This window comes from Gavia stellata, chromosome 28 (assembly GCF_030936135.1).
Source record: "Gavia stellata isolate bGavSte3 chromosome 28, bGavSte3.hap2, whole genome shotgun sequence".
Lineage (NCBI taxonomy): Eukaryota > Metazoa > Chordata > Aves > Gaviiformes > Gaviidae > Gavia > Gavia stellata.
In genome coordinates, this window is record NC_082621.1 from 3,649,763 (window position 1) to 3,901,791 (window position 252,029).

General features: G+C 47.6%; 11 protein-coding genes across 18 annotated transcripts in view; 4 read left to right on the forward strand and 7 right to left on the reverse strand.

The window, feature by feature from the left end:
- Positions 1 to 25,555: 25,555 nt before the first annotated feature.
- Positions 25,556 to 58,977, reverse strand: CDC27 (cell division cycle 27). Of its 6 annotated transcripts, none has more exons than XM_059830181.1 (19): positions 58,951 to 58,977; positions 52,753 to 52,828; positions 49,278 to 49,425; positions 47,019 to 47,144; positions 45,937 to 46,034; positions 45,258 to 45,412; positions 44,948 to 45,162; positions 44,145 to 44,259; positions 40,618 to 40,733; positions 40,065 to 40,164; positions 39,187 to 39,394; positions 38,185 to 38,354; positions 36,677 to 36,829; positions 35,190 to 35,398; positions 34,413 to 34,530; positions 33,217 to 33,345; positions 31,352 to 31,426; positions 29,344 to 29,500; positions 25,556 to 27,166 (listed from the first exon to the last, which is right to left on the reverse strand). In XM_059830181.1, the coding sequence occupies exons 1-19, from the start codon at positions 58,975 to 58,977 to the stop codon at positions 27,084 to 27,086; spliced, it is 2,478 nt and encodes an 825-aa protein (XP_059686164.1). In that variant the 3' UTR covers positions 25,556 to 27,083. The 6 variants fall into 6 exon arrangements, with proteins under 6 accessions (XP_059686164.1, XP_059686161.1, XP_059686162.1 ...); XM_059830178.1 differs by having other exon boundaries at positions 29,320 to 29,500; XM_059830179.1 differs by having other exon boundaries at positions 38,185 to 38,357.
- A 5,483-nt stretch (positions 58,978 to 64,460) lies between these two features.
- Positions 64,461 to 69,864, reverse strand: MYL4 (myosin light chain 4). The gene is made up of 6 exons (XM_059830456.1): positions 69,766 to 69,864; positions 68,881 to 68,908; positions 66,296 to 66,445; positions 65,559 to 65,732; positions 65,185 to 65,262; positions 64,461 to 64,489 (listed from the first exon to the last, which is right to left on the reverse strand). Exons 1-6 carry the CDS (start codon positions 69,862 to 69,864, stop codon positions 64,461 to 64,463), a joined length of 558 nt encoding a protein of 185 aa, XP_059686439.1.
- A 3,784-nt stretch (positions 69,865 to 73,648) lies between these two features.
- Positions 73,649 to 80,358, forward strand: LOC104260950 (parathyroid hormone/parathyroid hormone-related peptide receptor-like). Its single transcript, XM_059830562.1, has 13 exons — positions 73,649 to 73,726; positions 75,388 to 75,493; positions 75,951 to 76,061; positions 76,183 to 76,307; positions 76,516 to 76,610; positions 76,997 to 77,183; positions 77,637 to 77,790; positions 77,978 to 78,038; positions 78,618 to 78,684; positions 78,981 to 79,079; positions 79,467 to 79,604; positions 79,729 to 79,770; positions 79,996 to 80,358. Exons 1-13 carry the CDS (start codon positions 73,649 to 73,651, stop codon positions 80,356 to 80,358), a joined length of 1,626 nt encoding a protein of 541 aa, XP_059686545.1.
- A 2,573-nt stretch (positions 80,359 to 82,931) lies between these two features.
- DDX42 (DEAD-box helicase 42) lies at positions 82,932 to 102,257 on the reverse strand. Its single transcript, XM_059830429.1, has 19 exons — positions 102,238 to 102,257; positions 100,103 to 100,339; positions 99,085 to 99,235; positions 98,414 to 98,475; positions 97,344 to 97,380; positions 95,728 to 95,877; positions 95,336 to 95,440; positions 94,634 to 94,753; positions 93,357 to 93,533; positions 92,718 to 92,846; positions 91,731 to 91,830; positions 90,996 to 91,043; positions 90,358 to 90,455; positions 88,763 to 89,039; positions 87,861 to 88,087; positions 86,444 to 86,554; positions 85,600 to 85,701; positions 84,633 to 84,939; positions 82,932 to 84,536 (listed from the first exon to the last, which is right to left on the reverse strand). The coding sequence occupies exons 2-19, from the start codon at positions 100,321 to 100,323 to the stop codon at positions 84,181 to 84,183; spliced, it is 2,778 nt and encodes a 925-aa protein (XP_059686412.1). The 5' UTR covers positions 100,324 to 100,339; positions 102,238 to 102,257; the 3' UTR covers positions 82,932 to 84,180.
- Positions 102,258 to 102,667: 410 nt separating this feature from the next.
- On the forward strand, positions 102,668 to 114,236 carry CCDC47 (coiled-coil domain containing 47). The gene is made up of 13 exons (XM_059830376.1): positions 102,668 to 102,713; positions 104,919 to 105,184; positions 105,314 to 105,421; positions 106,804 to 106,978; positions 107,302 to 107,423; positions 108,054 to 108,119; positions 109,030 to 109,131; positions 110,012 to 110,122; positions 110,706 to 110,791; positions 112,082 to 112,140; positions 112,850 to 112,959; positions 113,133 to 113,300; positions 113,613 to 114,236. The coding sequence occupies exons 2-13, from the start codon at positions 104,924 to 104,926 to the stop codon at positions 113,691 to 113,693; spliced, it is 1,449 nt and encodes a 482-aa protein (XP_059686359.1). The 5' UTR covers positions 102,668 to 102,713; positions 104,919 to 104,923; the 3' UTR covers positions 113,694 to 114,236.
- Positions 114,237 to 115,752: 1,516 nt separating this feature from the next.
- On the forward strand, positions 115,753 to 128,196 carry STRADA (STE20 related adaptor alpha). Its single transcript, XM_059830322.1, has 13 exons — positions 115,753 to 115,757; positions 115,964 to 116,048; positions 117,349 to 117,406; positions 118,279 to 118,307; positions 121,905 to 122,007; positions 122,529 to 122,650; positions 122,780 to 122,888; positions 123,005 to 123,128; positions 124,036 to 124,207; positions 124,865 to 124,969; positions 125,138 to 125,379; positions 126,063 to 126,105; positions 126,760 to 128,196. The coding sequence occupies exons 2-13, from the start codon at positions 116,013 to 116,015 to the stop codon at positions 126,910 to 126,912; spliced, it is 1,296 nt and encodes a 431-aa protein (XP_059686305.1). The 5' UTR covers positions 115,753 to 115,757; positions 115,964 to 116,012; the 3' UTR covers positions 126,913 to 128,196.
- A 1,102-nt stretch (positions 128,197 to 129,298) lies between these two features.
- LOC104254949 (E3 ubiquitin-protein ligase RNF113A) lies at positions 129,299 to 136,223 on the reverse strand. The gene is made up of 10 exons (XM_059830547.1): positions 136,124 to 136,223; positions 135,706 to 135,782; positions 135,478 to 135,582; positions 133,902 to 134,009; positions 133,515 to 133,624; positions 133,204 to 133,310; positions 132,531 to 132,620; positions 131,550 to 131,643; positions 130,749 to 130,855; positions 129,299 to 129,436 (listed from the first exon to the last, which is right to left on the reverse strand). The coding sequence occupies exons 1-10, from the start codon at positions 136,221 to 136,223 to the stop codon at positions 129,345 to 129,347; spliced, it is 990 nt and encodes a 329-aa protein (XP_059686530.1). The 3' UTR covers positions 129,299 to 129,344.
- Positions 136,224 to 139,417: 3,194 nt separating this feature from the next.
- Positions 139,418 to 152,860, forward strand: LIMD2 (LIM domain containing 2). The gene is made up of 5 exons (XM_059830510.1): positions 139,418 to 139,563; positions 148,326 to 148,462; positions 151,114 to 151,158; positions 151,417 to 151,556; positions 152,086 to 152,860. Exons 2-5 carry the CDS (start codon positions 148,421 to 148,423, stop codon positions 152,243 to 152,245), a joined length of 387 nt encoding a protein of 128 aa, XP_059686493.1. The 5' UTR covers positions 139,418 to 139,563; positions 148,326 to 148,420; the 3' UTR covers positions 152,246 to 152,860.
- Positions 152,861 to 162,583: 9,723 nt separating this feature from the next.
- MAP3K3 (mitogen-activated protein kinase kinase kinase 3) lies at positions 162,584 to 192,773 on the reverse strand. Its single transcript, XM_009807920.2, has 16 exons — positions 192,657 to 192,773; positions 192,201 to 192,290; positions 189,083 to 189,123; positions 184,904 to 185,003; positions 183,458 to 183,571; positions 179,885 to 180,005; positions 175,970 to 176,103; positions 175,200 to 175,273; positions 173,543 to 173,610; positions 173,212 to 173,304; positions 172,176 to 172,367; positions 170,357 to 170,505; positions 168,407 to 168,538; positions 167,574 to 167,703; positions 165,764 to 165,941; positions 162,584 to 163,333 (listed from the first exon to the last, which is right to left on the reverse strand). The coding sequence occupies exons 1-16, from the start codon at positions 192,750 to 192,752 to the stop codon at positions 163,105 to 163,107; spliced, it is 1,941 nt and encodes a 646-aa protein (XP_009806222.1). The 5' UTR covers positions 192,753 to 192,773; the 3' UTR covers positions 162,584 to 163,104.
- Positions 192,774 to 211,819: 19,046 nt separating this feature from the next.
- DCAF7 (DDB1 and CUL4 associated factor 7) lies at positions 211,820 to 222,670 on the reverse strand. Its single transcript, XM_059830468.1, has 7 exons — positions 222,533 to 222,670; positions 216,121 to 216,279; positions 215,600 to 215,711; positions 214,528 to 214,646; positions 213,701 to 213,910; positions 212,986 to 213,103; positions 211,820 to 212,456 (listed from the first exon to the last, which is right to left on the reverse strand). The coding sequence occupies exons 1-7, from the start codon at positions 222,668 to 222,670 to the stop codon at positions 212,284 to 212,286; spliced, it is 1,029 nt and encodes a 342-aa protein (XP_059686451.1). The 3' UTR covers positions 211,820 to 212,283.
- A 1,683-nt stretch (positions 222,671 to 224,353) lies between these two features.
- Positions 224,354 to 252,029, reverse strand: part of KCNH6 (potassium voltage-gated channel subfamily H member 6) — a 33,460-nt gene continuing 5,784 nt past the window's right edge. The window contains exons 3-16 of one of the 3 annotated variants that reach the window (XM_059830324.1): positions 245,907 to 246,062; positions 243,081 to 243,190; positions 240,877 to 241,189; positions 239,095 to 239,306; positions 234,192 to 234,620; positions 233,019 to 233,418; positions 232,506 to 232,705; positions 230,337 to 230,589; positions 229,695 to 229,888; positions 228,696 to 228,795; positions 228,139 to 228,426; positions 227,479 to 227,659; positions 226,113 to 226,311; positions 224,354 to 225,719 (exon numbers count right to left, since the gene is read on the reverse strand). In XM_059830324.1, coding sequence (XP_059686307.1) covers positions 225,432 to 225,719; positions 226,113 to 226,311; positions 227,479 to 227,659; positions 228,139 to 228,426; positions 228,696 to 228,795; positions 229,695 to 229,888; positions 230,337 to 230,589; positions 232,506 to 232,705; positions 233,019 to 233,418; positions 234,192 to 234,620; positions 239,095 to 239,306; positions 240,877 to 241,189; positions 243,081 to 243,190; positions 245,907 to 246,062 — 3,323 coding nt within the window. In that variant the 3' untranslated portion in view covers positions 224,354 to 225,431. The remainder of the gene's footprint in view (positions 225,720 to 226,112; positions 226,312 to 227,478; positions 227,660 to 228,138; positions 228,427 to 228,695; positions 228,796 to 229,694; positions 229,889 to 230,336; positions 230,590 to 232,505; positions 232,706 to 233,018; positions 233,419 to 234,191; positions 234,621 to 239,094; positions 239,307 to 240,876; positions 241,190 to 243,080; positions 243,191 to 245,906; positions 246,063 to 252,029) is intronic. The other 2 variants (XM_059830325.1, XM_059830326.1) reach the window with 2 other exon arrangements.

Here is a 252,029-nt window from a genome sequence, read left to right on the forward strand (position 1 = left end):
GGCCTTCCTGAAAGGTCTGGCCCTGGTTACACCCATTCCTCAATGCCAGCAGCTCACCAACTTCATCTTTAAAATCCTTGAGCTACATCTATAAAACAGTTTTCACTGCTTGTACTGCCAGCTCAGGTGCGTTAAAAATGACAAATTAGAACTATAACACATAACAGAGACAGGGCTTGAGGGCAACATGTCTCCATATGCTTAAACTCCCGGTGGCTAAAGAAACCCCACCACCCCACACCCACTGGCAACCCCACCGCTCTTCCCTGAAAGCCTTGGATTTGAAGGAAGTCGTTTCCCTGGTGTATATGAAACCTACTTTCCCAGAAGTACATTTCCGAATAAGCCAGGTGATTTCCAGTGTTAGCAATTCCCAATTCTCTTTCAAGAACATGGATAAAGATTAACCCACACGCACACCATGACGGAGCAGTTCTACGCTCTGACTGTAATAGCAAGCCATGGCTTAACTCAACTAGATGTAACAAGTTAAGAGAAATAACCAAAGACCTTTCATTCACGTACACTGCAACCTTTCCCGCTCCACCACCTTCACTTTCTTTAACACTAAAGTGTCACTGGTTTTTAATGCCTTTTTTTAACTGCATTCACATAACCCACAGCACAGGCTGTGCTATCAGTGCAACAGTTGCTTTATTTTCCTTTTGTTCCAAAATTTATCTAGCACCTTCACAAGCTATTTCAATGTCAATTTAGTAATAAGAAGTTGCCCTGATCTCTTGCCTGATACGCCAATCCTCTAATTTCACATAAATTTGCCTAAGCTTGTTACAGCTGTTCATTAACGCACCCCAATGACCAAATTAATATGCCACTTTACAGGAAAAGTGAGGACTATCTAAAGTTTGAATACTTTGAATGAGCAAAAATTAACAGCCAGTTTTGTTTCCAGCCTCATTCAGCTGCACCACAGTTGCTCCCCAGCGTCACACCAGGTGCTTCCCCCGTAACAGGGACCACAGACAGACATCAGGGCTGAAAAACACTTAAGTACTAAAAACTGAGTTTTTGTGAAAAGTCAGAGATGAGTTAGAGAAACAAATCCACATCCCCATGGAGGGAAGGCCCACAGGACAAGCTCAAAGTTATTTGCTCTGTTTGGTTTCCAATGAGCGTGTATGTTGGCCAAGTGGCAGGTCCCTCACCGAGTCTCCGATTCAGACCATCTGCAGCCTTGCTAACTAACTCTCTCGCCAAACCCAGTTAGGTGACGCAGAGGAAGAAGACAGGGAAGAAAGGATACACTCACAGAGGGACTGATAAAAAAGAAATTGAAGCTATTGTAACAGAAGTACAGAGACACTAGAGGTGGGTTCAGACTTCAGAAGTCCCCTGTTGACAGAATCTGGCATATTTTGTAATCAACTGTACCTTGTCCTTACTGAAAAAAGGACGCTGCATGCCTAAAAATTTACTGCACGCTCACTGAAAATGGCTTTTAGTCACCATTTGGGTCCATAAATAAAGACTGAACATGACTATTCAGGGAGGAAAGAAAAAAAAACGGAACTTGCAGGGAACTTTCCACTTGTAGCTACGACGCCCTTGGGAGAGGAGGGAGGAAGACTGTCAGAATGAAGGACTTCCCCCACTCCAGCCTCCTACCAAGACCTTCACTACAGAGACACGTACGCTTGGAATGACTGTTCCTAACGGGCGCTCCCAGTTCTGCAGAAACACGCTGGTCTGTCTTCCGAAGGAAGGCTCTTGGACCAGTGCTCTTCACCACAATTACCACCACAGCATTGCAAGGTATCGAGAGCAGCTTAGGAAATACCCATACTGCAAAAAAGCAGAAAAACCTGCCCTTGGTGCTGAATGCAATGGTTCTTTATGAACGTTATCTGCACTGCAGCCGTTTAGGAGTTTACCTAGGTTGAAAAGTATTTTAGAGTAAATTTGTAGGTCATCAACTTTAGTTAAATTAACAGAAGTAGAAAACGGAAGCGAAACTTTCATACTGCCTTTTCCTCTGGATTAGCAAACTCACTTCAAAAAGAAAACCCTCCTACTAAGCTACTGCAACCCTCCTTGGCTTTGCTTTTCGTTGGGTGGACAGCATTTAAAATACTTTGGAAGACTGGAAAGCCTCCCTTAAGAATAAGGCTTTGTTCTAGTAGCTTAAAGATGACCTCCAAAAGTTATTGGGTGTTTTGTTTTTTTTTTTTTTAATTTTATTTAGGTCCTTACACACTATCTGTGTGCTACACAGCACTGTTTTTTCTAGGACTGAATCAAATCTCTACTCTTACGAACAACCCTTGGAAAAAACATTAAGGAACATTTGTAAGCATGTTCCCTCTGTTTATAAGTTTTGGTTGTTATTAAAGCCATATTACACTTATGAGAAATTTCTTCCTAACAGGGAATTGGAGGGGAGAGGGTCGTAAGGCATCTCTGAGGTGACCACAGGAAGTCTGAGAAACTTTCAGAGCGTTCTGAGAATTTTAACAGTGATTACAAGAATTATCCTGAATCTTGCATCTGCCTCTGGGACTCAAACCATGCTGGCAAACTGCTATCAATCATCAATATCAGTAGATTGATGTGAGCACCCACGCGTCCCTTTCTTAGCGCTTCTCCGCTACTACTCCCAGCGCTTGAGCTGACACGCGTGTGACCAAGAGCTTCTCCTCCTGCAGAAGTCCCGCTGGCAGACAACTGTCAGAGTCACTGGATTACCACTCCAGTTCCACCATCGCAGCGTGCGTGCTGCAGGACAAGCTCCAGTCCTGCCTTCAGCAGCCACAGCACGACAACTCGTGCTGGACTTCACTTGGGAAGATCCAAAAGGAGCTTCTTCTGGAAGGCCAATGTGGCATTTACAATGTGTCTTAAAATAATACTCAAATCCCACAAGCACGTCCTTGATTTTCACTTTAAAACTAGAGCACTGCCAGAGCAGTTAGCATTAATTAACAGAGAAAAGATGAAAGGCTGTAGTAAGCAGGTAAAAACAGGGTAATCGTAACTCGCCCATCTTCCCTCGCTTCCCGAGGAGTGCATGCGGGGCCACCGAGGGAGGAAAGTCACCAGGTCTATTCAGGTGGCTTCACCCGCAATTCCACGTCAACTACACCAACATTCAAACTCTTACCACTTTTTAAACACAGAGCAAAAGGAAAAGCGGGAATAAGGTCGAGGCAATGATGGGACGTTAGAAAAGGCACGAGGAACACGCCCAGCCACACTCTAAACCCCAGAGCAGCTATCAGGTCACAACACCCCTGAAAACAACCCTTCTGTGTGCCGACTTACTCAAGACCGTCTGCTTTTAAAACCCAATTTTACAACCAGACCTTGAAAGGAGAGCTGGCTTTCTAAGCACATGATTTTGTGCAACACCCCAGAAAATAAGCCCAAAATGAACGTGGGAAGTTTATGCTCTCTGAAATCCTTGTGACAAGAGTTTCAGGGGGAAAAACCGGGCATCTGCGCTTCCAGTGAGGTTCATGAGATGATCAGGGGAGCTCTGAGTCCTGGACACGGGAGATACCGATAGCCTCTCCTTTGCCCACCTATCTAAACACTAATTCCAGTTTCTCCCCATGCCCTCCCACCAGCAGGTCTCCTTGCAGACACGAGTCCCCCGTGGCCACCCTCCTCAGGCCAGCGAGCCCTGCACCCACCTGGCTACCTTACCTCTGCCTTCGATCCCTCCCAGCGCCGCTCGGTCACACACACACATCTACCTTGAGTATTCCTATTCCCTGAATTACAGTTTAAGCCCTTGACATTATATCCAAATTCCTGCACATACTGTCTAGTTTCATCACGTGCCAAACCGCACTGGGACTGTTCTTTATAGCTGCTGCGAGGCCTCCTTACTTCCCCGGATCTCCTCCTACGAGGCACTCACCCAAACCCACCTGGGCGCATTCCCTTTTTCCTACAGCTTGCACAAGAAACGAAGACAGAAGAGGTTACGGGTGGTCACGAGGACTTAAGTTCACACATGAAGGACGAATAACCTCTGTGTTAGATGCGAGCCTTCCCCCAACTGATGACACGACCACTTGCAAACCCCTTCACCTCCAAAGCTTTGTCCTACCCAACACGCAGGTTTTGCAGGGCGTACGTACAAAGGTGCTGTTGCATTAGAAGCAGTGAAGGTAAAGCTACCCTAAAGGAAGCGAATATTATACGAATTCCGGCTTCCCCTCTCCTGCCCCCTACGAATCAAGAGTACAGCCAACTCTTGAATTCATGTGGTTACAAATGCCTTTTAGAAAAAAAACAACAAACCCAAACTTGCTGGAATAAAATCCCTATACGCTTGATTTTGCAACTGAAATACATCATCTATGCTTCTAACCTCAGTAGTCAGAGTAACTTAAAACGCAGGTACTCAACACACAAGCTAACACCCTGAGCCCTAGAAATATTTTCCACATCAAGAATGTACATCTACCAAAAGTTATACCTATTATGCATAACAGATCCTCTACATGCCTTTTCTTATCACCTTTCAACATTTTCTAGTTGTAAGACAGATGTTTACCAATTTAGAAAGAGATTTACATGAGAAGTAACTCTCAAAGCTTTAATTAAGGAAACGTGACAGGCAAGTACAGAGACGATAAACTTATTGATAAGGCAGCTATCACGTGCAGTTTGGCAGAGTGTACGCTTATGACGACCTACATTTGGGAAACACGCTTTTTTTTTTTTAAATATTAATGAAAAAATGTTAAGAACATACATTAAGAACCACAGATTTTTAAAATCTGTACATGAGTACCTTCCACATATATTAACACTACAGACTCGCACCTAATCTCTCTGGGAAAAATATTAATTTTAATATTAAACATCCCAGGGAATGGTACTTATGCACTGGAACAAATAAAGGTATTACTGAGTTCCACTTTTATAGCCTTTGTTTCCAACCAGAAGCCCTCAAGATTAAAATAAAAGCTGCTGTTTCCACTTGGTGGTTCACACGAGTGGCAGGGTCTTTTGGTCAACTCTGAACAGCAACATGAGGCCTCCTTCTTCAAAAAGAATTTTCTCTTACGCCTGTGAAATCTCATTGGGTATAAATAAACCAAATCAATTGCATAATCTGAGGTAGAGAAGGTTGTATCAATATGATGTCAGAAAGAAAAACAAAAGCCACAAAGCAAGATTAACTGTCATCTCCCCAGTCAGAAGTCTGGAAAGTTGAACAATTACAAGCAAGAATGCCTTCACCTGGAAAATGAAGTGGCTGGAGATAAAAATACCCATTGCTGTTAAGTCACTCTTCAGAACAAAGTTGCTGTTTGCAGTCGAATAAAAAGAAACCTGGTTTAAAAAACAATAAGGGGACATTTGCACAAAGAAGCAGTCTGACGGAGACAAAAAAAAAAAAGCTTTAATTGTGAAATCCAGGTCTCCCCCCATCTAGTATCAGAGATATTTTGTTTTTCTTTCGCATAATCTGGGCAAGTTGCCCAGGAAATATGAAAACCTGAACTCAGGACTCAGGGAGCAAGTTAAACAAAAAAACAGAATTGCCTTTTAATTTTAAAGACACATTTTCATTCACTAGGTGCGGTCATACCAACCTTTGCTCAAAAGCATGTGATTGTTACCAAAACTTTCACGCACACCCCCACCCCATAAATGGCACCACCTTAATACTTCGTATTTTATAACAAGGCATAGACTGTCACTACAAAAAAATCTTTTAGAGTGCCTTGAGGACATGGCCAGTTAACGCAAAAGGAAATAACAGAATAGAGAGGAGCAGAATTAAGTGTCTCCAATCACTAGATCCCTGCCCAATCTGGTAGACTGGTCTCCAGCTGAGTTTAAATACCTTATTTCGAATGGAGTTCATAACACAGTTCTCCGGGACGCGTATGCTCAGCTAACTGCAGATCTCAGCTTTTATTGCTCCTCGGATCTCACAGGAGAGAGAACAATCCACAAAGACTGCCACCGCAGCAACTAAAAACAAGATGACATGAACTCCAGAACAGAGATACTCATTTAATAGAAGGTGATGTTCAATCACACATCACAGGTTCCTTTTTATGGGCCGTAATTACACGGTGAACTCGGTTTGCTGTTTCTCATTTAGTGTAAGGCAACTTCACGGTAACCTTTCCCACCATATCCTCTGTCGCTGCAGACCTCAACAGGAAGTTATAAAGATTTCAGAGAGAGGACTCCTAACGTCTGATAGAACTGAAAATGAGAAATCTTTAAGGTCCCTCTTCTGCTAACGTCTCTCGAGGCCCGAAGCAGCTCTCGATACAGAATTATGTATTTCAAATAAACTTTTTTTTTTTAAATAGCTAGGTTTTTTGTTTAAAACACTCGTCTTTCCACCAAATCTGCAAAAAGTAAGTTTGCAGCAAGAGATTAAGGACCAGATGAAGATGTGGCCTGTTCAGGCCGACAGCTACTCCCATTTCCTCTCTTCAGATGCGATTTTGTTGCCCTTTTTCCTCGTATCATTAGATAAACAGCACAGTTTCATCACTAAATTCAGATACCGCACTGTCAAAACTCTATCCTCCAGAATGAAGTCTTTCTGGCTATCAGCATATCCCATTTCGCTGTTTGCCTCATTCTCTAAACCGAGTTATACTTTGGCAGTCATTTGCTAACAGCGGTTCGTGGCAGGGGGAGATCCACACTTATTTTCTAACTTTCTTTGAAACCTGAACGGGACCTTATCCAAGCGCTTCCCTTCCAAAAACACGGGTCTGAACTCAGGCCGAAGAGGACACGCGCGGGGTTTAATGGAATTACGTTTACTCAAGTCCTGCATCATCAGGACTCTTGCTGATCTGAGTATGACAACTCCTTGCCCAGCCGAGAAAAAACAGAAAGCCTTTATTCCAATTTAAACTACTTGTTACAGAAAACTGCAGCCTTGAAGACGCAGCCGAACTGCTGTTTACAAGGCTGGGAATTTTCTCAACCTGAGCGGCGCGCTGAAGTCTTCGCTGCTTTTCATTCCAGACAGACATTGTATTCCTGGAAGTTGTGAGCGGGGACACGGTACTTATAAAATGCTGCGACAGAAACGGTGCTTCTCAGATCACCTGCTGTCCTGACTGCCCAAATGCTAAAAGGCTCTTTTTAATGAAACGATAAACACTTTGAACAGAGGCATGCGTGCAGAACTTAAATATTATTTGGTCTAATCAGTGTGTGATCCACCTGAGACACTTAAACTACATTAAATTCCCATTTAGGCACAAGTTGGCCCACCTGCCTCCCACACAGCCCAGTAAAAAACAAACAAAAAATGCAAAATCAGGTGCTGTTAAATGGGGACGGGCAGAGACATCACCGGCCTAGTCTCAAAAAACAGTTTCAGAAAAATTACTGTTTTCCAGAAAAGGAAAATTATATGGAAGGGGAGTGGGGGGAGGCCCACAAATCAAAACATGTGCTGCTCGCCCTTTCTCCCCCCTCCCCAAGCTTTACCCTTTCCCTGCCTTGGTAGGGCCTAAGAAGTCCTCGGGCCTTATCTTTACTTCGCTATACCTTAAGTCTTATCCTCCCTGGAAAAAGTCTTTTGAGGTTCCTAAGGACACGCACCACTCGCTGCCTGAGCAGAAAAAGGGTGGAGTGCTGAAACTCCAGAGACAGGCTTTTGTTCAGAGCGTTCATTAGATAATGGCAGTTGCGTTCACAAAAACACAGTTATAAACAGGGCAAAAGGAAGTGACTTTGGTCAAGAACTGCTCAGTTTTCACCCCTGACTTGCATGATGTCAGAATTTCACCAGTTCTCCAGTTACGGGATGATCTCTGAGAGCAAATGAGACTCAAATACAGCACTAAAAAAAAAATAAAAGGAAAAAAGTGGGGGGGGGGGGGGAGGATAAGAGAAACACACAGCTACATCTGCCTGGTCATCTGCTGCTTTATCACCTCTGAAGAGGGAACACAAGTCATCCTCATTGCTAAATCATTACAAATCAGCTATAACAGTATCACAACCAAGTTCCACAATTAACTGCTCCTGCAGCATATCAATCCATTAAGCCCTACACAGCTGTGCTACCTTGGCAGTGTGGCTATGAAAAAAAAAAAAAAAACCACCATACCCATCCCTCCCGCGCCAAAAAACATGCCGCCCATATCTCGTCTCTGACGGTGGCCGACGGCAGACACCGCGGGAAGGAAAAGCGGGCTGCCCCGGGATCCTGGTCCCATCGGCGGGTCGGGGGTTTCCCCAGCTTGGCCTTTACAGCCCCTGCGTCGACTCTGCCTCATCTCCCCCTTCGCTGATTTAAAAGGCTGCTGACTTCTCGATTAAAGAAATAATATAATCAGATTGAACGGCGTTGCTACCCGCACCGTTCCCGTGCCAGAATGAAAATTGAAGAGGACTACGCTAAAGCAGGGGAAGAGCATCAGAGGTTCCTCCATGAAAACAAAGGCTATAAAAAGGACAAATATGGTTTTAAAGAGAAAACGGTTATATACAAACAGATCCCTGGATTCGTAACTACAGCAGAGGTTTAGTCACACACAGAGAGACACGTAACACCTCAACTGCCCCCCCAAAGTGTTTTATATCCCTGTCGTCAGCGGGACCGTACCACGGCTGAAGTACTCTCCTACTTTCCTACCTCCGCGAAACGGGCTTTTACCTCGCCTTATTTTTAGAGGCACAAATCACACTGTACACAACACATGACATGATGTAACCGCAAAGAGAGACATGGCCCAAACCAGTTCAAAATATAATGGTCAGTCAAAACAAATAAAAAACCTGCAGTTCCTCCCATATCCTGACCGGTTTCATGGAAAACTACAATTTGTCATTCAAGTGCATTTTACGTAACAGGCAATATAATCTATGTAGTGCCTGCGTTTTGATCCACCTGTACGCAAATTTAATGAGCGGAGAGATGACACCTCGGTTCGTACGGAGGGTCTGCCTTCTTTGTAGAAAATCAGGCTGGCTTCCAATAAATTTGGCCGCTGTATTTTTCCTTTTATGTCACCTCCCATTTATACCCAAAAGGAGGCAAATTTCTCTGTAATCAAGCACTGGAAGATGCTAATCCCGCGATGGAAGTAAACACACGTACCGATCACGGAAAGCGTTTCAGGATAGCCGTGCTCTTCCAGCTTGCTTTGAGAAAAATAATTCCGGATCGGCAGGGCCGGTTCGGAAAAATAAAAAAAAAATAAAAATAAGCAGCCGGAAAGTAAATACAGGAAAACGGCTTAGCGGCTCCAACCCACATGAAAAATCACGCTATTGTGTACCCCCAGAGAAGGGGAAAGCGCACCGTGACACATCCACGGCTCCCGCACGCAGACAGCGGTGACAGCGCCGGGAGCCCACCGGGGCACCGGGATCACCGGGGACCGCTACGTCGGTATTTTCCAGGCGGATTTCGGGACGGAGGAGCTGCTCCCCAACACGCGTTTTGCAAGATTGAGGTTATGCAATTTAATTTTTTTTTTTTTTCTGTTTACTTTTAAAACTTCGCGTGTGCCCCCCCCCCCCCCCCAGGTTAGGGAATGGTGATCCCCCCCCCCCGCCCCGTCCCTTCCCCTCCCCGGGGGGAGCGGGGCCGGGCTCCGCCGCCGCGCTGCCGCCGGCCACGTGAGGGGCCCCGGCCCGGCGGGACCCCGCCGCCCACCCGGGCGCCTCCGGGCCGGAGGTTTCAGTTTAAAGTGGCGCCACCACCCCCCCACCCCCCCTCGCCCGAGGGAGCCGCAGCACCGGGGGCGGCGGGGTGGAGCGGGGGGGGGGGGGGGAGCGGGCCGGCGGGGCAGCCCGCCCCCGGTTCCCCCGCCGCGACCCCCGCACTTTCCCCGGCACCGGGAAGGGAAGGGGGGGGGGGGGGGTGGCGGGGGAGCCGCCTCCCGCCGGGCGGAGAAGTTGGGGCGCGGCGGCCGCCCCGCAGCGGGGCCCGGCGGGGCGCGGCGGCGCTAACAAAGGGGCGGCGGGGGAGGCGCGGGGCGGCGGGCGCGGAGCGGAGCGGCGCGGGGCGAGCGGCACCTACCACGTGACGAGCGGCGAGCGCGGTCCGGGCGGGCTCGGCCCCCCACAAAATGGGCGCAGTTTGCAAACAAGCCCCGGCCGAGGGGCAGCCGCGGCGCCGCAACCGGGGCGGACGCCGCCAGCCCCGGCCGCAGCCCCGGCGCCCCCCCCGCCCGCTCGGGCCCGCCCCGGCGGCAGGGGGGATGGGCTCGCCCGTCTCCCTCGGCGGGCGCAGAGCGGCGGCCGCAGTCCGGGCTGGGGCGGGCGGGCGGAGGGGGGGGGGGGGGCGGGGGGAGCAGCCCCCCCACCCCCGGCTCGGAGCGCTGGGCGGCGGCGGGGCGGGCCCGGCGGGCGGCGGGGCGCGGCGGAGCGGGCGCTGCGGCGCTTTTCTTCTCCCCCCGCTCCCCCCCGCTCCGGGCGAGCGCGGCGGCGGCGCGGCTCGGAAAATGGCGGCCGGGCTCCTTCTCTGCCCTCCCCCTCCCGTCAGCCGGAGAATGCACCGGGGGGGGGGGGGGGAGGAGGGCGCCGCAGCGCCCCCGCCGGCCGCCGAGCGCACCGCGCCCGCTGCCCGCCCGCAGCCAGGGGGCCCCGCCGAGCTCCCGCCGCTGCCGCGCCGCAGCGCCGGGCGCCCGCCGCGCGGAGGAGCTGCAGTGCGGGAGGGGCGTCCGCCGCCGCCGGCGGGAGGGGGGGGGGAAGGGGGGGACGGGACGGGGGCGGGGCGGACCCGCCGCCTATTGTCCGGCCGCCGCGTACGCCGCTGCGGGCGGCTGCGCCCATGCCGCCCCCCGCCAGGGGGCGCCCGGCCCGCAGCGCGCAGGCGCGCCCGGCCCCGCTCAAGGGCAGGGTTCCGCAGGGGCGCGCGCGCGGCATGCCGGGAGATGTAGTGCGACACACACACCGCGCCGCCACGTGCCGCCGTCCCGCCCCGGGGTCCGGCCCGGGGGGGGGGGACGGGACCCAACCCACTCCCTGCAGAAACTTTCACTGTTTTCAGCATTTCCCCCCCCAAAAAACCCCAACACTTCCCCTTCTTCCATCCAAAGCTCCCTGCAGGGAAACTTTCACCGTTTTAAGTGGTTTCGCCCCAAAACACCACCTCTGGGTCTTCCCTCTCCACCTGCAGCCCCAGGAGCTTTTTACCGGCTGGTTTTGCATTCCCCCAGCCAGGCTCTTCAGCGTTATTCCCCCAAATTCCACCTAAAAATTCCATTTACAGCCAAAGCACCCAAAACCACCCCAAGCCAGCACAGCTTTGGGAGGCGTTCCTGCAAAATACAGTCCTGGCCGCACGCTGCACCCCCTCCTGCACCCCCTCCGGCGCTCCCGGACGGAGCTCCGAGAGCTCCCGGCAGCTCTGACCCTGGGGATCCGCGGCCCCTGATGTCAAGGCTCCCAAGAGGCTCTATGGCAAACGCCGCAGGGAGACGCGGGGTTGGAAACCTCGGGAGCGCGATCCCCAGCTGAGCAGAAGAGGGTTTCCCATACCACCATAAGGATGCTTTCTCCCCTCCTCGACAAACTCCATCTCGCTACACGCGCGGGACACACAGAGAGGCAACGGAGCAGGAAAGAATGACTTTGGGACTGCAGAAGCCATTTCACCTCTTTGACCTTCGGTTTTGCCATTTGCACGAGGGTGACGCCGATCTGTCCCCAGCGCAGCCGGAGCCAAGGCATGCACCTTCACCTGACGCGCTCGGGGTGCCACAAAACCGCTCAATATCGCTGCCAGGCAAAGGCACTCTCCCCCCTCAGGCGGGTCTACATGTCGATTTTGATTTGGTATCTATTGCAGCCAGCACGCTACTTTCCCCTCGCTATAGCTATGCTGCCTCTACAGCAGGAATGCAGTTATGCCAATAAAAAAGTGCTTTATACCATCATCTGTCTGCAAAGGGAAAAAGCTACAGCAGTGCATGCTGTTACACACCGTCAGAGAGAAGTACTTGCCCTAGGTTTAGAGCAAAAAATAAAAAGTTGTACTGTCTCGACTGCAGGATTAGGTAAAACCTATGAATACTGCTTCCGTAGCCAGTATGGGCAATCCCGATCTGGATTATGCAGACAAGTTTCCTTCCTCCTCTTGCTTCAAAACCTACCGCCACACAAGGGGAAAAGCAACGCTCCCCTCCTTTAAAACGGGTTTGGAGACACAGAGTCAAGATACTACTATTGCACTATGAACTCCAATCTATCACTTAACAAATCACGCCATGGAACTGTCATTACAGCTGGTTTTTGGGGTCAGGAAATCCATGGGCAACACATTTCATCGTTTTTTTCTAAGGGCCTGTGTGGCCACCTACACTGGCGGCCAAAACTACCCCAGAGGCCAGATACCGACTGTGTCTCCACTGACCAACACAAATGCTCAAAACTTAGCTCATACTTAAGTGTTTTTCAAGAAAAACATCCAACTAAGGACAGCAGAGAGACCACAGCTGCTTTTTTACACCCTAGCAGGGAGCTGCAGACAACCAGCTCTGCTCCCGTGCGTGCTGTCCCTTGCAGTCACAGCCTTCCCTGCCATTCCCCATCCCAACGCGCCGGTTACCCAGTCTCAGCAATTTCATGCGCTACTTTGAAAAAGGAGTCTAGGGACCTCGAACTGGGCTTTAAGTCAATGACAAAATAGTGCCGAGGAGGAGGACGACATCAGGACAGTGTGTTATCAGCAACCCCATATCCAGCATAGAACCGGGTCACACGGAGAAGATATTCTATTCTTAAGGGTAACAGAAATATTCTTTCTGAAAGATGGCCACGTGATGAACTCAGATGGCAGCTTCATGCTTTCTCCTGATGCGTTTCTCCTCGCCACACTTGGACGGCTCTTTAGGAAGCCAGGACACAGGACCCTACAACAGCATGCACAACTCTGATTTTTTTTATTTTTTAGGTTTTTTTTTTCTAAATCTACCTTGAATCAGTCCACCTAAAAAGCAGACATAGCAACAAATGCATTTTTATACTCGAACAGAAGAGGGAGGGCAATCTCTTGTGGAGGAAATTAAAAGAAATTCCTGTGCAGTAAAGTTTCTAATCTTTTGTTCATTCTGCACTGCCGAATTTTCTGCTAATTGAGGCATGCCTAACCAGGAGCTGAGATCTCTAGCTTGACAGACTGGTACAGATCTGGATCTTCCTGCAGCATAGACAGATCTACAGCTTTCATCATTCAACCTGATCCAGAGATGATATAGCAAAAATTGCTGTGCAGTCTAAAATGATACAACTTTGGCCTCTGGCACATACCTTTTCTCAGCCCTTCCAGTCTCCATTTTCCATTAAAAATAGTGCCACATCTCCTCCAGGCCACCCAGTTACTCCTGTACCAGCCACCCTCGCCCACGAGTCCGTCGCACAGCTTCGTTACCGCTCTTGAGATGCCCCGCATGAACAAGAGGAGCTCTCCCCAGCGAATCCCCATTTCTACAGCATCATCCTTCAGACCTTTCTTTGAAGTCACCTTCTTCCGCAAAGCATCAAGAACATGCAAACCACAGGGTTCAATATACGGTGAGTGTTATGCACCCAACTACTCATACCTGATCATCACCTTGTCTTTCCCACACACATTCACTGCCTCGACCTATCAATCCTCATGACTTGCTTTGATCGTACCTGCCTCAGAAGCTTAACAGTCTCTATACAGTAAGTATATGAATAGTTGTACATATAGTTATATTGACAAATACGCTAGGACACATGAAGGGAGACTTTTGAGCCTGCAAAGATGCTAAATCGGTTTGAGAAACATCCTCAAGGTAGAGAAGGCAATGACCAAAGAACACGGTGACGAGACTCCCTACAGATACAACCGCAACTTTTGCGTCTTCATTTGCAACCTCATTAGACATCCTAACAAAAAGCAGCGAACTCAAATGTCACTGGCCACAGAGGCTTCAGAAGATGCAAGACTTGTCTGGTTTAAAGCTAAACCTAGATAAGCTGTAGCAACAACAAGAGGCCTTTGGAGTGATCATCGCTCTTCTGATATTCTTCTTCAACATTAAAGATGATGGCCAGTCACGGTAAGAAAGGCACTCCTTAGCTGTGACAGACACAGCACATCCCAGCCAGTTATTCTGAAAATGCTCACTAAAAAGGAGAGAAAAAGAGCAAAGTCCTTAAAAAACAGAAAGTAGAGCCACATGAAGGTAAATAGTGCAGAGGCTGGTAGAGCTCAGCACCCCGATCCCTCCCTGATCAGGCAGGTACCTATTCTACTAACGTATCCTAAGGTCGAGCTACAAACCTGCATCTTCCTTGGGGACTGCTAGATCAATGGATTGTTTTAGTTTGCTTGATAACAGAAAATGAATATACTACTTCCTAAAAAAGCTGAGTGATCCACGTAAGTAACACTGCTTGTTTGAAACCCCCCCGCCCCGACGATTTAGATCAAGCCATTTCATACAGACATTCATAATTTCAAGGCCAACACGCGTTGCTCGCTCTCACGTTGGAGAGTCTGCTCCATAGAGCATCGGTACCTCTCAAGGTCACAGCTCTCTTGTTACCCAGGCTAGGAGGGAAATTACTTTAATCTGCTCTGAAGTTAAGGGGCATTTGTCATTATGACATAGTAATAAGCTATTTTGAATCAACTGTGGTTTCAACTGCGAAATATATTTATAATGTTTCCACTGCGAAATGTATTTCTATAGTTTCCATAGGGATGAGAAGGTGGGAATGTATGACTATTTAACAAAGGTTAACAAACAAACTTCCCCACTGTATTTTTGAATCCCTGCCAAAGACATTGGTCTCATCCTGCCAAAAAGGACTCAAATACACCACACTGTTGCATCAGATCGATGCACGTTGTACAGAAGAGCCTGATCTCCCAAAGTCCTCGCAGGAAGTTCTATTTGTACCAGTTTGGTGAATACAGCGAAGTACTTCCCAAAGAAGAACGGCAGGCTGAGTACTCGCAGTAGTAAAGCGCCCTAAATTTTTAGTTAGTCCAGCTGGGGACCGATAGCCAGGTTTTATCAACTTGCAGAGGGTAAAGCATCCAAATCTACGTTTGGTTGTAACCCTGTATCATGTAGGTCCCCATGAATTGCCAACAATATTATCATGTTGGCTTAGATCCATCAACAACACATGTACGAAACTGGACATGAGGTGCAAGAGTAAGCCTCAGGTCCCATCGGTTTTCCTGGGTATTTGCTTAAGAAACACCATGATGGCAGTAACTAAGCCAATACTTCTTTATGGAAATCAGTATGTTTCGTGCAGAGTACACTGTATGATCCCAGACATTTAATGATGCAAGCAGTAAAGTAAAACACAAATGAAAAGCAGAATAAGTAAGGTGATAGCACACTTCAAAAGTTGCATTCCTTTCATTTCAGGTTATAGGTAGTTATCATGGGAGAGGAGGAAGGGAAAAATATTAAAGAAGAGGAGTGGAAAATGTGATCCTGCACTAACCATGTAAAAGCTCATGTCTTGTAAAACCGTGAGGCATAGGCTAACCGAGTTTCAGGGAACGACCCTTTCAAATCTCAACACTGAAATCTATCTTACGGGTTTTGTATAGTCACAGCGTAGACATTTCACACTTGTGTTCCCACTGCGAGGAGTCACGTTCAGTTCCACTGTATGACAGACAGACTGAGGAGTTTTCATGTAAACAAAAGATAGAAGAATTAGTTAGGAACCCAGCAACTGGTAACAAGCATGGGTACGCTACCAGCGGTACAGGGCTGGGAGAGAGACCAGATTTACACCCACTGCACAACTCAACATTCCTCCGTCTTCCAGTTGGAAAGTCTTGAGGCACTTTCCTTTATCCTGGGCAAGGGAATCCACGAGCCATGGCTAAGGCTCGCAGAATGTCTTTATAGATTTGACTTGCACCAAACCCTGCACCTCACGCTCCCTCTCGTGAGCCAACAGCAAACCTGAGACCTTCCAAGGCCAGCCTCGTGTCACTGCTGATACTGGGACACGAAAGCTCTCCCTCTGCCACAAGCAAGGTGACACTAGTTTTAAGAGTCTCCGTTCGTTAATTCACGTTATAGTCTTCTTTTTCACATGGCTTTTCTCAGATCAGGAGAATTCATTTCTGTTTCTGCTGTAGGGCACTTGGAACAGTTCTATTGCTGTTTGGATTTCCACACTCAGGGAAAAAATTACTGCTCTATTGGTAACAGCTTATAATTCAGTTTAATCCCAAGCTGGAGCAGCAGTTTAACCGGACTGAAACATAGCTGATAACCAGGATATTGATTATTTACTTTTGGTCATGCTCAAGAGTCATCTAGCATCTTGAGATCAGAGCGGTGTTCGAGTGCTTCTGTTCCAGAGATAACACAATCCGCCAGTCTGAGCCCTGAGTTTCAGGGCTTCACGTAAATTCCTCGGTCCCAGCCAAATCCACCTGCCTTCAAACCCTCGGCAACGCAGGAAAACAGAGATCAGAGGTGGAAAGAGTCAAGTCCCTACATGCTCTCCTTATTAACGATACTTCCTATGACAAGTCTAGCGCAGGAGAACCGGTGTCCAGGCGACCGCAGGGAAATGGCAGCGAGAGGAGAACAAGGCAGCTAGTCCCCCGTTCCTGCAACCACCAGCACAGCACAGCGAGCTTTGGAGCAGCAGTCTGCGGATTTCTTCCTGCGCCCTTTAGATGTGAAGGGCCAGGGAGACCTTCCTGCTCCTCTGCTCTGAGAAACACCCCTCCTCCTTGAGGAGCTGCAGGTAAAGAGCTTTATAAAACTTAAAGGCTATAATGGAGTTGGTCTCTATGATGAAAAAGCATTGCTAACTGTACAATGATATTAGGCGCTAGAATTTGAGCGCAAGTCAGGGATGCGGGATACAAAAGCACTCAAATGCGTACTAATCAGAGGTTTAAAGCGATTGGCACAGGAACAGACGACACATTCATACACTCAAAAAAAAGAAGGTCCGACTAGATCCTCGCCACAAGAAGCCAACGCCTCTAAGCAAAAATGCTGAGCGGACGTGACGGCCCGACACGACGACGGTCTGCACGTCCTCCGCGGTACACCCTCCAGCAGACTTACGCGTGACCCGCTGCCACGGGCACACCTCCTTCCCCTCGGCTCCTGCCAGCGCGTGGGAAGCAGAAAGGACCTGGCGTTATCCTCCCACGTGCCCATCCCTGACCCACTCCGCTGGAGAAAGCGGGTGTCTTCAGCACCTTTCCAAACCCAAACCCGGGGTTCTCTCTCCAGCGGCCAGGCTCCATGGCGCGGGCACTACCTGCAGCCTTCCCAGCCATCCACGCGACGATGACACTGTTTCCCCATTTCACAATGGCTTAAGCGCTCTTAATCTTACTTTTTTACTCCTCCAAGTTCTCCAGACTGAAGCAGGAGGCTAAGGAGCTCATGTTTGGAACCGGAACATTTTGTTAGACAGCGCAACACCACTGTCGACTGCCGTAGACCCTCGTTAGTTGGCATACCCGCGGAAATCACAGGGCTGACAACACCCTCGGGCTACGCAATACCCACTGGGTGTCAAGCTCCACGCAGCCACGTGCTAAGCCCCTGTTGAGCCAATACATCGGCGTGTGGCACTTTGGAAATAAGGACCAGTTTCCAGAGAAGCTACCCGCTGACTTCCTACCACTTTCAGCAGGAACAGACTTCCCAGAAATTTAGTGATAACCTCCAAAACCTATGACAGAAAGCTTTAATTCCTTTTTAAAGCCCACACAACAGCTTACTGTTATTATGTGTACACAGAATAAGAGCCTTTACTGTTGTGTTAGCCAACTGGAGATCAGATACCAGAGCAGATTTGTCTAAGGTCAGTGTGAAAGGATTGAGTAAAGATTTTTGGTTTTCACATTACAAGAGAATTTGTCTAAATTCAGCCTCCGTAATTGGCCTAAAGTCAGGCTGCTTTGGCTTGTAGATTTATGAAAAGAGGGAAATATCCCTCCCTTTAGCGCTTCCCTTTAGGTTTTATTCAGCTACGCACAACTTGATTGCTGTACCTAAGCGTTCAAGACACAATTCCTAACCCGTAGTAACATTAGCAAGGCAAGAGGTGACTTTTCAAAACGAGCATCAGCAAACCCCTGCTCCAGAAGCACTACGGCCGCTTCACACGTGGGGAAGCCAGAGCCACGGGAACGTGAGCACGAAACCCCACGTTTAGACCTTTGGTCTTCACGGCACGAAGCCGAGACCACTCCGGCAGGTACGTGCTTGGTATTATAAGTCTGTATATAAACCAGATTGCATCAGCAAGTAAAAAGGATCCGATTGATGTCACCTGGGCTTTAAGGATGCACGGAGTAAGGGGGAAGATGGAGTAGGAGATCTTTCTTCTTCTGGGCAAGTCATACCTTGGTGTCTCGATGCTGTTGCATACGAGGACAGGTAATAGCAGGAAATTCATACCCACGCTCCCAAGAGGAGGCGACGCATCTCTTCGCTACGCACGGGCACTGGAACGGTTTTGGAGAGAGAGAAACACCCTGTACACACACAGGATGAAGCCACATTTCCAGCCCTACTCCCAAACCTCCATTTTAAAGTTACGCTTTCGCCAAGAAACTACGCGGAGGGCTCCGGACTCATCCCGCACCGTCACAAACTAACACGCCGCCTGCAAACGCAACCCGGCGCGGCCGTTGGCGTGACCCCAAGCCGGGCCTGGCCGGGCGCGGAGAGGGGAGGCCGTACCTTGCCGGGCATCTTGGCCGGGCCCATCCTCGGCACCTGCGGTCCAGGCGCTCGGCCGGCGGCGCGGGGAGGGCCTCCGGATCCTTCCAGCCTCCGCCGACGCCTGGGAGGTCCGCAAGTTTCTTCTTTATTTATTTGAGGAGGTGGAAAAATCCAGGAGCTGGGGAAAGAAAGGGCTGTCAGCAGAGGGGGGGGCACGGCCCAGGCTCACCCCCGCTCCCCCCTCACCTCCATCCCGCCCCGGGGCTGGGGACGGGGCCCGGCAGCGCCCGCAGGCCGGGCCGGGGGCTGCCACCCCCGGATCCTTCTAGAAGCCCCCCCGGGCCCGGCCTGGCTTCCCCGGGCTAAAATGGAGGCCCGGACCGGGGCGGGGGGGGGGGTCCCCGCTCCGCACGGAGCCGGCCCGGCCCCCCCCCGGGCAGCGCGGCGGGGCGGAGCTCTCCCCGGCGCCCCGGGCCCTGCGGCCGCCCCGCACGGCGACCCCCAGCCCCCAACTCCCCGGGCGGCCGCGAGAGGAGCCGCGTCCCCCCCCCCCCCGCCGCGGCCCGGCCCGGCCCCCGCAGCCAAGTTGCGGGACGGCGGCGGCGGGGAGGGGGGGGGGGCCGCGCCACTTGGCCTGGCGCTGCCCGCGGGCGGGGGGGGCGGTGGGCCCCGCTCCGGGTCAGGCCGCCCCGCGCCCCCCCACCGCGGCCCGGGCCCCCCCGCGCCGCCCCGCACCGGCGGCGCCTCACCCCGCACCTACCTGCGCCGCTCAACCAGCCTTGAAGTGGGGACCTTCCGCCCTCCCCCGCCCCCATTGGCTGAGCGCGGGGCATGGGCCCGCCCCATTGGCCGACGACGCGTCAGTCAGCGCGGGAGGGGCGGGGCGGGCGGTGATTGATGCGGTGCCGCGGCTCGCCCCCTGCCCGGCACCCCCCGCACCCCGCACCCACCCCCCCCCCCCGCGCCCCCGGGACCCCCCGCCCGGCGCTCCCCCCGCCCCGCGCTGTCCCCCCCCCCGCTCCCCGCAGGCCCGGCCCGGCCCGGCCGGGAGGCCCCGGGCGCTGGGCCGCCTCCCGGGGCAGCCGCGGGTCCGCCCGGGCCGCGGGACCGGCGGGCGGGGGGCGGTGGTGGCCTCGCCGCGGGGGCGGCTCGGGGTGTCCGGAGGGCGGCGGGGCACGGCCGCCCCGCGGGTGGCACCGGATCGTGACCCCCCCGGGGGACGTGGGGCGTCCTGCGGGCCACAGGCCACGCGTGACCCCCGGGTGACACGGGGGGAGCCTCCCAGCGGTGTGGAGGCACGCCCGCCGCGCCGGTGACCCCGGGGACCTGTCCGCGGGTGGCGAGGGCTCCTGCCCCGCGGGGGACACTGGGCTCCCGTCCCACAGGTGACACCAGGCCCATGTCCCACGGGCGACACAGGGCCCCTGGCCCGTATGTGACACTCGGCCTATGTCCCACAGGTGACACTCAGCCTATGTCCCACAGGTGACATGGGCTCCCGTCCCACGGGTGACACCGGCCTTGTGCCCCATAGGCGACATGGGCCCCTGTCCCACGGGTGACACCGGCCTTGTGCCCCATAGGCGACATGGGCCCCTGTCCCACGGGTGACACCGGCCTTGTGCCCCATAGGCGACATGGGCCCCTGTCCCACGGGTGACACCGGCCTTGTGCCCCATAGGCGACATGGGCCCCTGTCCCATGGGTGACACCGGCCTTGTGCCCCATAGGCGACATGGGCCCTTGTCCCACGGGTGACACCGGCCTTGTGCCCCATAGGCGACATGGGCCCCTGTCCCACGGGTGACACCAGCCTTGTGCCCCATAGGCGACATGGGCCCCTGTCCCACGGGTGACACCAGCCTTGTGCCCCATAGGCGACATGGGCCCCTGTCCCATGGGTGATGCTGGCCTTGTGCCCCATAGGTGACACAGGCTTCCATCCCATGGGTGACAGCAGGGTCCTGCCCCACAGTTGACATGGGCCCCTGCCCCACGGGTGACATGGGCTGCAGGAGGGCCAGCATCCCTGCCCCATGGCCCCCCACCCACCACCGGGCCTGGGCCGGCCCCGAGCTGTGCTGGGGCTCCCACGGGTCCCGGCCGACGTGACCCAGCAGCAGCGGCTCCCTCGGGTCCCTGTCAGCCACACGCCGCTCAGCCCGGGGGGCATCTTCAGCGTCACCCTCTTCTCCCAGAGAAGGAGAACCCTTCCACCGGCATCTCCTCCTGCCTGCTCACGTGGGGAGACGCAACGGCAGTGCTCTTCCTTCAGCTGCTTCCACTGTTGGTTTTTTTTTTTTGTCTTTTAGCTTTTAACCCAGTGCCGGGCTGGGTTTAATTCAAAGAAAAGCCACGACTCCACGTCCCGCAGGCCAACAACGAGACAAGCTCCTTCGCTTTTCACCGATGGTCCTTCTGTGTGACAGGAGTCCCTGTTTCCCGCTTGGACAGCGGAGCTGTGGAGAGGATGTTTGAGATGTTCCAAATATGTCAACGCCATGGACAACATCCTGGTCCCCCCCGGAGAGCCCCGCTCCCCCCGGGAATCCCCGGGGTGTCTTGTACCGTCATAAAATATCCCCAACATCTGAGCAAAGGTGAGTTCTTCTGAGGATCGAAGGAGGAAATTCCCAGTCCCGGCTCCTTGGGCAAGCCGGGCTGTGTGGGGTTTCAGGTGATTTCTTGCCCCTGCCCCTCCCCGAAGCCCAGGCAGGTCCATCCCCGACCGCTGCTGATGGAGGGAGAGCCACCGCTACACCCAGGGGCTTTATGCGGGATTAGCTGAACGTTGGTAAGTCGTCCAGCGCGGGGAGGCAGGAGACTTCCTTCGCTGTCAGAGGATAACCATGCACGCGTTGTTAGATACCGGCAGGCTTTTCCTCTTCGGTAGGTATTTTCCGTTTTAGGACCAAAATGAGTTTTTCAGCACCACTTCTGGTGCAGGGAGGGTGCAGGGGGACCCTCTGGCCCTACTCAATGTAGCAGCAAAACTGCTCGAGATTTAAATTAAAGTTCATAGATGCCCTACACAGAACAGCCGCATTCACCGTCTCCCACGCAGACGCCGTCCTCTGCCTCCGCTTCCCCGGGGAAGGTGGTTTTCCTATGGTGGTTGCAACCAGGCTGTTTTTCCTGGTTATCCTTGAAAACCCAGACTACGGCCGTATTCCGCAGGTGATTGCCAGCGACGCAGCAGATTGCCTTACCGAAGCGCTTAAAAGCGGGTGCAGTAGATGTGCCCAGTGCAATGGGTCTGAGAGAGAAACACCCGCCAGAAATTGCCTCTTCTAAATCTGTTGAGACATACGAGAAACCAAAAGAGGCAGAAAGTAGCAAACGAATCCTCCTGCCTTCTTAAGCTCCCTTTCCGAATGTCCCGACAACAAAGAATTTTTGTTGTTCCACACACATGCGGATACGAACTGCTGGATTTTGGAACAGGAGGAGATTTTTAAACCGATAAAACGTCTGAATGCAAAGATTGTCAGAAAGGAACTTGTGGCTCCTTTCTGGACATGGTTTTCTGGGGTATTTTTGATGGAATTGACCTTTGAAAGTGGTTTTTTTCCTTATCTGGGAGGTGTTTCTGATACTTCCCTTATTGGTACCATTAGGATATTTGAAATCCTTCCCATCCTTTAAGGCCAAATAAAATAGTCTGGGCCGGGAGAGCGGGTCCCAGATGAGAACGGGCCGGAGCACCACACGGGGCGGGGGGTAGGACCCCCAACGCCCGATGGATGGACCAGCAGTGCAGCCAGAGCCACGGATGAGACCTACGGGCACTGGCGGATGTAGAAGCCATCAGTGCCCGTGTTCGCCTGTGCCGCGAGGCTGCAGAGGCACAGGGGGTGGCCCTGCTGAGCATCGCTCCTGCCGAGCGCTGAGAAACCCAGAAAAGCCCCAGATTGGCCCAATCCCGGGTGAATGTGACTGTTGGCTCTGGAGCGGGGACGGTCACCCAGCCTGGGTCCCCCACGTCACCCCGCCGTGCCCGCTGCCCCGTTTCTCATCGCTCTCACATCTCTTGCAGCTGCCACAGCGGCTCCTCAGGCTCCTTCACCCTCCTCTGTCCCGTTTCCACCTCCACGGGCTCTTCTGGGTCCGGTGTTCCCGGTCCGTGGCTTTGCTCCACGACTCTGCCCAGCTGGATGCGAGGACACAGAGGCTGGAGAGGCGTTTGCTGTTTGGGTCCGGTGCCACGACCCCAGGGAAGGGACCGGGTTCCCTCCTGTCCCTGCTTCCCCGGCTGCCCGCCACTGTGGGATTTCAAAGCGAGGAACATCCCCCGGGGTTTGTATAGCGGCTGGACCCAAACTAACTGAGAAATCAGGTGCTCCACGAATAGTGATTTGAAAAGCAGACAGGCAAAAGAAGCAGAAGAAGTCTTATTCTCTGTGTTAATACAATTTTAAACCCTGCTCCTCTGAGGATCAGGAGTACAGGGCTTCCTGCCTTAGGAACCCTCTTCTTCTGCCCCATTTTAAAAAAATGAACCAGTCTGGACCGGGCCTCGCGCAAAAAAAGTCACCGACTTTGACAGAGGGCCAGAAAATAGGGAGATGATGCAGCAGCAAAGTTACTGATGAACAACAGAACGAAGCGTCATGCACCAGTAAGAAGCTGTAGGTGTTCATGAAGACCAGGTGCCAAAAACATTCCCGAGCTGGAAATCCGAGATACTAACAACTCCCAGTGTTCGCTGCGTTGCCGTGATTCCGACACACAGCAAAGTATTGCAGCTTACCAGTCAAATTTCATTAATGCTTTGCCTTTCTCCGGAGACATCTAAAGCTCAGCCGACCATTAACGAAGCTTCGTCTCACCGCCAGGAAGCGTACAGCCGAAATCACCCGCGTTTGAGCCGACACAAGAGACACTGCAAGTGAGACACAGGAAGAATAACTCAGCTCTTGCTGCCGCGCGTAAAGCAGGGCGGGAAGTCAGCTACAGAGCAGAGGATTTAACTACGGGACTGCATTCGTACGCACAATTGTAAAAGTTCGGGATTAAAAGAAGCATGGGGAAAAAAAATTGGGAGGCAACTAGGTGGAGGAAAGGGTTAAGTTCAGTGTCACTTTTACTTGGCTCTCAAAAAAATTACTGGATTAGGCTAATATAGTGGATGAAAATGAGCGCTTAAAGCTTTAATCCAAGACAATTGTATATGCAGCAAGAGGAATTCCTGTACAGCCACGAGCCTCAGCCTTCCTGGCAAGCTTTTCCTCCAGGTCTGAAAGTACAGCGGAGTTTGTAATCACCTCTCTGCTGAGCCGAGAGCAGCTGCAGCCACAAACAATGTTATGAGCTGCTACGGAAAGCAGAATAAAAAATAAAAAAGATAATCCGCTCCATACCTGGGAGCTTATTAAACCCCCTGTCGAGCTGCAGAATGTACGCTGACGACAAACAGAAACATTTTTGGAAGCCTCACCGCGTGCCCCAAACGTCAGGTGTAACACCCCACGCCTCACCCGAAATTCCAGCCCCAGAAGTCAGGCTCGCAGCCCGCTGCGCTGGAAGCCTGCGGCGGATTCGCAGGTGACACCAGGATCACCAGCGGCTGCAGGACGGAAACCAGCCCCCACGTACCCCACGGTGGGTCCTGAAGCCTCTCTCCAGCGCTGCCGCGCTCGCCCACCTCCCGAAGGATGAATCCCAACGCTGACCCAAAGGATGTGGGGACGAGCCTGCTTTTAAAAGTAGTTTATTTGGATTTTCCACATCCTTTAATGAATCGCAAATATATTAACAGAAAAGACTTTTTTTTTTTTCTAAGACTGTACAATTTTTGAAATAAAAAGTCAGGAAAAGCAAAAAAACAAAAGGAAAAAGACAACTTACATTGTTTCAATGCAAATAGTACACACCACACCCACACTTTGCATTTTTCCATAGTTTTGTTGTAAGAAAATGACAGTTCCCTAATTCTTTTCAGTGAACACACTTGCTCTAACCTGGCTGCCAGAGTGCCTTCATGCTCGCCGTCCTTCTCCCTGCCCCTCTTCAAAGAGAGCAAAATTTTACTGATTAAATACTAACTTTGTGTATCTATTTAGAAGGTAAAATAGCAGCATGGTCTAAACGTTACTTGAGTTTCTTGGGAAAAAAGAGAAATCATTTTAAGGTATGATGGACACATAAAGCGAGGGACAGTTTTAAGTATTAAATCTTCCAGGTAGCATGAATATCCTTTTAACATCCCAGCTGAATTAAGAGCTCTTTCCAGGGTGTTGAAAATTTTACTACAACTGTTCACACTTTTTAGAGAACAAAAGAAAAGGGAAAAATCCCACCTCATTTCCTAGATCTCTGGTCCCCATTTCAACAACAGAATGCGTTATGGAAAAGCCTTGAGAGTAGCACCTGCTTACTCCTGCTTTTTGCTTAGAAAAGAGGTTGGGAACCAAAAGGAAGCCAATTAACACGTTAATTGGTGGCATTCACACAAGTGCTGCCTCCAGACCTTATGCCCAGGTGCTGCTTAGAAACTCCTCCTTGCGAGGGATGCCCTGGGAAGCTGCGAACGCGCTCCGCGGCCGGATGGGAAAACCACGCCAGGACGGACACGGGTAACTCAAGAGCACCGTGCCCGAACTCTACCGTAGATGCAGATCAGCTCTCGGGAAACATGAGCTCCACATCTTCCTTGGGGAGGACTCATCGGGAAAGGGGATCACCCCAGAGTATCTATCGCCACAAAAAGCGGTGCGAGATTCGGTACGCTCAAGCCAGCTGAAACACGTCATGATTTTCCAGTCGATTCATCAACGTTCCAGACATGAACTGATCAGAAGTATGTGGCAGAGGCACAAAGCTCCTTTAATATATTATAATTCCTCAGATTTTAGAAATTCCTTTTCAGGCTATAGGGAATTTAAGCCTATTTTTCACTACTTATCCTCCTACTTCAAAAAAAAAAAAAAAATCAAGAGAATTATATTTTTGCTCAGCACTTGAGGATTATTTTTCAGATGATAAAGGTGTCTGTGTGGCTCATGACCAGAGAGGAGCTGTGACAGAAGACGTGCCTAGTGTGAGACAAGGACAGAGTTTTAAAAATTGGGAGTTCTAAAGGTAACTAAAAGACCCCTAAAAACCAATAATTAAAAAAAAAAAAAATTAAGACCGATCACAACAAATATGTTGCTATGAAATTTATATCATTCCCAATTTATTACGCATAAATTGTTCTTTAAAACTGCTTATATCGTACACTTTCTTTATCATCACTGCATAAAGGGCACCAATTGTTGCTGCAGAATGCGACAGAGAAAGATCATTTTGGACTCGTTAACGTGGCGTAGCTTTCTTCTGACAGAAAGAGCCTCTGTAGAAGAGGAAAGTGTTCCTAAAGTGAGAATCTTAGCAAACAGCTTAAAAAAAAAAAGAAAAGACAGATAATTGCACATTTTTGCATCCTGCTTGGACCACACCTTACAAAACAGTTTTAAAAATTATACTAATCTTAGACAATTATTTGACGCATTTGACTAAGGTTCAGGTTGTATTAAGGCTTCCACGGTCTTCCCAGTCTATCTGCTTAGAAACACGCAGTCACGCTGGATTAAGGGTTTGATGTTTTCACATTACAGTCGTATCTATGTTTCTCTCTTGATTTTGCCCTTTATTAGTTTTTATTCTTAAAAGGGGAAGAACAAGTCAAGGGGTATATGAAAACTGAAGCAAGGTGTTGCTGACTTGTTTCTCTGAAGTACAAAGTAAACACCGACCTTTCGGAAACTAGGTGAATAAGTTAATTCTTGGTTAGAACATGAAAGCATTTCATGAAAGCTTTGATGCTGCAACGTGATTCTCCTGCTACACTTCCACTCCTACGAGTCTGCACTCTAAGTAGGGACACCGGATTTTACGTAGTCTGACACGCTCCCGGTCCTGAGCATGTGCATTGGGTTTGTTCACTGGAGACGCTGCAGCTTTAAGGTCATTTACATTCCCTGGCATTTAAGTTACACTACAATATGCAAAAGTCTTTAACAGCCTGCATTTGTCAACACTGTCCTTGAAGAACTTGGAAATGAGGTTCAGCACTCTGCTTACCAAGAAAGAACCAAACTAAGACACATTTCTGGAAAAAGAACAAGACACTGCTTCATTAGTACTATCCCCACATCTACTGGCTTCGTTACAGCAAACCACAAGTCTTTCTTCCATGATACTTTTCCAGCAAAGGGGAGTCCAAAAATAGCATTTCCTCCTCAGTCACTTTCATAAATGTGTAAGAGCCAACTAGTCAGACTCAGTAGCAGCTGAATATTGCACTGCCATTAACTCTGTGTACAGTTTAAGTCTGAGTGGTGTACTCATGGTGTCAGTGGAGAATAATGACAATGCTGGCTCAGTGATGTGAAGACCCAGGATGCGAAGGAAGGGGAGAACACAACAGTACCAGTCACACGCTCAAGCTCAGATACTGGCTTTTGGAGGTTAAAATTCATCACTTTCAACTGCGTGGAGCTGTGTGTCGTCTGCATCCGTCATGCTGCTCTCTTGGGATTCATCTGTGCCAACTTGAAAGAAAAAGAAACACAGAGAAGTCAAATACTACTGCGCTGCTTCTCTACGAAGGTTCCCCCACAGTCAACTCCAGCACATCAAAAGCAGAGTAGCAATGGGTTTGGGCTTCCCCTCAAATGCTTTAAAGTCATATGGCTTTTCCCTGACCCCTGCCAGCTTAATGAAATCTAAAGAAATGTGTTTAGAAAGGAATTAACGTGACGTACACACTAACAAAACATGCTGCCTTAGCCATCATCCATTAAAAATCTGAAATCTCTGACACCTAGTTAGGTAAGGATTGGTACGAAAGGTTACAAAATCACCTTAGGAGCAATTTAACCCTCCCACTCCCTCAAAACACACTGGCTGCCTGAAATGCTCACACTAGTTACCCACTGGCATTAGTGTATTGCGACCACTCGATTTACAATCAAGTAATATTCAATTAGTAGTGTTAGGCAGCCTCTACTTGCTCCCTGCTTCCGTGAGAAAGAATACTGCATCAGATACGTGGCAAGAGAACTGCTTTGAGTAAGTGCATACAGCCGTTTCTGGCGCTGAAGAACGACTCAGATGATGGCTAGCCTAGAGCTTCCAGGAAAACTAGATTCCTACTGCTATTTGAATAAAGAGAGCATGCTATGCACAGCATACGAGATAAATGTGTATGTACTGAGAGGCTACACTTAAATGTTTAACTTCTATACTTGTTAAAAGTAGAACAAAGGTAATTATCGAGTGATGGTTATTCTTCACACACAGGAATGCGACTTGAGCCTGCTTTCCATAGTACAATTTAGCCTATTAAAAGTAAATTCCCAAATACCTAAGTTGTTTCATGTGGAGAAACACAGATGCCTTTTATTGCTTTAATGCAAAACACTTCACAGGTTTCTGTACAATGGACACAGCCAGTCCCATGCTAGGCAATTTAATGGCTTACACTAGCCAATATGTCAAAAACAATTCCCCCCCTGCCCCAGTACTACCTTAATTTACTTTTAGGATACATGAGACAAACTAAAGAGTTATTCAGCTGAGACTCTGCAACTCTTCTACAATTTATCTGCACAGCCAGGAAAACCAAATTGCTTACACACACCCTAACACTGTTTTGTTTTGTTTACATTTATTGGAGAGATTAAGCTGTTGTTTTTTTCTTGTTTGGGTTGTTTGGTTGGTTTTGATTTTTTTGTGTGGTTTTTTTTGTTTGGTTGGATTTTTTGTTTTGAGGTGTGGGGGTTTTTATTTTTTGTACTGCGCAGGTGTTGCTCAGCAGTTCCAGGTCTCTGTCTCCATCTTCTGGTCAGAAACACACTCAGCCCCAGTGAGCCCGTGTTCCCAGTTAGCCCAACTAGGACAGCAGGGAGAGAGAAACTCTTGATGCTTCAGGAAACGCAGTGCAGGATAAGTTTCCACTATTAAAAAGCACACTGTACACAGGATCAATAAAAATCGACGTGATATATAGCAGAAAAACATGACAACTTTTTCAGTTGAAGATTTAGAGTTGCAGAACATAGCGTACATCTATTAATAAGAAAACTATTCAGTCAATATTTATGACAGAGCTACCCATGCTTCATGGACTTTAAGCTCATAATAAAGTTAGAGAGAGGAGAAACCCGGGCCATTCCTTTGTGTGGATTATTCCCCAAGTAGTATATTGGGAGTGTTGTCTTTTCTCTTGATTCAAATGAAACTGCTTCCATGACTTTTGTCAGAAGCTACCTTTTATGTTTAGCAGACCAAACAGTTTTACCCAACATCCAGTTTGTTTGACTTCTGACAGAGCCTCTACAGACAGTTTCAGTCACCATTCAGTCACCTTGAAGTGATTTGATGCTTCTATAAGGGAAGATATGCCGCTCTGGGAACATCTTTCTCTCCTAGGGTACTGTTAGCCAACCATGATTTGTATGAATTTACAGTAGTCATTATCTCTGTCCTACTCCATCTACAAATTCTAAAGAAGTGTCACAACCCGTTATTTCATTCTTACTGTAGGAAGCATGAACGAATTCTTCTGAATGAAGAGCCTCCGGAGTTCTTACTTGCCGAGCAGCAAGGTTGAGCAGTATGTTTCACTTATTAAACCTGGGGTTCTTCCTACCACCTAAGTGGAAATACCTCCTTGAATGACAAAAGGGTTGGAAATACAAACCTGATTCATAGGGGTAACATTCACTGATTTGCTCTTCTTGAGTTATTGGCTCCTCATCATCTGGAAGGTAACGTTTATCAATGGCCTCTTTAATCTGGTTATTGGCTCCTTTGGGATCCAAGTCCATGGCCCATGAGAAATTCATTAGGGCCAAATGTGTCTGACCCAGTTTTTTATAAACCTGAAATAAAAGCATAAAAGGCTACATTTACACGAAGTTGCTACTTGAAGGTTTGGACAACAAACATACCAAGCCACAGTTAACTGGTATTTTGTGAAAAGCAACAGAGGGTAGATATCAAAGATTTATTATACAAGCCTCAAGGGAAACAGCAAATATGTGTCGAAAGAGTGAGCAAGTGTTTCTATTTAAGACTCAAAAAAATTAAATAGCAGCTGACAGATTCAGAAACATAAGGAGGTGGATCTTCAGATACAAATTTAAGCTTTGGAACTCTGCAGCAGGGTGGTGTAAAAGCTATTAGTGTACATGTTTTGTTTTGTCTCACCCCCTCGCCACCCTTCCAATTTCTTGAGTCACTGTTACCCCAAATCTACTTGTGGCTCAGAAAAGTCCAAAGTCTCAGATTTGCAATGTCAGAGGCCCAGAGAATAGTCTGGGGAAGCATCACCACACGCACGCATTAATCTTATACTTTTCCCTACAGCTCTCATATTGAGGACTAGCAAAGGCAGGTTACATGGTTAGAGAGATTTGATCTGACTCAGCACGGCCATTCTTACATCCTCAAGTGGCATTTAAACTGTCATTGGCAGGTGGAGAAAATAACGGGACATTAAGTGACACCTAGCTTGTCCTGCTCAACTGAACAGCAACATTTTCAAGACAACACTGCATTGCAGAATCCAGCCCATATTTTACCTTCTTTGTAACTCGCACTGAAGCTCTCCTTACCATTAAGGACAGATAAGCAAGTAATTTATCTGTGTTAAGCATTTAAACAGTGAAAGTACTTAAGTTTGTCAACATGTGGCAACTCTAATGTCAGTTTAGAGGTCCAGCTACTCCTGGACAAACACCAGTCAACAAATTTTAGCACAAATCCTTTTACCTCTCTCCAGTTTAAAAAAAAAAAAAGAAAACTTGTTGATCAAGAGTTATCCAGTACTGTGCTAGAGGCAAGTTTGTCTTGCTGCTTCCTAGTGAACAGACAACCCCCTGAAGAAAGTTGCAGAACTTATTTAAAGCTTACCAGCAGAGAAGATGGTGAGGAAGGAGGATTTCTATTACCAGATTAACTTTTCTCTGGCATTAAAACACAAAGAAGGTTGGAATGTAAACACAGCTGTCAAACTAGTAATACCTTTTCCTTTGCTGGCTTGCTCTATTAGCCTCATTAAAAGACTCTCCTTGCTTTCAAACTGATGACCCTCTACAACCCTTTTGGGGAGGCTATCAGCTGAAAAGGACATTGAGGCTATTGATGGAGCCTTAGGAGTATTCTACAATTACTCCTTGTTCAGCATTTCTGATATAATGCATTAGAATATCATTCAACATTTTAATAGCTACACGCGCAAACAACCAACACTGATGATGATGGATGGACTATCCCTCAAAATTTTAAGGATTTCCACTGATCAATATTGAATCAAGTCTTGATAGAGTTCCATTTCCAGGGAAAGATACATGGCTGTGTGCATAACCACTGTATCTCTTTTCAGTGAAGTATCTTTTTCAGGATCAATTTCTTGCTTTTTAAAAATTAATTATCTTTCAGGTTGACAGTGGTGAAATCAAAGCAGGCAAAGAATAACACTGGCTTGGGTTATTTTTTCTTGGTTTGTTTTAAAGAGAGCTGAAGGCTGCTCCAGTAATAACTGTCTTTTGCATTTAAAAGCTGATACATAATAAAACTGTGAGCAGTAAGCATTATTTAAAGCTTTGGGAATTTTTAGAACACTGCTCCAAGTGGAAGCAGCTTGGTGACAGGCATCAAGTTTTCTCATTAGGCGTACATTTCTGCAAAGGAAACCAAAGGACTTATGATCACAGTTAAGTTTTACCTACCTTTCCTATTAAAAAGTAAACAAGAGACTCTTTGGGAACAATCTGTTTCAGTTCTTCAAGTTCTTGTAAAGCAGACTGAAAAGGAAGAAAAAAGAGCTTAGTAAGTACAAGCTAGCAGTCTGCAACCAGTTATGACATCACTAAGCTGTGACTCAGCACTAATGTGAAACAAAAAAGTTCTGGCGTTTAGATACAGCATATTCCATCAAGAACAATAGTACAGTCTCACGAGAAGCATTTAAAATTCCTTTTACATTAGTTTCTCATTTGAAGATTGTAGCATATTACAGCCCCATTATTACAGAAATAAAGCAAGTTTATCAGGCTTTGGTCTCCTACAACACATCTAACAACTCCGACATAAAATGCCCCCGTCGCTCCCAAAAAGGCATAATAGGGTAGAAGACAAGAAGCTGACAGTGTATTTACAGTGGGCACTTCCTTTAGTATACTGAACTTCTGAAAAAGAAATAATATTGATGTGTTTTGTGCTGGATGCACTGCTCAAGCCTATGCTTTTGAGAAGTTCTAGTTTTTGATATGTATCTCCAGACTGTTACAAATAATGTCTGTGTTTATATTAAGCATTTGAAGTCCAAAATATTTAGTGAAACTTCTACTTTACTTTTAAACTAATTGTTGACACTGGAGCAATTTATTCTGCTGTGACAGTAACCTGGCATTATTAAGAAATTTTACCTAAAAATATTTAGTCTGCAGCTAGAAATAAATTTTGTTGTTAGTTATAAAACGTTCCATTCTACTCTCTAAAACTTATTCACGAGAAGACAATTTCAAGCTAGGGCTTGCTACATAAATGGAAGTGTAAGCCTACATTTGTTTACCTAACACTAGCCAATTTTATCACATTATCAGAATTATTTTAGTACTGGTGCTAAAAACCAAACCATTTCATTAAGATTTATGTATTTTATGGGAACAGCATAACTTTAGCCTCACAAGTCTCAAGCTGATAAAGAAAGGAGTCCAAATGTTTTATTTCCCAAAACATCACTTCACCATGGTGAAAAAATTCCTTCAGTAGCGCAGGGGCAGTAAGACAGCTGACTATAAGATTTTTTTTTTTCCCTGTTGTATTTATCCTCTGCTTTTAAATTTTAAAAACTATCTATGAACGGGCACTTCATTAAGCCCTTAATCTTAATACATTTTATAGTTAATTGCTTCAGTTATGAATTTTCAAAAAGGTTCTAAGTAAAGTTTTCCCTTTACACATGCACACACATTTCTGAAGCAAGGTTTCAAAAACCAGACTGCAGCTTGTCTTCTGTGGCCAAAAAAACCAGGCCAGAGGACAGCAGTCACTGAAAAGACAGACTGTGGGAAGATCTTCACTTATTCTAAACAGGGTACAGGTCAGCAGGGCATCAGACCAAAATTGCTTAGCTTCTTATTTTTCACTCGATAACACAGCCTTTGAAATAGCTGGTTCCTATTGCTGTAATTGGTTATGGGGCAGTTTGCTGAGCCTTTTTTTAGTAATTTAGTATAAACTCATGATAATACAGCCACATGTTGGCGACAGCTGCAATGATTTCCCCTTCTTTCCGTTCTTCTTCCAGGGTCAGGCTAAAATAATAGTAATTAAAAAAAAGCATCACCCGTTGGCCCCACATTTTATAACCATCAAAAAATGTAACATAGCTCCCTTGGCAAAGGTGGCACTTGCCAAAGCAAACGCTTTATGTTAGCCTCTACAAGATAGACCAATGTCCCAGGTTCTTCCTGCAAGCCCTGATGCCACCCAGTGTTAATCTGTAAACATTTAGCTTCCAGTGCATCCCCATTCCTAGCTACAGCAATTTAAAGATAACTTAAGGTTGTGTGCGTGTACCCAATCTTACCTTGTATTTTTCATTTGCAAATAATACAGAAGCTCTATGGAATTTGCATAGCGGGTTCTTGGGGTCAATGTTAATAGCTTTGTTTAAAGTATCCAAAGCCTTTTCAGATTTTTTCAGTGCATGCTGGACCTATTACAGAAAGAGAGAACAATTTTAAAAGGGAAAAATAACAGCTCATCTGCCAGACAAGGACAAATCCTTGACTACATGTACTTACAGTCTGTTCCTTTAAAAAAAAGTATTTACCCAATTCTAGACCAAGTCTTAACAAGCTTTCCTATAGGAAGACGACTTCACCTCACCTTGTCTCCACCTCAAAATATTCTCCCCACCCAATGGCTTACAGAAATAATTTAACCTTTGGCCAGAAGTGAACTCAATGCCTTTCTCTGTATATAAATGAGAAGCAGCCACCGTCCCTGTAGAATTTGACACAGCTTTGCTGCCATGTAGAAGGCAAACGAATGCCAGCAGGTAACCATCCACCACACTTACACAGCCTTAAGTCACCATCGTGAATATCTGAGAGCTGCTTCCCAACTTTATAAGCAAGCATTCACTAGAGTGAGGCTGCTGTTTTCCAAGGACTGCAGTAGCAGCTAGATAAATGACCAATTTTTCAAATAGTCCTCTAAATTTAGATGGCGATTGAAGTCGCTGCCTGCTACTTAAACTTCCCTTGGCATGAAGTGGCCTAAGTAGTAAGTTGTCACATCTACAAGTGACTGGAATGAGGGCAATGCAGACATACAGCCCAGACAAAAATACTGCACTCTGAAAAGTAAGACAGCTGCCTTAGCATTTCATAGAACTGGTAGTGCTGGTCCAAGTGCATGCAACAGCAGTTAAAAACCACTTAATTTCTTATGCATTAAGTATAAAAAAACCCTATAAATACTCTGTTCACATTAATATCTGTACAGTGTCTTGATTTTCATATCACTACTATTTTGGCTGACTCGCAAACATGCCCTGATAGTATAATTTCATTACTGGCTAGAAGTAGTTTGGAGACAGAGGAAGGTTTGTTTTCTGACACATTAATCCTGTGGTTATTCATTCATCTGGCACTTAAGATCCTTCAGTAGGTACTCTGAACTCGATGGGCTTTTTTGCTAAAAAAGTTCAGAATGACTTTTCTACTGCGAACAAAGCACATTAAAACACAAGGATAGAGTTAAGTGCAATCTACTTACTACTCCAATGTGACACAGTAAGACTGAGCTCTGAGGATTGATATCAAGTGCTTTCTGGAAATGCATTTCCGCTAGACTGAATTTTTCCTGTTTGTAATAAATCATTCCCAGCCCATACCTGCAAGCAGAAAAAAAATTCTGTTAAGTAAGACCATACTCTAACCAAACTAGTCTTTGTCAGTGAATATGACCTGGCAGAAATGGTCCATAAACTTGCCAACCCCATCCAGGGTGGGAAGTGATTTCTTGTGGGAAAAAGCTACGTCTAAAATCATCTTGGGTTTTTTTGCTCATTTGGGTAGTCTGAAGAATTGGTATCTGATACACAGGAAGACTGGCTAAACAGCTACGAAGTAAAAAGCATACAAAAGCTACTTAAAAAGCAGTAACAGTTAGCTCTGCTAGTGTATATTTTTTTCCCCACAGAAGCTGTAAGAAACTGACTGTATCCTAAGGTATAAAGGGGCAGATCTCTCATCTCTCCAACTACAACTGAAGATCAACCAACCAGGTGCATGAGGAGCGCTGCACAGAAGAACAAAATAGCTGGGGTATTACAGCCAAGAAGATCTGTAGCAACCACAAAACCTCCAATTTTTTTGCCCTCCTTGTGGAAGTAACTGTTTAATAAACAGATGAGGCCCACACCTTCTGCTTTGCTCTCTTCTTAGAGAGAACAGTGGTAGGGAAATGATAGCAGTGGCAGCATCCAGGAGATATTTCTCCAAAGGAGGTTCTGCATCACGTGCAAAAGGAGGGGGATGAAGCAAAACTTACCATGCATTATAGTGTCTAGGGTTGACTCTGATTGCATTTCTAAAACAAGCTAATGCTTTGTCTAGTTCTTCTGTTAACACAAATTCATGCCCCAACAGGGTGTAGGCATAAGCATAGTTTGGATCAACTTGAATGGCTCGCTGGAAGAACTTGATTGCAATGTCATGCTCTCGTTGCAAGCTGAAACAGTTTCCTGCAGCACACCATGCCTAGTAAAAATAGCATTGCAAAATTAGCACACTTCTTACAACTCCAAGTGACTAAGTTTGAGCTGAACAGAGTTTTCCATACTGATTTACATAATTATATATAACTTCCTCCTAGATTAAAAACCACCACCACCACCACCGCAACAGTTAGTTAAGTCTCACTCCTGAGAGGCAGATAAGCCTAAATACACCTTATAGCTACACAAGCTGAAATACAGAAATCGAGAATCTAAGGACACCCAACAAGTTTGTGCCAATTAGATACTTTGATGACTAACGACTAAAGCTTTTGAAGCTGTTGAAAAGGCTAGAAATAAAACACCTTAGATATTCAAGAATAATGAAGGGGGAGACGGTACATTCACTTTCACTCTTCAGCTCCCTCCAACTGACAAATCTGGAAATCTGCAGAGCAACAATTTCAGCAGCAACCTCTTCTTTCCCTCCTGCTCAGCAACCAGCATCAAGATTGTAAAGCATCACGGCCCAGCGTCCCTTGCTTTCCCAAATTTTTAGCATGACTGCCAAATCGCGTAACTGTTCTCCACTCCTTGTATCAGAATCTGCATTTTCTTGTCTCCAGGCTATCTTACTACAACTACCAACTGCTTCATTGGTTTTGATTTTTCCACTATTAGACAAGCTAACAGGACAACATGAACAGGATTCTCGCCTCCAACAAAAAAAAAAAATCCCAGTATAATCTACAGTTTTCTCAACTCTGTTAAGAACACATTTATAAATGCATACGTCCATTACTTTTAGCATGACACCCATTAAAAGATGCCTGGCTTTTTGTGTATCACGACTTTATATTACCATACAGTCTGCAGTTTAATGGACTTTGGCATAAAAATGTGCAACATTACGTCTGAAAAGGAATTCTAGAGCAAATATGTTTTAAGTGCCAGGGAATTAACTACAGCAATTAAAGGTGGTACTGAAAAAAGATATTCCTTATCTTTGCATACTGGCAGCAGGAGTGACTGACTAACCCATGATCTTCCTGGATGAATGGTGCCAATGCAATTTTAAATAACCATTAACAGATAAAAGGTTTCAACCTGTTCCATGTAAGCTGATATTCTAATTCTAAGAAGTCATTTCAGGCATCATCAGTTCAGCAGAAAATCCTGCCACCTCCCTCTCCAGTTTTGCCATGCAGTTCTCACAGGAGAATACGCTTGAACTAGACTAGAGCTCGGAGCTTTGTTCTCAGTCATTGATTTTGCCACATACAGTTGCCCTCTTCTCTTTCAAGACCACAGCATTTTATACCTCCGGTGAGTTTTTATCCATGTCCGTCAAATCCTTTGAAAGAACTGAAAGAGCAACATCTTTCTGCAGATGCCACAGCGTAGTCGAATAGATCTCCATGCCTTCTACTCTGTAGTTTTCAATCCTCCTTACTTCCGAAAATATTCTCTCAGCCTAAGAACAGAAATTAAACTTAACACAAAATTTCACCCACCAATGCAGAGCACATAGGTCAAGGTTAGAAGCCTCAGATGTCCAGACTGAGCATCCTCTTTGCTTTGTAAGTGTACTACACAGAGCTACAAGTCCTGTAACTTCCCTTGCAAGTGAAGGGAGCAACTATATGCCAACATAGTTATGCCAGCAGAAATGCAGCTGGCCCTGCCTACTGCTGACTTGGATTACATTCCTGTTTCTATCACGGCGCACAAGTAAGGCAAAAAAGTTACCCACAAAATCAGAAAAAGTGTAGCATACTTCTATGGGCCAGTTATGATTATTAGCCATTCTAACAGATGACAGGTATTGCGTTCATATGAGCGCTACACCCCTCCAGACACTGCATAGTAATTACAAGGCAAAAGGCAACATGACGATCACTGCGGTGAACACGGCTGACGCAGGGATGGGGGCATGCACAAGCATGTGACAACACAGAGGTGCTTTACTTTCATTTGAGACAGCTATGCTTCTTATCAAGAGTTGACTAATGAAATCTTTCTGGTGTAGATATCTATTTCATAAACTGAAGTTCCAGGTTACAAGACTCAAGGCAGCAACAAGGGAAGAAGCCTAGCTTTAGGAAACCATTAGGGTCTCTAGCCTGTTTTCAAAATAAGCTATTAAGCAGCACACTGTGCTCCGTCTCTAACCAGACTGTGTGTACAGTTTAAAAAACGCTTTGGAACCCACTGCATTTGGCTCCTGCACACATTTTTGACATCTGTCAAGAAGTGTTTTAAAAAATTCTGAGGAAATGGGCACATCAGCTATCAGGACAACAGTGACAAGGAGAGTTAAACTGCTGGATTACCCTTAACTGCTCTCGCTTCTGTTTCTGAAGCAGTTTGGCATCACCTCAGCTGTGCCAATGCTGTCATTTCTGAGGCTGCAAAGGAAACTAGGTCACTGATGTGATCTGCGTTAACTAAAAAGGACAAGAGAAGTTTTTGGGTTTAGAACTCAAATTGTTTCAGTGATCTAATTTACAACATTGCAGTACAAACAATTACATCAGCACAGCTGTGGGTGAAGATAGGGAGAGGCAAGGAGGACACCCCAATGGTTGGATGCAAGAGGAAATACCTTAACATTAAAAGAAATCTAAAGTGTAACTCAGCCTCTTCAGGAAAGCTCAATGAATAGTGACGCAGACTCAAGATCTAAATCCATTCCACGTTTAACTTCTATGTTTATAGAATTCTCTCAACTGTAAACTTCCCATAGCTTTTGCAGAAGTCTGCAGGTTTTGTGCAAAGCTATGCAAAGCAAAAGTGAAAAGAGTAACAATCAACACACACAGTTCCTACCTGCATATATTCTGCAAGTTCGAAGTAAGCTCTCCCAATTTGGCACAGCACCCAGCCAGTGTTGTAGTGGTGGGATGGTAAATGGCTTAAAATATTAATCGCTTCTTTGCAGTTGTATGAACACAAGGCTAAATAACCTTTCCCCATGTCACGGAGAAGGCTCATCAAACCTTCTAGGAGAAAAATACAATAAATAAAAGTGGAAAAAAAGACAGCCAAGACTTATTTACTTGAAACTGCTAATCCCATAAGCTCTTCATTGTGGCAGGCACTGCTCCTGAATTCGCCCATGAAAATCTTTCAGGAGTTCCCAAACACAGGCTTATGCGCTCATAACTTAGGCATGATATTCTAAACATCAACCTTTGTAATGGAAATCAGAGAGTAACGACTTCTTAACCCAGCAAGAGAATGCTCAGGAACAGAGAAACTCTGAAGTTCAGGGCAACTGGAGTTTTGCATTTACAGCAGCTATTCAAACATTTCGTTAGGTCTGAACACAGTTTCCACATGTCTGGTATCCATGGATACATCTTCTTGCTGCTTGGAAACATTATCGAGCCAAAAGAGAGGAATTCAGCAGTTTGTCTAGGATTTTCTGACAATCTGAATAAAGACTTGTTTAAAAACAAATGGGAAATATAAAGGGAGAACAGACTACATAAACCCAGTTTTGAGGGAAGATGACTGGGTTACTCATAGCTTCTTTGAATCAGTTTCCAAGGATCTCGCCTGAAAATATATCAACCATTAATAAAGATTAGAGCTTGCAAGATGTACCTGCTTACAGCTAGCCACATTTAATACTTCTTCACATATTCTTTATAAGTTAACTAGAAGATATTGAATTCAATCAGTTTTTATGATTATACAAAGGTGATAGCTGCAGACTAACTGAAACAAGAAGGAAGCAAACACTGGAGCAACTTTTTCTTCATTCAACCTTAAAACATACATATACTAATGTTTACTCTACTACAGTCCAGTAGTATTCAAACAGACCTGCTGCTGCCTTCTGTAGCGTAAAAGCCTGGATCTGTGGTGCAACAGTGGAAATTTTCCCTTCTGAAATGATGGAAGAGTCCAGTTTGGTAATTTCCAAACTGTCATTTAAGTTTGGTTGAGTTATTCCTCCCTTATTTGTTTTACTTTTTGTTTTTCTGTTTGGAATCTTAGGTGGAAACTTCATTTTTAATTTTTTGCTATTTTCCTGCAAGTAAGAAGAGTAAGAGTTACATATATAAAAGTCTCTTAAATTCTGGTAACTAAACACAAAAGTGAATTGTGTAAAATTACATTTATGCCTCTTTGCAGCCTTAACAATAATGCCCAGTGTTTGACTTTTAAACTTAAGTACACAGACACTCAGTAACTTCACTGAATATGTTTAGTAGTTCATTTTTAAATAGGAAATGTTCACATCGCCTAACTACAGTCCATGAGTATTTGCACTTTGGTGTTCTGCTCCATTGTTTGAAGAGCAGAAAACCGATGTGAGAATAACTTTGTTTTGGCAAAAAAAAAAAAAGTATTTTCTCAAAAGGAATTCTTCAATAAATATATCTGAACAACACAGCCTCTTTATCAAATGGGTTATGCAGCACCCCCTGCATTTGTCAACCCAGCCTGCATCTTTGGTTTTGTTCACAATACTCTTCTTCCTACTATTTCAGTTGAGCACTTGAGAACTTAAGAAATAACTGGCTATACAAAACATGTCATGATGTCATGATGCCATAATATGTTATTTTTTAAGTTCTGCTTGTTACAGAACCTGTTCTTAAGCTGCTAGAATTGCTATGCATATGGGGAAATTGTTAGGCAGTGAAGTGGCATGGGTAAGAAACCCACAAGTTTGCAAAACACATGAAGTTTGTTACCTTTGTTGTAGAGCTATCACTAGTAAATAGGCGAGAGCTTCTTCGAGGCAGTGCGTTTGGTGGAGCAGCAATTGTTGGGCTCAATACCTGAGGTGTTGTACTGAAAACAAACAGCACATTAAAAACTAAAGATCTTTGCTCCATTTTTAATAAAAAGAGCTTTTATCTTTGTTTAAACAAAAATGCTCAAGTACTACAGCACAGATATTCCCATTTCAAGGGATGAAAAAATAAATCTACCTGTTGCATGTTAAGAACGTGAGCAAAATTTCCTTCCAGCTACTTTTTCGTTTATTGATGAAATGGTCTAACTGCAAAGGAGATTTAAACCAAAACAGACCAACCACCACGCACGAGCTTCCTACTTATCCACTGAAGTTATTTTACTGAAGTTATTTTACTTAACAAAAAATACACTTCTTCCTCATCCAAAGAGGAATTTTGCAGGAACACCCACACAGGTTGGGCAAATAAAGCACCAAATTCCTTCAAGAAAGGAGATGCAAAAGGTAATACCAAGATGATTTTTTTGTTTGTTTGTTTTTTCCCTTACCTTGTCTGTGGGCCAGAGCTCTGTGTTTGTGCAACAAGAATTGGAGTGACTTCCCGGCTATTTCCACTCTGTGAGAAGACAGATTTTGTTCCAGCTTGGCTTATCCTGCTGACAGTCTGCATAACACAAAGTTTCTACAGGTTTGTTATTATGTCACTAAGAAGTCTCAATCTCTGCTATATCAAACCAAATCCATTCTGCCTATCAAACACTGCACCAAGGAAGATAAAGATAGGATAAATATAGATTCTTTCAATAAAGGGTGAGGGTCCCCTTCCAAGGAGGGCCCATCAAAATTTCTACCTGTTAAAATGCCAATAACACCGAGTTTACCAACTTCATGCACATTATTTGAAAGATATAAAATCTCCATCTAGTGGCAAGAAACTATATGTTAAGATGCTTGTGCAAGAATAAAAGGGAATGAAAAGATGTCGTATTTAAAGTTCCTTCTCCACAGAAAGTTGTAAGGAGATCAAGCACAGAAAGAAAAATATTTTTGAATTATCATATTATGATTGCATCCAAAAGCCATTAACACCTCACTGAGGTGCTCACTGTACAACATCTGAGCCTGCCGCTCCCATTTAGCATACCTGTTCATCGCATAAATCTGTATTTCACAAATCAAAGCATTTACCGCATGAGCCTTTGGAGCGGATACAGAAATAAACTGCTTCATCAAAAAGGGACCTGCATTATGCAGCATAGAAAGTCAACAGAGACCTACAGTCAACTTAACACGGAGCAGCAAGTTACTGCATGTCAGCTGAGCAACGCTTTGTGTGCTCACGCACATTTTTTTATACCTTTTATTTGCCACAGGTTACAAGCATGTAATATGACTTAGCACCAACACATTGTCTTACATCTTCACACATCTTCAGAGAGCTAAAATGCGCACTTTGATGCCTACCCTGGAACAGCTGAGGTGTGAGAAATTCATTGTCTGATGTCCAGACTTCTTATAAAGGATTCAGAACAGGTCCTCCCCTCCCTGCCTTTAAGAAAGCTTAAAGCCTATCTTTCTGCCCACTGCAGGGGTGCCAAGATTCAACTCGGCAATGGCAGTTTGGAAGAGGTGTTCAGAAATCAGCAAGTGGGATCAATGACAGCATAAGCAACACCAGTTTATGCATTATCTGACTTCTAACGTTCTGTCCTTTCCTTCCCTTCTCAGTTTCTTTGTTATCAGAGGACAGTTTAGGCGGCCAGCAAGCATGCTTGCCCACTCAGATAGGAAGCCTTTGGATCCATCCTAATGTTTCATTCATTTACGTAAGTGTTTCCTAGGAAACTGCCTCCGTTAAGTCATGCACATTCTAGCCACAGCTCCACTAAACCTTTTCTAAGTCAGTAATTTGAAGAGCAGAAGTGAAATTGGCCAAGTAATTATTTGCATTGGACAAAGCACACATCAGAATTCTAAGCTGTTTATTAAAATGTATTAAATATTTGTGTTTAGGTAGTAGCATAGATGCATCTGGGCAGAAAGCATATTCATGGATTAGCAAAAAATTTACACCTCGGTGCTGTTGCGCCATACCTAGCAAAGCAACAAAGAAGCAGCAGCTATGACTTGATTCCCCAAAGCTTTTCATCTATCATGTAGTAGACACGTGATATTAAATGCAGATGAGTACTACATCGAAGAGCTGTGCTTTGCTAACTATTTCAATTTTTCAAACTCATGACAATTTACCTTCCTACATATGCACAATCCACCACAAGGCAGTGTTTTCAACTATACCACGGAAAACTGCTTGGTCCTGAGCAAATACAGGATGGGAATTGGATCAGCTGCACGAAGCATACTTCTAGCAGACTGTTTCAGCTCCGTCCAGCCCCAGCAGAACAAAGGCAAAAGAAAAAGGCAAGCAGGACTAAGAACTGATAGGAAGTGTTGCAGTAATGAGATGTCTAGAGACAGGATACCATAATGGCTCGTGCAATGAGATTCCAGAGTTCCCAGTCACAGACTTCAGAAGACCATCCAAAGGAAAAAAGTTACCTGATTACTGGCTTTTATTCTTTTAAGTACTGGGCCAAGGAGAGAAGACAAACGCAGTTTTTAACAGCTCCCAAATTTCACTTACAGAATGGCGCAGCAAGCTGAGCACCAACTGACTTGTCCTGAGCATCCAATGTGGAAATTCAACTTCTACATTTTGAGGAATTCAACACTACCACTTGCACTTAGCTTTACTTTAAAAGAGTTGGCCACCTATAGAACACTAGCATCCCTCATGCAACTTCTAGATTTACAAAAAATACAGGGAAAAATCCTCAGGTTTTTTGCTTTTAGAAAGGAACAAATGGTTCATCAACTGTCATCAACATTCCACCTCTCATTTATCACTATGGCAACTATGGCAGTTTCTTACGGAGTAAAAAAGACAATTTTTATAGTTTCCTCTATACAAGACGTAGCCGAGTGAAACAGCACCACTCTATCACAGCCAGCCCTCCACGGACCACCAGCAGTATCTTGATTACTCTGGTCTGTAAACTAGAATTCAAGAACTGCTTGCAAGAAAGCAGTAGCTTCAGCTCCCTTGAGGCTTCTAGGATTATTCGAAGTCATCCCTGAAAATACATTAATTAAAAGAACTTGAACTGAAACCTCCAGGTTTGGACTGTCTTCAGACTCCACCTCGCACACTGAAAAGTTATGAATCCTTCGTTGTTTAGAAGCATCACTGTTTGTACATTCCTCTCTGATGGCGAGCAGACAGAAGATACAGCACCTTCCTCAGGCTGCCTCTAGCAACACCAGCTAGGCAGTCTGCACTGCCCGGGCATTTCGGGTGGGGAAAAGAGGACTTGTTTTAATTAGAAATAAAAGGTTATTGCTTATCATTATGAAAAGTTCAGAAAACAAAAATCTGTTTTGCTAGCCAAAGGAAGTGACATAAGCTGAAAATATTTACAATGCAGACATCTTTACTTGTTATATGGTGTATTTTTTTTTTCTTGTGCCTCATTTGCTTAGCTGAAAAAGACGACTTTAAAAATAAACTATTGAGGCTTTAGAAACAGTTGTTTCAATGTAACAGACTATTCTACAATGAATTTGATTTTAACTAAACACTTCAGAAAAGTCCAAAAAGTTTTGTCAGGGAAACACCTGACCAGCTGTAGTCAAATTAAACTGCTCCCCTCACCCCCAACCTCACTAGCCTGTAAACACACGTGAGCTGGTGATCAATATTATTTCATGGCATTAAATAATTGTTAGTAAGAGTAATTTTTTTTTTAAATGCACTTTGTAGACAAATGAGACTTAAATTTAACTCTCACTTAATTAACCCAAACCATTTCCACAACTAAAGGAGGCTGCAGTCAGTTCCACACTCAGACAAATTGTTTTTCAAAACAAATTTTGTAAACAGTGGATAAATTGGGTTCTCCCCATTGTCAGCACAACTCAGCTCACATGCAGGGTTTTTTTATCTGCAGTATGGATTCTTCTTTAAGTACGCTGCAAACCTCATAGAGCAGCAATCACGTTCTAGAATGCAAGATACCTTCTTTGAAGGTGCTCCTGTGGATGGCACATCAATTACAGAAGAAGAGTTTGTGTAGTTTTGCAAATACGATCCATCTCCAGGGCTTGGGGTTTCTAGTGGCAAAATTCCAAAGCTGAGAACAAAATGAGGAAGAAGGGTCAAAATCTAAATATCAGACCATGAGAGCTAGCCTGATTCTGTGGTTAAAACAGAGACCCAGATGATCAGCTTCATTTTGGAGCTACTTCATTGATTTATGTCAACCCTCTAATATCTTACTATCCTCATCTATAAAAGAGACTTTAATAGAAAGTATTCTTATTCCTGAAATGGAAAGATACAGAACCTTCTTTGCCTGCCTGCATAGTAACTAATACACACAGACAATCCCTTGTAACATAATGCTGTTTAAATAAGATGGCATATAGGACAAAGCATATATTTACATGCTCTTCAGAAGAGAGCTACTCCTCAAGGAAAGCTCTTAAAAGTAGCTTTTCATAATAAAGTTTATTCCAGAGCAGAAACATATTCCTTTAAAGATTTTTCCAGTGTGAACATCGCAATAAGGAATCTACTGAATCAACAGTTCCTCTCTTCTAATCAAAAATATCAACTGCTTGTTTAAAAAACAGAAGAGATGAACACTAGGACCAAGAGCAGTTACTGAAGTTGTTTAGCTTTCACTTCTGCAGCATTATCAACATGCACATTCAAGTATGCTGTGCAGCACCAGACATCTTTCCTGTTTCAAAAAACCATAAATGTTATCAAACGTTATAAACTTCTGTAGACAGAAGCTGTCTATCTCAAGGACTTACCTCGGAGTTAGTGGGCTCAAAGCCGCAGGTCCCCCCAGTAAACTCCGCCCAGTTTTTGGTTTATTTTGAGCCTGTTTAGACAATATGGCAGTTCCTGACCCAAGAGGGACAGCATCTGGTGAAATTACAGCCGAGTCAATGTAAGACATAGAAGAATCCGTGTTCAGGGAGGAATATTTTGAATTGGAGGATTCTAGGTTGATTCTGTTCAACTCCTGAAAAAAAAATACACACAGAGTACTTTCTAATTAGCATTTTTCAGTTAAGCTGGAAAGACTGCTTTAAATACAATGCATTCACAAAAACTCACAATTGTGTCTTGGGGCGTTTCCATAAGGACAGTCTCAGGCTGTCTGTGGGATATGTTGTGATTAGATACCAATGTTGTGCAAGTGTTAGGCAGACAGCTGCTGAAGTTCTGTAAAGATGTTAATTTAAATGTTTGGTCAGGGTCTGGTTTTTCACCTGTAAGATTGGAAGGAGATGTAAACAGAGTTATTCCTGAGTCTATGTGCTGAATATCCAGTCTGAAACAAGGAGAACAGGGGACAAAGTATTTTAGAAGGGGTGCGTTTTATTTCATTGTTTTAAAACCCCTTACGCTAAATCAGAAGTGTTCTTCCACTACAAAACCCTGGTCAATCAGTTTTATTACAAAATAGACTTGCTCTTTTAAGTTCTTCTCAGAAGCACAGTTTCTAAGGTCTACTGACTGTAGGTTGGAAAACATATGGTGGTGTTAAATCAAAAAAGTGTGTAAGTAGTGAAAATGCAAGAAAACAAGACAAAAGCTCTAAACACTGGCAAAGAATTTTAAATGCACTATTGCTCACAAAACCACTCCCAAGGAATTCTGCTGGCATTTTCCTTACTAGTTCTGGACAAGGAGTAAAATAAACCTTGCCACATGGCAATGGCAAATCAGAAAGCGCGACATAACCAGAAACGTAGAAAACATCGTCATTAGTAAAACAGTTCTGCAGACTTACCTATTTCACATAGCGATTCAAAAGGGGACCAGAGGAAAGGATTTAAACTAAGGCTCTTTTGGTAACATTCTGATCCTTTGGCAAGCCGGTCTGTCTTGCTGCAAAAAGAATGTAACAGTTTATAAGGAAACTGAAGAACAGCACTTTTGTTCAAGATAGCTTTCTAGAAGAGGAGTTGAAAAACAAAAATACGTTCAGAGTCACAGCAACGTTCCTCATTTTTCAAGCCACAGAGTAATATTGAGTTCTTTTGAAATTATTTGACATATTTAGATACAGAAGAAAGTTACGCAGACACAGTCCTCAAAAAAGTTACATAAGCACTAGTATAGCTTGAGAATTTTCATTTTAGAAAGATGCTGTTCTTTGCAAAGCTTTTTTTTTTTTTTTTTTTTTTTTTTTTTTTTTACACAAACAGCAACCTGATTGCTAGCCTTTCAGCCACTTTAAGTATCTATGGATAATATTTTTGCATATAAATTAGGGACTAAACTGAACACTTAAGTATCTGGCTCCAAAGATAGCTTCTTCTGGAATAAATTTTTCTGAGAACAGGTATACTAAGGAAGAAACCGAGAACCCCACTATTCCTATTCAAACATTTACCGAAACCTTTATTATATCTAGGCAAGAGCAAAACACTTAGATTTGTGAAGTTATTCTGACTGGCAGTCCTCAAAACTCTCATTTGAAGGTTATAGCTATACATCTGTAAAACTGATAGAGAAAAATCACAATGGCAACACTGAGAAACAGGCCTCGAGAGTTTCTCTTAGGGAAGAATACAGAACAAACCCAAAGGTATTTAAAAAAATAAAGACTCTTGGATTGCATGCTTAACAACCTGGAAAAGAGGAATTTGTATTTTCAGTCAGAAGCTCTGGGTGAAAGGCAAACCATTCTTGCATTCCCAAGTTAAATGGCTGCTACAACTATCTACCTCCATCTATCATACTCTGAAATTGTGCAGGCCATATAAGCCACAGACAGGTGTGGTGACTAAAAATATATTTGACTAAAATTGGGCTTGGTCAAATAAAAACCCCCAAGCTTTATTAGCCAAAATAAAAAAGCAACATTACCAGTAGACATGTCCCAGTAAGGAGAGTGTAAAGCATGCAGAGTCACCAAACTCCATAACAATGTCATCATGGCTTTTCTGTTTATTCAACACTCCACCAGATAAGATCTGCTCTCCTTCTGCAAGCCTTTTTAAAAAACAAGAGGTTTAAAGGGGTTACAAGGCTCACAGTATTGGTAGTCCAGTGTTTTCACCCTGCTGCAAACAAAAACAGAAATCCACTGTCAGTGTTCACAAGTTTCAGACCACATACAAACTAGTTCCTGCAAATGAACTTTAAATAAATGATGGCTTCCTCTAGCAACATGGAGGTATGCAGTACTCTGAAGCCGAACATCTCTACTGGGAGGGAAGAGAAAACAGAACAAACCCAAAACCCCACACCACTCCAAAACCAGAGACACATAATACTACATGACTTTTCCAGAAGTGACTGATCTTAGGCAGAATACTAAAGACAGGACAAGTCTTCTAGACGCTTCATTTTTGAAGGTACTTTACCTAGTAACAAGCTAAGACAATGCTTAGTTTGGCTTTGTTTCCCCAACCAAGAAATACAATCTGCACGGCTCCACACACTCAGTTAAGATCCAGTATTGGGATATGGCACAGACTGTGGATTTTAATGCCTTGCTTTCTTGCAAGAGGCGTTCAAAAGGAGAACAAAAACTCGGTTTGTATCTACTACACCTGCAGCAAGCAGTACCACTCACATGGAATGGGTCGCTCGCTATCAGGCTTGAAAAATGACTTTATACACTTCTGGGGATGGGACGCATTCTTCTGGCATTTGAGACCAACACCTGCACAAACAAATCATCTCTTCTTGCCTCCACATGAAATTATACTTGTAGGTTAGATGCTTCTATTAGTATAGACCATTCCCACAAGAAAATAAGGTACATCTGTAGAAGTGAGCTTGTATAACTGTAACAGCAATGCTTAACAAATTCTAAAGAGTATGTTTAAGAAATCCCACCTATCTAACTGAAATCAATTCAGAAGCTGATGTACTATATGCACACACCAGACAAGGGAGGGAACGATCAGCTTCAAATTTATTCCACTGGGACCTTTCCAAGTAGAGCATTAACATGATTTCCCTTTCAATAGAAGATGCAAAGAAACCTGTATCCTAATAGCTCCAGTAGTGTTAAGAGTGTCAAAAGAAACACAACAAGTCAAGACATCCTAGCTACTCTAAAGATGTCAAAGGACTCGCCTACTAAAGAGAGTATCAAAGACTAAGGATCTTCCCCTGCTGCCTCTGGAGAGACCTGCATTTTGGTTACATGTTGTGAGCAGGATCAAGAATCCTGCAAAATAATTGCGTCATACAATGTGAAACTCCAAACATCACGCTACTATTCTAAAGAAATTAAACTTTTTTTTGTCATTGGAAGAGGGCCACCCAAAAAAAAAACCAAACCAAAAAAACCACAACACATAACTACAAGCTGTTTTGCAGAGAGACTTAAAGCTTCTGCAAAGAAGCCCCACAGTATTAAAGTTTTTTGAACAAATGTTTTTGCCTTTCTTAGTGCCTCATTCTCTCCAGTCTGAACCTCAGCCAGACATTGTTTCCTACATTTGAGCTGAAAGGTCTACAAAGTGAAATACCCTCATCAACAAACTTTCGGGGCATCAGGGACTGTAGCCTGAGCAATTTCATTATATACTCTTGCTGTTAGACTCCAGAAAATCAGCAAGATATCTTGGCACTACTATGTCTCCGCCCAGGTTAGTGTTGATGTTGAATACATCATTCTTGGATGTGGACTCAAGGTGGGTTTGCTGTGGGTTTTTAAAAACAGATTTCTGTCTGCTATCTTTTCCCTCACCCATCCGTTAGCAGTAACTGGGTAAGAGGAGCAAGCTTACTATTTGAGGGAAGTGGCCTATCTATTAAATTCATACTGGAAACACTTAATGAACTAAGCAAACTATCAGAGAAACACAAAACCAAACCAACCACTTCCCAGAGTGGTCTCCTTGAGTCATCTCAGCAATCAATGTTTTCTCCCCCTACACAGCTTGACAACTCCTTCATAAGTTATTGAATACCTTTTAGAGGTTTCTGCAATATGGGCTAATGTTCGTTAGGTCCATATCTGAAAGCAAAATGAATTGAACTTATAATAATCTTTAGAGCTGAAGGACCAATGAATTACTAGTTTATGTAACATGACAGCTTTCAAAGAGAAATCCAAACAAAAAAATGCATTTGTAACCCTGGCCAGAACATCAAGGATTTACTTACTTGCTGAGGTCAACACAACATTTTGCAAGCAGGTATTTACATTGCGGGGTAGTACAGCTGTGTCCCTTTAGGAGCCTGTATGCTTTATAGGCCTTTCCTGAGCGGTAGTAACACGTTGCCAGTAAAAACAGTGCTTCTTCTGAATGTACTAAAAAATAAAAAGATAAAAAAATCAGCAGCTGGTTGTTTACCATTTTGATACAAGGTATTTGGAGGCAGGGAGTAAAAGTCAGCTAGGAACAAGATACAAGAAAATGAGTATTGATATTAGAGAAATTAATTACTGAGTGAAGTGCATTTCTTTATTCATCAGCATATAACAGACTTCCACATGCCATTTTCTTTTATAGTCAGGCCACCTCTTAACGTCGACTGTTGTAAGAGAACTTTGATCCTTCTGGCTACTCAATCTAAATTAGTGATTAGCCAGCCTGTTGTTAAAAAAAACCAGCAAGTCAAGCAAAGCAGTCATTCCTAGTAGAACAGAGTTACTTAAACAACTTGTTGGCCACACCAAGACTTGGCTCAGAGTATCATTACACCTGCTAGTAACACTTTGCACTAGCTTAAGCAGTGCGTGAACGCTGGCACAACAACGGCTGTTAGGAAGTATAAGAACTTTCAGAAGGAAGACCTATTTCAGCCTAAGTAGCCTAATTAACAGTTTTAATCCTAATTTCAAGTGGTCTCTTCCTGTTTGCAATTTTACTTTGTTTTACTGTTCTAAAGCACCTGATGCTCTATCTTCACATGACTTAGTGGAGCAGATTTTCCAATTTTAATGACTGTCAAAGTCAGTCAATTACCAGTCACCTCTACCCCAACATTAAGTCTTGTCCTTTTTGCCACCTACACTCATTATTTCACTGGGAACGTGCCTTAAGATTACCATTCAGATGCTTTATTTATTTTATGTTAGAAAGTAGCACTAGGACAAGACCTCCTACAAATCCTCTCCCCAAGCTGAGCCCTCACAAGTTTCTAAATTCTGAATGAAGTAGTCAAGCTTCAGGAAAAATCACCTCTATCCAAACAGAGAACAAGAGTAATCAAGACAGAAACATTTCTCTATGGCAGAAACTGAAAGTACTTAGATTTGATGTCTGCTTCAACACTTCTTCCATTGCAGAGATGAATTATGTACCGCACCGAGAATGTTCTATTCAAGGAGCTTGACTTGGCATCTAGATTTAAGACTGAGGTCAGACTGGCTGATTTTACTTGTGATTACAGCATAAAGGACAGAGAGCTAATCCCTGAAGTGACTTTAAAACCTTACTGTAAAATTACCAGCTGAAACTTTAAATGCCAGAGAACGCACTTCTGTGAGGCGACGGTGAGCATTACCATGCTGTGGTGTTCATTCGAGCATTAAGCTATGATTGTGTGAGATATCTGTATGACTTGATTTTAACTCTGTTTTCTGGGTTTTAAGCAAAAAGAGGGAGATATCCAGATACACTCACAGATTATGTACAGCCATCGTGTCTGACCCTATTCTTTGTACTTCCCCAAACGTTACACTCAAGTCACCCTTATGCAATGATGTATTTAAAGAAAGGCTGTCTATAAAGGCAAGCAACTTAAATCTCCAAGCAATTAAGAAACCCACATTACTTTATACTTTTCAGAACATACTACCATGCAAACGGAATTCAGCATTAAAAGAAACAATTCTGATCTTTGTTCATCTACCTACATGGAACTCCTCAGAAAAAAAATCAGTATAGGCATTGTACAAAAACCTCTTTGGGCAACCTGCTCAAATCCTTTGCTACACTGAAAACTGACTATTTTAAGCTTGTGTCATCACCTAGACAGTGACAATGGAAAACGAAGACCCAAAGAGAGGACATTTTATTAGCCTTATCCTAAAAACACCGGAAGATCTTTTTGAAAATTAAAGTTAAATCAATTCTTTTATCCACTAATTTAACACGCTTCAAGAGTTCTGGGAAGCTACCAAGCCACAGATGTCCCCACAAAGACAGTAATTGCAGGTGGACTTAAAAGAGGTTCTTCTCAGGGTAAAATCACTACTGCCAATATGGAGTCACTGTATTCACATTCAGCAGCTTCTACTCTGCAGTAGAACTACTTATTTTAACCAGAAGCCAGATGTTTTGTTAGCAGCTAATTGCCTGAACCAAGTGACAGCATGCACGCTGTTCTCTCTCAGCACTGCTGGTCACCGAAAAAAGCCGTTTGAAGTACTCTTGCAGAGTATTATTCTGCAAAGACAGCATCAGTATCAAGTCATATGTTTTTCTCTTGGCTGGTGCAAAAAGTGGATTCTCTTCATTTCTACATCCTCGGCAACTACCTTCAATCTAGCATTTCCCTGCATCTCACCATGTGCTGTGTTCAGGGGAAAAACACTAAAACATCCCTAAAACACTATTTCCTTTACACACACCTAGATTGTAAGGTTCCATAATAAATGAGAAGTGTTGTGTAGAATAAGCACCAGATAGAAGACCCCAGATTTCACAGGTAACCTTGACATGAGGAAAAAAAAAGTCTTCAGTTCTCAAAAATTAGGTTTGTGCTTCCATTGTTAAGAAGAGCATTGTGGGCCTGTCAGGCAAAACATTGAAAGCAAAACATTTCATTACAAAACACAGAGCATGAAACAGGTTATATAGTTTAATTCACATTATAAGCTCAAATTGCTTAGCACAAGAAATTATATTATGCTTATATTTTAGCTTAAGGGTTGGGTTGGTTTTTTTTCATGTTAGTGATTAGGGGACAATACCTTTCAAAATAGAGAAGAAAAGCTGAACACCAGTATCAAGGAGAAAGAAGTAGAGAACAAAAAGCTTATCTGAGGTCATGGAGGAAAGGTTAAGGAAGAAGAGGGACTAGAACACAAGAAGAAAGTGGTCTTTGAAGGACCCAGGAGAAGTACAGATTTGTGTTATTGCTGCCTGCTCAGTATCCAAGGATTCAACAGGAGATACCTATTCCATACATTCTAATTCTCATTGTCTCAATTTCACTATGCTTTTTTTTTTCCTCTCTCATCATCACAAGATTATCTCTTTCAGCTAACACACCAATCAACATTATCTGAACAGCATTATTAGCAAAGACAGCTTTCAATGTGAAGTGCACAATTTGTAGAATTTGTGCACTGCATCTATCCTCAAGTGCCCTTGGAAGACATGCAATGCTTAAGGTTATTAAAAAACTCTCTCCCATTTGATACCATGCAACAGATCACTGTAAACATTGTACTTAAACACACAACTCTGAGTTTAATGTTTTTAAGGAGGTTTTACTGTAAAATAATACTGCTGCTGTTACATTATTTGATTTTCCAACCTAATTATGAGGCATTCTTCTGCTTTCCCCAAGCAGAAAAGTTAAACTCCATTACCACAACAAAAGTAAAACAAAGCATGACCAGAGGCTCAAAAATCCTAAATCAAAATTGAAAAAAGTATCAACTTTATATTTGTAAAGTACATACCTTCTGCATATAATCTTTCTGCAAGGAACACTGCATCGCGGTAAGCATAGTGGTTAAGTGCTTGCCATATAGCAGCCTGCAAGACAAGAAAATAATCTAAATTTAGAGAGAAGCTTTAAAAATGCAAAACTCATTAGCCCTTACTGTCAAAAGGCAAAGTCCAATTTTGTTTTACTGGAATCATAAGAAGAATGGAGAAAGATAAACATGCAGGGCAAGTTTTAGTTGTTTCAGCTATTAGTAAGGAAACTTTAAAAAAAAAACCCCAAACCTTAGCACTGAAGTCCTGAACCAGTCTAAGAGTATTGCTCACTAGTTACCATACACAACCATCTATAAACCTCAGCCAACATGCACTGAAATAACAGTGAGTACTTCCACTCGTTACTGAGTTTTAGCCTCGTGCATAACTGAGGATGGATTATTGCAAACTACCAGCAAGCAATAACACATTAAGTAAAGGTAAGAACAAAAGCCAGCCCCTAACTGGTTACCAGAGTATACCATTTTGCTCTTTGCTGTGCCCAAGGAGGGGCAAGGGAGGTGGGAAAAAGCTAGGGTGCCAACCCATTTTAAAGGCATTATGCATAAACCCATTTCAACTATCTCCTCTTGAGACATGCCAAACCAAAACCCAGCAGGACTAGAAATCACGTCATTGTCTGAGGTTGTCAATAAGTATGGTAGGTATACAGCATTTTCCTTGAAGAGATATCAGTGTTCCCTGAAGAGCCAAGATGAATGCGATCCACTGCTTTTTCTTGCGGCATTTCGTTTGGGTCTTTGCTCATCAGCCACCTCTTTACTGCCACTAATGAGGGTTGTGAGGTATCGCACAAGAATGAATGCAATGCAAATGAGATGGACAAATTGATATATACAGACATATGAAGGTAACCTACTTCTGCATTTTGCTCATATACGCATACTTGGTCAAAACCAGCTACCTGCTTAAGGGTACCATCTTCTTTTTTCATGAATACCAAGCTCAAGAGTTTGGGACTCTCAATATTTGTGCAGACTCGAAAGATGGCACTACTCCAGCGAAACGCAAATCAAACGTACATACAGGGGTACAAACCATGCACACCATTAAAGCAGCTGTCATAATTGCTTGCACTGCTGTCACCATTAGCTGAACTACAAGCAAGAGCTGTCCAGCAAGGGAATAGGGCCGGGGTACGCAGGTTTGACAACAAAACACTACTCAACCAATTTTCTTCAGATCAGATTAAGAGACTTCTGTTATCTGTAAAAGAGGGGTGGAATGGGAAAAATAATTTCTTTCAAGATCTGTTCCGCCTTTCCTCCCCACCTATTACAAGTGATGGTGTGCACGCTTATCAGGGTTTGTGTTCCGAGGTTAGCGGGGTTGGTATCAGGATTGCAGTTCCTTCCCATCTGGCAGTCTTGCTCAAGTTCCAAAGCAGTTTCCCATATGCAGCAAACAGCCATTTTGCAGTAGTTTTGCTATTACTGATCCAAACAAGATCTGAACTTATGAACTCAAGGTGGTCTAGTATTTCTCCAATATTCGTCAGGAACTGAAGACAAACAGAATTAGCTTCTGATAGGTATCAGACACTCCAAAACGAAAAGAAATCTTCCAGAGCTAAAGAAATAGCGCCCTGTAATGCTATTCCCAGTAGGAAAGGCAAGCGCCAATTTAATAAAAAAAAAATTCAAACATTACATAGAGTTACATGTACCATATGCTACTTCTTCCAACACAAACTTGACAAACTCAGGGTGTGAAAAATGTGCGAGTTCTCTTCACGGGAAGCCTACACAGCCTTCATGAACAGTACACACCAGAGTTTCCAATTACTATATAGAATATTATACACAAAATCTCTACAGAGGTACTATTTTCTTCTGTCAGTAGGTCCCAACAATATACTTAAAAAGTCAACAGGTACTTTTAAGCTCGTGTGAAAGTATTAAAAAGTAATTCTCTTAGTTTGATATTATAATACAAACACCTTATTATTTCTCTCTGGCTGTATTCCACACTTCAGATAACTTCAGCCACAGAGTCTGCCTGAAGTGATTACTCCCTTTTACCTTGAAAAGCTCCAAGGTTGTACATTGTTCTGTGCACCGCAGACAGCGCAGTACAAGAAGTACAAGACAGAAGGAGGGTGTTAAAATCTTTCAGACTATACCCAAGTTAGAGCAGCCTAAGGTCTCCTTTTTCTCTTGCTCTCAGAAGCAGCTCTTCCTTTACCAAGTCATGAGTGACATTTAGATGAACCTATCCAAGTTGTGCCATCTTCAGATTAAAAAGACTGTCTTTACAGGGATGTAACTCAGCATGCTTACAAAACAAAGGTGTGGTGGTGGTGAAATCAAATGTCATTTGACTTCTCAAACAGGAGCAAGTTGCCAGAAACAATCTTGCCAAAGGCTAAGAGGGGACACAAGTCATTTTTGGCTATATCACAGCCACATTATAAAAGTTACACTACATACTGGCTCAAATAACAATTGTTGCTGAGCAGAGTCCCAGGGAAAGCAAGAAGTCAGCTGGTAGTATCCCTGTTATGTAATAATTGTCATTTTGCAACCCAAAAGCTGCAAGTTGGAATCATGCCTTCAACAGATGAAGGCTGAAGGCTGGATTGTTGCACACACTCTCCTAAAAGAGGAGGAAGAGGAAAGGAAGGTGGCAGGCGATCAGCCATACCTATGCAGTAACAATTCTATATCAGAACAGACATCTAAACTACGACTGTGCCTCAAACTACCGAAAAAGAAGATTTCTTCTTATGCACCTTCTAGGAAGCAAATTTTGGACAGAAACATCAATCTCTTTACAGAGTAGTAACTTAGTTTGTTCTAGGAGAAGTTCAACACATCTACACAGCATTAGCAGCACATGACAACTGCTAAACCACACCAGAAGAGTGGTCCAAAGCAAAAAACTTTGGGGGCATTTATCCAATAAAAACTATTTAATCCCAAAAGACTTCAGAGCAGGACAACACAGTACAACCACAAATGCAATCCAAATGCAGTCTTAGTTTCCTCCCTATGGTAGTTATCAAATGGAACCTATCAACAGAAACCCAAAGAAGCAGCCTCCTCAAGAGTGTGCAAAGCAACTTTGGTTGCAAGGTCTGTTCTCAGGGCTACAAACATGGACAGGAGGGAAGCTTGAAGTGTTTCAAAAAGTTTTATTTAAGCATGCCTGCGGACCAGATAAACCTCCAGGTTTTAGTCACTCATTTTAAATATGCATTAATTTGCAAATGCAAAGTGAACAGGGAATTCCAAAACTACCATACCAGCCACAGCTCTGCAGCAAAGCATCCTCAGAGAGGGGAGCAAGAAAATAAAAGCAGATTCAGACAGGTCCATCTTCTATGCAGAAAATCCTGTGCATTGTCCAAGTGTCACTTCATATCTAAGCCAAAGAACTCTTAAAAGATAGATGTTCTCTTCTGACAGTTATATAGCCTTGGAAATTATTTTCAAAGCTTTATAGGCTATTGACATGCTAAGCAGTTTTATCATGATTTAAGAATTCTTCAGGGTGAGCAGAGGGGAGGAGAATTTTCTGTGACAAGCTGTGCTGCATTTACTAGCTACGCAAACTCTGCCCATTAAATAAGCAGACATTGGTATTGCATGTTTTCAGCCATGACAGTAGCCTTGGAGTTCAATCACCACTCAAGTGGGTCACAGCAGATGATCACCTGGAACAGCTAAATTCCAAGGAAAGTGTTCGTTTTGTTTCCAAGATGCTTTCAGAAATATTTGGAAGGCATCCAGTCTGTTTCTCAGCACATGGGATACAAGGCTTTATGTCTGAGCTGAAGAGTTTTAAGTTGACCACACCACAAAGTACAGTAGAGGTCTGTTGTCTATGTAAACTCTGACACTTTTGTTCATCTTAAGGGATTAAAAAAGTTAGTCAAAATCTAACCAGTGAACAGGATGCCTTTTGGGACATTAATTTCGTGTAATTAAACCCCAACATTTATAAGGCAATATATACAGATTCCGTTATTTATCTCTCATGCTTTGCATATCACAACTGTAAAGATGACAGTTTTTTCCTGGAACGCTAAGCCCTGTAGACATCTGAAAGGCTGAGAGAGAACAGACAAATAGACAGGAAAAATCTCTGCAATGACAAAAATGAGAAATAGTGTCAACTTTTCCAATCATATCGTTAAAAAAAATAAATCAGAAAAACAGAGCTAAGTACGCAGACTTCTGCTAAAATGGGAATTCAGAAATGCAACTGACTTCACCCAGATGTGTACTGCAAAATGGAGACCACTCACTGGACACGTTACACTAGTGAGAAAACAAGCATGAGCTGGTTTGGAAAGGTCCTGTCGTACAGCAGTCCAGTCTCCACACCACTGCTCATAGCCATGGCCCAAAGAGCACTACAGCTGCAACAGCAGATCCAGGCAGAACTCCAGTGTTGACTTCTTTTGGGATGGTGCATTGGTGGCTTCCTTGCCACAATAAGACCAAGACCACAACAAATAACAAATCCTAAACTTACCAGTGTTGCTGTAAGCAAGGAATAGCAGCAAAGCTAACAGCAGTAGAGCCACTGATAAAGGAATATTTGGCATTTGAAAGCAGGCAGAATCTAAATAGATACATTCAACGTAGCAAAGCCTCATCAAACCATCCAAGCTGATAAGAGCTTAAGAATGGAGAAAGACATTAGAGAGATCTTTACCTTTCTGAAAAATGAAAACAAGACTGCACACTTCTGTCAGGGAACTCTCAGAATAGCAAATATTTTCCACTTGGTTAGTCTAATTAGCACAGTACCGGAAATATTAAATATTCCTTCCTGTCATTCACTCTGCAATGCATTCTTGCTTCCTTTTCTATTGTAATCCCATGTTTTCCTAGAATACCCAACTGGTGCAAAACACCACTCCAGCTCCGAGGGTAACAGCAATGGCCTAAGTACAACCACTGCAGAAGAGGGACCAGGTGGCCAGAAGCATTTCCAGCACTACATTGACCCTTCCTCTCAAAGTGGACGAACAGAACAGTGGCATCAAGGACACAAAGCCCTGGTCTACAAGAGTGCCATCACTATCACCATCTCGCACAGACAGGGTCAAGTCAGCAGGGTGGTCTTCCACAGGAGGAGTCTTTCTTCCCCTCCTACCTTTTCATGAAAAGGAGAGAGGAGAGCCAAAAGCAAGAATTTTCACCACGTTCATTACAGAACACAATCATGTACTACCAAGACACTTACGAGAGGTTCCCAGCCTAACTAGAGAAACACTCCCACCCTGTTAAAAAGCTAAAAAAAAAAAAAAAAAAAAAATCAAGAAAAGAATGGAACATGAATAAGAAGACTGATTAATGAAGATTACAGAATAGTTAGAGTAATGGGCATACAGGAAAGGTGGAAAGAAGGAACTCTTTAATTCTGTGAATCATGCCTTTCAGATGGGAAGACTGAGAACAAGAGCAGGAAGCCCATCAGGGTAACTGCAGTGAGACTAAAATATGGTAGAAAACCGAAATTTACATTATTTTCTCTCCTAGGTCTCTCATCAGCCTGAAGGTACTAACTCCTTGGGAAGAAGGAACGTCCTTCATTTGCACGACACGTACAGAGCCGAGCACACTGTGAGCATTTAAAAATGAAATAGCAGCAAACGCAGAAAGGTAAGCGAGATGGAGAGAGGTATCAACAGGTCTCCCAGAGGATCTACGGGGGGAGCCGAAAGGGCCTTTTCTGGAAGCCGACTCAGCTGCGGTGCCGCCGGAGACCGACACCTCCTGCGGGGAGACCGGCTGCCCCCGGGCGGGGGCCCGACAGGGCAGAAAGGGCGAAGGCAGCTCGTCCCAGAGGCGCAGGGGATGGGGAGGGGACCCGAGAAGGAGCGAGGAAGCCCAGCAGCCCCACAGACTGCCAGCCGGGAGGGCGGAGGAGCCCGGGCTGGCGGCGGAGAGCGGCCGGAGCGCCCTGCGGGCCGGGCCCGCTCCCACCGGCGGAGGGGGCGCCCGGGGTCCGCAGCCCCCCCTGGGAGCGGCCCAAGCGGAACGGGGCCCCCCGCCACAGGAGAGGGCCCGGCGGCGGGGAGGCCTCTCCCAGGGAGCGAGCGACGCGGCGGGTCCGGCTCCCCCCGCCAGGCCAGGCCGGGCCGGGCCTTGGGGCCTGAGCGCGGCGGCGAGCCCGAGCCCGTGCCGCCCAGGGGTCGGTACCTGGACGGGTTCCTGCAGCACCGTCATCCTGCTCTCGCCGGCCTCGGCCTCCGCCTCCTCCTCACCGAGCCCGGAGCGGGGCGGCCCCGGCCCCGCCTCAGTGCGTGTCCCGGCGGCGGCGCGGCCTGGCCCGGCCCCTGCTCATTTAAACTCCCAGCGACCGTTACCGGGGCAGGCGGCGGGGAGGGAAGGAACGAGGCCGGCCAAGCGCCGAGTCCGCCCGAAGCTGGCGGCGGAAACACCCGAACGGCCTGCCGGAAATAGCCGAAGCTCGAGGCGGAAAGAGCCGAGTGCCGACGGAAAACAGCTGGGAAAGCCCGCTCGTCAGCCAGGCGGAAGCGCCTCGGCCGACGGAGCCGCCCGAGCGCGGCCGGAGATAGCCGAGCCGAGCCGAGCCGAGCGGCGCGGCGAGTGAGGCGGGAGGGAGCGCTGAGGGGCCCCGGGCCGCTCGGGTCTGCCGCCGCCGCGGCCTCCCCTCGGTGCCCGTGAGCACCGGCACGGCAGCGCACACGGCTCGGCTGAGGGAGGGAATACGGAGCCGCGCAGTTCTGTCCCTCACAGCGGGGAGGGTGGCAGCTGCCTCAGGCCCTCAGCACTGGTGCCCGGCGTGAGGGAGTGCCATGAAACCCCGTCCGGGGCCTGGGGCTCAGCCCTCAAAGCGCCTTTGCACCCATGCAAGGTAGAAACTTGCATTTTGTACCTAAAAACGAGGCTCTGGGGTGTCCTGGGTGCTGCAGAGGCCTGTCAGGAGCCCCCCAGCATCCCTCACGGTGTTGGCCTGGGGTCTCCCTCCCGCCATAACCGGAGGCCTGCTGTGTGCTGTGTCGGCCCAGCGCCTGGTGCTGGGCTTTGGCTGGTGGTTCCCTCGCCTCTGCTCCCAGCGTAGGGGGTCAGCACGGCCCAGGTCCTGCCCCCGTCATTGACAGGGGGGTCCTGAGGTTGTGTGCTGTCAGCTCTCCCCAGGTAGGTACAGCCAAGATAGCCAGGAGTAAAATGGGCAGATTGGGGTACGGGGGCAAGGGGGGTAATTTGACAGTTACAGCTTGAATCTGTTTGCAGGTGCCAGTTCGTCTGACATCTCCTGGCCCAGAGAGAGTGCTCGTCCCTTCCCAGAAGGGTGGAACAGAGATGCACAACTAAATTTCAATTTATTAAAAGTACTGACCTATTAATAGCCATCTGCAACTAGCAGAGGCCGTCCTTCTCCAAACCCCTCCGCAGGCTTCCTGTAATACAACCACCACATAACACCACCCCCAGCACACGCGTGCACACCTACGCACGTGGACTCTATGCTCTCTCCTGCTCTTGCCAGTAACTTTTTTGCGCTTGCACTCAACTGCCTGAAGGATCCTGGCACTGCCTCATGTGCTGCTGAGCACTGCAGAGGACACGGGGGAGCAGGGGGCTGCATCTTTACGTGAGAATTAAGAGCTGCGTGCATGGTGCTTATGTTGAAAAGTTGCGTGTAGAGCAGGAGCGCTTGGCCTGCCTGCTTGCCCACCCTCTTTACATGTCTTTCTCTGCATTTCTGAAAAGCGTATTTGCAAGTTTATCACTCCAGTAAATCTGCAGGTGTTTGCTTTCAGGGTGTGAGCAGGTTGGCATGGAAAGGCAAAGCTTTCTTCAATCCCTGACCTGAGACATGTAACAAAATGGGTCACAGAGCAGTGCTTTCGCCCTGGGATGGATACCTGGCTCGCTATCAGGTCGTTTTGCTGACCATGAAGGGTGCAAACAACACGATGCAGTGAAGTGTCTGCCTTCCCTAAAGGCCTTTGGCCTCACACGCTGACGGTGATGATGGTGATGTGTGCATATGTGGGTCTGGGGGTCTGAGGGAGCCTGTCAAGGAGCACAGTCCATACTCATCAGCCTCATCCCCATCTCGCTGCCCTGCCATGCGTGGCTGATAACTCCTCAGGATGAAAGCTGGCTCCATCTGTCTCTTCCATTTCACAGGGCACAGCGCTAACTCTCCTGACATCCAGACCATCTTTGGTATGAGTCTCTGTCTTATCACAGCCTGAGGAGATACAGCCATAGGCTCTCCTTAGAGTGGGAGGTTATATTTACCTCTCTTCAGAGTCCCCTGGGCTCCAAGTAAATTGTCCAAACTATAAAAAGACAGAGTCTCGACTATTGTCTTGGGACATCTCGATTTATAGAGATTCCTCCAGTGCTGAAGTGCAGGTCTGTGTGTGGGGTCACTCACTGGTGTCCACAGATGCTTTTTATAAATGTCCATGGGACTAAAACCACCTCCTCCTCAGGATCCTCAGCTTTTCCAAAGGGGGAGGCAGGGCACGAAGGCACGTATAGAGGTATATAGCTATATACATACAGAGGTATATACTGTGCCTGTTCAAGTGCATCATTCCAACCTGCTTTGGTACAAATCAGCTCTGCTTTATCCTAAAGAGACAGAACAGGTCCCCAAAGGGTAGCGTGGCTGGTTGTTACCCCAAGGGTGCTTCAAAGGCTGTATTTCACAGCCCGCATGGTTTTCTCTAGTTCTCTCCACCATCTTCCACTGCTCTCTTTCTGTCTGTCTCTTTGCAAGAGTCTCTTTGGTTTTAATTTACAGTGTCGTTCCTGTCTGCAAAGAAGCTGGAGGCTCAAATACAAGGCTTGTACTCTGCATATAGGAGCGGGAGTGCAGCCTCTTGGCTTGCCAGGGCAGGAACATCACAGCTAGCAGGGCCCCCAGTCTCTGCTATGGATTTCCTCTGCAAGTTCAGGCAGGTCCCCTGCCTCTCCTCTGCTCGATTCCTCTCTGCAACAGCACGTTCCTCTGCAGGAGTCAATGCCACGGTGGTGGCAAGGGCAAACGTGACCCCGGAGTGAGTGTGCAGCAAGCAGTGTCCTTTCTCACCCTGTCACTGCGGTCCTTTAACAGGTTAAAACACGGATAGTACATTAAAGATGTGAGATGCCCAGATTCTCCCTAATGGAAGCTTTAGAAATACCACAGACAGAAGCTAAAATCTAATCTTGCATCTATAAACTGCTTATGTTGCTTTTTATGAGCATTTGAATCAAGCAGTGGGAATTGAAAGCAGCTGTTACTCAGCCACTGCACAGAAACGAGCAAGTGGCAGCTGAAGTCAACCACATCGGAGCAAAACGCCTTCAATTTCTAGTCAAAGTCACGGAGCGAGAACATTGGAATAAGAAACAAATCAAAGAAAAGCGTTTTCTGCTGCCAGGTGTTCTGCTGATGGGAGGACTGAGTTATCTGTCATGAATTATTCACCACTTCTAATGATGCTATGATGATTTTTTTGCAGGTAGGAAGAGGGAGAGAGCCACCAGCTTGCATCGCACAGCCCCCAGACAGCTTATGGCTGCGAACATGTCATCTGCCTGGAGCCGTCCAGGGAGACCTGTCCTGGCTGGGCTCCAGCACCCCAGGGACCCGCCATCCCGTGCCATGAGGGTGGAGGTGCGACCTGGCCCAGAAATACCCGTCACTTCCCTGTTTTCCTTCCCCCTTGCTGATTCATCAGGATTCAACTTTGTGGAAACCACCCTTCAAAACTAGACTTTTGGACCTGTCAGTGATATAGAAAAAAAGAATGTTTTAAATGTTTTCTCTGATGTTTTTGTTTTTTTTAAAGGGCGCCTGGCCTTTTTTGGCTGGGACAGGCAGCATGTTGATGAAGGAGAAGTGCCTGCTGGTCTCTGCCATGACAGGGACAGTGGCAGGACCAAGCAGGTCCCTATTTGCTCCATGGGCTGTTCAGCCTGGAGCTGGAGGGAATGCTCATAGGGCAGCATGTTGTAGGGTGGATGGGCTACAGGTCCAAAAAAGGGCTGGTTTTAGGGCAGAGAGGACATGAAGAACCTCCCAAGAACAGGGAGTCTGTTTGATGCAGCCTGTCCCTCACGCTCACTTTGCTCCAGGCCCACCTACCTCCATCAGCAAGACGTGGCCAAACTGCAGCCCAGCTCCTGGCCCCAGGCTGAGGGTGGGGTGATGAACAAAGACCCTCACCCCCAAGTCTGAGCTCCTCCCTCACATGTAGTAGTCATAAAACCTGCCTTGTTCCCCTTTCTGTGGGAACATCCTTCCATCTCCGATCACCGGTGGTCCCGGTCTCCTCCATCTACCGCTTCAATGAGTAGTCCAAAGCAGAGATACCATTTAAGGGAGGAAGGAATGAAATTTAATGAGCCAAATGTCACAGGAAAAACCTGAAAAGAATAACTTAAGGTTTAAAACCAAGTTGCAGATGTCTCATCGTATACTGAGGCTTAGGCACACACACGTGGAGGCCAACTCTTTGTGGTGGCTCATGCGAAGCATCCTGCAGATATGCGACATCCGGGAGGGGACACGGATGGAGGAATCTCACTGTTCGGGGTGCTCCGGTGGGTGCAAACATTTCCGAGAGCCTGGGAGAAAAGCATGAGAGTGCTTAATGCAATGAATCTTTGAGACGAGAGTATTCCTTCTCAGATGAACCCAAAATGTCAATAGCCGCAATTCCACACCATTAAAGAAAGAATTTTTTCATGCAAATAGTTTTGTGTAGAATTAAATCTCCCTGGCAGCATTTGCCACCTAACCACCTATATTGCTGAGCTGACGATCAAGAACCGGAGACAAATGGATTAAAAACAAGATAAAAAGGATGCTGAACATTCAAAGTTCAGGCTTCTGTCTGCCTCCGTTTTAACCTTCTGATGTTTAAAGAAGAGATTTTTAAATGTTTAATTTGTGTATTTAGCAGTATCTGAAGGTCATTTGTTTTCTTCCTTTTTTTTTGCCTGCTGCCTTTCACACAGCTGAGGAGAGGAAAAATGTTTAAGAAAGTGAGATAACAAAACCAAAGAAACTGGCAGGGAAGACTGGGGCCAGCTGTTAGTAATTTGGATTTTCTTTTAAATTGAATAGATTTCAGAGGGATTGTTCACCCAAGAAGAAACCTGTTTCTCTGTTTTCCTCAGACAGACTTGGAGGAACACAAAAAAGCTTAACAAGCATCAATGGTACATTTTGCATATTCTTTCTAATGTTAATGGAATGTTGATATTTCTTGAGTATTAGAACAGTAGTGTAGAAATTTTCTCACTAGGTACTTTTAGTATTTTCTTAGCATCAAGTCATTCACTGCTACAGGTTTTTAAATATTTATTCCCACTGGCTGCTGTTTAATGACCACCTGAGCTCCTGGTGGGTTAGAAAATGTATCGCCATAAACGACACCATCCTCTTTCTTTCTGAGCGGAGAATCGCCACAATTAACCAGACCACGACTGACAGTCACAGGGCTGATGCTGTCCCGATAAATTTTAAACGTCACGAGTTACAAATGAGGTTCATTATCATGAATGCAGCTTTTTGTGCTTTCAAAGCTGGGATTATTCCTGTGGCATTAGTCCACTGCAGGGTTGCTTGTGGGGTTTGGGTTTTGGTTCCTCTGCCCCTGGCTGTTACATGCAGGATTTCCAATTTCAGAGGAAGCAGCAGGAGACCCTGATAAACTCACCTGAAGTTTCTTCTTTCAGCCAGACATGATGTGCTTGACAAAAGCTGAGGGGGAAATGAGAAATGAGAGCATGAGAGGTCAAAGCATGCTGTGAGCTGTGGTGGGGCAGGCAGAAAGGCAGCGGGGGGGGTACCCCCAGCCCAGGGCACCCCAGGGATGAAGGGGATGTGCTCTGCCAGGACTGAGATTTCTCCTTCTGTTCCCACCTTTTGCCTGCCATCCCAAACCTGGTTAGTGATACCAAACCCCTCTTGGAGATGAGCTGGTACTGCTATCCCCAGTTTTCTGAGGCCAAGGGAAATGGGCATCCTCTTTTCCTCAATGCTCTCCAATTTTAGGGGTTCACAGATTTAACCTCACCCTATGCCAGGTTTTCACCGTCTTGGAGCCTCGAGTGATCTGGGTCTCCAAACATTCCCAATTAGCCTCTGCTGCGAAAGATGCTGGCCTTGTTTATTTTTGATAGCTTACAACAAAACAGTGCCAAAACCGGGGATAAAATAGTCCTGAAACCCTTGGAAACATGCTGTCTTCAGCTGCTTTTACTGGAAATCACCAGCACAACCTCCTTGTTCCTACCCCAGCTGACATGTCTCACAGGTCTCCTGGGGGAGGCTTTGGAGGGTGGTCCACACCTCCCTCTCCGTGGTCATCAATGTCCTCGCAGAGCACACATTTTGCATCCTAAGACAAGACAGCCGCCTCTGAGATGGCCCCGATGGGAATCTCTTGCTCCTACCTTCATAGTTGATACAGCCATTGGCATCTTCTTGCCCTGCCATGAGCTGCTCCACCTCGCTTTCCGTCATCTTCTCCCCTGGAGGAGGAGGATGGAGAGGTGAGGGGAAGGGTTCTCAGCCCCCCAGGACCTTCCTGCCCTTCCTCCAGAGAGCCAAAGCCACCAGAGGAAGGGAAAGGGGATTAAAAAGGAGCTGTGCACCACTAGACACTGGGGAGTGCTGGTGGGAGCCATTCACTCCTTCAAAAGCCTACGAACAGCAGAATAAAAAGGGTCTCTCTGCCGTGTGAGACCACCAAATTAACCCGAGCCACTTGCTCAGAAAGAGCTTAGGGGTGGCCTGTGTCCTGCTCCCCCCCAGCGCCAGCCCGTACCCAGTGTGACCAGCACGTGGCGCAGCTCGGCCCCCATCACCATGCCGTTGCCCTCCTTGTCGAAGACGCGCAGCCCTTCCACAAAGTCCTCGAAGGTGCCCTGCTCCTTGTTGCGGGTGAAGTGCTGCAGGATGGGGAGGAAGGTCTCAAAGTCCAGAGTCTTTGTGTTCATTTCTGGAAGGGGAAGAGGAGATGGGGTCAGAGATTAACTTCATTGGGCTGAAGTCAACCTCTGAGGACTTCCTACTTAACCTTCCTGGTCTCATTTCCATCTGAGCACAGGGGAGAAGCCCCACAAGGTGATGGGACTATTAGTATATTATACTTGAGATTGGAAGATCTAGATGAGGAATAAAGTATTAACATTCGGGGGCTGCACACAGACCACTGACATCAGCCAAAACTTAAAACCAGCAGGTAGGTCCTCTGTCACCAAGGCAATGCGGCTGCACTGGGACTGGTCAGGTTACACCAGTTTGCACCAGCTCAGGATATGGTCTGCTAAGCATCAGTTGCCACCATCCCCAGCTGAGGACAGCCTATCCCTTACATCAGCCATGGTACTGGGAGGGAGAGTGAAGGAATTATGCAGGAATGAAGCCTTCCTGCATCATTTCCTTCCCAATTCCTTCATCTTGCAGGGCTGTTCCTACAGGGGACGTAATCCTTCACTTGCTGCCAGGGAGCACAGGGATTGCTTGTCCCACCCTGTCCCCGCTGCCCCAGTTTGCTGTCACCTTCTGGTCTGGGCTTGCCCAGCACCTTCAGGACCTCCGCGTTGGTGGGGTTGTGGCCGAGCGCCCGTAGGACGTCCCCGCACTGCGCGTAGGTGATCTGCATGGCTCCTGCGGGCGTCCGGTCAAACAGGCTGAAGGCTTCTTTGAACTCTGCGGGGAAGAAGAGCTCAGATGTCCCCTGCCATGCTGGCCCCAGCTCCCACCCCACCCCACCGGAGCAAGTCCTGCCTGGCAGGCAGGGAAGGGATGGACACATGCGTGGCAGGTGCCCTCTGCACCCGTCGCTGCTGCCCAGGGCAGGCAGCCCTGCGCTAGCTTGAGCAAGGAGCCACCGAAGCTTGCCAGACTCCTTCAACGAGTCAGTCAGCTTCTCGAGCAGGTTTTGCCACCCGTGCGGAGCTGGCTGGATGAATCCTGCCGGGATTCCTGCACCACCTTGTGCTGGCAGCACCGGCTGCAGGTGCAGGCTGCTGTTTCTGCTGCGGAACGTCCCCTTCCCCTTTTCCACTCGGGTCTCCTGGGGACCCCATGACTGTACCGCTGCACCCCCACGACACCCGCAGTGCCCCGTCCGCTCTGCTGGCATCCCCCCAGCCCCAGCCAGGCAGACACAGCATGGCATTGCTCGTGTTTGGGGAAGGGTGACCACGTCCACCGCAGCCTTGCAAACCACACGTCACGCCAGCCCTGCATGGAAGAACGCGGGAGATTTATTTCCAAGCGCGCTCCCGTAAATTATCATGCCATTGAGTGTTACATTTTACCTGGAGGAAGGAAGCCTAAATTAGGAACAATTAAGGATCGCTTTCCTTCTGTGTACGATGCTTTTCAGCTTCCTGACCTGCTGCTGGATTCTCTCTTTAATCCCAGTGTTGGCTACATGGACATCCATGCACCTGCGGTGCTCAGAGCCTGGTCTCTGCCTCTCGTTTCAGCCCAGAAGATCTTCTCCACTACAACAGGCTCCTCACTGGCGTCGAGGTGCAAAATGTGGGAAACCAGTCCTCCAGGAAACACCCCCCCCAAGTCCTTACCCTCCTCCTCTGCAGGCAAGCCAAGGGCCCCGAGGCTGGTGGGTGGCACCTGCCTCTCCAGCCCCTCCACGCAGGCAGCGAGATGGTGGCTTTCCTGCAGCAGATGCTCCACACACTTCTGGATTTCATCCTGCTGCCTCCAGGCCAGCGAGTCCACCTGAGCAGTAGACTGGCCCAAGCGGGTGATCAGCCTTTCCAGCCAGTCCACGTGAACGCTCAGAGCTGTGAGTTTCTTGTCCATGGCGCTAATGAGTTCCAGGTTCTGGTCCATCTTCTTCATGATGTCCAGCAATAGTTCACTCAAAGGGTGCTCCTGCTGCTCCTGCTGTTGGGTGGGATGAAGCAATCGTGGTCTCCATGCAGCGGTGGAGACATCACGGTCTGGTCGGCATTGCCTTGGGTTTGGTGGGAATGCTTGCCCAGGGCTTTGGATTTGCTCCATTTTCTACTTGGCATCTTTATATCTTCTGCTGAGCCTCACCATCCCGTGGACCTGTCCCCACAATGTCCATGCCGTGTCCCTGTAGTCCTGTCCATGGTCCCCCCCAGCACCTCGGGATGCTGCTGTTACCCCACTTGGCCTCACAATGGCTCCATCTCTGCAGGTGAGATCCCTCCATCTGGCTTGGGGGGGGATCCAGGGAGGGACATCAATGCCTGCATGTCCCTGGGACAAGAGACACCGCTATGAGGGTGCTCAGTGATGTCCACTCCCGACTACCCGGAGCCATGGGAGCACATCACATGCTCTGGGATGTTGCTGCAGGTTAAATCCAAATATCTTTGCATTTTAACTTGCTCACATTCCACTGGTGCTCTTTTCTCCTTTCAAAAGCTGCTTTAGGGGCCGAGCCTGCAGGATACTGGGTCTCCTCCTCCCAGTGTTCCCACCAGGATCTGCCCTCAGATCTCGTCCCTTCCCGAGGCTGTACAGAGGCATTAGAACTGCCCACGGAGAGATGAGAAATCCCAGTCTCAGCTCAGCCCCTCGGCATGGGGCTGCCCCTGTGATCCAGACGCTGCTCCTCCCATGCGAAACCCAGACTTTGAACCAGGCTGCATCTCTCACCACCAATGGAAAAATACCTTTTCCCTGCCAGGCTCTGGAGCTGGGATAATCCTGTTTGACTGGGACACCCTCAGCGCAGAGCAAGGAGCCAGGATCCAGTCATTGCTCCCGACAGCTTGGCGTTGCAGTTCCAGCACTGTCTCCCACTCCCCTCCGGCACTGCTCCCGTCTCCATCTCCTCTCCTGCCTCCTCCCTTCCCACCAGCGCTCTTCCCCATCTCCTTACAGGCCTGACGCTGGTCAGGGACACGACTTTCTGATTTCATATGTCCCTTCTACCTGGTAGGAAACCTCACGAGATCGTCCTGGAGGATGAGCAGCGTGTTGGGGGGAATGGGGTACCTGGATCCTGCTGGGCTTTCCCCCAGGAGGGGATTTGATGTGTGGGGGCTCGGCTCTCATGTCTGCTGCGAAAAACTACCTGGAAAAAGCACTCCTCATTTCTAACGCCGTCTCTGGGAGAAGGGGAAGTCAGCACTTACCTTCGATTTGCTCTGCAGTGAATTCAATCTGTGGGGAGAAGAGAGCAGAGCCGGGCATGAGGGCTGTGTCCCTGCCGGGGTAACGAAGGGGCTCTCCCCTGCGTTCAGACCTCTCCCTCCCCAGGCTCCGCAGCCTGCTCAGGGCAGGGGGCCGTATCCGTGCCGTGTCCGGCTGTGCAGTGCCCGGGAGTGCTCCTGCCCTCACTGCGGAGCCGAGATCCCTGCGGAAAGCGCAGCTGGAAGCAGCACAGTGGGCAAGGGGTGGGCAGGCAGTGGGGATGCTCGGACAATGGTCAGGGCTATTTTGGGTGGAAAGGATGTTATTTCAAGGCTTGATTCCTAGGTCAAGTGATTAAACAGCCTCCGTGCTTAGCCTGCTGTTAACAACTCTGCTGCCACAGCTCTGGCTTAAAAATGTAACTATATCCTGGGGAATCACGGGAAAAGTGAGCTCCCGTTGTAGAGACTGGGATAAAAGGTGCTCTCACGTGGAGGAGACAACGCAGGCAGCAAAATAGTTTAGGATGGAGACAGTGGGTGGCAGAAAAGCTTTTTAATGCTGCCGGGTCCCCGACACGGTGTCTCAGCCAGGAGCTGTGGGGCGTTCGACTCCGCAGCTGGAGCTCTGGGCAGCAGCGTCCCAGCGCAACTGCGAAGCAGTTTCCCTGGGTGAGTGCTGGGCAGGGCTGGATGGGGAAGATTAAAACATCCCGCAGCAAGAAGAGGATCACTCCCAGCCTGCTGCATCGAGGCAATCTGATAATTTTTCCCTCCCAACCCTGGCTCTCAGCCTGGCTAACACCGTTTGCATGGCGTGTTGCATCGCCCGTGCTTGGCAGATGACAGGCGTGCAGAAAGACGGTAACGTCTTCATTCCCCACTCACCTTCACGCTCTTGGGATCAAAGGCAGGCTCTCTGGGTGGCTCCGGGGCTGGAGCCAATTTGGCTGCTTCCTTCTTTGGGTCAGGTTTCTTGAGTGGCATCGCGCCGGGTCTTTGCAAAGGTGCGGGGATGAGTCCTGCCGCCCAGCAAAGCAACCGAACGGAGGGATGAAAGGCAAAGTCTGCTCCTGCTCTTAAATACCGAGCCTTGTCCTCACCCCGGAGGGGCAGGCCAGCTGCTGGAGCAACTGCTACTTACTATAAAAGGAAGAAAACTCAAATGAGAGGGGCCCCAACTTGACAATTGCCCATTGTCATCAGCTCCCGGCGCAGCAAAACCACCAGCCACCCCCCCCAGCCACAAAGGGGGGACGTCTCCCCCTCCAGCACCTGCACCGGGTGGGCTGCATGGGGGCCGCTTGCTAAATGATCACTGAAAACCTAAACGTGAACGGCCCCGGGTGCCTGGCAAGAAAACAGCAACACGACGGCTGATAACCCTGCCGCGATACCCATGGGAAAAGCACGTCTGTTTTTAGGCAGGCCTGTAAGGGCGAGTGCTGCAGAGCTCTTTTTAAGACCGGGATTTATGAAGTGCTGCTTCAAAGGAGCTCAGTCCTCTCTGAACGATCCCCCCAGCCTCGTGCTCAGGGTCTGGTTTGCCCCAATCTCTCCCCAGGGCTGAGCTTGTGCCCTGGAAAAGGCCATGCTGCAGGCGAGAAGCTGTGCTCACCTCCGTCGGGGTGGCTAACGAGGGTAAGGCAAACGATGGCTAAAGCCAGGCATTTAATTCATCAGCTCAGGATCTTTCACAGCCCTGCACCACTCGGCCCACGCATCCCCAAAACCTGCCGGGCAGAGCGGGCAGAGGGTCTCCTTTTGGCTCAGGCATGGGCAGGCGCCGGGGGAGATGCTCCTGCTCTTACCCTCCTCTCCCAATGGTTTGAAGACCCGCAGGAGAGGCAGAAGAACTCATCGAGGTTCAGCACCCCAGAAAATGGGGCTTGAGGGTTACACCGAGACATCCTAAACCATCAGTTTAAATATAGCCAGATTGCAACAGAGCACAGGAGAAGGAAAACCCAGCCCCAGTTTGCACTGGGGTCCCAGAGCTGGTGTTTTGGTAACAGAAATAGATGCGCAAAAATTAATTGCAACAGATGAGACCGTCTTCTCTGCTTGGAGATGCTGCCCGGCCTCGTTTCTCCAGCAGCGCCTGCTTAAATTGGGCTGCAGGGATGGTTGCAAGCCGCTGGGTGGAACAGGATCCTGCGAGATGCTGTTAGTCCTGGTGCGAGAGCTACGAGGTCCTGGTGCTGGCTGGAGTCTGAACCATTATATTTGTACATATATATACACACACACGTTATATATGTATGTATTTAAGTTTTGTTTATATACAGAAAATGCAGTTATATTTGTATTTTCAGCTGGCTGAGTCAGGCTGGTTCAGGTCATGCCGTATCGCAGCAGCTCAGGTTTGGCATGACTGGGTGGGTCTAATCCTGCTGTTTCGGAGCTGCTGCGGGGCTAGGAGTGATGGGAACAGGGGGGGTCACCAGCTCAGCCCCGTGCCCAGAGCCCCCCCAGCCGAAACGCTGCTCAAGCCGGAGGCTGAGCCGTCGCCAGCCGGGTTACGGGGGTCTTTCGTGAGGAGGCAGCAGCCGCAAACTGCTGGGAAATTTGCCGTCTGCCGTCATCTCACGATTGGTAGCGTGGATTCGGGGAGCTGAGGGGGCTGGGTGATGGGGCTGGGTGGGTGTCATTTGCAATGATTGCTTTCCAGATCTCTCTATACTACAGCAAGTCATTTAGCGCAAAAAAACCCCTACATGTTTTGCTAGCTGCAAACTCGGAGCCTGGGTCAGATTTCGCCTGCAGTGGGAATCAAATTGTCCCTGAGCGTTGCTGCCTCCCCCTCAGCCAGCATCCATCCATCCACTCATCCACCTGGCTCCAAAATAATCTCACCTTCACTCCGTCCTCGCTCCCTGGCAGGGTCTGGGTCAGAAATCAGTACCCAGAAAGAGCCTTCAGAAAATATTGATCCTGCAGTTCAACTGCTTATCCCTTCTCCTGCCCTAAATGCCCATGCAGCATCCCGACGAGCAAGCACGGGAGCCGCGGTGCCGCTCGGCAGAGTGATGCTGCCGGCCTGATGTCGGCACCCACGCGATGGTCCGGGGTGGTGGCTAAATTGGGCCGGGGAGATGGGCAGCTGCCGAAGATGCCCCTAATCCCTCCTTGATTTACAGCTGATTGCCATAGCAGGGAAAGCAACCGAGAGGCTTGTTTTCCTGTCGGATTTAATCAGAGGGAGCAGCAGCACCTCCTGAGCGCCGTCATTTGGATTTGCTTTGCTCTCTCAGCCGGCTGATATGCCTTTCCTTGCCGCAGGAGCCGAGCAAAGGTCTGACCCTCCTCCAAGCAGCCACGGGGGCTCGTGGTTGGGACCAGGACGAGCCGCTCGGCCAGCAAAACCCTGAGGGAGTCTCCGGGGGCTCTGCCCTGTGCAGGATTTTGCCCTTACGGAGGCAGCAATAGCTGCACCCGGCCATGGATTACATGGGCCAGGGGTGAGGCCCCGGGCTGGGAGCCTGCTGTTCCCAGGGTTTGGCACTGGGCTTTTGAATTTCAGCCTCATCCCATTAACGACGACCTGTTCGGGGAACGAGGACTCCCCGCTCCGCGCCCCCGTTTCCCCAGGGGGACGTCCGGGCTGCTGGGGGGACACAAGGTGTTGGAGCTGGCGGGTTCAAGCCAGGCATCTGCTTGATTCTGAAACACAGGGGACAGCCCCAGGGCCTCCCCGTGGGGATGCAGGTGACGAGGGACGCTCTGATGGTGTCAGCTGCTGTGGGCCCAGCTCTGACCCACCAGCCCTGCCTGTTCGGTTTCTCTCATTCACGGGCTGCGTGAGGCACCCAGCAGGGTGGAAACTCCCTGCTGCCGGGACTGTCCGTCTGTCCGTCTGCTCCTGCAGGCAGGAGCGGTGCTGATTTAGCCATCACCCCCTCCGCAGAGGCCTGAACGCAGTCGTGCAGTGAGGTCCTTTTGCAAACCAAACGTAGGAAGGCAGCGGGGTCCTTGTCCTAGTGGGGAGCAGGACTGATCCCAGCACGTCTCCCCAAAACACGCCCCAACCCCGAGAGAAGGAAAAGGGTTAAACTGGCGTCTGCCTGAAAGACATCCCATCTCGGGGGCATCAGTGCCGAGGTGATGCTCACGCGCTTGCACCCTCTGCCTCCCTCCCTCCAGCCACGTCTGGGATTTTCCCCACTGTCCTTCAGCTCCTTGGGACCAGCCTGGGGCTGGAGGGGACCGAGCAGCGCGGGGGCAGTGGGGGGATGCTGTGACAGCTGAAAAATGAGCCACCAGGCAGTGAGAGAAGTTTCTGAAAAGAGAAGAGGAATCTGCCTTGAATGAAGAGGATTTTAGCACCTAGGGCTAAGCCAATAAACCTCTGCCATCCCCACCCGAACGGGAATTGTTTGCACACGCTCCAGGAGCTGCTTAAAGCCGGCGAGACGTGGAGACTGAATAGCAGCAAGCATGGTGGGGGGAGAAACCCCCCTGCCTGGTAAGCCTGCCAGCGGCTCCCTATAGCACTGCCGGGGCAGTGCCCACCGGGACAGGGGACCCACCTCAGGGTGCTCCCCCAGCCCTGAGCACCCAGGGACGGGCTGTGGCCCTGCCGCCACCTCGCCTCGACGGGGACCACAGCCGGGAAAGTGCTCCCAGAAGATGCTCTGTCCTGCTGACAGTGCCAGCCCTCTCCCTCACCTGCGGCCCCGGGCCGGCAGCAATTCGGCTGTCCCCAGGTGAAGGCTTTGCTTTCTCCAGCTCACCGTCCTTGAGGTCCCCATCCGAGTGGCGCGGTGGGACCATGGAGGCATCCGTCCCTGGGGGAGGCATCACGGCGGCGCTCCTCTGCTGCTGCCTCCTGAGCTCTGCATGGGCTCTGGTAAGTCTGCGTGGGCCCGTGGGCTCCTCCGGTCCCTCTCCCGGCTTTAAATATTGCTAATTGTGCAACCCGCTCCGGTTGGGGGCCATGTGCCCCCCGGCTGCACGTCCCGCTCCGCAGAGCTGCCGGGCAGGAGCTGGGTGGGAGGGGAGAGCCTCTCACTCCCGCTAAAAGCTTTCCAGCAGCTGTGGAGACACCGCAATGTGATGGTTTTTCCATTTCTTGGATGCATCCAGGGCAGGGTTTGTTGCCTTGGAGGTGTCGGGGGAACAGAAAGAGCAGGGCGATTTAGTCAGCGCAGGCGAGGCTGGAGGGATGCGGTGAGGGCAGCCAGCGCCTCTCCCAAAGCCGGGACCCCCGCTCCTGCCCTACGCCCCTCACCAGCCCCCCCGTCCACCCACCCAGCCGGCTGCTTCTGGGAAGAGCTTGAATGGGAGTTCAGGGTCTCCTCTCCGGGGCAGGACTTGGCCATGCTCACCTGTGGGCAGTGCAGGAGCCAACACAAAGCCTCTGCATCCTGGCCCCTTTTCACTTCCAAAGCTGTTTCCCCATCCTGGCTCCAAACTCAGGATCTCAGCCCAAAACATCCCAGAAGACCTTTGCACATGCGGCGTGACCGGGAGGCTGCAGATGCCGCAGGCTGCACCCACTTTCATCCCGCTGCTCCCGGCACTGGGCGCCCGCTTGTTTGCAGAGCCCCGGCCGGCCACGTCGAGCAGGGGCTGCCAGACCCGGCTCTGAGGGGCTCATCGTGGGCAACGGGGACCTCCAGCGCCGCTGCTGGGGTGGGCGAGGAGGAGCCGGGGCAGAAGCCTGGCGTGCCGCTGATTTCTAGCGCAGAAACATGAAAGTACGTGCATTTCTCAATGGACCACGGACAGGGTGGAAGGGGGGCTCGTGGTCAGCCTCAGCCTTGCGAGAGGGAAAAAGGAGAGCAGGAAGGCGCGCAGCGCTTTTCTCTTCCCCGTGTCGTTTGGATTTACCCAAAGCTGCACAAACCCGACTCGCCTGGGGAGGGTCGGGAGAGCCCTGCTATACCGTGGCTGCTCCGTTAGCTTTGCCTACCAGCACATCCATTTCCCATGCGTGCTCCTGTCTTCCCTGCCTGTCTCTTGCATTGGCTTTGACTCTCATTTCTTGCCCCAAGGATGGTTCTGCTTGATGCTACGAGTCTGTGGGCGAGACCACCACGCTGCGGGGTTCAGCAAAGCGTTGTTTCCATGTCGGGAGATGATGTTCCCATAACAGCCCTTGAGCCCCTTGCAGTTTTGGACTCGGTGTTAATTAGCTGGTTGGATTCAGGGGTTGGTGGCAGGGGGCAACGGGGTGTTTTGTGGCAGCAGAAGTGACGTGGGTCCTGCCCCGAGTCGGAAAGCATTTGTGGGTGTCTCATCAACCACCTTTGGGGTGCTACTGGGACAGAGCAGCTTCGCTCCCAGCTCCTGGATTCCGGCCACGGGTGGCTCATGTCACCGAGCAGGCGGTGGCAGCTCTCTGGGGGCATGGAGATCACCAGGGAGGGTCGAGCTCTCCCAGGGATGATTCATCTCTAAATTGTGAGCACGAAGAGGAGACCTGAGCCAAGCTGCCGCCTGACACTGCTGGCCCAAGACCAGCCACGCGGAGGCGGCGGGGGCATCACTTCGGTTTTGTCTTGGCAGGTCGACCCCGACGATGTTCTCACAAAGGAAGAGCAGATCTATCTCCTGGTGGAAGCTAAGGAGAAATGCCAGAGAGACATAAAAGCCCAATTGGAGAAGATCAAAGGTAGCGTCGCTCCTCTGCGCGTGGGCCAGCCAGCCCTGGTGGAGCTGGCTACGTTGTGGGAAATGCTTTCCTCTCTGGTGGGAGCGGGATGGGGCCAGGGAGATGCGCGGCTCCTGCGGGGCCGCAGGGTCCTGGTGTGGGTTTGTGCAGCTCCTGGCACCGTGGCTGCTCTGGGCGCGATTAGATGCTAATTAAATCATCACCCTGATTAGCCAGCACTGGCTCACCGCAAATGAGAGCACAGGGAGGGGCCTTGGCCCCCCCAGAAGGAGGTGGGACATGACGGGACGTGTCCCCCTCCCCGCTCTGCCTTGGCTCCCCCTGCTCTACGGGCCAGGGGTGATCGCGTGGCAGCGCGTTTTCCTCGCCCTGGTCCAGCGCACGCTTGGGGAAGCCGGCGGTTACGACGTGGCCCCATTTGGAGCCAAAGTGAGATGTGTCTTTGCTCGTTGGCCAGACACCAGCTGCCTTCCGGAGTGGGACGGGATTATCTGCTGGCCGAAGGGCTCCCCCAGCCAGGAGGTGTCGGTGCCCTGCCCCGACTACATCTACGACTTCAACCATAAAGGTAGGCACTTGCACCCGGGCAGGGAGCGACCTCACCTTGGTGATAATCCTCCACCGAGCAGGGACGTGTCTGGGCTTCCCGCGGGTCCTGCTACCGCCACAGCGCCCGTCGCCGTTCCCAGGTCATGCCTACAGGTACTGCAGCTCCTACGGGACTTGGGCCATGGCTCTCAGCATCAACAAGACCTGGGCCAATTACACCGAATGTGCTCTGCTCTTCTCCTCTGCGAGCCGGAGCCGTGAGAAGGTGACCTTGCTTGTTGGAAGTGCTGGGAAAAGGGGTCGGGATGGGGATGAGGGAAGCGTGCAGTAAAGGCCAGGGGAATTGCTGGGAGCAGGGGGCTCTTCCCCCCCCACCCACCCCAACCAAGCCTGGCTCCTCCCGTGCTCTCAGCCCAGAGGCTGCGGGTAGCCTGGGCTGCAGAGGGTCATGGAGCACAGCCCTTCTCTTCCAGGAGGTGTTTGACCGCCTGCACCTGATGTATACCATCGGCTACTCCATCTCCCTGGCCTCCCTCATCGTCGCCGTCTGCATCCTCTCGTACTTCAAGTAAGGAAGAGCTGAAGCCCCATCCTCGTGTGGGGGAGAACCCTCCTCTCCCCATTGCCTGCACACACGACCCCCCGAGGGGAAGCAGCCCCTTAGGGAAGGGGAACCGGCCCCAAACCCCAGCACAAACATCAGACCATTTCCCAAAGCCCCAAAACCCCCATTTCTTTTTCTTCACATGACCAGTATGGCCAGCTCCCCTTCCACTCCACCCTGCTCTTGAAGGGGTTGACACCCCCCTCGCCCCCAGATGTGGCTTCCGTGCCCATGGGAGGGCTGACACCTTGGAGCTCACCTTCTCTGGGACCCCCCTATTGCCTGAGCCCACGTGTGATGAGCTTGTTGGGCAGCAGGGACTGGGCTTGTGACACACCCCTTCTCCGTAGGCGCCTGCACTGCACACGCAACTACATCCACGTCCACCTCTTCACCTCCTTCATCTGCCGGGCGGTGAGCATCTTCGTGAAGGACATGGTGCTCTACTCAGGCGCGCTGGCTGGCGAGACGGAGAAGATGCGGGAGGACGACTTCAAGGCAGAAATGGGTCCCTCGCCGGGACAACGGAGCCACCTGGCAAGTGGCGTGCTGAGACCAGAGGCAGGATCAGGGGGAAAGGGGATTTAGGAGCCCTGGTGCAAGGGGATGTGCTTGGGACCCTCCCAGGTGGGGGCTGTGCTGCTCAGGGGTGATGCATTTGGGGAGGGATGAAGGGCCACCTACAGCTCTGCCCAGTTTCTCCCCATCCTCATGCCACAGTAGAGATCAGAGCCACAGAGGACATGCGTCTTGCAGCCTGTCTGAGCTCAGGGTGGCCTGGTGTGGGAAATCCCTCTCCTTTGGGAACTACCTAGAGCTCTATGTCTGATGCTGGAATATCCCAGGGGAGATGTAGCTCCCTACAAGAGGAGGAACATGAGCCACACATGGGACACAGCCTGCATTTTGCTGGGCAGAGAACAAAAGCCACCGGGTTTTACTTTCAGGGGACAGCCTGATGTGGGCACCTCTCTGACCATGTGTCCACAGGTTGGCTGCAAGGTGGTGGTGACTCTCTTCCTCTATTTTCTGGCCACCAACCACTACTGGATCCTGGTGGAAGGTCTCTACCTGCACAGCCTGATCTTCATGGCCTTCCTCTCCAACAAAAACTACCTGTGGGTCCTCATCATCATCGGCTGGGGTAAGCATGGACCCCAACGCAATGCCATGGCTGCTGAGACCAGCTGGGAGCTGGGGCATCAGCCATGGTTGAGTGGCACCGAGTGCCAGATAAGGGCAGCGGGATGCAGACCAGCCGCCGGGAAGTGGTTCGGCCTGCAAACGCGATGCTTCACCCACATTCCTCACTCTGGTTCCTGCCTCTCCAGGTCTCCCCGCTGTGTTTGTGTCTGTCTGGGCCAGCGTCAGGGCCTCCCTGGCGGATACACAGTACGTAGGTCCACCTCCTCCGACAGCCCTTTGGGGAGGGAAAGACTGGTTGCAAATGCCAGCAAAAATCTATGGGCACCAGAACTTTCAAAAATGAAAATTTTCGGAAAAGAACAAGGCTCAACAAACGTATGAGGCTTGTTCATAAAATTGTCAGTAACCCAGAACGAGAGTGGGTTTGTTTTGCATTTGGGAGGAAGCTGGATGCAGAATTACACCATAAATTGATCAATAAACAGTGCAAAGGGGAACGCTAAAGGGCATGTTCTAAAGTTCAGCATTTTAAAAGGAGAAAGGCCACCAAATGTACAGCAGGAGTTTTAGATGGCCAAGGAGCTCTCAGGAAGGTTAATGCTAATTTAAAACCGATTTGCAACACCATGATGGTTAGGGATGCCTGCAGCACGGCTGCTGTTGGGTCAAGTTTTACACAAACCCCACAAACTTCTCCCCACCCAGGGGATGTGAAGGGTGGGAGGACGGGGACGGTGGTTGGGTGTACAGGGAGCTGTCAGCTGGCAATTTTCCTTACCAGTGATTTCAGGTTTCTTCAAAGTGTTTCCTTATTGGTCTCTTCAGGTGCTGGGACCTCAGCGCGGGGAACATGAAGTGGATTTATCAGGTCCCCATCTTGGCCGCCATCGTGGTAAGAATCCCATGGCTGAATCTCCCAATCCCTTTTGGGGAAAGGGGATTGACAGAGACCCAGAACTGTTCGCTTGTGGTCACTGGGGTTGGTCCCCAGCCACCCCGGCACCCAGGGAGGGCCCACATGATGCAGAAGGATCCAGAGCACTGGTCCCTCCCGGCTCTGACCACAGCATCGCTCCCAGGTCCCTGCCTGCAGCTCACCCAGAACTGCCCGTCCTTGTCCCAGGGGGGCTGCTTGGGCAGACCCAGGTCACTGCGGGCAACAAAACCGCAGCGGGTGTCTGTTGGCAGGTGAACTTCTTCCTCTTCCTCAACATCGTCCGGGTGCTGGCCTCCAAGCTCTGGGAAACGAACACGGGGAAGCTGGACCCCCGGCAGCAGTACAGGCAAGTGCTGGCAGCAGCAAAACCATGTCCTGGCCCTGGTCTGGCTCATTTTCTGCCCGTTTAGCTGAGGTGGCTTCTCCCTGAACGAAGAGCAGAGGCGTGGGAATGGCTGCAGGAGCAAGGGAGGGTGGCAGGATGATGGCAGCCAGTGCTTGTAGCAGCTCAGTTTGATTGAACCAGCAGGCTCAGGAGTTCAAGCTCTGAACTCTTCTGCTCCCTTCTCCAAGCTGGACAGTGTGCATTAGCCATGTACAAACCAGCCGTGGCAGCAGCAGATGCTAAAGCAGCTGCCCTCTTCACTAGGAATGACGCTTACCGGCACCGGCAAGGGGGCTGCAGGCTGGCTGGCAGGTCCCCGCTAACGGCTCGGATCATTTCTCCTCTCAGGAAGCTGCTGAAGTCCACGCTGGTGCTGATGCCGCTTTTCGGAGTCCATTACGTGGTGTTCATGGCCATGCCCTACACCGAAGTCTCCGGAGTCCTGTGGCAGATCCAGATGCACTACGAGATGCTCTTTAACTCCTCTCAGGTATGTCAACACGGGGCTGCCAGCCCTGCTCCAAACACCCAGCGATGCTCTTCCGGGGAGGGGGGAGGCACACGTGCAGCATCCCGGCTCAGGACTCAAACTCCACCTCTGTCTCTTTTGGCAGGGTTTCTTCGTGGCTTTTATCTACTGCTTTTGCAACGGGGAGGTAAGTTAGAAGTGCGAGGAGCTGAGCTCCCTGTTCCAGCCCCTTTAGGGTCAGGGAAGTTAACCCACAGCCCCCAGGCTGAGATAACCACAGGGAAAATGCAGATCCATCCCTCTCAGTAGGATTTGGAAGGGAAATAAAAGCACTAGGAGTGAAAAACATGGGGAAGGGATGCCTGTTTTGCTGGCTCTGGGCACCGGCAGCCATCTCTAATCTCTCCCTCAGGTGCAGGCAGAGATTAAGAAAGCCCATTTTCGGAGAAGCCTGGCACTGGACTTGAAGCAGAAGGCGCGTGCCACCAGCGCGGCAGGGAGCTGCTACTACGGCGGGCTGGCCTCCCACGCCACCACGAGCTTCAGCGTGAGCCTCGCGGGGCGAGGGGCCGGGAGCACACAGCAGCGGGGGCTGCTGCTCCCTGCCCGTGCCAGCCTGCCGGGCTACATCCCCAGCTCCTTTGCCTCGGATAACTTTTTGCCCTGTCTGACCCAGGAGATGAGCCAGAAAGCCTGTGGGGAAAACACAGTGAGCTTAACAGACCTGAATCAGCATCACCCCAACCTAACCAAAGAGCTGGAGACGATGCTATGAGGTGCACAGTGTCTCTCCCATCCGGACATCCAGCTGTGCCTGGGAAGATGCTGACCCTCATGCTTTGAGCTCCTTTTAGGCTTGCATGGAGAGCTGGGGTAGGGGACAGCAGCTGGAACAACAGTTCCCTTTCCCTCACAGCCAGTGTGCAGAGGGACCACGCGCTCTTGCTCCTTCTACCTACCTGGCCTAAAACCGAGCAGCCAGTTCAAAACATTTCCTTCCACGCACAAGTGATTGATGTGAGTGACGTCTGTGCTTGCAAAGCCTTGAATCATCACCAGGAAACAATCCTCCAGGCTCAGTCTTACCTCGACAGTCTGGAAGGTGACTTCAGCTCCAGCGTGTGTAAAGCCAATACAACGAGCCCATACCCCTGAAGTCTGACTCCCCTATTTAGCACCAATTCCTGCGTTGTACAGCCCGGGGCTGGCAGAGCGCATAGTGCCCACAGAGCTATTCTGCAGCTCACCCTGCCCTTACTTCCATCCCTGTGCAGCTCACAGATACTGTGAAGCCCAGCACGCTACGCTCAGCCACGACCAGGGAGCATCAGTCACTGGGATACGACAGCTCGGGGTGGCAGGCCAAGCTTTACGGCCTGGGAAGGGTGCAGCGAAACGCCTGGGTCTCCCAGGCTTTACTGCGGGGTTGTCCATAAACACACAGGCCACTGCATGCAAGAGTCTGGACCCTGTAATCTTTTTGCAGGCTAAAAACTGAATAAAGAGACAGTCTGTATGGTTTGTTTCCATCCTTGAACTCCATCACGGACTCAACGGTGTTACGCACAGTGATGGGTTGCTGGAGAGCAGCAGAGGGTGGAAAGGGCTGGACACCCAGCCGGGTTCGCAGCCAGCCAGGCTGCTCTCACTGCTCACTGTCGGGGACAAGGCAGTCCCGACTTCCCCCAGCCCACTCTGCTACACGGGCACTGCCCAGGAAAGCTCATCACCCTGATAGGAAAAGACATTCCTGAGGAGCCCGCAATGCCCAGCCCGGACAGTTCAGCCAGACCACAGGGGAGGGGAGAATTACAGCGTCGTTGGGAGGGGAGGTACATATGCCAGTTAAAATTAAACAGCTTGTTGGCGGTAGCATGGAGGATTTTTTTCCTGCCTGCTTTAATAAGACACATTCCCTCAAGGCAGCAATTTCATGATAAAGACAGTGACAGCGAGCATGTAACTAATTCTGTGCATTCCCAGATCTTCCAGTGAAAAGCTAAGATACAAAGTGAGTCACAAGGACTAGAAAGCACTGGAGGGACATCCCGTCAGGGAAGGGAGAGGCACCACGATTCATATTCTTTAAAAGGTCCAGAAGATGGTGCAGGATCGGGCAGATCCGCACCACCTCCCACCCAAGAAAGCAAGCGCTGTACAACGTGGAAGAGGCACAGCTGGGTGGTGACAGTGTTTGCCCCACTCTGGGGGATGAGAAGCAGAGGGGGTGACTGATGCGCAGGCACGGAGGCAGGAGCAGAATCCCAGGGTTACACTTTACAAACCTGAGCTTCCTGTAATTGATTTGCTCAGCTGTGAGTTCTGCTCTGGTCTCTTTAGAAGAAAGCAGCAGAGCCTGCCACTGCAAGGAGATTCTCTTTCGGGGTAGTGGGCATGCCGCTCACACTGCTACCTTGTTCTGCGGAGAAGGAATCAATCCTCTTATGTACCCAACATGGACCTGTGAACTGACTTTTATAGCTCTCTGTCACTGATCAATATTTACTCAAGAGGCTCCTGGTAGCTGAGAGAGGGGTGAGGAATTTCAATAATCCTGCCCACGAGAAGAGGGATGTGTTAAAAAGAAGGGGAGAAACCCAGGCATATGCCACATCCAGGGCCAGGTCCCAGTGGCAGCGAACTGAGATGCAGGAAGGGAGGGAGCAGATGGCAGCTTCAGACTATGGAGCTGGTTTTTTGTTTGTTTTGAAACTTAAATCTTTAATTGTGCAGAGCGATCAACCTTAAGTGTGATAAGGAAAGGGGAATCCAACAGTTGCTCCTAAACCCCCTGCCACACCTGCCCTGGGAAATCCTTGTCTTAATACTAAATATGCAGAGCTCAAACCAGCACAATGAGATTCCTGCCTAGACCATGATTAGATAATTCAAGTGGAAGCTATTCTTAAAAAAACCCCAACAGATTACAGCTAGTTAATGAGCGGTCCCAAATAATCAAGTTGGTGTCTTAACTGAAACCAGTAGTGTTGCCGAGTTCTCTCTCCAGCTCAACCAATGACCCCGTGAAAAGCTGGGATGAGCAACATGTCCTGGGCTGTATCCTTCCCACTTGTAAAATGGAGAAAAATCTATTCCCCAGGAGGCTGTGAAGCTGAAACAGGGTTTGTAAAACAGTTTGGGGTGAAAGGAAAAACACAGGAAGTCTTTTATCAACTACAGTCCACAACTTCTGGTGAAAGAAAGGGATGCAGTCAAATCTCCATCCAAATGCCAGATCAGCCAAAGGAAGAAATGGAGAATAAAAAGCACATGCTAGGTATTTTTGTCCCAGTAATAAAACATTTACTAGAGCAAGCAGAAAGTAAATGCACAGCTGATAAAGAAAACATCACAATGTCACAAAAACCTGACAGTTTCTGATACTTCTTTCAGTAGAAACAAGACAGAGGTGGGGGCTGACATGTTTCAACAAAAGAGTTCTTCCTTACCTTTATGGTGCAAAAAAAAAAAAAGTTAAAAAACAGGTAATACACACGAGTTAAAAACAGTCAAGCAAGATTTTACAGTTTTAACTACATGTGTCCAATACGGGGCGATACTTGAGCTGTTCCACTTCATCAATCGCTTTTCAGGTTCTCCCTAAAGGCTTCTGAGCAGCAGGTCCCTGAATTTCTGAATGAAGCCTCTTCATTTAGCTACGCTTCATGGGGGGCACCAGATTTTGATTTTTGTGGCATATCTGCATTTTCTTCCCTTTTTTGTTTTTAATTTGAAGAAAGCACTCAACCCTCTCATAACAGAGGGCGCAGAGGCACAGCAGAGAGATAAGTTTGCTATGCAGGCTTCCACCAAAATGAAGGTTATTAGGAAAGAAGAGGTTCTTTTTTAAAGAAAAAAATACCTGGGCAATGGGATTGGGATTCATGTACTGACCACAAACAAGCCCGGGAGTCCATCCTACACTACATGTGAATTTGTGGTTAGCTGGGCTGGAGAAGGATGCCTTGAACAGCTTCATAACAAATAAGGAAAGAAAAAAAAAATCAACTTGCTTCATCCCACCTTCAGCAATGCAAATTGATACACTCTTAGTTGATGGGGAGAGGTGTAAGGGGCAACCTGGAGGCCAAATCATTTGGGGATAAGAGAATACATGAAAAGAAGAGATTGGGGAAGAACTCACCATACTGAACAAATTGCTGAAAGATTAATGTTTAACAGGTGGGTCCTGAGCATCTCTAGATGGACTGTTTTTTAAATGTGATCACTGGTTAAGAAAAGACTAGTTTATACTTCTATGGACAACAGTTTCTTAACGTTCCAAAGACGTGAAACAGCTTCTTTCTTGTCAAGAAGATCTGTTTAAATCCAGCAGAGAGTCACTTGAGCACTGAATGTTTAAAAGCAGAACCCAGGGAGCTTTATCAAAATGATTTCTCTTTGACTAAGCATTGTGTATACACGTCATTAGAGTGAATCTGTCCGCAGATGTACCGGCCTGGACTTGCATGGGGAGTTTGCATGGTTTCCTTCTCCTCCCCCAGCTGCTCAACAACCAGTTACCAAAAACCCCAAGAAATCCTCTGGAAAAAGACAACACTACCTGCAGAGATTCCAGGCTGCGAAACACCAGCTTTTAACTGTCCCACCGGCTCTTCTTACGTTTTGGGGGCTCTGGGACAGCAAAACCATCTGTCTTGTTGTCTCGGCTGTTGGCATCCTTCCTGTTCTCACCATTCCTGTTCTCGTTGTTCCTACCTTCGTTGCTATTCCTGCTATCACCATTATTGCGATTGCCACTGCCCACATCAGCGAAGTGCCGGCTTTCACCGTGGCGATGGTTGTCGCCATGTCGGCCCTCTCCGTGGCGGTAAGCGTCACTGTGGCGACTGCCTCCTTCTCCATGGCGTTGCACGTCATTGTAGCGACCACCACCCTCTCCACGGCGCGGGACCTCATTGTGGCGACTGTTCCGGTTGTCGTTGTATCGTTCTCTGACAATGCCGCCACCACCGCTGCCACCAACACCACCACTGCCGCTGCTGCCACCACCGCTGCTGCTGCCACCACCGCCAGCAGCAGCAACGCCAGTGCTGCCACCGCCGATGCCTTCTCGATTGTTGGTGCTGGCATTTGTGTTGTTGAAGCCCTGTACTCCGACACTTGGAAAGGTGGGAACGCTACTCAAATTCCCCGTGCTGGTGAAACCCGGAACACCCTTTGCTGCTGCAGCGGCTGCAATTGGGCTGTCAGGATTTGCAGCATTTTGCTGTGCTGAACTCGTCGGTACTGAGTTCAAGCTCCCAGCGCTGGTCCAGCCACTAGCACCAGCAGCGGAGCTACCAGTCTTTTGATTATTTAAGCTTGCAGCAACGAAGTGGCTCTTATACTGGGACTGCCGGAAAGAGACAGAAAGAAAAAAGAGAGCATGTTTGCCTCTACGCTGCACCACAAAACACGCAGTCATTATGCAATACACAAGCCTGTCTTGAATTCTGGGGAGCCCCTAGGAAAAAGAGTTCCTATAAAAAGTCAGTCTTGGAGTGATTACATTCCTGCTGTGCTTACGAACACAGAATTAGTAACGGACATCTGCTACCAGACCACAGAAACAAGGGAACTCCTATATTGTGGGGTTAATTTTTACACTGAAGAGAAAGGGTTTCTCTGTTCCCTGTTTCTCTTGATTGCAATTACACTATTGCTGCTAAGTAACCTAAATAGGATCAAGCCTAGGAGCAGAATCCAGAAGGGAAAGAGAGCAAAGAGGCAGCAGAAAAAAATTAAGTTTGGCAAATTAACTTTGTGTAAACACGTTCAGTCCAGCCTGCATACTAATTCTGCCACTTTGGACTGCAATGCTGAGTGCGTGCTCCAAGCGGATGAGACATGGCCACAACTACCAAACTCAACTTCCCTGAAATCAACAGGGTTTCTCCATTTTCAGGGGAGGGAGAAAAAAAAAAAAAAGTCTTGAATCATCAGTAGTAAAATTTTTCCATGTTATGTACTTTCCTCTTGAGTTAGAACTTGGAGTACAAGTAATTGAACCAACCTGAAAAGCTGCTTTCATTGCCGTAAGTCTGTCTCCCATTGCCCCCGTGGATGGCTTGTATGCCTCATAGTTACTCATCACACTGTTGTTGTTTCCACGGTCCTATGCAAAAAGACAAAGGACAACTGGAGAGATTTATCCAACACAGACATTTTCAATTTGACTGTTCTCCGAATCTTTCTTGACCCTGCACTCAGGAAATACACCTACTGAGGATGACAAACTTCTGGAGAGCACTGAGCAGCAGAACAGTTTGCCCCATGACCTTGAGGATGATACAAAATTGAAGATGCATTAAGCCTTAGTGACTCACTAGTCAACAGTATAACTGCGTTTCCCAGCTCCTTACAGTACAAGCAAAAGCAAAATGCAATCAAACGGAGACCTTCACAGAGGTCACAGCCAAGACAAAGTGTGAACAAGGCTTCAGCTGTGACTTTCAGAAAGATGCTGAACATGACGTGTTGAAAACACGTCTACAGTTTAACTCTGTCCCCATACACACTGGCAATGAGCTGTTTTCCTAGCATGGACATAACTTAGTAAATGTTCCCAGAGCTGCAAGAATTTTTGTTGCCAAGAATCAGCCTGGAAATGGCCTTTCAAGTAATTTATTAGCATTTACTTTGCATTGACAGTCTATTTGGGGAAGAGGATAACAGCCCAGGACAGTTTCACTTGAGATAATTCTGATACTAACTCTGAAAGACTCTAAGCTATGAAAACCTTTGAAAGGAGAGGCTATACTCCAGTACTAAGAAGATTTTTTTATTTAAAGAGTAGTCAACAATAAGTTTAAAAGTTCCAAGAATCTGTAAACAACTTCTTCAGCATCTCTACTTACAGAATTTTCTGATCCCAGACCAGGACGTTCACGGTATCCTAAGCCACCACCGCCAATATTCAGCTTCTTGCCTTTTCCTCCTTTGAAACGTGATTTCCGGAACCATGGATTCTGTACAAAGGAAGGACAAATTCTTCTCAACACAGGGAATAAGAAGCTTCATAAATGCATGTAATGAAGCTCAAAAAAGAAGGGTTTTGAGCATTCCAAAAGAAAAATATAAATACACTGTTTCCCATTCAACAACGCAGCTGTTGGAAGGGGATGGGATGTGACAGGCTACAGCGCTTTGAAACTAAGCTGTAGACAGTTCTGTCATGTGGCTCTGAAGCTTTTTGTTACAAATGCTTTTTATGAAAACTAATTTTATGTCCTGAACTTTCATCCATGTTAAAGTTTTGGGGGTTTGCATTCTAATAAACCCAGGAATAAATGCAATTTCTAACACCATTCACCTGGGAACTCTGCACTTGCTCATACCTGGGTTTTATTGATTTAGCCCACTGCCTGGCTAAGGAGAAATGAGGTTCTGCCAGCAAAACTTCCTGCAACAAGCAGTGGCCAGGAAAGAGCAGTCCAACCAGACCTCCTCCTGTTACAAGGTTTTAAAACAATGGTTGGCTGCTCTTTTTGTGCCCTATAGTTTCTTCAAATCTGAAGAAGCCGGTAAGCCAAGCCATTCAGCTTCTATACTCTCCTCTCAAAGGCAGCCTGTGGAGCTCTGCCTCACAAATTCTGTCCCTTCCGAAAATGCTGCCTCTGTACCTGAGAAAAAATATTTACTTCATTGCCAAGCAGCTTGGACACTAGCTGCCAGAAGCCACAAGCATGCTAATCCATCTCTGAATTTGGGAATTACCAAAAAGCCTTCGCTCTCTTGCGGCCACATGGGGAGCAAAAGACAAGAACATAAAGAGCTGATGAGTACAGTGGTGCAAGTACAATTGCTTCAGCTATCCCTCATACCTATATATAGCAAGCTTGCCAGACAGCACTGCCAAGCAGGTATAATGATCAAGCAACAACCGTTTCACAGAGTGCATGTCCCTGTAATTATTTTCTAGTTTAGCTTTCAACTAAGCTGCATTTCCCAGGTGCCTGCCACAAATGCATAGCAAAAATCTGATTGTAATGAGATACTGGAGCTGCAGTGCTGTGCTGGCATCAGCCAGATTACAGCTCCTAATTTCCTAGGCAGTGCCTGACCCCAAAATAGATTACATATTGCATTCCAAAATCTTATCATCTTCATGGATTCTTTCACAGGCCATTAAAACCACTAGAAAGCCTACTTAAAAACAGTATAGGTCACCAAAAGGTCACTGTGACCACATGATGGAGCCCGAAACAGGTCCCTGAGCTCCTGATTTTGTGCTAATCATGGAAGGAACCTTCCTTTACTCAAGGAGGTTCTTACCTGCATTGCTAGATCCAACAGCTCTTTGGAAACATGTTGATTAGCGCCTTCCAGATTTCTGACAAGATCACCAGCGAAGTTACTGTCTTTGGGAGTCAGAAGAGTGTAGGCAACTCCCTTCTCGCCTGCTCTGCCAGTACGACCAATTCTATGGGTGTGCGTATCTATATCCCGAGCCACATCATAATTGATCACAGTCTTAATGGAAGGAATATCTAACCCACGAGCTGTAATAAAGAACAATGTAGCGGTAAGTGTTATTACCCTGAATGAACTCAAAGCAATCCCATTCATACCAGCATATCACTTCATTCTGCTCCAGCATACAAAAGGAGTTTCCACAGGAACACTCCCCAGTTAAGACACCCTTCATAGACTAAACCTCTTTGTTATCTTAAGTGTAGCAGTATCTTCCCTAAGAGTAGTGTAAGTTACACTGATCCCCAAGTTTACAGGATTGGAGATGGAAGAGATCTCTTTAAATGACTGTTATTCCAAGGAAGAGAGAGGGCTTTATTAAAGTACACTGAAATTCACTCTCTGTTCAGCTAAATATCTGGGTACAAAAGCTGTTCTAGAGAAGGCTTCAAGCGTGTCCATTTCCTCTTCGCTTAAGCATGCCTGATGTGTCAGCTGATTAAAGAATAGCAACTACTTCCTTAAAACCAGCTTATTTTCTTTCTGTATATTAAAAAATATCTGTCAGACTTTAACTTAAACATCATTAAAAGACTTTAAAAAGAAAACACCTTGCTAACACTGTGTACTTCTAAAAAAAACATCTGGAACACAGTGCCCAGCAGGTGTAGAAGCCAACCCCGTTGCCTTCCACTGACACGTGTTAGCCTTTCTGCTGATATCCACAACTTGTATGAGCTGCCGTTTCTTAGAATGTCACATACCTGCCACATCAGTAGCTACCAGTATCGGGATCCCCTTTTTCTTAAATTCTGAAATGACTTTATTCCTCTCACTCTGGTCCATGTCACCATGAAGCAGCCCCAGATTATGATCCTCCTGCTTAAGGTTATTGGCCAGCTCTTCTGCATTTGCCTTCTTGGTGACAAAGAGGAGAACGCTCCCAGAAGATGTGAACTCCACAAGGCGTCGAGTCAGCCAGTTCCATTTGCTAGGGCCAGAGGGGAAAATCTCCACAATTTGAGTAACATCTTCATTTGCCTAAGGGGAGAAATAAGACAAGCAATAACGCAGGATAGAAAGGACAGTATGTTAAACACACACAGATGGCAGAATAAAACCAGTGTGAGAATAAAAAGTGGAGAAGCAGGGGACCAAAATTCTCCTTTAAAAGAGGTTTCAGCTCTTGCCTAATGCTGACCACTTCATTTTCACAGTGCAGAAAAGGCATGGGTTAAATGATCTACTCTTTGCTAAACCTGAGAGAGGCAAAGTGCAGTCTTTGACACGATGCCATTTAGCACCCTACTGATCTAAAGATGGGTACTTGCAATTTAGGCGCTCTTGTGACAGATGCTATTAACATCTAAAATAGGCTGTGCAAGAGCAGGGTCTGAGATGGAAAGGATGCTCATCAGTAAGAGTTATTCATACGGCAATCAGAGAAAGTCCTGTGAGCTGTGACGTGTCCTCAGCGCCAGGAAGAGAGGAGGTATAAACAGACGCCCTATACACTCCTTATTGCAAGTAATAAAAGTGCAGTGGAGCTCACAGCACTATCTGGAAGTTTCTCCAAAAGATTTAATTTTTACACATTTAAATATTAATTATTTCAAGGATGATGCTCTCGTAATAGCGTAATAATTTAGAACAAAGAAAAGAAACCATGTGACTGAGCTAGGAAAGCTGCTTCTTTTCTTAAGCGATGTTTAGGAAAAACATTTTTCCCAAGAAGGGGCTTCATTAACTTTTTGTTATAAAGGAATACCTCACATTCCTGATTGAAAAAAATAAAAACCGCAGAGAACTGGTTAAGACTGTTCTGAAGACATCTTGTGAAACTTCAACAGTTTTCATATATTATAAGCAAAGTTTCTTCACAGCAAGTGTGATCTGCCCACTTCATTGACTTATTACCAAATCCCTAGTCTGCTAATAGTTCAGCTGCTACTGTCAAGCAAGTATAGAATCAACATTCCCACGTAAAGCAGCTGAAAGACTTTACAGTCTAAGTTTCAAATCCTTCATTGCAAAAGCTGTAATTTATTTATAGTTTTGAGAAAAAACAAAAGGATATACCCATTGATTCAGCCTAATTAAAAAAAAAAAAAAAAAATCAATCAGTGCATTAATGTTGTTTTACTCCTTGATGAAACCTCCCATCACTGTAAGAATATTTGTTGGCAGAAAGAAAGCTCAATAAAATTAAAAAAAACCCCAAAACCTTACTATTTTTTGTTAAGCACAAAGTATTTACTCTTAAATATAAATGATGACTACTGCAGTTCAACATAAATTTCAGACAACAGAAACAGAATGCTTTGTTTCTCTGACTGTCTCAGAAGTAATGTGGAATTACCTCTCCAATGTCTCCCTGCACAACTCGAATTGGGTCGATCAGAATATCTCGGGCCAATTTCTCAATCTTCTTACGGAAAGTGGCACTGAACAAGAGGGCTAAAAGAAAAACAGTACGTGAACTCCTTGAGAAATAAACTTTCTTTCAGAATGGTGAAAACACTGCACAGATCTTGTGAATGAGGACCTGTACAACTGTATTAGATGTCAGTGATCTGAAGCTACAGTCTGTTTTACCAGTTCTAATGAAAATTATCAATCACACTATTAGAATACCTCAAAGTGGAAACACATTTCATGGCAACTGAAACAAGATGCGGATAATAAGTGGCACTGCTGTGAACATTCTTTCATGGCAGCTTAGAACACAAGATCTCAAAGCACAGTAATACTAATTCAGCTAGTCATCTTTACCCTGATTAAAGTCTGTGGAGGGATTACAGACTGATGAACAAGTATGGGTATTAAAGCACACTCACAAGTGCTCCCTCCCAACAGCCCACACTGAGAATAACATCAGTGGACTTTTGCAAAAGTCTCATCGCCTGACTGTGTCAAGAACAGGAAATCCAAGCTGTGTTCCAGATTCTTCACTGGCAGCCCACCATACAGTTTAGTTTGAAACATGCTTGTACTTACTCTGTCTGTCAGGACGTACGTGGCTTGCAATTGATCTAACCTGATATTCTGGAAAGGAGAGGGGAAAATGTTCTAATCCACATCGTACGCTCATTATAACTCAAAATACAACTTCATTGCTTTATTTAACAAATAACCATAGAACGAATGAGTGCCTCTCACTCAATATTTAATTCTACTGTGACTCCCAGGTGCTCCTCGCTGCACAATGGAAGTTCCTTTGCTGTACAAAGAAACTTTTGGAAGTAGCTTCAGCAGAAAGTTCCGTAAGCAAAGATCCTAGCTGAGTCTGTGCATACCCTGTACGTCTTACAAACGCCTCCCTCCATTTGTGGCATTATAGTACTGTCAAATCTTTGCTATGTCCCACGATGCTTGAGCACAAATTCAAAATCATCCAGCTCTGAATGACCAAACCTCTTCCAATAAAGTAGAAAGTTCTTTTAACACCACTAGTTTGTACACACAGAATCAAAGCACAGAAGTGACTTGCCCAAGAGTTATTCAGCAACTCTAAGATAAAAATCAGGGTTTCTGGACTTCAACATCAACAGGACATCGTTGATCTCTTTATACCACCAGATATTAGACCTTGAAATGTGTCTATATTGTCTATAAAATATTTCTTCAATGCATTTGCAAGTATACGAAGCTACAGAGGTTATAAACAGTCCTATTAAGCTGGGAACTAGACACCACTGCTTTCCAGAACAGTGACTGTCATTCATTACATACCAAAACCCATATCGAACATTCTGTCAGCTTCATCAAACACAAGGTAAGTGACTCTTTGAAGATTTGTAGCTTTCTTTTTCACATGATCAATTAAACGACCCTATCAGGAAAAAAAAAGCCGATTTTTTAATGCCTATTTAAAAAAAAAAAGTTAATATATGCAACCTTCAAGCACTTAACTGCTTTTTATCCTCACTTACCAGGGACTTAGAACATAAAACATCTCAAGGCTTCAGACTACAAGTAAATGTCAATATTCAAGTCACAGAAACAGATTCGCAAAACTCTCATCAACTATGCCTGACAAGCTGAATTTTAGGACTGGATTTTCAAGGTTAACAGTGCTAAGATCCTAAAACCCCCTAGTCTTCATTACAATTAAATTTTAATTGTGAACTGGCTATTTAATCACATAATATTTGGTGCGGGAGTTCTTCATGCTTTTTTTTCTTACCTAGTACCCCAATAAATAGCCACAATAACACTTCCTCCAACCATTAGTTGCTCAGTTTTGCCCAAGTTCATAACCACTTTTTTCAATAAGTGAAGTCAGTTGACAATGGTGCTCATTCAAATCACTGGTTCGGCTTCAACACCCATTCTGATAGAATGTTTCAACCCTTCGGTATTACTGCCACAGGCTCTGCACTGATTCAGGAAGATGGCACTCAAGTTCATGACATTCTGGGAATTTTCTTCATGAATTTAAGGCTCAGCAATCAGAAGCTGGTATTGCACACAACTGACACTGATTCAAGCAGATCTTGCTTGCTACTCTGCCTTCTATTGGAAATCGTATCTAATCTCTTTCAATTTCTCTTGGGACACAAATAATCCCAGCATATTTGCTCTCAACATCTGATAACCTGCGAAGAACCTAGATTTCAGTGATCAGAGAACAAATTCGGCATCACCAATGCTATTAAAAAACTGTCTCAGCTTCAGTTAAGAAACAAAAAATTGTACTGTGTGCATACAGGTACTTACTGGTGTGCAGACAACTATCTCTGCCCCCTCCTGAAGGGCTTTGGCTTGCTCCCACATGCTTCCTCCTCCATACACGGCTACAGAGCGCAGATTATATGCTTTACCAAAGCGCTTACATTCAGAATGGATCTGAGAATTTTAAACAAAGCACACCACAGTTCATGTTAGACAGATCCGAGAAAACATACCTATCTTGGAAATATAGTCCAACTCCTGAAATCCACTCATCAGCTAATAACTTAATGAAATTATTCAGAAATCCTCAGGGCTGAATACTTCAGTACTTGTGGGTAATTTCCAATAATTTATCTGGGAAATCTATTTAGGCATCCAATCGTAATTTAACCTGCAGTCTCTATCCTTTTACACATACAATTTGTGGCAATGCATCCACAGCATTCTTAATACTTAGGAATACTATGGGACCATTGTGCAAAAATTAACAATTTTAGATTTGTCATGATACTTCAACAAAAACAGGTGTAAGAGAGAATTGTGAGCTTACATTGGAGGCATGCTGCTAATGCACAGAGTAGTTTTTCAAATAGTTTACTGAGGTTCTCTGATAATTTCTGCCCAGAATTTTTTCTCCTTCTATAAGAACACTGTATGGCACATATATGCTTACTATACACCTACCTGTTGGCACAGCTCTCTGGTCGGGCAGACGATCACTGCAATGGGACCATCCCCCGGTTCAAGCTCCTTTTGATCCATGATGTGAATCAACATCGGCCAGATGAAGGCTGCTGTTTTTCCACTTCCAGTCTTAGCTATCCCAATCATATCTCTGCCACTTAGTGCAACTGGAACACCCTACAAATAAGGAGATTCTAAACCCTTATTATGCCTACCGTAGCATATTCTTGTGCTAGATATTACATAAAAATTGAGATAACAAGAGAAAAGCACATTACAGAGGACTTATAGCAACATACATCAATGCTTACACAGTTTTATTGCCAAGTTCAGATCTGAATTGGTTTGTTTTAAGGACTGGAAGCAATTATCACGTTATGATTGTCGGCATCCTATACGAAATCAACGTTTAGGCACAGTACAACATCCCAAGGATATATTTACCTGTCCACAAACACACCTTGTCCAGCTGCAAGAGTGCCAGAAACAAATTCTCTGAGCCTATTCTTTCCGTAATCATTCTGAGCGCTGAAGTCCCCAATTCATCTCTACCATTGCTGTAAGGACCTCTCAACCACAGTTTTTTTTACAAACAGTATGGCCTAAGGTCCTAATACACATCCCTTGGACACAGCACCATGTCAGTTTTTATACTTCAAAGAAAAGCATCTGAAGTGGTGTGGTTATAACCACGTTATTGATAACCTTAATTACTTATGGTAATCAATCTACACATGCAGTAGAACCCCTTCTGCTTGCACAGCTCTCCAAGGAATGACCAGTTAAATGGTCCCGCTCACAGGGCATTTATTCTAACTGCCAGAAGAAATTAAAAAAATGCCTTGTTGCATACCTCTTCTAGTTAGAAGACATTCAAATATAAGCTGTTTAAAGGAATAAAGTTGTCAATGTATGGGTCTTTACTCAGCTACTGCTATGGTTATTTTTAAAACAGTTTCTAAAGATATAACCCCCCCCCCCCCCTTTTATACATTCCTATAAGCAAGATATGCACTTGAACGTTCTTCGGTCTTCACTAAGAGACAAATGAAGAAAAGTATGGGGATTTATTTGCAGTGGTCATTTAACAAGAAAAAAAGTGGGTAAACTTCGTTTTAAAAAATATCAAATCTATTTTCCTAGAAAAATACGAATTATTCTTCTCCGTGACAGGTCTATATAGGAAACTAGAATCGTACACATCCTTACACGGACTAGGGACCTTTGCATGTGTTCCATTAGTTCCATTTAGATGTTAGAGAAGTAACAACACTCACCTGACACTGTATGGGAGTGGGCTGGGTATACTCAGATTTCCTAATTTGATGCGTAAGTTGCTCATCAAACCCAAAATGAGCAAAACTACTACCAGGCCTCGGAGGAGCAGCACCGGAGACCTTAGAAACAGAAACATATTTTTGTTCATGAACAGAGAAAAACAAAGAGCAATCTGTACAAAAATGAAAAAAAGTGCCTCTTTACCTCCGAAAATGGCTTTTTAATTTTTTGAATAGACGTAAGTTTAACTAGGTGCAAATTCCAGATGTGTTGTATAAATAGGACTTTCAGATACAAAATTTTAGATAAATTGTCAATCAACATAGGCTACTAAACATTGTATCTACCTCCTTGTATAATTGGTCTCCTTTTTCCCCAAATAATTCCCTTCATAGAAAGGCACCACACTAACACGCCACAAATGGCAAAGAACCAATTCTTGCATATAGTATTTCCAGTTTCAATTCCTAGTTCTTTAGTCCAAGTGCAACCATACAACTGGCAATCTTGGGTGCCTACTTTGACGAGTCCAGAGAAGACTTTCAAGAACTACTGAGGAAAACTAAGCTCCCTTAAATCAAAGTCACTGAAGGTATTCAAAAGCTGGAGTTTCCTGTGAAAATCTTCATTATAACTACTAAGACAATCCAAAAAAGTGGGAGTAAGAAGATCCTAGGAGGACAGTTTTGTGACCAGCTTACCCGGAGATTTAGCTTATGACGTAACTCCACCACTTGCTGCGGGGTGAGACTGGTGATCTCCTCATGCTCATCATAGAAATTTTTCTCAAACGGTGGATATTCAATCTGCAAGGATAATTACTCAGTTAGTCCAGGACTCAAGATTCTCTCTCTGTACACTTAGTTTTGGAGAGAAAGGGTCCTTTTGAGAAAAAGTTCTTAATTATCTGCAAGAACATTAGTTTAATATGAAGTCATTTGAAGGATCTTTAGTATGACTCAAGTGCCACAGCACTGAACTATTACCTGCCAACACTCATGCACAGGGACTGAAGCATATTTCAATCTGCTTCTTAGCTCCTGCTTTCTAGAATGCCTCAGACAGAACAGAATGGAATAAACTTCCTTCCTACCTCTGAATGGTCAATAGGTGGAAGAGGATCAATGATTTTTTTGGACGGTGCAATTGGATTCCCATCACTATCATACTCTAGGTTATCCTCTTCCTCTTCTTGGACCACACCAGCAGTGGGGTTTTCAGCCATGTAGCGAAAATAAGCTTCCTGCAGCAAAACATATCAGTAAAATCACATACAATAGGATGCAAAAATACTACATTTGTTTAAATGATGTATATGCTAGATGGCCGTTTGCTTTCACACCCACCATTGAGGAAAAAAAAAAGTTCACTAGAACTGATTCTTCTAATAAATACCAACAGTTACGTCCAGAAGAAGGACAACAAGTACAAACAAAGAAAACAACTGAAGTGTCAGTTAGACCACAAAATGCTTTTAAAAACCAAACTTCTTCTCTTACATGTCTGCTTAACAACTCCTTCTACCAAAACTTGTTATGCTTTAACAACAGAAGAATCTATTCCTATTTCCACGTGAACAAAGCACAAACGCTGCAGGTTTTTAAACAAAGAACACAATGTTACTAAGCATACGATGTTTACATTTTTTTAAACACACTATGCCAAAAATAGTTCCTTCACTTCCCCTAACTAGACTCTAAGAAATGAAAATATATCTATTTTTCATTGAGACAGTCAACAGCAAACGGGAAAGAAACTATTCCAGAAGAGTCCTTCAACACAAGCCCCAGTTAGAACTCACTGTCACATGCCATCCTTACAGCTCACAAATATATACATATCTCAGAATCTCACTGGCACACCAAGACATTCTCATGCAGAAAACACCAGTCTCACTTAACTTTCAAGTAAATAGTTAAGATCAGATTTTTTAAAGCAAGGTTCAATTACAAATAAATGCATATACTCATCTGGCTTTTTCATTTGCATGGCCGATTATCACCCAGTCACACAGAAATGCATACAATACACTTGAACAACAGCTGTCCCCAAGCGTAAGTCACCTTTGCTCAAACTTTAGCACAGCTACGCTCACCAAATTGGAAGCAAAGGCCTAGAGACCAGACAACCCTTCCATACTCTGCGTTACTAGGAGTAACACAATAGTTATTAATTACAGCTTAGTAGTAAGGTACATTTTGAAATGAAGTCCTTCCTCTTTATTATTTCTGTTAGTGATGCCTATAATCCTCAATCAGAACTGGAGCTCCTCTGAACATAAAGAGCAAAAAGCCTGATTCTTGCCCTTAACAGACATGAAATTTCACTGCAAATAGCCTCCACAGTTTGACAGCCTCTCACTGGTGCTCCATGTTAGTTGATTCTGCCACTTTCAAACTTGAAGAGACCCTCAGATACTGAAAAACCTGTACAGAAAGTTGAAGTTCAAATTGACTGAAAAAAATCTTCTTAAACACAGTAAAAAAGAATGAAATTGTCTCCTAATATTCTTCTGTTTTTTTTAGTGAAACACTTAGAAGGGTAGAGACAGCAGGGTAACCACTAGAGCTTCCTGCTGAATTGTCCGGATACTGCGCATGATACTGGAGTTTTGTTTGTACCTAGCAGTTATATATTTGGGGAGGGAAGATTAAAAAAAAAAAAAAACCACAACAAAAAAGAAGATAGAAAGACTGCATAGGAACTCACTTGGTCATCTTCCTCTTCAATGTCATCTCGAATACCCCTGGAAAAACAAGCGGAGAAAAAAAACTTCCCTGCAAGTGTTCCACATACTCAGCTCCATACTTTCATTTGATTAGTGCTGAGCTCCATATTTTGTGGAAGACACAACACTAACAACTCAGTAACATTTATAATCCCAACCCATGGAGTTTTCATATTTGGTGCCAACCATAACAGAGACCCTGCAAAGACTTCTTTTTACTTCTATTAATGAGACTGAAAGATTAGGACTCCGTCTTCCCAGTAGAAGCCACATCAAAGATCATGCTGGTCTAAGCACTCGATGCTACAGAAGTCCCATAACTGAAGAGGAATATGAGCCAGGAAGTGCAAATCCAGTTCAGAACTTCCCCAGGTGGTGATTTGGATCCGGTGTTCTGTTTCAGGACCATGTATATAATCTGATCAACCCCATGCAACCTTCTACCAATGTATCTGACATTTACATCAAGAATCAACAGCATAATTATTTCCCTTGGTCAAAACAGACAGATAAGCTGCAAAAATGTAAACTGTTTTTAAACTCCAAATTTAGTATCCCAACTGTCATATGTACCTAATATACTAGCTTTAAAGGGAATGTCTTAAAACCTAGTTCAAGTTTGGAAGAATCTCCAGTACTACAGGTACAGCAGCACTGAGTTATTTTGCTCACATAAATGCAAGTTTAAACTAAACCATCCTGATCACTGCAAGGATGTGAAAAGAAGAAAAACTACTCAGGCTGATCTGGAAGGTGGTAGTAGTACAACGTGCTGCCCCAATTTGTGTGGCCTAGAAAGGCTTCTCATGTGATATAATTCTCAGTGTTGTTACATTTTACTGTAGGATGCCGCCATGGATTCTTCCCTCCTATTATTCAATTTTTATTGCACAGAACTTTACCCGTGGGCAATATCATGCGCTGGTTAATGCTGTTTACTAGGTATATATTATACTGTCTACAGAACAATCATCATCAACAAAATGCATTGGAATTCTCTCAGCACCATACAAGACACAGGCAGGCATGGGAATTATAAAAGAGAACTTACTTAACATTCTTTTTTTCTTTGTCTTTATCTTCAAGTCTCTTCATGTCTCGAGCAGCTTGATCCTAACAGGTCATAAAATTATGACATGTTAAAAAAACCAAGATGATAAAACATGGAAGGGAAAAATGTTCCTATATAACTAGACCATCATGCCACAGAGACAACACTTTTTGGACTAAACTTTCTTTTGTTCCATATCCTATTATGCTAAATAAATTCTCCTACTAATACCTTTGAAATCTATATACTGCAACTTTGCGGCAATGTTGTTGAAAAAATACATTCTCTGCATTCCTCCTGAAAACACTGTGATAGAATCCAGCTAACAACAGAACTGTAGCTAAGGAACAGCTCATGATAAATACAGGTAATTTCAATTCAGGTAGTGTAAAATGAACAAAACCTTAATTTCATATTCAGAGACACACAAAGCTCTTTGTTGTATTGCCTTGACATGCTCAAAACAGTTAAATAGTTAAGCTACTGTAAATCATATCCACCCTCTCCCCATCTAATCCACCTTTGAGCTCTCATTAACACAGCATCTTACATAAAAAAGAAAAGTGACATTCTGAACACAGCTGCCAAAGCCATGAGTGACATTTCCTGCTCCTGACTGGAGAGAAGTATAGCCACATAAATTAATAAACATTTCACGAGCCGGGTCTTGCCTCCACTTCAGCCATGAATGCCTCAAGAGGATCATCATCACTGTCAGAGTCTGCTGATTTGGAATGAAACTGCTGGCGAGTGGGGGAATTCTCTGCAGGAATGTACGGCAACTCAACATTGCTGGAATCTTCCTCTTCATCCTCAAAGTACCTGAAAAGAAACAAACGATGGCCCAGTCAGCACACAGTCTACAGCACCATGCTGTCTTTCATGGTTTCTGAGTTGAGTCAAGTTTCCCACACAGAAACGAGTAATAAAAGTCAGTATGTACACAGGCAAAGATGTTGAGATTCACTAAATGTACAATTATTCATGTTGTAAGGTAAAAGTGGTGGCAGGGCAAATAGATGTTATGAAACAGATCTTCTTGAGTGCCTCTCCCAGGCTAGTGAATATAGGATACTTTTCAAACCTCCCTTCTATTCAACGCATTTATGTGGCTAATAGAAGGGTTAGTAAAGAAATGTGGAGTTGAATGTTTCCCTGTGCAAAAGACACCCAAATTCACCCTGCTTGGCTCCAATTCTGAACACACCACCTCAGGCAAAGTCTTGTTCAGACCACAGCATGGATGAAACTGAGCTGACTGAGGCTCAGCTGAGATATGTTCTTAGGGAGGGGAAAGCTAGAGGAGGAGAGGTCTCCATGGGCTGCTGTAATATCTCACAGTCTTTTAAATATATTTAAAGGCAAGAACGTATTATCATTCTCATTTTACAGACAATGGGCTGACACCCAGAGAAAGGGTAAATAATCGGTCTAGGGCGACACCAAAAGTCTGCTGCAGAGCAAGGATGGGAGTACCTGGAGGTGACTAGCTCAGTTTTTCTTGTTCCTATTGTCATAAAGCTACTGGGGTTCTGTTACACCATAATGCAGTGTTAGGGTATTTATCCTTGAGCAGGCTTTTTCTAAATAACTAAACCTCATAAATGTCACAGATACTTTCTGTGACCTTGGAAACTTTAAAACACTAAAATCTAGAGCTAGATAAACACAAGACATAACCCTACTTACGCATTCTCTTCATCAAAATTTGCTCGCTTTGACCCAATTTTGTAGAAAGAAGGCAGCTGAGGAGGTCCCGATTTCGCAAATGCAGCAGAAGAACCGGCAGTTCCAAAAGCACTATGAGACTGTTGAGAGAGCTTAGGCTCCTCTTTCTTTCCAGGTGTTATAGCAAATCCACCAAAACCAAAGCCTCTCTTAGTACCAGGTCCACCTTTATTCCAATTCATGATGTCCTCAATATATCTGTTAAAATCACAAAAGACAAATTAATGCCCTTTCTGCTTTAGGCAGTGATATATAATTGTCATGATTTTTCAAAAGAAAAAAACCCCAATCCATTTAAAAAAGTGGATTACTTCAGTCATGATAAAGAGACTTGTGGAAATGTGACTGACAAGAGTTTGATCTGTTTCCCAAAAACGAATGGGCTTTGTTCATTTCTTATAGGTATGAACGTATCCACAATTTGAAAAAAGAATAAAACAAAGAAGTTGTCTTCCAAAACAGATCATGTCCGTCAGTGACTACTTAAGCGTATTTAAGATGTTGCTTGTCTTGTCTGTTTTGCAATCTAAGACAAACAAACCCAAGGGCAGTCCCATCCTTGAGCATTTCATGGATTTGTGAACATCACGCTACTGCAGTCCAAACATCTCTAGAAAAGTGGGCCCAAAGCAGCACATAGCACACCGCTCCGTTATGAGACAAGGCACACTTCTGCCAAAACATCAACTCCCTCTTCTTCTTAAGAAAGCATCTTTAGCCATATATATGTTTTCCAACCTACATTTTCCAAACCGCATTTTAAATACTCCACATAACATGCCTGCCCAGAACTTGGTTTTCTAAGTCAGATGAAGAGAAGACTGAACTGATATACTAAGATGTACACTTTCTATTCCAAGTAATTTAATTATTTCATCTGCATGGTCAAGTAAGTCATACCTTTAAGGCAGCCAAAAAGAGTATGACACCCACTGCTTTCAAGAGCTTTATAATTAGATGGCCCAAAGGCTACAAGTCTTATTAAACAAATCCTCATATTCAGTGAGAATTCTCCAATGAGATCAGAATTCACTGGCAAGAAAAACAACTTCAAAATAATCTGAAAGCAAATACTGCTACTGTTCCCTGTGCAGAACATTTACCAGCTTGGGACTTGCTCAATAAATCTCAAGTCTAGACCAGAGCTCATTGGAGACTTTGGGGAAAACTCTGCTGTTCAGTTCTCCATGGTAGAGCTGACCCCGATGTCCTGTTCTCCCACTTGCACTGACACACCTTACAGCTTTCACACCTGCAGACGTGTGGGAGATAAGAGATCAAAATGTACAACAAACGGATGAAAGCTGGAACTTTGCACTTCTGCTGCTGACAGCACTGCAGGCAATCTTTCAAGTTATCACATCTGATTTTAAGGATTCTTCCTCGCTGTACTTATCGACTTTTTTTCCCCTCCCACCACCCCAGAAAATAAAAAGAATAATTCTTTTATTCTGTCATACAGCTGCAAAAGTACAAAATTTGGTCTGTTTGCCTTCGGAGCCCACTACTGAGTGTAGAGGAAGAGGGTTCCTACAGGACAGCGATGAAACGCAGAGTGAGACCATACACTGACTGCCGAGGCTTTGCTTCCCTGCGAACGCCGTTCCAAGGGAGGAAACGCGAAGGCACGGACCCTTTCTACGGATTCCCTGGATCTGAGGGAAACGCAGCAATACGTCTTAGCTGCTCCCGTTTCTGGCGGTTGCTGAAGAGAAGAGGGACACCCCCCCCCGCCCCGCCCGCCGAGATGGCCCTTCCCTGGGCACAGCAGGAAAGGAGACCGGGGGCCCGGCGCCGCGGAGACCCCCGGCCCCAGAGCAGGCGCAGCGGAGGGAGCCGCAGCTCGCCCTTACCGCGGTGCGCTCTCCTGGCACACCGGGCCCTGCACAGGGCCGGTAGCCAGGGCCCCTCACAGCCCTTCCCGCCCGCGGGCCCCGGCACGGGGGCGGGCCCTTTGTGCGGGCCAGGCCGAGGCAGCCCGAGCCCGCACTAGGCCGCGGTCCCGTCAGCTCCCGCCCGCAGGGGGGACCGCTGGCCGGCGGGGAAGGAGCCGTCGCGCCGTCCTGCCCCGCCCGGCCCCGCGCCCCCTCACTCACCCCTCGGGCACCGCAGCCACCGGCCGCCGCTTCCCCGGTTACCGGGGCTGGGGGTGGAGACGCGACGTACCTACGCACCAACGTGCGTACGCGCGTGACGCGCTGAGGTCAGCGCGCCCCGCGGAGCATGCGCGCTATCAGCGGGTGAAGCCGCGGGAGGAGGGCGGTGGAACCGGGCAAGGCGTGAATGTCCCGGGCCGCCCTCGCCGGCAGCCCCGGGGCCGCGCAGAGGGTGCCGGGGCCCGACTGCTTCCTCAGCCGCGAGGCTGGGGCGCTCCTGCCCGCTGCCCGCGCTTGTACACACCCACCCCCCCTGCGTACACGCAGCTTGGGCGGCCGCTGCGGGCAGCCCGCAGTGCGCATGTCCCCCGCTACGCAAAGCACGCAGACTGCGCCGCTTGCGGCCGCGGTGGCGGGCGCTGAGCGGAGGGCGAGGGCCGGGCCTTAAGCGGCGGCGGTGGCTCCGCGTGACTCAGGTAACGCGGCCCCGGGCCGGGTCCCGCGCCCTGCCGGGTGGGACACCCCGCTCCCGCCTCCCCCGGGGCGGCCGGCCCGGCCTCGCCCCCTCCCCTGCTCCACATTACCGGTCGCCCTCGGCCCCGTAGTGCCCGAGAGGGGCGGGCTGGCAGCGAGGGCACCGGGCGTGCGGGGCCTGTGCTGTGTCCCGCGGGGGCAGGAGGCGCTGGCAGCGGTGCCGGGGGGCCTGGGGCCTCCAGCACCCCGCTGGGGCCGGGAGTGGGGCAGGGGTGAGGGAGTGGGACGGGGGAGCGGGGCAGGGCTGTGGGGAGTCGGGCGTGTGGGGCAGGAGAGGGGGGCCCGCGCCCCGGGGCGGTGGGGAGGCAGGGGGCTAATTTTAGCCTCGCTAACCTTGACTCGTGTCCCTGCGAGGAGCTGGGAGCGGAGGCGTGTGCCTGGAGCGCGGGGCTCCGCGGCAGGGCGGGACGCCGAGCAGCACCTGCGGTGGGTGTCCCTGCCTCAGGCTGGCGGGTCACGGTGGGGCCAGGCCTGCCCGGGCCCGGCGCCGCTCCCTTCCCTCTCGCCTGTGTGGAGATCGGTGGATGAAGCGGCTCCTCTTGCAAGGGGAAGTCGGTGGCATGTGGATCGTGGAGGGCCTGCCAGAGCGTATTCTGCTTCGAGGAGTTGTTTGTACTTAGAACCCGTTCTGCCGCGTGACAGAGGCTGTGTTAGGAGCCGGTTCTGGTTTTCACCCATCTCTAGTTCAGCTGTCTCTCTGCAATCGGCCACAGAAGTTTATTTTGCGTAAGGCTTTGTGGAGTTGTAGGGTCTTTTGAAAGTGGGTATATGCCAATAGTCTCGAAATTCTTATTGTGAAACTGTTGGGTTTTGGTTGAGCAGGTGGCTCTGTTGTCCTGGTGTTTTTAACCTCTGAATGCAAATTCTGTCATATGTAAATATTGTTTTGTTTCTCTGTTTAAAATTCACATAAAATTGTGACATATCCAAACAATGTGCTCAATTCCTGGGCTCTGCCTTGCTGTACTTTCCATCTTGATTAATGTTCTTGGGACCACGTTCTGTTCAGGTTTTTGCTAGAATGAGAAGCCTTTGACGAAGGCGTTCATTTTAGCTGTCCCTGTCATTTGTAGCAGTGGGTTCCCTGCATGTGGTACTCAGAGGAGTGCTGGTGTAATTTGGAAACAAATTGTTTCTATTTCAAATTTTAAGAGAACAATGCCATTAACATTCAAGTTCCCATTCAGATCTAGTTGCGGGAGGGAGTAAAATGAGTCTTACCGCTATGCCTGATGCAGCCGATCCTCCGTGAAACGCAGAAGTAGGGTTACTACTGCCTTTTGAGGCTCTTAGTTGGGACCTTGGTAATGTATAATTCTTGGTGATGTACAGTCTGAGTGGGAGACTGGGGCTGTTTTTGAGACCACGCAGAAAAGACATAGGAAGCTGAGGGCAAAAAAAGGTGAACTGACAAACTGTCTGCAGGTTTGTGGCAGATGTGGGGACAGAGCTTCAGGCTCATGAGCCCCAGTTTACCCTGTTTTGGGGACCGGTGCAATATCCATCCTCTTCCTGCTTTTTTTTTTTTTCCCTGTGGAGCTTACAACAAAAGGTCTCTATCTCTGACCAGAAATAGTGCTGCAATGCTGTGGGACCTGATTCTGAGCATGCGGTCTAGAAAATCAAAGATGAGCGCTTTTAAACTAGCAGAGGCTATTGGGGCATTGCTGTTTAAAGTAAATTAATTAAGTGCATTTTAAGATTGACTGCTCTTGTTACACATTCATTGATTGACTGTGTCCAACTACTAATTAATAACAACTGTAGGCACAGTGTGTGGTCTTTGAAATGAGCTGGCAACGCTGACTGCCTGAGAGATGCTATTGGAGAATCAGTTTTACAGTGGAATGTCTCTGCTTCCAGAACTTGGCCAGGTGTGAACCTGCTGCTGCCTCAGCTGCTCCTGCTGCAAGCAAGAGTCTAGAACCTCACATTCACAGTTATTTTTTCTTGTAGGAGTATTCACTTTCGTTATACAGAAGATGGCAAGATCAGGCAGGGGTTTATGTCTCTCTCTGGTCTCACCCTGATGGTGGTTTTAAATTGTTCATGGAAGTTGGGCATTACTGGAGGTGCAATATAACAGAATTGATACGGATTTTTTGCAATGTTTGATTTTTTTTTTTTACAATTTTTTTTTTTTTCAGTTAAAATGAGGAATTTATATATTTTTATTGTTGTCCTGTTCATCCCATGGAGTTTTTCTTTGGCAAAGTATGATGAATTTGAGGATGGAGATGACATTATGGAATACGATGATAATGACTTTGCTGAATTTGAAGATGTTAATGAAGATGCAGTCACAGAGTCTCCTCAGAGGATCATCACTACAGAAGATGATGAGGAAGAAGCCACTGTAGAGCTTGAAGGTCAGGATGAGAATCAGGAAGACTTTGATGACGCAGATGTACAGGTAATGCCTCATCTCCTTCCTCTATGTGTTTCCTAATTGTATCTCTACACCTTAGTTTCTCACCTTATCTTTTTGGATTTTGCTTACTGGGCTTTGGATTTTCATGCTGTTTGTCATTTTGTCCTTTAGGAAGGTGATACTGAGAGTGAACCGTATGATGATGAGGAGTTTGAAGGCTATGAAGAGAAACCAGATGCTAGTCCTAGCAAAAATAAAGACCCCATAACAATAGTTAATGTAGGTATAAATGTTGATCTGCTTTCTATTTGGTGTTTCATCGCTTGCTTTTTTAAGGCGGTATGCCAATAATGTCACTGGTGTACAAACGTACACGTAAGAGAGAATTTGTCCTAAATAATTTGCTATTTGAATTACAAGAGACAGTGCAGAAATGGGAAGAAGTGTGGAGACAAGAAATACCTGAAATAATGCACAGGATAGCAGCAGAATATGATACAGGTGTGCCAGCTCCCAGTTCCATGCTCTTCTGCCTTGGTTTATGCTACTTTAAATAGCAGCTCTTGAAGCAGAACTTCCAGGGCAGGTGCCTTTGGTCTGTTGATCTCTCTTCTAAGCTGCTAGAACTCCTGTCCTTGGATCAATGCTGTATTCCGTATTCAAACTGACAATTGTAATTGGAATATAGATCAGGAAATTCTTCATTAAAACAGAGCTTTTGAAACATAGTTTTTATCAAAGCATTTTATGACTTAGCTTCTTTTACCCATATGCCTATGTGGGAGAAGTGGCGGAGCTATAGCAGTGAGCTTCATTTAATCCGGAGAAAAACCATACATCCCAGAATGTCTGGGTGCTTTGTCAACACATAAGGAAGGGGTTGCATTGATGATATGCTTACAATAAACATAGTGTATTCTTAGCTTGTCTATGGCTAAAGTTTCAGATTAGAAATGGACTCCTCTGATGGTTTTTGAAGCCAATCTCTCTGTCCACCCTGCATCACCTTCTTGTTGCCTCCCAAGAGAGTCTTTTACAGAATGATCAGGTGCTTGAGGCCTGCATTTTTATTATCCCTGAGATCTCTTTTTAAGTATTATGGCTGACCATGGTAGTGAAAATTAAGGTTTGGGTACTTTTATGACTGAAGGGTGATACAGTGATAGCAGAAGGGCTAATTTTACTCTGAAGATTGCAAGGTCAGGCAGGCTTCCCTGCACAGCCTGTGGCTCTTGGTGGCATCCTGAAAATGCTCGTGGACATTGGGTATTACTTTAGATTTCAACAGAAGTTACACGATGATCAGATAATGCTGTGATGGGCAGGGCATCAAGCTTAAATAATCAGTGGATTGAAATGCTGGGCTGTTGACTTCTCCGAGGGATACATGCTAGCATAGGCTCACTTGGAAGAGAGAAGTATTTTGTTTGTATTAGCCAGGTATTTTGGGAATGCTATTATCAGTTGTTTCCTGTATGATTACTGTGTCCCAGTAGAGCCAAATGAATTATGCAGGCTTAGCTCTGTTCTGTCGCCTTTGTGAAGCTTATTGCTGTGATTGGGATGAAGCTTCTCCAGTACTCCGTGTTTTCCAAATTGTTTGTGTATATGGAATCTGCTCATTCAGTATGTAAAAGACCGTCTCCATTCACTTGCCATAGGTCCCTGCTCACCTTCAAAACAGCTGGGAGAGTTACTACATGGAGATCCTGATGGTAACAGGTCTTCTTGCTTACATCATGAATTACATCATTGGGAAGAACAAAAACAACCGTCTGGCTCATGCATGGTTCAATACTCACAGGGAGCTGCTAGAAAGTAACTTTGCTCTTGTTGGTGAGTTCCATAATGACTAGGATGCATTTTTAGTTTATTTGAATAAAGCTGGCTTTAGATCTGCATGTAGGCTATAGAGAAGAGTAACCTTTTCTATGCAGATGCAAGATAGCACTGATGACAGCTCTGTGTGTAGACAAATAGTGTGCCAGTCTTCCAGAGCTGAAATTAGATTATGGTCTTGTGGTATAAATTCTTCAGAAACATCATGGTGATACTGAAGTAATCCAGCAACAACTGAGCTCTAAGTCTGCTGATGAACTTTGGTGTTTTAAATTAGTGATTTTTAGACTGCAGTTCTCTTTCACTGTTGTTTTCTTCAGGGGATGATGGCACTAATAAAGAAGCTACAAGCACTGGGAAACTAAATCAAGAAAATGAACACATATATAACTTGTGGTGCTCTGGAAGGGTGTGCTGTGAAGGAATGCTCATCCAGCTAAAGGTAAGGATGAGTGGGTTTGTAGCACTGTTTTCCTGTCACCATTTTTCAGATTCTAGAGGTTTTTCCATTCCAGTATGAGCAACAAGGAGTCCTAGCTTGACACTCTTGCTCACATTCAGAGGCAGGATTCTGAAATATGCACACACGAAGGGAAGACTGGTCAGACTAAAGATCCGTACGGGCCTGTGTTCTGGCCATCAAAGTGGGTAAGAGTGAATGCTTACAGAAAGAGTATAGAAACCAGAAGTATAGCGTGAACAGAGGTAACTGGATGCTGAAGAGCCCAGCTGCCATTCAGAGGGACTTTAGTGTTTTGGAGGAATGTCCCAACATGAATTCCAATGAAGTACAACAGACGAATACAGAGTCCTGTACCTGGGATGGAACAGCCCCACACATTGGTTCAGCTCATAACTTGAGGGTACAAGGCCCTGAGAAACTCGTCTAATGCAGAAAGTAGGCCTGCTTTTGAGCAGCATAGGTGACTTCCAAAGCTAAATTATTCTATTAAAAACACCTACTTGTAACTGTCCTCTTTTTCCTTGAGCTCCGCTGCTATCTGCCAATGAAGCGCTGCACTCAAGGTATATTTAGGTATCTTCTTCTGTGTTTATAAACTTGTGTTTTTAGTTTCTCAAGAGACAAGACCTGCTGAATGTTCTTGCGCGCATGATGAGGCCGGCTTCTGACCAAGTGGTATGTACTCAGCCCTTTAGATTAGCTGTGATAAATCATTGCATTCCTTTGGTTCTGCTCTGCTGCTTTTGATTGTTCTTACGACACGCAAGTGAACTGCTAGGTGTCTTTCTATAGTATTCTGTATCTTCCAGTTTAGTAACCGTTGAAGCAGTCTGAAAGCATAATTCATATTTCTTTTCAGCCTGTGAAATGCAAACTGCTGATGACTGGAAATTGTTTTATCTATGGGTTTTATTGTTTGAGTGTTTTGTGAACAGTCTATTATGCTTCAAGACCTCATCTTGATAAAAAGTGGTTTTACGATCTGAAATACTTGACGATTGTTCTTCTGTCTGTTCAGTCTGCCTGAACAGAGTTGCTTAATGCATATGCTGGCCTGGATATTATATCCTGTAATGTTACTTTTTGCCTGGCCCTTGCTCTTGGAGATGAGGGGAATCTCTAACCACATAAATGCCAAGAGAGGTTACATTTTGGAAGAACAGTGGCTGTGTGCACTGTGAATACTCTTTCAATGTATCTATAATTATATTTATTTATATCTATTAAAAATATTTAATTTAGATGAGGGCAGTTGCTCATAAGCCACGGGTATCTGTACTGCAAGTAAGTCTTACAACTCTGCTGTTCTAGTCACTGTCATTATACTGTAGCGTTACACCAGAATACTGAATTGAGTACTCAATAAAACTAAAAAGGTACCTTTACCTTAAAACAAACGGAGAAGCTTTAAATCAACAAGCTTTATCTTAGCTGTGTATGGCCTCACTTAGTCTTTGTTCTTATGAATCAAAGTGTCAGACAAACATTGAAGTCATAGAAGACATAGGTCTCCATTTGGCCAGCAGTCTGAAGGCAGAGTATATCGTATAAATCTGATCAAGGCTAATAACATTCTGTCCTACAGCAAATAAAAGTAACAATGAATGATGAAGATATGGACACCTATGTGTTTGCTGTTGGAACGAGAAAAGCACTGGTGCGACTTCAGAAAGAGATGCAGGACCTGGTATGTATGTTCACACTGCGGATACTAACATGATAAATAACGGGATATAAAAACCTGTGATCTGTAGATCGCTTATTTTCTTGGGAACAGCTGAAAACTTGTGACTGACCTGTTGAAATTAGTGTGTGGGGAAAAGACATTTTAATCTAATGGAGGAAAGTCTAATGCCATCAAACATCTGACGTGCTAGCCAGCTGCTGTCAGAACTGTGGGAAGAGAGGCAATCGGGAGCAGCTTACATCTTCCTTTTGGTGTATAGTTCATTTAGGAGGAAGCTGAAGTATATTCTCAGGATACACGCGAGTGTCACTTCACCTCATTTAATTTGCACAAGTGACTTTTTCAAGGATTGAAAAGTAAACTTAGTGATACATGATGCAGCAAGTTTGGGTCTAAGTCATCTGCTTGTGTGTGATCTGAAATTAAAACTTTCCATGTGTTCAAGCCCTGAAGCTTGCAAAGAATCCAGTGATAACAAGCAGTGGTTTGCAAATCTTTTCTCTCATGACTTGTCTCAAGTAACAGCACTAAAGTGTGGTTGGTAGAATGCCAGTTGTTTTTGTTCCGTTATCAAACAATGTAGGCAAAATGCCTTAATCCACTTTGAGCATTCCAGCATGGATGTATTACAATTGTTTTAACTTTTTCCTTAAAGTACTCCCTACTGAAGGGAAATACTAACTTACACTATTGATACTGCAAGCTTAACTTTATGTTCTAAATGTCCCCAGCCAGACTAGGTGACTGAGTTAGCGTATTGTTATTGTTTCTTATCAGGTACTTTTAGGGGTCCCACTGTGCTGGAACAGTTCAGTCTGATAAGATAACTTACAACCTTGTGTTTATTTTTATTTCTTGCCCCTTGTTCTCTTTGAAACAGAGTGAGTTCTGCAGTGATAAACCTAAGTCTGGTGCAAAATATGGGCTTCCAGATTCGCTGGCTATCTTGTCGGAGATGGGGGAGGTCACAGAGGGAATGATGGACGCTAAGGTAATCTTGAATGAGTTAATACAAATCTTCCTTGGTAACCCTGGCACTTACAACCCATGCAAAAAAACTTGTAATCTTTATCTCCTGTGAACATCACAACAGGAGAGCCAAATAGCCCTAGTGAGATCTAGAGAAATCAAGACCCTAAGGAAGCTTCAAGGCTGGAAGAACGATGCAATTCTCACGTCTTTATTCCTTTTACATAGCAACTGTTAGTCTAACATGAACTGCAGACTTAAAACTGCCTTTCAAAGTCTGGAAGTTAGCTTCAACAGCCAGTTCGAAGGAGAGTGTTGATGGTGTGTCTGCAGGTCCTCAAAGTTGACATGTTATCAAATGAATTGGAAAATCCCAAATGAGAGTTAGATATCTAATACCCGAGTTGCTCATGTTAATTCCATGCATTGAGGCCCATTCTAGCAAAAGCTAACAAAAATTGACAGTTTCAATTTCAGTGTCATTGTGGCAAGCTGAGCACAGCAATTTTCTGTGTGATACATGGACACTTTGGCAAACCCATGTGGAGCGGGTAGGCTGCAGATGGATTGGTGTTGAGAAGAACTAACCCCAGTTTCTCTTTTAGATGATACATTTCCTCACGCACTATGCTGACAAGATTGAGTCCGTCCAATTCTCGGACCAGTTCTCCGGTCCAAAACTTATGCAAGAGTACGTATAACTCCTCCCAGTAGCTGTTGTAACACTAAGCAAAATAGAGGCCGACAAACTTGTTTGCAGTGTGAAGCCTGCTGGAATGCACACAAAGAGAATTTGGGAGCAAAGGTGAAACAGGTGGATAAATACACACCCAATGCTTCCAAATGCTGCATTAGTTCAGAAGATCAAGGTGCTGTATTGCCTTAATATTTATTTTTGTGTGCTGGTTATGCTATAGTTTGGTCAGCTACAAATTTCAGATAAGGCCTGGCAGCTACAGTGTACACAACTGCATGGAAATCAACTGAGGAATCCCACTAAAGGTATACGGCACGTTAGAGTTTAAGGGCCAAGAAATAACACTGCAGGAGGAAAACTCAACACGTTAACTCGGATGCTATTTGAATGCATTGAGAACTAGGTTTAAGCAAAGTGTGCGGTGTAAAACAACCATCAAGGCTGCTTGCCCTTCCCTAGCTCACATGGTTAAACATTCTGCTGTTGAATCCATCGCTTGGGTACTTTTGTTCAGGTTGATTCTCAGCTGTGCTTCAGATAAACACTGATGCATTATCTCTTCTGTTTCTCTAAGCCTCCTAATCTTGAGGTGCTTTTAGCTGCTGCTTCAGAATTGCCAAGTGGTGGGTGATTTATGTTCTCTGAATTACCATGTAGGCTTTTGCAAGGCTGTATTATGCTCACAGGCATATAAATAAATGATCCATCTCAAAACTTTAAACTGCCCTCCAAAAAAAGGAACGTACTTTGATTTAATTATAAGACAGCAGTATGTGTACCTTGTACTGAAATTGCTAGGCTTTGGAGGATCCGTGAGACGTAGGTCTGACTTTCGTACATTAGAATACTGTGGGGTTTTGGGTAGTGAAGCCTTGAATTCTTTAGAAAATATTTGTGGTTTTTTTTTTTTCTAACTGATCAGATCTGTAGAAGTATAAACAACATGGCATATGTAAAACTGAACATCATGAAAAATATACAAGCCTTCTTAGGGCTCAGATGCCAGAGCTCAGATGACCTCTGACAATCAGACTGGATGGTGCTGTTAGTACGATTTTACATTAATGCCTTTTCACTGCATGTTTTTGACTAAAACACTTCAGGAGTCTGAACAGTTTGAAACTTGAATTTGGGTTACAGCCAGGCTTTTAATCTTGTTTATTTTATTCAAGTAGTTTGCGAGTGTCTCTTGGCTCTTGACGAGGTTCTCCCTAACAACGTTAGGTATTTTGTATGCCTGTATTTTTCTTCACTCATTCCAGCCACTTTTTTCTTTCCTACCAGGGAGGGTCAGCTTACAAAACTGCCCGAAACTAAAAAGACACTTTTGTTTACATTTAACGGTAAGAGAACTGGTATACATGTGTGTATGTGTCTCTGAGGGAGTGTTGTGCTTTATTTGTGCAAGTCACATGCTCAAGTTCTGTCATCTATGGAAGACAATACATGACAAATTACTTCAGTGCATTAACAGGATCATTGATTGGTTAACCAGGAAACAGAAGGCAGTAGTAACACTGGGGACTGAGCGGCATATTGTCATGATAATAGGATACTCAATCTTGCTATTACTGATCTTAGTTCAGACTCATACCTCTGCTGGGGGTTGTATTAGGTCACCATTGGAAGATGGCTTGTTTTTAAGCCACACGCCTTGCAGTCTGAGCTTGCACGGTTACCTGGTTAACCCTGGTTTGAAATAAAAGCAGCCTGTTGGGAGCCTATTCTAGAAAAGGCCCATAGTTCTCTTCAAAATTCAAGGCCATAGCTCCAAGTGAAGCTAATGTCAGAGCCTGAATTCAACCCTTATGTTTGTATTGTGTACTAATAAAACTAAGAAAGATTGTGGGGGGGAAATGTGCCTGTCACCGTGCGAGGAATCTAAATGCGATCTCCAAAGCTAAACACCTCTTTTAGTTAGTTACATCCTTCCTACAGAGGAGGATAAAAACATTTTTCTTTCATGAATGGTGTGAGCAGTAAGGAATGAGTGTTACAGCAAGTAGAAAAATCCTGCCAGCCTCTGAATTAACAAGAAACTCTTTATTTCAGTGCCTGGTTCAGGCAACACTTCCCCAAAGGACATGGAGTCTTTGCTGCCTCTGATGAGCATGGTTATCTACTCTATTGACAAAGCAAAGAAGTTCCGTCTGAACAGAGAAGTAAGTAGTGTGTATTTTTCTGTTTTCTGAATATTGTATGAAGTGGCAACCATTACCATTGGATCCTTAATCTTAAGATTGGGAGCCTTATGTTTCTAATATGACTACCAGAGATACGTGTCCTGCTCCTGGGGAAATGCGTATTAACTGCATTTGCTTTTCTCTGTGAAAAGGGTAAACAAAAAGCTGACAAGAACAGGGCTCGCGTGGAAGAGAACTTCCTTAAACTGACTCACGTGCAAAGACAGGAGGCTGCCCAGTCCCGTCGAGAAGAGAAAAAACGGGCAGAGAAGGAGCGAATCATGAACGAAGAGGATCCTGAAAAACAGCGTCGGCTGGAGGTGGGTGAGATGGATTTTCAGATTGTTAGAAGCGACTGCCAAATTTCTCCTATGATAACTCCAGGGCTGCCTGTAGGTATACTAGCAACGGCCGACTTTGATTTCTTGTTTGCTGGAAAGCAGACAACTTTCAGGGTATATGCTGTTGCTTTCTGAAACATGCAAAAGCTCCCAGTGAGGAGCCAGCTCACGTGGTTAGAGATGTGAACCCAAGCACTGGAGGTCTTTTTTGTTTGGCTCTTCTGAAACGATCAGCTTGCTTTTTGAAGAGATCACTGATGTTCATTCAGACCTCTCTGTCCTTGCCTACAGGAAGCTGCTTTGCGGCGTGAGCAGAAGAAACTTGAGAAGAAGCAGATGAAGATGAAGCAAATCAAAGTGAAAGCAATGTGACTCCATTGTGAAAAGCGTCTCAGTGCCACCTGCGGAATTTTAATTCACAGGGTACGAAGACCTACTTAACTCCATAATCCTACACTTCTTTGAACACTAGTAGCCATTAAGAGAAATGTTCCTTGCATTGGTGTTACCTATTGAAGTATTACAGCAACATGCAGGTGTATGTAGAGAGCTTTGTCTCGGCAGTTTTATTCCAGGTGGTATAAATTTTTGCTACTTGTCTGTTTAAAAAAAAAATGCAATATTCTTGAATGCTCTTTGTCATTTGTTCTTTAAAACCAGAAGATTGTAAACCTGTCCGTGTGTGCTGGTAACATATTCATGCTTTGGTTTTAAACTTTGGTTTTAGTTATTGGGAGGGAAGGGGGAAGAACTTAAGGGGAGGAAAACTGCACAATAAGCATTTACTGTGCATTTATTTGCATCAAGCTTGTAAAGGCACAAAACTTAGAGCCTTCCATACACAGTATGGATTCTTCAGGGATTTAAGCCCAGTAGAATAGAAGTGATTTTTTTTTTTTTTTTTTTTTTTTTTTTTACAAAGAGGGACAGAAACAGTATTAGGTCACCTGTGGGCATGACTGACATGTGTAAAACATATAGATGGGTTAGATATGAGGGAATGGAATAAGTTTCCTACTTGTGGTTTTGAATGCTGCAAGCTTAATACAATGTGAAGTCTGTAATGTCAGCGTGGTGTTTCTTCAGGAGTGAGCGCATGGTGAGTTAGCAGCTTCAACTAGCTTTCCTTGAATATTTTAACTGTACAAGTTTGCCTCAAAAACTTTTCTCCTGATCTCAGCAGCTGCTGCCTAGTTCACTTCAGCCAGAAACTAGATTCAGTGAAGTATCTGCAATTGCCAGTTTCCCCAAGGAAGTAAAAACGTTTCAGAGGACATGTATCCTCTTCATCTGGTAAATGATCACTTCAGGTTTTTGAAATAAATGGGGAGAATGAAGTGAATGCCGCTGTGCAAGCACTTCGCTAACTGAGAGAGCTCTGCATTTTATAAATGCTTCCTTGTCTAGAAGGCATTTTATTGTTGCTTGTAACAGAGTTTTAACAGTTTTGTGGGGAAACAATGTATTGCATTTTCTTGTTCAGTACTTTGTGCAAACCTGGTTCTGAGGCAATAAGAATGAGCTGCTGTTTGAAACAGCGATTGCTTAAACTTCTTGTTCCAGCATGGGATACTTCACACTGATTTAAATGCAAATGTCTGTAACCTGATACATGCAAATACGTTAATTTTATAATGGTTGGTAAAATTATTTAAAACCAAAACTAATGTAGATTATGTGAAATTTTAGCGCTATTTAGCTTTAAAGATTAATATGGTATTGTTTCACAAAGTTCTTGAAAGGAAATACTAGTTTGTGCTCTTTGATTAAGCGGACAGCTTTCCTGAAGTCCCATACAGTTGTGGGCCATGGCAGCTAATTTTGTAATATGAACATTCAAATGAACAATCTAATGAAGAGTAAAATATAATTGAAACACTCCCCCTGCCTACTTTACTTGGCTGGACTCTGTGTTCCTTTCATCTCGTAAACTCTTGAAGCCTCATTTGACCTGGGTAGGTTTTAGCGTAGGTTTTAAACACGGAGTAGTCTCTGCTGCAATGCTGGTGGAAGTGATTCTTTCCACCCGGGAGCTGCTCCCTGTGAGGGCGGTGGTTGCTGGGGGAGAGGGCCCGTAGCCCGAGGAAGGAAGGTGTCTCTCCCGCTGTGCGGGCCAGGGTGGGTGGAGAGGGCGGGTTTTCCCCCTGCGTTTGAGGACGGGGCCGTGCAGGCACGGCAGCAGCCCCGGGGGCGGGCAGGGCGCCTTCCCCCGTGCCCGAGGAGCGGCTGGCCGGGCGGCGGGGGCGAAGCCTCGGCCGCTTTCTGAGGGAGCCAACATGGCGCCGGCTCCTTCCCGCCGCTCGTGCGCGCGGGAGCCTGCGAGCCGACGTCACGCACGCGCCGCGACAGGCGAGCGGCCGCATCACGTGGTGGCGTGCTGGCGTCACACGCGCAGCGTCTCCTGCCGGTAAGCGGCGGCCGCAGCCTGAGGAGCGGGTGAGGGGCCGAGGGGCGCGGGGGGAGGTCGCTGCCCGGCGGGGCCCGGGCCGTGCTCACCGGTCGGCCGTGCTCACCGGTCGGCCGCGCTCCGGCAGGGCCCTCCCGGCCTGGGGCTGCCGGGCGCCGGGGGAGCGCTGCCCGGCGCAGCGCGGCGCTCGGTGCCGGGGTGGGGCGTGAGGGGGTGACCCGCTCTCGTGCTGCAGGTTGTCCGTCCTTTCAGGAGCTGCGTGTGGTAACACAAACGCGGATTCCATGTCTTTTCTTGTAAGTAAACCCGAACGGATTAGGGTGAGTGTTGAACACCTTCCAGCCTCCCTCAGACGCCGGCGTGTCGGTAGAGCCTGCCTTGCGCGTGTGCGGAGGAGCCGCGGCGGGGCCGGCCTCCTGGAAAGCACCGTCGAGTCCCGTTAAACCGTGCTGGTTACGGGGCAGGGTGCTAGGGAAAACCCCTGCGCTGGGGTGTTTATGGTGCGCGCAGCCGTGTCTCCTTTGGGTGCGGTGCGAGGGCTTTGTAACCGGCGTCGCAAGTCAGAAAAAGTGCGGTAATACTGACGATTTCGTACCTTTCTTTAAGAAGTAACCGCCTCACCTGTGTCGCACCACCGACAGTTTGTTGTGGGTTTTTTTCCTTTCCTAAATTTAACTTAGCTTGGAAAGCTAAACACAACAGCTTTGGTTAATTCTGTATTTTTAAGCGAGGAAGTTTCATGCGAGAAAACCACTTTTAATGCCTTAATGGTATTGTTATACGCAAGTTTTGAGTCATTGTCACCTAAAGACTCGTTGGTGCTTTCTAGGACTGGCTTCCCTTGCGCTAAACAGCATGAGGTTTTCTTTCAGTTATTTTACCAAGTAGACAAATTCTAACGGGAGTGTTTGTGATTTTTTATTTAATGCTAACTTCACGGTCAACACTCTGCAAGCCTAAAATTGCATATTCCATTGTGTGTTACATGTGTGCATGTGTATATATATATATATATATATGTATTTCTTTGACTCACAGAGTTGAATAGAGTGGTAGAAACATTTCTCTGCACAACCTAATGCTTGCTGTGAATTTTAAGCATGAATTCTGGAAGAGAACAACAGCTTTAAAATACTTGCATTCTAATTTTGCATTCAGTCAATAGATACGTAGCCAAAATATTTAAGTTCTCTAAGACCTCGCCTCGTTGTACATAGGTGAAGCTTTTTTTCACACCTCTTACACCCAAACAACTAACTTTTGTTTGCCTGTATAAGGGAGTTGTAGCACGCTTATCGTCTTTGCTGTATGTGCATGTGTAACGGTTCTTGTTTGAATGATGTAAAATTATGTTAACTTCATTGCAAGTGCATGTGGGTCAGGAAAAGCAGTAGCACCTGTGTGGTTGCTGGGTGCATGCCACCGTAGTGGCACAAGAAGAGAATATCCTTGTCCAAAGTAAGGGTGTAACTCTGATGCTGCAGCTGATCAGATTCAGACCACATTAGAATCCTTGAAGTGTTATGATTCTTGTATGTTTTTGGGAGGAGGGGGGAAAAGAAACTTGTCTCTAGATGAAATAACTAATTATTTGGGGGCTTTTTTTTTTTTTTCTTTCAGCGGTGGGTGTCTGAAAAGTTCATTGTTGAGGGCTTAAGAGAGTTTGAACTGTTTGGAGGTAAGTTTTCCTCTCGTTAGATGACATTCTTAAAATGTTTTATTTTAGCCGTAAGATCTGTTCATTTGGTTGTAAATATGTATCTTAATAGTAAAAGAGATGAATCAATCTGGTTGTAGCACCAGATCTGGTTATTCAAGCTGGCTAACAATATAAAGTTAATATGGAAGTGTCCAAGATCTAGCAAGTTATTTGGAAATCAATTTCATGTTGATGGCAGTACTATTTTCAGACTCTGCATTCTGTATTTCTTAGCATAACCACTTTTTTCCTATGCAAAAGATAGAGTTGGTGTTTGGGAAGGTTAATTATAATTTTCCAAGTAAAAATGGATTTTGAAACTCTGCTGATAGCTCCGCAGTCTGCCTGCAGGAGAGCTGATTGCTTTCTGTTCTGCTTTGTGCATAACGAGCAAAATTCCTGCTAGGATGCAGAATTCTTGATCAGTGATGTAGAAGGTGATCAGAGCATAGGAAAGATATCTAGATCTTGAGCTTCCAGGTGAAGTGGAAGAATTTTTGCTACTTTAAATAAACTTTAGAGAGTTTCTTCTGTATTTAAGCGAAGTAGATACGTCATTTTTGAATGTGTTTAAGAGGTATAATAAAAAAAAAGTCACCTTACATTTATGCTGAATATATGAACAGTAGCACTATTTGAAACTCTAATTCCCATACTTGTACTACAATTTGATTATTTTTAGGGCTGCAACCTTATGTGTAAATTAAATGTCTTTGTCTAAAAAAAAAAAAAATTGTATATATTTGGTATCAGAAAGTATCATGCAGGGTTATTTACTCAGTTTTCCAACTATATTTTTAATGGGTATCTGTTGAACACAACATGGTGAACAATTAATTTCTTCACTCCAGAGCAGCCTCCGGGTGACTCTCGGAGAAAAGTAAGTGGCTTTTGCAGGCTGTGGTGCTGTGGTTCATTGCATGGAGATTATTCCTTGTGGAAGTTTGATTTTTCTTTTTATCTTAGTTATATATTTCATCTCTGTATTTAGCTCTACAAGTGTGGAAACAGGTTTCACCCTGGAGTGGAGATTTTGGTGTGTGGTTTTCAAACTATATGTGACAAGGCAAACCTTTAAACTGAATCTCTTGGATTTGAATTTGTGTTGTCATCTCCCAGCTCCCCAGGGGTCTCTTTTTTAAGATGGTTTAGATCTGATTCTTCAGAGATGCTAATCTCTTGTAACTCTCTTAGAATAAAAGGAAGAGGTTAGTTTATGGGACTTCTGAAAACTAGGCCCCAAAAATTTTGTGTTGGCCATTCCAAACCAGTGTTCCCTTCTGAACTCATTGATTCTGATTTCCTTTCTCTCTTCCCTGTAGAGCCGCCACAACAGAGGCTCCAACATTAAACCCGGGCATCATGTAATTTTCAGTTTAAGGTGACCTTACCTCCTGTTGTCTGGTTGTCTTCAGAGCCAATTCCGTGCATCTTTAGGGAGCTTTGCCTCTTAAAAACTAAAATCAATTGCGGACACGGAATGTCTGTTTAAAAACGTACAGCCAAAATGTGGCAGTTGACAACTTTACCTTGATGCTTTTTGTTCTGCAGGCCCTGTTTGCACACTATCTGGTTCATAATGAACAATGCTCAACACAACTGATGATAGAATATATTTGTCTAAATGATTTCCCACCTGCCCACACCACATTGAAACATTGCTGTGTGCAGGTATTGCTACAGTTTAAGCTAATTACAAACATGAATTAAGTGTGATTTGATTATAACTGTGTCAGTTCAAGCTGCTTATAATTGATTTTTGTGCTGGTGTCTGTAATTTACTGGCACAAAGCTGAAAATACGAGATGTACATGGAAAGTTTTGTATAAAGTCAAGTAAATTCACACCTTTTTTAAATTGCTGAGTGTTACACATATGCTGGACTGGAGGCAAATTGAGATTAGCATCTGTTTTGTTTTTGTTAAAGTATTCACTTGGGGTTTGGTTGCCTCTGCAGTAGTATTGCTGACTCTTATTTTGATTTTTACATCTAAATAAAAGCTTACTTATTCCAGCAGGGCTGTAGAAAAAGGTAAATAATTTGGGGAGAGGGATGGGAGGAAGATTTTTGTTGCTCGTGCTGAAAGTGAGTGAGGGAATGAGGAGGTGGAGAGGAGGGCAGCAGAACAAAAACGACATTCCCTCTTCCTAATTCAGATGAACGTCCTTTGGCAAATGCAGATCCTTGCTAGCAGCACATAACTGATTTTCTTATGGCATTTATAACAGTAGTTGCCTTTCAAAGATTAATTTCCTTAAATGTATCTCAAATTAAAATCGGATCAACAAACCGGAAAGCTAGCTCTTAATGAATGTCACGCCATAAAGCTAGTCATATGTAACTTCATTTTGCAGCTGCTTTTGCTTTTGACCATACACCAAAAGTTGTCCTGTGTGAAACCACTGAGGAGCTTTTTTGCAGTATTTCATAAATGACATTTCAGTTTAACTTTTTCTTTTTAAAACTCTTGTATGATGTTGATAAATTTCTGGTAGAGCTCCTTTTGCATTAACTCTCAGTTACTGGTCACTGCTAACATGAAGAGAGGTGAGTGAAGACCTCTGATGTACTGGAAGACTTTTAAAAAGGGAATTTACAGTATTTTTCCATTACTGTTGAAACAGCCTACACCATTAATAATATTAAATTTAATTTTTTTGCATCTGTTTTGTTGGCTTATGCTATATCTAGAGTGGACTTTATTAAAGCAAACCACTTACATATTGCTCAGTGTTTCACCAGCTGTCATTGCTCCATAACGCTGCTTATCAGAGCCTCCTGCTTTCATTTCCTTGGTGGTGCCTTTCTGCTTCAGAGGTTTCCATCTGCCTGTGTGTCTCTCCTGGCAATCTTGCTGTTGACAGGACTGTGAAATTGCTGGAAGAAGTAATGAATGATACAACTGAGATCAGAATTGACAGGCATTTTTAACAGAAGTTTGAAATTGTGAGTGGAAAGTTGCTGCCTGTTCTCTCAGCCAAGGAACAGCTCTGTGTAGTGTTAGGACTAGAAGAAAAGGATTTGGGACTGCTGAGATCTCAGGGGTTAGCTATCCTGAAACAGGAGTGAGTTGCTGTGCCAGAGTTGTTTGAGCTGAAATTACACCATAGCACTGTTCACAAATCTTAAGTTTTGCCTTTTCCCTTAACTGAAAAATATAACTATTTTAAAGGTAGGCAGAGAAAGGTAAAATGTGTGCTGTTCAAAGTCAGTTGAAAAGGTGGAACTGGGGAAGCGTGACTATTGGTTTACTCCCAAAGTATACTTAGGGACTCAAAGGTAATTTACGGCAAATTCATGTCTGTGCTCATTGCACTACCTTTACCCTGAACTGAGTGTAGAACAGCAAGTTCCTCATTTTTCAGCTGTCACTGTGGTGTTTCCATCTTTCAGTGATGGAAAAAAGAGTATTTGCTGTCACTCTAGGAAAATGCACAAGCCTCTTCTGCTTCGTGTACCATGAGAAAAGGTCTGATAAAGGGCATTTGCAGTTGATGAAGAATGAGGTGGAAAAAATGAGCTGGAGTTCCAAATGTCAGGAGGAGTTAATGTGCCGGAAATTTGAGATAACTAAATGTGATCTTAGACACCAAATAAATTTGGTTCCCCATTAGGATGCTCTCCTTGTGACTTTGGAAATTTGAGTGAGTTGGAAAGTATAATGGAACTTGCAAGAACATTGAAGTTTGTCTTCTGCAAAATCCTGCTTGGAAAGATTTATGTGTATGTAAATAAAGCAGATAGCTTTATGGCAGATGTAGTGAAGAAAAGCTGACGGGCTTGGGAGTGCTGCTTCCCTGTGGGGTGTGGGGTCTTTTTCTTTTCTTTTCTTTTTTTTCCTCCTGTAAGCACTAATGCTTTGCAGTTAAGTTTTTGCTTTCATTTGGAGCTTCTCTTTTCATGTGTGTCTGATCTTCATATCTTGGGCTAAGTTGGTTCATCACTTCTACCATTCAACTAAGCAGCTTCAGCTGCGCTGGTCTTATCACAGATGAGCAGCTGAAAACCAGAAGCCCCAGCATCAGACAGGAATGCTGACTGCCACAGTGCGGAGAGGTGCTATAAACAAGCTTTCCTTTGGCCTTTGCTCAGGCAACAGGATGGTGGCACAGAAGTTTGTAATTCATGGGAGAAAGGTAGTTACTATAAAACAGTGCTTAAGCTGTCCTGGGGAATAGTAATTGGCTTTACCCAAATACTCCTAAAGAAATTCTAGCGTACAGTAATTAAGAACCTGCCTCTTACAGTGACATGTTTTGAAACACAGATATCTGGATCTTCTGAAATGAGGCATCTCCTGGATTTCAGTTGATAAATAACTATTTAAAATTCATTTAACAGCAATTAAATTCTCTTCTCTATATTCAGTACTGTCTTATTATTTTGAGTTGTATGATAATAGAAGGAGCAGATAATTTTTTTAGCATGTGATCTTTATTTCTTTTGACCTGACTTGATTTTTTTTTTTTCCCCCAGACAAATGAGGCGAGCTCCGAGTCGATAGCTTCTTCCCCTAAAAGGGACACCATGAGCAACTTCCTACCAGACAGCAGCTGTTATGAGTTGCTCACTATCATAGGTAATACTACTAGTGGGCTGAAGGATCGGAAGTCTGCTTTGCAAAGAAAATAACTTCTGCAGATTTGTTGGCCTTTTGTTGATTGATTCTTTATTTTTGATATTAGAAGCCTGTCCTCTTTGATTTTAAAATCACCTCAACAAAAAATGAGATGCCAGTCCTAAAGGCTTTCAACTGAAAGAGGCATGTGGTGGGTTAACGATATTGAGTGAAGTACAAAGTCAGCAGAAGCCATCTGAAACCTGTCCCTGTCCTTGGTGAGGCTGTGGCCTAATAATTTTATTTCTACCTCAGTTCTGAACTTGAAAGACAGGATAATATTACTGGCTAGGAGGATTTCTCTCAATGGGATACATGCCAAGGAAGGTGGCATCTGATGGAACGATTACTCTTTTTCACAAGGCCAAAAATAGTTTCAGTAAATGAGTGTAAAGATTAATTAAGGGTCAAGGACTGGAGGAGGTCTCCAGAAGTGTGTGGTCCCATAAATATTGCTGAAGCTTTAATGCCTTCTCTTTCAGGCAGAGGCTTTGAAGACTTGATGGTTGTGAACCTGGCCAGGTATAAACCCACAGGGGAGTATGTCACAGTCAGAAGAGTGAACTTGGAGGCCTGCACGAATGAAATGGTCACGTTCTTGCAGGTAACACGAATCCACTAATACCATAATGCAAGTTCAGGAGAGGACAGACCCCAAGAGCAGTGCTTATCAATACTGTATTCATATTTCTGCATTTACTAAACTGAATCAAAATATCTTTTCTTATTTTAGGGGGAACTTCATGTCTCCAAGCTCTTCAACCACCCTAACATCGTGCCATACAAAGCAACTTTTGTAGCTGACAACGAGCTATGGGTAGTGACATCTTTTATGGCCTATGGTAGGTGGAGAGGGAATACCTTCGTCTGACCGTCATATTCTGTGAAATGAAATTTAAAAGGTGAAGTATCCTTGGTTCTTTTCTGACCAGTTAAGAGGTGTTTTGTTTCTTTTTAGGTTCTGCAAAAGATTTAATCTGTACCCATTTTATGGATGGAATGAGTGAACTGGCTATTGCATATATCCTTCAAGGTGTATTGAAAGCACTTGACTACATCCACCACATGGGCTATGTACATAGGTATTTAAAAAAAAAAAGGCGATCCATTTTCCTTCTGTTGGAAGTTCTCAGAAATACTACGCATCGTTAGAGCAGAGTGGCTAGTTCAAGAGATGCGGAATGCGTTATCAAGTTTTTTATTACTTTGCTGTTAGAGCAAGCCAGTTTGATGCTTGTGGGAAATTATATCATTGATCTTTCTAAACTGCGTGAAAGTGTCACTGTGGAATAAACTTATCTCAAAAGACCCCTGCATATCTAAAATCACAGCCGCAGCTCATGTTGACAGGCTGACTTGTTAAGGCTCTGTTCAGATACTAGTGGCAGTGTGCAAATTGAGACTGACAGTGGTGGTGGTGGGGGATTTGCCCTGTTACTGCTGAAGGTCCTGGGTCCATAACCTTTAGTCCTGCATTTCTCCTTGCCACAGAAACATTCTCTGGGAACCTGCAAAGTGGGTGAATAGAGTCCTGTTTGTGTTTGTAGAAGTGGTTTTGCACAACATTCAGGATGGACGTTGGGAGTCTCAGCCTCCTGGTAGGAGGCTGATCAAGTATTGTCCTGTGCATTGAGCTGTCCAGTAGAGTAGGCTTTCATCCTTTCCATAGGTGCTCACCGAGGATGAATTTCTCGTTAGTACTACAAGTTCTCTTATTCTCTTTCTAAATCACTGTCTCCAGCCCTTAGCACATTTTTCTCTTCTCTGATACATCCTTCTGTTGCGAGAGTAAATTTCAAATGCTGAAAGTTCTAGATCATTAGTGGTTACTACCTTTATTGTACGTACTGTAAAAGAAATTCAGCTTACCTATGCCTGCCTTAAATCCTTTGCAGTGCCCTTCCATACTAAGTCTTCCTGAGAAAGCTGTAAGGAATGTAACTCCTTTGACGGCAGAGAACCTAACTATTTTTACTTTTTTTTTTTTAGGAGTGTTAAAGCCAGCCATATCCTGATTTCTGTAGATGGGAAGGTGTACCTCTCTGGCCTGCGAAGTAATCTAAGTATGATCAACCATGGGCAGCGACTCAAAGTTGTTCATGACTTTCCCAAATACAGCATCAAAGTCTTGCCTTGGCTCAGTCCTGAAGTCTTGCAGCAGGTGTGTTTAAAAAAACCTGCTAGTTTTTAATGGTATATGGTATCTCTGTATAATTTTCTGAGTTCTTATGGCATGGGAGGGCAGGCATGACAAAAGCCATAGGGTTGCTTTTTCTTGTGATGAGCTCTGTCCTTTTTTCCTATCCTTTTTACCTTAAAACCAGTGACCCCTAGCAAGGGGAAACCTGTATTCCTGTCAAAAGGGGCAATTGCTGAGAAGCCCATGTTACAATGTTGTCTTTTCTTTCTCTCCAGAGGCAGGTGTGCGAGTGCAAGGAAAAGGAAGGGGAGAGGAAACAGATTTGGGGTGGGTGCAGGGCGAGTGGGTAGAATTTGATCTGATCTGTTTGACTAAATAGTTTCTTTGCTAATGGGAGAATCTGTAGAGGTACCTACAAAGTGTTACATTAGATGCCGGTTACCCAAAGGTAGAAGCCACTCCTACTAGTTAGCTGATTTCAGTTAAATAAATGTTGCCCTTAACTGTGTGTTTTAACAAACAAAAAACCCACCACCACAATAAACCAGCCTATATGTGGGTTCTACTATTTCTGCTCTAATCATTTGGGTTTGCTGTTCTGCATATCAACTCATGGGTATTGCCCATGCAGTCACATGTAAGTCCACAAGGCTAATTGTTCTCTTCTTTTTCATCTAGAATCTCCAAGGTTACGATGCAAAATCTGACATTTACAGCATAGGGATAACAGCCTGCGAGCTGGCAAATGGCCACGTGCCATTTAAAGACATGCCTTCTACTCAGGTACGGTTTAAAAGCTGTTCCTTTCTCATCCTTTATCCTGGCACATGGAACTGCTTTGCTGCACTGGGTGGGTTGTGAAGACAGAAGGGTGCCGTGCCTTACCTGAATGAGAAATCCTAACTGTTGAGTCTTTTTGTGTGGGATGTTGCTGTGCCCCTTCTCTTCCAGATGCTTTTGGAGAAGCTGAATGGAACTGTTCCCTGCCTGCTAGACACCACCACCATTCCTGCTGATGAGCTGACTATGAAAACCTCTCGCTCAAGTGCTAACTATGGGATGGGCGAGAGCATGGCTATTAGCAATGTGAGAGCGGCCAACGGAGAGCCAACCCTGCACCCTTACCTTCGGACCTTTTCTACCTACTTCCATAACTTTGTAGAGCAGTGCCTCCAGCGGAACCCTGATTTCAGGTAAAGCCAGGTGAAAGCTGCTCTTTGCAGACCTGCTCTATTCTAGGGCTGATTAAACTGTGAGAGCCAGCAGAGGTCATTCAGAGTTTTCTTTTCAAAAGCGTAGTGGAGTGAGGATGTGCTCCATACATTGAGAAGAGCAGTCCAAGTACGTAAAACAAGAGCAGTGTTAACACTTTGAGACACTTTCTATAAGAGAGCCTGAAGAATTACTTTGCACTCTTCTTTGGGGGGTAGAGTGGTGCTACATGTTAGGAGAATAAACTGAACAACTTGACTTTCTGGTCCCTGTGAGACTGTTTACCCAGTTTCCATCACTGCCAATGTCTGCTGTTCAGCCAGCAGAGAATAACGATGGGAATTGATGGAGAACTGTATTTTCCTCTGCAGTGAGCGTAAGGTCATCTTTAGCCATCACAAACTTCTCTAGCATACCACGCTGTTCAGAAACTTTCCCTTCACCAAATGTTGTGGTGTGCAAGTAGGTAACTTGCACAGAAGAAGGTTGAACTTAATAAACATAAACATAATAAACAGTGCTACTGGTTACAAAGGGGATATCTCCTATAGCTGAAACTTAAGAGAGGCAGAAAGGACCCTAGTCTTGTCTTTTTTCTGCTACCTGACTTTAAACACTGACACATTTTCTTGTGTATTTACTTTATTCTAACTCCCTTCTCCAGGCCAAGCGCAGGTGCTCTGCTTAATCATCCCTTTTTCAAGCAGGTAAGGAACTTAATTAATCTGCCGATAAAGCACAGGGCTTTTCTGTAGTTGTCTTGCTGTGTCACTGAACCTGAGGATGGGAATGTCGAGTTGCTGAATTTTCTGTGATCTGAAAGGATTAAGTTAGTTTGGTGACTAATTGTAGTGCAGCTTGGTGATCCTCACGTTCTCCTGGGAGGTGGACGGACTGTTCTCAATGCATCTCTTCCTTGTCTAAACAGAGGATGTAAATCTGCTGGTCCTGTATGCCAGTTTTTCACCCACAGCCTATTGAGTACTGGGGCAAGGCAGTCCTAACCTGCTCCTTACTGAGCCCAAACTGAGGTGACCTGTGCATTGCTTACAGCGGTGTGGCAGGTTGGCTCTCCTGTCCCTGAAATGATTTGTCTGGCTTGCTCTGTGCTGAGGGTTGGGGCAGTGCTTGACTGAGGGGAGCATCAGGACGATAGCACGCAAGTGCTGCTGGAACGGCTGCATGCAAAGCACTCTCTTGTTACAAGATGCAGTGTGAAAGCCCTGTGCATCTCTCGGTGCAGGCGGGAGGATGATACTGTGTTCTTACTTTCTGTCTATAACCACACATTGTTCTGCTCGTCTGTGATGGGCAACTGTGGGGAAGCATTTCAGCAGCTGAGTTCTCTCCTTTCTGTGCAGATCAAGCGCCGCGCTTCTGAAGCACTCCCTGAACTTCTGCGTCCCGTCACCCCCATCACCAATTTTGAAGGAACGCGGCCCCAGGATCCCAGTGGCATTTTTGGGCTGGTCTCGAACCTGGAGCAGCTGGATGTGGATGACTGGGAATTCTAGAGAAACAGGGACTATACCTGGTTCTGGAGGAGCTTTCTGGACATTGTAATTTATTGGTCCTGTTCATAAAAGGTGATGAATGTTACACGTAGAAGAGTTTACAGGTCCTTGGGAAGGAACTTCAGCTGCCTCTTTACTTAGGAAATAGCCTAGGAACAAATGGACAGACCTGAGCTGGAAAAGGATCAGCCCCAAGGAACGGTGGAGTATTCCAGATGGCACAGTGCCCAGAGCCCCAGTTCTTGCAGCTGAGCACTGGTAGATCACTCGAATGGGTTGAGGGAGTCTGTTTAGTCTCTGTGAGTTTCTGAAAATCACTGGCTTCCTTGTATCACAGTTGAAGGCTGCATCTCCCTACCCCCTCTGGTTCTTTCTCTTTTAAGGGTGCCTTAGAGTTAAGGGGAGGCAGGCAGCTCTTAGTTTTGGGCATTCTCTTAGAGCTAGTCTGATTACTGTTACAGGGTAACTTGGAGGGTGGGGAAAAAAGGGATTGTGGTCTTAAATTTAGTCACTGCTTTGGGATGGAAAATGGGAGATCAAAGATGACCAGATTCTGTTCCAGGCACATTCACTGCATTGGGCATTCCTCCTCAGTACTGGGTTCTCTTATTCCAGTTCTGTTGAGAGCTTTTCAGGTGACTCCTCCCACTTGATGCTGAGCATTCTGAACTCCAGGTCAGACAGGGCATCCCAGCCTCTCCTCCTGTGGCTGCCTGCATCACCAAACCAAGTGTGCAAGCCTGTGCAATGTACCAGCTTTTTTTTATCCCCACAGCACATCTAGTTGAGCCTCCTGTTAGCTGAGCTGCTTTCACAGCATGTAATTCTTGTACCAACTTGTTCTCAGTGACTTACCCTGGCACAGAGGAAAAATAGGTTGATTTTCATGCTAAGTCCTCTTGCTCACAACTCCTCTTTGAACGTCATGTACAGAATTGATCTTAAGCCTTCCCCAACAGAATGACAGGTAAAAGCTTGCTTCTCATGTGGCTTCCCTTGATTCATTGCTGTGTGACTGTGCCCTGCTGCTGTGGCAGCTCTCCCCCATTCCATGGTAGTTGTTTTTGGGGGTGTATTTAAGGCTTGTAGTTTGACCTTTCCAAGGACCAGAGGGGCTGGGGGTCTTCTACTCTTTAACAAAGCACTGGGAATCCAGTCCTGTAGGTGTGGTTGATGGGAGTAGTGGTGCTGGCAACAGGTCCTTCTTGTGTTTATAAACTGTACTTGAACCCAGATAAAGTTTGTTACTCTAGTTTTTTGCCAAAACAAATAAAGTATTTCTGAAGTTTTTTTTTTTTTAAGTCTGCTGTTTCTGCAAGATGATGGGGTGGATCACAAATGATGACAGAGGCTGGCTGTGCATGCTTGCTCATTTCCTTACTTTCATACAGCTCACCACAGTTAGTCGTGACTGCCTTCATGTTTCAAAAATACATTTCAACTAAAGCAAGAAGCAGCAAACAACTGCTTTTGCTCTTTTCTGAAAGTTTCAGTAGAATGCATTTTCCCAGAACAGGGGTGTTTGTAAGGGCAGGCTAGGACAGGCCCACTTCTACTTCTTCCCTAGGATCAGGTTTGGCTCCTGATTTAATTTTATTACAGTAAATAGATCTTAATTTCCTAGCTTGTTATGAAGTCTGCAGCTTGTGAAAATCCTTACCTCTTACTTACAGCAAGAAAAAGCACAGCACCACTCGGCATAAAACCTTTGGGACTGAGTTAGTGATGGTTTGGAGGAGATGAATCATCCCTCTTTGTGAGGAAACTTAAGAGATGTGTTGCCCACTGAAGTTCTAAGCCTCTCTTGAATTTTCCTAGGAACCAAGGGGCAGGCAGAAGACAGGAGGGAATACATGGAGCTATAATACATCACAAATAACTGCAGCACTATAGCCTGCTTTCCCCTGAGTTAGCATTTTTAGGGTGAAGGATGAACTTAATGCAAGCTAGTATTTCTCATCCCCTTCCATGCTTTCAGCTTGCTACATGCTCAGAGATGATGGACTTGACTTAACTTAGAGATAGTTTTATGCTTACACAGCAGCCAGAAGCAAGCAGGATCAGTGTAAAGTTAGGAGTGAAACAGCAGCACCTCAGTCAAAAAAAGAAGTTAAGTAACTGACTGTAGTCTTCAAAGCCTCCTGCCCCAGGTACACTGCTGCACTCGGAGGCAACTGCCAGGGTCTTGCTGGCAGCGTGGTGGTAGCAGGCAGCCGTATGCAGCCACGACTCGTGAGTCTGACCTTACCTGTTCTGTCCTATGCCCTCACAGAGCAGCAAAAGAGTCCAGCACAGTCAGGACACTGCTTTAGTAGCTGCTGGTTGGATACACAAGCACTGCCTACAGCTGCTGGCCCCAAGGCACCTGCTGTGAGCTTTTTTTTTCCTCCCATGAGAACTTTATTCAGCTAGATACAAAACAGGGTGCTCTGCTATTGCGGATCCTCTCTGTGGTCTGAATGCTGCTGCTCTTCCGCCTCCTCCTCTTCCTCCCCTTTGTGTTTTTCCAATTTTGCCATGAGCTCTGAAAAACAGGAATAGACAGGATGAGACTCCAGTTGCAGGGGCTGTCCCACAACAAAACCAGGTGCCCAGGTCCTGTGAACACCCATCTCCACAAGAACCAGGGCAGCCACCAAAAATCACTCGCCTACAGAAAGGCTCAGCTAGGAGCTACCACTGTTTGCTGAGCCCATGGCATCAGATCACAGAATCACTACAGTTGGAAAAGACCTGTAAGACCATCAAGTCCAACCACCAACCCAACCCCACCATGCCCACTAAACCATGTCCCGCAGTGCCACGTCCACACGTTCCTTGAACACCTCCAGGGATGGTGACTCCACCACCTCCCTGGGCAGCCTCTTCCAGTGCTTCACCACTCTCTCAGTAAAGACATTTTTCCTGATATCCAGCCTGAACCTCCCCTGGCGCAAACTGAGGCCATTCCCTCTTGTCCTATCACTTGTCACTTGGGAGAAGAGGCCAACACCCACCTCACCACAACCCCCTTTCAGGTCGTTGTAGAGAGCGATGAGGTCTCCGCTCAGCCTCCTCTTCTCCAGACTGAACACCCCCAGCTCCCTCAGCCCCTCCTCACAAGACTTGTGCTCCAGACCCCTCACCAGCTCCGTCGCCCTTCTCTGGACACGCTCCAGCACCTCAATGTCCTTCTTGTAGTGAGGGTCCCAAAACTGAACACAGCATTCGAGGTGCGGCCTCACCAGCGCCGAGTACAGGGGCACAATCACCTCCCTGGTGCTGGCCACACTATTTCTGATACAGGCCAGGATGCCGTTGGCCTTCTTGGCCACCTGGGCACACTGCTGGCTCATATTCAGTCAGCTGTCAACCAGCACCCCCAGGTCCTTTTCTGCAGGGCAGCTTTCCAGCCACTCATCCCCAAGCCTGGAGCGTTCCATGGGGTTGTTGTGACTCAAGTGCAGGACCCGGCACTTGGCCTTGTTGAACCTCACACAATTGGCCTGGGCCCATTGATCCAGCCTGTCCAATGTTGCAGTCATACGTTACAGTCATAGAATCCCTCACACAAGCTGCTGCCTCTGCTCCTGCAGCACATGCCCCCTACCCTCACCAGAAGTCACGCTCCCCAAGTTCCTCATCTGGGCAAGCACAGACACTCATTTTGCACCTATGGAGCCACCCAGGCTGTGATTTAGTGTCTCCTGGCACTAAAGAAAGCTCTGCCAGCAGCCAAGAGCTGTGAGCTCCAGCTTACGACCAGGCCCAGCACCGAGACGATACCTCAGGAGCTGGTGCCTTTGCTACTCCAGACACTCCCACTGACAGCCCTCTTCCCCACAGGTGCCCATTACCTTTTGCTGGGTTGAAGACTCCATTGGTTTGCTTGTCACAGACGTAGCAGCGCTGGGATTTGCGATAGTGTTGGAGGGCACAACTCTCACAGAAGTAGTGCCTACACCTGTACGGAGACACAGATGCCACTGCAAGTCACCAGATAGATAGATACAATCACTGTGTCCAGGGGTTAGAAATTATTGACTACTGGTCCCTGGGGGATGCGAAAGTGAGCTGCATGCAGAGCTTCCTCTGCAGCACTGTCTCCATGAAAGGTGTTTGAGCATTGCCTCGCTAATGTGGAGTGATGGCACAGAGCCACCAGTGAGCTCTTCCAGACACCAGGTACCCAGCAAGACAGGCAGCAGTGTGGGAGGGAGCTGGCAGCGTGTGATGTCCACGCTGTGCCCAGCCTGCTCCTCATCCTCGCCAAGCTCTTGGCTTCCCCATGCTTCTGTTTCTCTGCTCATGCAATGCAGCGTGCCATTCAGTGTCCAGGAGGAATGAAGGCATGAAAACAAAATCTCAAGGTTAAGGAGAAAGATGCTGCAATGAGGCAGCATCTGTGGAAATCTAAATCTAAAAGGTGACTGGACAACAAAGGCTTGAGATGCCTTCCAAGGAGATCCTCCAGATGCAGTTACAAGACTCCCTGGTTATCAGAGGCTTTCCCCACCCACGAGGAAGCCATGGCAGAAAACAAGCAGGTTCCACCCACCAGCCTGTGGGCAGTGTTTGTATTTGTCTTGGACAGTCAGTAACTGGTGGGCTCGATCGACACCAGACACTTGGCTCCTCATGCCAAAACAATGACTCACTTGGTGACCACAGGGTTCTTGAAGGAACTTCTGCAGATGAAGCATTTGAAAGGCATATCCTCCTCATCACTGCTCACCTCATAGTTCTCCTCATCTGCAGAAAAGAAAGTTAACCAGACTGGAGCAAGAGCAAAGGCAGCCAGACCAGCCCATGCATGGGGTATGAAATATTAAATATGGAGAGAGTACAGCAGGTGGGATTGAATCTCTGCTGGAAACAATAGAGCTTTGGCATCTGGGTGTTGCTAATGTCAGTAACAGATGTGGGACTGAGATATAATTAGGTCTAATGAGCCAGTGTGCTTGTTGCTCATCTCACAAGAGCAAATTCTCTCCTACCTCGCCCACTTGCTGCTATAAAGAGAGATATCCTCCAGCCCCCTATTTTTTAGATTTTCTTCCGAACCAGCTGCCACCAAACTCTTTGGCTCCAACTGAACAAAGAACATCCTCTTCCCCCTGACTGCACAGCAGTTCATGAGAAACACCCATGAGCCTTGGGCCACAGCTCCAGACACTGCGAGTGAGAAATAATGATGTGACGTAGCATGAAAGCACCCCACCTCCTAGGCATGTGGTGGGTAGGAGATGGTCACATCTCCCCAGCTCCACGCAGCTCGCTGCTGGGACCCACACAACAGCATTTCTATCCTTTCACAGCGAGCCAGAGGAAATAATTCTCTCTGGTGGCAGTCAGCAGTTATCTGAAAGCGGCAGATTTGCCCGGCACTGTCAGTGGTTACTGGCCCTAAGGTTATTCCACAGCAGGGAGTTCCACAGCTTTGGAATAAAGAATCTTTTCTGTCTAATATTAATTCAACCCATGGCCCATGCAGTTTCAGACAGCAAAGGACCCATTTCATTCTTAGCGATCCAATATTCCTAAGTCACGTTCACTTTAGGGCATGGTAAAAGGCAGGACCTGGTAGCCTCATCCACCATTAGCTTAGGGAGAGGGAGAGCAGAGGGGTGGTGCCGTACCATTGACTCCGTACCGGCCTTCATCCAGTTCCCGTTCGATCTGCCAGCCATGTTTATAGTCCGAGCGGTCGTGGAGGAATTTGCAGCTATCTGAGCAGCACAAAGAAAGAGGAATTAATGGCTAGGCTGTGCAGGGTAGAGTGTTAACAGGACACCTCATTCGGGGGCAGCCTGAGCTTTGCTCAGCAGGTGGTGAAACCTGATTGCTTCCCTGACCGCCTGTGCTCCAGGGCATCCCCAAGCTCCTGGAGCAAGCACAGGATCCCTATCAGGGTAGACAGGCCATGAGGATCGTGCTCTGTGTGCCACAGCGACAGTTCCAGCATCTACACACATGGGAAGTGGGATAAGGAACAGGAAATTCCATCCCTCACATGGCCTCAGTGGCCAGAATACCTGTGGGTATGTGGGTCACTGGAACACCCCAGGGGTCCCTCCCAGGACTCTTACAACCACTGATCAGAGGCCATCAGCCTTCAGAAGGGCCATCATGAATGACAAGAACGTTACATGAAACAACTTTGCAACAGCATCACACACCAGCTCTGCAAACAAGTGCCTGTAAATCCCTAAGTGCACATCTTAGCACCACAAACACGGGATCACAAGCTGGACTGGATCCCTTTGCATATCTGGCGCAGCACTTGTTTAGTTGCAGGCAAGATCCACTCACCTCCAAAGCCACAGAACCCAGTTTCTTTGTAGTCCTTGCAGATGTCCGGCTGGTAGTCCCACCGCACCGTGGCCCGCAAGTGCTCTGGAGCACGGATGGGTCCTTTTCTGAAAGGGTGGGAGAAGGCTCAGGCCGGCTGCGCAGCTGCGGTGGAGAAGGCCCCTGGGGGCCTGGTCAGAACCAGACACCGGACTCATTAGACAGAAAGAAGCTGGCAGTAACAGCAAAGTTCAAGCCCCAAACAGGTGCCTTTGGGGATGCTGCCTGAGCTCCTCTGTGGTCCCAGTCCTCCGAGGCTCATCCCAACCTACCTGACCATTCCTGAAGAGGCATTTCCCATCGATGTATCCTTGGGCTTCACATACTTCTGGTAGTTGTTAATACCGCGGTAAATTTTATCATCTTCCTTTCCTCTCAGCTCCTAGGAAAGCAAAAAGAAAGGTGATTAAGGATCAGAAAAGCTTCCTGATACAGATTTCCTTTCACCACTCTGACATCAGTCTCCCTTTCCAGCCCTGCTTTCCTTAATACCAAGATGCCAATAAAGCCAGAAAATTCCCCTATTTCCAAGGGCTGCACTCTTGGCTTAAATTTCCAGGGAGAAAGAGACTCAAACTCTTCTTGGTGTGTAGAAGGGGATGAGTAAAGCACTGCTGTAAAACACTAACACTAGCTCTTACAGAGCAAGGCTGACTCACCTCCTGGATTTTCTGGCTGCGCTCAAAGATGGCCTGGGCATCCTTCTCCTTCTCCGTGTCCAGTTCATACACTGCTGTAGCTCCCATGTCTTCTGGGCCAACAGGTTTCTGAAAAGCAAGAAGAACTTGTGACAACAGTGAAGAGAAAACCTGTATAAGACAGAGAGCTCCTTGGCTACCTGGAGAGTCAGTCACAGAGCAAGTACTGGACATGGCCTGCTTTACCTTCCACCAGTTCCCACCATCCCTTAGCACCTGCCAGGGAGAGTCTCCCATAGGCCAGATCCAGCCTAGTGCTTGCAGAGGCCAGAGTCCTATACTCACTGCTCCCAAGTTTTAGCCTGCAGAGTCAGGAAACACTTGTCCTTACTTTACTCCTTCACGCTCAGCCTCGGCTTAGCTGGAAGCTGAACTCAGGTTTCCCATGTCCAACACTTCAATCATGAGACCATCCCGCCTACGCGCAGGATGTTATGTCTGACCTTTTAACCCACCTGCAGGTGGCTTACATTCAGTTTTATTACAGTGACTTGGTTTAGATTCCTCTTTAATAGACTGAACAGACACCTATTCCTAGGTTTTATCAGATCTTCAGGAACAGCTGCACAGAAACCGAAGAATAATTACAGCCAGCCTCAATTAAAACCAAATCCAACTTAGGTACCAAAAGCTTCTGGAGCCCCAAAGCTGTCATCTCCTCCTGTTCCCTTCCCATTCTCTTACAGCAAGGAGGGCTAACAACATGCTGCCTCCCTTGGCAGCAGTCAAAGCAGTGAATAATTACAGCACAAGGTTATATTCGTATTAATCTCTAATGTGACAAGGAGACCTGGGTCTGATCTGCAGCTTTGACTGGGGACGGTTAGGCATTATTCCCATTTTACACAGAGACACAGATAATAAGGAAATAGGTCTGAAGAGGAACATAGGTTGATACCTGCTTTTAATCCTACTTATATCCTGCCCAGGCTCATACTAATGGGCAAAATTTCACTGAATCAAGAGAAAAGTTAGGAGAAAAATCTAGTGGGAAGAGCAATCTGAGCTGTGCCCAAACCTTCTGGAGTGAAATCAGCTCTGATGTTAACAGGACACCCCACCCACCAATCCCAAGAAAACAATGACCGCTCTCTGTAGCTCTTACTACATCACTAGTTACAAGGATAAAGATGGGAGCACCTTTTAAGTAATTTTGAATTCTTTGTGAAGGAAGAGGGTCTAAAACTGAAAACATGAACCCCACAGCAGGGCAAACCTGATTCAAGTGCTCCCTCTCCTGAAAATTTTGTGTGGCGTTGGGCAAGTCCAGTGGCATTCTGGGGTTTTAATTCCCACCTCTAAGAGGGAAAGGCCAACCTTAGACAACCTGTTGAGGATGCAGGAGGTGTCAGGATAATAAACCTAGCACAAGGTGCTTGTCTATTAAGAGGGAAGGGACAGCGAGGTGCATCTACAGATAAAAAAGAAGGAACGGCTGATCCCACATTCACAGAGGCAAATTCTCTCTATCAGGTGTGGGGTCTGCCAGTCCCACCTGACCTCACACCCCAGAACCACATTCTTGCCCAGTGCTTACCGCCGACCTTGTCGATTTGTAAGTGACTCCGATCTCCTTTGATGGATCCTCATCATCACTGCTGCTCAGCGCGTAAGCGGGCCTCTCCTTCATGCATCTCCTGGTCTGAGGGGCAAGAAGACAGCAGGTATGAAGGACGGAAGGCTCCAACACTGTGTCTAGCTTGAGCTTGGCTGGCCGCTGCAGATGCACGTCAAATGGAGCAGTGCCCTGCTGTGGCTCCCTTACCTTCTGGATCATGGGGTTGGGAGTCTCCCGCCGCCGCTCCTTCCGCACCACCGTGCTGCCCTCCTCACCGCTGCTCTCTGAGGGGTGAAACCCAGGGGTAAGGGTGCGCCCGGGGGCAGGACCTCGACCCAAGTGCAAGCTCTGCTGGCAGCCTCCCCCCTCTGCATGCTAGGGACGACCAGGGGAAGGTGCGGGAGGCCGGCGAGAACTCCCGAGGGCGGTGGCACGGCCGGGGAAGAGCCCTTCACCCCCTCCACCACAGGGACATCGGTAGGGCTGGGGAGGGCGGCGAGGCCCCTCCGTCTGGGGGCAGCGCTCCGGGGCGGCACCAGGCCCTCCTTCGCCTCCCCGGGGTATGGTAACGGCCCGGCCCCCAGCGCCCTCTCGAGGTCCTCCGCGAGCCCCCGCCGGCCCTCACCCTGCTCCTGGTCGCTCCCGGGCCGCTTGCGCCGGCCCCTGCCCGCCGCCAGGCCCCGCTTCTTGAAAACGAAGCTGCAAACACTGCTCTCCTCCGCCATCTTGCGCCGCCGACCACTGCCGTCAGCGGCTAGAGCGGCGCCGGAGGCGGCCTCCCGCAGCTCGGCTCCCCCTGCGGGCGAGGAGGACTGGGCGCCCCCCGCAGCGGGGCCGGGCCCCGGGGAGAGCGGCGCCCTCGGGGAAGGGCGCTCCCTGCCGGCGGGGGGAGGGAGCCGGGGCGGGCCGGGGGCTCCCGCGCTGCTGAAGCCCCTCGGGGCACCCCTGGGCCGCTCCCCGCTCCCCTCCGCGCTCCCCGGGCCCCCCGGCGCCCCGGGCCCGGCCCGGGCCGGCCCTTCTGGCACCCCGGCTCCTGCCTGCGGCCTCTGAGCGCGGCAGCGGGGCGGGTGCAGTGAGGGGCGAGGGCCGCCGCCCCTCCGCCGCCGCCCCCGTTCCCCCTCCATCGCCTCCGGGCCGGCAGGCTGCGGGGGCCTTCCGCGTCGCCATAGCAACGGGGGAACGCGCGGAGCCCCAGCACCCCCCGGGCCCGCCCAGGCTGCGCGCCACGGCGCGGGGCGGGCGTGGGTGCGTGAACACGCGTGCGTGCATGTGTGCGTGTGTGTGTGTGTGTGCATGCGTGGGTATGCATGTGTGTGCGCACGTGTGCACGCGTGGGTGTGCATGCGTGGGTATGCATGTGTGCATGTGGGTGGGTGTGGGTGGGTGTGCATGCATGCGTGGGTATGCATGTGTGCATGCATGTGCGCGCGCGTATGTGCGTGCGTGTGTGCGTGTGTGCGTGCATGTGTGTGCATGCGTGGGTATGCATGTGTGCGTGCATGCATGTGTGTGTGCGTGCGTGGGTATGCATGTGTGCGTGCACGTGTGCGCGTGTGTGTGCATGTGTGTGGATGCGTGGGTATGCATGTGTGTGTGCATGCGTGCGTGCATGCGTGGGTGTGCGTGCATGTGTGCATGCGTGTGTGCGCTCACGTGTGCATGCATGGGTGTGCATGCGTGTGTGTGCATGTGGGTGTGTGCGTGTGGGTGTGCATGTGTGCCTGCATGTGTGCCTGCATGCATGGGTATGCGTGTGTGTGTATGTGTGCGTGCATGCGTGGGTATGCATGTGTGTGTGTGCATGCGTGTGTGCATGTGTGTGTGCACATGTGTGGGTATGCATGTGTGTGCACACGTGTGCATGCGTGAGTATGCATGTGTGCATGTGGGGGTGTGCGTGGGGGTGTGTGCGTGTGGGTGTGCATGTGTGCGTGCACGTGTGCGCGCATGTGTGCATGCGTGGGTACACATGTGTGCGTGCATGTGTGGGTATGCATGTGTGCATGCATGTGCATATATGTGCATGCCCGTGTGTGTATGCCCACATACATACACGTGTGTGCATGCGTGTGCGTGTGTGCATGCGTGTGCATGTGCGCATACGGGGAGAGGACCCGCAGTGTTTCTCGCAGCAGGCAGAGCAGCTGCAAGAAGGACTCTGCTGCCAGGGGAGCTCCCATGGGATGTGCGCTCAGGCCACAGCTCTGCACCCACCCTGCATCCCCCACGGGTGGGTGCCAGGATGAGCTCCCAGCCCTCTCCTCCTCCGGACCCCGTCCCCGTGGGCCGATGCCGTGGGAGAGGGCGGCAGACGGCACCTGAAGACGGGACCCATTTGCCAGTGCGTTCGTGCCCAGAGCCCAGGGCAGCACGCAGGCACCATGCTTTCAGCGGGACTCGTTTGCTGCAGGCTTCCCGCATGCCTGCCCTTGTTTCAGGGCAGCGTGGCGATGCCTTGGATGCTGTTCCGCTCTTCCCTGTGCCCAGATGGACACTGGCTTTTGCAGCCCTGCCAGTCTCCTGCTGCGTGGTACGTATGACCATCCCCGGGTCTGGATCTGCTCGGCAACAGCTAATTTTACTATCGAGTCAAATTCCTCTTTTACTTGCTCTTGGTGGCAGCAAGCCTTTTCATCACAGATGCTATTTGGGCAATGCAGAGTGACAGAGGTGATAAATCATATCACCGCTGCCTCCTTGTCCAGTAAACACCGCCATAAATTCCTTAATCGTATTTTTTGTACGGGGAATTACAGACAAGCTCTGCACACAGAGATCACCTGCCTCTGCCGCTGGGCTCTGGCTCGGGGCCGTTGCCAGACAGCGTTGGGCTCTTCCCAGCGGCACCACGCTGTGTTGAGGAGTGCAGACAAGAATATTTGTTCCTGCATCATCATTATCAAAGCTCTTCCCACCACTCCATCGCATATTTTGCCTCCATTTATCCCCCATTGGAGGGCTTTGGGAGGTTAAGGCGAAGTCCTCAGAGCCACAGGGTCCCTCTGCCTTTCTGCCGGCTCAGGGCCATCCTGCCTTCCTTGGCTGGTTTCAGACCACCTCCAAGTTCCCTTCGGGTTTTAACTATTCGTATTTAACCTATTTATTCCTAACATTTTGCCCTGTTCCTGGGGAAATCCCAGCCCTCCAAACTTCAGCCACCCAGCCCCAAACCCCAGAGGCGACGTGGGGGAAGCTGCCTTCATCGTCCAGGCAGCGATTTCGCTCATCCCACGAGAACCTGCCCTGGCACATCGACCGACCACCTTACACAGCACCGCTCCCACGCACGGCTCATCAACTCTCCATGGAGTAAAACCTGGATTTCTGAAACCGTCATGGCTCAGTTTTGCCCCCCTGGGGGGTGAGGAGCTGGGGGCATTGGGATCCCCTTTTCCTGCTGCCGCCTGATAAGATCCTTCCTCTGCAAACGGTTTGCTGAGGCCGGGGGGGACGAGTTGGGCTTTTGCAGACCCTGGAGGGACGGATCCTCCAGGATGCTTGTGGGAAACCTTACACGAGTGGGTTAGTGCCACGCGGAGAGAGCCCAAGGCCACGTCCGCAGTCTCGAGCGAAGCCCATCTGCACACGCAGAACATGGCAAGGAGTGGGGGGAGAGGCTGGGCAAAAGCTAATTACGGCGCGGGGTAATTGCACGCACGCTGCCGGCAAAGAGGAAAACGGAGGCGAGTTCTCGGGGTCGGCGGCCGGGTCGGTGAGGCTGCGGGGGTCTGGGTGCGGCTGGGGAGAGGGAGCCCAGGAAGAGAGGAGCTGGGGAAGGTTTGGGGTTAGAGGTTGGCTTCACACAAAGGAGCAAGCGGCTGGAAGACGGTACGACACGAGAGCCAATCATCGCGGCAGCCCGGCGATAAAAGGGCTCGCGAGGCGGCCGTGGGAGCTCGCAGGAAACGGCTCCCGCTCCCACAGCCCCGGCCTCTGCAGCGGGGAGAAAGGGAGCGAGAACACCCTGCCATCAGGGACGGCTGGACGGACCCACTGCCGGACAGACCCACCCTACCGGGGTGAAACCCTCCTGCTCGGCATCGCCGTGAGCAGCCCAGGCATATGGTGAGCCTTCGCTCGTGGAGAACAACAGGGCTGAGAGGTGGCGGGCGGCTCAGCGGGAGACAATGATGGTCCCCGAGATGTGGGGAGAGAGGGGGTTCATCCATCCCGGGGACTGTCGCTGATTGCGGCTCTGCTCAGCGGTGGGAAGAGAGGGAGATGCTGGGGGAGAAAGCAAGACCGAGCAGTGGGGAGGGAGAGAGGGGCAAGCGCCCAGGGAGAAAGGGATGGGGAGGAGGGAGGGATGCAAAGACAGGGAGAGCCCTGGGAAGCAGCACCGCTGGCCAGGAGCCACCCAGCAGATGGGGGGTTCATCCCCCCTGCACAGCCCCCCGGGAGGAGGTCCCACCCAGATGCGCCGGGAACTTTTTTGCTTTAGGAGGAGGCTTGACCGAGGCGGTCGCGGGAAGCAGATTCAGGGTGGGGGGGAAACACAAGAGGGTCTGTTCTCGGCCCTGGGTGGCCTCGCTGGGGTCAGGCGGGGGCACGGAGACGCTGTCGGAGCTCCAGGAGCCCGTTGGGGAGCGATGCTGCCGAAGGGGGGGCGAGCGCCCCGTGGCCTGTGTGAGCTGGGGGGGCGAGGGGCTTGCACCCAGGGTATCGAGGGGACAAGAGCGAGCGGAGGCCTGTGTTTGCTGGATCTGCTGCAGCAGGCATCTTGGGGTGCAGCGTTGTGGGGCTTGTGCTCCCCGCTTGGGCTGCAATTCCCCCTTTGTTGTGTGCTGCAGTACGTGCCGGAGGGGGGCTGGACAGATCCATTTTAATAAGCTGATCAGAAAGAGCAGAGATGGAGGAAAACCTGTTAGATCCCGACTCCCTTATTCCCCTTCATTAATGCCTGCTAATTCTCGGTGGCGTGTCTCCTACTGCCTCATCCAGCCTGGCTTTAAACCTTTCCAGCGACAGGTCTTTCATCACTTCCCTGGGGAGGCTGTTGCACGACTGTGAGATTTAATAACAACACAAACACCCTGAGCTCTGACATAACCCTCATACAGCCAGGGATCTCCCAGGGCTTCACAAAGGAGAGCAGCTCTGTTTTCATTGGGGGGGGGAGAAACAGAAAAAAATGAAATTATTTGTCCACTGTCACCCAAAAATCAGCAGCAGAGCTGGGAAGCAAGCCCAGGTCTCCCAAGTCCCAGTCCGGTGCTGTAACTATCACGTTTTGAGCCAGTCTGATCTGCCTATTCCCCTTGGATCACTTTGGACCAGCTAAACTACCTTGTAGATCATATTTTTGATCAATTTTCTGCTGATCTTTTTTTCATGGGCTGGGTATCAGTTTTGAAAGAACATGATAATTCAGCAGCCAGGATCATGCCTTGGAAACTGGGCTTTGTCCACCGAAGACATCGTGTGAGGGCTCTCGCAGGGAAGACATCTGGTGCCCCGGCTGAGCGGTTGTGTATTTAAGGCCAGGAGTAGCACATCTGCAGCATTACTAACGTAGATTACAAAATAATTGCAGGGCAACCGATCAAGCCTAGTGGGAAACCGCTCCAGCATTAACGTCCTTTGTAAATGGGAGCCCTGCAAGAAGCAAATCCCCAGTTAAGAAGTGAGGGTCTGTCAGAACCAGCCTCTTGGGCTTTGCAAAGTGACTGGATGCATCTTCTTTTTCATATGGCTCAAAACTAGGTTCCTGACCTTTTTTGGTCAAGAAAAATCCCACGAGACTTCTCATTAGGGAAGGGAGTTCCTCTTCTGGTTTCCTTCAGCGAGTCAGTCCTCTGAGCCTACAACTACCCCCTCCGCTCCTACGTGGCGATGGGGTTTTTCTTTCCCTTTTTGCCCAGCCTCAGGTTTTGCAGGGTTGTTGTCCATTGTCAGGCAGCTGCCATGTTCCCCCGGAGGTGTTCGCCTTTCACTTTCCAGTTAAGTCATTTTTATCTGCCATCTGGGCGTGTTGCAGAGCTTACCTAGCTGTTGGCAAAAGCTCTGGGATGGAAAACATTAAATCTGGGTGAAGGGATTATTGCAATCAATATTAAGCACACTTTAGACATATTTCTCACTCCTCTGGGGTGCCCATAACCCTCTCCATATGGCCACCTCAAGGGTTTCCAGACACAAGGAGCCTCAGCAACCTCTGATGTGCCTCTCCAGGGCTTGCTTCTCCCAGCACGCTCGTTGCTCCGCTGAAATCCCGCGGCCTCACAGAGCACCAGATCCTATACCGGGCTGTATGGCATCTTGGATCCTCAAAGGGAGGATGGAGGTGAAGGCACCTCAAAAAGAGTGATCTTTAGAGAGATTTGACCTATGAATATGATTTTGGGGGCGCTTTTTTTTTTTTTTTTGACACAATCTGCATTTGGACAGCAAACGCAGGAGGACAGAGCAGCTCTCGTAGAGGGGGTGTGAGGCAGGGACCGTGGAAAGTGGTTGTGCTGTGTTTTGGGGTGCCTGGAACAGGACTCACTCCTGCTCTTGCTGCGTCTGCAGACGGCGAAACAGCAGGAGCTCTCAGGAGGGCTCTCTCAGAGCTCCAGAGATGGGCTAACCCACATAGGAAATGTAGTCCAAAGTCTGATGTTTTGTAGGTGATATTGCATGAAAGGAGATTAGCCAACGTAACATTCACAGGGTATGTTTGGGGAAAGAGGAGATTACAGGCAATTACAGGTCCATTAATTGGAGTACAATAAAAGGTGAGTTTCTAGAATAGGTTTTGGAACAGTAATCAAAAATATGGTGTTGGGAAGCATTATAAAATGCAGTGTGGTTTTACCACAGATCATGTCAAGTTGGCTCAGTATCTTCCGCTGAGACAACAGGGCCTCATCAATGTGGGTTTAAGGAAAGCACATGATACAGTGCCCCAAGGAAATTATTATTTTAGGCGGAGACAGGAAAGAGGATAGGGAAGAGACAGCAAAATGGAAGGAGGATGCTTGGATCCTTCCACAAGGAGAGATCTAGGGACTGAACACGTTGTTAACAGTCCCTTTAGCAGTCAGGAGATCTGCCCACGGTGAGAAAAAACAGACCAGCAAACAGGAAGATGAGACTGGAGTCCTAGAAATGGCTAAAGCGGAGTTGTGCCAGCGCAGGCACTTGGCGAGCTGCAACACGAAGCTGCTGTAGCCTGGAGGGACCTCAGCAAGTAGAGGGCACTGAAGAAGAAAGAGCGTCTAGGATTTCCGGCAGAGGTGACAGAGGAACAGCACATCAGGCCAGATGTTTTCAGGGGTGCCAGAGAAGTATTCGTACCAGAATACAAAGGTCTGAGATCTCCTTCAATGTGGTGCAGCCAGGTCAGCTCACCTACTTGCAGCGGGCTGCGAGGTGGCTGTAGGAACAGAGAACCCACCTTCTGAGGACAGATTAAAAGGAATTGGCTTCTCCTGCTAAAAAAAGACTGATAAGGAATGCGATTACTCTTTATGAATCCCTCTGAGAGGCAAATATTATGGTGGGAGAAGAACTAGGAACCTAATGCCAGTATAATGGTAAATGGATATACACTTACGCAGGAAACCAGCAGGCGAGGTTTCCAGGTGGAGCATGGTTTATGGAAGAGACCTCGGAAAAACTGAAAAGGGGCGGGAGGGAGCATGAACTGCTATTTGCCCATTGTGCTTGTTTGCACCAGGTTTATATTGCACTTAATGAGTACCACGCTGCAGAGCTTCCAAGTCTTTCTCCCAGTGAAGCAGTTTTGCTTCATGTCCAACCTGAACCGCCCAACCTGCAATTTTTGCCCATTGCCACTTGCTCCGTCATCTGGCACTACTGAGAAGGATTTGTCTCTGCCTGGAAAAGAGGCTCTTCTCATCCTCCCAGCGGGCTTTCTGCTGTGTTTCCCTGCTCTGTCTGAGCTCCTAGCAAGACAGGAGATCCCAGGGAGCAGAGACTCCCTTCAGACCATGATTTTTAATGGATGCCATTAAACATGGCCACAGTCCCAGGAATGGGCTGCTCCGTGCTTCACTTTCCGCATCTGGAAAACGGATGAATCCCAGCAGCATCCTCCTTGCCCCCTCGCTGAGAGGCAGGGGCTGGGGACCAGCCCGGTCCCCCTCGGCCCTGGTCCAGGGCTGTGCACCTCCTCCTCAGGGGAGGTAAGCCGAGGCACGGACGAAGGTGGGAGAGCAGAGCGGGTGGGCAGGGGCTTCCCTCGGGCTCCCTCCTCGCTCGTGCGGGTCCTCCATTGTTGCCCTGACAAAGGCAGCCCTGTTCCTCCCCACAACTATTCCTTGTCAGCATCCCTCAGCATTTCGGCCGCAGATTTCCTGCCCGCTGGCAGCCTTTCAAGAGGCAGCCCGGGCGCAGAACGTGGATGGAAAGCGGATTAGTGGGGCAGGCTGGTGGAAGGCAGCTCCGTGCCGTGGGGTGCAGGCAGGGACAGGTCCGTGTGGTGGGGCTGCTCTCCAGAAACCTGATGAACAGGGTAGTGGTGTCTGCAGAAGTGGTGTGGCTGCTCCTCCCTGGAGTCCTCCACCCTGCGTCAAGCCAGCAGGGACCTGCCCCGGGTCCCAAATACTGGTGAGGTCAAGTGGTTGGCTCAAAGCCACGCAGGGAACCAAGATCTGAAGCTGAATTAGGGTCTTCCATGGCTAAAGCTGGAGCCGTGACCACCGGGCTTGCTCCATTGTCCCCCCCCAAACTGCAGCTCACTGTTTCTCTCCATGCTTGAGGAGCTGAAGCAGCACTGGTGTCACCGTGCCCCCTTCCCCAGCAGTGCCCGGTTCTGGTGCTGGCCTGTTTGATGCCGACTCTGCACCACGTTTTGTTTCATGGTGTGGATTGGCCACAAAGCCCCAAGGCTGCAGAAACAGAGGCCAGCTGGGCAGTGAGCTGGGTGATTCCCAGGCTCGGGAGACAGGCTCTTCCAGCCCCTCTTCACCTCCTCCCCACGCAGACCTGCTGAGAGGGACCGTGGGCTGAGCCGGCCATGGAGCTGGAGGGTCAGCGGCTGTCCCGGGTGTGTAGGCTGCACTAATCCTGCACATGATCTCGGGGACATCAGTCCCCATAGCAATCGGCTTAGCCCACGATTTCCTGGGGGAGAGGCTTGACAGCCTCTCCGAGGTGTTGAGCCCCTGCCCGTGCCTCGCCGTGCTGCCGGGGATACTCCGCGTCCTCCCAGGATGGAGGAGGAAGGAGCCTGGATCCCCCACGCCGCACTTCGCCTTTGGGAAAGCCTCTTGCAATGGTACAGCAATCCCAGCAGTAAACATACACTTCACAGGGCTGCTAATGGGAACCATATGGCAGAAAGGGGCCTCTCGCCCTCCGCAGTCACGCTGCTTTCCTGTGCCGGAAACCCATCGGCTTTCGGAGAGGCCATTAGCCAGCGCCGGGCTGCACCGGGCTGGGGGCCCACTGGGAGCAGGCTGGCTCGCTGGGGAGGGGAAGGGGGGAAAGGCCTCCCCGCACCCATCCTGGCTGCGGGAAGCGTGATGCTTCGGAGGCAGGTCACCGTCGGTTTGGGGGAATTTCCTTGAGGGGCCACCCCAGATGCTCCCCTCTCCCTACATCTGCCCCCAGGGTCAGGCAGGAGGGTGAGAGGGGACGGGGGAGGCTGCTAGGCAAAAGCTTCTGGGATGAGTGTTGCCCTCCTCACCCCAAAATGCTCCCCGTTGGGTGCTAAGAGACAGCCGTAGCACCTCTCCAGCTGCTCTCACACGGCAGCAGGCACACGTCCCCTGCGGACGCCAGACGAGCTCCAACCCCAAGGTCCTCAGTCGAACACCAGCTTGCTGAGACCACCAGAAAAGCCCCCGGAGCAGGACCAGCGGCTGCCTGCGATGACCTGTGGGCAGGCAGAGCTGGCAGCTCGGGCACCAAGTGCATCCCGCTGGCTATGGTGCCATGTTTCTGGAGCACACCGAGACCCACCGCCCTCTGTGTCTGCCATGCTGTTGTCACCAGTGCTGCCATCAGAAGCTGCTCTGTCTCCCTGGGTAGACGGCACAAGCCCAGATCAGCCCAGATCCCTTGGAGAAAGGTGGTTTTTTTGTCCACACCAGCCATCGGATGCTCCCAGGAGGGGCAGGAAGAACGGAGGCTGTAAGGCAAAGGGGTTCTCACCTTGTCCTGAGCCAAATACCTGAAATTGCTGGCTGCACGACCAGGAGAGGACAGTCCTCAGTCCTGCTCTTCCCGGGCTGCGTAGATGGCTAAGAGCCTTAGGGAACGGAGGTTTGGAGAAGTCAGATCTAGCAGTTACGCTGCCAGCCTCCACCATGGAGACTTGGACTCGGCTTTCTTGCTTCGTCACAGAAGCCCTCTGCGCACCTCAGAAAACCTGCGAGCCCCCCTGAGCGCTGGAGCGTTGCCCGAGCAATTGTGAAGGCTTCACAAAATCAATGTGGCAGCATGTCCTTAAGCAAAGCCTGTGCCATGGGGGTTCCTCCGCTCATGGAGGCTTGTGTGGACTGCCTTGGGCACAAATCCCATCCTGTGCAGACTAATGCCTCCTTGGAAGAGCGATGACAGCAGCTGAGAGCCTCCTAGAAACCCTCCTGCGGTTTCTAACTCGTTCTGTTTCCCTTATCCCTTCAGCAGACCCTTCCCCTTTCAGATTTCTACTCTTGCCTCCCATCCTTCGGTAGGAAGGACGTTTAGCAACTTCTACTCACATGCCTGTAGGGCAGCTACACGGGGAGGACCTCTCGTTCGGAAGGAGGGCCGGGAGAGCGTGGGCACGGGGCTGCGAGCGGGGTGTGTGCGCGGAGGGGCAGAGGGATGTTAAGAGGAGGGAGACCTGGAGGATAGGGCTGGATGGAGAACATCAAGCCGTGGGGTAGGATAAGCGAGATGGCACCGAAGGGAACAAGGTTTGGGGGCAAGAAAAGCAAAGGAACAAAGAGTGGGTGGACGGAGCCGGGGAGTGTGTGCTTACGGGGAAGGGCAAGAGGGGGATGATGGAGAGTCTGGGGAAACCGAGGGAAAGAAGGTGGCTGGGGTAGGGGAGGAAGATGAGCTGTGAGGGAAGAGGAAGGGAAGCCGGGGGTGGAGAAATGTTTGTGGCAAAGGCAGGGGAGAAGGTGAAAGGCAGGTGAAAAGGGGGAGGCTTGTGCATCCGCATTAGAGGCGTGTGTGGGGTAGGGATGCCAGGTTTTCCGGGTTCCTCAGGTTCCCCTCGGGGTCTGCGCTGGGCTGTAGGCACCGTACAGACCCCGGAGACGTAAGAGGGAAGGTCCTGTCCCAGGGAACAGGGGCAGAGAGGGGCTGTGGGCTTGGGCCATGAGCCCCTGCCGCCGGGGCTGCTCCTCGGCCGGCTCTGCCCCGGCCCCCGGCACACGCCGGGTGCATGCTGCCGTTCACCCCGCTCGGCGAGCAGGAAATAACAAGCAAACCGCAGAGGAGACGGGAAATGATTTAGGTAAAATTGGAGCTGTATTCTCAGACGAGGCTGCGAAACATTTGCGACGAGGGCCGTCCAGCCCCCCAGCCCTGCGAGGAGGAGCCCAGCTCACCCGCGGCTGCTCAGGACCTGCAGCAAAGGTCTCTCAACTCTGAAAGCAGCCACTAATTTGGGGTGCTTTGCTGGGCACAACGCAAGCCTGGTGTCAGCTGCTGGGTGTTGGGACTTTTTAGGCAGCCAAAGAGCCCCCAAAACCCAGGGCAGGTTTGCAAATGTCACCGTGAGATGGACGTTGCGGAGACATCCCCTGCCCCAAGCCCTCCACCCCAGCACGTCTCCTGCCCTGGGGCTTTCTCAGGGTCTACCCTAGCCCTTGGGCAGCAGGAAAGCTTTTGGGGTGACACTATGAGGACGAGAGGTTTCAGGAAGAGAGGAAAGCAGCCCCAGCCGGGAGCGGGGGGTGCCGGTTTGCCAGCCCCCAGCACATCCCCATCACGGCAGAGCCGCACAGCCACCCCTTCACCCTCCTGTTCCCTGCTCTGCTCCTCCCTCGGCATAATTGCTCAACCCCACATCTCTATCTTGCATATGCAAAGCAGGGCTCACCAAGCCTGACCTTTTATGGGTGTTTTGAAGATAAGGCGCAATGGGGAAAAACCCCTGAGGATCTGTCAGTGCCTTTTCAGCTGATTTTTACCAAAAGGGGTGATTTGCAATGCTGGTGGTTTTTTTCTGCGCTGCGTTAAAATTGGTCTGAGACCTGTCAAACTCATCCTCCCGGGCCCTCAGCCCATCACACAGAGGCCACAGCTTGCGGGTCTCAACCTAAAGGCAACGTGGGCTCTCTAGAGAAGACAAAATCCCCATCACTCGCTCTGCTGAGCTGTGATCCGCTCTGTTCAGCAAGGCTTTTCTGGGCTAAAATTAGACTAAAATCACAGTCCTTGCTCCAGCAACACCAGTCCGTTAGTAGTGAAACACTGGGCACTGGTTTTGCTGCCTGGGCAGGACAGCAGCTCTGGCTGGGAGTCGTAGCCTTGCTGCTAACGGCTCGGCCATTGCCTGGCAATTGCCTTCCACGCATGGGTTTGGAGCAGAAACCATCCCATCACCTTCTGCTCATGTTTCCAGCAGCCCTCTCCCATCCTAGCTCAACACCTTTGTATGGGACTAGAGCTACTGAGCTCTAGCTCCGTACTCCAGATCACCTGCCAGCTTCCTAAAACCGAGCAGCATTCCAGACCTGCCTCTCCTGTCCGCCAGTCCAGTCTGGCATGCCTAAACCTCTTGGATCCCTCAAGAAACCCCTAGACCAAAGCGGCCGCACGGACCCCACGGAAGAAGCTTTGAGCTTGCTGCTGTCGCGCACCAGCTCCTGCAGAGCTGGGCAGCTGCCGGGTTTGGGGTGGTGAAACCAGCCACGCTCCTGTTGACATTTCCTTTCCAGGTGTTGCAAGAGGTCTGTCTTAGACACCACCCCAGGGAACATCGGTCCGCTAACTTCAAGCTCAGGATTAAATAGACGGAGGAGGGGAAGGAACCATGTTCCAGGCCACGGGACCCGCCAGCCCACCCCCAACTCATGTACGTAGCATCCCCTGCGGTTTGTACGGGAATTTCAACCCGGGTTTTGGTTCTCAGGGATGGAGGGTTGTGTACAGAAGCTGTATTCCAGATCTGACATTTTAGGGTGATCAAAGGCACAGTCACTGCTACTCAAACAACAGAACTGGGGAGAGGAATGTTCCAGCAGAAGGTGCTGTTTGCTGAGCACGTTGCAACGCCAGCGTCCAGGCTCTGGTCCGTACAGAGCCGTTCACCCTGCTCTCCTCTCGAGTTGCCGACTGTTTGTTTGTGTTTCCATGGCTTTCTGTGATCACAATTGAGAGCATGCGAGCTGCTTAGGATTGGAGTGATTGGAGATGGAAAAACACAAAGGCTCAAGAACATCTCCTGCTGGGACAGGATATGGCCCTTCCCCGAGGGAGGATATATCAGATATGAAATAGATAGTGTGCCTGATCGGAGCCAGAAGGCTGCCGAGAAGTGACGAGCAACGGTGGATTGCCTGTAGCCTTGGGAACGGATGTATTCCAGCTCCAAAGAGGCAGTGTCTTCCTTAGCTCTGGTCAGCTGAGCCTGGAAACAGTATATTGAATCCCAGGAGATCACCTGCGGTTGTTTTACCAGTGCCGAGGGATGCAACTGGTTTTACACGGCCTGAGTCTCCTTGCTGCCCATGTCCCGCTGTTGACTTTGGCTTACTCTTCCAGCCTTGTGGGAGTGAGAGGAAAATCACGTCCCTGACCTCAGTCAATGAGAGCAGCTGGGAATCGTCTGAAGAGGCAGCTCAGCGAAGTGAGAGTTTCCTGTGCGTCTCGTAGACAAACTGTTTCCAAAAATACAAAGGAGAAATGATGGGGAAGGACGAAGCAGGAGGAACGGGGATGGAAGATCAGCCTGGGGGCAGAGGGAAGGGGCAATGCTGGCCCAGCAGAGCCAAACCAGCAGCACCAGGAGGGACAAGGAGGCAGCGGGGTGATGTTCTGGGGTCGCACTGCCCCAGCCTTCAGGACAAACAGAGCAGAGGGTGACGCAGCCTGCCGTAAAGTGGTCCTGGCCGGTCCACACTTGCTAAAAGTGTGTTTACCCCTTTGATCCCGACCGTTTGAAAGAAGGAAGGGGCATTTTCATCAGTGCAAATGCAGGCTAAAATACTTGCAGGTGGCTGACTGGGACCGAGCGGGCGCCTGTGCAAACAGCCAGCTTGGGGAGGGTGCAGGACTGCGGGGCTGCGCAGTGGGGCAAGCGACGGGGAGGAGCGGGAGGTGATCGGGGAGGAGATGAGTTGCTGCAGCTGCAGATGGGAGAGCGTGCAGAGACCCCGCTCCGAGATCCTGGGGCAGAGGTACAGGCACCTCCGTGTTTGGATCTCTCTGCCCTGTTGCTCCTCCTGCAGCTGCAGGGGCCAAGCAGCATCCACCCCCGCCAAGCTGCCGAATGCGATGGAGCATGTCTTCAACTCTGACCGTGCCCCGCTGCCCCTCCTGCGCTCCACACGCAGCCTGCACCGACTCGAAAAGGCTTTTCGATCTCGCCTATGGCGCAGGCATTTCCTGTGCAGCGCAGCAGCGTGACGGGCTGATAACGGGGCGAGCAGAGGAACTCAGAAACAAAACATCTGCTGAGGAGGAACCACCGCAAGGTGCTCCAGGAGAGCGAGGGGCACCCCAGTTACGCCCTGGGGGAACTGGCAGCCTACCGTCCTCTGACTGCAGGCAAAGACCCACACTGGCAGCGCTGCTAGAGCCCTGTGCACCTCCAGCGAGAGAAAGGTTAATTATCGCTCTCCAGCCCTATGGGGTAAATGATTGTCGGCCAGAAGGAGCAGGAGCAGCATCTCACAGAAAGCAGAGCTGCTGTTAGTAGATGCGTAAGCCAGCGGGTGACTATCTCCCGGTGCAGGTGACGATTCCCCGGTGCAGGTCACAGAGCGGGGTTTGCCGGGGGCTTGTGCTGCAGCAGCTCAGCACGCCCTCTCCCCCTCTCTGCCCACCACAGGCCCAAACTGCCCCCCAGGGATGTGGAAGTAGGGCTCTTCTGCTTTGCTGTTGTTATTCCCAAGGGGTAATGCCGGTGCTGTGGGTCCCGGAGACACGCATGGCGGTTGCACTGGGTAGCCAAGGACAGTAATCGGTGCCTGCAGACGGTGGGAGCTCCTCATGAGTGGGAGAGCTGTTACCCTGGGGTTGTGCTCTGCAATGCCTATGCTGTGACATCTCCTGCATCTGCACTTGGGTGCTATCACCACAAAAGAGGTCTGCTATACCTTGGCCATGGGAGAAACAAAGCTGTGCCGTGCTCCTACATCCAAGACAGAGGCTTCGGCGCTGGATGAGAGCTAGCTGCTCTGCCCACACAGCCCCGGGGCAAGTCCCACAGCCTCCCAGTGCCCAGCGCCTTCTCTGCAATATGTACATGGTTTTTTCTTCTTTTTCTGTTTTCCTCTCTTCCTCCTCCTCTCTTTGGGAAAAGCACCACAGCGCACGGAGGTCACGGCCTCTGGGCAAGTGAGTTCAGAGATGTCACCCCTGCCAGGTCACCCCTGCCTGTGACAGCCCGGCAGAGGCTGCTGGCGTGCCCCAAGGTCCTGCTCCTTCTCCTTAAGCACAGCTCAGTGCCAGGCTTGTCAGTCCAGGCTCTCATTTTGATTTCTCTTCTCCCTCTCTTCTTAGGAGGCAAAGAACAACTCAGGAGGCAGCACGGTGCAGCGCTCCAAGGTACCGGCAATTTTACCACATCCTACTGATTCATGGTGAGGGGGGAAGGACCGAAAGCCTAAAGCCCAAGCGCCAATCCAGCCCAGCATCAGTGGAGCGGTACAGGGAGGGCGAGGGGAGATGGGGCTGCTTCACACTAACCAGTGCTCCAGCAAATGGCAGCACGGATGTTAGGGAAGAGGGCCGTGGTGGGAGCCAGGCACAGGATACCCCAAACCCCTTCCTCATCCTCTCTCCCTTCGGTCTCCCCTTGCCCAGTCCTTCAGCCTGAAGGCGCAAGTGAAGGAGATGTGCACCGCCTGCCAGAAAACCGTCTATCCCATGGAGCGGCTGGTGGCGGATAAATTCGTCTTCCACAACGCCTGCTTCTGCTGCAAGCACTGCCACACCAAGCTCAGGTGAGCCGGGCCGGGAGGCTGCCGTGGTGCTTGCTGACGGCGAGGTGGATGGGTGTCAGTGGGGCTCTGCCTAGCCGGGGTGGGGGACGCCCTTCCAAATAGCGCACCCACCCACCCATCACGGCCCTTCCTCCTCTTGTCAGGTAGCTAAAGACCCCCAGCCCACTCATCGCAGCAGCAAAAAAAGGGCTTATCTGCCCACCCGGTATGGAAAAAGAGGTTTATCCCTCAAGAGCAGGGAGAGAGCTCCAAGGTAACACAGAGCTGAGCCAGAGCTCCCTCCTAGGCGACACAGAGCCAAGGCTGAGCTGCCCTGCGGGACCCCCCTCTTTACAGACCTTCAGTGCTGCTCAGAGCAGCCCCCAACATCCCGAGCTGGCTGCAGGGAGCACTTGGTCCTTTCTAAGGGTCCCCTCCTGCGTGTTCCCTCCTCCTTCCTCCCCTGTCCCGGTGCCCCCGAGCCTCACGTGCTCCCCGCCAGCCTGCAGCCGAGTCCCCGTGCCCGGCTAACCCTGCCCTCCTTCCCCAGCCTGGGCAGCTACGCGGCGCTCCATGGGGAATTCTACTGCAAGCCCCACTTCCAGCAGCTCTTCAAGAGTAAAGGCAACTACGACGAGGGCTTCGGGCGCAAGCAGCACAAGGAGCTGTGGGTGCACAAGGAGGTGGAGAGCGGGACCAAGTCGGCGTGAGCGGGGCCAGCCCACCCTTCCCTGGAGCCCAGCAGAGCCGGCACGGAGCAGTGCTGAGCCGGGGGCTAACTGAGCTGATGTAAAGCAAAGGGGACCCAAAAACTGGGTAAAGCAAAGGCGGTAAGGGAAGGGAGGCAGCCCAGCCCTCTTTGGGGGATGCTTAGAGGGGTCCTACAGGCCATAAGGATGGGGCAGAGCCCCCAGACGTGAAGCTCGCTCTCTGCAGGCCCCTCTCCCTGATGTGATCAGACCAGAAGCACTTGCCCCCACGGGAACCCCAGCCCTGTTCACACACCTCAGGCCTGCCACCATGGAAAAGGAGATGATCTGGGGGCTTTACCTAGCCTGTAAGTCACAGCAGAGCTCCCAGCTCCTGCCACACCAATCCTGCCTTGCTGGGGCTCCGAATAAGGAGGGTCCTTGGTTTACATCAGCTCAGTTCAGCTGGGATTGTTCAGCCTTAAGGATGTGCCCTGCGACTGTTTAACAGTGTCGGTCTTTTTTATATTTGCCTTTGATTGGTACGTTCCGCGCTGGAGCCTGGCACGGCAGCTTCACGCGTGACACTGCGCCATGCGCTCTTTTATTTTTGTAATACAAGGTTTCCGAGCCTTCCCTGTCTTGTCCTGTGTTCCCAGGGGTCCGGGGAGGTGGGAGCAGCAGTCAGGTCTGCCTCTTACTGCCCAGTTACTGGGGAAAGAGCCTCTGCCCATGCAGGATCAAGAAACTATTCCTGGACACGTGTGTAATGTTATGACTGAGGCAGACCGGTCCTTTGGGGACGCCAGCATTACTATCCTGTGAGCTACGCACCCCAGCCGTAACCGCACGCCGGCTTCCACATGGAGCCCAGACCCCCCTCAAAGGGAACTCACGGTCCTGGGAATTAGATCCACCCACCCCTTTGCCCTGCATACATTTTGTGGCTTACTCGCTTCCCCCTCTGTATCAATAAACATCGCGCCCTGCCTCCACAAGCAGATGCTGGCTCAATTCACTCTGCAGCCGGCGCAACGGGCAGGACGGGCATCGGCGCTGGGCTGGGCAATACAGGGTGCAATACGAGGCGCAATACAAGGTCTGGTTCGGATCAACCCCATCTGCTGAGCTGTGATGTTTGGACAGCACAGTCCACACAAATTAATGAGCCCAACACAACCTGCCAGGCTGGAGAGCCTAATGCAGTGATACCAGGGAAAGCAGGTGAGTCTGGTTTTAATTATTATTTACCTCCCTCCACACATGATTTGTAAGACTAGCTTGAAAGAGGAAGCATTCAGGAACCCCACGTCTTTCAAATGCTACGGGAATTAGGTTTTCAGAGCCCACACAGCCAAGCAACAGCCTTTGATATCAACAGCAAGAGCCCCTATTCCATCACTGACTGGTAACATCAGCTCCCGCTGAGCACGTCCTGTCTGGGAGAATCCAGACACAGCCATGGAAACAGGCGCTAAGGATTTAAGAGGGGAAAAAGATGGGTATGGGTAGTCCATAAGAGTCCCAGGGGGAACAGGCGGTACACACAGGGATGTGTTCTTAACCCGGGTCACTGCGGTACTCCTCCCTCGATGGAAGTCCTTCTGGGGCTCCGGGTGGGCACCGACGGCCAGGCAGCACCTCCGCGGCTCTCCTTCGGTGGCAAAGCTGGGGGCAGTCACACCTGATCTCGGGGAAGATACGTGTTGGATGACCCCAGGAGCCTGATGTCCCTCCTGTTGGACAAGTTATTTCTCCTTTTTAGTTAAGGGCTTTTTAAAGGGCAGGTCTGTCAGCTCTTCTGGGTGGGGACCGCCCGGGGATTTACACTGCCAGCACAGCAGGGACTGCACACAACCAGACACCCTGGCAAGGCTGCTATGAGGGAGTTTCAGCCTCACCGAGTGCTTTAACTGTCCCCATCATGCAGGTGCTGCCGACTCCTCCTCAACACCACCACACAGGCGGCAGATCTACACCATAACAAAAGCCGCTTCCTGAGCAGCCCTGCAGCATTCGCTGTCAAAAACCAGAAACCAAGCGGTCGCTGCTCTGCGGCGAGGGTCTTGTGATGCTGTTGGGGTTGTGGCCCCTTCCTTCCGAAGGCTGGCTTACAAAACGAAAGCAGGCTCCTCGGTTTCGCTTCCTCTTTCTTGCTGGCCTCACTTCCCGATTCCCTCACTATGGCAGGCTGCTGCTCTCTTCTGCACAGCCGGGCAATCAGATACAAAGCATTTTTAACTATACCGGATGATTTTGGGGTAGGGGAGGGAGAAGAAAACCCAGCTTTTAAACGTTGGGCTTCCAGTTAAAAAGAGAACATTAAGCAAGAACACCAATGATGTTCCATTTCTCTCTTCCCTTCCCAAAAATTGAATTTGGGATTTTATCTAAAGACAGTAGCACTCATCATTTTTTACCTATCCCCTTCTCCCATGGGCACCCAAAACTCTCGTTGGTGTAGCAGAAACGGAGAGAGCACGTGCAAGCACAAGAGGTGTGAGATCTCCAGCCTGCTACACGATCGTTTTCTGCGCGGTCCCTTTTTCTGATTTTCAGAGGAGGAACCAATGACCAGGCTGTATCTTATTACCAAAATAGGCTGCAGCAACATGACCCAGGCACCACAGCTCAGGGGAGGGAAGCGAATCTGATGAGTATCAGATTCACACAGGGGGAGAGGGACATCGCATACAGCTACAGTTCACAGAACGGCTGCTGCACGCAAAGCAGCGCCCGGCGAACTCCTGCTTCCCTGATGAGCACGCCAGGCTCTGCACACAGGGAAACCCCGGTGGTAACGGGGGAAGATGTTTTAAACACTTCGAGTTTATCTTACCTGCCTGATATATTTTGAAGGTGCAACTGCACAAACAACAGTGCACACTTTCCCAGGGCGTGCCAGAAGCAGCACGATAGAAACCTCAGCTTAAAACGTCTCCAACAGTGAGGCTTCTGTAAGACAGATTTAAACAAAAGCCCAAAACGTTGTCTTTTTGTCCCTAACGTTTAGCTAAAATCCATCCAATTTTATGATGAGAACTAGTTTCGTGCCACTGGGACTGGAACCCTCCTTTCTGACTCACCCATACCCTCGGCACACCTTTTGGGCAACACGCACAAAAATCTCATTTCTGAGCAGACACGGTGACTTCTTACTGCAACCCTCTCACTTGTCATCTCTGTCTTTAAGCACAAGGGCCACGTTTTCTCATTCCAGCTGCCAGCAGCCTCCCTTGCCCGGCAGTCTAAACTGGCGATCTGTATGTATGGAGGTACCAGGATTCAGGATGTTCAAACCCCGCAGTTGGCGTAAGATTTAACAACGTAAATACCCACGAAGAGAAGAAGGACCACAGGTTCTCAGCACGTATTGCTGCCGATCACTATTACAGCTTTTTATTCGAAATTTCCGAGCGGGCAGAGGCCAGCCATCAAGCGTGAGTGGCGGGGGGAGCATTCTGCGCTCCCCCTGGTGAGGCTGAGCCGCACTGCGCAGCGGCACCGCACAGCGGCACCCCACGCCAGCCTGGGACAAAGATGGTTCAAAGCGATACGGAGACAGAAGCCGTCCAGCCAGCTGGGTTCAGAGAGAAGCCTGCAGCGTCTGGCAAGGGAAGGAAGAGCTAGGGAGATAGACACTGCCTGCAGACCGGCTCGAGGATGCTGCACAGAGCTTGCATCCAGTTGGGCTGAGATGAACTACTTAAAGCTCCTTTCAAGTCAGGAGCTGGGCCCTCTTGGGGCTTTTCTGCTGCTCCAGCCCAGCGAAAGCAGTGCAGCAGCTCCAGAGGAAAATATCCCCAGCGGAGCAGCCAGAGAAGCAGCGGAAGTTGCAGCCATAGCAGAGCACGCTACAGCTCTCTTGGGCTCCGAGGCAATGCAGCCAGAGCTCAGGAACGGCGGCTTTAATAGCAGCACAAGGGCTGTGCCAGGGTATATCCGTGACGGCTGCGACACTTAACCCGGCCCTTAACCTGGAGCACAGACAACGGCACGCTGTCACCTGCACTTCCTCTCCTCCGAAGCGCAGATCTGCTCTTGCCACCAAAGAAACAATACGACCGAGGAGCAACAAATAACCTTTATTTGTATTACACACACCACAACTTACTTTCGTGTTTCCACGCAAGCACGAGGCTTCCGTTACCAACCTGCCGTTTACCTCAAGAAAGGACCTTTTCCAGAGCCTAAAAATTCAAGCCAACAGATTCACGTAATAAAAACTGTTTTGGGAAAAAAATCTGTAAGAATCCATACACATCCATACTATCCAGATGTCCGGTTTTGGAGAAGATAGAGTGCGCTAGGCAGAGATCAACACCAGAAGAACAAGTGACACGACAACTAACTGTGCCAGCATTTCCTGGATATAATGCAATGCACCCACACCCAAGCAATATTAAATCCAGAAGACATTGTTCCTAGTTTTTTACTATCCTAATAGAAGGAGCCACAGTAGTGTAGTATAACCAACCCCTTTAGAGATTTTAAATTGTATTTGCTTCGGAACTGGATTTAGAGAGGAAACATACCTTAAGTCACCTTCCCCTGAGCCACACTACACACGTAACACAAATTACCAGAAATAAAAAAAGGCAGCGGAGGTTTCTAGCCGCGTTTCTTTTGTGCGTTGGTCAGTGTTTTGTGGCCGATCATGTCTACCTTCAAGCCAAGCCTCCAGACATTTCCCTCTCCCAGCCCCTGCTCAGCCACCACCTACGGACAGGCATGGGGAAGGTTCAAGCCAGGACTACGCGCTCCGTATTTACGGAAAGCAGAATTACTAGAGAGCTACTTACTTTTGAGAGGGGCGAGTGGGAGGGGAGTCCAGGAGAAAACATGCCATCGTACAGACCAGAACCTCATGTTCATAAAGCAAGTGTTAGCACTGAGCATACTGAGTGGAAAGCAGAATGAAGGCATCAGCTTTGGGAAGGACCTCCTCAAGTAAAGGTAACTGAGAGTTTCTAAGTTCCTCCTTCAGCAAAAGCAGGATTTTCAGGTTCTCACACACACGAGGAGGGTGTCAGGAGGCAGCGGGAGGTGGTTATTTCTGGTTCCACAAGACATTTTTTGTTTTGGGACAACTTCAGTTGTCTGGTTCTCATCTGTTCTGGAACAGCGCACAGCGCCACGCATGTACTTGTTTCATGTGCGGGGGTTTCTATTGCATCAGCTTGTTAACCCATTTATTCTTATTTGTTCAGATTTTACATTAACAAATATTTCAGTATTTAATTGACATAGCAACTAGCTATATACCATGGCCTGGGAAAAGGCGATTAGAAGGAAGGTTGTGGTTAGAGCCCGGGAGAGGCCACCATCTCAAGGGACCATGGTGGCATTCAAACCACTGCTTAAGTGACTGTGACACCAAAGACTAGGAGCTGCATAGCCAGACAGAGCAGTACCAGGAAAAAATGAGCATTTCAGCAAGTAGTGTAGATGAATTTTATAGGAGCACTATTTCTGTCCTTTCCTAAGATAGTATGGTGGAAAAAAAGTAAAGCCTGAAAGTATTTGGAAATGTGGTTACCCATTCCCTTGCCCTGCTCTGTGACGGTGAAGCTTATCCTGTCCCAAATCCCTAGTACACTCACCACAAGACTACGTGGTTTCCTCCACTTCTGCTCGGAGGCTTCAGTTCTGGAACGGAGCTCATGATATCTCCCATTTGTCTGAAGTCCAGAGGCCTTCTCCAAATTTTTGCTTTCTAAAATGACTAGACAACACATTCAAAGGAGAAACAATTCAGGAACCTTTAACTGTTTCCAGGTATTTAGAATAAATACATTTTCAAGGAGTTTGAGCTTTGCAAGCTAGAGCTGGAGTTCCCCACTTCGCAAGCTACTCTGGGGTATTCCCTAGAGAGTCCCAGCTGAAGAAAAACACAGCGAGGAATCAGACATTGTCATCCCAACCATCTCCTCCTGGTCTTGTTACCAACTGCCTTCTCCCCACCTGATGATGATCTACCCTGTTAAGCACTGATGAATCAAGAACATTTACAGACCAAGACCTGGAGAAAAGAACTCACCACCACAGCAAAATCCAAATGCAAACCTCAGCTCCTGCTCTCCATCACTAAGGTCTCCACATAAGAGCCAATAAACCAGTCCAGCTACTCTCCTGCAAGGTGAACTGAAGACCTTGCTATTTTTACACGCTAACGAGGGACGGAGCCGTTCTACCTCTTTGAAGAGTGAGAATGGATGAATGTGACCTTCCTCAGAGGCAGCTTTGTGGAGGACACACGCTTACCTGATCCAAGAAGCAATGTTTCACAAATAGGACACTTCTCCATCTGTCCCCAAGAATAAATTCCTGAAATGAAAAATTTCCCCCTTCAGTTAAGGTCCTTGGTTAGAAGGAGAACTAGTTAATTGTCTTATTCACTTATCCTGAGGCACCATTTACACACCAAGTAAGAAACACTGCGCTGCAACCAACCACCGAAAAGGCTTTCATATAAATGATAATTTTATTGTAAATAAAACGATACATTGGCCTGGCTTTGCACTGCAAGCCCCCGGTCGGTATATATAGACTACTGGTTCAAGGTCTTCTGCACAATCCAGGTTAAAGCAATTTCTCTCTGCTCTGCACAGTTTATGTCAGACAGGTACTGACAGACAATAAAGTCCTTTTCTTCATTTCTGAACTGCACCTTAGGCACATCTGCCTTTTCTAACCGGGAAATTCAGAGCTGCTCGGTGAGCTGTGCTCCTAAACGAGGCTGGAGTTTAAAGACCTGAAGCCCAAACTCCATTAAATCACAGAGGACACCTCCTTCCTTCTGCAAATTAAAGACAGACTGAATACTCTCAGCTCCAAGGGCAGGTACCAAGGTGACAGCCACAGGACTGTACGTATTCAAATATGTAAAACCTTTCCATCCAGCAGCTATTAACCTAAGCACCAATCACTGGGATCTCATTCAGCCCCCCTGTACAGCTCTAAGTATCTGGCCTTTGCCTACCAGAGAAAGCTTGTACAACAGGGATGCATGTATTTACTGAGGTTTCACAAGTTATCCTGGCTCTCTGGGCGCTTGGAAATAACATGTGTCACCTGAGCAGGTACCAACTTCCCTCTCGGTCAATTTGTTTTGGTAATTAATGGCAAAGGGAACTGTTTGGAGCATCTTCAAGTCCTTTGGAATACCGCTCCAAAAATACAGGAAATAAAAATCCAAATTGCTGCAACCTACTGCCACTAGAATAGGCAAAGATCAGATTTACTGGAGAACAAGCAAATAACCTGGAATGCACAGAATCGTCACACCAAGACCAAAATGCCAACAGTTTGTTTCCTAACAAGCTCAGGGACAGCCAAATCCCCCAGAGTCCCCCAAGGTACCCTCTGATGGGAATCTCAGCCATTTCCCTGCTCACAGTCTCAACTGTTTCATGATAAGGAGACTCCTCCAAGATATTTTTCTTCACATAGAATATTCTCCATTTCTGCAGCACCTTCCATCAAGGATCCCAATACTCAATATTCACTATATATCCCTCCCTGGAAGGAACAGCAGAAAACAAAGTGATATTTGGAATGGACACAATAGCTTATTGTTAGCCTGGCACTCCTTCCTCCACTCTCCCCTAAATGAGTTTATTCCCAGTTTTTTCAAATTCTGCCAGGATAAAGAGGCCAGATGTAATTCAATTTAGAGGTATAATTACATTTATGTCCACTTGAAACCTTTTTGCTGCCAGGGCTGTGTTAAAAGACTGTAGTATAAATGTCAGCCCCAAGCTTATTCGCCGTAGCAGTGGACTTAGGAATACAGATCTTCCTTTTCCATAATCAAGAGGGCTGTGAGGAAACAAAGAACGCATTTTGGCTTGGCTCCACTCGTTATAAACCATCAGCAAATTCTCTGCAAAACCAGCTGCTTTTTTTCCTTTTTAAATTCATAAAGGCGTCAAATTTATTCCCATCCTCCCCCCTACCCCGTAACAGTCGAGTCGATATATATAAAAATCACCAAATATGATCTTTTACGATATAAATAAAAAAAAAAGTATGAGGCATCACCGTTTACATGATGTAAAAAGAGCTAAAAAAGAGCGATATAAACTACATTCATAAAAGTGCATCTCCAAACATACAAGTAATGCTTTGGCTTGTTCCTGTGCCGAACGGGTGGCATTGGGTCAGGTACTGGAATACAAGAAGTCCAAGCTGGCACCCCATGTTCTCTGTCACTGTACAATTGCTATTTACTTTCGTTACTACAGACTGGAATACAAGTGTATACACAGAGTAGGCACATTTCAGCATAGGTGGTGGGAAGGACCAGAAGCTCTGGTGGGGAGAGGACTGAGCCCATCAGTCCACGACGCTCTTCGCTCTGCTCTGGAACAGCCTTCCGTGACGCATATGAGGTAAAAGCCACAACAGATCCTGAGGATTTAGTTGCTTTGAAACATTAAAAGTTACACCATTTCCTCATGCCCTATTCTCCCAAAACACAATGTGTGGGATCGCAAGGAAAGACCACGGAGGAAGGTCTCAATTTGGTGAGGACAAGCCAAGGGTAGGGAGAAACCTATGCAGACAGGATCACCGCACTCTTGATTGCTGCTGTACGTCTGCAGGGTCAAGTATGAGTAAAAGATGCCAATCTTTGGTGTATTTAGGTGCTAGTTGCAAGGCTTGAAGAGTGCTACCGGGCCCCACAGGAGTGCCGACCACCCTACTTCTGTCATCAAGACTACAGGAATGATTTCACATTCCTCTGCAGCATTCACAGCCATTTACACCACTGCAAAGTGGTGTAAAACACTCCCTAAAACAGAGTAGTAGTGTCATGCCCTCACTTCCCTTCGGTGCAAGCGACAGTGAAGTGCAGGCCAAAAGTCAGGCCACGTGTCTTGACAATTTGGAGTCAAGTTCCAGGTTTGGAAAAGATCAATAGAAGTGCTCTCACTAGAATTAAATAAATTACAGAACAAGGGTGTTCATAAAAGATATCCCCCTAAGTGCCTGCAACCTAAACAGTGCATCCTTCTAGTAGTGCAGGAGAGCCGGGAAGTGAAACCAACACTAGCTAGCTTTCACTGATTACACATTGCTCCCAGTTTGGCACAGAAAAAACACTTCAGATTGTTAAACCCTTTCAGGGCTTTTGGTTGTTTAGGGTTTTTTAGGGTTCTTTTTTCCCCCTCTTTTAATGAAACACATTATTTATCATGCGTTCAAGGAGCTTGGTTTCATTAAAACTTGCCTTTTCCCGCTACGAGCATTCACTTAGAACTCTTAATTTTACTGCATTATGAAAGCAATATTCAAGTTTTCTTTGCGGGACAAGAGTGGAGGCATGTGGACCCTTAATACGGTTTCCAATACAAGAGCAGAACACCTTTAGAGTTGCTCTATAAAGCAATATTTTAGCTAATAATACATTTGCTTTTCTTAGTTTCATTTCACACAGGTAAATTGTAATTACTCCATGAATCCCCAACACTTAAAAACTGCTGCTCTTTTATGAGTGAAATAAAGACTAAGAGTGCCCCAATCAACATACAGTATTGGAGGCCAGCAAGCCATCAGGAACTCAGTTCTCAGAGATGGGGTACCTTTCAAATGCAAAAATCACCGGGATACGTTTTGCTGGTACCTGTATGGGGATCTCCAGTTCATTTTAGAGATACACTAGCATTACAAATGTTCTCTCTGGTTCACTGTTCGACTTAACTCGTACAAAAGCTTATTTAAATAAGGCCCTAATATTTTATGGAAACCTTAAATGAACACTTGCACACCTGTGAAACAAAACACACACGCTGAAGGGTTGAGCTTGATTCTAACTTACTGCGCACAAGTAAAACTAGTGTCCAGCAAATTCTCCCTGTGAAAAACTCAATTTTCCATTAGGCCAGGTCCTCAAAGAAACACATAAGCTTCTCCTGAAGCAAATTCCTAGGCACCAGATGAACCATCTTTGGTTTAAGGCATGGTAAAAAGTTACCAGCCAAAAAGATAGGTGCAACAGAAAGTTGTTCTGCAGAACTCCCTTCCAGAAGGGTTTTGTTTAGACAAACAGTCCCAGGGAGCTGAAGCAGGAGCACAGATTTGTTGGCTATGAGGACACAAACTAACTGACACTGTCTTAATGCTAGGACAGATCAAGCCTTGGAAATCAAGCTCTGGATTTTCTAGCATCAGTGGGAGAGCCCTTATCTCAGGCCCTGGAGTGATTGCATTCTGCTGAAACTTTTCTGATTATCCTGACATTTAGCTAGAAAGACCTCCCTCACCCCCACCCCAAAATCCATGGTTTCATTATAAAATAACACTATTCACATACTTTTGAATCAATATTTTCTGAACACCTTCAGATGCTGAATACTTAAGAAGAAAAATATATAATTATATAGCGAGCGCATGCTCAATGACACATGGCTTTTTGCTGGATTCACGTACTATAGATGCCTCTAAAGCCCTAGCAGTCTGGAAAACAGTGACCCACACGCAGTGAGCTGGTCTGGATGGCTGTTGCACGTTTCTGTTCTGAAGAGGGTAGCTCTTCCAGTTCCCACTTTGGTTCAGATTTCTTCTATGTTCAACCAGTGAGACGTTTCTTAGATTCCCATTCTTGGGCCTACAGAAAACATGCAGCCAGCTGCAATTTCAAGGTAACTAGGGCAAAAATGCAGCTCTGTTTGGACAGCTGTCGGGAGAATAAACATTAGTCCAGCAAACAAAGGTATCAGGCACAAGAGCAGACCCTAGGTTCCTCGGCATAATTTCCCCAAAGGACTAGGACAGCTGAGTTGGCATTTTGAAGATGCAGCACCACAACGGGCCGTTGCAACTAGACCAGACGGGGCACCAAAAGCCCAGCAGGAGCTGCTAGCAAGGGAGGTAATTCAGTACTGGAGCTGTGCAAACTGATGTCTGAGCAGCTCTTCAGCAGAGGGTCTGTGCCTGGCTTCCACAAAGATCTGCTTTAGAAAGTCCCGGCAATGTTCTGATATGTGAGAGGGGAGCTGGGGGTTGGTTGGTTGGGTGGCGATTTTGAAAATGGCTGCCATGGCTTCGTACTCTGCCCAGGGTGGCTTCTCCGTCAGCATTTCCACAACAGTACAACCGAGGCTCCTGGAAAAGCAGACAGGGAAAAAAAAAAAAGTGAGAATTGACTCACACAATAATGCACGGTGTTCAGAGAGAACTTCCAAGCGGCCAGTATCGAGGTACAGCTCTGCTCCGAAAACAGCTATAAAATGGCTTTGTGCTCAGCAAACCCCATGTGCGCACAGATTCTGAGCCAGACCTGCCAACGTCGCTCCTTTTACTGCTGTCAGGCTAGCGGTAAAGCGCTGAGACAAGGAGGCTGGTTTCCACTGTGGGTCTCACTGCACCGAGAACTGTTAAGTGCCATCTGTCCGGCTCTGCCTTGCTCAAATTCTACTCTGAGTAAACATTTGCATTAACAACAGGGGACAAGAGGTGCACACAAGAGGTCCCTGAAGGCACTGTCTGACCTCAGTGGTATTTCGGGTGCTGCTGCTACTGTTATATCTCAAAGGCACTTGCTGAGTTGCAAGGTAGGAAACATACTTTTTAACCAAGGTCCAGTAATCAGAGCTAGTAGACCCCACAACGCCATTTCAGCAAAATCCCTTTTCAGTGCTCAGCCTCAGAATGCCCATGTGGGAAAAAAAAAACCCCCTAATATCTTCACTTCACAAGAAACCAAGCATCACAGACAGTCAAAAAATAATTAAAGTCTTAACAGCTCCAAACTGAGAAGGCAGTAAGTTAAAACGTCAGTAGGGCAGATGTATCATTACGTCAAGGCAGAACTCCCAGGAAAGTTAATGGGGCTCTGCAGGCTAATTCAAGGCGAGAACATGCTGACGGGGATGGACATGGCTGAGCCACCTTTCTGAAGCAAGCGTGACACCAATACTTTCACAGGGAAGATGGGTTTCTGGAGTACTGCACTGACTGGTTTTTGTTCAAAAAGGATTAATTGCTTCCTCCAAACCACAGATTAAGCAGAAGCAGTTCGCAAACTTCTAATATCCAGTCCTGTGTTTTGATCACATTGTTCATTTAAAAAGGCAAAACTGCCTCTTCTACCTTCGAACTAAACCCTCTTTTGAAGTGAAAAGCAAAGACAAGACATTTTCAGAGGCAGACTTGCATCCGTTGCCAAGACAAGGAAGGAAAGGAATTAAATCCAGTGAATATGCAAGAAATGACTTCTTGACAAGGTTTAAAATCCAACATGAAAATTTTACACTGGTTTCCAGCCATTTAAGACTTACTAGAAGAGAGTACAGAAAATGCAAACCATGTGTGCTGAAGTGCTGGGGGTTTGCTCAAGAGCAAGCAGGGATATATTATTGTTTAGACTGATTTATACCGTTTAAGCAGATCCGGTTTCTTTAAGATATTCAGCAAACAGCAGGAATGTTTTTCATGTCAAGTCACTCCAGCAATAACAAATAGCTCACATATTCTGCTATTTAGGAAAAAGAAAATTGGAGAGGGGCCTGCAGCAGTGGCAGAAAGCCAGGTGGCTAGATTTGTTACGTCTTTGAGCCCCTCAGCCATACGCATCCACCCTGGGACTAACGCTGCACTGGAAAATTCTGACCCCCCTAAATAATGATCGGGATTGTAGGAACTGGAGCCCAGCCAACGGCAGCATCTCTTTGATGGGAATGGACCGATGTCAGCACCAAGAGGAAATCCACAACTGCATCAACCCAGGGGGAAGGGCACGTGCTCCATTCTCTCCCCAAGCATCCCAACTGGAAGAGTCTGCAGAACTTAACTCTTTGCATACGAGACAAATTTCAGTTATGTTTCCACTCACTGCTTGTACAGGAAACAGCATAGGCCTTGCTCTACCGTGGAGACACATCCACACCTTTTGTCGCTGTCGTTTAGTTTAGTTTTATAATCTCACCTTTTCAAGGCCTCTAAAACTAACATTTTGACACAGGACCATTTTGTTTTTTCCTTTCAATAGAGGCTGTTTCTTGGCTATGCCAATAATACCATGGCTACAGTTTCCATTCATGCATACTTCAGATCACCTCTGATCTGACCGTATCTTTTGTATTATTCCAGGTTTGGGCATCTTTCCTTTAAAGCTTTGTCAACATACTCAAATTCTATTCCTTTCATTTCCACAGTGTTACAAGCATACCTCTCATTTTATAACAAAATGAATGGACGTTCCCTAAACAACCTTCATGCTCTCTTATAAGGGATATAAGGAGGATGGAAACCTCACACCAGAAAAAGTCAGAGAACAGAAAATCAGCTATCAGTTTGAGGGAGGAACGGGTGGAAATCATTCCTGAAAAACTAAACCGGCAGTTGTGTGGTGACACTGCAAAGCACAGCCTGCAGCAGGTCATGTCTTGAGTTCAAATCAACTACTTCAGTTCACCTTAAGCTTCTGATCTAAGCAAAATCTGATTTTGGATGTATGGACGACAGAATGTGTATGTCTCATCTTGCTCCAGAAAAGCTGTAAATCGATCTATGGACAGAAAGTTAAAGCCTCACCATACATCCGCTTTTCTTCCATAGCCTTCTCCGCTGATCACCTCCGGGCTCATCCAATATGGCGTGCCAGTGACAGAGCGGATGCCTGTTCCAGACATACAGATTGTCTGCAGCCGTTTGCTGGCCCCAAAGTCCCCAAGCTTCACATTCCCAGCAGAGTCACGGAGAATATTGGCTCCTGGACAAAAACCAAAGAATTGAGACAGCTGTTTTCATGCAATCCAGCTGTTGGATCCGCAGCCTACAGAGTTGATCTCCAACCCAGAAATACCGATGCTCATGGTACGGCTTTTTCCCCCATTAAGCCTCAGGTGACCTGCTAAACATCATTTCTTTATTTCAGGCTGTAGACAAGCCAACTGCTAATGGCTGCAAATGGGAAAAACTTCAGGGGAAAAACACAAGGAAGTGAAGGGGGAAGGGAAACGAGAGCTGAGTCAGCACCATCATTGTTACACTGCCTGTAAACAGCTCAGCCTATGCAGGGCCCCCAGGCCGATGGCTTAGACAGTACATAGCTGTGCAGAAAAGGATTTTATTGGGATGCTGCTTTGGTGAGTATAACCATTGCTTGCTGGTCAGCTGGGTAACAGATGTAGCTAATTAAACCACTTTGAACTCCTACAATAAACAAGTCAATCTCCACTTTACTTGGTCAGAGGTCCTGAACGTGAAGCGCCAGGGAAAAAAGCAAATTTAAGAGCTTAGCTTGTATGTGGACACAGACTAAGGCTTAGACACCAAAACCAATTCTTACTCCAAAGCCGCAATAAGATCAAGAACCCTGTGTTGCCATAATCTGGCATGTGCCTGTGTGAACTCCTTCTGCCCTCAAATAAAACGCATTCGTGCTGGGAGATAGCTTTATCACTTCACTTCCCCACTGGAAGAGCTGAATTCAGAATAATGAAGTCTGTCCATCCAGCACCCTGGAGGCAAGTTAACAGTTTGGCTTAGATGGGTGCAAACTAGTGAATAACCCACCAGGTAGGAAATCATTTGGTGAAGTGCACCACATGAGCAGCATAGAAGGTGTTATTCAAGAACCAGCAGCTCATTTCGCTTTGCCAGCCTAGAGGGGATGCAATGAAGATTTACAGGCAGGAACAAGAGGATATTTTTCCTGCAGCGAGCAACCCTCTTGGTCCCTCTAGAGCACAGAAAAATTTGTGTGGTGTCTGCCACATCTGTTGACATTAACTCTTAAGGAGACTGGCTGGCTCCATGGCGTTATATTGGGAAGAGGAAGATTAAGGACCAATCCCAGAGGGTCTACATGGAAGATTAGAGGTTTTTTACACACAGGAGGCAGAACAGTCACAAGAGCCTGAGGTAAGCAGGTCTATCAAGAGCAGGCATGAAGCTCTTCCAGCAGTTGGTATGCCTACCAGCTGAGAAACGGTACTTTGGCCAAGCAGAGAGGAAATTAGAAGGGAATCCACAGGGAAATGAGTGTGCCTTATGGGGGCAGTGGAAGTCAGGTGGCTACTCAGCCTCATTTTGCTGGGGTGTGAGAGAAAGACAAGGAGTTACAGAGGAGCATTCCTAAGAATAAGAGGCCTCCCGTCTTCCTTACTATAACCAACTGCCACGTTCTCAGATCCTGTAGATAGAACAGCCTAACTTCCCTTACCCAGCCCAGAACACAACCTTCTCTAAGCCCTGCACATGGATGCAAGACCAAAAAGGGATAACTGAGGAAAGCAACGTTCAGAAGCCCCAGCCAGGATACTTAGTTCTTAACAATTGGTTTCTTTTTTCAGAGGTCCTTTAGCATGTGGTCTATACATAAATCACCAGCTGATCTCACCCTTTATGTCCCTGTGCACAATCATGTTGCTGTGAAGGTACGAGACTCCCTCGAGAATCTGGCGAGTGTATTTCCGGGTTACATTTTCCGTGAGAGCACCGTACGCCTTCAGCTGGTCTTTCACTGACCCCTGCACCAAAAGCAAACAGAAGGGATTGGCAAAGAAACGACAAACCGCAAATCTTGCAGTCTCCATTCAATTCCCACGAGCTGTGACTGTGTTATACACCCAACTGGCACAGTAACGAATTCTGGCCTCTTCTAAAGCCCTTTTGTGAGGCTCTTGGAGCATCTTGCCCTACGAAGCCCCTTTTAAGTAAAGCAAGGACACGCTTTATAGGAAAATAGCTTAAGGAGGTTCTGTCTGCTTCCTCCATCCTTGAGCTGTGCTGGTACAACTGTTTGTGAAGACAAGCAATAAAATAGTTCAGCAGACTTATAGAGGTCAAAAGTCTCCCTTTTTGCAGGGTCAGTTTTAGCCTAATTTGCTGTACTCTATGACTCTGCTAATTCAGTTAGCCCGATTTACAAGTTGCCTGAAGTCCTCTGAAGCACTTTGTTAGAACAAACTTAGACTGAAGAAAAGAACTGGCTTTAGTGACTAATGAAGTATTTCAAGTACAAGACACTAAGAAAAAAACCCGAAGATGTGGTTTGGGCATAAATAAAAAGAAAGTGGTGGCATTATAAAGCCAGTATGAGAAAGGGGCATACCTAAGAGGGCATAAGGTGGATTACATAGTTTGGGTAATCACAGTAACTAATAAACCAACTAATAAAACCACCCATCTCACTTTATGATCTGCGACTGTGCTGCTTGCGTCAGCTCTTACCCCTGGCATGTACTCCATGAAGATGGTCAAGGTCTTCTCTGCTCGGTCCCGTAAGCAGCCGTAATACTGAACAATACGTTCGTGCTGGAGATTCTTCAGCAGCTGAATTTCACACTCCAGGGCACTCACTTCCTATGGATGTTGAAAGAGAAAATAAGGTTCCGGCCCCAGGAAATATTCCACCCTAATAAATCTGTCTATGTCACTGGAAGGATGAGGACACTACCACACTGAAGAAGTCTAATCCATGGCATTGGCTCACCTACCTCTTGGGAAAGGCAAACATTATCAATGCTTCACATTAATCCTTATGGTATAATAAGCAGGTAAGTGTTGGTGCAGAAGCTTTGACAGAACACAGGCAGTATCATGTATGGATTTAGTACCAGAAAAACTTTGTTTCTTGTCTTGATTCTGTCAGCTGAATGGCTTTATCCAAGTTGGCTGAAAGCATTCTTCATGCACAACACAGATATAACCTTACTTCTCAGCACTAAGCTGAGGGCAGTGAGCGTTAATTTCAATTATGAAAAAGCTTGCAATACATAGTTACAGAATTGCTAGGAATCTTTCTGTAGGAACCTCAACCCATTAGAAAGCAAGACTACAGGTGCTAAGAGTTCCTAACTTCTTTAGTCACCCAGTCCTGTTGTGATTCACACTGATGATTTTACTTGAATCAACCTTAAAAACGGCTTCCTCTCTTATTTACTTCAAAGAATCTGCAGCTATGCACATGAAACTGATTCTCTGCTTTACTCCTGCCACAGACAACACGGTATCACAGTGCAAAGGCAAAAAGGCTATCCAACAATTTCAGACTGAATGTGAGATGTTTGTTGCCCAGGAAAAGTATCAAGTTCTTGCTGAATCCAGGGAATGAACAGGATGAACATCAAAGGTACCGGCGTACGAGGATTTACGGAAAAAGGAATGATGTTTTCCCCCAAATTAGCCCCACTTAACTCTCTCCACTCCTGCCACTGGAAGGTGCCAGGTTCGCTTCTCTTGCTTTGAGAGAGGATACAGCTCTTCAAGAGCAAGGACCTGGCTGCTGCAGAGATGCACGGAACCAGAGGAAGTTGCTTAATTGGGCCAACTGATCGTTTAAGGTTTGGAGTTTCAGTGCCTTCAAAATACATTCCAGCCTGTTCTTCCTTGGCTCAGAGTTACTGCCTGATTTACAACAGAGACGTGGTATAACTTAGAACTTACCAAGTTAGGACTTATCTTGGCACCGATATCCCATATAAAATCAGAATAATTAAATCTTTACGGATCAGTTACTCCAGCTCAAAGTGAATTTGTTCAATATTGGGAAAGTGGTACATTGTTAAAACACTAGCAAAGAACGTAACAGCCATTCCAGCTGCATCCACTGTGGAGGGAGTCGTGTGCTATCCCGTAATTTCAAGGTGCCTCTTCCCATCTCCACTGTTTCTAATGTGTTGTCACATCACTGTTCTTGATTAATTTACAGACCACAGTTCAGTTTTTTTTGAGGCCAGGGAGAATTCAGAAGCAGAAACTGGTAATTAATACACTTGATACAGGACCCACCATATAAGCCCAGAAAGTGGGTTTTGCAAGTGCATGCAGCTTTTTTTGTTTAAAAAAGAAAAAAGCTCTACTCTTTTTGGGTTTAGTTTCATTCACATCCATGTGTAACCAGGAACACAGGGCAGTATAGTATTCCTCAAGTAACCTGGCAACAAACCAAAAAGCTGAGAAGGGAGAGCCAAAAATGAAGCCAGAAAATGGATTTTAGTTTCAGGCTGAAGTTAATAATACAGAAAAGTAATTTTTAAATGACTCTTATTCCTCTCCCCGTGACTTGAAACCCTAGTACAAACTAAATAAGATACTAGCTTTCGAGGACAGACAGATATAGGCACTTTACAGGATCTCAAAGTCTGCATAATGAATTTTAGAAGCTGCGATGAGAATTACCTTGCTTGTTTCAGGACTCTCTGGGTCAAACTGGACCTGCTTAGCTGCAAGCTCTCTGCCCGTGTCCACATCATAGCACAAATACACACGACCAAAGGCACCCTGACCCAGCAGTTTTCCTCGTCGCCAGTTTATTGGAGCACTTGGAGCTAAAAAAGAACAGTAACAATTTCTCCTTTCATTATACTATTTAAAGATAACGGTGATCTTTTCAAAGATCAATCCCCATCATACTGGGATTGAAACATTTTGCAGTCAAAGAAACAGACATGAGGCACTCTCCCAGCACAAGGGAGTTAGTGGCAGACCTCTGAACAGAATCCAACCATTCAGACTCTTGGGACCTGCTGACTGGTGCCCCATTAAAACGGAACTGCGAAACATTTTGCAAAGATATACTATAGTATAAGTTATTCAATGAGGTTGAATTTTCATTCCATCAGCAGGACAGATTCTACAACATCACTATCTTAAGAGATGGGGCAGCAGTTAAACAGCATCTTCTGACCCTTGATCTGTAGTTACTACATGCATCAGATGAAGAGCAGCTGGATCAGCCTGGCTAAATCAATCCCACTCAGCTGGGAATGACTGTTAAGCTTCTGGGACAACTTAAAGGACATTACTCCTGAGCTTTTTGCCAACCACTGGTTAGTCTGGGGTTCCTTCTCCTGCGGGGAGCATTTCACTGCAAGGCTATCTCTACATCAGAAAAATGAGAAGTCATAATTCCCTAATAGAAACTGATAAGGTAGGGGCCGTAACATAAGCACAGTGCAGGTATCTTCTCTACCTGCTGAACAAGCAGGCTCTAATAAAAATATATATGAGAACCAGCTAAAGCAGCCACCTCCAATACCTCAGCAGGAGGTTACGTCTGCAGGGGATTATGAGTTCTCACTGTTCTACTGCACTGGTGAGCGCATTGCACAAGTAGCAGTCTCCTGACCCAGAGATTAACACCTGAGCCCAGTTTTCCAGACTGCACTTAATACCAAAACATATTACTCAAAGACCAGTGCTTTAGCTCTAACTTTGAACACGATACTACCAGACTCATGCAGTGCAATGCATCCAATTATGTTGTATCTAACAAGAAACTCTAAAAACAAAGGCAGGAACCAGCCATCTGGACAGTGTGAAAATACAGAAGAGCTGAGAGATCAGCTTTGCCATGGCTAATTTAATCAGATTTACTGCCAGTCAGTGTTTTAGTGCGTTGCTTACTCTGCTGCATTAATGTCTTCATTTTGATCCTTCAATTACTGTATGGGATATCTGAAGTTCATCAGTAGTTCATCAGTAATGATTTATGTTCCATTTCTTTTTTTATATTATAAAGTTCCGCAAAACCCAATGCAGGAATGCTATTAATACAGAAGTAAATCTTTCTACTAAGGAGCAAGTGAAATAAATACAGCCCTTAACTAGTAAAATAACCATAATCCGCAAGCCTGACTACAAACGTTAATGTATCAAGAAAATAAACAAGCTTGTCTGACTGTTTTAAGAACCCTGTAGATCATCTAGATCCAATCAACTTCCAGGGTTTTTTTACTTCTTAGCTGAATTTCCAATGCTTTCTAAAGGAAAGGCCAGCTCCCAGTGCAAGACTACATATTCTTAGAAGAAAAAGAGGACCTGCCTTATAGGTGAGACAGTCTGGTCCCAAAACACAGCCATGTAATGATGTGGTTTTGAATGGCTTGTTAAAATCAAGCTCTGGTAATATATTGGGTCTGGAGCACATCTCTAAAAGCCTTTCTTGCCCGTGACCCCAGGAGGCCTTTCCCCAGTTATCATCAGGGTGACTGCTCACATTTGGTGGGAATGTTCCTCTCCTGCACACCAAGGGCGTTTTCGCTGTCGGCACTCCGCAGGCGTCCCCGGGGGTCCAGGTACTGCAGTGCCAGGCCCAGGTTTTCGCCGTTGGTGCTTAAGGAACGACTTGAAGGGACCAAGGTGAAAAGATTCCCTTGGTGACGTCGTATCCGGGGAAATGTCCTCCGGCCTGGAGAAAAAAGTAGAATTTTTAAATAACGTGCTTCCAAGTGGAAGGTAATGGATGGAGGTTGAGCAACTAAGAGAAGGGAGAGAATAAAAAACATGTTCTGGTCTGTTCCCATGGAGTAGAATCTACTGCCAAACAGACAAGATGCAAAAATATAACAGTTCAGGGCTGATGCTGCTTGAGTTCAGTATAGCTTTGGATCATTCCCAAAGAGAAGGGAGAGAACACTTTGTAATGCCCTCAGTGCAGTAGCGCAAGATCTAAACTTGCCTTCCAAAGCAAAAACCCGGTTTACAGGCTACCACGCAAGCTCCGAGGCTTGTTAACAACTACACAGACGGAATGACTTTCTAGATAACGTGCCTGGACTTGCAAACAAAAACCATAAACACAAGATTATGACAACTTGCACCTCTCATGAAACTCTGAGAAATTAATTTGCATAAAGCCATCTGACAAGCAGAGATGTGATTCTTTAAGTCACTGGTATATTTAAAAGACCTGGAAGCAAGTTTGCATTGCGAATTAGCAAAGCATAATGGATCCCTGAGGTAGGAACCCATTATATACGACTAAGGCTAATAACTAGGTCCACTGTCCAACCCCAGCAGTCACTAATCAGCCTAGATACCCCCAGAAAGCACAAAGTAAACAAAGAATTACAAACAGCCATTGTGGGTTGCTGTGAAAATGTGGCATCAGGCATGGTAGCATTAACTCCAGCACTAACTGCAAGGACCAGGGCACTTCCAGACTTCAACTAGGAGTTACACTTGTCCTTGGAGGTTGCCATTCCCTCACCTTCTTTTTCAAGCCTGGAATCGAAGGTCTGAAAACAACTCACCATCGTTGTAGTCTTTGTGCTGCATGGAGACATTGTAGCGCCGAGGGTAGGTCCCACCTTTCCCCGCTTTGTCATAGATCTGATTCTCACGGTCTGGAAGGAGATGCAAAGAGAGAAGTGAGGCTCCTTCAAAAAGTATACGTTCTAATGACAGAATTTTCCTCTAACAGCAGCCTTTTTAGGAAGAGGTGAGTAATAAATAACTTCATAGCTTTTCAATTAACATATCCCCAGTTCTTCTATTTATACAATCCCAGCAAGCATGGAGGGTAGCCAGCAAACAGCAGAAAATGTCTGGATCAAATAATCTTTATACTGGACACTGACATACCTGAGAAGTCCTGTCTATTATCAGGAAAGCTTTGTGCCCTTGACATCCGTGACTTCCGAAAAGAAGGACTATTAAAGAAAGAAGGCAAGAGTAAGTTTTGCTACCTACTGGAGAGAAACCTACAAAGACTTCAAATACAAGCTAATGCATTTGCACATCAGTAACAGTGATTCTCAAATCCATGTCCCTGCAATAATTTCACGCTACATCTGCAAAGCTGAAGTCAGGCTAAGTCCCAGCTAACCACACTATTTCCCAATGTGGGCAGTCATCCTTTCTGTTCAGTTTGTGCAACTCATTCAGTGGTTCCCCAGCCTCTGGTTTGAGACACAGCGCTTCCTTCAGTCACGTGAAGTTAAAAATCAAGGCTAAGAGGAGGAGCAGAACAGGGTACCGCTTGCAGCACATTGCTCACAGGGCAGTAGAGAATGTCTGTCCCAAGCAGTTTACCACGAGGGGCAAGAGTTCCTCTCATGAAAACTTCTGTGCGCTTTCCTCTCTACTAGCAGCAGATGAGCATGAACACAAACATTGCTTGTAACACTGGTTCCTTGCATTTCTCCCCAATAAGCAGGGCTCCTCAGGCAAGCCTAAGTATGGCCTCTTGTTTGCCAGAAGCCCTTTAACATCTCTTAAGAGATTACACAAACTCAATCTGTGCCAAAGCCATGTTATTTGCACTTTTTTTTCATTAACCAGTATAAATGGAGTGAGCCTGATACAGCTTTCAGACTCCCAAATGAGATTCCATTCCTAGTACACAAAGAACAACAGCTTCCCCAGATGATGCCCACTCCTGCAAGGAATAACCAGGAAGGTTTTTTTTTTCCCCATCCTCCACTTACAGCAGGGAAAGGGGAGAGAAGGACAGGTAACAAATTAGCAATGCCCCCCTGCCAAATAAATGAATGCATGCATACACCCAGGTTAACTGCAAGCACTTCCTTGTGACTCCATAAACTGGAGGAAGTGAATGGTTACAAAACCAAACCTCAAGTGCCTGACATAAAAGCATATGCTACCTACAGGAATCAGCTTGAAGGAATCTTTAAAACATGCTGAAGCCCAATATTACAGGTGCTGGGAAGCCATAGTTGCTATTCAAGTTAGTAAGACCTACGGCTGCCCACCAACACCTCAAGCCACACCAACAGCAAAGAAAGGCAAGAAAAAGATCCAGAGCATCAGACTATGACAAATTCTTCATCAAAGGAAGAGCCTCCCTATTTACCTTTGGAATTAATATTATATCTTGCAGGACACAGGAATCTAGTGTAATGATACATTTCTGTAACCTTAGAATAGTTTTTGGGGTTTTTTTAAATGAACAAGTAGAGCCTTGTCTAAAAGAGATTTAAATACCCTGCAACCAGATGTTCTCAGAGTCTAGGCTCCACACAGATGGCACGCTTTAGAACTCTGTAGTTATAACACAGAGTTACTGAAGCACCAGCTTGTTGGTGTATGGTTTTGCCAGAAAATAAAACAGCCTTAAGACGTAGTTAATTCTGTCTAAGAAATATATTAGGATATAGGTAGGAAATCAGTTCCTATTTCTCTCCAAGAAAATTTGTGAGATGGAAACCAGACTTTTGCATAAGTACAACTGGCATTTCGATTTGAGCACGTAAGTTCCTACCAGCTTGTACATTTGTACCTGTCTGCTGACCTGTCCAAGGACTGACAGCTTCCTGACACCGAGTTTTCAGCACTGCTTAAAGGGTCCAGCATCTGCAACACAAAAGAAATCACATGGCAACATCAGTTCAGTCTAATGCCTGAAAGAGGCTGTGCAAGAGGATCAGAGTCCACTACTGCTTGCCTGGAGGACGCCCAGATAAAAAGGGGAGTCTAGAGCTATTTAGAATGTACATTTTTCCTTTATCTCCCACAGAAATTGTTAAGGGCATATCAAATTTGAGACGTTGCTTTAGGCATTGAAGGACTATGCTGTGAAAATGAAAGGTTAAGTCAGCCTTGTGCTACGTTTTGATCCCAAGTGACTTCAGGAACACAGTCTCTGGTGGTGCTACTGCATTGCTGCCTCCACCTGCAAGTCGCCCTTTGGCCTTACTTCCTACTTTTTTGAATGGAGAGAGCGCAGTTTCAAATGCAAGAGGGTCACACGAACCTGGTAATAGGAAACCTGAGCGTACACGTGTAAAGCACACCAAAACCGCTCATTCAGAGGTGGAGAGACAATGCCCATCATGCATGGTAACTGCTTCTGGCAGTCCAACAAAGGCTTTGAACTTACACAACTACACACAAGCCTGAAGCATAGTTTAAATGAATGAAGCAGTACTAGTAGGTGCTAATGCAACTACAGCTAGTGAATATTCTGGAGTGAAAAAGAGGGCCCAGAAAGCAGCAGTGAGTTCCTTAACAGGTGGACTTACTTTTTTTCACCCTAATGCTCATACTTACACACTGTTCATTGGTTTCTGGGATGAATTCGCCTTCACTATTTATGCTGGTATAGGAACCCTGCCGAGCAATGCGCTGTTGCCTCTCTGGAACATACCCAGGAGGAGGTGAACTTCGGCCGGTGTTCTGGGAACCTGGGCCAGAAAGAAGGACATTTTTGATATTTATGCTTACAGAAATGAGACTGCACATAGATGTACACAAAATCCAAATATTCACCTCTAATGCTAGACCTCTATGACCACAGCAACTCTGGAGCGAACCTTACAGTCTGGACAGAAACAGAACCAGGTGGTGCCACGTCAAAAAGCAAATTGTTCAACAAGCACCTGTACTGTCATTTTAGACACTACAAGATTATGGGTGAAGCTCCTAACAGAGCAGTGATCTATTTCTAACCTCTTCTGCTCAACCTTCTGAGCACAATTTCAGTATCTCAGGGAAGAAAGAGGACTCCAGGAATCCCTAGCTTTTGTACATGAACTTCACTTCACTGCTAATCTCTACTAAACAAAACACTTGTCAGGGCAACTGATCTTCTGTCCTGATTATAAGTTTGCCTCAACTAGTATCATTTACTTTGAGTGGCAGCGCTATCCCTACTAGTCATCATCAGCTGAGCTGATTACACTGACACTGAGCAATTTCAGCATCACATGGGAGCGCTGTTACCTTTGTAAATAACCCCAAAATTTCTGTTTTGCTGTGTGAAAAATGAAACTGTATGACTAGTTTGGGTAACAACGCATGGAGGTCAATTCTGCAATTTCTGTTAATTAGATGAGATAGCTAGATGGACAGAGAGTATGTTTAGGGGTCAAAGGATGAGAAAAACATTTTACTCATCTGTTAACAGTACTACCTAAACAGTTTCTGTTGCGCTACCTACTGAGAGAAATTTCACCCCTAGGATTTATTTTCTCCCTTGCAGAACTCAAAGATGATACTTTAGAAACAGGAAGATACAAAATCCCTTTTTACAGTGACCTATCCACCTGCAACTCCCACCAAGTCACCCTGTGAGCTCCAAGAAATGCTGTGGTCCGGCCAATCTACTCAAGGTCACCCATGAAGTCAGAGACAGCGTTTTAAGGTCAGCTCTCAAGCTGTGCTCTTTACAATGCTGTCTTTAATTAACTGTGTGTACTCAGGTGCTATGAAAGATGGGTAAAGATCAGCAAATACTCTCCCAAGGAAAATATTTTCTACAGAAGTTATTGTAATAAAGAGTGAAGGCAAACGTCGGCAGAAGCTAACTGAAAACCAGCGCACACACCTTTCAGAGGATTGCAGAAGGAAAAAAACCCCAAAACTATGCTGGCATGGCTTAGAGTGCATGGGGGAGTGAACTACATGCAAAAAATATAATCTATTGCTTAGGGCTACTACCTGATTTTCCAAGTAGCTCTGCAGGGCTCACGTGACATTACAAGCCAACTGGCGTGGAGATAAACAAGAGAGCGTGCTTTGGGGCTGCACTGAGTCACGGGAGCACACTTTCACTCTTTCCGATGCAATGCCATGGCTGGCCAAAGGGAGCCCAAGTCCTGCTGGCATCGGCCCAGCTGCTATTGTGGAAAGGCCACCATCACTGGGCAGGAAAAGGAAGTCGGCACTAAATCAATGTATATCAAAGGAAGTGAGTGGAAAAAACACAAGTGCTGCCAGAATGCTTAGCAACCTTTTTTTTTTTTTAAATAAAAGTTATCTTTACTTCCAAACCTCTGAATTGGTGGCAGCAGGCTTGAGGCCTTTTAGAAGACAGGAACTACACAGATATATCTCCTGCATGCAAACAACTTTTGTTGAACGCTACTTTCAACTTTCATTGCATGATGTGGTATAAAGTCTACACCTGAAACACTAGGAAACAGGGGTAACATTCTTTTTCCAAATCAAAGATCGAAGAAGAGAAGGAAGAAAGAATTGATTCAAGACTGAGCTACTTCCAAATTACCATCAGACCTCTGACAGAACTGGAACTCTTCTGGACCTCTTAATAATTTAACAATCTGGTACTTTGACATGTTCAGAAAATAAACCCAATGCTTTCTTGATTGATGAATGACAGCCTAATCAGAAGGCGTCCATAAGCTGGGATAAGAAGAAAGAGTCTGTACAACTGGGATACAGAAGGGGCCCCTTATTACCATACAGTTTACCCACGACAGACACTCGGTACAGTCTGTTAGCTTTGGCATCATTATTTGGATACCTTCGAATGCCAATAAAGGAGAAAGATTTTCTTTTTTTTAAATAAAATATTTTTGGCATTGCATTTGTCTGTGAAAAAAGAAACGTGGTGTTCAGACATGCATGGATACTGCTGCCTTCTTCATAGGACCGAGGAATGTTGCTCTTTTGATGCATATTAACTTCAAATTAGAAAGGATGGGAAAACCCTTTTTGTCCCAGTTTCAGTCACGTACTTCACAAGCTTTCAGCACTTCTTTTTTTGTTTGTTTGCTACTTCATAAAAGCAAACTGTATAAAAGGGGATCAGCAGACTTTAGACAGGATACAAGCAGGTTTGCTAGACAAGTCTAGTATTGAGAACTACTGGTCTAGTTCTAAAGTCCTCTGCTGAGCTTCCTCTCCCAATTACCTTTGGTCAGAATAGCGTGGATCTGACTCCGGTTTAGACTCCCCCAAATATGGAGACTGCCTGTTATAGTTTAATCGGATTTATTATTTGACAATAAGATTGCATTGTGAATACTGATCTAAAATCCTGGAACTATTATGCCTCAAGTTTATACAATTAATGAAGCACTCATCTTCCACCGAGGGAGCTGGTTTAGAACTTGGAAACAAAACAACTCTGACATTCCCAGTTCCTAGTACTGCCCTCGTGATTTGCAGTACCTGTCATCTGAAGCATTAGGCCTGACAAGCCCTAAAATAGCTGTTGTAACAAACACAGTCATCCTCTGCTTCGGTTTCCAGCAAAATTTAGCTTTTCTCACTTCTAAAGCAAAAGTCATTTACACAGAACACTGTCTAGCCTTCACACTGTAGATCCCTATTAATTGCTCACCTTCTTCCTGCTCTGTCACTGCTCACTGAGTTTCACACCAAGGAGCCAGACTCTAAACCACAGACTTTTTTTTTTTTTGACCCATAAGTCTTTGAAGCAGTTTCAGATGTTTTAGTTTTTCATATAAAAGATTAACAGCTTTGAGCATCCTTCAACCACAGAGCTGAGTAGTACTGCATAGTTATACAGGGAGTTATCACTGAGAAATTGGGACAACTTAAACAAATCTACCAGAGATAGAAGTCATAAGAATTACAGGAGTCTTACATGGACCTTTCCACTAAACACGAGTTCACTAAGCTAACAGAAACACAAAGGAAATGAGACAAAAGTACATATTACTCTGACTTTTCTCATTATCTTTTGTGCAGATGTGCCAGCCACCTATGATATTACCCTTGTGCTCTGCTCATCTGGTAATAACGAGAGTGAAAGGCTAGGGAACTCAGCATGTAGGACACTGGTTAGATATGCAGTGGCAATTTCTGTGCTACTAGTAAAATGCTTGATTACAGGAGTGAGGACAGATTCCAAAGCCCAACATAAAAAAATGATAATCAAATCTAAGTTTCATGAACTGAAATTGTCAATCTAAATAAAAAGCTTAATGGACTCACGTAAGCTTTCCAAATTTCTAACCTCAGTGAACCTGGCTTTAGGACATCCCCTTTAGCAGCTCCTCAGCTGTTCAACAATTTAGTAAGGAACTTTGAAACATTCTATTGCAAACACATTCAGAGCTTTTGAAAATGAACTGCCTTGTCTTAGAATAACCTTTCAATTTCTCATGGCATTCATAAACACTATACCATAAACACTAGTGCCCAAAAGACACATTTCACATAACAAAGACAAGCAGAAGTGGCAAAAATACTCACTGACAGACAGATGCCTGCTTCGGGGTTCTGGCTGCTGATAGGGTGTGTTCACATCCCCCACAGACTGGGAAGTTTTAATCCTGACTTGTTTGGGCAATCCAGAATGGGGTGAAGAACTGGTCTGTTGGGTAAAATGAAAAAAATAAAATAAAATGAGACTGAGGAGCTCAAGCAGTCTGGCCACAGTTTCAAAAATATCATTATGTTTAGTAGCAAGAAAGTAGCTGAGAAACAGCTCTAGAGCCTGCGATCTTATTAACTTCACAGAACAATAAAGGCAGCGAAAGAGCAAGCTTTACAGTTATGGTGTAAAACAGGCATCGAACAACTAGAGCATGGTACCCTCCAGCCTTGAATCGAATGCAGGATTTACAAGTCTCAATGTTTGTCTTCCATTAGCACCACCTATGAAACCAACAAGAAGGGGCTCATACCACCCACTGAGACCAAACCATGGAAAAACCTACAATTTCTATCAGCCGTCTTGGCCAGCAGAGATAAATTATGAATCTTGCACTTTTTCAGAAGCAGTTAGATAGCAACTTGACTCCCCACGATCTTTAAAAAGTAAACTGACAATTCAGACCATCTAAGTGAAAATAAATTCTAGAGAGTTTAAGAGCACAACAAGTTTGGAGATGCCAAGACGAATGCTGCCTGTGTTGCTTTTATTCATCCTTCCCTGAACTTACATAGACATAATATAATTAAACATCATTTTTCCACACTGCCTTCATCTCATTCAAAGCAGGAAGAGGAATGACAGGAGACATGCCAAAGGACTTCTCCCCCATTTGTTGAGAAAGATGGAAGGGGTAACTCCAGCACGCTTTGCAGGAAGAGGAACTGCAGGATGGTTTTGCAATTTAAGGGCAGTAGGATGCTGTGCAGGAGAACTGTTGCCCTCCTCGGGAAGCAGTTATGCACAGCTCTGCCACGAGAAACGGCAAGGTCGCTTCAGGCTCCAGAGGGTGCTCGCTTGGAAATATTTAGGCCGCAGCTTCAGGCAGCTAACACCCCTGTGCTCTTTCCATGGATGATACAGGGAACACGGGCTCTTAACAGAGGACTGAACAGGACACCAACAACCTGAGGACAGTGCGCTAAGGTCTGAACATATGAAATACTGTGAACTTCCAACCTCCCCCAAGCAAATGAGATCCTACGCATGTCAAAGCAGATGCTCAATACTAGTGGACACTTTCAGTTTTAATCTTCTTGTCCCAAAGTACCTAGTTTTACAAGAGAATATAATAGTCCCTTCCTCTTGTGTGTTACAGAATTTAACTAATGCTGGTAAAGCACTTATTTTACTGAGATGAACATAACCAAAGAGACCCCAAAGAAATTAATTTTGTCTTCTGAAAATTATCTCAATATGACTGGCAAACAAGGTGTGAGGTCACACAATCAAAAAAGTAAAGAATAGCTGCTCATTTAATAAGCACTTACCCTTGCACAGAGTAAGGAGGGAGCCTGATTTAAATTACATCAACTCTACCATGAATAGATTCATGGGAGCTGGATAAAGGGTGCAGAGGTCACACCATTTATGTGGACAGTCTGGCTTTAGTACTCTAGGTGTTCAATTCAACCAGTTCTTCCCATTAGTTTCTAAACAGAAAGGAAGGACTGACAACAGAAATAAGTTGCTTGGTAAAAGAAAGCACAAATGAGCCACAGAAAGAGGCACAAGACAATTAATATAAACGCTATTCACAAACACAAGCTCTCAGTACTAGTCACACAGCTACTGCTGTAAAGTTAATTTGGTTTATATACATATTTGTGCCAAAGTCACGGCATTACCTTTCCATCCCCAGAAAAAAAAAGAGCACAACCAAAACAAAATCTGCATCCTGTACTTCAGGAAAAATAATGCTTCCCGCTCCCTCAGTGGGATGAGATCATGCAGCCAAGAAACCTCCTTCAGACTTGTGGGCTTTTGCTTTATCACATGTAGGGCTCTCCTGTCAGGCAACTCAGAGCTGAAGAGGAAGTCGGAGGAGAGGGGGGAAACAGTGGCACTTACTGAAGACTTCGCTGTTTGTTTCTGCTTTGAGCAAAAGAGGAAAAAACAGCTAATAAAAGGACAACACCACAGTATTGGCTACTGGCTGGTGTAGGGATGAGATTTACTAAGTGTTTACTGTAGGTGGCTTATGTGAAGTTTAGATAGTATCATTTAACATCTGGTTTGCAGTCTGAAGACACTGAAAGTAATAGAGGGCTGTGAAAGAGGATTGGTTTACTATGTTATACCAAAAGTTGAGGCCACCTTTTAGAGACTGTTTCCTGACAACAAGAACAAAGTCTGACTATGCTAGGTCAGACCAAAGGCCTTCTTGCCAAGTATTGTCTTCAGAACAGTCAGTAACAAATGCCTAGAGAAAGGGCATAGGACAAGGAACAGCATCATCTCCTCCTACACCTTTCCAGCTTTTGGCATCCAGTCATTTGGGAAAGGGCTGTTAACACTCCTGAAGGTCTTCGTATTTCTATTAACATGGATTACCAAATTCAAAAATAGCGAGAAGTGTATTGAAGTTCTCCTAACAGTTCCGAGAATTACAGGTGTGATTATTTCAAGAGTTTGAGCTCACAGCTTGCAGAACTTGAATAGGGATGAACATTCAAGATGGACAAGCTACTACCAACAGTGCTTTCAAGACAGAGCAGCTTTTTGTGTCACACTCCTCAAGACAATTTGGTAATTGCAAATAAAACATCTAAGCTATCAAGGTCTTTGACTTGAAAAGTTGTATGACCTTAATTCTGAAAAAAAGACATTGGCCGAGTGAACAAAGTTCTCCAGTCACAGAACAGGAATAAGGGAAACTTCTGACTCTTTTTGCCCTCTTCAGCTCATAGTTCAATTCACTGTCCAAACCAGGCAGTTTTTGGAGCTTGACTTAAAGACTCACTTCTCATGTTACGACCTTTTCTGCTGAAAAGTGCAAACTACATTGACACTCACTGCCACAGCCACCTGTGGTATAGGAAAGTGAACCAAGACACAATCAATTTCATCTTAGGTGCAAATACACCATTATTAGCTAAAAGCAACTTAGTTTCTACAGAGTAAGGCTGGATTCAATGCATTAAGTTACAGAACTGAAAAATCATTGGGAGCTGGCCTTAGGCTTCTCACCCAGGAAAAAAAAAGTGCTAATAGCTTGTCTTCAAGGACAACCTGTGCTTTCTTAAAGGCAAGATAATTACATGCACTTTCAACACTGTGCTATTAATCAAAGGTAAAAAAAGTTCTCTGCGAACGAAACTCATTAAGTGTTTTCTGAATACAGTCATTGGGTAATTGATATAAAATGGCCTTCATATTATAGCTTAGAAAGCTGCAATGTTTCAGTCCCTGAACAGCTGCTGAAGCCAGGAAAAAAGAAAAAAAGAGATACCTATTGCTAAGCCAAAGCAAAGAGGATAAACATACGCATTTGTGTCTGTGAAGAGTGATTTTACTAATTCCTCTTACTCTCGGATAAGGCTACCATCATGTTTCAGAGACTTAAGGGTAAAAACCTTCAGTTTGCTGCAGTTACAGAAGTTGTTACCTACATGGTTTCTGTCCTGAGACAGCAATAATATTCTAAGGCTTTTCACATTAGAGCTTCGGTCTAAGAGATCTACTGCTTTATCCAGGTCATCTTGATTTTTCAAAGGAATAGATAACTGCAAAATAAAGAACAGGAAAAAAAATCATTAGAAAAGACAGAAAAAATAAGTCTACTTCCACAACAGGTATTTAAACAAACATTAGAAAAAGAAAAAAAAAATAAAATCAGAACACAAGGATTCTGATTACTCAGTTACTCCACAAATTTTCATTACAATACTGTCTTACTATCCTTTTTAACAAGGTTTTCCTCCCATGGCACCAGAGAAATGGCTGACCGTATGCAAATTTCTCTAAGGCACCATCCACAAAAATATTAACTGCTACCTGAATTTGTTGTTTGCAAAGAACAAGTCCGAGACAGGCCCGACTCCCTGACGAGAATACTGTCTCGGAATACTTCTGAATCCAGACCTAACGATCGAGTGAAAATTAGGTTTCAGATAGAGACTACGAAGAAGATTAAGACCTTGAAAGAGGGAATCAACGAAGAACTTAAAACTTGCTAGTAAGACCCCATGAAATGATGCTCTGGCACCCTCTATTCTACGGTCCACTCACATCTCGAAACGTGGATGTTATTAACACAGAAGAACCCCTTTCGTTTTTGTCCGACTCCTACTGGCGAATGGGGTTTTGCAGCTCTCTCATCAGGGACGCAGTCCCAAACAGTGGCAGGGCAACACCACAACAAAATACCAAGGAAAAGCCAGGGTGTCCAGAGTGAGAAAGCCAACAAAATACTTTAGATTATTAACACGGACTCCCCAGTTCCTCAGGGACAAATGCTCCATGTCACTTTCTTCTACCAATGACAGCGCCCACAGCCCCCCTACAGCATCTCGTACCAGAGAGCCTCCCCTGCTCTCTAACTCCCCTTGTTTGCCTAATAGCTGGGCAATAAGCAGAAAGCATTGCAGCCAGCAGCAGGTAATTGTGTTACAAATGGCTGGATGGCTGCTGCTGGTCAGCAGTCAAACACCACAAATAATACTGACTCCGCTATCAGGCAGCTGAAGAAATGACTCTGGAACTGCCTGCAGTCCTCAGACTGTGTATGTATTGGCCTGCAATAGTTGCTTTCAACTGTCAAAATACTTCAAATACCTTTTTTTACTTCCCCAAGAGAGTCTCCCAAACAATACCAGTACAAGGAAGCAAGATGCTGACGTTCGTACAATACACACATCAGTCTGATATTTTGTCAGTATCAGCATGTTTTCCTCTGGAGCAGAGCGATTTGTATCTATATGTATATCGAACTACAGTTCATCTTAGAGGGAAGAACTGAAAATTAAGTTTAAGGGCACAGAATTTGGGATGGGAAAAGGAGGTGTCATCCAGAGAGAGCGTTACGTGTTCTGAGCACGGATAACAATGCTCTGTACCTCATTGTTCATGTAGTGGAGGTCCAGTGGCTGGCCAAAGGCTGTTTTCACTTTCTGTTGCACATCTTCATAACGCACGGGACGGACAAATGGGATAATTCTGGAACGAAAGAGAATCACTGATTGAATTTAGAGATATACTTGACAACACAATCAAATCAGATGGCCGAACCATTAAAACCACATTTGAACGTCCTCCTTTCATCCTCAAGCAGGTAGTGAACCTTTCTAATTTGAACTGATACTAATTATTTTAGCAAGGATTCTTGATCTCTGGCCCATTTCCAAATGGTTTGTCAAAATGCAATACTCAGCTGAAGATTTCAAATAGAATGCCTTTGTCCCTGGATAGAAAAGTATCCTTTACTGAATAAATGTCTTTCACATAACAGGATACAAATCTCCTGTGCGCTCTGGCTTAAAGAATACTGCCTCAGGCACAACACACAAACAAATACATTCAGCGAGAGTTGAATTAAAAGCTGCAGAAGGCCCAAAGAACAAAAAAGTATTTGGTTTAAGTACTCCAGGATCTGAACTCAAAACTCACTCCCCAAAAATTTCCAAAACGCATTCCAGTTGAAACGTTTCAACAACCATTCCCACAGCAAAGTTAGTCCCGAACTCCTGAGGGAAGACATCAGCAGGAGGACACAAAGGAATCCGCAAACCCTCTTTCCCAAAGGTGCTCTGTGGCGTTAGCTCCGCGTTAGCCCTCTGCATGCTCAACTCAAACATCTCCAAACATCTGAATCGCAGACTCACTACGCTGTCTCTGCAGTTATCCTTCAAATCCTGTGCAACACAGCAGGGGCTTTTTCTCAAGAGTTGAAGTCAAATCTAACTGTAATTATGCAACCGTTTGTCACTCACAGCTTGCTTTATTTAAAAAAAAAGCCTTTTTTTTTTTTAATTAGAGGCCAAATAGATCAAAACTTAAATATTGCTTCACCTGTAATAACAACGGCACAGCTGACTTGCAATAATTCAGAATATTCATATAAGGCAGATATCTAAGACAGAACGTTCATATAAGACAGATCAGTCTCATACTCTCATGCTTCCTCCCTCACGAGTATTTTTCATGTGTAATGCATCTCCGGGCACCTTCACCGACTGACACACAAAATATGCACAGATGTAAATGATTCCGATCACTTTCCCTGAGCCCAGACCTTGTGACACACTGAACCCCCGGTTCTAGCACCCAGCCGTTTCCTCGCCAGCTGAATGGCAGGAGTTTTAGACTCACATACACAAATGGCCTCAAGAAATCCAAAATGACAACAGGCACAGCCGTCCTAGGGGAACCCTGCAGAAACCTGTGGCACGTGCATGCTTTTCAGAAAATGACAGTATACTTTTCTTTGGTTTTATTACTGTTTTACCTACCTTGGAATAGAAACTCTAATGCTTTAGGCAAAGTAGTAACAGGAAGTTCCAGCAAAGCATCTAAAACTGTTTATTTTGGTGGAATGTTCTTCCGTAGGAAGTTGCCAAATACTCAGAAAGTCGCTACCTTGACAAGCGTGGAAAAGGACAATTTTCACCCTCTTCAGAAGAATCAGCGAGTAAAATTTCCCATGTCAAGAACTGGTGGATTCAGATGTGAACTACAGTTTAAAAAACAACTATTCTAGCAAACCAAGGATGTCTATTGCTCAGAAACCCACTTTTCATCTCTCTGCTGCACCAGGCCCAGATGGTTTTCTGTTCCTGCCTTCGGGCTTCTGCAACCAGACTTCTCGCCATCTGCTTCCACGGGCCACGAGACCACGCTGCGGCTCCACTACCAGCAAGTGAAACAAACAGCTCTGGGACACAGCTGACAGCCACCATCGTTCTGAAAGCTATTAGACCACTTGGATAGCTGCTTACCCCACCGCTGCACCTTGAAACAACTCCGCTTCAGGATAGCTGAAATACTGCCACAGAAAGCTTGGTTATTAGCACCACTTAACAATTTTGCCATCGGGTAGAAATAGGAAGACCTGAATGGACCACAGAAACTCAAGACCGATCTTGCTCGCAGGGGCAACTCTCTGAGCTCAGTGAAACCCTGAATCACCTCTGGGGAAGCTCACACGAGTTCATGCTGAACCCGCGCTTTGGATAGAAGGCTTAGTTTCCAAAACGTCCATCCAGCCTGCTTTGACAGCACTCAGTATCCTTTCACGATATGAAGCTTTTATTTTAAATAGCTCTAGTGTTAGTCGGCTTCCTTAGCCCCTTCCTAGGAAGGGTTCATCTTGCTAGCAGACCTACAACATTCAGCTATTTAGAAATAATTGTCCTTGTTAAAAAGCAGCCCACAATAACATTTTCTACATATTACTGAGAAACCCGTCCATGAAATTATAGTACTCTGGCACCATACAAATGCAATTTAGCTCTCAGTTGAGCCGAAGTCCCTTATAAAGGCTTCCATTCTACGCTCAATGCATTAAAAAGCAGAGCTGTTCTCAGGTGCCACAAATTCTATTAGTTTAAAAACTCGGTGCACTCTTCTAACACAAAATCATGGACTGCAGAGTTTAAGGAGCCCATTCCTGCCTGACCACCTTAAATATTTGTGGTTAGATCTGGCAGCTCCTCTGAAACCAAGCACACACACTCACATTCTCGGTGCAAGCTTGCTGTCTGTAACTGCATACCACTTTGGGAATGGGGAATTCAGGCGAGCGTAACTGCATAATTAGACTAACACACAATCAACCTTTTCATTTTAATGTTACTTCAGAAAAAACCTTTCTTCTCCCCTGAGCTCTGTGCCATCTTAAACGCACTCATGCAAGATGATAGGACTGTGGTGACGAGAGTTGCCTTCTGAGTTACCTTGTCCTAACATGGTATCACAAGAAATTGTGACATGTCACACAGCGGCTCTGTTGTAGTCCACACAATGCCTGTGACACAGTACAGCCCTGAGAAGATCTGGCTACAAAGGTGGCAGTAGATCCCAGCTATGATTACTTTTAAAATTTCTCCTTGAGCACCAAAGTCAGGGTTTTTTTAGTGACAGAATTCACCACGTACGACTTTAGTGACTGAAACCGTTCAATTTTTGAGGAAGACTTTACAAATTATTCTCTACTGCCTGCTTTACCAACAAAGAATGCCTTTGCTTTTCTGTTTTAACAAAAATCGCTAAATTTGACAAAGGAGGATACTTGAGGAGGAGCTTAAGCAGCTCAGGCAGTAACCTTTGCTAGTAACAGGCTGTTACAATCACTACATACAACCTGCACTGTTGTACTAGCAATATTAAATTTGCATTTTATCATGAAACCGTGAACTACTTCATGTTGAAAGTACTGTCTGGGATGGGAGAAACCAAAGGATTCCCATAGGATGTCTGTGAAGAGTAGCATATAAATTCATGAACACATAAACTGTGATATAAATTCATGCTTACAATCCAATTAATTTATTCAGAAAAAGGAAACTGGAACCTAGCATCAAGATCACTTTTTCCCCCTCTGCAAGAGCTCATAAGCAGCTTCAAAGAGGCTGCAAACAAGTTGGAGCCTTTCTGTACATTCACAGAGCCACTGAACAGCCAGAACAGTATCGAGAGCTCCTCTTGATCAGATGGCAGGTAAGGGGCTTTTTGAGATCTACTTTGAAATGTTTAGACAATTTTATCCATTGGAAACAATACTGTAAACACCAAAAATGCTAATTCAGTTAATTTTATTTTTTGTAAAAAAAAAAAAAGTGTCTCAAAACTAAGTATCAGAGGAAATAAGGAGGAAACTTTTAGACCAATGAAAAAAATCTTCCCTTGCTCTATCTGTTGCTCAGTCACAGCAGGACAGTGATAGTGATAGGTCATCAGGAAGTGAGAAACTAGAAAAGAATGACACTAATTTGATCAGTTTCATTTGGTTTTAGTTAAGTGAAACAAATAGGGAACATATCTGAAACAAGACTATCAAGCTGAATTTATTTCAGGCTGGACTGCTTTTTTAATATGATTCTATGATTCTATATTACTGCAATTCACTTACAAATAGATACTATGAAAATAAAACAAAGGAAAACATTATGTACCTGTTTGCTGTTGCCTTTACTGTGTGTTTTTCATTCAGGATCAAGGAAAGTGAAGCCAAAAAAACATTTACTAATAACTAAATCATTCCACTAAGCAAAGAATCAAAGTAGTGAAGACAGACTTACCGTCTTTCCCCATTATGTTCAAACTTTATCCTCACATCATTCTGCAGAAGAAAGAACAAAAAGGTTAGTTCACAATGAAACTCTGGCATACGTAATAGCACATAAATGGATCACATCATGATTTTTAAGGCCCAAACACAAAGCAGGTCAATTTGTGACTGCAGCAGCCATCATCTCCTCAAAAGGCTAACAGGAACACAACAAATCTGATAACTTTCTCCGTGGAAGCTGAAACAGACTGTGGACAACAAGTGGCTGACATGTGAACACAGCACCATGTGGAATGGAGAAATTGCTGAAGGAGAAAGAGAAGGAACGGGGTAAAAACTAAGTTGTAAATTTTATTAATTGTCACTTAAACAGAGGACACTGAAATATACTTTAAGGAAAATGAATCCACCTTCCACACTGCATGGCAAAAATCTGAAATTGAGTCTAACTGCACATTCATCTGAACTGAAGCCAATTTTCTTTGTGCATTCTCAAAGCAAGCACGTTTGCTTCTACGGCAAAAAAGAGAGAGACACAGGGAACATGCTACATTCTTTATTCTTAAGACACAGACTAAATCTCCGCTTTTGCAAAAATGCAGCCCCTGAAACTCAGACTATGAAGCTACAAACAAGTTAACTATGTGTCATCTTTTGAAGTGGAAAGGGGTCATCATCCATATCTGGCAGATGGTTAAAAACACTGACTGTGCAACCTGTGTGTGTCACTGTAAATTCAGAAGATGCTATGTGGCTCGGAAGAGTCAACATGCTGAACTTTCAACTCTGGAGATCAAAGTTCAAATCCCAATTTAGGTCACAAAGATAAAAATAAGAGGGAGAAATCTGCTCTGATAAGACTCCATAATTTCTGCTGCACAATTTATGTGATTGGAATAGATTAAGCCATCTGTGAAAGCCTTAGACAATAGGCAATCATACATCTAGGAACTTCAAAAAAACGTGGCCAGGAAATGCTCTTTAGCTAGAGGAAGTATCTGGCAGACCTAGTGGTCAAGAATGCAGTTCAAAGGCAGCCATGCAATCACTGCGAGTACACAGTATTCCTGCAACAATACTGTAGGTACAGAATCGATCATGACAAATGAGCTTCCCAATCAGAGCAACGATCATCCGCAGGCGGGTAATTTACACGTAACTTTACCAAAGACGTTTTCTCAGATGTGGGAAGATGAAGAACTTACTCTAGAATGACATCAAAATGAAGCAAATTCTAGAGAACTCATTTTAATTGAACAGTAAAGAAAAAATGCAACAAACAACATTGGAATAATAAACTACATAAGATGTCCACCAACTACTGCTGAAACAATTGTTTCTTAGGCATAATGGATGGAGGAATGATCCCTTTATATTAGGGTTTTTCAGGGAAGGAAGGCTACACTGTTCTAAGTAGCCCAGTCTAAGGGAACTAAACAAGACTGTTTGGATTAAACTGAATTAAAGTAATTTTTCAGATTAAATTTCTGACCTCAAGATGTGTTTTAGGACATGAAACAGCTAAGTGACAAAACTCTTGCTAGTTAAAATTAGACAACACTAAAAGATCTTCAGGGTTCTTTGGAAACCCTTCTTCAACATGCTGGTACCTAGGCAAACTAAAATATCCTTCTCAACAGCACTGCATGCTTTCAAACCTGTAATTTGTAACAAAGGGAAGGGCGGGGGGGGGATTTGGCATCTCTCTCTGATGATTTTTCCAAAAGGATCAGACACTGGCCATTTGTGTCTATTTTTCAAAGATAAGATCTAAGGAAAGATACTCAAAGTGATCTTAGTGTTTAAATTTCAGAGAGAACCTAAAGGAGTTAAACACTAATGCTTTTTGTTTCCTTTGAAAGCAGTGAACCTATCACCTATATAAACCACTTTTTAAAGCAACTCCCATAAACTGTCCTAAGAGATGAGTAAGAAAGCAAATCCAAGTTTGGTGCTTTAGCGTTCCAGCTCTGTGATGCGGTATCATAAATAATGATTACAGATTTTGGTTTGAGACATCTCTGAATTTACGTTTCAAAGTGATTTGGAAAGATTTTTGTACTACTCCATCTACAGATTTGTCCAGCACATTCAAGGAAATCCCAGATCCCAGCTGAACACGTAGATTACGAGCAGACAAAGCATAAGGAAGAGACAGACATGAACTTTAAAGCCTGCTCCAAAAAGCTTAAGCCTGTAATAAGGATATCACTGGAAAGAGTTATTTTACTGATACAGGCAACTTCTCCTGTTAACACTAGCCTAACTGCAAGTAACTCAAATTAATTTTTTAAGACAATAACGGACAAAGAATTCTTGACCAAAATGGTTCCTGTTGCGCTGAAGTATTTCATTCCAATGATATGCAGCACACACTGACAGAGCGGTATTATTCTTCCCTTCCTTTCCACCAGAAAGTCAATGCAATAGTTTTCTCTACGAAAAAAGTCTCTAGCAATGTAAAGTTCACCTAGAAATGTTTTAAAGTATTGACCCTGCCACTTATTACCTTGGAAAAAGTATTTATTTTAGAAAAGGGACTTCACATCCCCATACCCAAATAAGGGTTAGTTTCATTCCCCTTTTCACGTGACATACGACTGGGTAACTCCAGACAATCCTCCCCGTTAAGGACGCTGCCGCTATTCAGACACCTGGAAATAGCTGTTTCCTTTTTCACTGAAGCAAGGTTTATTACAGTTTCACTAAAGCCGGTCCTTTCAGACAATCCCCTTCACTGTTCGTGGATCAACTTCAGTTTGACTACCTTTTCTTGGGATCTTCATTCTGCATTCGTATGCAGTCTGAATCGTGTGAAGATGAGACCAGCATCAGTTCGTTATCCAGCTTTAAACTGCAGTGGCCTTCTTTAGCATCAGAAGTGGAAATACTTGTTTCCTTTTCATCATTATGCTTCTCAGTTCCTTGCTTCCCTTTGAATTTAAGTATTATTTCCACTACAATGAAAAGTGCATCGTACTGCTACGTCATGACAGAGTCGGTAAAGAAAAGCTTTCCTGGCCTCCCATACCTGCTTAAATGAATTCTATAGAGGTCACTGCACACAACTTTAAAACATGCTCCTAATTTATAATTGCTAATATTGAATAGGAAGCCAGTTTTCTTACCGGAATTTTTTTTTCTTCCACTGCAGAGGCACACTGGTTTGTTATTGCAGGGCTGCCCAAGAGGGGTGGACTGCTGGCATTGTGTTTTTTCTTTAAAAATAATAAAGTAATTTTAAAAAATGGCAACATGACCGTGAAACCAGAAAACCCCTTGGTAAACTTTTTAGCTCACCTACACAGACTAAACACCATCAAAAACACGTGTGGGAGGGTGACAGAATGCTAAGATGTTGCAAATTGTCAAAACTCCACCCTCCCTAGTCCATAAAGGTAAGTAAATAAAAAAGCTCCCATGCTGGCAACACAGCCTGAGCAAGAATAGGGAGCTAATCCACCTGTGATGCTTCAGCAGTCAGAAGCACAAGACAGACCAGAGGCAGCAGACCCACTGCCAACCTACTCTGTCCCTTCTGCCTCCAGGTAACGATTTCCAGTACTCACTAAACGGCCCATTACCTGTTTGTTGGAGTGAGCAGTGTCTTTATTCTTCATGGTATCATATCCAGTCAGTCTGTGACGGCGGCTCATCTGGAGTGCTACCAGGTCCTTCATGATGGATTTCAAGGCCTCTTGTTCATCTGTGATGCACAAGAATTGTAGTAGTAAGTTGCCTGGGTGAGTATTGACCATAACACTTCTGCACTTGTTTTCTGCTAGCTCGTAGAAAGATAATCCTTTTTAGAATCTTTGCAAATACACTGTGATTTCATTTAGTCATAAAAAGCCCAAAGTGAACCTTATCTCATGAAACAGTAAACAGACAGATAAATTTTAGGTCACTTGTCCAACGTTACAAAAGGATCTGGCCACAGTAAAGTTCAGAATAAATATCCCCAGCCCCTAGTTCTGTTCAAATCGCTTCACAACAAACAGTACAACTTGGACAGATTTGCTAGATCATCATAGGTCATTTAGGAAGGGCAAACTGATGTGCTTCTGCCAAGGAAAACCCAGTAAGAATCTGTTCTTTCCAATTTTATATCCTGTTAACTTAGAATTCTTGCTTGCTAGTGGAGCAAACCACGGCCAGTAGAAAGAAAAATTAAAATCTGGATGAAGAGTCCTCTTAGAGTATCTCTGAATTCAAATCCACTTGCACTGCTTTCCCCAACACATTCCTCTCTTTCCCCCAAAACAAGCTGATGGAACAAAGTTCAAACCATTTTATGAGACTTCAAGATCTACTGAACAGATTTGAACCGCACAGCATTAAGAACACTGTCTGCTGCAGAGTATAATGCAGCAGGTTCAATTCAAGGCTTCTTGCAAACGCAGGAAAATAAAAAAAACACACATTGAAATATTTCTTATACATACTACTGACTGACAATTACTTTCTGACGCTAAGATTCCTGGTGTAATCAATTTAAAGTGTTCTTAAATTGCTTGTTAGTATTGAGAACAGAAGTGATACTTAGCAGAACTTTGTGTGAAGCCTAGAAAACAAAAACACAAAAAAAGGGAGAGAAATGCATAGTAGCTGGGCTGTGATGGATGCTAACATAAAGTAAGGTGTCTAAGAGCTACTGAAAATAATCCTTTGCTTTTGCAAGCACAACAATCCTAAATTACTCGATACTGCAAAAGGGAAAAAAAGCCGACACGTGAAGTCTGGTCCAAAATGGGACTGCACCAGCCGCTCTGCTCCTAGGCGCTGCGCCACCAACGTAACAAAGCAGCATCCCACGCCGCCACTCAGAGGATCTGCTGTTGGCACACTCATGCCTACTGGATTGCTGGGCTGTTGTCTCACATATCAAGACTCCAGAGTTTTTAGGGATAAAGCTTGTTTCCTCAGCAAATAATACGTCCCGTTAAATCCTTCCTGATATTGAGGCGCAATTTAAGCATGGAATTTGAAGCAGTGATTAGATCAGCTTTGAATATGCACAGAAGAAGAATCTGCCCTTTCTAAAAGAGTCTGGTTGAACTTGACCACCAGTTTTGGATGTAAAGCTTTATTTTTTTTACAGTTGGAACTTTTGGAAGTGATGTGTACCAGTAATGCATAGACGAGGTTATCACAACCCTACTCATATGACAGCGTATCAGGTGTGCAGTGCTTGATATTCTAAATTCCTCCTTTCTTCCAAAAGTCCGCAAATATGTCACTGCACCATGAGTTTGAATTGAAATGAGTATTTCTGAAGCTGATTTGTAAATAACAAACTTGATTTTAAAAAAACAGCATGGCTACACACTCATTCTCGATTCATGGCACTGATTTGGATGGGTAATGGCTTACACTTGGAAGTGCTGTCCTGGGAACAGCTGCTGTACATTAAATGACGGACTGTCTCGCATCTGTATTTCTCTGAAAAAGGGATTCATTGGGACTATTTGTTTCTTCAATTTCATGTTATGCATTTCTTCATGACTGCCTCTCAAAGAAGCTAGCTTATGTTTTATGCAGAAGACTGGGTTCATAATTAATCAACATCTGAATAACAAACGAGATTTTCCCAATGCTTAAAGATGACAGATGTGGGACATACACAGCTTCTAAAGCACACAGGGAGTGAATGCTACCAAAACTTAGCAAAAAGGGGGAAAAATATACCTGTTTGTAAGGGGGCAACATCTAAAAAAGTCCCAGTCAGAACAGAAGTCACACTAACACTATCTTTGGTACAACCAATAGTTTCTGCCCAGAAGGTCTGCTTTAGCTTTCTGAGAGTACTGAACACCAGAGCAGAGGTACTTCCGCTATGGACTTCAGTATGGACTACCAGAAAAACAGAAACACCAAGACAAGCCTAGGCCAGACTATAGAGGGGAATGGAAAGAAATCCCCCAGTGCATTAGCAGAAGGTGTTAATTAGAGTAAAACTCTTAAAAAAGGAAAACAGAGCAGAGCAAATAAAGTTACTTAAAAAAACCAGAATCAAAACCCACCAAATCTCTGCTGTCCAAGACAAGCCAAATGAGACAATAACTACATTGTGGTAGTGGTGAAGGGAGAGTACTCCTTGAAATCCCAACTGCATGCAGAAGAAGTGAGGGGTGTAAGTAACGCAACCAAAGCAAGAGGTTGCTTTTTGAAAAGCACGTCAGCCAAAGGAAATAATTGCTAGGATCTATCTCAGCACTAAGTAACCCCTTGTGGGAGGAGAATGTGAAAAAACAGTTGTGAATGAAGTTAAAGTTCCAGGTAACTAACAGCATAACTTTTTTTTTTTTTTTTTTTTTTTAAATTGTTTCCAACATTACATTTGAATGTTTAACCTTTTACCTTACTGGAGTGCCTCCAATTTACTCTTACTCTTGAATCTTGTTTGATATTAAGCATAGCCTTTGAGTCACCTGGCAGACAAAGACTGTAACTTTGCACAACAAAATATTACAAATTACGGACTGGCATATCCCCGGAGTGCCTACCACCCAAAACATGCTGTGAAAAGCCGGGATACAAGTTTTCCACTACAGTGCAGTTTGGGTTTGGCCAGATACCAGGAGGATGAAGAAGAGCTTGTCTTGGCAGAGTTCCTTTGGGCAAAAAGCAAAACAGCTATGAAAGCAGTTTATAACTAAGCACTCACGACAAGAAATCAAGTCAATCAAAGAATATGACCACGAATACAAATTCGCATCTAAACAGTATGGCACATCAGTTGAAAGTAAGGATCAACAGTTACGATGTAATCACAGGCTACAGGTGTTCGATCCAAAAGCCCAGGCTGCGTATAAAGTCAGCAGGTTTACAGCATCTCATTTGTATGAGGAAGTGGGCAAAGAGGACACGCATCTAACCAATTCCGTACCTCCTAATAGAGACGGTAGTGAATTTATTTACTATCTAAGGCAACTGGTGAATCGACAATACGCTAAGACATTAAACTCTTAAGGGCAGCATCTGGCAAGGGTCTAAACCCCAGTCAGTGCACTGCGAGGTCTGAAGCTCACTCACCGTACACTCTGTTTCCTCTGTAGACGAGCGCTAATGCTGAACTCTTACTTGCATCCATGCAAAAAGGAACCCTTCATGTACTATCAAAGGCTGACAGAACAACTTCAGGTGAATTTGAATCTTATGTGATTATACATTTTTAATAGTCTTACACTAAGCTATTGGCTCCCTAGTACCAAAACACACATTCTGTAATTCATCCGTACGTCAGTGAGGTAAGAAACAAAGGAGTATTTACCTTTTTAAAACATAAAATGAATGCCAAATATTGCTCTGAACTTGTGTGTGGAAAAAATGTTTCCGTTTAGGACACGATTGTGATGGATTTAATGTCGAGAAGCATGAATACTTCTTTATTTCCATCAAAATAGAGGATTTCCATAGATTGACTTTAAAGAAGCACATGCAGCAGCATCACATTAATCACACAATGCAAAAGTTATTACAAATGAAAACTGGGCAATTTTTGAAGCGTACTGAGAGACCCTGTTTTGCTAGGTCTCCAGTAGGTCTGGGAAACACAGTTCTGCTTTGTGCGGGAAAGATGTTGTCCAGGAAATGCTTTTCATGTTTTAAAAACTACACTCAAGGATTTTTGTAACATCGATAAAAGGGAACTGCTACTCACAGAGAAAGCTATGCCTCTGCATAAAGCATTTATTTCAACTAATAGGTGGTTTTATTACACAGGTCTGAGCAAGTCAGTGTATTTGCTGTGGCAGAAATGGAAACAGTTTTGAAAAAAAAATCACAAAGTTCAAACGGAGTAAAAGCATCTGCACATTGGTAAAAACAGGAAGTCTGTAAACCCCTATACACCAGGATGCTATTTTATATAGCATGATCATAGAAGACATGATGCCACGTTTGTTTAAAAAAAAAAAAGAAAAAAGTGAATAAATAAGCATGTGTTTGTTACCTACCACCAAGATAGCAAAGTTATTGCTTGTGCAAGTGATCAGCAGATCCAGGGGCAATGAGTAAATTTCACAAGTGAGGCAGACAAACTGAGTCTATACCAAAGCTCTGAAAAAAGTTTTTGAAAAAGTTTAATTTTGAGTCCTTCACTGTGGACAGTCATAGTGGTACCAGAATGCTCTTCTGCCCAATTTTTAGGAAATCGCAAGTGAGCTGGTTTGTAGACTTAAAAGGAAAAATCAGAGCTTCTCTACAAACGTGATCCACGTGGTACATATTTGGGGGTCCCTCTTTTGTCCCACAAATTAAAAAACCAAAGGTTGGGATTTAAGCTGGGCCAAACCTGCAGGCTCAGCCCTGCTCCCCTCCTGCAGAGCGCACCGGGGGTGTCACTGCCACTAAAGCCGGGAGCTCCGGGCTCGGCTATGGGTGCGCGTGCGAGCCAAGGGAAGGAAGTGACACAGGCAGGAAAAAAGAGCAGATCGAGGGAAAGACTCAACTGCAGCTGGGCCCTCAGCGAGCATTTCGCCTAGGCCTGCCACACACCAGCCAGCCCAAACACCGCTCTCCCCTCTGTTTCCCAGGTATATACAAATTTCTTGGTATTAGAAGCAGGCGTCCATATTTTAAACGCTGCCGAGGAGCTTTCTGCAGGGAAATAACCCTCAGTCATAGCTCGCACTGTTAACCACCCCACCTATCTCACAGACTAGTTTACGAAAAACAAGATGGAAGAAAAGCAGAGTGTGATATAGCCTGTTATCCATTATTATTTAGACTATTTGATCACCACTGCCTAATGAATTTAGAGCTTTCCTACCACAAGCGATCTGCTCGCAGCTCTACTGCGATTACTCCAGCACAAGCGTACAAGGCTAAGGAGGAGCGGTCTGTGAAGTTGTGCTTTTCATTCCGCACTCACATGTTTACAAACAGGCCCCCAATTGCCGTTGGAAAACACTTCCGTGGAAATCCAACTTCTTCCTTCTCAACTATTTTAAGCTTACATACCAGCTGGCTGGTTCCTTTAGAGAAGATACAGATTGAATACTGTGACTCTCTTTGTAAAAGAGAAGAGTACCGTTGGATCTGCATATATTTGTTGCATTTAAAATCTAAGCAGAGTACAAAGGAAATGAAGTTGATTTACTTTTGCTTTGAGCAACATTTGCAATGCTTTATGTATTTACAATATAAATATAAGAACTGATTATGCATACAGACTAGATAATGAAGGACAGTCTTAGAAAACTAAACTCAGTTGTAGGGAAGGAACATTGAAGTGGTAGTCCACAAAGCCATGCAACTCCACACTTACCACAGCAGTAGTAATTCCCTTGCCAATATACAAATATGAGTAAGTTCTGGTTTAGAGCGATTCAATTTTTAATTCTAGTACACGAGACCCCTCTTTAAAGTGAAAAGGGAACTAGGTAACACAAAAAAAATCTCCGTAAGCAGTTCTTTATACAGGACGTACAGTCTGAAAGAATTAATCATTCAAACTCAGTCATGGCAACTTCCGATAGCAACATTTTACTCTTGAAAAAGAGTTTCTCTAACTGCTTTGCTTGTTTTTATGTGTTGCTGTCTGGGTTAAGTATGGCAAATGAGAATTCAACGGAAGCTTCACAGAGAAAAAACCATTTTGATAAGACTCCAGAACTGCAATTAATACCACAGTAAAGATTTCTCCCGTGAAGCCCATAAATTCCCGTCTCCAAATAAGCAACCTGATTCTTAGAGGCAGCAAAACCTCCCTCAACTCCCCAGCCTGACCTGCTGATCCTCAGTTACTCGTCTGGCCAATTTTAGTAAAAGCCTGAAGGCGGGTGCGGGCCTGCCTGCGGCTGGGGAGGCGGCCTGACCCACCGCCCGGGGCTCCCCCGCGTCCCGGGACCGCACGCTTCTGGGAAGATTCAAAAGCAATCCCTCGAAACACAGTGTTCGCCCACGGCAAGCGGTTTCCGCGCTGCCGACGGCCCAGCTAGTGACCCATGTCACCGCCCCGGGGGAGCGAAGCCACCGCGGGCAGCAGGACCCGTCCAGCACCGACCCCCGCAGGCCTCAGACCGAGCCGGCCCGAGGGACGGCGGCGGCCGCAGCGCCGAGGCTCGACCCCCGCCTCCCCAGCCCCGAGGGGCCCGGCCGAGGCCCCCGTTGGCAGCTCAGCTCCCTCAGGCTGCGGCCCCCGCGCCCCCGCCCGCGGAAGGCCCGGCGCGCCGCGGGGCGGCCCAGGGCCCCGCTGCCCCCCGCCCCCGCCCCGGTGCGGCGGGGAGCCCCCGCCGCGGCCCGCCCCCTCCGCCGCAGGCCCGTGAGGCGGCCCCGGGCCCCGCCGCGGCGCCCCCGCCCGCCCAGCCCCCGCCGCCGCTCTCACCCATCTCGGCGGGCGTCGGGCCCGCGCCCGGCGGGCGGCGGCGCGCTGAGGTGCGGGGCTGTCACCGCCGCGGCTCCATGGCGGCCGGGCCGAGGGGGAGGGCTCACAGCCGCCGCCACATTCCCTGGCCCGCGCCGCCGCCTCCTTCCGGCGGCCGCGCTCCGGGTCCCGCCGCGGCGGCGGGGGTGGGAGGGGGGCACGGGCGGTCCCGGTCGCTCCCCGCCGCCGCCACAGGGCGCCCGGGCCGCGAGCAAAACAAACCGCTCGGCGGCCGCCGCGCACCCGCCGCCGCCGCCTGCCAATCACAGGGGCCGACCCGCCGCCGCCCGCCAATCCGCGCAGCCGAGCCACCCACCCGACGGCATCGCTCGCCAATCGGCGCGCGAACAGCCGCGCCGCCCGCCCCGCCCGCCGTCGCGCCGGCTGCCAATCACGGGGGCCCGCTCCGCTGGCGGGTTAGCCCCGCCCTCTCTCCCGCCACTAGGCGGGGGCAGCCCAGACCCCGCCCTCAGTAGGCTGCCAATCAGGGTGACGGGCGGCTCCGCGGCCCCGCCCCCCCGGCCGGGTTCTAGAGCCGGGGAGCGCGGCTGGGTCCTAGAGCGCTCCCGGGGCCGCATAAAGCATTTCGCCTGCTGCGAGCAGCCGGGAACGTGCCTCACCCCATCCAGCACCCCGCAACAGGCCACTCTCCCCCCTCCTTGTCCCTCCAGACCTGGTCCCAAGCATCCGCCTCTCGCAGTCTCCACACCCAGGTCTCCCCTTAGCCGCTATTTTGGGTGGACGTAAAAGCGTCCTGGAGGAGGGAACGCGTTCCGCGCACATTGACCCCGTCGGTTTGTTCTCCTCTCCTTGGCAATGAGTTTAATTGTTGCTTTAGAAGCACCTTTTTAAGAGGGGAAAAAAACCCCAACCAAAACCAGTTCAAGAATGTTAAAAAGCCCAAAAGACACTGAAAGCAGGATTCTTTTGGTATCAAAAGAAAAGTGAGACAATTACAGAGAGCATGAGCCAGAGCATCGCCCAGGCCATCTGTGGCGAGAGACGTTATCTTCTATTATCCTCTATTATCTTCTAATAAAGGATCCTGTTACCGCCATACCTTGACTGTCTCCCCAGGCCGTCACAGGTCCCCCACAGTTCCCCACGGATTGCACTAAGCGACAAATGTCAAAGTAACAGAAGAAACAGCTCTTCTGCTTTTTAAGCCTTCAAACCCACTATTTCATTTTCTCCCCAATCACGGCGTTTCTAAGCGCTGTAAGCACATACTGTATCTGCTAAAGTTACTCAAGGTGAAAGTAAAGTTCCGGATCCAACCCGCAGGAGTGAACTCCAGCCTAGTATATTTAAGGTTCAGCATTTCCTCCCCTTTCATTTAGGAGTTTATCTCAATGAGAAAGTGTTTTTGTTGTTAGAAGTGGAACTGCTGACCTGCAACATTCACTCACTTGATACAAGACACTCGATGACAATCTTTTTTCAGCTTTAGCATTTTGGTTTGTCAAGGCAACTTGAACATACAGACCATAAGCAGAATACATTCTTGCTAAAAAGCTCACCAGTGACACGAAACACAAACACCTTTGAGGGGGAAAAGCCCCGAAACAAAACAAACATAGCATACAACAGATTTTCAGAGATTTTAGGGCAAAGAAAGACTATCATTATCGTTCAGTGTAACCCAGGAATTCTACTCCAAGTTCATAAACTGTGTTTAAATCAAATCATACCTTTTAAAGTGACATCCAGGCTTTGTCTGCTCTTTCCCAGCTTCTGCTTCCATTCCACCTGTGGGATGATATTTTTATAGTGTCTTTTCTGCAGAAGGGACAGAGGGGTTTTCTGCAGAGGGGTTTGGGTTTTTTAAAAAGAAGTGCAGCCCTTCCTCCCTGGCACGGCGATGGCCACCCTGCTGCTGGGAAACCCACCTCGAGCAGATGGTTTAGCAGCTGCTTTTCAATCTGGCAAACGTCTAGCAGCAAGTGCATTGTTTTTTAAGTGGTTTTGCTCGCAAGCAACACAGCAGCAATGTCAAAGAGGTTATATCAACTGGATAAGCCACACAAAGAAGAAAACTAGATTGGAGAGGGGAATTTCTCCAAAGGGTGGGCGAGTGCAGGAATCTAAATCCCACACACCAGGAGGAATTTAGGACTTAGCCAAAGCATAACAACAATATCTGTGATAGCGTTAATTTATTTTTTAACTGTCTAGATGGGATAATAAAAAGATCTCTCAATGTTATACTAGGTAGACACACAAATCTGTAAAGGAATGCTTAGATCAACAGATCTGACCTCTCTAGAGCGAGAAGCTGTGGACAAAGCCAATGATCTAACTTTGAAGCTGGCCTGCTGTGAGCAGAAAGTTGGGATACACGACTTCCATGGCTCCCACCTTAAAGTTCCCATCTTAAAACCAGTCTAATGCTGTCAGTGTTTAGACTTCTCTTTTTTTCAGGCCCTCCTCTCCTATTGCTCTGATGCTAGAAAAGTGTTTCTAGCTTTCCTGTCTATTCTATCCCATTTCCATGCCCAGCTTAGAGCCATTTGTTTTCATGTCAAGATTATCCTTTTACCTCAATAATCCTTTCCTCTTCCTTGGTATTTTCTCTCTAAATACATCAAGATAATCATATCTCCTCTCAGGCTTCACTGTAATAGACAAGTAAGCCACTCTTCTCTTCATAATACAAGCTTTGTACTTGCGGTATCTTCCTGGTAGCCTTTTTTTTGCCCCTGTTCCAATCTGAATTCCTCTCTCTTGTTTGACAGCATCATTATTGCTCTTGGACCAACTTTTTCTATATGCTTTTTCACAGCTTCATGGTGGCTCATCACTATCCTTTAACAACTACTAAATCTCAGCTTCCTCTCCTCACTAACTGCCAAGAAGTAAAAAACTAAACCCTTAGCATCCTTCAGAAATGTCTCCTCACCTCTAAATTCACAGCTTTGCACTTTCTGCTGCTACATTTCATCTTATCTCTATTTCTCACTCGTCAAAGTCATCAATTCTCTAAGATACTCTAGTTCCCTCGCATTATTGAAGCCTCTCACTTTTGTTCATCACCAAATTTAATTATCACACTTGCTTTTTGTGCCAAGGTCATTATAAAAAGGCTTTAGTGAGATTACTCTTGGGACCAGAACTGGAGAAATTCAGTATTAATTCCCCACCGCACCAGCCCTGATGTCGAAACACTCCATCGTCACCTTACCCTTTGGTATTTTTGTCTGTCTTCCAGTTCTTACATGTTTGCACATAAAATTCTCCGTTGAAGGCCTGTTAAATGAGACCAATTGCACATCCTTTGTGTAGAAACTTGGTTTAAGTCCAAAAGATACTAGACGAGCTAGTCGCAGCTTGTGACAGTGAGCCAGGAGTTCCCAGCAGATAGTAGGAGACACCCACCCTGGTAAAACTCGCTCTTTCCATCTCCAGCTGCCCAGGATTTCGGGATTTCACTGAGGCTTTTGTCCTCTGTCAAATTGCAAATAGAATGATTTGTCCTTAACAGTTCATCACTTCACCCACCTATCAAGCCTAATGTCTAAACCAGCAATTTTTATCTGCCGATTTGTGGTTCTGTTCTCATTTTATAGACATTATCACAACACTATCTATATGTAAGTGCCATTAGGCCTTTTTTTTGGACCACTGTAGACCCCCCTCACCTTTTTTTTCCTCCCCTAGACAAGCTGGTACACCCTTCCTGAACGGGAATAAAAGTTTCTATCAAAATAGGCGCCCCTATTTTGTATAACTTGAGAAAAAAATGAGTAATTCCTTTTTCACCTTTACTTTATGACGCACTAGTTTTGTGCTTAAGAATCAGGTTCTTTGTTTTACCAATAACGTTATGGTACAAACTGATATTCAGTGGTTTTCCACCCAGATTGCCCACATCCTTTCAAAGCTGCGGCTTTCCAGAAGAGAAGCTTCATTCCTGTAAACAGCAACTACAAAACATACTTCATTCTTCAACTTAAAGCTATTCAGACTGTTTGAGGCCACTTAATGTAAAATCACCAGTAAAGATATTTACTGAGACTCTCCAGGAGCTACTATGTTTATAGTTAGCCCATTTGTTTTAAACGAACTTTATAGAGGCCTAATTGTTTAGCGCCGTCATGCAGCATGAAGTAAGAAAAGGAAATGTAATCCCTATTTTAGGGATTAAAGAGCATGGCACAGAGAGCCAGTGACTTGTTAAAAGTTACACAGGAAGTCTGGAGTAGACCTTTGGGATTTAACTCCTGGCATCTCTTCCCAGTCTCTTAATCACTATGCCATCATCTTATTTTCTATTTTGGTAGTATTTCCATTTTCTGAAGCGTACCTGTCTGACTCAAAGAGCCTCTTCTCTTGCTATCAGATGTACTGTTTCTTCTTTCCTTCCTGTTTCCCTTCTTGTTTAGGTAGAGACATCCTTCCTGGGGAGCTGAGCAGTCTCCAGGCTGAGACTTGTCCCATGCCAAAACTTCCTTATTCTACATCTCAGACTTCACAGCCAGAGACACTGAACAGGAGCAGTGAGAAGAAATACAAAGGGAAGGGGCGGCGGAGGAGAAACCCTGTAAATCTTCAAAGGATGCATGAAAGCGTTCTGCACTCTTTTCTGCAGATCTGAGAGAAGAGTAATCTCACTGATTCCAGGCACTTCTGATTCTGCTAACGCTTTCTTGTTGTGTTCTCAGCTTTGAAAACAACGTTAATGGAAAACTAACATCATTATCCAACTTCAGGACAGCGTGGCAGAATATGTATTTGCCAAACCTTACCTCACCTCCAGCAGAATACATCAGCCCTGGGAAACTCCTTGAAAGCATGCCTGGAGCACTCTTTCCCAGCCCCTGAAGAGCAGCTGCTCAGCCTGTGCCTGTCCTGCTCCTGACAGCATTCCAGCAGAGGGGGCTCTGAAGCTGTCTGGTTGAAAAATAGGAACCATTCCGCTTGTGGAGTGGGCAAAACTGAAGAGAAGGAAGAATGTTAGAAATATGATGTGCTTTTAGATCATTACTCGCTTCTGAGCGGGCACTCTGGACTGTTTATAGAGCAGTACTAATGAAAAAGCACAAGATTAAATGCTTGTTACAGTGTCAGGGCTTCAAATCAACTCAGAGATCACTTTTTCTCTACACCTACAGGTAGTATATTCTGTTACTGTGGAGGATTTCTTTCAAGTATTTTCAAGCCACTTACTGATCAGTGATTAATTACATGCTTTTCACTTACAACTGGCATGAGAGAAGGAGTGACTTTCCCAGGGTCACAGAGCAAGCGAGTCAGCCCTGCCAGATGTCAGCTGTTCCTTAATATTTACAAAAGGCAGAGAACCTCTCCTTGTCTCTTCTTCTACCCACACTCCTCTACAGGACTTTACGGCACTTGTTTTGCCACACTCACAGGCAATCAGTTTCTCATACCATCTACCAGCTCCTGACTTTTTGCACCAGCAGCTCCAATTTGCAGAAGTTGCTTTCTTCCACCAGAGTGGAAGCTGAGAAAGTTTCTTTGGAGAATTCCGAAGCACAGATCCAAGGAAAAAAACAATTCTAGGAGGACGTAAATAATCTCTAGGGTAAAAGACAAACAATTCTTAGAAGGAAAGCATCTTTTCCAAATAGGGATTACTAGAACAAAGTCCATATATAGCTTAAAAACACTGTAGCATCTTTACAGGCAACTCGTTCCACTGTGGTCATGAAGCTTCATAAGCTTTTATTTCAAAGCCAGTACACAAAGAATTAGAAAGGAATCCAATGTTGTCAAACAACAGCTTAGTTGAACTAGAGTTAATTTAAATACTGAAGTCATCAGTCCTGCTCACCAAGGTCTAAGGTAAAAACAAATCTCCAAGTTCTGCCACCCTATTCCCCTCTGGGTCCTAGTTCCAGCAACAATGACACCAGTGACTGAGCCTGTAAAGAAAACACCCTCTCACAGAGGTCAACCATGCACAGGAGGGACTTAGAAGCTAAATGAGTGCTTAATTGTTTTGTCTTCAATTTGCCTGCATTCAAAAAGCCTTAGAGACCAATTATTTGAATTAAAAAAAAAAAAAAATCCCTCTTCCCCTCATCTTAAAAACCAAAAACATGCAGGCAGATAATTGCCATTTGTTGTGTAGGTCTATGCAAAGAAGTTGGAAAATACGCTCTAACACCACTAGTATGCAGGAACCACGCAGTAGGCTTGTTTTAAGAAAGTAAATGCGAGTGTACTTTAAATATTAGCCAAACTCTGTTGTGACTGCGTTCCTAACAATATAATTATTCAGAGTAACTTGCAACTTAAGAGTTGCTAGAGTTACGAAGTTTGTTTGGTATCAGCAGGACGGGAGATGAATACGCTTCACCAGTTTTGCAGAGACAAGGTAAAGCGATCACCCTCCCTTTTACACCTTCACACAGGGTACGTGAAGCCTCTTTGAAGTAGTTCCCTGCTCACCCCCACAGGTACCAGGTTTTAACTCACCACACAGTGAACTGCAGTCAATCTACAAATGTTCCATTTTTATTACAAAGTATGAAAGGCAGAAAATACTGTACCTAATACACAGGAGGCTGAAACTTAGAAAGAAGGTTAAAAAATCTGAATAAAACTACATAGGAAGCAGGAAATAGCATAAAAGGATGCAACATTCCACTTTCAAGCGATTTCAGAAAATTGCCTTAAAATTTACAGAGTTTCAACAATATGGTTCATGACTCAGGTGTTAAAATCCATTGTAACAAAACCTTTTGTATTTTCTCCATAAAAATAAAGGAATATAGGGACACTGCAGTTATCCATGTCAACAACATATGTCTGTTGAATAGCAGGATACTAGGATTCCTCTAGGACAGTATAGTAGCGAAGTTGCAAATCTCAATACGGAAGGTGGAGAAAAGGAGGCGAGAAGTAAAACTACTATTGCTTTAACGTATTTTAGTGGGAACAAGAAGTCAGGAATCTCATATGGATGTTTGTACAATCATGCTACAAAGATTACACCTTCAGGAAATTACCACAACGGGACTGTGAATGGGAAGAGCAGAAGGGAAAACACACATAAAAGTAAACATCTCCTACTTGACTACTGGTAACAAAAATGCTTCGGCGCAACAGATTTAAATTACATTTTACACTGCTAGCAACCCAAGTTTAAAAAAAGGTTCCTTTTAAATAGTAGATTTCAGAAGTCATATTTACCAGGTTGTCAAAAAAAGCAATGCATGGCTTCTCAGCTGTGCTAGGACTCTTTCATTCACCGGTTCTTGCATTTCTGCCTTTGTTCAGATTCGACAGACCGATCCTCAGCTCTAACAGAGGAGACTTGAGAGTCGCACGTCTTGCCAACAGAAAGCAAACTTCAAGAGATGAGAGCTGGAACATGGGCTTACAGCTACTCATGGCCACAATATTTTTTCAAGAAATTGCTTATTTCTTCATTTTGTTAAGAGTTTCTGAAAAGAAATAAACTTGATGGAAGCCACACGTATTTTTTTTATTTTTATGATTATGGAAATCCTAGCTTGATGCTGAATAGAGGCTGCACAAAAAGCCACTGAGATACTTGGCAGACAAAGTTATAATCTGAAATCAGACAGCAGCAAGCAAGTCTCACAAGTGCCTTTGCCTCTGGAGTCTGCCATGAATCGCTAGACGAGCATCGGGTGACTGGTATTTAGTTGCATTTTTAATTACTGTTTTTCAGTGCTGGTGAAAGGTGCTGATCAGAAGTTCTGGAGATCTCTTCCTAAAAAAAGAGGAGTCAGGGGCATGCTAAACTCCCCTCAATATCCTTGAGAATGAGACATTTCTGACTCTTCTTGGGTAAGCAGGGGGAAATACAGCTGCATCTCTAAGTAAGCATGAGAAAGTGCTCTTTAAGTGCTACATACAATTAATTCCCTGGATTCTCTGCAAAGAGAGAGAGAAACAGGGACACAGTTGACAGTACTTTGCCCATTCCAGGACTGATTTTGGATACCTCCTTTTAATGTCCGCTGTACAATAAATACAGGCCTGCTCTGGAATATTGGTCTGACAGTAGGAAGCAGGGAATATGTATCAGAGAGAACTTGCGTTAACCGACAGGATAACACAGTGTGGATTTGAGGTGGTAGGACCATTTTGCTAAGCAGCAGTGGGAAGACTAAACCCTTCAGTACTTTGATGGAACTGTAACTGCACAATCTGTTGAGCCAAGAGCTTACCCTTGCTACCGTTCATCCTTTTCAGTGTGTCCTGAAAGAGTTATAACACCACTAACATTAACACCACTAACATAAGGAACTGACAAGTTCAAGAATTCAGGCTGTGCGAATTTACAGAGAGCAGCTGCATTTTTTCTATCACAAAAATAAGTCACCCAAAGAATCCAGCTACATCTTCACACAACCAATCTGCCACTACTGCCATCATGTTCAGACCGTAGAAAAGAGGATTCCCAAACACCGTCAAATTCCTAAGCAAAGCAAAAGGGCCCCTCTGGGTGACAAGCAGCACTACATTACTTGGGCTGGCCTTGCAAGATTGCGTCAGTCTCAGAATACAGAGCTTCGGTTTAACATTAGCAGTATTGTCAAGTGCTCACGTTTTTGGTGTTCAGTAGAAACAGATGAGAGTGCACTAGATACTGACAACCGTAGCCAGTTTGGGATTTCAGTGACCATTGTATTTAACATTTTATACAAAACATAGACAAATGCCTACCATAAAAGGAAAAGGTGAGGAAAAGATGACTCTCCCCCTAATCTTACCAAAAATATACTTGTTAAAGTGCCATCTGCAAGAGAACAAAACAGACACACTCAGCTTTCTTCATTTACATTTAAAACAAGCACAAGAGCATCTGCAAATTCCAATATATCGGACTCCTCCCCTCACCTAGTCTCTGGCAGGCAGTGATCTACAGTCAAGCCTGATGCAGCTTTCTTATTGCAACATCAGGCAAAAATAGATCTTTTTACTATTATCCAGAACATTCGGGAGAGTAATTACAGCTAAGTTTTGAAAGGATCATTAACTTTGACTTATGAGAGGCAATGCCTCCCCCGTTAAGTACATTTCAAGGTTCCATAAGGAACAACCTGTATTATTGGTCTCCTTTCACATCATTCTTCGAAACCACTGTATTTTCTTTCTAAATAGATTGTCAAAGCACTCAAATCCTTGCCTTTTAAATCCCTGCACACAGAAGTACAATTCCCATAGATGCAACCTACCACAGCCCATTTCATTTACACAATTAGCAGAGTCTGCATACTACACACTAATTCGACACCCAACCTGTTTTCTGTAGGTTTTCACCTCACTAATGAGTTTTACTTGATCAAGATCTCCTGGTTGAGAGCCAATGTACCAGCAACAGGTTGTCCACATAATAGTAGAAATCTGTGGAAAGCTTGGTTTAAATAGAACATAACAACCAAAAAATAACTTAGTATTTTGAATTAATAAACTGGAGAAGTGATACAGAACTACTTAAGTCAGAGAAAAAAAATTCTGTCCCAGAATCAGTCTTGCCTGTACCAACAACAGCACGTGATTGTCTGCTTTGCTAACCTCACTGATGCTCAGACGTTTCCCTTAATGTTACTTTATACTCAAGGAATATGAGGCATTTGAAAGCAGTTGCTCTGCATCCTCTACTTGTGTAGTAAGCATAAAATAATTGAAATCAAAGTATTTATTTCCATAAACTTTGGAAAAAATAATGCTTATGGGGGCTTTACACCCAACATAATTGAATGTTTAGCTGGTGAATTATGATAAACTATACCTTCTGATTCACAGGCTGCAGTGACAAGTCTCAAGGTTTTATTTTATCTTGCAAATAAACTTGAAACAGCAAGTAGACAGTTAGCTCCCTGCCACTGTGTCAGCAGGTGCTGGCAAAAGGGCACCAAACTCTCTCACTTTCCTCTCTATATGGAAGTGCCATTTGCACTACAGAACATCTCACCCATGAGGATTTTCATGTCTTTTCAGTCATTAACCTTTCAAGTGACTTCTTTGAAAAGAAGCTATTTTAAGTAGCATTTCCCTGTTCCAAAACAGCCTCTAGTGATTTCAAATGTAATTTCATATGAAGAATGACAATGGATTATGCCCAAAGCAATATGCTGTAGATCCAGAACTTACCCCAGCTGGCTAAACAAACAGGATATAGGCTTTATTTAGAATCCACTGGAGCCTACAAGATTCCTTCACTTGCCTTTGACGAGTTTGGAATGAGCACCCAATTCCACAAATGAACTTCAAGCAGTTTTATGGATGGAAGGACTGACACCGGATCCTCTTCAGGTTCATAACAGGATTGTTTTCCAGCAGTAGCAAAAGCTACCTGGCTCTTGAGACTGTTAGCCCCTTTATACATACTCTCTTCTCGTCAGCTTAGTGTAACAGATTGTATTCCTCTAGGAATAAACTGCATTTGCCATTTAGTATAGCCTATGGAGTCTTTTAGTGACTTCACTTTCAACTAAATTATCTTAAGGTCTTTTTTTAAAACACATTTCTACAGTTGCAAAAGATGCATTTTTAAGCTAAGCATCAAATGCATTAATCTTTTACTCATGGCATCGATACAAGAATGAGACTTTGAAGCATAAAGGGGACTACAGAAAGCACTAATACTACAGGTAGCTCCCTCTTAGTAACACAGCATATTATGCCTACCGTTTGTAATTAAACAGTACATGACAAGCCTGTGTACATATGTTTGTATGAGTATCTAAAGCTGTGAATGCCATTTAATGCTTCTGCTAAGAAAATCCTAATTTTCACTTCATTCTGCATAAGTATTTTCCAGTTTAAGATGAAGTGCTATTGTAAAAAGCGATAACCTAATTGTTTGGCTAACACTGTTCTGACATCTAGATCAAATCTGTCTGTGGAACACACTACTCTCAGCACTGCTGCTAATAAGAAAAACTGACCTTCAAGTCAAATCAAGCTTTCTGTCAAAAATCCCACAACTGAACACAGAATGTCATTGACAAAACGTGAGCTTGAACTGTGTTAGTCTCTTGGTTCTCAGATATTAAAAGGAGTGATGGAAAAAAGCTGTCCCTAATGAATTCCTATCAAATTCACAAGGCAGTGCTTTTCTGAGCTCCACATTGAGAAGCAGCCTGTAGAAGAGTATTTCTGTATGTCCAGAATGACAAAACTTTTCAGATTCTGTTCTGTATTTGACAGCACTTTCAGCGTCAGCCTCGCTGTTTCACAGCAATCGCTTTCCCAACTTGCCTTTCCTGCATAAACTGACAAGATTCAAGTTTGCCAGTGTCCTACTATTTATAATGCTGCCTCCAGCTGCAGGTGAATACTCATTAGGTGGAAAGACAATTTTGATGGTTTCTGACATTGACATCAAAACTCGGCTGGTATACCCTTACAGACCAGCTAGGGTTGTCATCTCTTCATTGGGAGAGTACTGCAGAGCATTCATCCGAGTAGCTATGTTATATTAAGACTTCAGCAAAGATTTTTATCTTGCCTAATCCACTCAGCTTTGATTGAAAAGCATTACTGTAGAGCAATCCACTATTCAAAACAGAAATGGAAGCCCTCAGGCACATCCCCAAAAGATATGAGGATGACAAGTGCCAAACCATAGCCTCAATGGCATGGTTCCTTTCCTTTTAAATCCATCTTTGTGCACTGCATTAGGGAATAATTTCTTTCAGAGAAACAGCTTTCATTTGGATAGCGGACCAGCTTTTCCAACTCATCTCGCTCATTCAACAAGACCTGACAGTACAAAGCAAATACACTTTGGAAAAAAGATTGCTTTGCACTCCTTTCAAGAACTCCCAGGAACACAGGCCAAACGCAAAGAAGCTCCAAGGTACAGGCTAACCACAAAATCTTGCTCATATTATTTGCCAATCAAGCAAGCTACAAAGCGTGAAACCATTTTATTTTGGTTTAGATAGTAAGTCTTCCGAGGAGAAATCATTTGATTGGAAGTGTCAATCCCAAGTCCATTACAAATCACATTTTTTCAGGAGTCGTTTACCTACTGGGAGCTTAAGTCATGCATGTATCTTCTTTCTGAAACCTATTACCATTCTGTTAGCTAACACAACTGCAGGATACACACAAATTCAGTTATAATTTAAAAATAAGGCCTACCATAGTAACAACTGCCTCTAGCATCAGAAAAGTGTAAAGAAATTGTGCAATAAGTACTTGTACTTCACAGCACCAGAAAATTCTGCCCAGGTAATCAGCAATAGAGAGCCAAGGCAACAGTTAATTCTGGCAGGCCTTTACTGCCAGGGAGCCTGCAGTGTTATTGTGATTTCTATCAACGAATAGATCCTGCTTTGGGCATATGGAAGTGGATCACATATCAAAAGTAAGAATTAGGGAGAAAAACCTTACTCAATAGAAAGTTAGCCCAATATATAAAAAACATACAAACGTTTAAACAGTTTAGAGGCAGCAACAACAGGAATGATAAAGATTCCTGCCAAGGTGGCTGTTAACATCAATGTCTTTTTCCCCCCACCTTGTTTTGCACTTTCATCTATTAAACTAGTTGATGTGCTGCCTCAGCTGGCTGACAAACACATGGACATATGCAGCAACTTAAAAGCCTGCAAGCTTATTAATACAGTCAAACAAATATACAGAACTTTAACTGAGGGGGGAAAAAAAAAAAAGAAAACCAGAACCCAGAAAGTCCAAGAGGCTCAGCATGTCTCTGCATTTTAGAGTCTTCGAGACAGGTCACACCTGCCATTGATTCTTGTAACAGTTTCTTGTAACAGCAGATGCAAAGCAACAACAGATACTGGCCACTTGACTTGTGTTGTTCTTACTTTAGAGGGGAGGGGAAATTATACAGCCCTGCTTCAATGTGGCATGAAGCAGTAATGTTACACTCTCAAAATCTCCAGGCAGTTGTTGTAGCAGATAGCTATCCAGTCTGGCTGAGTTGATGCCCACTGTACATTGTTGATTTCTCCCTCTGCTGTATAGGCCAAGATAGGGTCCTCAATGGCACGAGGCATTTGCTGGATATCCCAGATGAGAGCCTGATGGTCATCCGCTGCAAATGGAAGAGAAAATCGTAAGTAGAATCAAGGTATAACGAAACCTCCATACATGACTACTAACAGGCGTATAGTCCAAGAAGCTGCATAGGATATAGCTGTTGCAGTCCTGATGAGTATTGAAGCCAGAGATATAATGCTCCAAAAAAATAAGCTTGGATCATTATACATTATCCAGGACAGAGTTGAAAAAACAAACCATCGGTGGAACTTGTATCAACTGAAAACGTTTAAGAACTAGATTGCAAAAGCATAAGGAGCATTCAAATAATACAGCTTAGCCAAAGCAAATACACAGTTTGGGCACTGGGCTCACTACTTCCACACAACAAGCTCCCGTAGGTGTTTATTTCCATAAAAATTTTAGGAAAGTAATTATTAAAGGGCTTCTAAACTGCAGGTATTCTTCAGCAAAAGGCACGCAGAAGACTGCATAAACTTTTCGGAGAGAGAGGACTTAGCAAATGCCATGAAAGACACTCAGAGATTCACCAACACAGCTAGATAGGGATGGATCACACCTACCTGCTGTACAAATGTGGCAGGAAGAATGAGGTGCCCAAGCAATTCCATTTACGCATGCTCTGTGGTTGTTTAACCTGGCAACAGGAGTGCAGGGAACTCTGACATCTAGAATCACAACCTTCAGAAACAAAAAACCAACTAAATTAGTAACTTGCATTTTTTTATTTGTTTCTTCAGAAAACCAAGTATTTTGAGCCAAGGCTATAAATACAGCCCTTTCCTAAACGATGCGGTTGGCAAGCAAACACTGTTCTCAAATAATAGCTTCTAGCTGGTTAGTGTGTCTCAAAAGGAGTCAGACCTCACAGGGAGGGCTTGTGAGTTATACAACAAGGGCAAACGAATTACACTTCCCTGAAGCAACACAAGTGACAAACTAAGATACGCTGCCTTGTGCGCTGAACCGAGAAAGAACAAGGTGACTAAAACACTTGCAGTTAAGATGTGAAAGCTATTGCCCAACTGGCTCACAGACCCCTCTTAAAAAACAGCTGAAATATATACGAGCCATATTGATCTTCACGTTTATAATGCCAAAGTCATTTCTTTAATTCCTACTGAAGTTAGTGCGCTAAGAATCGGTCCTTCATCATACTCCAGTTCAGGTACTGACACTGCCCCCTTACTTTAAAGAACTGACTACTAATTACCACCCAGCCACCTCCCAAAAAAATCACAACCACTAGCACTTACAGAAGATGAGCTGCTGCCTTACCTCCATGCCGTCCATGGCCATTGTAGCAAGATAGTTGGGATCCTGCTTATTCCAGCAGAGACGCAGCAATGGATGGTGCTGTGGGTCCTCATAAATTATGGTGCTGTGTTCCAGATGACGGAGATCAAACATCCTCACCGAGCCGTCTGCACCAACTGAAGCAAACATATCTCTCCCACCACCTGCACGGCTAAATGCTATGTCATACACCTGCTCAGTAACAGGACAGAGAAAAACATAACCTTAGTTTTAGTGAGCACACTGCCTCCTAATTCGCAGTAAAATGGATTTTACATATGGATAGCAGATCTACTTGTGACATATTCTGTCAAATACTTGATGTTCCTAGCAAGTTTTTCGTTATTACACTTGCCAAAAGGAGGGGGAAATACTTAAAAGGGTTATGTCATTATAGGATCATTCACTGAAACTAAACACATCAATTTCCCAGACTCAGATTTTTTTAATATTACTTTTCACCAATTAATATATGTTAAAGAATCTTGCAAGTTTTTTATTACCTTGCTATACAGTTGATTTCAATTCCAGTTTGACATTTTACCTCATTTTTCTAAAATGTTCTGGAGCATAATCTAGTAAAATAAGCATATTTTCAAGTCCAGATTCTATGATGAGTAAAACAGAGTAGTTTTGATAGCCAATAGTACAGTTTCAGTTTGGTACTCAAAACTGTGTATCTTAATCTTAGATAAATTGTCTTTTTGGACCATTAAATTTTTCAAGAAAAAGGCAGAAGCCAGGAAAGTTCTGTTCCTTTTCTACTGCTTAAAAAATATGCAATTTAAACAATCAAAAAAAGCTGTCACCTCTTTGTCATGCGCAATAAGCTGGGTCTTCACATGTCCAGAGACCAGATTTACTCTTCCCAGAACCTGTCCTGTCTCCAGACCCCAAATAGTGCAGGTTGTGTCAATACTAGAGGTACCTGAAACAAAACCACTTCTGTTAGCAAAATTAATATTCTCACAAATCATTTAATAACTTACTGGATTAATGTAGTATCTTCCAACATCTACAGATCAAAATAACTACAAGAACAGCACACAATTAAAATAAAGAATGTCAAACAGCTAACAGTCTATCATGCATTTAAATGACCCAAACCTTTTAGCTGCAGAAACAGTCTTCCACATAGGAATAAAGTGTAAATAGCTCATATCTACTTCAATCTATTCAGAAGCCTGATGCAACGCTGAGATGAACTTTCCCATCCTGTAAGTCTCATGTGCATGTCAAAACCAAAATTCAATCATAGTGTTGCAGTAGCGCATTATTATTAATTGATTGTGTCTGTGGACTGAAGGTGGGGCTAGCTGTAAAGCTCTTAAGAGATGAGAGATGCAACACACAAAAAAATAAATCATGTAGTAAATAATTACTAAGACATATTACCACTGTTAATCTCTGGGCAAATCCCCCTGACAAAAATGGCTGTACTCTTCTGGGAAACAAACCTCTGCTGGATCAGTCATCTTGGATTCACAATTTGTCCCATAGGCTATAATTAAACCTTAAGCATTCAGCCCCCTCCTCCAACTGAATTAAGGGCTCCTGGCTCTACTCCTGCTCCTGAAATGGCTCCACAAAAGAAAAAGCTTGGTACATGGTTTTCTATACACTCCAGAACACAATGAAGTAAGTGGAGTTCATTTACATCATTACTTAGCACTATAACAATGAGCTGCTCTTTTTTTTTTTTTATTTTTAACCTAAGAAACTCCCATTGTCTATAATGTAGAAGTTTGTCCACTGGTTAGTTATCAAATTAACAAGTGACACGCAATGACAAAGCAGTCAGTTGCAGCCCCAGACTTCACCAGACTAAATTCAAAAGCATGTCTTTTCCATACTGGAAATGTAGCATTTTGCCAGTCTCACCTAGAAGGTAAGGATCCACTTCATTCCAGTCAAATGATGTTAGCGGAGCACAGAAATCGGAGTTCTTGTTATTGTTCAGCAAACACTCCAGCCGGGTCTCTGTTTCACCCACCTTTAGGAAAAGTGAAACATCTGACTTAAATAGCAACATCACATGACTTGTTCCACTTGCACTTCCAAAACATAAGGTGTTAATCCCAGGTTTCTTTCCTCTCAGCTCTACATCCTAAAGCTCTAGAAAACACTATCACTATCTCTATCTTCAATATGATGATTAAAACAGCAACTACCATCATAATTCTGCTTCTCCTATAGTCTTCACATTTAGTCACATTATTGCAGTTAAGAAAGCAAATTATCAAGTGCTCTGACTTGATTTTGTGCCTAACCTCCACACTGTAGCAAGGGCAAGACACCCTGAAAGGAAAATAACTCGCTACAAAAAATCTGGTCTTGAGTGAAGATGAGATCAATCCGCAACACAATTAATACAATCGTTTTTCTAGGGAGGATTTACTCACTCTCCACACTCGCAGATAGTCACCACTGGTTGCCAACAGGTCTGGATATACTCCCTTGGTGTCTGGGATCCACATAAGCTTCGTGGTAGGGTAGGGGTGATCAAAGGTGTTCCTGCAAATGAACTCTGAGCTCTCTTCATCCAAACCAACAAGCTGCACCTATAAGAAGCCATATTTAAAAGAAAGCATTTTATCAAAATACTCATTTATAATTAGAGCATTAAGACTGAGTGTATTTCAGAAGGACACCTTCTGTAACCTCAAGGACAATATAAAAGGACTAGCATGTCAACGGAATGAGAAATCATTAAAGCTTTGCTTCCTACCTGGGGCACGTAAGCAAAGTGAAGTATACATAATCACCACAGTGCTTTACTTTGAAGAGATGATCTCAAATGAATCGAAATCCAATCCTAAAGGATTAAAGACCACCCTTCTCTTTTCCACGTTGCAAAGCCTAGTTTAAATCACAGACTTAAACGGCACAAACATTATTCCAAGTCATCTTTAACTGAACTGATGCTGACAATGTCATCTTCAGAGAGCAGGACAAGCTGTAGTTTGCATGACGACCACCCACAATTAAAGCCTGTATCATGGAGTTCTTGGCCATAACCCTACAGATTGTGACAGATCGTGTCAGCTAGCTATCAAGCTGTTTTCAGCATCACATTAACCAAAACGTTCTATCACAACTGCACAAAATTAAGGTACAGATTCATATCACAGAGTCAGAAAGTAAACTAGAACTTAAAAAAAAAAAGGGAAGCTAAAATTTTTAAATAATTATTCCAATGTTTTGTGTGAAAAGACCACGAAGGCTGGTCTGCTGAAAGATTCTAGGTAACTGAATTCCAAATGAGGTTTTTTGCACAGTAATGTGACAGCGGGAACAGCTAACTTGCCCAGTTGTGAAAGTGATGCAAGGCAGAGCAGACAAGAAACTATCTCCACATAGCTTGGTCATGACAACACCTGAAGTAATGCTTGAAGTCCCAGACATTATGTTATTAGAAAAATATTGACATGTCAGAAAGCGTTCAGAGAACAATATGGTGCTGGGAGGATACGTTTAACCTAGCAGTGACTACAAGACCTAAACAGGATGAAAGCCCCACTGTGTTAAATGCTGTTCAGACACAAACGTTATGGGGACAACTCACTACAATTAGTTTGTAAGCTGCTCATGGCAGGAACTTTCCACACAGCAGCCTGGAAACAGTGGCTTAATGGACTTTTTCTAAGATGTTTATCTGGAAAAATCCTAAATATTCTGGGATAAGCAATTTGGTTAATAAACAAAACATTTAAACTAGATCAGAAATCTACCATATTTTTTTTCCACATAACAGAAAACCAACAAATGCTTCAGTGGATCTTAAACTATTACATTAGCAGTTTGAGTCCATTTAGAGACGCTCTCAACAAATGCAAACCTTGCTTCCTGCCTCAATGAGAAACTCCATCTTTTTCACCCCAAAACAAACCCTAAAAGACATATCCAAGTATGCTTCTAAAAACTGTGTATTTGTCTGCCTTGCACTCTATTACAGCTACCCCTTATTACACTTCACACTCTAGTATGAATCGGTCAAGAATCTCCCAGTCTTCTGAAGTGATTGACAAATAGCTTTCTAACTCCTTTAGGGATCAGAAATACTAAGCGGATTTTATAAAGGAAGCAAATTGTCCTTGGTGATAGAAAAATCTCATGGCAAGGTCAGGATCAGAAGACAAATGACCTCTAATCATTTCTTCTCTTTTGCTTATGCTGTTTTCAGCTCAATGTGAGTGTGTTAAGCCTACACAAAGCAATCAACATAACCAAAAGCAAATCTCAAACAGCAAAGGACCCACTTTCATTGGTGTGAATTCATATATTCCTGCACTGCACATTCATGTTTAACCCCTCCTCGGATCCGAAGAAAAAGCAATGACTGTGTAGCAACCCAGTATCTTTGTGATCTTTGACATTTTTAGGTGCAGGCCAGGTTAGAGAACAAAAATTGCATTAGCAACACCAGAGCCCCTGGCAACTGCTGAAGATCAGGCATCTGACACTGATTGTCAGACCTGGCAGCAGCCTGTGATAACTCTGAGCAGGAGGCATTGCTCTGCCTGGAGACAGGAGCACAAGCAGAAAATACTGCTTGAGAAGCTCTATTCTTTCCTAGCTCAGCATATTCAGCGGTATGACTCTTCAGACTTGATCACATACAGTGGTTATAGAATCCCTCTATTCATCTTCTTCTGCAGGCTGAATATGACGAGATGGAACGATGGAATTATTTTCAGGATGCGGATTATATTAGAGTCCTGTCTGTCCCTCCCACAAGTGAGGCAAGATTTGCTGCTGCCAGCGACTGCACGAAGGAGTGCCTGAAGTCCAGCCCAGATAAGACTGAGGTGATGCTAACAGGAAAGTAACCATCAGTCTGGGTACAAATTGAACCGTTCCACATCCACCTGTAATGCATTCCAGTGGGAAAATGAGGACCAGTGTGTTCGATCTCCGTTAGTTTTGCAATTATGCTATGACAGTAGCTAGGAATGCTAAATAATTATTTGTTTCTCCAATACATCAAGATACGCTAAAATTGGATGCGGATTTTCCTATCATAATCCAAGCCTTTATTGATGTAAGGCTTAATTGCAACAGTGCATCTGAGTAAAGAAGTGCCTTTAATCAGCATACATTAACTTCTAAAAAATTGCATCTCTCTTCAACATGATCCAAAAGAATCAGACACAGAATCAAACAACGCAAAATTTGATAACAGCTTCTTTTTCTTGCATGGTTTAAGGAACAGTGAAGTAAGTTCAAGGTACTTTTTTTAAAAAAACCTATATCCCTTTAATCTAATTACTAACTACTAAGAACGACATTTCACAATTATTTTAGGGTCATCAGAAAGATCTCACCGCACCAATTAATCTTCAACATGCCATCAATTTTTCTTTGCAACTCTAAACCTTACAGAAAAAATGACCCTCTGGTCAAACAACCACCCTGAATGCTCTCTGATTCGAGGCATTGCTCAGGAGACGTTGGCAACCTGGGAAGCACGCGGTCATAATCTGTCAGTCTGCTCCAGGGACGGGAGCGAGCAGTGTACAGCACCACCCTCCACTGTTTTCTAAACTGGACTCCAGTTTTGTCTTGCTAGATCCCAAAATCAGCCTTTCCTGATGTTTTCCACAGATCGTTCCTGATCCATGAAGCCATAGCCAGGAGCCTGTGGAACAGTGTTAACAGTGAGATTTATGAACAGCCCCGTTCCCTCCCATTACGCCAGTGATCATGAGACATTATAAAGGCTGACAGCAGTTTCCTAATCCAAGAAGTTCAGGAAACACTACCCCAAATAATTTTAGTTGTTCTAACTGGAGCGAGTCATCTCTCTTCTTGTACCAGTGATTTGATCAGCAAAGGTGTACAAGCTAAAACAAAACTCCTTTGGGGTTCAAACAGTTCTTGGCAACTAGCTTTCTGGTATGCTACACAGCTTGTTAGTGGGGGGCCTGACAGGTTAGAAGACTCTGGGAATTGGGGATAGCAGTAAATTAGGGTTTGGCAGTCAATAGATTTGAGTTCCCCATGAAACAGAGGTGTAAACAGCCATTTTATATACATAACCCATAAGTATTTCAAGCTCTGGTAATTACTAGAGAAATAGAAAATCAGAGAGACAAACGAGACAAGAATCTCTCCTCTTTCTTTTACTGTAATTCCCTCACAGTGAGCACTTCCGCTGCAACAAACACTTGGTGCATTAAATCTTTTTAAAAGCACCTTTTTAAAAGAAACCCTAAACCAGAAGACTAATAAGGAAAAGGTATATTCACCTATTTAGTTAGATTTTAAGCAAGCTAGAATTGCTATTCCAGAATATTTCTTTTTCGTATATTAAGGGTAAGGAAGAAAGCAAATTATTTGGAACAAACCACTGTGACATCAGAAACAGAAATGTTGTCTGGAGCTTGTCAGAAACCTCTAAAGATTATGAGTGCAAAGAGAAAGTTGAAATGAAAATGAGTTTTCATTATTATTTTAATTAGTGCCAACCATGCCTGTAAGTGTATTTTGATGTCAGAAGCTGGCAATATAAAATATCTCAACTGTGAAGGGTGAATTATGCAGGAGGACAAAGCTTTCACACATCCACTGTAAAAAATCTTAAATTTCTGCTTACCCCAGAAGTCAGGCTATAAAACCAACTGCTCCAGACCCTTTGCAGCACAATGTTACGGACTACTTCAACAGGGCAACTTTAGTTCTTTCCCTTTGTTCTTTTAGTTATACCATTTACATGAGCAGGAGCTGGAGCTGGAAGAGTTTACAACTAGCGTGTACCTAGCACAACTGCACGGTATCTGTCCAACAGTTCCTAATCTGGAGCATGGAGCTATTCCCCGAATGCTTCCGTATCCTCTAGAAGATTCAGCAAAGCTGTGGGAGTCATAGTAAGACACCATAAAGATAGTGCAGATGAAACATCACACCCAAGCTTGTTCTGGTCCCCAAAGTAAAGGGGACAACATCAATACTCTAAGCAATAAGAACACTTGCAATTACCCAAGACAGCTCTCTGTTAACTATCTTCCTATAGTGGAAAGCTGTACTGAAGGCACCACAAAAAGCACCAAACAAGAAAACCATAAAAAAAAAAAAAAAAGGAAAAAAAAAAAAATCACTCTTTGAAATATCAGAGACATAGGAAAACATCTCAGCAAAGTGAAGGTTATGTTTCACTGCATTTATTGCACAAGTTTAATTTTTAGTCATAGATTATCTTTATTTCTGTAGCAGCAGCATCCAGACAGGCATCTCATTCTCATACAATCAGTTTCCAGCTCTTTACACCACGCAGATCTCATAGCATGCAGTGCTTATATGGACTGAAGTAAACAGAATAGTTATTGCTGAAGCACAGAGGTCAAGAGAAGCCCTGCGGAACATTTACAGACAGCAGTAATTTACATAGTCCTACACAATTTCTGTCTGCAACCACTGCGAGCATGAAGGCTAGAAAAGAGAGTGGTTGACTCAACTGCTTTACACTTGAAGCCTGAACCGAAAAGCAGACCTGATCACGCTGTAATCGAGAGCAACCCCAGGGAATGGTCCACACTTAAGGAGGTAAAAGCAACATAAATGCATACACCCTTATTAACCAATTCTATCACTTCTGAACAAAAAACTGTGTGGAAGTTTGTTATTTTAGCTTCTCAGACTACACACTACAAAAACATTTGCAAGTTGGTCTTTAAACAAATGAAAAGTTTTCAAGCTCAGGGACCTGCCTTTCCCCAGCAGTACGTACTCCCAGAACCACAACCGCGCTCACCAGCATAAGGAGACAACTCACACACAGCCAACTCATGCTGGCTGAACTACAAAGTGCTCAGTAGAAGTATCATGTCTAGGACTGCTGCAAGTGCACTAATTTAACCCCTGTAAGAGATGTCACCCCTGCCTTACCGTCACCTCCTCTCATTACATCCTTGCACAAAGCCCAATCCCCCACACCAACTTTCTGACATTATTTTCCATAACCTCCATTAAGCACCTTGACAAAGCTACAAAGCACACATGCTGTAAAGACACAAAGCTGTATTTGCAACACCTTTAATTTCACACAAATTTCAGGATGCTTTATAGCTATGTCCATTAGCTGATCTCTCTTTTATTTATATGAATTCATTATACCAGACTAGCACATTAAAGTCTGTTCAGAAATGACTGCACAAGTGTTTGGAGAGGCGAACATGTAGTCTCTATTACCAATGTAAGGTTCTCCGCTTACATCTGGCAGGGGAACACCAACGATACAATCTCATGCCTCATTACACCCTTGTTCTCAGAGAAAAGTAAAGGTACTGACAAATCAGTGAAAGCGGTTTATATACTTATGAAAAAAGTTATCACACAGAAGTCCTCCACTACAAGAAAGTATAATGAGAACAGTGCATTTCCAACACAGTCTCAGACACCCTGTATGTGCACAAACTTCAGTCCTGGCCATAAACCTTCCTTCATACTGAAAGCAAGCCAGGTGTGCTCAAGCTAGGGGACCTTCCTGGCTGAGGAGCAGCCAGCAGCAGCACCCACGGCTCTTCCCAATCCCTCAGTCTCCCAACAGCAGAGGAGTCGCAGGAAGGAAACCAGCCTGAATCTAGGCCAGCACCCTGCACTTCAGGGGAACACCTGAAGGCTCCACACAGCTCGCACTGCCGAGGGCAAGGCAGGAAGACTCCCTCCAGCCACACCAACCGCGGGGCCCGTGTCCAGCACTGGGGAGCCGCTTGAACCACTGGGATGAAGAGGATCGGCCCCCTCCTCCCCCTCACTCTGCCCCGGCCGCGCCGCCCGATGCCGGTAGAGCCGGGCCCGGCCGCCACCGCTCCCCACCTTGTTGTTATACTCCTCCACGAAGCTGCCCAGCGCCAGACGGAACCGCTTGTCCGGCCGGACGCTCCAGTTCATGGCGTACACGGTCCAGGGCGCCTCATATTTGTAGATCTCCTTCCGCTTCCCGTGCAGCGACATGGCTCGGCCGAGGGGGCCCCGGGTAGCGGCGGGGCTGAGGAGGGCAGCGGGCTCGGCCGAGGGGGGACCCGGGCTGGGCTCGGAGGGGAGCGATGGGCCCGACTGAAGGGAGCGGGATGGCGAAGGGGGCCGGGGGAGAGGAGGAGCGCGGCCAGCCGGGGCGCAGCGAGGCCGCAGAGGTGGCGGGAGCGGGGGAGGCCGCAGCACGGCGCCGCGCCCCCAGGCCCGGCTCCAGACCCCGGCGGCAGCGCGAGCAGCGCGGAGGCCGTTTGGGATTCGGCCCCTCACACAACGGGAACGGAAGCCACGCCGGGAGCCCCGCCCGCTGGGTGCGGGTTGGCTGTATTGCCCGTCACTTAGAGTCTCGGGCATCTATTGAGTAAGTCACCCATCCGTTTGGCCGTCTTCGGTCTTCTATTGGTCGCATTGCCCTTCATTCCACACGGACGCTCACCCCCTGGCTGAGATAACCTACCATTGCGTTTGATCCCGCCCCGGAGGGAGGCCACGCTCGTTCTCGACATCTTACTGGCTACCAGGGGTCGCAGTGGCGTGAGGCGGGATCTTGACCCCTTATTGATAATCGATTGGCTGGAGGCGATGTCAGTCACGTCACCGCGAGGCGGGTGGGGGGCACTTGAGACGCACGCCAGTGTCGCGCGTTCGAGTCCCGCCTCCGCCGAGTGTGGATTGGGACGGGCTTGTCTCTAATTAACTGCAGCTTTATTATGGGGTTTTATTTTTGGTAGTACGCAGCAGCATTGGAGGGTGCCCGGTGCCTTATCGGGGGATGGAGCCTGGGTGGGCATTGGCTTCCCAGAGTGCTCCTGCCTGGAGCAGGGCAGGCTGCGGCCCTGTGCCTGGCTCCAGCCCTTGCGGGCACCTCAGCTTCCTCACTGCAGGGCCGGGTGGGTGCCCTGGGCCCCGGCACGGAGTGTGGGTGCTCCCCGGGTGCTGTGAACGTCCTGGGAGGGCCTTGAGGCCTCCCAGCTCTTTAGGCTGAGGCACGGCAGGGGGAGGAGGTGTCACAGCTGCTGCCAGCCGAAACCAGGGCTGGCCCAGGGTATAAATAGCCCCTTTGTGGGACTGTGGCTGGCCCGGGCCTGGGCAGGGGCTGCCTGCTGTGCAGAGTGAGACTGGCTGCGGAGAGGCAGGTTTAACCTCCTGCTGAGGGCGAGGGGTCTGTCCTCGCTTCTTGGGGCCATACAGGATCCCTTATGGGCGATCCTGGGTCCAGCTTTCCTGAAGGAACAGTCCCAGTTGGACAGGAGCCGTGTCCCCTTCAGCAAGGGATGCAGGCTGGGCTCTAGGTATTGCTGTGCTCGTTTGAAGTCCCGCTTGCTGCAAGGACTCTTGGTGTAATCTTTGCCTGCAGTGTGTTTGCGAGATCGTTTCTCATATGCAGCAGAACAGCAGCAGGCTGGTCTGTAGAAAAGCTTTTGCAAATTGCTGCTGAGCCTGAACTGCCTCCTCTTGGGAAGGAATTGCTCAGCAAAGCCCCCCCAGGCCCCATCCTTGACCTGTAAGACCTGCACATGGGCTCCGTTAGCCCCACACTCCCTGGATGAAGCAACTGGGGTTTGACAACAGCCTTGTCAGGGAGCTTTGCAGATTAGCACCTGTGCTTTGTACTGCCAGGGATGAATTCACAGATGCTCCCAACAAACACAGCTGTAATCCACATTAGGTGCCAAAAACATCTTTATTAGCAAAGTGTACACTAAAACTCCAGAGAAAGAGATGCTCACAGTTTTACTACTCTCAAAGGGAGCTCGATACATTACTTGAGCAGGCGGCCTAGGACTGTCACAGCATCTAACCGAATGGCAGGGCGGCAGTGCTAAGTGGGCTTCTCCTACGGGGGCTGCTGCAGGAGTCTGCCAGGGAAAGGGCTGGGGAGAAGGAAGCATCTATCAAACCTTTATCAAAAGAGAGAAGCTGGGAGGAAGGGCTAGAGATGAGGTGTCTGGGGCTTTTCGGCTTTCTGGGGTTGTGCTTTTGAGTTTTGTGCTTTATGCCCAGGCCGGTGACCAGTTAGGTTTATCTGGGGAGCTGTGGGTTGCGTGTTGGGATTTGCAAGGTGTGATCAGCCTTGCTGGAGAAGTCAGTGCCCTAGGACTCGTGCTGAAGCATGCTGAAGTGGCAGGGGCTCTTGGCCATTATTTCTCAGTGGCAGTCAAGTAGGACAAGGATAGCTTCTGGCTTCTGTCCTCTGTCCTTGTCCCAGGCTTCCCACCTGCAGCTCCCCCCAGTACCACACTGTGGAGATCTCCTCCTCCTCCTCTGGTGACTACCCTTCTGTAATGCCCACAGGCTCCGCTGGGCTAAGCCCAGTACCAATGTAATGGTCCCTGCTCCAAAGAGCTGACAGCAAAGTGGCCTTGCAGCTAAGAGCCGTGGATTTGCTCTCCTCTGGTCGCTGTGGCTCACTTGGCTTGCGCTGTTCTTGAGAGGAAGCCTTGGCAAGGAAGAAGCAGTGGGTACCATTTGGCCTAGCCAGCTTGTTGGCGGCCGTAAGAAAGAACTGCTCTGGATTCACTATAATGTGCAAATGAAATCTACTCTATGGGACTGCTGGAAAACGTTGACCTTGGAAGTCAGCCACTCTACGCTTCCTTTCACGGTGGCAGAAGACAGCTACAAATTATACCCCTGAGCCAATGGCATTGTCCTCTGTCTTACCCTTGAAGTCAAAATCAACATCAACTGACCGAGCTCGCAGTTGAGGTTCCTCTTGACTTGCTTCGCAGCCCCCACATCTCTAACTTCCAGGAAGCACTGGGTCGGAGAGGTGTCTCTGAATGTCCTGGTGCTCGGAAGATGCCTCCAAGTGCTCAGGGAGGGAAGGGAAACGAGAGCCCCGGAAGAGTCCCTGGGTATTTGGTGCCCGTTGGTGCGGAGGCTCTGGGTTCGGGAGAGATGGGGAATGGTGCTCCTGCTCGGAGTAGACCGTCATGGTTTCGTCGGATGCCACAGCGAGGTGCATCCCACTTGACAAGGAGTCCCTGGATTTCAAGTGGAACTTTTCTACCTCTGTGTAGCTCGGGCTCTGGTGGGAAAGGAGGAACCAGGTGGGTTATGGCAAAAGGAAAACAAAGTAGCCACACTCTCTCCTTGCCCCATCAGGCCCCAAGCCCCAAAATGTTATTTTTTGCCTGAGGAAGCCTCAGAGCGGAGGAACCCACTCCCCTCCCTACTGATGGGGCAACCTGGTAGTGCTGGAGATGGCAGGCTGTGCTTCCAAATCAGCGATGCACTGGGCAGAAGCATCTCTAGGGAGATCTACTCCCATTTCAAGACTCCTGGGCTTTGCCTGGACCCACGAGTTCTTGGCTGTTCTTTGCCTACAGGGAGGCTGAAGGGAACCACTGGCCCTCCAGGACCTGTCTGCTCTGGGCAGAAGGAAACTCCGCTGGTGCTGAGCCAGGAGGAGCGGCCTTACCTGCTCTGGGGTCGTTGTCTCCTCGTCTTCCAGGGCTGCGCAGGGGGTGAGTGGCTCCAGGCTCCGCGGGAGGATGCCGTACATGGCCAGGTTGTGGGAGGACGGCGAGATGGGGCTGTATGCGGGCGGCACTTGGGACAGCTGGCGCTGCAGGAGCTGGAGGATTATATTAATGTCTGACGACATTCTGGACTCCATCCTGGGGACAGAGCAGCCCAGCGTTAGCGCAGTGCATCTCGCTGCATCCCACAAAAGCCAGACCCATGGCCGGGCAGGGGAGGCACTGGGGAGGAGGTGCTGATATAGCTGCCCAAGGGTGGTGATGCTTTGCCTGGTGCTGCTTGGTGAGGTTTTTAGCAGAGCTTCAAACCAGCGCTGCCACAGGGAGATCAGTCCTGCCGTCTCTCTCCTGCCACACTCAGTCATCCCCTGCCCAATTTTTTGTGGAGCCAAGCTGGGATCTGGAGTGGGGAACTGAAAAAAGCTAAAACTACCCCAAAGGGGGGAAAAAATTGCAATGGTTAGTTTTAATCTGGATCAATTCTCCAGGCCAGCTGCCTGTGCTGACAGACAGGAGCAAGGCAGGTTGGTGCCAAACATTTTTAACTGAGGAATAGAAGGAAACGGCAAAGTAGAATAAGTCCCTTCCTTCTGCCTTGTCCTTGACTGAAACGAGCAGCTCCGGCAGGAGCAGGCACAGACCCCTCACAGGCAACAGTCCTGGCAGCACTTACAGAGTGGGTAGGAGACTCAGCCACTGCTGCTGGGGATGGCACACTGGCGAGACACTGAAATATGTGTGTGGGCTCTGCGGTGAAGTGAGCTTAACATGGGCAGCAGCCATGGGCGGGAGAGCCAGCCGCTCTTGTGGGTGCTCCCTGGGGCCTTTAAACCTGCATCTCCGGTGTGGGCTCTTCCTTCTTGTTCAAAAATCACTTCTTTTTTCTTATTTAGAAGGCAACAATGTGCATGGGGCTCGTTTGCTTGAGCAAGAGGATGTTTGCAGCTCTTTGCAACAGGAAGAGGAGGCCTGCAAAGGGCTCAGGTCGTGAGCCCGTGGGTGGTTTCATGTCTGCGATTGCATCGAGTTTGGAGGCAGCAGCAAAGTGGCAGATCCCAGGGGTGGTGGGACAGCGGCAGCCCAGGTGCTGGGCTGCAGCCAGGGCCAGGACTTGCAGTTTGAGAAGCCGCTGCATTTGCAAAGCGCTCCCACCGCCTCCCCAAGGAATGCAGGGTCCCAGGAGGACAGGAGGTGGCATCTGCTGCACACAGAGCCTGCTGCAGCCACCCCTGGAGAGCAGGAGAAGGTGATGGCCCAGAGCCCCCCTGGGTGCTCTCCAACCCTGTGCCCTGGGGACCTGCCCACCTGCTGAGTTGGGCCTGCAGGAGCTCCAGCCTGGACTCGATCTGCCCCGGTCTGTAGTCACTGTGCAGGGGGATGTCCCGCGAGCTGTGTACCAAGGAGATGTGTTGCAAAGGCTCCGGGCGGTGGTTCGGCCTTCGGTCCTCCCAGAAGGTGAACATATTGGGGATATCCAGGGGGGTGGCTGGAAGGAGAGGAGACATCTCAGCACTTCTGTCTTGCATCCCCCAGCCCCACTCACATGGAAGTGCTCCAGAGTCCATCACCCAACGTGTTCATGGAGAGCCATCGCCCTGATGTACATGATGCTCAGGGAGAGTCCATCACCCTAGCACCTGAGGTGCTTATGGGGATCCATCCCCCTGGCACCCAAGGTGCTCATGGACAGTCCATCACACTGGCAGCCAACACGCCTATGGAAGGTACATAGCATTTGGCCCCTTGGGGCAGCCCAAAAGGGGTCCCTGCTTGCTGGGAGAAACTGCAGGGCATGGGAGGGACAGAGCATATACCACTGGGGACAAAAGGCAGTAAAGACCCTTGGCCACAAGCACGGCTCTTCTCAAATCTGTGTGAGTTGCTTGACTCTGCCTCAAGACAAGGCCACCATGCCCGAGCATCTCTCACCACCCTTCTGCCAGCTTTGGCTGCAGCTGTGGGTACCTGCGTAGGACTGGCTGCTCTCCGCCGCCTGCTTGCCAACCTCTGTGCCGCCGGCGCTGGTCGTGACAAGGCTGAGCGTGGGCAGAGCAAAGTCATCCCTTTTGGATGTGGGGAAGGGCTCAGCTTTTTTAGGGCTGTCAGTCTTGGCCTCGTCATCACTGGTCTGGGAGCAGGGAGTGGTGCTGCTGCCCAGGTCGTCCCACTGGTCCTTACTCAGCGGGTCCTGCGGGTTGGTGAGCTCTGAGTAGGTGTGATACTGCTCTGCATCAGAGATGCCCGTGTCTGGGTCTGTGGGGCAGCACAACAGATTAATTTGGGGAGTACCACACATGGCAAAATCAGCCCCCATCCCCTCTAGGGTGCCTGTAGGGCTGGGGCATCCTAAGGAGAGGGAGGGAAGGCAGTGTGGGTGCCCCCAGGGTGGGGACATACTGGTCTGCAGGGATGGAAGCACTGACAGCCACCTCTGCTTTGGGGTGCCTGCTAGGACAGTAATTAAATGAAGATCCTGCTTCCCAGCCCTGCAAACCAGGCTCTGCCGACGCTGTAGGACTCACCAGGCTTGTTGGGCTGGCAAAGGGAATGCTTGCGTCGGCGCGCCCGCCGGTAGGTGCAGTCATACTCCTCGCTGAGAGGTGAGCGGGGAATGCTGTCTGCCTGAGGGATGAGAGGGGCTGGTCACCAGGGCAAGGGTGCCATGTCCCATCCATGGGCACCAAGGCCCATCCACAGATGCCATGACCCATGCATAGGTGCCATGTCCCATCCATGGGTGCCGTGGCCCTGGGTGCCATGGGGGCTAATGGCCTATGTAGCATCCTCCTAGGGCTGGTCTCCCACTCTGGCTCTCCATCACTGCCCTGTCCCACCCGGTAACTCCTGGACTGGTTGCAGAGCTCAAGGGATCCTAGAAGCTGGCCTGGGTGCTCTGAGACTGAGTTGAGGGTCTCAGGGCCATGGGGAGGGAAAGAGCACCCTGAGGTGGGGCAGGACATCCTGGAGTGGGACAGGACACAGAGGGAATTTGACTTTCTTTTCTATCTTAGCAGGCACGTGACTCTGAAAAAAATACCAGGAAAGGACAAAGTCTAGTCATAAAGTTTAAGAGTCAAACAGCAATGACAAAAATGCTCCAAGCCTTTCACAGATTGCAAACCTGATTATTTAAAAAAGAATTCTCAGAGGAAGCTGGTACCTGGCTCAATGAAGCTTGAGAATATTTCTTGCTTCAGCAGCCTCAAAACATGTGTGTGACCCGCTTGCCCAGGCTGGAGCAGTCCTGGAGATGATTTACAGGTGCTACAGAGCAGGGTACTACCTACATGGCTTGTGGGGCCAACTTTTCCAAAGAGCTCAGGAATGTGCAGTATGCACGTTTCTGCTGGGCTATGAGGGAAACTGTAACCACATGGAGAGTGCCTTGGGAAACATGACTGTTGGCCAATCCAGCACCAAACTGAGTGAGGGGCACAGGTTGACATCCTCACTTCAGCCCTCCCACTTCCCAAATTTAAGGCATTGACCACACCCCTCCCTGAGACATCCCTGGCACTCACATCTCGCAGGTTGAAGGTGATCTCTAAGTTGCTCCAGAAGTTGTCAGAGAAGGCTGGGTACATGTCCAAGACCTCCAGCAGGTCCTCCCGCTGGATCTTGTGCAAGTCGCAGTAGGTCAGGGCCCTCACGTCAGCATTGGACTTTCCTGGGCGGGCGTAGAGGCTGATGGGCTCCCCAAAGATGTCATTCTTCCCTGTGCCAACAGACAGCTCATTAGGGGGAGGTGAGCACCCACCCCAGTTCCAGATGTACTGACCAGCAGACCTCACTTTGGACAAGGGGATGCCCAGCAACCCCGACCCTGATTGTGGACGCTGGGGATTACACCATGAAAGCCATCACTGACGGGGAGACTGAGCCAGGGAAGTGGGTCATCAGTGATGGCTGGGGACTGCTGAGCCATGCCCTGCTCTCCTCACTCCTTTGTGGCCTCTCCCTGACATCTGTCGGGATCTTCTAGTCCCTGTCCCTGGTGTGGTGACCAGCCAGATGTTGAGGAACAGCCTTCCCTTCTCTAGGATGTGGAAAAGTCCTTCGCCCCTCACCTGCCACCCTCTGTCCACTGCTCATCACCCATCACCCTTCACCCATCACCCTTCGCCCATTGCCCCTCGCCCTCCCAGAAGGAAGGACTTTTCCACCTAAGATGGCCACCACAATGTCTTCCCGGAGGATCTCGATGGAGCCCCGAGAGATGAAGTAGAGTGTGGTGAGGACATCTCCGTAGTGCACCAGGGTGTCTCCGGGCGGCGCATGAGTCGTCTTGAACTTCATGGCCAGGGCGCGCAGGCAGCCTTTGCTGGCTCCTCGGAAAGCCTTGCAGTTCTGGAGCAGTGTGCGGTTCAGGTGGAGGCAGATGTCTGCCTGCAGGCAGTCGGGGAAGCCCTTCAGCACCTGTGGAGAGCAAGGGAGAGATGCCATCACACCACAGTCTTTGGGAAGGACCGCCATGGCAGCCCAGGCAGGCTGGGCGACATGCAGCGTAACATGGCGGGGCCAAATGGGGAGCCCCCAAGCCCGGAAAGCCAAAGCTGGGGACATCTTCTGATCTTCCCTTGGCGGATGCCTGCCTGCCTGTCCCTGGCTTGTACTGCTGTGGCCGGGGATGAGAGCACTCCTGAGCAATAAATAATAATAACAAGATCAATCTATTTACACCCACTGGTGGCATATCCCCCTTTTCATCTTTCCGCCCACTAATCTTGGCTAAATGAGAGCACAAACTGGTAACGAGGTGCTGTCCTAATTAAACAGCACCTGCCTGAATGCTAAGAAGCAGCACAGGCCAGTTGTGTGCAGCAACAGCTAAATATACCTGTGGCAAATACCTTGCATTGAACAAAAACTAAATCTGAAGGTGAAACCAAGGTAAAACTCACAATATAGAGAAAGCTGCTGCCACCGATGGCTCATGGTGCCAGGGTAAAATCCACCTGGGTTTGGACTTTTTTTGGAGAGCAGCGTACGGCCATGGGGTCCCCCTTGCTCTCTTCTCACATGCTACTGGTGGCCACGTCTGGGACAACCAGGCTGGGGCTGGTGAGCGTGGCTCATTCCCGGCTCCGTCATGAGCTCACAGGCTGGCGGCAGTGCCTTAGTTTCCCTACTGGGAAATCAGTGGCGGACGAATTGATCGGGCTGTGGGATGATTGATTAGATCGTATTGCGTCTCAGCAGCATCCAGCAGGAATCGGTGTGAGCGGTGGCATATGCAAGCCGCAAGTGCAGCTTGTCGCAGGGGATTTGTGACCTGGGTTCGCACTAAGCCAGGAGAACTTGTGCTTGGTAGGGTGCCACGGCTCTGCTTCTAGTTATTGCCATCAATGTCCAGCACAGGGCGTCTCCTCCATGGGAGAGGTTTAACCCAAAGCTCTACCAAATGCTGCCCAGTTGTTTAACAAGGCAGCAGCAGCTGAAGACAGAGCAGTTGAATTCATGCAAATCCATGTCCCAACAGTGCCCAGGGACAGAGAAGGATAAAGTCTTAGGAAAAAAGGGAGCATGAGCTGGGAACAAGCAGGCTAACGGCCTGCCCAGGGCCGAGAGACAGGGAGTACCAGGTCCCATGTGTCTCCTTGCCTTGTCCTTTCTCATTCCTCTCTCTGCCTTGCAGCTGGCCGAGCCAGCATGTTTGTGCACTGGACCCCATGGTCATGAGCCGAGTCCTGCCATCCCGGCCCCAGCCTGGGACTCCCCGGCTGAGCCCCCTCCTCACCCCCACGGTGCCTCGGTGCCGTTGACACAAGCCTCCCTGCCGGGCTCGGAGACACGGCGCCTCTCCAGCGCGGCTCCGCCATTGATCCCCCCTTTGCTAACAAACAGCCATCTCTCTGGGCTCTAATTAAAATGGATCGAGGTTTATTTAAATGTCCTCCTTTCCCTGCCGCCGAGAGCAGGATGCACTTTGCTTAGCAACCGGCGGTGTGGAGAGGAGCTGGATCGATACCGGCTCCGTGGCTCTGTGACACCAACAGACACCGGCCTGAAAATGCTCGGCGCCGATGGGGGCTCTGAGCTCCTCACCAGCATGCCAGCATCAAATCCGTTCTCCAGCCAAGAAATGCTGTCATGGCCCCCGAAAACCTCTGGGTAGATGTGGAGGGATGGACAGACAGAGGGGGAGAAGGAGAAAGGGGGATGCAGAAGACGGACAAGCAGATAGGCTCTGTCTTTAGCCTCTCAAGTCTTCTCCTGCCTCCTCTCCACCCTGGTCGAAAGGATGGAGATGTTTAGGTGGACACAGAGCTGGACTCTGGGTCATTCAGGACAAGGTGCCGTGAGGACATGCAGCCTCCCCGCCCCGTACTCACCGCATTCATGTCGATGCCGTTGGTGTAGGACCAGGCGTGCTGGAAATACTCCTCCAGGCGCTGGCGCAGGGGGTTGGGGATCTGGTGGAAGCGGATGAACTCCTTAACCCGCAGCATCTGCGTGTGGTAGCGCGCCGTGCCCGAGTACAGGCGCTGGATGATGGCGGAGACGTTGCCGAAGATGCTGGCGTACATCAGAGCTGCAACAAGAAGTCAGGACTCATCAGGACATGGGGAGAGGAGTGTCCAGCTACCTCAGACCTGGAACCAGCAGGTTTTCAAAGCCCATATCTGCCATGAACCTGAAACCAGAGGGTTTCTGAAATCCGTATTTCTATCTATCTCCCCATCTGTTTGTCTGTGCAGAAGAGGCACAGGCAGAGGGAGGTGCTCCCATGGTACCATGTACCCCACATGGTACAGCCTGGCGGGTCTCTCTCTGTTTCTCCCCAGACCAGCACCTCCAGCCTCCAAGGCAGGGATGGGGACAGCGGGACACGGGCAGGCACTCACAGCCAATAAGCATGACACAGATGGAGAAGATCTTCTCAGAGTTGGTGTTGGGTGAGACGTTGCCAAACCCCACACTGGTGAGACTGCTGAAGGTGAAGTAGAGGGCAGTGACGTATTTATCCTTGATGGATGGGCCAGAGGAGAGGTCGCTGTCATTGTAGCGCTTGCCGATCTGGTCACCCAGGTTGTCCAGCCAGCCGATCTTGTGCTCCATGTAGGGCCGCTCCACGTTGCCGATGGCATACCAGATGCAGGCCAGCCAGTGGGCGATGAGGGCGAAGGTGCACATGAGCAGGAAGAGCACGGCTGCTCCGTACTCGGAGTAGCGGTCCAGCTTGCGGGCCACGCGGACCAGGCGCAGCAATCGGGCGGTCTTCAGGAGGCCAATGAGGGTGGTGGTCTGAAGGGGAGAGGTGAGAAACCTCAGGGACAAGCAGGAGATAAATCTGGCCAAAGGCATGTCTCCAGCCTAGCCGTGCTCCCTTTGAAGCATAAAAATGCACTTCCTGATCATGAATCACCTTGTCCTGGAGGTGACATCTGAAATAGGTTAGATGAATCATGCCACAGAAAGGGCAGTTTCCCTCTGCTGACCATAAAGGGAACAAGCGCTGGGATTAGAGGTGAGCAAGTGAGAGGAGCCAAGGCCAACCCCATGTTTCCTGATGGGTCCTCACCTTGCCAACCATTGCTTCCAAAACAGCTGCCTTTCATCCCATCCCACAGGCTCTCAGCTGAGGTGGGGCCTCCAGGTAGTGCAGTAACCACACAGGCCATCCCATTGCCAACATTTTGAGTCTGGCTGTCAATGGGACCCCAAATTCGGCCTCACTGGCCTGTGGGGTCACTCCCTAAACTGAGCTCCCAGCCTGCTCTGCTGGGTCAGTCCCAGCAAGGGGAGTGGGTCCAGTTAGACACTATCTTAGCACTTACAGTAGGGTCTCTGTGGCTGTCTGACCCTACTAAATAAAAAGCCAGGTCCCAGCTACTTAATAAAAACCTTTAATGACATCCTTGCCTATCCCTCTGACTAACCACCCCTCTCCTTGGAGATCTAGCCATCCACTGCTTATATCAAGTCATCCATATCCCTCTCTTTCTCTCCCATACATCTGTCCCCATCCATCCATGAGTCCCCTCCTGTCCTGATGGACCTCCAGGCCCTGCCTGTACCTCATCAGAGCCGGAGCGGAAGATAAGCAGGTCAAAGGGGATGGCGGCGACCATGTCGATGAGGAACCATCCCTTGAAGTAGTGGATGGCGATCTTGCCAGGGTGGCTCACCACCTCGTCGTTGATGTTGACGTAGGTGGTACGGAAATTGATGACAATGTCCACGATGAACATGATGTCCACAATGAGGTCAATGATGTTGAGTGGGTCACAGGAGTAGCTGCAGTCCCAGTGCTTCTCCTCCACCTGCTCCTCGTTGAGCAGGAAGGCAGCCGAGTAGGGGGTGAAGACAGCTGTGTAGATGACCAGCAGAAGGATGAGCCAGTCCCACACGGCCTTGAAGGGACTGTAATGCAGGATGGTCCATCGGTGGATGCGTGGTGCCTGCAGCTTGTACTCGGGAAGGACATCAGCGCCCAGGGACAGCACCTGCCAGGAGATGGGTGTGAGAAGGACGGAAGACCAGGAGAGAGTTTGGATAGGGCCAGGAGCCAGGCAAGGGGCTCCCATGTGCTGGTACAGCAGTGAGGAGCATGCGATGAGTTTCCTACACCCTTTTCACCTTTGTCACCTTCATGCGTGTTTGTCCAGGAGGCCACAAGGTGAGTTGCTCACTATGGCTGACACCAAGGTCTGCCCGGCTCCTCGTCCATCTCTAATGGCCAGAGCACCCTTGGGGCAAGTGTCTACCCGCTTTATGGCTTTCAGACCCTACCATGCTGGCAGGGAGGAAGGTGCCTCCTGCCATGCCTCCTTGTGCCCTCAGCTCTGTGCTACCAGCCCAGGAGCTGGATGTCTCTGGCACAGGGCTCTGGGGACACAAAGCCTGGAGATGCAGTCCCATGGCTGTGGCATGGCCTGACCCTGAAGGTGATGGCATGTTAAGCATCCCACAAGCCTTGCACGGTGCCTTTCTTGGCCCCAGCAGGGACCTGCCCCTTGATGTCCTCCTGGCACAGCTGTCCTGCAAGCAGAGGGGACAGCTGGTGCCACCCACAGCAAAGCCTGGCCTTGGGCAATGCCCATCTCAGCCATCTGAGCATCCCCAGGGAGGGGGTGACCTGCGGCCACCAACATGCAAACACCATCTTATGTGCGCAGGCACCCTCCCATGTTATCATGTGTCCTTAGGTCTGTCTGCCCTCATGGGGACACGCTCCCATGGCACCAGTGAGTCCCCACGTCACAGCTCCCCCCCCAGGACCAACGCCAGCTCCTGATGGGCTCTGAAGACACCCTGGGGACACAATGCAAGGTGCTGGGGGCTGGGAGGGCTGGGGCTGTCCTGCTTTGGATGCTGAGAGACAGTGGCATGAAGGGGCTTATTTGGAGCTGGGGGCAGCCAGAGCCTCCCTGCCTGCCCCTGCCGCTCCGTTGTCCCCTGGGTGTCCCCGTGGTGCCGGCCATCAGTGTCACCTGCGGAGAAGGGCGAGGGGCACGTCAATGCCCTCTTGCTGCACCGAGCCCCCAGCTAAAAGGGTGTTTTTTGCTGGGCTGCAAAGGAGAGGAGAGAGGAGGCTCCACATGCCCCGAGGCCATGGTGGTGGGCACAACCACGATTCCGGCAACAGATCTGGAAGAAGGGCCTGATCCTTCCTGCACTGACGCCCGTCTTGTTCAAGGGTTGAAGGGCTTCCCAAGGGCTCCTGGTGCTGCAACCCAGAGCGGATCCAGCCCCGCAGCCCCATCCCACCATGAGCAGCCGCTCCCATGTTCCACAGCCCCGGGACATTGGTGGGTCCCACACCCTGGGGGTGTCCCCGGCTCCTACCTGCCTGCAGCTTGCCCGGCGCCCCAGGTGGCAGCTGACCCTTGAAGTCCGGGTGTCCACCATGGGGGTCCCCAACCCCATGCGCCCGGGCAGCGACCGGCACGGCGGGTGCAGCACGGGGGCCGCAGCATCGCCCACGCAGGCATGCATGCACTCGGCCGGGCGGGTGGGAGACATGCGGCTGCGAAGGGCATTCAGGAGCCCGGCGTGGATTAATCAAACCCAATCGATGCTGGGGCCCCCGTGGGGACGAGAGCACCAATGGGGCAGCAGGATCTGCCGACGTCGCTGGCGGATGGAGAGGGGAGGGATTGGAAAAAGTGACCCAAACGCAATCGTTGCGGAGGGGAATGAGGCACCGGCTGGGCTTGGGGACCAGCTCCCACAGGGATGGCGGGGAAGGGGACAAGGCAACGCCAGTAAAACACTTGGTCCCAAAGCTAAGACATGCCCAGCACACCCGAGACGGGCTCTTACGCCTTGTGTCTGGGAAAACCAGAAACACTCCCACCCTCAGCAGCTGAATCCCCCCGTGCTGCCTGGCCAGAGGCAGCTCTGTGGGGCCAGTCCTGAATTCAGGCCCCCTAATGCTGCTCCCCATGCTGGGATGCCTGCCCTGCTCCTTGTCCCTGCTCCTGGCACCCGGCTTTTGAGGTAGAAGCGAGAGCAGGTCAAACCCCATTGTTTTCCAGGCAGGAATTAATAAAAATCACAACCCCAAAGATTTGAGGCAGAAAAGGGAAAAGAAACAACACCCAAAAGAGCATCCAAACCAACGCCGAGCCAGGGAGCAGCTGTAGCCTTGTCCCTATCTGCCCCTCGGGGATGGGGAGGGCTGTGGATGGCACCCTTGGGTGGCCTGGGTGGCCCTGGGAGTCTCTGTGGGTGGCAGTGCTGGGTGCTCCCCGTGGCAATCCTACTGGGTGCCCCTTCCCTCTTCCCCTTTCCCCTGCACTTACCGGCTTCAGCTGCAGCTGCAGGCTCATGGTGTGGGGTGCTGGGTGCTGGCAGCGGGGTGCTGGGTGCCAGGCGGTGAGCGAGGGAGCGAGGCAGCCGCGGGAAGGAGGAGGAGGAGGAGGGAGGGAGGAGGGAGCAGGGTGCATGCAGGCTGTGGGTGATGGACAGGGTAGGCTCCCACGGCCCTGGCTAACCCAGGGCCATTGCTCGTGCCCCATGGGGCCCATCGGCCCCTTGCTCCGTGCTGGGGATGGGGAGGGGAACACCGAGCTGGGGAGGGGGGCCACGCCAGAGTCACCAGGAGACCCTCAAGCACAAGGGGCTGGGCAGGATCAGGCCCACGGTGCTGGCTGCAGGCAGGCACTAACTCAGTGTCCCTCCCAGCACTTACCCTGACACAACACAGCCACCCCATCCCTGTCTCCAGCAACCTCCTGCCCAGCTCCACCACCACCCACTGCCTGGGGGGCAGTTCGGGGGACTGGCAGAGGTGCCACCTGCAAGATAGGACCCCAGCCTGGTGGCACCGACCCTACGGTGTCCCCATGTGCCTCCAGCCGTGCCCCAGAGCTGGAGCCCTGGCAGGTTGAGCCCATCACATTCATTGCACTTGTGACCTTCCCTCCCTGCCTGCTTGCTGCAGGGCTGGACCACCCCGACCGGCCTGCGTCTGCCTCTCCCTACCTGCCAGCCGGTATTTTTAGACGCCGCTGTCTCTGCCTCACCTGTGAATTATTTAGTGGCTAGGAGAGGGGAGCTGTGGCTTGGCGGGAGGCACAGGGAACGTTGTGGTGAGGACAGGTGGGACGCCTGGGTCCCCCAAGGCCATAGGGAGATGTGGCGGGGAGGAGAGGTCCATCCCATCCCATCCCATCCCATCCCATCCCATCCCATCCCATCCCATCCCATCCCATCCCATCCTGTCTGGAGATCAAAGGCAAAGGGAAGACCGACCTTTGTGGGTGCCGCAGGGCTGCACCGTGGGGCCCTGCAGCCACCACCCATCAACTCTGATCCCGTCACCCCGCAACCAGCTAATGACCCTGCATCGAGCAGCCGGCACCACCATGCCAGCATCACCCCAGCACGCAGCAGCAGTCCCCGGTGTGTGGGTGTCCCTTGTGATGGGGACAGGGGCATGGAGGCTGTCCCGCTGGGGCGTTCAGGGACTGATCCTGGGTTGCTGCGATCACCCCCAGATCAGAGGGACTAAGCAGACTTCGGGGTGAAGGGGACAAGCCGGGGGAAAACAAGCCTAAAATTTGCCCTTGCCATGGGGCGCGGGGAGCCCGTCCGCCGTGCACGGAGGCCGTGAGGATAAAGGTTTGCCGGCACTGAGACAGGAGGAAAATCCCGCAGAGCACTGTGCTCTGATGGAGCAATCTGTCAAGCCCAGAGGCTTTTCTGGGGTCAGATGGCTGCATTTTCATTAAATTGTCCCTCGGCTGCTGCTGGCAATGGTGGGAGGTGCCCTTAGACATATTTTGTACATTGTGGCTCTCCTGTGCCTCAGTTTCCCCACTGGTAAGAGCTCCCTACTCGGGATTGCAGGATACAGCAGCACCTTTCACGCACACTGATGTCTCTGTGTCCCCCATGGTGACAGTACAGTGCCCTGCGTGTCCCTTTACTGCAACAAGTGTCCCCTGTAGTGACAAGGCAGTGCCACATGTGTTGGTGACAGTGCAGTGCCACCTGCTGTCTCCCAGGGGATCCTGTGGCCCTCCGCACGGCCACCCATGCTCCCGGTATGGGGTCCCCAGCCGAGCACCCCAGGGCCAGCAGTGCCCCGGAGGCTCCATGCCCAGTGTTGGGGGGCAAGAGATGATGGCCAGAGCCTCCCCCACAAACGAAGCCACACGCACACACAAACATGCACACGCGTGTGTCCCCTTCAAGGCCACCATCGCACCATGAGCAGCTCATGCTCGTGTTCCCCCGGCCACAAATTACCAGAAATACCGATTTAAGGGAAAAAAAAGAGCATTTCAACCATTCAGAGGAAGAGATAAAAATCAAACACAGGGATAGTGGCATTTCCGAGGACGGAAACTCCAGGTATCACTGCCCTCTCTGCTCCTCCCCTCCAAAAGCCACAGGAATAGTTGTGACTGTACCCTGGCAGCAGCACCACCACCCCACCGCCGCCTTGATGGCATGTCACTGCCCACATACCTGTGTGACCTTCTCAGTGACGTTCTGGGTGCGCTCCATCACTTTGTGGGGAGCAATTATCTCGATCTCCGTGGTGGAGCCCGAGCGGTGCTTTTCCAGGTTGAACTCCACAAAGTTGAGCGTGAACTGGGGGATCTGGCTGATGGTCCGGTACTTCATGAGGTCTGAGTCCGAGGTGGAGTTCGGGGGGTTGGGTTTGACGTGGGAAGCCTCTGAAAGAGGATGGAGAGGAGCGTTGAGAAGGGGAGTGTGAGCAGGAGCCAATCTGCAGAGCCCTGACCTCAGTGTAGGACATCCAGGAGCTGGGGACCACCGCAAGGTGCCACCAGAAGGTACCAAGGTCTGCCTGGCCATAAAGGCTTGGCTTCTTCAGGGTGGCTCAGACATGGGATGCCCAACCCGAGATGCCCGAGAGGGCACTGCTTTTGATACATCACCCATCGTTTCACCATTAAACCTCCTTCAGGGGGCTCAGACCAGCTGCCAAAATACAGAGGCACCCAATAACCTTTGCTACACCTGAAGACTGTGGTGAGTTGGGGACCAGCCCCAGTGAAACCCACCAGGGAGGGATGCCAAAACTGGCATGAAAACAGATGAAGGAGGAGGTGGGTCTCCTCCACCCTTGCATGCTTCAGCCTGACCAACATAGCTCCTGAGCTGCTGCCTTCGTTTTTGGCCACCAAACTGAGCCAGGAGCTGGATGATGCCCACACTTGGAGGTATCCTCCACCCCCAGGCTCCAGGTAGGGAGGTCAGAGCTTTCTTTTGAAGAAGAGCTGGAGTGGGGCTGGATCCCAGCAGTTTTCCCTGGGGTCCTGGCGACCTGCTTCTCTGGGTCACCGCAGTGCAGGACCAGGGAAGAAGCCCCAGAGGTGGTCAGTTCATGGTCAGGCTTGTGACAATGTGTAGTCATGGAAGGGAGCATGTACCCACACCCAGGGCTTCAGGAACATCCCCAAGCACTGTAATCAGTGTGTCCCAAGCTCTCTATCTCCCACAGGCAGGGCAGGGTTATATTTCCAGTTTTCTACCCCTTCCATTCCTTGCACTCTGACATTGACCCAAGAGGTGTCACGGGCAGGAGGTGTCTGAAGACATTGTGAAGGTGCCCAGTTAGCACCAGCCATCCTGCTGCCACCCTTCTCCTCCCTGCTTATTCCTCTTCCCTCCCTCTACGTTGTGTCCCCTTCTGAGGGTCCGTAACCTGTGACTCTTTGAGGATCATGGTCCCCCATCCTGTTTTCTCAAGCCAGACACCGCAGACTGATCTCTCTCCATCCCCAGTTACTGAGGCTTCTCGTGCTTGACCTCCATCTTATTTGTCATCATCTCTCTCACGAGAACAAGAGGTCTGGACGTGAACACCACGGTGGAGGTATGTTTCCGCCAGTTCTACAGAGTGGCCTGGCCGGTGTCTCGTCCACCTCGAACACATGGACACAACTCACATTGCACATGCCTGCAGACCCCTTCCCTCCCTCCCGGGGAGGTGGGATAGCATCGGGATGCCCCTCGTGTGGGGCAGCCACACGCAACCTCACGCGGTCTCACATCTCACGCACAACACCACGGATGGCCCTACCCAAAGAGCAGGACCTGCCTACGCAGGGAATCACATGGAGACCAGTGGGTTTTTGGGAGACAGCCCCAGCTTATCTCCACTTGGCAGAGGGAAAAGCAGTGCAGGGTAAGAGACCTCCCCCCCAAGACGTGCCGGGGCCATTGCCCGGGACCGTGGCTCCCGCAGTAGGACCGACAACTCCGGGGTTTTTCCCCTACCTGAGTTTGCCCTCCTTTCCCTGAATTTTCTCTGGAACTCAGACCTCGCAGCCTCAAAGTTGTCCAAGGAGGAGACCCTGCGGAGGCTGTGGAAGCTGCCCCCAGGGCGAGACCGAAAGAAACCCCACGCAGAGTACGACCCTCGTGGGCCCAGCACGGGAGGCTCTTGTTTCGGGGACGAGTGTTGTAGGGTGGGGTCGGCCTCCAGGCTCGGCCTCCGCTCCTTTTCCAGGAGGGATTCGGTCTCTGACTGCACACAGTTCTCCTTGGGCGATGTCTTCAAGTCCCTCAAAATCAGGGAGTCACCACCAGGCTTTAAGACAGCCGGGAGAAAGCGTTTTATTAGAAGGAGTCCTCGCGTGCTGGGGGGGAAGGAGGGGGAGCTGGGGGAGGTAAGAGGAGGAGCAGAGGGCTGGGAAGCGCTGCGGTTCCTGAGGTCACCTCCAACCGGGACCAGGACCTGCTTTGCGGTGGGGCGACCGAGTCCTCGGGGACTTGGCAGCTCCCACCTCCTACCAGCTCCTACCGGAGGCTGGGCGGCCGCGGGGCGGTTTGCGAGGCGATGCTGCGCAGCTGGGAAGCAGGCCAGAGCGAGAAGAGAACAGGAGACCCTAGGGACAGGCTTGTCTGCAGTACCTGCCTTGCCGTGCACTTTTCCGAGGTGTCCCTACGCCCCACCGCTGGACCTGCCCTTCCCTCACCCACTGCAAGAGCTCGGGCCACCACCGAGGGTTGGTGCCCGGGGTCCTGTGCTGGCGTCTATGGGAGGTGATGTGCTCTGCACCAGGAAGCACTGGAGGAGCTGGTGGGCTTGCAAATTGGGCCATGTGTGGTCCTCCCTCTCCTACAGCACCCCTTGGCCGTTGCTAAACCTTTTTCCCTGGAGACCTAAAGAGTTTCCAGCCTTTAACAACTTGTGCAATGGGGTGCACAAAGCAACCACCTTCTGGGGCAGATACCTATGGGTCTATGCCCATACCAGTCATACCCACGGGAGGGCCTGGGATTTTGCGTCCGTGCCCAAGGCACACTGTGGCACTTCTCACCATCCCTAAAGGACCTTATTGCGAATTTTAGGCTGGGGTGCCTGGAGGGGCTGGCTGCAGGCTGCCCCTGCATCTACTGTGCTGCCCTGACTTGGACCAGGCTCCACCAAAGTGGTGGGTCGTCAGGTTGTCCTCAATGCACATCTTCCACGCGTGTACACCTGAAACATTGCAGCGCACCACGCAGCTTCAACCTGGGGGTACCCAGAGCCTTTAGCAGCGCTGGTGTCTGTAGGAGCAACATACTCAGAGCATCTGATAACGCTACAGATGTCTTCAACTTGCCATAAGCACAACCTCTGAGAAGGCAGCCACCTTTCACCTCATCATATCTGTAATTTTGGGAAGCAGCTTTATCCAGGCTATCTGGATACAGCCAGCACAGCAAGAACCTGGCGCTTGGGGATGCGTTAGCAGAGCAAAAGCCTCCTGCCCACAGCCCTGTGCCTCAACCTGCAGCATTTCAGAAAGCAACACGTCTTTGCCCGGAGGTACCTTGAGCACTTTTGAGAGTCAAGAAGCCACCAAGAACAGCAATTTCTAAAGAGGTCCTACCAACATTTTTCCAATCTCATCGTGTCAGCAATGACAGCATCACCCTCCGTCACAGAAAGCACAGTCTTTGCTGAAGGACTAAGCCAGAGCTGCCTGCGCTGCCTGCCCCCTGCCAGGATAAGGTGGGGAAATGTGCCCTTTCGAGGTTTGTCTGCCAGTCCCTGCCAGTCCCTGCTCAGACCAGACCTGCTCCAGTCTCCTGCAGTCATCAACACGTCCCCTCCTTGGGGTGGGAACAACTCCCTGGAGCTCCACCATCCCGGACAACTTGCACTACGGAGCCAGACGTTCCTTCCAGCTTCGGCGGCGGTACCCGCCAGCTCGGCACATCTCCCGCTCCCCCCGCGAACCACGGCACGTGCTGCGCCGGGCTGACCCCGCGGAGAAGCACCGTCTAGCTCTATCCCATGCCACCAAAGCACCGCCGCTCACCGCCAGCCCTTGCAGGGGCTAGTGCTCAGCGCTGACCCAGCGCCGGAGCCCCTACTGCCGGATACGGCCCGAGCCACAGCAGCCGATGGGGAGCGGGATGGGGAGAGCAGAGGAAGAGCGCTGGGACCTGGCCTGAGGCATGGGCTTATATCAGACAAAGGCTACGGTTACCTTTCCATAGTCAATGGCTACTCCATCAAACTCACTGGTGGGCAGAGATTTCCGCTGGATTTTGAGTCGCCGCAGGGACGGGAGACTAAACTTCAACCTCCTACCTTGACCTTGTTAAAAAGAAAAACAAAACACAAGAGAGACAGATGTAACCTAGCTGCACGTGATGGCTGGAGCGAGATGGGTCGGGGCGGTGGCAGGGGAAGAGGCTACAGAGAATTTTGGGTGGCTCTGGGGGACATACATGCCACGTGGCCTTTCCTCCTCCAACACACTCGCTATTCCTGTGCCATCGCATCTCTGTGTGCTCAAGGCAGCCCTGACCTGGCAGAAAGCACTGCTGGGCGGGAGGGGAGTCCCCTACAACCGCGGATGCAAGACGGGAAAGGTGCAGAGCATCCCTAAGCTGGTTAAAGAGGTTAAAGCCACTTAAGGGATTTGGACCTGGAAGAAATTGAGCCTTTAAATCTCCTTGGTGGGACTTGGGGGGAAAAAAACATGCAAAAGAGACGGTAAGTTAGCAAAGCATTAAAGAAAGTTCTGGCAATTTTGTTCCTGGAGTGGTTGTGGATTTTAGCTGCGGGGTGCTGGACCAAAGTGGGGGGGTCCCTTGCTGCCATCACGGGGACCAGGAAACCACCTTGCAGAGCCTGGGGCCGAGGCGAGGGCAGCCAGGGCTGCAAGGAGCTGCAAAAGGGGTTCAGGAGAGGAAGGGGCCAGATGTGGAGAGGAACTGGCAGTGCCCACAGTGGGACCCAATGCCCCTGGTCATGACACCCAGTACAAAAAGTGGCTCGTCCTCTTCTAGTGCTGGTCCCCAGAGGAGACGGCGGCTGCCTACTACTACAGGGTTAGTGTGAGCAGCCAGACTTGTGCCGTGCTGCCTCGGGGCCCGGGTCAGCCCTGGGGTTCATCCGACTCCCAGCAGCACCAGTTGTACTCACTAACTGCCAGCCCAGCTCCCCACAAACGCCCCCGCCGATGGGGGGACCCACGCGGGCTCCCTCTGCTCGCCCCATCCCTGCCATCCAGAGCAGCTCTTCAGCTGGAAGAAGCAAAGCAGCTGACTTTCCCTGCACGCCAGTGAGCCAGGGACTGGCAACGCAGCCGCCTGCAGCCGCGTAATTAAAGACTGAGTCAGAAAACCCATGCACGAGAGACCGATCTGGGCTGGCGCCAGCAGCTCTGGCCTTTCCGCACTCCCCGGCGCTGGAGCGGGAAACCCGAGCGATGCGCAGCGCAATCTCCAACGCGCGGGAAAGCATTAAGCACCCTTTTTATTTGGGTGCCTTCTGCAGCCAAAGGTATATCTTGGGGTGGGATGGGGTACGGATGCATCATATGTCGAGACGTACTGAGAGCTGAGGGCGCTGCAAAGCAACACCAGTGCTGGAATTTAGGATTACCTCAGCAGTCCGTGCATAGAGGCTAACTGGTACTAACTACAGCAATACACCAAAAATATAAATCTCATCGCTTCATAGACATAGGAACACATGCACAGGATATATATACATTCACACACATATGTCCGTAAGTCCCGTGTGCGTATGCCTGCCCTGGCGATATATAAAACCTGTCACCACACACCGCACCTCTGCTGGCATCCGCTGCCACGCACGCAAACGCCTTAATGGCTCCGGGATGTAGATATGCACCGAGTGTGAATGCATTAAAACTCACATTACGGTACCGATACAACGGGCAGCATGAAGGGTCAGTCCCTGATGCGGCTCTGGCTCCGGTCCCGCTGAGCCACCCCACGTGCCATGGTGGGACAGACCCGGGCTGCTCCCACAGCTTTACTCTGAGCTCTGCTCAAAGCCTCCCTATAGCGACCCGCAGCCCCGGGTTTCCATGAAGATATGTGTAAAATTATTTCCCTGCCTAAAATATAGGTGACTGGCACGGAGGAGGGTGTAACAGGAAGATATTTAGAAGCTACAACTCTCCTTCCCAAGGTCAGGTCTAACATCTGCATCCCTGGGTATCCACATCCCCTTGAGAGCCTCACCACAGCTTCCCTTTGATCCAGCCTTCCCAAAAAAGGGAGTTTGAATTTTCCACTGCCTCCAAAAGCCCCACAAAACCCCGGGATGAGCCTGGGACAGCAGGGAACAGCCCAGAGCCGGGGCAGGCTCAGAGCCATCCCAGCACAACCATCATTGTGCCATTCACCTGCGGTGACGTCCCCATAGCACAGCCCTGCCGTCGGTGACACCGAATACTCCCCGACCCTCCCGGCGACCCCGCACACAGATCCTGTCCCATACCAGCACCTCCTGCCCCGGCCAACGCGGTGCCGCACGTACGCAGGAGGGGCCCGAGGCACTGCCGGAAAACCTCCCAGTGTTACATACGGAAAGGACGCAGCAAGGCAGGGGGTGCGTGGAGGGGCTCCACGGCTCCGCTCACAGCGAGACGCCCTCGCCTTAAAAATACACCATCCCACGTGGGGGAGTCGGTCCCCAGCCCTGTCCCCAGGTCCCTGGGGGTTCGGGAGGGGTGTGCAGGCAGGTCTGCACGTGAGGGGCTGCGCAGGGAGCACCGCCAGCTCAAAAGCCCTTTTTTCACCCAGTTAGTGTTTGGCCGGATCAGTCCCCGAGCCAGCGGAGCTGGGGCTGTGCAGAAACACAAACCTCTGCTCCTGGGCACTCTGCGGGGCTCAGCCCCACGGCGCAGGATCCTGCCCTGCTGCGGGTGCATCCTTCAGTCCCCACGAGCTCCAGAGAAAACCATGGGATGGGGATAGCCCCGAGGATGCTGCGTCGCCCTCCCACCATCCCCATCGTCCCCACCGGCCCCGCTGTTCCCGGTGACACCCACCTCCGCGCCAGCTCTGCGACAGGCGCTGGTGCAGGCTCCGGCTGGCGCTCTTGGCGATGAGCTGCGCCAGGTCCTCGAAGTTGAGGATGAACATGATGACGACGCCCTCCTCGTTCTTCACTGGCACCACGTCCACCAGGCAGCGGAAACACGAGGCTGCCGAGCAGAGACAGGCTCAGGGGGGGCCACGCAGAGGTGTCTGCCCACCAACCCCCCCCCCAGCACAAAACACTTTTGGCAGAAAAGTATTTTTTTAAGCACTTTGACGGGTGCAATCCCGGCCGGCGGGGAATGGAGGATTTGGAAGCCGATCTGAGCCCTGGGAAAGAGCCGGATCTCTGCATCATCCCACCTCTCACAGTTCGCATCTTGCCTCTTTTTTTTGCCCCAGACAGTCATTTATATTAATGTACTTTAGAGCAGCAATTAAAGAGTAGGTAATTAAGAACTCAGAAATCCCAGGTAGTGGTTTAACCCCATTAAGCATGCTGCTTGTAATCACGTCGTAGCTAATTGCCCTGCAATCGCCAGGCAGTTTTTAGGGACTGATTTCAGCCGTCTCCTGTCCTGGATGTGGGCAATGGGGGTGAGCCCGACCGCGTGCCCCATCCTGACCCCAGGCAGCAGGATGTGGTGGGGTCAGTGCAATGGTCCCCAGGGACATCCCCTAAAGGCACTGGCATGGAGCGGTCAGGTGCAGGCTCATCTCACTGCCGCCATGGGGAAACTGAGGCACAGTGGGGCACAAGGACTGGCTCAGTGTCCTGGGAGCGAGGGGGCATGCGGGGAGGACCCCGAACATGGCCACAGGGCACAAGGCCATATGGATTTGCCTGTTGGATCCCAGCTTGACCCTGTGGTTCTGCTTGTGCTGGCAGCCAGGCGCCAGTTTGCAATTAGGGGCACCCAAAAATACCTGCAGGTCTTTCCCAAAGCAGCAAATGGAGGATACAGGGGGGGTCTCACCCAACTTGCCAGCTTCATTCCCCAAAAATCCTTCAAAAACCCTACCGAAAGGTATAATCGCTGTGGGTCCCTTCCTTGAGCTGTCTCCTGTTGCTTTGGCACCGGTGGGAGCAGGAGCCCCTGAGCCGCAGCCACAGCCCTTCAAAACGCCCCAAACCCGCCCCGGGCTCCTACCCCAAACCTCTTAGAAATGATGGAGCAACCAGGTACCGCTGCCCGGCCGGTACAGAGCAAAGCAACCTCCTTCCATGGCAGCTTTTGCCGGGTGCAGATCCCTGATCTCGCCTTTCCCCCCTGCTCTGATTACCAGGGATTAGTGGATCCGGCAGGGATGTGCTGCCGGCCCGATCCGGAGCTCTCCTGCTCTCACCATGGCCGGGCTCCGTCCGGGAGGGGGATGTTGGCCTTTCTGCGTATAATTTTAAGGAGCTCAGGGCCTCCTGTAATCAGGAGCAGATGGCCGGCATCGGGCAACTTCAAAATCTGCCGTGACGTCAGGGATGTGCATATACACAGACACACACACACACACGCACAAGAATGGGAAAGAAATGGATACGGTGAAATCCGTTTAAAGGGCCCGGCAGCCGGGATTATTTCTTTCTTTCTTTCTTTCATCGTTGTTCACCACAGGGAGAGGAAATCCACTTAAACGCGTGAGCTGGGGAGGAGGCGGGGGGGGATTTTCAGCAGATAAACCTGGTTCGAAGGGACGCACGGGCACGCTGGGGGCTGCCCGCGTGCAGAGCCGGTGGGGATGGGAAGAAATGAGCCCTTTCCCCTCCCTTTGTCAGGATTTTTAGGGATCTAAAAGGCGAGCGGTGTCCTTTGGGTGATGCCAAGTGAGTGACGTGTCCTGTGTGATGCTAAAGTGGCATATGCCCAACGGGATGATCCGGTGCCATCCCTGGGATGCTGCGGCTCTGCCTGTGCCAACGTTGATGTGTGCAGGGGGTGTGCACGTGTGTGCTCACTCGCCTGTGTGTGTGATGCCTGGCAGCACCGGATGCTTTGTCTTTTGGTGTGTTATAAAATGAGGGTTTTTTTTCCCCCCAGGTGATTTTGAAGCATCACCAACTTCCCTAGGACGCGCAGCCCAGTGGGGTTCATTGGCATGGGCAGCCATCAGGTCCATGCTTCGCACCCCGGACTGGGAATCCTGATCCAGACGGCCCGATCCTGGCTCATGTGCTCTGCCCTGCTGCATCCCTTTCACTGCTTCACTTTTCCTTCCTAAACTCCTCCGTGGTGGTGGGAGGGGATGGCCTCTGAGCTGTTCTCATGGGGGCTAGATCCTGGCAGGCCCTATGTGGCATGGAAAGGGTTAATCCCAGGCCAGTGCTGAACAGCTGAAAACTGGGCCCAGTTACATCCAGTTGGAGGGATATAAGGAGCAGCTGGGAGGAGGTTGGGAGGCAGCTGGTGCCTGGTTTGATCCTGCAAATCTGGGAGGTGCTGAGCCTGAGCAGCCCTGGCCAGGGCTGCTGCGAGCCCCTGTGCTGATCCCAGGGGAATTGCCCCAAAAATGGCCCCACCAGTCCAGCCCCGAGGGCCAGGAGCTCGGTGCCTGGCTCGAACCTGTGTCCTGCAGCGTGGATGGCAGCAAGGGGATGATGGAGCATCAAGGATGGAGCTGGGGTGAGAGCAGCGGGGTCCCTTAAGCCTGGTCCAAAGGCAGAGCAGTCCCACAGGATTTGGGGTCTCTGGGCAGCTGTGATTTGGGGTACCCCCAGCTCCGTGGAGAGGCTGCAGCCCTGGCTGTTTCCCTGCAGTGAGCCTCCCCATCCTTCCCCCTCAAAAACTGGACTCCCCAGACCTGCTGTGGTGTTGGTGGGCTGAGCTGGCCTCGGGAGGGACCCCAGCCCTGCGCTCCCGTCTTCGTTCCTCGATTGACTGTCCCCATCCGTCTGCCAGTCTCTTCCCTTCAGCTGTTCAGCTAATCTGTCTCCATCCATCTAATTTTATCCGGCCGCCAAATGATCTCTTGGAGGAGCCCCAGGGGCATTTGCAACCTGCCTGCGCTCCGTGGCCACCGCCGTGGGGCTGCCTGCGTGCCCGTCCGGGGCGAAACCCAGCCTGGGGGCTGCAGAAAGGGCTGGGCAGGAGGGATGCGACATGGATGCTGTTTCGGAGGGTCTCACACCCAATGCGATGGGTTTGCAAAGGCTGGGAAAACCAGCTCATTCCCTAAAACCCTGGGCTGGGTTTGATCTTCCCAGCACCCAGCCCACCTCCCCCAAGGCGAGCGCTCGGAGGTTTGCGCTTTCCGACCCATCTTGTCTTCTGACCTTGATAAAAGTGAGCACTTAATAACGTTAAAAATGTCATCATTGGGGGCCCTCCCTCCCCGGCCCTCTTATCCTCCGCGGCTGCCAGTGGTTAATGCATTTGTTGGTATCATCAGTATTAAACTAATCAACAGGACATGGGGGTTTCCGAGAGCCGGACACAAACCAGTATTGTTATGAATATTAAAAAAGCAAGCTATTAATCTGCCCTCGGAGCTCTTACTGAGTCCTTCCCTCCCCCCGGCCAGGAGATTTAATCTGCAGGGTCTCATGGCAGAGTGGCTAAATCTATAGTGGTATTATATAATGGAGCAGACGAGAGGGGCTGGGAAGGGCACGGAGGGGACAGGGATGGAGACGGAGCTGTGCTCCGGGGCTGACTGGCACGCCCGGGGAGATGCTCGGGAGGGCTGAGCCTTGCTCCGGTCCGGGCATAAATCAGTGTCAGGGTGCGGTAGAAACTTCAAAGGGAAACACAGATTGCTGGGAGGCCCTAAAGCAAATCCTCGAGATGGGATGGAAAATGATGGAGGTGGGGGCTGAGCCGGTGCGAGATGGGTCGCCCTTGGGGTCTGGGGTGAGCGATGGGTGCTGGGGAGCCCCCGTGCCCAGGCCTGCATCCCCCTATGTGGGGAGGGGATGCTGCTGCTGGGGTCTGCACCGGCCCCTCTCTCCGCACCCAAACGGGGCATCGGGAGACTGAAACGCGCTGTGACACCAGACTGACAAAAATGCTCCTTGCAGAACCCCCCAAACCACTAAAATGGCCTTATTAAGTAACGGCGGCAGGACGGAGGTTACCCCCTGTGCGGTGACGAACAGCAGGGATTTCTGCGCTTAGCAAGGAGCTTGCTGATCAGAAGCAGCAGTGGAGGGGGAAAACCAGGAGCGTCGGGAGACTGAGGGTATCCGCAGACAACGCGGCCACGAGAAGGATGCCTCCAAGCCCAGCGGGATGTTTTGGGGTGCAGGTGGGAGGATGCTCCGATCCCCAGGAGCCAAAAGAGGTCCTGGATCAAGACAGGGGGTTGGCAAAATGCAGCTTAACCTCCACTGCAAGCGAAGTGAGCGGCTGCATCCCGGCCCATGGTCCTTCCCTTGCTAAATCCCCACCGGCCACAGGAATTAGTCCAGCTTAGCGCGGGGCTGTGCGGCCAAAGCTGCAGTGCTGACAGGGGCTGTCTGGCCATCCCGCGAGCCCTGTCCCCATGGCACATGGGGCCACCTCCCACTGGGGATGCAGCAGCCGGCGAGGCTGGGGATGGAGGGTTTGGGGTGGGAACACGGGGCTCTGCCAGGGCAGGGATTTCAGGAAAAAGCCTTCTGGGAAGCATCCCTGGGGGTGCTAGGGATGCTCTGGGCCCGTCCCTCTGTTTGTGGGACGTCTGGTCCAAGCACAAAGCATCTGAGAAGTAGCAGAGGATGGAAAACCTGTGTCTTCCAGCTTTGTGCCCTGATTGCGCCATCGCCGAGGCAGAGCTGGGGCAATGGGGCAGCCAAAGCTGCGGCACAGCTCTGCCGAGGATGGCAGAATCGGCCCCGCAGCGCAGGATCTCCGGGACCGGAGCATTTGTCATTGCAAGGCGGGATGTTTACAAGTCCCTGTCTGGAATCGGGCCATGGTGTCTGTCCCTTTCCCGAGGTCACAGCCCAGCTCTGCCGAGCCTGACCCTTAAAGGAACACAAAGCAAACAGCCCCAGCTTGGCTTAAAACCCATGTTTTTGTACAAGCAAAGAGCTCAAGTTGGGGTTGGGGTTTTGTCAGCTGGCCGTGCCTCCCTGCTCCTCCACCACCCGGGAGGTCCCCTCCATCCTGCCCCGTCCACCCCACGGGGCAGCAGCAGAGGGTCCCTGGGGCTGCCAGCACTGACCCCCAGCCCCGACGGTGCCAGCATCCGACAGCTGCCGGTGGGATTTGCCCTCCTGCTTCCAGTGAGCCCGTCGGGCACGTCACACGTTGCTGTTTATAAAGCTGTACAGAGAAACCTTGGCGGGATCCATCCCTGCCTGCCTTAGCCAGCGCTTCCTGGCAGCAGCTGCTGGAGAGGCGATTGCTGTGCCATGGATGTGCCCTGGCCTGGGGACAGAGGGGACATGTCACAAGTCCCCCTGTCCCCTTTGGGTGCGGTGACACCCCGCAACCCGTGCCTGCCTGGCTGCCAGCCCCGCAGGCAGCTGCCTGCTCAGGCACCCATGGAGAGCTGCGGGGGGACATCCTGAGTGAGATCAGGCGCCCCAATTGCTCTGCGACCTCCTCCCGCAGCCCCCAGGGGAAATCCTGGTTGACAGCACCAGTGTAACGAGTTTGCCGGACTGATCTGGTCCCTAATCCCCGGCCCCAGGGGACCAGCCCAAACTGCTCCTGCTGGAGAGGACCAGCCGTGGGCTCTGCCCAGGGAGGGGACGGGGACGGGGACAGGGACGGAGGGCTGGGGCTGCAGGTGACGGCTGCCCCACCAGCTGCTCCGGCTGTCTCAGCCCTGCATCTCTCCTTTCGTATTCATAAGCGTCACATTCATGCAGATTAACGGCGAAGCGCTCGGCGGGCACTGCCAGCTGCTGCCGCTCGGGCCATGCCAGCACCGTGGGGCTCAGCACCTGCGGCCTCCAGCCCCGCTCCGGGGACCCTGGGGGCTCTTGCTGGTGGCTTCATTGCAAAGCACATCACCCTCAGGGGAAAAAAAACCCACCCCTGGGTGCAGCTGAGCCCCCGCCAGCCCCCTCGGTGCCATCCCCAGGGGATGCTGGAGGGGGCTCGGCTCAGCCCTCGACACCCGCGGGGAGTGTGTCCCCGGGGGCTGGTGGGCCGTGCGGCTGCTCCTCGCCCCCGGCGGGAGCTGGTTCCGGTAATGACCCCCCCAGCTGGGGA

Bases quoted from the DNA above. Each gene is read 5' to 3' on its own strand.
- CDC27 (XM_059830176.1), bottom strand. From the start codon at position 58,977: ATGACGGTGCTGCAGGAACCCGTCCAG. The intron at 52,829-58,950 runs GTACCGACCCCT...CTTGTCTTGCAG, and splicing joins TGCTGCAGGAACCCGTCCAG to GCTGCTATATGGCAAGCACT. The intron at 45,413-45,936 runs GTAAGTCTGCAG...CCAATCTTACAG, and splicing joins TGAATCGCTATGTGAAATAG to GTGAAAAACCAGACCCTGAC.
- LOC104254949 (XM_059830547.1), bottom strand. From the start codon at position 136,223: ATGGCGGAGGAGAGCAGTGTTTGCAGCTTCGTTTTCAAGAAGCGGGGC. The intron at 130,856-131,549 runs GTGAGTCATTGT...GTCTCCGTACAG, and splicing joins AAGAACCCTGTGGTCACCAA to GTGTAGGCACTACTTCTGTG. The intron at 129,437-130,748 runs GTAATGGGCACC...CCTGTTTTTCAG, and splicing joins AGTCTTCAACCCAGCAAAAG to AGCTCATGGCAAAATTGGAA.
- MAP3K3 (XM_009807920.2), bottom strand. From the start codon at position 192,752: ATGAAGGACCTGGTAGCACTCCAGATGAGCCGCCGTCACAGACTGACT. The intron at 176,104-179,884 runs GTGAGTATTTTT...TTTCTGGCCCAG, and splicing joins AAGCAGGCATCTGTCTGTCA to GTTCCCAGAACACCGGCCGA. The intron at 173,305-173,542 runs GTATGTCAGTGT...ATCTCCTTCCAG, and splicing joins TAATAGACAGGACTTCTCAG to ACCGTGAGAATCAGATCTAT.
- LIMD2 (XM_059830510.1), top strand. From the start codon at position 148,421: ATGTTCCAGGCCACGGGACCCGCCAGCCCACCCCCAACTCAT. The intron at 148,463-151,113 runs GTACGTAGCATC...CTCTCTTCTTAG, and splicing joins CCAGCCCACCCCCAACTCAT to GAGGCAAAGAACAACTCAGG. The intron at 151,159-151,416 runs GTACCGGCAATT...CCCCTTGCCCAG, and splicing joins GCACGGTGCAGCGCTCCAAG to TCCTTCAGCCTGAAGGCGCA.
- DCAF7 (XM_059830468.1), bottom strand. From the start codon at position 222,670: ATGTCGCTGCACGGGAAGCGGAAGGAGATCTACAAATATGAGGCGCCC. The intron at 216,280-222,532 runs GTGGGGAGCGGT...GGCTTCTTATAG, and splicing joins TGGAGGAGTATAACAACAAG to GTGCAGCTTGTTGGTTTGGA. The intron at 212,457-212,985 runs GTAGGTGTGATC...TTCCATTTGCAG, and splicing joins CTGCCACATTTGTACAGCAG to CGGATGACCATCAGGCTCTC.
- STRADA (XM_059830322.1), top strand. From the start codon at position 116,013: ATGTCTTTTCTTGTAAGTAAACCCGAACGGATTAGG. The intron at 123,129-124,035 runs GTATTTAAAAAA...TTTTTTTTTTAG, and splicing joins CACATGGGCTATGTACATAG to GAGTGTTAAAGCCAGCCATA. The intron at 125,380-126,062 runs GTAAAGCCAGGT...TCCCTTCTCCAG, and splicing joins CAGCGGAACCCTGATTTCAG to GCCAAGCGCAGGTGCTCTGC.
- DDX42 (XM_059830429.1), bottom strand. From the start codon at position 100,323: ATGAATTGGAATAAAGGTGGACCTGGTACTAAGAGAGGCTTTGGTTTT. The intron at 95,441-95,727 runs GTAGGAAGGAAG...TTATCCTTGCAG, and splicing joins CACCTATTGACCATTCAGAG to ATTGAATATCCACCGTTTGA. The intron at 91,044-91,730 runs GTATGTAATGAA...TCTCCTTTCCAG, and splicing joins AATGTTCGATATGGGTTTTG to AATATCAGGTTAGATCAATT.
- CCDC47 (XM_059830376.1), top strand. From the start codon at position 104,924: ATGAGGAATTTATATATTTTTATTGTTGTCCTGTTCATCCCATGGAGT. The intron at 105,422-106,803 runs GTAGGTATAAAT...CACTTGCCATAG, and splicing joins ACCCCATAACAATAGTTAAT to GTCCCTGCTCACCTTCAAAA. The intron at 110,123-110,705 runs GTAATCTTGAAT...TTTCTCTTTTAG, and splicing joins AGGGAATGATGGACGCTAAG to ATGATACATTTCCTCACGCA.
- MYL4 (XM_059830456.1), bottom strand. From the start codon at position 69,864: ATGCCACTCAAGAAACCTGACCCAAAGAAGGAAGCAGCCAAATTGGCT. The intron at 66,446-68,880 runs GTAAGTGCTGAC...TCTTCCCCGCAG, and splicing joins CACTGCAGAGCAAATCGAAG to AGTTCAAAGAAGCCTTCAGC. The intron at 64,490-65,184 runs GTAGGAGCAAGA...TTTCCCCCTCAG, and splicing joins TGGCTGTATCAACTATGAAG to CTTTTGTCAAGCACATCATG.
- LOC104260950 (XM_059830562.1), top strand. From the start codon at position 73,649: ATGGAGGCATCCGTCCCTGGGGGAGGCATCACGGCGGCGCTCCTCTGC. The intron at 77,791-77,977 runs GTAAGCATGGAC...CTGCCTCTCCAG, and splicing joins CCTCATCATCATCGGCTGGG to GTCTCCCCGCTGTGTTTGTG. The intron at 79,080-79,466 runs GTGCTGGCAGCA...CCTCTCAGGAAG, and splicing joins CCCGGCAGCAGTACAGGCAA to CTGCTGAAGTCCACGCTGGT.